Here is a 255,896-nt window from a genome sequence, read left to right as displayed (position 1 = left end):
CTATCGCGTAATTTTGAGGTATTTTGCACATATTCCCGCCAGTTCTTAACCACGACGTCTGCAATCATGCGCTCTGCTCCGGGGCTTTTGAACATGGCACCACTTAATGGCTCTGATGCATATGGCTCTGGACTCTTTTTTTGGATTTTTGAGTTTGTCGGAAGTAGCGTTCACTTAACGCAGTCGACGTGAGTCTTTCTTCGACGTGATTTTTTCCCCAGGAGACTGGCAGGCTTCACGGCTTGTAGACTGTAATGCCATATGGTTAAAGCAAGAACAGAAAAACACAGTCAGGGGTCATTGTATTATTGCATATATCTATGCTCCTGGAGCAAGTCGAAGATATTTTACACGGAACATCTACTAGTTTGTCTGTGTAGCTTTCCACAGCTTCGGTTATGACGACTAACACTTCAAACTATCCTCACGACCTCGCAATACTGGAATTTTATTTTTTTGAGACAAAAAAGAGCCCAAGTCGACATCCCCTTTGTGGATTTTCGTCTGGGAAGAGGTCATCCAGTCGACTTGAGCAGAAGGCCTAGAACAGAGACGATCGGTAAGTGTCAAATCCAGCCTATTCTGTCCTGTTGTTTCAAACATTCAATCAACCCGATAGCGCTTCGCACAGGCATGGCACAACTCCCCAACTTTGCAGATAAGTAGCATTGCTATTGAATAATGTTCTATGTCCGTTCGTCGGAAACTAAAGCCAAGATTTTAAACTCTCAATACGTAGTGACCTCTTTCGTACTCAGCCCAAGGTCGCAAACCAATCCCGCTGCCCACGTCGCCTCGCTCTGGGCATAGGAACCTTCACCTCTAGCTCCCAGACTGATGTCAAAGCATCGCGCCTCTTTCGAGATCTTTTCACCTCCTGCTTCCTCTGGCGTTTCGTATGTGAGAGTAAAGCAGTGTCTCTTTTCTCTTCTGCACGGGCGATAGCTCTATCGGCATCAGCCAGTAAACTGAGGTAAGTCTCCATCTTCATGATCTCTTCAACGTCTTGCGCACTCAGGCTTGCAAGGTAGTCTCGCATTACTGAGTTTAGCAGGTGGTAATGAGCGACCTTTTCGAGCCACTCGAAGTAGCCAAACGCGAGCATTTTCATCCCATTCTCCATCGACACGGCTGCTAGTTTCCGACTGAGCTCCTCCGGTCGGTTCCGCATTGTCACAAAAAACAGTGAAATCGCAGACAGGGAAAACCATGCATCAGCCGACTCGCTAGCGCGGATCTCAAGCCAGCCATCGGTCTGCGAAGGGTCCGCCCGGTTTGGAAGGGCCGGGATGCCAAACATACGGAGGTCGAGCAGAGTCTCTCGAGATTTCTCACCGCTGTCGACTCGGCGGAATGAAAGCATCGTTGCATGTTCTTTGGAGCGCTCTATAGAGCCAAAGTATTCAGAAAAGCATGGTGACAATGCTGCGCTCTGATCGTCGGCGAGTCGGAGCACTTTGGAAGTGCTGGGCAGGGCCGCAAAGTACGTATGTGACCCAGCAATCCCGCTCCCTGCAGAGTCGCATCCTATCTGGCGAAGGAAGCATTGAGATTCCAACACTGCACTACAAAAATGCTGACAGTTCTGAAATATAGAATGCCAGATCGCGATGATCGACTTTACGACCGCAAGGTAGATGAATGCATGTATCCTGGTCTCGACGAAGGCGCCGTAGGCGGTCTGCCCTTGGAAGCGCACAAGGTGAATGACACTCTGTACATGCTCGCGTTTGACGTGCTCTAATTTTGCGTATCCCAGCCGCTGTACGCTTTTAGCGTGATGGTACTGCAATGCAGACGAGACGAACGAGGTCAGGATGACATCGGACCATGGATCTTTGTTGTTAATTTGAACAAAGATGCCGTCCAATCACCTGTTTGACTAAGGCAAACGGCGAGAGTGTTGGAATTCGACACTCCCTACCAGAAGGGATGTTGCGCAAGTCCGTAGAATCGAGGCGATACGAATAGAGGTCTCTTCCGGACGTAAGGGGAACAATGCGCGATGAGGGACGTTTTCCACGTGGGTTGAACAGACCTGTCACGAGAACACCATCGATGCTGGTTCACATATCTCAAGTCAGAAGGTATGCCGCCTTTATTCCGGCCGGAAAAACGCTCACAGACTGTCCTCCGTTTTGACGCCCGTCTCGAATCGCAGCGGACTGTAAATGATAGATCCGTGTGCATTTCCCCAATGCAGCGTGCTACGAGTCGCAAATCGTAATTTTGGATGGCTAAACATCCAGTCTAGCGCGTCAACGCCGGTTCCCAGCGTATCTCCACGGTGTTCCAACAGGACAGAACAATCAAACAGCCGTTTCCCAAACTTGACACTGTCCAAATTTAGCAACGAGAAGCGCTTGCATACCTATAGTTTGTAGCAAACAGAGAACAATATGCCGAAACGCCTTCTCATCTTCTGGCGGGTTGAACGGCTCCGAACTTGGTGGTTGGCTAGTCACATTGTCTTTGGAGAGCGCCGTAAGATTTATTTTCGAACATCTTCCAACATCAAAGGACAGTGATAGGATGGCGTTGATAGCCTCGATGGCTGAAGACCAGAACAACTAGTTGATTGCAGAGGCAATCGCGTCTTTGCCTTGGTCAGGTCACGTCGTCCATGTAGGCCAAGATCGGTTGTCGTCCTTTGGTTTCTTTTCCATGGCGGGAAAACGGTCGGTGCTGTCCCCATGGAATGACGCAGCTGCGCTCATATCGTCCCAGGTCAGAGTCTACGGCACGTTTAGCAGGTCAGCGTCTAAAATTCGAAGAAGCATGAAGGTGGTAGTTCCCTCTGCGGATAGCAACCTGATTTAAGAATAGTACTTGCTAGGCGCCGTGACGACTGTACCTTCAGCCTTTGTCTCGCACGTTCTCAATACCACTCGAGCTCGGACTGGACATGGAGAGCACTCACAGCACTAGCAGGGCCGGTTCGCTTTCCACAGCGATGACAATCGGCGCATCCGGCCAGGTCTGTGCTAGTACCCAGTCTGGTCGAGCCTCCCAGAACCTTGCAGCGGTCGTGGGAGCATTTGCTAGAGCGTTCGAGAACGGCGAGATCAGTGAGTCGCACACGCTGTAATATCCTGGAGCTAGAGGAGTATTTTGGAGCCATCTGATAGGCAGGCTGATACGTTGCTTGCAGGTCTGCCTCAGGTGAAGGAGGCGCTCGACGGACTAGCTGTGTCCTCGGATGAAGAAGAGAGCGACGCCGTCGACCTTTCCTTTGCAATCACCCTAGAGAGTTGGACAAGGTCTGTGTGATATGTTGCGCGTCATTTGGCCCATTAGCCTACGCTCCCAGAGATGAATTCAACACCCCACTTGTTCCATATGCGCGCTTCTCCGTTTGGGCAGCCGCGGAGGTCTATTCCCTTCAAACGCAGGATGCTATCTCCTCATTCAAGAGCGGTGCCCGAGCCCTGCTCATCAGTGCTCAGCCGACATCTGCAGAACTCATTGATGCTTCGCCAGAAAAGTACTGGAAGAATACAGAAAATTGGGCTTCGTTTAAAGACACCGCAACCGGCGCCTTGTGTTTGTCCGTTCGTGGAACTGCGACAAGCGGGTTCCTCCAATCTTTTGCGGACAACATGACCAGTATCGATGCCAACGCCTACAATACCACTCTCTTTGATAACAAGGTAGGCGTGCAGCCATGTATATACTCGGAGACTCAAATACATTGTGCGGCGGCACAACAACACAAACCCCTTCCAGGTTCACCGAGGCTTCCTCGACGTTGTGCAGGCCGTGTATTCCGACGTCAGACGTCAGGGAGGCAATAGTTCGAGCCTCAACCGATTTCTCTACACTTATCTTTACCAGTCATTCGGCAGGAGGAGGAACAGCCTTCCTCTTGTATTGCCTCTTTCACTCTAAAGATATTGGCCTTTTCAACAAATGTACGTTGAACGACGGTTAAGTTTATGGCCAGCTAACAATGCCATCTAAGGCAGTCGATGCCGTGCACTGCATCACCTTTGATTCTGCGGCTATCGCATCTGTCCCTAATCCTATATCATCAGGATGCCCGACCAACCGTGTCATCTTTTTTGTCAATCTGAAAGATCCTGTTCCCCGTGCCGATCTCGCCTACGCACTCTGGGTGGTGGATGCTCTTGGGAAGTACCTAACGCGGATCACGGACGATTCAAAAATGCCTGCATATACTCCCTTGCCGCCGCAGCTGCTATTTCCTGGTGGAGAGATGGTCCTGCTTGATGGGGACGGGGATGCAGCGGAAAATCTGACGCCCAGCATGCTTCAAAGTCTCGCATTTCTTGATCTGCAAGCGCACGGTAAGAAGGAGTATGTCCGAGTGGTGCAGAGTGTGTTTGCATCACTGAAGTGAGCTCAGTCGCTGGATTCGTTGTGTGGAGTGTATCATGCCTGTGACATACATAGCATACGAAACGAATATGACGTGGTTTCTGTATGTATACGCATCTTATTTCCACACATCAACGATGGAAGCAAAGTGTACTCGTTGTTACCATGATATACCAGGTAAAGCCCTCGCTGGGAAATCAATTGAGGATTCGGTGACAGATAGATGATTGATACTACATACTCTGCAGATGGTTTCCTGCTCAGTAAGTTCACCGTCACATTTCCATACATATGATTGCTAAAAACAAATGAGGCTGCACTGATTTGGGATCTTTTACGGGACGAGTGAGCTTCTGGAACCTCCGGCACTGCGGCTTGCCGACAGACTGTCGTGGCAATTGTTGACGTAAGCATCGTGGCCTGCGTTGAGGATGAACCAGACACTTGGCGTTCGACGGTTGACCGAGTGGAGCGGTTGTTCTTTCGGAGTGCTCCCAGCCATCCAAGCAGCTTGCAATGAGAAGCGATTCGCACTCCTCAGCTACCAAAACCGAGAAGAAATCTGTAATATATTCCTAGGTGCGTAGCAGCGCCCCACTTTTTGTCAGATGCTCAGCAACCAGAGATCGCTAAGTATGGCGAACTGTGAATCTTAGGGGCATACAGTAGGATCACCAAATATGCGTCCGAGCAGCGGTTCTCTTTCACCCGATGTTGATGATTCTATTATCACGGAAGATGCACAGAACACCAAACCATTTATAGAATTCAACAATCTGCGTCCACTCACTCGCAAGCAGGAACGGAAGTTGATGGATCATCTAGAAGAGAGATTTCTCGACTTAACGAGGAATTACAAGAAGCGGTACTTGTTATCTGCCCCCATACAAAGTCACTAGTATCTAACATGAACCTTGTAAATAGATCTGAGGTCTCGTCCACTTTACCCACTTTGTCCTCCTATCTCCAAGCCACGCGCATCATTCTCTCGCTCGTTCTGCAAATTCCTCCATTGGATCCATCGACATCTTTGCGCACTGCGTATCTTCTTCGTCTGACCAATGACATCATGCACTCCATCCCTGGATATCTTCCGGATACCGACACGCTTCCCGAGCTCCTTGAATGGCTAGATGTCCTCGATCGTGGCTGGCTTGCAGTCCTACACTCACAAGCATGGGATCCCGTCCTGAGTGAGGGAGTCGATGTCATCTTGACCCCAGGAGCTCCGATTATGCGCTCGTCGCCTGTCACCCAGACAGAACGGACGCGCCTGAGGAGCTTGCTCGTGACGGGGACGGGGACAATGGAAGAGTGGATGGAAAGTCTGGATACAGAGGAAGAGGATTACAACAGCGCGCTGGAGAGGCTCGGCCTGCAGTCGGGATTCGATCAGCTGTTTTTTAGGTCTCTCACCGCAATGGGAGGGTTAGGAAGCGCGGCCAGCGACCCTGCTGGGATGGTAGGGTGAACTTTTCATGTGTTTTTCTCCCCTGTGACGCTAGCAAGAGCAAGCAATTCTCATGGACGTGGCATTTTCTTCCCTATGTCTTGTAGACATCGCCAATGCTGACGGTGGATGTGCATATTCAACGTTCCTCTCCTATTTACCCCATGCTGCACCTGTACATCCTCAAGATCACCATCCTAGTACTCGGTGGTAAGAACAACGCTGTGCTCGACAATCTGTTTATTGCATTATCATAAACATGATGGTAACATTCAGTGTCTTACCTAGACTGTCTATTCAAGGGCAAACACTAAGAATGCTGCAACAGAAAAGGATGAAACAATCGTCTCCAAATGTCGGTGAAACCACTCTTCGCCTACTCCTGAGACCCTTCGTCCAAATCCATCCACCCTCCATCATACGTTGAATCCGGCACCGCTCGAGGGTCGTTCAACTTGTGCGGCACTATCTTCTTCCCGTTCTAAGTCACATTCCCCTTCCCATGCAGGAGCCTGTTAAGCCGACCTGAAAAGGAATTCGAAGACTGAAGGTCCAGTTGATCCAATTGCAGGTTCGCTAATTGCTGCCCCTTAATGAAAGGGTACACGGCATGAGCGAGCGCTCCACCGCGTCTCGGCGTCTTCGAAGTTTCGATAACGAGCCTCTCCAAACGAGGAAAGAGAAATTCGCCCGAACGCCCACCGATGGAAGGAGTGGCGGCTCGAAGAAAGTTGGATAAGTCATGGTGTTCATAGACTGTTACTTCTTCCACCTGGGATAGAGTTCGAAGCGCTGATAGCCAGTAAGGCACAGAAAATTTCCAGTCCGACAAACCCAAGGTCAAAGTCTGCACATCTGCGAGAGGCATAAACCTGATTATCGAATCAAGAGATTAATGGAGCTTCGATATCCCCGGGAGCCTGTGCTGATGCCATGCATAGGAGAAACATAATGGAGATTGGACAGGGCCAAGGATGTCTTCGGGCGGTAAATCTGTTGTCCTCTCGCCTTCGGGCCACGAAAAACACTGGAGCATCTTATCTTGTTTGCCACCATAATATAGGACGATGCTGCGGATAGAACGTGGCAACGCGTTCGGCTGTCCCAAGAACCTCGACATAGCAGCTGTCATGCGATCCAAAGCCTCCACAGACATGTTGTCTGCATAATTGACGAGGTGCAGGCATGCAAGCAAAGGGAGGTAGAGGTCAGGGAGCAAGTGAAGGGCAGTGGGTTCACCTGTTGAGGTATCTGGATAGAAGGTTGCAAGGAGAGTCTACAGATCGGGCAAAGTCACTGTCGTTATCGAGTCAGGGTTTATGCGCGAGGGATATTCATTGATCCTCCCGATGTTCGCAGAGCGTAGATGCGGGACCCTCTGGAGCAGAGATTGTAATTCAGGAATCGTGACACAGGATTTTGCTGTAAGGTGTTTTAAACCGGCCAAAGTATATGATCCATCCTCTATCCAAACTCCATCACCTAGCATCAATTCGGTAAGACGGTAAGCATTCTTGATAAAATTTGTAGGAATGACTGAAGGTTTGTGGCCGTCGCGCACATAACTTATGGTTAAAGACATCTTTTCGAGTGCAGGGGCCGGGCTAGTGAGACCATCCAAGACACGGCTCGTGCTATATTCATATCCCTCGATATCTAGTGTGCGAATTCGTCCAATACGTGGGAAAATAGTTTAGGCGACCTGATTGTCGGTGATTTTCAGAGCAACATCAATGACTTGCTTCGGAGGTAATTTTTCAATGCAGAGGTCGAACCGCTGTTTAGAATCGGAGGCAATAGTAGACCACAAGCGAGAATAGCCAAGTGCAACGCGACACCATCGGCTACAGATACGCGTGATTTGGAGCCATTCCGGATACGGTGTCAGCCGTAGATATACACAGCCTGCTGCAAAGACCAGTCGCTGGTGATGCCTCTCCTGTCTATCGAGGCAGAAGTGGAAATGTCTCTCCAATACCTCGTTTGGTGTTTGCGAAATGGGCAATGCCTCGTTGTGTGCTCGAGGATCAACAATCCTGATATCCAGATCGGGTGTGAGGAGGTGTCGCGAGATCTGGTTAACGTTGCGCAAGTCGAATAGAATGAGTTGACCGGTAGCAGGACGCGGTACGGACTGGGCTTCTTCCTGAAAGGACGTCAGTGCTGTGACAGTGAAAGTGTCTAAAGGAGCCTTACCATTGTGGATTCGTGATTCACGAAGGGGCAGCAGTGAGAGTCTTCCCCACCAATGCTATAGATGAACAGGATTGAGCGTTCTTGATGACATCGGCATCGTGTGGATGTGCTGACCTACTTGGTGCGTGCGTGTGTGCTTTGTAGTTCAAGCTAAGAAAGCTGGGTGATTGGTGAATTGTGGTCTCTGGCAGTGATGATATTGACAGAGAGTCGTTGTGAAAAGGAGCTCAAAGCACAATTCGCACTCAGGCGCAGTGCGCAGAGTGTGTGCAGCGAGCCTCAGCAGGACTCGGCATCAACGCAACTATTTCGTCCTATGCGGCTGCGTCCGGTCTCTGTCTGACGCGGACGTCTCAATATTTCAGGGAGCGCCATGAAACGAGGAAATTTGTCTCTCACATTGAGATCGCTTGCGTGAATATGTACGAAACGCGTCTTTGTCGCATCCCAGTCAAATTTACCTGTACAGAGCATCGGGGGTTGAAGACGGATTACTAACGTTAAGAGACAATTCGTGCGGAAGCCACCTATTACATCGTTGTTAGCGTTCTCATTGTCGCCTGCGCACGCAGAAGACCGCCAGCGAGGGGGTCGATGCCGACAACGCTAGGTAGAACGATGTGGGGATGTGCGCCTATGAAGTCGCCACAGACGACATCGTGTGAGATAGACCATCAAGGCTGACCTTGGAGAAAGATTGTTCACATAGAGAAGTAATGATGAGATCAACGCAGACAAAATCAAGTGGGTCGCCGGGTGGTCATTGTTCAGTGTCTTTTGGGCTGATCGCCTCTGCCACGGAAAGAAAGTCAGCCAGACGAAACCGCTCTTATAGAGTCCAGAACAAGCTCTGCGGACTGAAGAGACTCACAATAGCGGCAATCAATCCATCCGTTGCGAATGAGACGAGAGGGTTGACCTCATCCCGGTTTGGACTCCTCGTGCCCATCCCACCACTCACCGATCTGCTCTATGGTGACGCTGGTACTTGAGGAACATCCCTCAGACGACTGACTCGATTTATGTGTAGGTTAGGAATGTATTGATTGGCATGCTTTATGATGCGAGATGCTTAAAAGCCTGAGAGGCTTGGTATGAAGGGCTTGAAAATCGATGGGAAGTAAAAGGAAGCGGAGAATAAGATACACGACAGCATTTTGAAGAGTCTACCGTTTCCTGTGCGAGCGACGACTTTCCGCTATATTCAAGACCCGTTATAAGCAAGCGATGGACGAAAAGATATGCGTGAGACGTGCCTTTCGTCTTCGCCTTCTTTGGCGTTCCTTTGCCTCTTTTCTTTTTTGCATCGACGTCCTGCACCCTCTGTTGCTCCTTCAGATCCACCAAGTCCCAGCCAGGGTTCCATGAATTAAGTTGGGCGATGGAGACTTCGCGGGGGTAGTAGTTGAGCATCGAAGGGCCCACCAGCCGTTTACGCAGGTACTTGGCACCGGTGCGCATGGATGTGGGGTTGAAGGACGTTTGGAATATGGAGCATCGCAGACGCGCGAGCGCTGCGAGACGAGAGGGTGCAACTGAAGCCATGCTGGCAATGGAGGAGGAACTCGAGGAGAGCCCAAGGAGAACGATTCCCACGGCTCCTATGCTCTACACCTCGTCGTAAATTTGCCGCTTGGACACGGCGTCGTCCTCCACAGTCCCCAACAATCTCCTCTGGACAAATCCACGACCCATAAATCTGCGCCCAGAACCTTTGAAACGAGGCATAGCACAAGTCGTTTCGTGTATGCAGCGCGTCCCTCTCTCCATCTGCTCGCATTGCCGTGTACGTTCCAACCTCGCTGCACATCTCGAAAGTCGCTTCTTCACCAGAAGATATGCCAGCCTTCGTCCTTCGAACATAGTTCCTTCCCATGCCTTGCCAATCCCGCCAAATCCTTCTTGGCCACCGCCTTCGAATGCGCCGCGCGACCGCGTACCGCACGGCTCGAAGTCGAAACTTAGATCGAAGCCAAAGTCTGCGTCCACGCTCTCAGCTGACCAAATCTTGGACACATTGCAAAGCGAAGTCGCTTTCTGGTCTAAGGCAGGCAATGTGCGGGCCAGGTTAGGACGCTTCGGCATTCCTGCAAAAGAACTTCGTCCCCTCATGAACGCGTTCGAGAATGACATGTACAATGGCATCGCGTTCGACCCGGCTACCTATAGCAAAGATCGTATGGCCCGCTTCGCCCGGGACCTCTCCGGACCCGACAAATCCTCCACTCTCGACTCCATGCTAACGTCTATATTCTATGCATGGGCCTCCGACCCTGCGCGCGGAGACCTTGTCTCTCCTGGAACCCTCCACTACGTGCGCGCCCTTCGAAAATCGGTCGACTTTTCACGCCTCGCCGACGCGTTCCCCCATGCTCGCGCAATTCATCGCAAAGTCATCATGCATGTCGGGCCCACGAACAGCGGAAAGACGCACAATGCTCTCCGTGCGCTCGCTGCCGCCTCCTCCGGGACCTATCTCGGGCCCCTGCGCCTGCTCGCGCACGAGATCTACGAGCGACTAAATACAGGTCAGATCGTCCCCCTCGGTGCAGATCCTGAGAACGACCCCGTCATCGAGCCCGCTGACGACAGCAACTTTGACACCGATCCGTCTCAGCCCCGTACGATCCGCAAGATCGGCGACCCGCGCTACGCGAGGGCCTGTAACTTAATCACAGGCGAGGAATCGAAACTCCTGGAGAATGCAGCGCTCTCTAGCTGTACGGTGGAGATGTTTATGCCGCAGCGACGGTATGAGGTGGTGGTGCTGGACGAGATTCAGATGATTGCAGATCCTTTCCGCGGAAACGCTTGGACAACCGCCGTGCTCGGTGCCTGTGCGAACGAGTTGCACTTATGCGGAGAAGAGACGGCCGTGCCCATCATCCAGGCCTTGCTTGCCGACACCGGGGACGAACTCATCATCAATAGACATCAGCGTTTGTCGCCCCTCACCATCGCCGACACTAGTCTCTCGTCTGATCTCAGCCAGATCCGGAAAGGAGACTGCATCGTCACGTTCAGCCGCTCACACATCTTCCGGTTGAAGGAGCAAGTCGAAAGGGTGACAGGCCTTCGGTGCGCAATCGCGTATGGGCGTCTGCCTCCTGAGATACGCACCGAGCAAGCTGCGCTGTTCAATGACCCAGACAGCGGGTACGATGTCTTAATAGGCAGTGACGCCATCGGCATGGGCCTGAACTTGTGAGTACGCCTGAGAGGTTTTCCTTGACCAATGTCAACTCCTTTTCTCTTTCTCTCTTTTAGGAAGATCAAGCGTGTCGTGTTCGATGCCCTTGAGAAATTCGATGGAAGCAAGGTGAAGCCGCTTTCCAACTCGCAAATCAAACAAATCGGCGGACGGGCTGGGCGCTTCGGACTTCATGGCGACGGAGATCAAGGCGGCATCGTGACGACCCTCAACCCGGACGACCTGCCCCGCCTGCGGGTGGCCATGGAGGCGCCGATCCAGTACATTACTTATGCGCGTGTCGGATTCGGCCCGGGCGTGTTCGAGAACGTCCTCAGCGCGCTGCCTCCCGGCGCATCTAACATGACCGCGCTCGAGGTGCTTCAATACGTGTCGTGGCTCACGCCGACGCTGGAACCGGTAGAGCTGGGTTGGAACGAACTTGCGGCTGCGGGCTTCGTAGACGAATTCTCGGAGGGGCTCTCGATGCACGATCGCGGCGTATTTGGGAACGCGCCGTTTCCGATGCGGGATTTGGTGTGCAAGGAGTGCGTCGGGCGGATGTTCAAACTCTTCCGTGACCAAGGTCGGGTGGACCTTCGCCGCGTACTAGAGTCAACGGACTTGCTGGAGGACCTGAATGACGTTCTGCGGATGATGAATGCCAAAACTGGCGAACGTGTGTCCCCAAACGTCCTCGGGAGACTGGAGACGCTGCACAGAGTCCTCTCTACCTACAACTGGCTCTACGTCCAGCGTCCCGTTGCTTTCTTCGCGAAGGACCAGGCCACGGCGCTGAAAGAGTCTGTGGAGCGGGCGATGGAGTATAGTCTGCGGACGAATGCGGCGAATCGGACGACCCCGGCTGTATCAAAGAAGCTAGTGAAGAGCCGCGTCGATTTGCGGTCCATGGGCAGAAAACGGGCCTAGTCCGACTCTCGCGCCGTCTTATCCATGTTTCCTCGCCCATGTTAATCAGGTCTTGCTCCTTGAGGATGAGTCCCAGCGAGTATCGTTGATCTTATGTCACTGAATAGCATTGCGGTGGACGGGCCATAGGAGAGCCACTGTCATTTACTTATGTCAAATATCCTCATAAGTGAGCACAGCGTACATTTAGATTAGTGAATTTCCACCCTTCTCTCTTCGCTCGACTCCTTATAGATTTTGGGTCACCGGCAGCTATTTATGGGAAGAGATACTTTTCCAAGCTCTTAATAAAATAGTCTCACACCGACTTCACGAGAGTAAGGTTAGGAAATCGTGGAGAAAGGTCGACAGTATATGCGTCTATGCTCGCATTAGCAACATATGCGTACCCTACTGCCTAGAATATTAGGCATGCGTAGCTAGCAGCTCGCCTGTGCAGTCTCAAAGAGAGTTTCTACATCCAAATTGTCGCGTTCAAATGATTCCACTGCAATCCTAATTCCAGAATTGTACTCGTCAAGGTGCATAAAATGTCTACTCGTCTCTCTTAATCGAATAACTTCTCTTATACAAGGCTCCGTCCAACTCCCGCTTAGAGCTGGTCGGCGACCAGTCCGCCAACCACGTCTTCATACTAGCCAACGCCTGGGTGTGCACATCGAGAATTGTATCGTCGACCAGCGCGTTCCTGGTGAGAAGGTCTGAGCAGTGGAAGCCATCGCTCACTACGACCGGCTGGCTCTCTGTACCCTGAACGTTCACACCGTCGGCAGAAAGCGTTGCCTCGCGCCATGGATCGCCTGCAATGGAGGAGCAAATCAGGAATGTGGTGAACACCCCAAGGCTCTGTGACAGACACGCACGTTGGCCGTTGGCAAAGAAAAGGCGGTCAACCGTGACATTCCAACCGTGGTATGCCACATTTGTTTCCTCGACATCGATCGTAGGTGTTGAGTCCCATGCAGCAGGGAATTGTTCCTGACATTGCCTCTGCAATTATACAAGATGTGAGTCTGAATTTATAAGATGGGAAGTTTAGACAAACTCACCGCTTCAGTTGCCACGGTGTTCAGGCGAGACACGAGGGTGGGATGATCGGCTGGCGCTCCAACCTGCAGGAAACCGACTTCATTGCATCTGTAAATCCCAGTCGCCGTTAAGTTTCAAGATGTAACCTCTATTCTAAGAACTTACACTATCCAAGACCACGATCGCTGAGCATTATTGACCGAGATATCAGTCCAGAAGGTCTGATTTGATAGATATGTGCTAAGACAATCTCTATTCAAGGAGATATATCAGTCTTCCGAGATTGTAGCAATAGCCTGCCGGAATGACGTACTCTGCGTTCACTGTGCCACAGACTGATGGGCAGTCAGCATCACGCTGGAAATGTTCACTCAGTGACCGCTTACGTTTCGGAAGATAAGTGTTCTTAAAGTACGATCCCCAAGCGCTGACAGCATGATCAGCACCCCAGCCGCTCTCGGATGCGCTGACGCCGTCTTTTACTTCCAGAGCGTCGCAGAAATCGAAGAACTTGGTCCCAGGACCCGAAGAAGGTTCCAAGAGTTGCCAGTCCCATAGGTTGTTGCGCACTAAAAATTGGCCAAATGACGGTCAATCGCTTGAGTAACGCAGTCAGAATCAGTGAGACGTACATGCTCCCGTGACATCGTCGAGGTGTGTAACATTTGCCATACCGTATTCGTCTTTGAGGGCATCAATTTCAGATTGCGTCCCGTTCTCGAAGACATTATCAAAGTGCGCAATCACCGCCTCAACATCGGCGGAGCAGTTTTTGGCCATAGATTGGCGGATAGGCTCAAAGTATCCCCAGAAGTCGCTACAAAGAAATGTGAAGGTTGTGAGGTTAGTCGACTGGGAAGGTAACTTCGCCTACACAATGTTCTGCACGGTTGCAGAAGACGCGTACCCAGCCCAGAAAAGGCCAGGTTTACTATTAGGCAATATTTAATTAGATTATTGAAGAGCTAGTGAAGGCCAGCTTACTTGACCATAGTATAACTCGTAAGCGCGCCTTGTATTCAAGATCAGGGGGTTGTGCGCCGATTTTCAATTGGATAGCTTACCGCCATAGCTTCCACCGATCAAGATCCAGGGCGCTTGACCAGGCGCAACAGCGTCTCCGCCGGGCATAGCCAGTTGAACATTTTTCGCAAAGTACTCGAGGTCGTCGATCGCTTGTTGAATTGTGTGGTATTTCAAGCTCGCGACGGACAGGTTGTTGTACGGGTTCGATAACCCATAAAACCGATGTTCGAGAACGATCGTCGCACCATTTTGCTGCTGAGCTACTTTTCCGTTTAGAGTCGAGTTCCTGAGGTACCCAGTGTAGTCTGGTCATGAGAAAATGTGAGAGGAAGGCCAACAATGCTTGAGCGGTAACAGCCTACCTTCGACGTTCTCTTCCCCCGGCGTGAATAAGATGATCGGTCCACCTGAGAATCAACCCATGTCAGCGGTATTTGGCTGCGAGAAGTAATTGATAAATAACTTGCCAGACTCGTAAAACTCCCATGTGTGGTAGTACCGTTGTTTGAACGTGCCCAAGCTGGGATCGTTGTGGTCTATAAGCTGGTCAAAGTAGTACGTTGTGTTGTATGGAGGAAGTGTAGCGGCTAACGACGCATGCACAACAGGACCTGTTGGCGTGGCAATGCGAGGAACGCCTGGTCTGGGAGGTGTATTTGCGTGCAGACGTCCATCTGGGATTCTGCCAAGAGCAAGTCCAGAGGAGGATAGCAAAGGAAGAACGACAGTAAGCAGACGCATCATCGTCACGTAGACCCCGATGAACTCAAAGCAGAGGGGGGTGGGAGGTGACCATTTTCTCTGCAGCCTCTTTTATGTGTTTTCTGACCAAGGCACCCTGCGCCGCCTGCCGCCAATGAGCTGCGAATACCGTCGGACAATTCATTCATATTCAATTGGAATATCGAAAGATCATCCATGCTGTCCTCCTTTCTTCCGGACGGGTGAATTATAGGTATTCGTCTTGAACATAGCGCAGCGGGTCTGGAGAGGTCGGGACAGGTGGTGTGATGAACATCATGTGTCAGGGAAGCAGGGACCGAGGAAGAATCGGGATGGCATGCCCCCTTGCAAGCTGTTGAAGTACGAATGGGTGCACTGGTGACTGCCTTGCTTGCGCATGTCATTTGTGAGGAAAGTGAATGCCTAACAATGTTTGTATCTGGGAACTTACTGGAGATGATTCATGCGACGATATTTCTACCAGGTCTACCCTGCTTACCCTGCTCTATCCCACTCCCGGATCGCATCGAAGCGTCATATTTCATAAACGGCCGCCATAGAGATAGCTGATGAAAGAAAACAGAGTCATGCCGAAGGTGTATAACCCTGTGCTATCCTTCCGGCAGTGTTCGGCCAGAAAACCGTAAAAAATATTCTATAGCTTTGAAATGGGACTCTGAGAGGGTGAGACTTGGCAAGTATACTGGAAAACACTCACACTACATTCATGTGTACTTAAATATACTGGAAGGCTAGTATGTCATTGAGCGGAACGTTTCCGGTGATTTTGAGGGGTGTTCGGTAATTTCTCCGCACGATGGTCACGACGATGTCACGGAGCTGTGATTGCCGCATTCCAACTCCGCTTCCAGGAGGCCTGGATTACGTTGCTTTCTCTGGATATTTCCAAATGGGCCGCTGACGGAGATTGAACTAAGTTCCTAATTCGTCAAGTGTGACTTTGCTGTCGTGCTCGACGAGGACGATGTTCTGCAATTCAGCGATGACACTGGATCTGTCCCCGGAGAGATTTGTACAGTATAGATATACCTTATGCTACCTCAGTCAAGTATCTCCATGCAAATCAGACAAGATTGGCTGGCTCAAGTGAGCAAACAGATTTTACCAAACAGGTATTCCTTGAACCATCTCTCCTCCCGTTAACTTCTTGGCCTCAGATTTTTTCTGAAACCTCGGTAATGATATCCAAATAACCTACAGTTGTTTTGAAGAAGATCTATTGAGAACTCATTGCTCCTCGAGCGATTACTGAACACTGCTAAATTACCAAACACTATATTAGTGATAGTATGCCATCTCAAGTCCATTGAAAGAGTGAAATATGAAAATAAGTAACAGAGTAAAGCAAGAACAAAGGGGACAGGCACCAGCAATTTCTGTTCCATTTCATTAGCCCACTGCCCAGCCCTAGTATGATGGTCTATTTTTCTCGAAGCAATGATGAGTGATGACCACCCTTCGAAAATGAAAGAAACAAAATTGACAGGTAAGTGGGTAAATACAATATTTGCTCAGAAAGTGTCAAATAAACATTCCAAAAGCCACTGTCATGCTTGAATGTGCTAGTTTTATAATCTAGGGTTAATAGAAATGGCAGAAAGAATACAAACTTACAGATCCATTATAAGATGCATTTAGATATGGATACCACTAGGCCATTCAAGGGCAAGGGTGCATGCAACCTGAAGCAAGGTTTAGGACTGGATGGATCTCACTAAGGCCTCCCACTTGGCCAAACAGATTTGTATACACAGGAGTTTTGCCTCCTCAATTGTCACAAACAGCTGTTTGGGACGAGAGATTCCTAGTCCACAAGTTGATACCCCAAATGATGAGATAATGACAAAGAGAATGGATGTAAAGGGGTGAGACTGATCAGACCAATGCTTGAGAATCAGGGAAGACTGGTTAACAACGGTTCCTAGATTAGGCAGAGGTGGATAGCCTAAGGCTTCCCTACTGTACCGCAACGACTATAAATATGTACAAGCAAGAGCACGGACTTACTAGCAGTGGATCAGGAACACAAGGTATAGTCGGGAGAAAGGTCCTATGTGTCCTTATATGGATCGTGGGAACAGCAAGAAAGGTATAGTAGGCAGTTCATAACATTACCCCCCCCTTTAGGCCATCAGTGCCAGAGATGGTAAGTCAAAGAGTTCGAGAGAAAAACATAAGCAATGCACATAGAAGTGAAAGTCGTAAACAAATAATACTTAGGGCACTAATTCTTGCTGCCCACTGTTGAGTCATGACACGATAGCCCTTGAGTACGGACATCATGATACCTTACTTTGTTAGAACCACACGGGGACTGCATCCTAGAACTGAATCCCTTTTCTCATCGTGGCAGTGAGTACTGGCCCAACGGATTTGAACTGTTGTCTGCCCCGGCAGTTTAACATCATACCGGATGATGATCATTTCCTTCAAAGGGTGCAGTGATGGTTGATGAGAGGAAGTGCATTGGAGTCACTAGAGTTGTACTCAATGATGGGGGGTCTGGTGCGTGTAGGTGGGCGTCAGAGTCTGAAGGTCAGGGGTACGGCCTGAAAATGAGGGGAAGGACATGTGAATCTATAGATCTCTCAATCGGGGCTGGTGGGATAAGTCCCCAGCATCAGGCAAAGTGGACCTCTATTTGAAGCCAAAGATGAGGCGCAAGATACTACAGCCGTGGACAGCATGTAGTATTCATTGGCAGGAGTGGGGTCATTGGCTGGATGAAATGTATCATCATCTGGAAAACCACCCTCTTGTATTAGCTCCAGATTATATCTAATAGTGTCTAAAAGTATCTAAAAGTGTTAATAGTATCTAAAAGTGTCTAATTTCCTAATTGGGAGCAATACATTGTGAGCATTGGATTGGATTCTAATTTCATGATATTAGCACTAATTCTATACTAAGAAGTCTTTAATTATCAGTAGGAAATAGTAAGTACCACTGCTCTATCAGTGAGAAGGTAAAAATGTGGCACATTCTATACTATTTTAGCACATTACTCTCCTTCATATATGCCTATACCATTATCTTGTAGCTCTTTTGCTGACTTTCCAGCTGCTTTTACAAGGGACATAGAAAGAGAGAAATATGCATTGATGCCCCAGCCACTTTGTTGGTAGCTTGGCAGCTGCCACAAGAGGCTATGAAGACCTAGGTACCTTGTCCTTGCACACAAGATCATTAAAGTTGTCATTGTTAGCCAATGCCTGCTACTGGTCATTATAGGACACAACATGTGAGTTGGGCTTAGGGATATGCTATATGCAGCCTTGTAGACCTTGTCTATTAGTACAGTGGTTAATACTGTCTTGTGCAGCACACAATCATCACCACTATTGATATTACAATTTTTAGCACTATTTATATTGTTTATTGCCTTATTATACAGAAGATGCTCAAACTTGGTGTTTTCCTCTAGCTATTAGGCTGTGGAAAAGACAGTTATATTGGTATGTGGTGCCAGAATAATATATTTGCCCGCTATGTAGGAAATATGTGCACTAAGCATATCAAGATCATCTCTAACAATCTTGTGCTTATTTATATATAGGCATGCCATATATATACCCTTGTCCCTACCCTCCATCTCACTAGTGGCCATTTGGAAAACCCCTCTCTCTTATTGGATCTTAATTATTTATCATCATGTTTTTGATCAAATTTGCAAATTAAGGTAGCATTATCTATACTAGTAGAGTCCTATTGAATATTATACTCAATCATAGTTTTACATATTCTCAGTCCAAATTGTGTAAGTGCCATAATTTATTTTTATCCTATATAAAGTGTATTATTTATTTTCCATTGGTTTATTATCTTCTTAGCTGGTGTTTAAAATAAATCCTGAAAGACCTGACTTTTTAGGTATTTATTAACCTATTTATTTATAAGATAGAGGAAAGATAAATGTTAAATAAAATCAGAGATATTGAGGTTGCCTATATTATGTCTACTTATTTTGATTACCAAGTTTATATATTAGATCTTGTAGCTTAGTGGCTTAGAGCATCTGTCCCAGGTGCTTGCATACATGAGGTTGTTGGTTCAACTTTGGCAGAAGACAAGTTTGTTATAAGGTATATTCTGTGTTTAGGTATTCAACTAGTGCTTTAATAGACATGACTCTATAAGAAGGCTATGAGAACTGTGATGCTTGATTTATTATGATTTTCCCGAAACTTCAAGTTATAATCAATCCTAATAATTCCTAATTTAGGAAAATTATGTCTAATTAGAACAGGATTAGGGGGGGGGATAAGCTAAAAATGTCTAATCCTAATCATTCTTAATTATGCATAAATAGAACTAATTAGAGCTTAATACAAGGGAGTGGTTTTCCAGATGTGGTTGACAGTCGCTTGTCTTTTGGGACTGCCTAGCACCATATGTAAGTAGCTGGTGTTCTGCTATGAAAAGAAAAGAGAAACTGGTGCATGGAGTAGGATTTGGGGTAGGCTATCCAGATGTCACGAACAGCTGTTCGGGACAAGAGATTCCTAGTCCACAAGCCAATACCACAAATGATGAGATAATGACAAAGAGAATGAATGTAAAGGGGTGAGACTAATCAGACCAATGCTTGAGAATCAGGGAAGACTAGTTAACAGCAGTTCCTAGATTGGACAGAGGTGGATAGCCTAAGGCTTCTCTACTGCGCCGCAGCTGCTATAAATATGTACAAGCAAGAGCATGGACCAACTAGCAGTGGATCAGGAACACAAGGTATAATCAGGAGAAAGGTCCTATATGTCCTTATATGAATCATGGAAGCGACGGGAAGGGTGTGGTGGGCAGTTTATAACATCAATTCTATAGAGCATGTTGAAGCAGTGGAAGGCTTTATGCTCAATGATGAGCTGATGCAATGTGCTATTGATGCCAGTTATATCTGTGAACAATGGCACAATGGAAACACCTGCCAAACTTTATTCAGCCTTTTACAGTATGCCACAAACAACTGTGAGTGATGAGAGAACCTAGGCTACAACCATAAATTAGAGAAGACTGATGAATAGTAGTTCCTAGATTAGACAAAGGTAGATAGCCTAAGGCTTTCCTACTATGCATGAAGCACATAAATACATATAAGCGAGTGCATGGACCAAGTGACTATGGAGCAGGAACATATAGTATAGACTTGGGAAGGGTCCAATGTATTTTTATGTAAAAGGTGGGAAAGTACAGATATATAAGCAAAGTGAAACAGGTTTATAATATTACCCTCCACTTTAGGCTATTAGTGCCAGAGATAACAAGTAATTAATTTGTAAATGTTTAGGAAAAACATAAGCAATGAATATATAGAAGGAATTCAATCTGAGGTGTGATAACTGTTATAATCACACTTACCAGGCCTTTATAATAGTCTATTCCAATACAATCATCACAAATACTAGGCAGCCTTATAGCATGAGGCATACACTAAAGGTACAGGTAATATCCTTGGTCATCCTCTCCTAGCAGACACACCTATTGCTAGTTGAGTATCACAGGCTATATTGTGAATGGCTGACATGGGCTTATACATATGAACCCATAGGGAATGGAGCTCCTTGTCCTCCTTGTCAGAAGGAGACAAGCACAGAACCAAGAGTAGTTGCTAAGAAAGAGTAGCGGCTTAGAGAATGCCTAGAGGATATATATATGGGATTCTCATGCCCTTCCCAAAGTAGTATAAGAGGCCCATAGAATAGGCTAGATATTAGGATTACATCCTAATACATGCTTTGCACATGGACTGAAGAGAAAGTCAGGTGTCTCCTTGGACTTAAACATTGATGACTAGGACTATGACTTAACATGCATCTAGGCACATAACTCAGAACACAGTCATGAACTACACACATAACTTGGACTTGGACTAACTACTATTTACATGCTAACACATAAATGCTTATGACAATATGACTCATCTCTCTTCTCCCTCTATATGGCTTACTGATGTCAATTATGATCAAGTCCAATTTGATATTGCTGCAGACAGATATTTGATATACTTACTATACATGGTTACATTAAAGAGCTGCAGAGTTGAATTAACAACTGCGGATTACTTAGTGTTTAGAAACACAGACCATGTTTCTGTCTGGCCCTAAATAGCATATACTATATCTAGGGAAGCTGAGCTTCTTAAAAGATCAGCTTGTTTACTTTGTATATATCTTGATCTCTGCACTGTGCCCCGCATCTGGCCCCTTTAGCTCATGCTTTGTGAACTCTGCCAGATCCATAGAACCATACTTAGTCTGACAAAGCACTGGACTCATCTCAAAGCTCTTATCATTCTCTGCCACTGGCAACCTATCAAGGACTTGCTGCCTACCGAGTTATCCATTGGAACCCATTGGAAGTCATCTATTGCATTGGAGCATCTAGGAAACCACCCCCTTATATTAAGCTCTAATTAGCTATAATTGATGCCTTACTATACTAAATTATAAAAGATCAGGATTAGAAATTTTCAGCTTACCCCCCCTCTAAACCTGTTCTAATTAGACATAATTTTCCTAGATTAGGAATTATTAGGATTAATTATAGCTTGAAATTTTGGAATAATAATAATAAATCAAGCATCACAGTTCTTATAGCCTTCTTATAGAGTCATGTCTATTAGAGCACTAGTTAAATACCTAAACACAGAATATACCTTATAACAAACTTGTCTTTTGCCAGAGTTGAACCAACAACCTCATGTATACAAGCACCTGGGACAGATGCTCCAAGCCACCGAGCCATAAGATCTAATGTATTAACTTGGTAATATAAATAAGTAAATATAATATAGGCAATCTCAATATCTCTGATTTTATTTAGTATTTATCTTTTCTCTGTCTTATAAATAAACAAGTCAATAAATACCCAAAAAGTCAGGTCTTTCAGGATTTAGTTTAAACACTAGCTAAGAAGATAATAAAATAATGGGAAATAAATAATACACTTTATATAGGGTAAAAACAAATTGTGGCACTTACACAATTTGGATTTAGAATATGTAAAACTATGATTGAGTATAATATTCAATAGGACTCTACTAGTATAGACAATGCTACCTTAATTTGCAAATTTGATCAAAAACATGATTATGAATAATTGGCCATAATTAGCTCAAATTAGTATTATTAATGATTATCAATAATTAAGATCCAATAAGAGAGAGGGGTTTTCCAAATGGCCACTAGTGAGGTGGAGGGTGGGGACAAGGGTATATATATGGCATACCTATGTATAAATAAGCACAAGATTCTTAGAGATGATCTTGATATGCTTAGTGCACATATTTCCTACATAACAGGCAAATATATTATTCTGGCACTACATACCACCATAACTGTCTTTTCCATAGCCCAATAGCTAGAGAAAAACACTAAGTTTAAGCATCTTCTGTATAACAAGGCAATGGATAGTGTGGATGACACTGAGAATTGTAATATCAATAGTGATGATGATTATGTGCTGCACAAGACAGTATTAACCACTGCACTAATAGACAAGGTCTACAAGGCTGCATGTAGCATATCCCTAAGCCCAACCTGCATGTTGTGTCCTGTAATGACCAGTAGCAGGCATTGGCTAACAATGACAACTTCAATGATCTTGTGTGCAAGGCCAAGGTACTAAGGTCTTCATAGTCTCTTGTGGCAGCTGCTAAGCTGCCAACAAAGTGGCTGGGGCATCAATGCATATTTCTCTCTTTCTATGTCCCTTGTAAAAGCAGCTGGAAAGTCAGCAAAAGAGCTACAAGATAATAGTGCAGGCATACATAAGGGAGGGTAATATGCTAAAATAGTATAGAATGTGCCACATCTTTACCTTCTTACTGATAGAGCAGTGGTACTTACTATTTCCTACTGCTAATTAAAGACTTTTTGGTATGGAATTAGTGCTAATATTATAAAATTAGAAACCAATCCAATGCTCATAATATATTGCTCCCAATTAGGAAATTAGACACTTTTAGATGCTATTAACACTTTTAGATACTTTTAGACACTATTAGATATAATCTGGAGCTAATACAAGGGGGTGGTTTTCTAGATATACACACAACTCTGGAATAAACCAGCTTTTACACCCCACAGTTCAGAGCTCATTTGCACTTTTCTCAACCATTGAAATCATTTTCGTCGACTCCCAAAAACTTGTCATCCTCAATGTTTGGCCTCATTTGCATTTGTACTTATCTTTTTGCTCATACCCCTCCTCTTCTCTCATATATTGTTAGAGTCCTATGTGGCTCTTGAAGCATGTAGTTGTTAGTCACAACACTACCTTCTTGTTACCGGCTAAATCCCTAACACAACTGACCAAACGTTCAGTCAGTGTTTGGTACAGTTCTAAAACTGTTCGGGCACTATAATCTTACACCTCCCATTGCTTTTCAGTGTGCCTTTAATTTCTAAAGTCATCACTAATAATTCCTTGTGTATCAGAAACTAGCTCCAGCACCCCCTTGCTTTAGAGGTTGTTTTAGTGCTGTGCTCAGCACTTAGGGATGTCTCTAGCATATTAACAGAACAGAGAAAAAATTCCTTTAGAACAAAACAGAGAACTGTTGGGACCTATTACTCTTTTTTAGCTCTATTCTAATAATGGGTTCTAGGTGCTGATTACTTGGTACAGATATTGCCGTTGAAGACAACATTGCATCTGGAAAAACCTTCCTCTTAATTAGATCTAATTATTTGAAATACTAATCTAAGCTAATTAGAATATATTATCCATAATCAATTTCATGGCCAAATTTGCAATTAAGGGGACATTATCCATATTATTACAATCCCATTGAAATCTATAACCTAATTACAATTTTACATATCCCAAATCCAAATTATATGAGTGCTATAATTTTATTTTTATTGTATTCTTTATTTTCTATTAGTTTACTATATTATTTTCTGGTGTCTAAATTCAAATATTAAAAGCCCTGATTTTTAGGATATTTATTGACCCTTTTATATATAGAATAGATAAAAGATGAATGTGTAAGAAAATCAGAAATGTTGAGATTGCCTTATTTATATCAATATATTTAGGTTACCAGGTAAATAATTTAGACCATATGGCTTAGTGGTTTAGACTACTAGTCCAGGGTGTGCAGGCATAAGGTTGTTGGTTCAATTCTAGTAATAGGCAAGTTTACTATAAGGTGCAACTTTAGTTTGATTAGTAAGCTCTATACATACTCTATGATTGGAGGTATAGTAGTAGTAGAGAAAGCATAGAAGTGGGTTGGTTGATATTTTTCTAAAAATCCATATAATGAATTAGCTTTAATTAGCTCTAATTAGATCTTATAATTTCAGGATCAGAGGGGGGGGTTAGCTAAAAACCCTTGATGGTATATAGCTAGATTTTTCCCTAATATGAGCATAGTACCACAAAGAAGTTTTGTATAGACTGGTCAGTAGTGGACTACATGGCCAATAATTAGAGAAGCAATAAAAGATAAGGCTATGTACTTGCTACTAGAAATTTTGGGCCCTTTTTGACTAAACCATGCCATTTCTGCATGCCTGTGATTTGCTTGCACTTCAGCTTGTGAGTATTCTAGTTATTTCTATCATATTCTCTTTTTAAATTGAGCTTGACCTATTTTCTACAGGCTTAGCAATGCATATGGAATCTCTCCATGGTAAGTGCCCATTTATCATCCTGCATTGCTTGTCACCATTCAAAGGCCAATAAGTGTTTCTTCCAGAGTTTGAGTGACTTATGACAATAGCACTATCATCTTTGGGATCGTATCAATGTTGATCAATGGTGCCTGTGGGAAGAACCTTCTACTTCATTCTGAGCAATCAATGGTCAGTCCAGATCCTCACTAATCCACTTAGAAACTCACTACTTATGGAACAATGCTATTGGTTATTGGTCCACAGGTATTCTCTTGGTTCAGTCTTATAAGTTCCCTTTGTGAAGATGAGTTCATGTCACTATCACCTGCTTCAACAATCTTACAGTCTGAGGCTGCAAGATTGGATTCTGATTGAGACTCTTTGACAGGGAAGTAATGTATTATTCTGTCCATTAAATCAGCGACTGTCTTCCAGGCTATGAGAAGCCTATCACAGCAAATGTACTGCATGTTCATTAGCACTATGAGTACTGTCCCACGTATCTCTTCAATCTGTCCATTGACACAGGTCTCAAACAAAGCTTTCATTGACCATGCTTCTATTCCTATCATCACAAACAGTCTACATAACCAGGGATCACATTGGGCTTCAAGAATGGGGGGCTGGTAGAGATCCATGGCCCAGTTCTTTCTTTCCCCTTTTACTAATGGTTTCACCTTCAAAAGCATGTCAATTTTGTTGACAATATTAAGAAGTAGCTGACATAATTTTAAATTCAGATGTGATAGTGTTGCAGACTTTGATAAAGATGCTTACAGGTTGTGCCCATTTCTCTGAAGGGAGCTCTGGTATACTATTAGATATGCCGAGCCTGCACCTTTCTTAATCGACACAGCCAAGCACCCAATAAATGGGACTCCCTCCACACAGCAGTACAGCCCAATATGGCTGCATTTGCAGTACAGAGATATTCTTCTCGGGGCACTAAATATAAGTTAGTATAGAGCATTTTTATTTGCATTTGGAACTCACTATTGATATCACATTCTCTTCAAAGCTGCTGACAAACCGGGGATCTGCATATTCTCGAACAAGGGGATCAAGCCACAAGGAGAATATCAAGAAGTCACCATTCAGCTTGTACTGGTCTTAGAGATGAGTGCCAAAAGCATCAAGAGGTATGCTTGTCAGCTGAGTTCAGTTTTCGACATGGTATATGAGGGGTGCAAAGTCTTGGGAAATGATTTGTATGTTTCGGATTTGTCACACATGCTGATCCGGGGTCAGAGAAGAGAAGTTGAGAGCTTCCATTATGTAGATGTCCAAAGAAGCATAGGATTAGAGACGAAAGGGATTCTTGAGTATTCTATGACAAGTTGACCAAAATTTTCGAATCGGTAAATGCCGTAGAAATCCCAATGTTCCCCTGACCAGACCCAAACTGCCCTCAAAAATGCTAACTACCGGGAAGGATGGTGCAATTTTGACCCAGGAATATGCTGAATTCGGGGAAAGATTTGACCAAAATCAGCCCTCAAATATGCTAAGTTTCGGGGAAACCTTCATAGGAGCTTCGGGGGGCCTACGGTATCGCGACGAGTCTCTTTGAAAGGTCGGCGCACTTGTCGTATCGCAGAGACAGCCAAGTGGGCTTTGGCTTTCCCTCATGGGCAGTACATACAGTACAACCTCGCTGCGAGTCCACCGCACGTGGTCGTCCATGGTCAGCGGGAAACAGAAGTGAAGCAGAATGTCTGAACAGCGCTCGCGGAGAATCCGGTCACGCTCGCGATGCACGCGGCCTTCAAACTCTCTGACGTTTTTGCATTGCGAGAGCCCGATCGTATCGCGCTGGAACGATCAGTACTGTAGTCGCATTGACGGCGTGGAGAGCCCCCCTCCGATGGGTGGATCGAATCCTGATCACCAAAGTGTTCAGCTCGCTCTCGTTGTTTCGGACAGGATCGCTCACTGTCCGTCTAAAAGTCCATAAATTAGCCTCCTCTAGCACACACATCCACGCATACTATACAGCGCGCGCGTCTGCGAGCCCTCTTCTATATACCTTGATCTAAACCTCTGCACCGGTCTCTGATATCGCCTCTGCCTCTGCAGCTGCCTGTACCTCCGCCATGCGACCCTGCAGCAGCCGCAGAATCGTGTCCACTCCCTGGAGCACGCCCAAGTCGGGGCCCTCGCCCGGCTTGAGGCGCGTGTGCGCAAAGTCGATGAGGCGGACGATATATGGCGGCCCAGGTTTCTGCACACACTCTTCCTCCTCCTCCTCTTCGTCCTGGTCTTCCTCATCCTCCTCGTCATCGCCTTGGTCTTCCTCTTCCTCTTCGTCGTCTTCCTCGTCGTCTTCATCCTCCTCCACGCCATCCGGATGCGCAGCCAACCACTCGACGCCCGCCGCCGCGCGCGCCCACTCCGCCTCGTACACGACCAACAGGCTCCCCCCAACCATGCGCATCTCGACGCCCGCGAGCGCCGCGCGCACGGCGCGCACGTCACGGGCGATGGCAGACAGTATCGGGAGGAGCGTGCGCGCGGGGAGGCCCGTAGTCGGCGGGGATGCATCCGATGGCGAAGGAGAGCGCGAGGGCGAGGGCACAGCTGGGGTCGAATCGGATGCGAAGGCGAAGGCGGCGACGGGGGCGGGAGCGGCGATGGGGAAGAACTTGGCGATGCCGGCGGGGAGGTCGGCAGGCGCGAGGGACTTGCCGTACGCTTTGGGCGTGTTGACCGGCGCGCGCGTCGCGTTGTCGAACACCTGCCCAACGCGGTGCGCCGGCTGCGGGTAAGCAAAGCCACCGCACGCGGAACCGCAAAGCAGAACGCAGGAGTGCAGGGACGCACCTGAAACCCAGTCAGCCGCACGCCCGTCTGCTTCGACGTCGTCTCGCGCGCGGTCTTCTCCATGCGCGCGCGCTTCTCAGGCGGCGCGTCCTCGTCGAAGAGCACGGTGCCGAGCTTGGCGTCGAGGATATTCGGCCGCGCGAACGCGTGCGCGAGGTTCTCGAGCACGAGGGACTGTGCAGGGCGCAAGCGCGCACGTCAGCCACGCGGAACGCCCGCCGACGAGAGAAGATGCTCATCTTTCTGCACGGCGGCGCCTGTACTCCCCGCACCGTCGATCTCGATCTCTCCCCCTGGGCCCGTCCTCCCCTCCAGCCGCAACGTCCCGTAGAAGCGTGGTATCCACCGCTGCAGCGGCGCGAGTGCCGGGTCTGCAGCCGCCTGCTGGTAGAACTGGTGCTCGAGCGCGAGCGCGGGCTTGATGATGAGCGAGCCGTCTTCGGTGGTGAGTACGCCGGCGTGGCCGCCGACTTGGCTGGCGAGGGTGTGTGCGGCCGCGATTTCGAAGGGTGGTGTGGGCGGGGTGTCTGTCATTGTGGTAGGTAGGAGGAGGAGCTCAGGGTCGGTGGTGGTGGGGACGAGAGCCTGATGCAATCACGTGGAGGAATGGGTCTGCATGAAGGAAGCATCGATGGAGCGGACGAAGGCTCATAAGTTCTAACGACAAAGTAAAAGTTGATAAAACAACGTGTTACATCGCGATGACCCTGTAAGTAAAGGACGCGCGCGAGAAGACGTGTCCCAGAAAGGCAGATACCAACCTATGTGGAGGGCGCAGTCTCGAACACGCGCTCATGCCCGCGCCGCGATAGCCGTTCGACCACCGGGCCCGGGTCCCGCGCCACACAGACCCACGCCTCCGCTGTCGCCTTCCTCCTCGACACCGACACCGACGATGAGCTCCCCCGACGCTCTCGCCGCCCTCCGCAGCGCCGCCGCCTCCAAATTCTCCATCGCACCCGTCGACAGCGCCGACGCCCTCGCACCCTCCCTCCTCCTCGCCACCCACCTCCGCCTCTCGCCCACCCTCGTCCTCCCCAAGTCCACCCCGACCCGCCTCCGCCGCCCCGCCGCCGCCAACACTAGTGCTGGCGCGAGCGCCGCAGAGCCGTCCGACCCGCTCGCGGAGCCCGATGCGTTCTTCTCCCTCGCCGCGGTGTACCTCGCGTGGTCCCTGCGCGACGCGAGCAGCGCCGAGTACATGAAGCACGCGCGCGAGAGCGGGCTCGCCGTCGGCTTCGTCGGCCTCACGGAACGCAAGGGCGTCGTCGAGTGGCTCTCGGGGAAGCTCGCCCACCTCGACAGCGTCGTCCCGCCCACCGGTGAGCCCCAGCCCCAGCCCTAGCCCATGCCTGCCCCGCGCACCCGGCGCACACCTCAGAAGCAGCTCCTCACGCCGCGTCTTCTCCCCTGCTCGCTGCTAGGAGGTGAGGGCACGACGACGCCCCCCGGCACCCCGCCGCCCGACGGCTTCTTCTCCAAACACGCCCGCTCGACGCTGCGCACCGCCGCGCACGCCTCGCACGGGCGCACGCCGTCTGCCGCCGCCGGCTATGCGCATCATCAAGCGGCCGCGGGCAGCACTGCCTCGCCCGCGAAGCGGCGCTACGTCGCGGACGCGCACGACCTCGAGATTGTCAAGAAGATCCGGCAGGGCGAGGTCGAGCTGCGCGACCGCACCACCGTCCTGCGCGGCATCAAAGCCAACGTTTGTCCCGCCTGCTCTGCATGCACGCTGACCGAACCTGACCTAATATATTCTGACATGTCATGTCATGACTATCCGCCTCGCAGAACTTCGCTGCGATTCGGAATGCGTACACTGCGAAGCTGAAGGCTATCAAGGACGCGAAGAAGCCGGGGAAAGCCCCCGCCGCGATACCCGCTGTCCCAGGTTCGCCCGCCTCCCCACCGTCTCGCTTCATCTCGTCTCGCTCGCTCCCTGACACGCCTCGCATGATACGCTCCAGACCCAAAACTGCTCGCGCGCAGACAAAGCAAGTGCCGCTGCCACCGCGCAGTCTTTGCCACAGCGAGGCTGACCTCGCGCCCACAGAAAACTACTACCCCATCATCATGATCTCCTCCTCCCCGACCGCCCTCGTCACCATGCACAACGTCAAGCGTTTCCTCGAAGACGCCCTGTACGCCCCTCCCCTCTCCCATTCCCTCCGAGCACTGACCCACTCCCCGCCCACTCCCCGCCCACTCCCTCGCAGCTTCGAGCCCTCCTCGGACGCGCGCGCGCGCGCAGCTGCCGAGGGCAACACGCGCCCGGAGGACCTGATCCCGGTGTACCGCCGGCGGACGACGATCGACCCGTCCGGGCGGGAGACGACGACGAACCAGCGATACTACGTCGTGGACAGCGTCGACGCGCTGAACAAGTTCGGCGCGGACGCGTGGGACCGGGTCGTGTGCGTGATGACGACTGGCCAGGCGTGGCAGTTCCGGCCGTATAAGTGGAAGGAGCCGCTCAGCCTGTTCCACCACGGTGAGTCCCGTGTCGCGTGTGATGCTGTCGTGGACGGGCGTTGAGAGCCTTTTTTTTAATTACTTTGCTTTGCGCCTTTGCAGTGAAGGGCGTGTATGTGTCGTGGACGAACGACCCGCCGAACCCCAAGATCAAAGACTGGAACGTCACCGAGATCAAGGTACCGCGCTTGCTTGCCTGCCCGCCCGTCTCTCCGACCCTTGCTCATAGCTCTGTTGCAGATTGACCCTAATCGGCGACACGTCGACAAGTCGACCGTGGCGCACTTCTGGAAGATGCTCGACACGTGGACGACGCAGAACAAGCCGTCGCTGATGATGGCCTGAACGCTTCACTCGCCCAGCGTCTGGACGTGCTCGCTGCTGCCGGTGACGCCCTGTGCACCGTGTATCAGATCGCGGGACGTTGTGTTCCTTTTACATCGAGTGGTGGATACGCGATGTGTGCTTATGCGTTGGCTATAGTGTAGCCCACGCTCCGGTTTCTGCTTCGGTTTCTTGTGCTCTCGTTTGTACGAATGTCGGTCTAGCTACTACATACATGCGCTCTCCAGCTCCGCGCTCCTGTTTTATTATCTTAAAGTGTCTGCTTTACGGATGGGTCTTAGAGCCGCCCGGCCATCGTACTTCTGTTATCGTGGTGGATCGTTTACGATACATTTACCGAGGCAAAGACGTGCTCGTGCAGGCCTTTGAGAAGGGAGCAGGAAGAAGAGAGACTGAGGTCGTCGCCGATGCGATCTCGTGGCTCGGCTCACAGGCTGACGTCCGTCCGCGCTCTTCCGTGCCGTACTGTACTGCTGCAGACTGCTACACCACTCTCCCACTTCTCCTCCGCCACTCCACATCCCCCAGTACTCTCCAGTACTCTCCACCACCACCCACATCTACGCACATCTTCGCACACCCTCAAGACGCGCAGTGCAACTCCGACACCGGCATGGCCACGGTCAAACTCGGGACGCTGCTCATCCGCGTGAGTCCGCCTGCTTTCTGCCATCTCCTTCTGCGCACCGCCGCGTTGCCAACCCCCACCCCCGCCTCTGCCCTTAAAGACGCTTGCGAAGCCCATCAGCGCACAGATCAAGAATCAGGCAAAAGAGTGCGTCGCCGTCTTCTGTCTGCCCGCCGCGTCGCCGTAGCTCGGTGACGAACCCTCGCTGCTCTCTGCTCGCCGTGGTCATGGTCGAACGCGCAGGCATGAGCGCTTCCGCAATGTGTGCGTGTCGCTGGCGCAGATGATGTATAGGTACGAGATCAAGCTGCGCACAAACCTCCTCGGCGAGCCCGCCAAGCACGTCCGCCCGCTCTCTGAAGCACGGTGCGCGTCTCCCTCCCTCCCCCGTCTCCCCCACTCCCCTCTCTTTCCTACTCCTCCACCCCACTCCCCCCACTCCTCCATTCCATCCCACCACCGCCGCCTACTCAGCAACGCTAACCCCCGCCCGCACTCCACACCCAGCGCGATCGAGAACGGCGCCAACTTCCTCGCTGAAGGCTTCCTCTTCACCGTCGCCGCGGGGCTCATCCTCAGCGAGACCTGGCGCTCGTCCCGCAGCTCCTCAAAGCGGCGCGACGACGTCGACGAGCGCATCGAGGACGTCGCGCAGCGCGTGCAGGCACTCGTGCAGCGCGCGGAGGAGAGCGACGCGCGCGTGCTCGAGGAGCGGCAGAAGTACGTTGGCCTGTCTCCATCTCGCCCTCCCGATACTGTCTTCCTGCCTGAGCTGACGCGCATCCTGACGCGCGCGCACAGGAACGAAGAGCTGACGCGCATCCTCGAGCGCGTCGTCGAGATCGGGCTCCGCGGCGGCTGGGTAGAGCTCGAAGACACGCCCCTGCGGATACCGCGCCCGTCTCCGCGCGCCCACTCGCCCGCTTCCGACCTCCCGCCCTCCCCACCGTCTTCGTCTTCGTCTTCGTCTCCGTCTCCGTCTCTGTCCCCGCCTCTAGAGACGAACCGCACCGCCGGCGCATGATACCTGTCCCGCCCTTCCTCGCGTACGCGACACCCTAATATATAGATCACAATATCCCCACTTTCCGCTCTACCCGTCTGTGCGCCTGCGCCACTTACGATGTGACGCATAAATCTACAACGCGGAAAGCACTAGCACATGTGCGTGCGCGCACTCTAAGTTTACAACAGAACCACGCCCAACCGTGATCAATTGCGGACAGGTAACGTACGCTATCTACAAATGTCGATGCTGCTGGCCAGCCACGCGTGGGGTAATCGCTCGTGGAGTGGTGCACCAGCAGTAGAGGTCTGTATGCTATATGTACACAGTATATCTATATGTAGTACAAGCGTCCGGGGGAGTATCGTTCCGTGAGCAGAGTCAGGGTCGGCCCGAGGCAGATTAGAGATGCGCATCGTGGAGGAAGATAGCGTGACACAACAGAGCAAGAAGATGAGCGCAGAGCAAGAAACACTCACGAGAAGGGAAAAGAAAAAATAAGGGTAGCCGTGAAGAAATAACATACAAACCCACCCCCCCACCCCCCCCACATCACATCACCACGCACCCCTTCGTCGTCTCCGCACACAAGTCCCCCACGCGCCAACAACACCCCTCCCGCTCCACCTCCCGCTCCTCTCGCGTCCACACCCGCCCCCCGCGCCGCTTCACCGTGATCCAATACTCGCGCTCCGGCTCCCCCTCCGCCGGCACGTCGTACCACCACCGCACCAGCTCCCCGACGACCTCGAACCGACCGCCCGACACCTCCACCTCCACCGCGAGCCCGCCCGGCCCCGCGCGCAGCCCCGCGGCGCGCGGCGGATAATACGGGCTCCCACCAAGCGTCTCGCTCGACCGGCTCGCATGCAGCCCGTCATCCCCGCCGTCGACCGTCCCCGCCGACCCCGACGGGTCCACCATGTGCTCCGACTGCGCCAGCAGCGCCCCGACCGCCTGGTCCGACGCGTAGTGCACGAGCGGGAGGAAGATCTCCGTCGGCGGCGACTCGTGCTTCAGGTCCGTCGTCGCCACCGACGTCGACGACGCAGACGCGATCGAGGTCGACGCGAGCGAGCCCCCCGACTCCGACGAGGGCGTGCCGGGCCGCGAGGGCCGCCGCGGCGCGTGATCGGTGGGATGCGCGGGCGCGTCCTCCGCGCGCACGCGCACGGTGAGCCGGAACGTGCTCTTGTCCGCGTCGAACTCGATATCCACGGGCGCGCCGACGACCGCGGTCGGGTACGGCCGGCTGAACGCACGCACGCCGCGCGCGCCGTCAGTCAGAAAGTCGAACGCGCTGTGCCAGCGCTCTGTCGACGTAATCTCCTTGCGCGGCTGCTGCTGCTGCTCGTCCGCCGCGAGCCCAAGCGCGCCCGCAATCGGGAGCGTGGAGAGCGAGAGCGCGGACGCGCCGGGTGGGAACGGGGCATGCGCGATGGTGACGGCGACGACGCTTTCCGACGCGCGCACGCCGCCCTTGTGCTTCAGCAGCAGGGCCGACGACTTGTCGCCAAAATTGCCGGGGTACATCTCGCCGTCCCCGTCTCGCGGGCGGAGGTCGTCCGGACTCCACAGGCTGAGGTCCTCCATGTTCCAGCCGTCACCCCACGGATGCGAGCCGTCGGGGCAGTAGTTCCACAGCGTGTAGTTGAGCGCGTTGGCGCCGTCCATCGCGTTGATGCTCGCGTCGAGCGCCTTCTGCTGGTTGCTGTAGTCGCCCCTGTGCCGCCCGCCGTCCGTGTACCCGTACGCGGCGCGATCATCCATATCGTACGGGATCCCGATCTCGCCGATCATCGTCGGGTACGCGCCCAGGATCACCGCGTCCCCCTTCAAGATGCCGAGCTGCTCCCGCAACGACTTGCGGATCGCGCGCTCGCCGAGCTTGACGGCCTGCACCGGCGAGCGGTACCGCCCGCGGAGGACGCCGAGCGCGTCCGCGTTGAACCAGTTCCAGTGGCGTGTGATGAGCGTCAGCCCGTCGTAGTAGTGCGTCGAGTACGCGCACCGCCCGCCGAGGTCGCGCTCGTCGAGCGGCGGCGGCTGTGCGAACACGGGTGGCGCGACGAAGTGGATAGCTTCCGGGTGCGCCTGGCGCACGCGCCGCGCGTACGCTTGCCAGTGTGGCGCCCAATAATCCGCGATGAACGCGACCTCGCGCGGGCCCGCCGCGTCCGCCGCATCCACGCTCCCGTCCCCTTCGTCGCCGCCAGAGTTGGAGAGATACCGAAAGTAATCCGGCCGGAGGACGTAGTCTGTCTCGATGTCCCACACGCCGTGCAGCGCCCACACGCATACGCCGAGCGGCCACGCGGGGTCGCGCGTCCACCCATACTGCGGGTGCACGCCGTCGGGCTCCGTCGCGGGGTCCGCCCACACCGTGCGGCCCTTAGGGTCGATCGTGACGGTGCCGTCCTGCCGCGGGCCGAACGCGCCAAACGTCCAGTTCGCGACTGTCTGCGCGTGCCCCATCCCCAGGCGGAGCGATTCGGCGGGCGTCGGCGTGGTGCCCTTCTTGAGCGTCGAGGTCTGGTGCTGCGGGAGCGTGTTCAGGTCCGGGTAGCCCACGAAGCCCTCCGACGGCTCGTTCATGCTGTCCCACCCGATCACGCAGTCGTCGAGCAAGTCGCCCGCGTCGCGGATGCGCTCCGCGAGCTGTCCAAAGGCCTCGATGTAGTGTGCCTGGAGGTAGTCCTGGATGTTCTGCCCGTCGAGCACGCATTTGGGCGCAAAGTCGCGCCCGGCGAAGAAGAGCGTGAAGAGGGTTTGGGAGACCAGCCGGCCGTAGTTGGTCGACCAGATCATAGCGGGGACAGAGGCGGGGTCGGGCTGCTGTGTGCTGGGGTATTCGCAGTGGACGATAGCGGCCTGTGTAGCGGTGAAATTTCGCGGGTCGAGGCCGCATGCGGGGAGTGTCCAATAGGGTGCACCCGAGCCGCCAGAGAAGCGGGACCACTGGAAAAGGCGATAAGCCAAAAATATAACAAAGATGACGATACCTGCAAGACGCACCGTGTCCTGATGTGGGTCCATATATATTTTGAATCCATGTTCCTTGCATTTGCGCAACACACGAACAGTATAGTCCATAAACTCGTAATCATATTTTCCACTGAGGCCCCATGGGTCAGCCGCAGGAAGCGGGAAGGGGCGGAGCCAAGCGATCAAGAAGAGCAGCACTCACGGTCCTTCGTGCTCGAGGGCTTCCCACATGACGGGGTACCTGAGTATGTTGAAGCCCCATCCCCGCAGGCGCGCGAGATGGACATCGGCGGACCCGTCGTCAATGTTGAGGGGGCGCCCGATAAAGCTCTTGCCGCCGTTCTCCGCGTCCTCCCAGAAGCCGTTGAGGATGTATGATGGCTCGCCTACAGGAGCCTTGGATGCGCCTGAGAGATTGACGCCTCTGAAGAGGAGTGTGCGGCCGGTGGAGTCGACGAAGCTGCCCTCGACGGTGTGCACGAAGCTCGCGGAGACAGGGTTGCCCGTCGTCGGCGAGACGGAAGGTATTCGGGGCATGTGAGTGTTCTGAGGAGAGAGAGATGGAGACAACACCAGTGTTGTTGTGCGGTATGATATGCGGCGATGGCGGCTCCACTGCGACCGACAATCGTACCACTTTCCCCTTACCTAATGCCACTACAGCCCCTGTGATCGGGTTAGGGTCTACCCCGCATTATTGTTCCGCGTCCTGACAAACACCTCTATCTTTGGCGATGCGAGACAACCGCAACAAAGACGCGCACAATCCCATGCGGAACTCGCGTTTGTGACACCTGCGCGCCATGGCCTCCAGCTGAAGAATCAACAACCGCGATCGCATTATCCATAAACGAAGTACAAAAGCTATTAAATGGGGATACTGCATGCACAGTCCCACAGATCGTTAGTCGTCGTCAGGGATACACATGTACGATAGGTGAACTGGTGGTCCGTGGATCAGATCATCAAACGGGCCCTCGGAGGGAGGCGCTCGTGGTCCCGACAAGTCTCAGCAGACGGGAATTTCATGTAGAAGTGGGTCATTTGAAAGTATGCCGTACGGCGGGTATGAGCGCAGAGCTGGTATGCGGCGTCAACGTGTGGGCCGCGCGTCTATGTTTTGCATGGTGGGTCGGAGGACGACATCGCATCACGCCCCCGCATGATTCCGCGCCTAATCTCCATAAGCGACTCATCCTCTGGCTCTCTTTTCTCAGCTTTTATGCGCGTGCCGACTCGCTGCCCGTATCCGCTCGCCATAGTGCCAGAACAGCCACGGCCTACACACAACGCGGTGCACGACATACAACAAAAAGGTGTCAGCGTCAGCGTCAGCAAATTAAAAGGGAGAGGAGCCGGACGGCACGCACGCAGGACACCCGATGAGGATCCCCACGCACGCGAGGATCGTGTTGCCCTTGCCGAACCCGAGCGCGTTGTACATCGCGGGCGCAAACAGCGGGAACCCGAACCCCGCGAGGGACCGCAGAAACGACGTCGCAGCCAGCGCTAACCCCATCCGACAAGCAAAAAAGAACCCAAATGTGCCGTTTTAGAACCGCAGCCCGCGGAGAGGAGAGAAAACACTTGGACGACGCACCGGAAGCGGCGTGCAGCGTGAACGCGTCGATCACGTAAGTCTGGATGCTCTGGAAGTTGAGGATCGACCCCGCGCCGATGAGCACGATGCCCTGACGCACGCGTGCGCGAGTCAACAAAATGCCGTCATCAGAGAAGCGAGGAACTCACGATATCCGTCCCGATCCAGTGCGAATGCGTCTGTGCGGACCAGCCCGCAATGAGCAGGCCCACGGGGAGAAAGATCGTCGCCGGTACCATCGACGCTGCAGATCCCAAGCCCCGCCATCAGCATCCCGTCTTCTCTTTCGCGAGCGCAACCCAAATCGACAAAAAGGAGCACAAAGAAGAAGACAAGAAAGGAGAAAACCAAAGCATAAAGAGCGCCACTCACGCAGTCGAAACTCCGGTCTCCCGACGCCCCCGTTGCGCTTCTTCAGCATCACGTAGACCTTGTCCATCGTGCGCGCGTTGATCTGCGAGGCGCCCGACAGCCCGAGGCCGAGCGCGATATAGTTCAGCCCCGCGATGCCCACGGACTCGCCGTAGATGCCCTGGAATATAGACGGCATCGTCGTGATCGACACTGTACGCCGCAGGGGTGGAGTTAGAAAACGCGCGAGCCGCGGGGGGAGGAAAAGGGGGAAGGAGCACGCACAGTATATAAGCCCGTACACGAACGCCATGTACACCCCTAGGAGCTGCACGATCGGCTCAGAGACGAACAGCGCGAACGGACGCACGAGCGCCTTGGCAAGGATTGTCCGCCAACTGCCGAGCCCGCGCGCAAATCACCCACATAGGAAAGAAGCAACAAGACAAGAATGTCAGCAGCCGGTCGGTCTTCTGAGGATAAAAGTCACGTACTGTCGGTCTGCACCCTGGAAAACCGTGCGCACGACGACGCTCTCGGCCTTCTCGGGCGTCATGCTCTTGCGTATGCGCTGCGCCTTGCGCTCGAGCAGCACCGGCGCGTATGCTGCACAGCAAGCAACGCGCAAAGGTCAAATCACGCTGCCTTTTGGTCAAAGCAAAGGGAGAGAACACGCACTCTCTTTCAGAAATAAAATGCCCAAGACCTGCACAAACGCATCCGCAATCGTTGTCGAGTAAAACTACAGATCAATCTCAGCAACAGAATTCGGCGTCCCGCCACCAAAATGAAAGAAGTCGGAACTCACCACCCACCGCCACTGGCTCTTCTCCGCAATCCACGCGCCGATCACAGGTCCCACAACGGGTCCCAGCATCGGCGCGAGCGAGTAGATCGCGAGCGCCTGTCCGCGCTGCTCCGGCAGAAAACAGTCGCCGATAACGCCCCCGCCGACCTGCAAGTAATTTGCATGTCAGAGATCCTCAGGTTTGAAGGAGTCGTTCGGGCGGGAGGACGAGGAAGGGAGAGACGCACCGAGAGCGGGGCGGACCCACCTAGGCCGGCGAGGAACCGGAACGCGATGAGCTGGCCTTTGTTCTGGGCGAAGCCGCACGCGAGGTTGAACGCTATTTTGACCCATCCAACAAAGGACCACCAAAAAAGCATACGCCGACGCGCCGACGATAATAACAGGTGTGGCGTTAGGAGACAGAGATAAGCCACGGAAGGCGAGTTGCCAAAGAAATATGGACCGTGTGAGATCTGAATGGGGGAGAGTGGAGAGGATAGCGTACCAAAATAGATGAGATTGGCGAGCTGCAGGACGCGCGAGCGGCCGTAGATCTCGCTCAGCGGGCCGAACATGAGGGGGCCGAAGGCTATTTGCATCCGCGGTAGCGGGTCAGAAACAAGTAAGAGGTCATGAAGCATGATAGCAGATGAGATAATTCGGTATCTCGAGGTGAAGCTTATGTGCGGCGGGATAACGTGTGCGTATTCCGCGTGCTCGAGCGAGCGAGGAGATGCAATACAGAGATCTCGCGAGGAGCACTAGAAACTAAATTGAAGCACGTACCATACGCGAGGACGAATACAGACGTCATCATGGCAATGACGACGGAGCTGGTGACGCCAAAATCGGCAGCGACCTGCTCTGAGGCAGGTGCGATAATGGAGGACGAGATGGGGGATATGAAGGTGAAGCATGACACGGTAAGGATGAGATGCCATTTCTTGCTGTATTTCCAGCTGCACGCGCAGATGATTCGGGTTGCACAATGGGTTAGCTTAATTTTACTGGATGCAGGTGGGAAGATCTGTACGCACTTTTTCGGATTTTCAGGATCGTTGGGGCCATCCCAGTCAACTAGATGGATGGCGCGTCCATCGTCAGCATGGGCTGTGCTCGACAGAGGACGCGGGCGGTCTTTGGCCTCGCCCTCGACGTCCTCTTTCTCGACAGGCTTGTCGCCTGTGAGAGTCGCGGCTGGCGTTAGCGGCACGGACGCACCGCGAACAGCTGGACTTGTAGCCTTAGTGTCTGGCAGAGTCTGTGACATCAACCTGAAGCGAGTAGAATGTGCTTATTTTCGATAGCTATGAGTCGAACGGGCGGACAGATAATCGAGGTGGAGAGGAGGGGGGTATCCACGCGGACATGTTGGGCAGAGAGATCTATATATAAGTGACTGAGTGAGTGGGTGAGTGAGCCAGCAAGGACTGAGCAGGTGGTGAGAGTGTCCGTGCCGACTGCGACGGACTTCCTCGGGTCGCCCAATCACACCCCCGACCGCGGCCCGATGGTTACGTCATACGGTCCCATCGCAGCGTCGGCCGACCCAGGTTCCCACGCTCACAATTCTCTTTTGCTTCGTCTCCAGTGCCTCCTCCGCCTCTCACAGATCTCACCATGCATGGCATAACTGAAAGAATCACTCACAGAGGCGAGCACACGCTGTCGACGAAATCCACGAAAACTTTTCTCGCTCCGAAACAGTATCTTGGACGTCGAACAGCCTGTCAACGCGACACACTCGCTGCCGTCGGGACCCTTCCGACGGCTGGCTTCCGCACACCTACTTGACTCCACCTCTCACCGCGACATTCCTCCTTCTGTGCATTCCGGCGATCTCTCTGACACCTCCTCCTCACGAACACGGGGGTCCACGGGCCCCGCGTACCCGATCTCCCTGCGACCGCCTCTCACCCTCATGTCCGTCTGGGAACCCCTCGCTCTCTGAGAGTCTCCGCAGGCAGCCGGCGATAGCACACACCCTCTAGTGACCTACCACGCTCGACTGAAATACTGTTCTCATCTTGGACATTGTGCTTCGCCTCCCGTAGCCCACTCACCATGCCCCGGACGCAGTTGCTCTTATTTCGCCATTCTACACGTCCAAGGGCAAACCGTGCCCGACATACACCCAGATCCGGCCGTGACATTCTAGTATTGTAGCCTACGACTAACTTACCACTTGGAGGGTACTGCGCTATTTATCCTCCTGTCCTTCTTGCGACCTTCGCTGGTATTCAAGCACACGCTGGCTTCTTGCAGTGAGAAGCTCGGGCGGGGCCAGCCGAGAGTAAGTGAGAGTCCGCCTTAAATGTCCGAAGAACTCACGAAGACGTACACGGGGCTAAAATTATCATTCGACGTTGCTATTAGAGAAAATCGATCCTGTCGACGTCTCACCATTCCTTTTCAGACGTATCGTACGCTCTTGCCGCTTTTCGGCCAACGCAATTCCCATCAAAAGCTTTTGTTCTAAACGTGCTATAGGGTCCATTTGTTTTGCATACGCACGCATCGTGTTCGCCTGCCCGTGCGTGAAGAATGGTGGATGAGAACGTCTCGCGTTCCAGATCCGTTTGGGCGTGGGTCGTGTCGTCCTGTCAAGAGCACTCGTACGCTTTCTCTCCCATCTTTTCTATTCTGTCCAGAACGCCCGCTGCGTCGCCAAGCCGCGCTCTAATCTTCAGCACCCGCCAGCCACACGCATTCATCTTGACATCGCGACCTGTAGACGCACTGTCACTAGGCTCCGAATCTTCTGCAGGTGGACTGTGCATCCCGGATTTATCACCTCCTGAGAGTTTGGGCCTCTTCCCCTCGCGTCCACCCGTACAAATGATTCGTTTTGAAGGTATCTGGAAGAATCTATGTCTGCGATTGTACTGTGATTATGGAGTTAACTATAGAGGACGCCTGAGAATATCGCCTTACGAACGAATGCAAGCTTGGCACCGCGAGCTTTGTTCGAGCGGGAACTTATGTATCATGGTGTGACCAGTTGGGCTTTGTAACTGACATGCCACGTTGTGAGTTATGCGAGCGGTGATTGTCGGTCAAGCCTTGATTCGACCACGACTATCGCTCTTCAAATCAAGCACAGCCTATACATTGTGAGTCGCTTGCTTTGCTATCATAACAATCATTCAGCTGACGTGATGGCTCTTACCTCGATAGAATTCGCCCAGTCGAACATGGTATAGTGGGCTTTACATCGCCTTCATCATCATCGCGCTGACATTCATACAGGAGGAAGCCCGTCAACATCCGCCATCTTATCCTTCCGCTGAACAGTTCAACCCTCCATCCAACTAGGACAAGACCGATGGGCAGATCGCTCAACATGCTCTTGTGCCTGCTGATGAGTCCACCTCGCGCTTCGAGCACACAACGAGGCGTTGCCGATCTCTCAGCTACCCAATGAGCTTCTGGAGAAGATCTTCGACATCTGCACCCAGGTTTGGACGGATAAGTATTTCGATCGATTCGGATACCCCCTTTATCACCCTTTATCACGAATGGATACAGCTCACCTATGTGTGTTGGCGATGGCGTCGCGCCGCGCTCGGCTACACTTCCCTGTGGTCCACGATCTCCTACATATCGTAATCGTGGATGGAGCTTTACATCGCAAGATCGTCTTTGGCGCCTGGATTATCTATAGATTTGACACTCGACGACATGTGGGCCAACCAAGAGGTGATCCTCCCACAGATTGGACGTGTGCAGACTCTAAGAATCATTTCATACACTCCAGAAGGATTGGAGTAGTTCCTGAAGGCTCTTGACCCGGCTCTTTCATTGACAACAATCACCTCTCTCATGTATGGTCATCATTTCGACATGCTTCATATCCAGGAGGTCTTCTTCAATAATGCTCCTCATCTTACGAGATTGGAGCTCGGAAATTACATTCAGATTGAAGACGGACCATGGTCAATGACCACTCTACGATGGCTTGAAACGCATAAATCTGTAACATCCGATGAGATGTACCCACTGTTACGACAGATTCTATATCTGGAAGTTGCACACTTCTTCCACGTTGAAGAAGCCTCATGCTCCATTTCACCTCCTGCTCCCGCGGTCGACTTGCTGAATCTTCGTGACCTGATCGCAGAAACATACCTGGTCGAACAGGCAGCCTCTCCATCCTTTTTAAATCTTCACACCCCCTCACTCGCTCGAGTCCCTGTGCGTTTTGATGTCGGCAGAATAGCTGCGGGTGCCTTGGAGCGCGCAACAGCTGACTTCTTCCAGTTTGTGCAGCAGCCAAACGCCTTGCCTCGACGAATTGAAGGATTGACCTTTTTCCATGATGCTCCGAGGGGGAGATGCCCTGTCCTCCAATGCTCGATGTTCTCAAAGACAGGGTGGAATCACGAGTTTCCCATCTCCTTATCATATCGGTGGGTGTCATCGTCAGAGGTGCGCGACCATCTGGGCACGATGATCAGGCATCTTCCTCTCGAGAACGTCTGGGAGATCTGTCGGGATACGGACGTGACGCTCTCGACGGCGGAATGGCGGTCCGCCTTTCGCGATTTCATTGGTGTGGAGACGCTCGTCATCAGCAAACGCTGTGACTTTTCCACGTTGCTTAAGGCCGCCACTCCACACGGCGCGGACGACTTTCTCTTCCCCAAGCTGCAGAGGCTTGTGATATGGACGCCGAACGCTTTCAGGGGTCACCGAGTTCCGCTCCTGGATATATCAAAGTCGTTCATTGAAGGGCAAACGGCGGCTCACCTGCCAGTGGCGGTGGCCTTCCTCAGTGGTCCTTTCTTGCGTCGGCCTGATAGGCGTCTATACGGCCAAGTGCGTATGACCTAGGATAGCAAGGAACTCTTGCCAGACACCCCCCATGCCGTTCGGAGGCCTCTGACGATGTCAGATGCTATGTGTGATGATGGATGGATAGGCATGTTTGACTGATCGCTCACAAAGTAGGTAGAAAGTAGGGTTCGTCATGACGGACAAGCGCGACGCTAGGGTCTTTTTTTTTTGGCCGCTATGTAGAATGCACGCTGTATATGCCCTGCATCAATACTGTGCTATCGTCAACTTTGTACTAGTGAATCCGTACTGCGACAACATGTTATGGGGTCTTGCAGACTTGCAAGCATGAAGGGACTGAAGCCGAACAGAACCGAGCCGGCAGTGAATGAGTCGTCAAACAAGTTGGCTCGTGTCGGACTCGAGGCCTCCACTCAGTCTCTGCCCTCACCTCTCAAGACAACTCTCTGTCAAGGCCATCGCCCTGATCTAACAACGAACGACGAAGTACGCCCGTAGGCATAAAGTAGGTCAAACTAAGTCAAATCACGATACTAGGTCGACTCATGATTTGAAGAATAGTAATTCTGTCCATAGCATCAGCGCGAAGGACTCTCGCAGTTCGCTTCTGATTGGGACCTTTCGCGGGTCAGGAATATACAATGGTGAATTTCCTTTAGATGCTTTCACTGTCACCGTACCAACATCCTCCTAGGAAGAAGCTCAGTCTGCACCTCCTGCTGCTGATTTAGACTTACGTGACGTAGACACTGGACAAATCGTACAGCACCCTACCATTTCCGATTTAAATTTCTCAACTGCTTCACTTCGAGCGCACAATGAATCATTACCCATCTCGCAATTTCCGAACGAGATGTTGGAGAACATTTTCGACTTCTGCTTCGATGGATGGGAGTGGCAGCCCCACTACCGAACAATAGAATACTCATATGATCACCGAACCTTCCCTCGACTGTATCCAGGATGGATCCAGCTCACGCATATCTGTAGCCGATGGCGTCGCGTTGCAATTGGCTATCCTCGCTTGTGGTCTACTATTGCCTACGATTCTAAACAGTGGTTCGACCTCTGCATTAAAAGATTACCTCCAAAGCAAATCATTGATGTCACTCTGCAAATCAGCGGCGATCGGGTCGCTCGAACCATTTTCTCACAGATTGGACGGATCCGCAAGCTAGATATCGAGGGATATAAACATAGCATGATCTATATCTTGCATGGTCTCACTGGCCCTGCCCCTGCACTCGAAAAGATGTCTTTAACTAGAAGATATTGGTTCGGCGATAGCGGACCTCTAAACATTCCTACAAATTTTATCGAGAGCGCCTTCCGTCTCACCGAATTGACGCTGGATGGAGTTTGGATACGGGATGGATCATTTACTTTGGCCAGTTTAAAACACCTTACAGCAAAATCCTATGTCACAATTTCTAAACTACAATCTCTGCTTCAGAGGGTCCCGCATCTACGCTCTGCGAACATCGAGAGGATCAATGGTAGTCCTTCGCGCATCAATCTTGACTCAATAGTGATTGTGACTTTGCCCGATCTGCAGACTCTTCGTGCGACCTTCTTTCCAGAATATTCAACAGAGGAACCCAGTGCCCTTCACTTACTCCCTTACCTTTATCTCCCTTCGCTTGCATGCTTGCACCTTGTCAATCATCTACATAACACTTTTCTGGAGGTTACAAATCACATAATAGCTTTTATGTTGAGGTTCTTGGGTTAGCCGAATGCGTTGCCATGTTCTTTTCGTAGCACCGTCCTATATTATGGTGGCAAAAAAACCAAGAGGCTCCAGTGTTCTTCATGGGCCGAAGGTGGGAGGACCATAAATTCACCACCCGAAGACCTCCTTGGCCCTGTTCAATTTGGCTACACGTGGCATACATACGGGCAGCGCCTAGACATTTTGAAGCTTCGTCAATTCCTTGATATATTCAGGTTAATGCCTCTCACAGACGTGCAGACTTTGACCTTAGATATGTCAGGCGGGGGGTTTTCTGTATCTGATTGGCTGTCAGCGCTTGAAACTCTGTCTCAAGTGGAAGAAGTCACAGTCTACGCACATTACGACTTCGCCGACTTTCTCCGAGCCGCCACTCCTCCCGTTGGCTGGCGTTCGGGTGGATTTCTCTTTCCCTGTTTGAAGAGGCTCGTTGTTAAATCCACAACGAGGGCGAGACGCGGTGGAGTGCTCGCTCATGCCATACACCCTTTCATTGAGGGGCGGCGACTGGCGAACCTACAATTAGAGCAATTGGACCTTCAAACGTCAAGATTTTGGAGTCGGCTTAACAGGCGCTTGTATGGGAAAGTGAATTTGACTTGGAATGGTAAGAAAATCGTGCCGCACGTCACCAAGACTAATGACTTTCGAGCGGCGGCGGATTCCTTGTACGGCGGAGGGCAGATGCATTTGGACGAGCGGTCTATGGAGTAGGGGAAGAGTGGTCTCGTCGACATCTAAGGGGTTGTTCGACCTTTGTTCGTGTTGCGGCAGAGTGCTTCTGTGGAGCCAGTATAGGGAAGTTGTATGATAATCTCACGTTCATATTAACCAATGTTGCAAGTACATGTATTAAAACATGTCGAGCCCAAGAACAAACAAAGCCCCGGTCACTTGTCGGTGAATGAGGGGGGGTCGCACATGCTTTCCATTCGAATGATCATCTTGGATATAACAGGATGAGGCCACTCGGGTTAAAGAGAGTTCATTGCAGCATTGGTGACGTCTGCAAGGTAACGCGAAACTCGTTATGTGCACAGCTGCCGACTCAATGCCCGGCCATGGCCCGACTCCCAAAAGCACCTTCGGATTGGCGTCATCGTCGTCGTTGGTCTGGAAAAGCGCCAAGAGGGTCGTTTTGGTTGAGCAGTAGGCTAAAGTTTTATGACGGGGTTGTGAGAGGGTGAGAAACTGTTGTCGATACTCGTGGATCGAGCGCATAGAAGAAAGAAAAATGGCTAGTATTGGGCTACGTACTCGGACGATCATGGTGATGAGAAGGCCAAAAATATTAAGAGCACGTAGACCTAGCAGACAAGCGCCTGAAGCACAGGTGGCGAGGGTAGCATTCGACAACATTTTTCTGCTCTTGACAATTGGCACGGATTCAGATGTCTATACGATTTAGATTATCAGAGAACCTCGAATCGATGACAACACCAAACAAGCCCCTTGCAAAAAAAAGTTTTGGTACACTGACCAATCGATGCTCGATCATTTCCCTCTCACAAATTGTTCTCCTTACATTTGCGACTCGCGAAGTTATTCTTAATGCCTGTGCTCCTTGCCATCTGTGCGAATGTCGTTGATCTTCTTATGTGGGGGGGGGGGGGGGGAAGCCACAGGGAGTATAGCTAGCAGCAGCCTGGAAATGTCGGAAAGCCTGCATGCGTAGGAACGCATCCGTTGTTTCTTGTGCTGAAGACGTGCTCAGCAGAAACTTGAACTAGTCGATCATGGCTTTGTGTGACATCTATCTGTTTGAGCTTCGAAGACGAAGTAATGGGCTCATACTTACCTTGTGTGCTATTCGTGTTCCGTTCTGTGGGAGAAGTCAGTGGCATCGATCCGCAACGACTGACGTGGCAATTCTCGCGAGAAGATGATGATGGGCTGGTTTCTCCCTAACACATCACTTTCACTTTTCCGTCAGAAGTCAAACGCTAGCTATTCGTAGTTGGAAATTTGCGAAAAGAGAGGTAGGATAGAGAAGGGTGTCTCTCAATCCGACGATTTGGTCTCAATCGAGGACGCCTTTGGTCATGATTCGGACAAATTCCCGCTTAGAAAGGCAAGCCCGATCGTAGCCAGATTCCAGTCTGATGAGTCGTCGTCAACAACGACGATTCTCCATGATATTCTATTCCACCTAACTTCCGAGTTGTAGAGCTGCGCCTTGGACTGAGGAGACACTATTGGGATAAGCTGGTGCGGCATTAACAGTGCATCGAGAGAACTTTGAACCATGATCGGTCGGTAGGAGTTCATCTGATTGCAGTCGTTGATAGGGCTCGTTGACATTTTTCAAGATCACAGAGAGCGTCTGGTTATTGTGAGAGTCCAAGATGGAACGGTATGGGTGCCAGTAAGTCCCGATTGTCCGGGATGGGTCCGCACAATACAATTTTTGTCCCTAAGTGGCGTCATAAAGAAAACAAGGACAATGAAACGTAATATAATCCAGGCAAATCCCTCGTCTTTCTGGTCAATTTGCTTTGTTTTCTACGATTTAATGCCTCTCCCGTCCATTGTTCTAATGTCTTCCTCCTCATTATGGCGATATAAAGTTCCCCAGGTGCGTGTGGAATGTTGGAACTGATTTTTTTTAATCTCGCTAGCCTCCTTCTCGCGATGCAAACAAGGAGCAAATGGAAGAAATCGAGAGTCTGTATCGGCCTTACCTGCTAGCCATCTTGTGGTAAGGAATGACCGGTAGTTGATGACGGTTCTTTGTGCATTATTTGTTGACCACAACAAGCGCCTACACTGGCGTACGTTATTACATATTCGTTTTGCCACCCTCCTCTTTCTCTTGCATCTCCCATCATCTCTACCGTCCTCTAAAAAATGAAGTTCTGCAATGCCGGTCGACGCGCTCTTTTTACTCTATCCACTGCAACGAGAAGAATTTCCCGCAAGACAACTAGGACGGTATTCGGACGAGGTCGTCCGCAAAAGTGAGTGCCCTCTGCTAAGATGGCACGGTGGCCCAATCTCACCATACTCCCAGCCGCCCTCTAAGACATATATCAAAAGACATAGTCTCTCCAACTACGCGTGCTTCAGCTACCTCAAGCACACCGCCTCCGACTCTTCAGCATCAACCCGAGATCGAGCCACTGGAGGTTTCTCTCCAACCGGTACAACTACGCGAATCTGCCTCACTACCCAAGTTCTTATATTTTTGTCCCTTCACTTTCACCATAGTCCATCTCAACAACACCATCACCAAAAAAGCGCAAGGCATCCGAGTTGGAGATCGGAACGGTACACCAGTTCTCGTGCTGTACGGTGCCACACACTAATTTTTTTTTGGCTCATCAGAGCATTGAAGCAAACGAAGAGCAGGTAAGAGAGGTTATGATTGTACCTGCTGTACACTTCTGACGATGCCGTCCGCGCAGAGTCGTCCGTCTCACAAACGGGGCAGGTTTGAAGTCGCCCACGGCTCCGTGCCACACGCCACCCATGTTGAACACCTAGGTTCTGGACAATCTCCATCGGTACGTTGTTCATTCCCCATCTCATTGTTGATTCATGCAAATGTTGAACATTTCCCTTGCGTAGGCTCCGCACAATGGTTCTCGTTCATCCTCGGTCCCGGGATCTTCAAGCTATTTCACACCTCCATCATCGCCTTCCCAAGTACGCCTTTGATTCGTACATCGTTTGTGTACTGCGTATTCACACATAATCACAACATTCAGGATGAACACCGCTTGAAATATCACAATATTGCGCAGCGTGAAGATACGCTAGCAAGAACAGAGCCAAGCGTGCGTGAAGCTCACTATCTTTTGTCGTATATACATCTGACATCACCTGCAGAGCAATGGTTTTGCTTTCTCCCCGGCCCTTTCGGGCGCTATCTCCGGCTCCAGTCTCAGTGGCCTTCAAGACCTAGTCGCCCTTGGGGTTGTGGGCCACAACCACCCATCCTCCGTCCGACAGTCTCCGTCTACCATCTCAGGGGTCATTCTGAATGGCTTTCACCTCCCCCCGCTCGGCCTCACACACTGCACTGCGGAATATGCCCCCTCCCCTCCCGCTGCTATTTCCACAGGCGCCCTTCCTAGCATCTGGGATGTCTTCAGCCCCAGTGCTCTCCCGCACCGGTGTGCCGTCCCCAGTCCCGGGTGGAACGCACACACAGACACGGCTTGGAATCATCCCATCCCACGCCTCTACCTCCCCTGCTCACCCAGCGCTTTTGGCCAATTCGAGGACGGCGGCCTCCCAAGCCCCTACCTCCCTTCCTCGCCCGGCGCTTTCGACCAATTCCTGGGTGGCGACATCCCAGATCTCCTACTTCCTCCTCCTCTTATTAACCAGTTGGAGGACGATCTGATTCCGAGGAGCCCATATATCCTCGCACCACTCCTCGCGAACCCGCCCCCTGCGTCCGAGGTCCGCCTGGCCCCATACGGCGACCTCGTGGCGTGTGGAATATTGCCCGGGCCCGCACGGACGGCCACTTGAGGATGGGATTGACGCTTCCGGATGACAGGCCTGGTGTGCACGCTTTTTGCACAGCGTTCATCCAGGCGGCCATCATGAGCTTGTCTGATTATCGTTTCATACATGCAAACACAAATCAGGACTATCCGAGCACACAAGGCTATTTAAAGACTCGCAGACCAGCCTCGTCGCTTCCTAGGTGGACGGCGGTGCGCAGGGCGCCCCAATTTCCATCCCTACCCGGACTAGGACTATGTGTCGGGTGCTCATCCTGCAGCCTCAAAATATGCACAGCACTCCTCAATCTTACAGAGCACATCCCATCCAGCCCGCCGCATAACAGAGCGCGCTATTTTCCTTCACCCCCACCAACTCGTGAATATTGGGAAGCCCGGTGTACTGCACCTCAGCGCCGGATACGATCTTCTCGTATGACAGGGAGACGAGGTTAGTCTATTTACTCCGTTCCGTTCTTCTCAAAAAGGCAGTTTCTGTTGCCGCACTATGTTATATTGATTTATCTCTCTCACACTATCTCTCTCGTCTCTCTCTATATATTTCTATCATCCCATCTCTATAGCCCTCTCTGTCGTCTCTGTTCGACCGTCCCTGTTTCCATCTCACCTATCACCTCTGTCTTGCTTTCAAAAAATCGTTCGTCGCACTAGCTGTATTCCTAGATTTTTCTTTCACGGCCTTCTCAATAAACGTGCCTCCGGCTTGTTCTTGCGCACCCATTCAACTTCAGCGTTGTGAGACTAATCTAAGACGGCGGAATCAAACGCGAGCCAGACACACGGGCGGATCTTCCGCGCGACGGGGGATCGTCCGTGCATGCCCAGACAGTGTCGCTACTCGAAGACATAATAAAAATCTCCGACACAGCGTTCGTTGCTCAGCTGGCCTCGCGTCCCGCGCGCACCCCACCAGAAAGAAGGCGGTCGCTCGCGCACTAACCGAGTCAAGGCTACCCTCGCAGCGCACGACTGCCAGATCGGCGATACGGCGACTGACCAAGACCGACCGCACACGCTGGAGAATACACAAGCCGCGGCGCTCAGCCTGTATACTTACTTACTCTCGACCGACCGACCGACCGCCTTGCGGCGTCAAGGTGCCTATGCCTAAGCGGGCGCCTCACCGCCGCGGAGCAAGATCCGCCCGCGAATGACGCGCAACGCACCAATCCCCACGTTGACTCGCGCATCCGAGCGAGAACCGGCTCCTGGCACCGGAAAGCCCGTCGTGAACTGCTGCCAGAACCACGAGCCCGAGGCCCGACGTTCCATAATTTCCCGAATGGGGCGGTTGTGACATTGAAGTTCACCAACTACCCCAATATGCTTGCCGCTTGCGAGGATCACCGTGAGGTGATCTAAAAGACCCGCAGCGTCATCTGAAAAAGTGGGCTGGAACTCGAACACGAACGTACTGGGTCAGACTAAGATAGAGCGGGGGCAACTTGCCGAAAGCACAAGCCGAACGGCCCGCACGTGGCACCTCTCTCCCCAGCCTGCCTGCCGAAATTCGACTTCACGCCCAATAAGCTCAGCGCATTATGCATCAATGCATCAAAACCACTCCAGCTCCACGCTTGCCAAAAAGAAAACACCTGCGTAATTGGGACCCAGTCGATAAACAAGCAGGGCCAAGAGGCGAGTACGAGGAAACGGAAGCGTGAAGTACTTTGTCGGTGAAGTATGAAAAAAGGGGTGGATGAGGACGGGTCGGGTCGGGTCGTGTGCACCCACTATCGGTAGGTGCAGCGTACGTACGGCGGTGCGATGATTACAAGTAAGAACGGCCTGGAGCGAGTGGCCTGAGTGGGGTGGAGAGAGGGGGCGGCTAAGATAACGTACATCATAAACAAGAACGGAGAACACGACGCGCTCAAAGAGAAACAGGGGATAAGAGAACGGGCAGAATGCTTAACGATGTGCGCGTGAAAACCAAGGAGCTAGCAAGGGAGCGTGAGGGGGTACCAAGATCGAGATCGAGATCGAGAGCCAGCTAAAGAGAGAGAAAGGAAAAAGGAGAGGAAAAAGAAAGGAGAGGCAGTGGACGATGTCGACTTCGACGTCGGTCGGGATGGTCAATCGATGGCGATTGTGTAAATGCGGGCGTGCAGGCGTAATCTATCTATAATGCTACGAGTATTAGGTTAAATATGCTGCAGGCGGGCGATGGCGGAGAGGAGACCCGAGAGGAGAAGGAAAAGGGGCAGCGACAACAAGTACAACGGGTATGGCGAGAAGGCAGGGGGATAGATCGATGTGTAAGAGAACGTACGGAAATCGTGACGTGTTATGAGTTATATGCGATGCGCAAGGAAATCAAGAACAGGAAATAGAAAAGGATCAAGCGGGCGGGAGCAGGCGTTGGTCTGCATCTCAAGCATCGTCATCGCCGCCTTCGGTCTCTGCAACTATGACGGATGAGAGACGGCTGCGGACGTAGGCCCGCGGGCCCGCCTGTGCCCAGCGGCGCAAGGGACGGGCATGTGCGCGATGGAGGAGCAGGCAGGCGACTGCGCTCGCGCGGACGCCGCGCTCCGGGAGCGGAGGGGGTGCGGGTTGAACGGGTGCTGCCCGAGCGGCGGATGCGTATGATGGGCGAGTGCGTGCGTGGGCAGGATGGACGGAGGTGGCAGCTGGGGAGGTGCGCGCGCGTGGTTCGGAGACAGGCTCGGCTGCGTTGGTGATGGCATCAGGATCCGCGAAGGGGTTGTCGGTGAGGGTGTATGCGGCGGCGGGGGCCTGGAGGCGCGCGATGCGGGGCGGGAGCGGCGGTGCGCGCCGTGCGCGTGCGGAGGGAGGGATGGGGAAGGAGATGACGCGCATGGGACGGGGTGCGGAGCGGGCTGTGCGCCGCGTCACGATTGGAATGCCGGGGACGTGCATGTAAGGGGTGGAGAACGCGGAGGACGGCTGTTGGGTTGCGAGCATCGTGATGTGAGTGTGCGTGCGAGACGAGATGCTGTTTGCGTTGGTGGTGATGATGCTGTTGCTGCTGCTGCAATGGTCTGATTCGAGATGTGACTGGACTGGGATACGCGAAGCCTAAGATCCGGAAAGGCTTGAGAGTCGAAGTGGGCACGAGTCGACTGAGATGGATCAGAAACGGCGGTGCAGGGGCGAGGGCGGCGCAGAGGAGGGAGCGAGTCGTGAGGCGCGGTGTCGTGGAACGTCGAGCAAGAGGAGGGGCGGGCAAGGAGGCTGGGCTTATAACACGTCAGGGCGGAGAACCACGGCGCAGTCCGTTGCCACGGATCATGGACCGCCGGACCACGGCGGTGTCGGTCCACGAGTCGGTCCCGCCTACCCGCCGCCGCATCCCGCCGCTCGAGAGTGTTCTAGACGCCTCGACGGTGACGCCACTGACCGGATCGACATCAGGCCCCTTTCCTCCTTGCCTCGTTCCAGCCCCAAGCCCCTTTAGTTGTTTGCCAGAAGATCGTTCGTCCATTGAACACGACTTCTCGAAGTGCACAGCACAAAGAGCGGCCGCATCCGGCCCGTTCTTCACTACAATACGCCCGGTCGTCCTGGTTCTGCAACAAAGTCCACCTTTGTTTTTGTTGTTCTCGTCAGTGCAACGTCGCTGCGCTCGTGCGTATATGGCGGCATTTGTACGCCAGGTATGTAAGCCAGCACAATGGAGAAAGGCTGGTCGTCGTCATCAGAGAGCGAGGTCCTCCGGGTCCTCCTTGCTGCGTCACTCTGCACAGGTTGCGCGAGCCTACGTGTCGGTACCCTCATTTTCAGTCCTCGTTCCTCATTCTGCTCAGCTGAGCCCCCACGTTTTCCCTTGTTCATCACCGCCATCCTGTTGGCTATCGCCGTGGCATCCACACATACAGCAGTTCATCTGCTGTGAATTCACTTGGAATCGGCTCCTTGCCACTGGATCTATTTTAGTTCGATTATCGACTCAATTCGGCGTCTATCCTATCGTCCGCCGACATGCGAGTTTGCATGCTTGGTGGTGTTCTCTGCGTGCGCCTATACTGTGCCACACCCCTGAGGGTGATAGATAATCAAATCCTGTTGTATACCGCTAAATGCATCATAGCCTTGCATTCCATTCAACCTCCCGCGACCACCCGCATCTCAATACCGGAAAACATGATCATCTGCGCATTTTGATTACTGGCCCCCGCGTGCCATCTCCATGACTTCCCTGCAGCCCGTGGAAACGCCCACACGACTGTTCACCTGCTGCGCTGCTTGCTCGCGGCCGTAGTGAACCGCATCGTGGGCGTATGTGGGCCCCTTGATTTGACATCGCGGATCAAGAACACGAGAACACCTAATGACTGCTTCTATACATAGGCCAGCTCTCACGCAGAGCCTTCTCGCGATAGCACAACGGTATCCGGCTTGGGCGCTATCGATGGACAGATAGTCCTCACTGCCACTCATGGTTCTGCCATCGTCGCACCTCAGGCCTCAGAGGGCACAGCGAAACTTTTCTCATACCGTGACTATCAATCAAGATGTCGGGAAAAGCCTTTCACTTTTGTCTCGAGTCGAGCCCGGTGGCCGAGAGCGTCTCGTGCCGAGAAACCCTGTGCTAGGCGGTCATGTACGAAACCCGCACATCGTGGGTATCACAGGAGGTGGCTGTTCTGAACAATCTCTCCAATGAATTTCTCTAGCCAAGCCCCTCTGCTGGAGGAAACGTTTCCCGCGACGCTGCGAATCGATTCGAATACGCTCATCGGTATCTCGATGCTCAGCACCAAATTCCTTGCATCCCGCTGAATTGCAACTAGATGGTGTTTCCTGGACTCTGTACAAGCGGCCTATTGCGCAGTCCTAGATCTACGCTCCGCAGATATCCATCACACTGTTGTCTTCTCACCTCGATTCTCTGCGTATCATCCCGACACATACGTGCGATCGAATTTTTCCCCATCTAGCCTCTTTTTGCAACTTTCATTCCAGCGCGTTGTCCAGTCTCTTTGATTACTTTGTAACCATGTGCGCGAAGGAAGGCGTTAGTGGCGGGAAAGTCATCTTGTTCTTCGTCGATATGCAATGCCCTTGGAAGCCACTACCATCCCATGCTCGGTTTCTTGCGCCGCCATATGCACTGTCTCACCCGAGTTTCAGCTACGAATGAGAGAGGCTGTCGCGGTCCGCCAAGAGCAAGGCCGAAGGCGAACCGACCTCCCGCTCGATTCGTACCCTGGAAGCGAGCGCGGACCGCAGGGCCAACATCATCGGGACTTTCTCCATCTCTTCGTTCGGTAACCAAATCCATGCATCCATGCCCGCTGAAGCCAAAGCATGCAGGTTTGATGTTGTATGCAAGTTCGAAATACGAGTCGGCTCTTCCGATCTCTCGGAATCGTATCCTTCCGTAGAGTAGCTGGACCTCTTCGACTTTGATCTTCGAGCCGTGGCGGATCCCATCTATGAAGAAGAGTGGGGCTTAATGGGCTTGCAGAACATTCTTTCGCGCTAACGCCTCTGCCGCATCGATGCGAATCCCCTTTTAGATTTAGATGCGCGCAGATATTTTCACGCTGGCAGCGCATATCCAGGGCTCCAGCAAGTGAGATGATTGCTGCCACTTTCTTGAATGGCATCATCTGATGAAACGGCTGCTGACCTCGGAGGGTGCCTTTGCTTGGGCAGCGGGCGGAGCAATGATGTTATTGTTGAAACCAAATCCGGACATACTGTACAGACGTGACAATAATGAAGTTGGGAGGTCGGATTCCTATACTGGGATGCGCAAATCCTGGGAACATCCTAATTATATACCATCTTTTGCGAGCGTTCGAGTGGCAAGTCAACCCTCAGCCATCTGTATTGTTGATTCACCTGTAGTCCTGGCTCTTGGTCGTGATATGGAGAACGGTTGAAGCCGATTGCAGAGGCACGATCGCGTCGCAAGGTTCCAGGTCGCTTCAGCTCTAGACGAGCTGACGCTTCCATTCATCGACGGATGGATCTTAGTTATAAAAAGAGAACGCGGCTTCTTGCACGAACCTCTGTCCTCCACATTCCGCCATGCAAGCGTGTCGGAACTGCTTTGCACGTTCTTCGAAAGGTCAATATCTCATCAAGAAATCCGCAGGTGAGTTTCTAATGGGATAGAGAATAGATTTTTCAGGTGCATGCCGTGGTTGAAGGGCGAGTGGGGAAGGTAGCTTGGGCAAATGTTCATCTTGGAAGTCTGCGCCTTTATACTACAAAGGGAGATCTATAGACCCGAACGAATTATATACCTCCTTGTTTTCCTGTGATGGTCGAGGTCTGACGTTGTCTAAGTTCCCGGATAGAAAAAACTACTCACGCTATATATTCGATATGTGGCACTCAGGACCTCTGAGAGATGCGGTGTGCAACACACTTGCTTTCGAATATATCATTTCTAAAACTATAGACAGTTTAATCGAGATGACGCTAGATGAGCATATAACATCGCTGCAGGAAGGAGTCAGAACAAACATAGGGCATCTCGATCTACTGTCGCCTCAGGCCATGCCAATAACTCGACGCTCAGATGCCTGGCAAGAATCAAGCATGATACAGCGAAAATATTGGTAGTGTATGAAGGGCTTTCTCAGATATAAACCATCGAAAACTGGATCCGGTTGGCTATAGCCGGAACTTGTCGCATCGTCAGTCGTGAATATAAATCAACTATTCACACAGAGACCTTCAATAATAATCTTCGATAAACTGCAGTTATGTAAGTAAAGACAGACATTGTTTGGAGAGAATATTGACTGCGCTGCAGTCCTGACGTGGGAGAGAGAGTAAAACGGCAGGCACCCGTGCCCACTTGTTTGTCCGCTCCATTCCCCTGTCTCGCCTTCGCTCAATCGTCGTCAATACGCGAGGGAAATCCAAGGCAATATTCCTATTCACTGAAACCGTTGCGATGGCCATCGTTAGACAGGTAGACCCTGCGCACTGGTCGTTGCTCTGGTTCGTGACTGGTCACGCCATTCCGTGAATGCATACAACCAGCCTTGAAGAGCTAAGAATAGCAAATATGAGAGAAAACATGTTTCACAGGAGGTGAATGGCACTGACAAACCCAAGGAAGAGTTGCGCTGCATCCCGTCGCCAGGGCCATGAGTATAGCGGCAGAGACAGAAACATCGGTGGCATCAGGCCCACTCAGCACCAGGCCTAGTCTGGAAAGTCCCGTGCTGAAAACGATAACCGGGACTGTAAGGATTCGATTAGAGCGAAATTCCAGATCTGTGATCTGAGCAGCCTACTCAATCCGAGCAACGTGGCTACCACAAATATGATCTGGTGGGCCATGTATTTCTTCGGGTATATGAATCTGGGCCGTGAAAAGAAATCCATTCATACATCTTCTGCAGATTCTAGACCGATGAAGTGACTCACGTCGCAAATAAAAGGCCTGTATAGATTAGACAAGCGGGGATTACAACGACTAAGCCCACGTCTGTATCGTGTTGTTGGCATCAATTCACAGCGAAGGAAGAAAGGAGGAGGATTTACTGACCTATCTTCTGCTCGCATGTTATTGCATAGACAGTGACGACAAGCACATAAAGATTCGAGACAGACGATGCGACTAAGATCATCGATTTAGTTTCACAAGTGGGGACTAAGATACCGCCAGTCCACTCACTGGCGAGGCCACACAGTGTTTTCCAGTAGCCGGATTTCGCATGACTATATATGTTGAGGTCCTTCATGTTGTCAGATCACTGAGCGTTGTGCGTGCGCAGCGGTTCGAGGGTGGGGTAGCAGTGATGGAGGATGGCAGAAAGGATGAAGATTTTTATACGAATCAGTTCGTGGCGGGAACAATGCAAAGGTCCGTCGCTTTGCGAATTCGCGAAAGCCACACTCTCACTCCGATGAGATGCCACATAGCCCTGACACCATGCACAATAAGGCCTTGCAAACTGCCATTAGATAACGTGATCTTGAGGCATCTTTGAAACAGCCTTCGTGTACCCTTGCGCACTTGAAAAAACCCGCCACTGACATCATCGTGGGCTGGCCATCGAATATAATGCCACGGCGTTGGCGGCTGTGTGAAGCGGGCTTTTAGTATTTTCACGAAGGAATCTCTTGAGCGCACCATTTTTAAGCAACGATTTTTCGATGCACCTTTGGCTATGGACTGTGCACGAAGAGTGTCAATCGCAAAGTAATCGTCTTTACATCTGCCGCAGCACCTAGTGACTAGTCTCAAGATTACAGCTCATATGACAGAATATTTTCTGATCGATACAGGTGAGATGCACCGCACAGGACGCCATTGTGCAAGCCCAAAGTTCAGCGAGAGATGATTGATATTACATAGGAAATTTCGAAGGCTCGAGGAGTAGGTCCATCAAGCCCGCCGTAGCCATCAGTCGACTATCTTCAACATAGCTTAGCTGAATTTTTGGAAGTTTGCTCCCGACTTGGGAAATTGGTCCATATGTTTCTCTTCGGTGTTCCCCCTTGTTGAGCGCAAGAGTTCACGATTGATGAATCTACCAGTAAAAGATGGAGACAAGGACCAGTGCCACGATAGAGTCTTTCAAACAAAGTGAACAGTCAGAACCCGTGGATCATAGATCGTGCCACAAGGTAGTCGCTGCTAGGTTGACCCCAGCTGTCTTCTCGCACAACACCACTGAGGGGTTCTAGCATTTAGATATAGTGTTGAACCTGTCACATTGAATGGTTCGGCATGAAGGGAAAACACTGAGAGCGCGAGCTGCGAGATGAGAGAAAGCGTCTAAGAGACATAGACGTGTGACTTCACGCTCCCCGACACGTCTAGCGCATGCACCATGTCGACATGTCGAGCGAGCCGTATGGAGGAACAGGCAGGACGAGACAGACTGTGAGTGAACGGTGGAAGGTGAATGATGAATAGCTCGGAACAATGGGTGAGAGCGATGAGGAGCGACGCAGCGTGAAAAGATGTACTTTTTAGTCACTCAGAGACAGAAGGCTGGCATTTCTCATTCAATCTCCTCCGCGGTCTCCGAATGTCAGTATCTGACGCATTTTCTCTCTGCGGAGGGTGCACGCTCGATTGTACACGCACACATAACCTGAAGAGCAGGATCGGACAACAGGCAAGCGACGACGGCACCGCGGCAGGTCAAGCAGAGCACTAGGACAAGGTCGCTACTCGTGAGTAGTCAGAGAGCGGCTGGGCTGATTGGGAGAAGAAATGTTGAAGCACGTGGGAATTCGTCATGCGACAACAACGCCCGGTCATGTCCGAAACCAAAGACACCTTGATCGACTTTTCCTCTATCAAGTCCTTTGAATAGGGAAGATCAGAGATTTCCAACCCTCGGTGTACTATCAATCGTTTACTGTAAGGTGACTCAAACACTTACACTCGTTCTCAATGGGCCTGATTGAATCAACGCTGGATATATAGGTCCGACAGGGCGACATCGATCGTTTTCATTGGCATCGGGACTGCAAGCAATTACACTGAGCTTATTGGCTGTGAGATGTATGAGGCTACCGTCAGGTGTGTGCACCACGAAGGCAGCGGGATTAATGCCTACTGAACACATGCAATGATCATAGAAGTTGAATGAGCTTGATCTCGTGGACTGCTAGACTGTGCACAGATATGTCAGGTGTCCGTTCAGCCCGTGCCGTATATCTGCCACAATCTTGTCCGTTCTTGCTATCAGGCGAGTACTACAACAACGAAGTCGCTCTTATCCGGCTTGGCGTGTGGCTTTTGTCCCCACATCCTCCCACACCTCGATCCGCAACTCGTGCTTGAATGGAACTCGTCTCTTGTATCGGTCTCCGAGATAAGCAAACGACTCCGGCCGTCCATCTAGGTATACAGCTGGGATTTATACGTCGTCTTCTCCCGAAGGTCGTTTCGCCGTTCCGTTCTTGTTATCTTGAACTTCTTCCCCTATCCCTGTGCCTGCTCACAGTACGCCCACATACGATCCGTATGCTCAAGAGGCTTGTCAATGCTGATACAGGGAGAGCACTCACACCAGTAAGCTTCCATCACACCTCCTCCAGGTAAGCTCCATCCGATCATCCTTCTTAGGATTCGTGCGCTGTTATCTTTTCCCATTGATCCTAGAAGTGCTCTTCAACATGGCTGCAAAAAATTCTGTCCTCTCTGCCAGCAATATCAAACGTCTACCCACACCAAAAAAATCGTATAAAAGGCCATTAGCGCTTCCTCTTTCTCCAAGGGTATACATCCCTTCCACAGCTCGTCCTTGCGTACATCACACAATATGCTGAACTCCCTCGCACTCCCATTCATTGCCTCGTTCTTTGCACTTGCAGGAGCGATACCTCCACTCGGGGGGCGCGACATGCGCCTCCACGAACGCCGAGAGGTTATTCCTCGCGGATTCGTCAAGACCGCAGCTGCGCCCGCCAGTCAGATGCTCAACCTCCGCCTCGCGCTCGTGCAGAGCGATCCCCAGGGCCTCGAGGACGCACTATACGCTGTCAGCACCCCAAGCAGTGCGCTGTATGGTCAGTTCCTGACTAAGGAAGAGGTGATGTTTTTTCGCTCCAGTCTATGCTCCATATATTCATAGCGATACTGATAGACATCATCGTGACTACAGGTTGAGGCGTTTGTTGCACCGAAAGAAGAAACCGTTGAACTCGTCACTACCTGGCTTGCCGCACATGGGCTCACTCCCCGCACAATTTCGCCTGCGGGCGACTGGCTCGCAGTGGACGTCTCCGTCGCGCAGGCCAACGAACTGTTTGCTGCTGAATTTGCAACATTTACCCATGTAGATACAGGGAAGGAGGCCGTGCGGACCTTGGAGTATTCAATTCCTGCCTCACTGCAGGGGCATCTGGACCTCGTGCATCCGACTACCACGTGCGTGTCTAACAAACCCTCTCTTTTTAAATATCTTGATCAGTGCTGGTATGGGTTGTGAACGCTGACGTCCCAACCGTGCAGTTTTCCGACTCAGCTTTCTCGCGCACCACTCGCCTCGATCCCCATCCCCAAGGGGATCATACCGGCAGTGAACCTGTCCAGCGATGCGGTCCCTGCGTCATGCAACACTCTCATCACCCCCGCGTGCTTGCAGGCCTTGTATGGCATCCCGACCACGCTTGCGACGCAGTCATCCAACAAGCTTGGAGTGAGTGGTTTCATCGACCAATTTGCGAACTCCGTATGTCACATCAATTTGCGGTCTATACCGACCATCCATTAATCATTTACTCGCAGGCGGATCTCAGGGTAAATTTTCTCTAATTTTCAGCTGATGTATCGAACACTCATGCTGGACAATCTCCATGCAGCAATTCTTGACTGCATTGCGGCCAGATTTGTCGCCCTCAACGTCTTTCACACTTCAGACTTTGGATGGCGGAACCAACACCCAAACTAGAAGCCAAGCTGGTATCGAGGCAGTGCGTGTTTACTTGCAGAATTTTATATCATGCATGACATAAATTTCTTTCCATGGCAGGACCTTGATACCCAATACACCATCGGTGTTGCATCCGGGGTCCCTACCGTGTTCATCTCAGTCGGTGACAACACTAATGACGGTGTCTTCGGTTTTCTGGATATCATCAACTTTTTGCTCAGCGAGACCAGCCCTCCTCAGGTCTTGACTACTAGCTATGGAGCTGACGAAAGCGATGTCTCCCGTTCGCTTGCTAAGTGAGCGATCCTTATGTTTTTTTACATCTCTATTTTATTAAGCCATCAATGCGAACACAAGTAATCTGTGCAACGCCTACGCACAACTTGGTGCCCGTGGGACTTCTATCTTTTTCTCATCTGGCGATGGGGGTGTCTCTGGTGGTCAGAGTCAGAGTTGCACAACCTTCATTCCCCCATTCCCAGCCGGTTGTCCGTTGTATGTCACACCATCTCTTTCATCGCTACAAGATATATACTTACGAAGCGCTCTCGGCTAGCATCACTACTGTCGGGGCTACCACTGGCGTACCAGAAACAGCTGCCGACTTCTCCTCTGGTGGATTTTCCAACTACTTTGGCACTCCTTCTTATCAGACCTCCGCGCACGCCACCTACCTCAATGCTATCGGCAGCACCAACAGCGGCAAGTTCAACGCTTCGGGACGCGGGTTCCCTGACGTGTCGGCAATGGGGGAGAACGTCGAAATTGTCTGGGATGCAGAGACAGGGACTGTTGCAGGCACGAGTTGCTCGAGCCCTATCTTCGCAAGTGTCGTCGCGCTGTTGAACGATGAGCTAATCGCCGCGGGGAAGAGTCCGCTTGGCTTCCTGAACCCATTCTTGTATTCGACGGGTGCTAGTGCTCTGAATGACATCACGACAGGTGCGTTGATTTGGTTTGGACGTCTCGTGGTTATGAATACAGACCATACCATCACAAGGAAACAACCCAGGCTGTAATACTAACGGATTTTCTGCAAGAGCTGGATGGGATCCAGTGAGTGTTACTTTCACAACTCGCAAAATCTTGTTTGTCTTCATTTTTTCTGATCTTGCATTATAGGTCACTGGCCTTGGAACGCCAAACTTTGCTGCGCTTAGAACGGCTGTTGGACTCTGATGTACTGAAATGTGTCCGCAACGGCCTGTTTTCAAACAAATAACGAGGGTAATGCATATTGTGTGACATTTGTCATCGTCATCGAGGCTGTCGTTTTAGTCTTGCCTGATCTCAAAACTATACGAACACGCCCGCAAAACACCGACTGCTTGATAAAAACTGGCCAGCTGGTTTCGAAATTCATACTTACCATCTTCTTCGACAGCGCCACCCCGCTCTATCACATTCCCGCCTGCCATTATGCTGTCTAATTTTGCGGTTCTCATTTCTCTAGTCTCAATTATCGTCGCATCGCCATTCATGCCACACGGCATGAGCTTGCATGAGAAGCGCGATGCGCCCCCGCATGGTTTCGTTCCAAATGGGGTTGCACCTCCCAATCATAGTCTGAGTCTACGTCTGTCACTCGTACAGACCGATCCGAAGGGTCTCGAGGATATGCTTTACGCCGTGAGCACGCCTGATAGTGTATCATACGGCCAATTTCTCTCTCAAAGCGAGGTATGTCTTCACCTTTCCTCTTTTAACTAATAATCTCATACGCTCGTATGGTCTATCCTAGGTCAAAAAGTTCGTCGCACCCTCACCAGATAGTATCAAGCAGGTTGCAGACTGGCTTGCCGGTTACGGTCTGGAAGCGACTCCCGTATCTCCCGCCGGAGATTGGCTTCAAATTGATGTAACTATTGAACAAGCCAACACTATGCTCCATGCGAATTTCCGCACATTCAAGGACGAAGGCACAGGCCAAGAGGTAGTGCGCACACTCAACTATTCTCTACCTGTAGCACTGCGTGGCCATCTTGATTTTATTCACCCAACAATCACGTAGGTCCCTTGATACGAACGGTCTATATGCGCTGACACACCCATTGCGGCCTTATAGGTTCCCGACTCAGCTGTATGGGCCGCCGCTGTTGGTCCCAGTGCCAATGGATGGAGCAGAGACTGTAATGACTAGCCCCTCACGCAACTCTATACCAGCATCATGTGCGACGAAGATTACTCCCGCTTGCCTTCAAGCCCTCTATGGGATTCCAACCACGCGTGCCACTCAGTCCTCGAATAAAATGGGCGTGGCGAGCTTCCTAAACCAGAACGCGAATAATGTGAGTCTCGAAGTCTCTCACCAGCTTTTATTCGTCTGATATATTTTTCCTAGGCTGACCTTCGGGTACGTCTCAAAGGCTTCAAATTTTAGATGACGCATGATGCACTGATACACGCTGTCGGCAGACATTTTTGAACAAGTTTAGGCCTGATCTTCCCAGTAATACGACCTTCCAACTAGAGACACTGGACGGTGGTATGAACGACCAAAAGTCCGAAAAGGCAGGAATCGAAGCTGTAAATATCGCACATCAATATTTTACGCGTCGCGGGAGAAACTGAGGTTTTTCCTTTTTGATTGTAGAACTTAGATGTGCAGTATACGATTGGCCTCGCGTCCGATGTACCGAACATCTTCATCTCTGTTGGTGACCAAACCAACGATGGCGCTCTATTCGGATTCCTGGACATCATTAACTTTCTCCTTGAACAAGAAAACCCTCCGCACGTCTTGACCACATCCTACGGTTCAGATGAGGTCGGAGTGTCTAGGGCTCTGGCGAAGTAATTATTAGTTGTCGCTTGAATGCGACTGCTGCTGATGTCTCAACAGCAAATTATGCTACGCATACGCACAACTTGGCGCTCGTGGTACTTCAATTCTTTTCTCGTCTGGTGACGGTGGTGTTGCCGGTGCTCGACCACAGCAATGTACGGCTTTTGTGCCGACATTCCCATCGGGTTGCCCATTGTACGTGTGATTTACGTGTGATTTTTGACCTACTATCTGCTCTTCTGATCCTATATTTTTTGCAGTATCACAACTGTCGGTGCTACTGAGTCTATCCCAGAAACGGCGGCGGCGCTCTCATCGGGTGGGTTTTCGAACATTTTTGAACAGCCGGCATATCAAGCTGCCGCGGTATCGAAATATCTCGCGCAACTCGGTCGCATGAACGCTGGTTTGTTCAACCCCAAGGGACGTGCATTCCCCGACGTCGCAGCTATCGGCCAAAGAGTCGAGATCATAGACGCAGGAGGTTCCGTCCTCGTCGCTGGCACGAGCTGTTCTAGCCCTATCTTCGCAAGCGTCATTTCCCTCTTGAACGACGAGCTCATCAGTGCTGGACGAAGCCCGCTTGGATTCTTGAATCCATTTCTATACTCCGAAGTTGGTTCGGCTGCGCTGAATGATATCAAAAGCGGCGAGTACAAAGGGATTAATATTCCAAATGAATCCAGGCACTGATTCTTTCGTTTTGACGTGTCTTGAAAGGTTCCAACCCGGGGTGCGATACGAATGGTTTTCCCGCGTTGGTAGGGTGGGATCCGGTCAGTATTGATTTCAATTTTGGATTGATAGCACGATACTTATGTCGTATGTAGGTCACTGGGCTCGGATCGCCTAACTATGCAGCACTGAGAACAGCGATTGGGCTCTGACTGGATGTCCTGGTGATACTATCTCAAAACATTATGGCTCGTACAAAAACCCATCGCAATGTTTTTCATTCATTCTCGAAAACATTGTTCTACCTACTGCTATCCCCAAGCGCAATGCAGAGCAGAAATCGAAAGAGTAAATGCGGACCAATGACTTCATTCATCACAATCCAGCAGCAGTTCTCAACCCAGAGAAGATCGGGGAGCCAACGCCAGTCACCTGAACAAACACTTGCATGAGCAGACAAAAAGCGTAGGTAAATGAAGTGGGACATACAGGATCCCAACCTGCGGTCGCAGAGAAACCATTCGTATTGCATCCAGGGTTGTCACCTGTATTGCATAGTGTCACCCGACGAAGGCCCGCGGTATTGAAAGCACAACGTACCAGATGTGATGTCCGTGAACGCGCCTGACGACGAGTAGATCAACGGGTTCAGGAATCCAAGGGGGCTCTTTCCGGCCGCTACCAACTCGTCGTTGAGTAAGGACACAAGACTGGCAAAGAGTGGGGTCGAGCAGCTTGTCCCATCGACGAGCCAGAAATCACCCTGCCACGCAATGACGTAGTCAGTCGCCAACGCTGCCATGTCGGGGAATGCGCGGCCAGTAGTATTGTACAAGCCGGAGTTGGTGGAACCGAGCGCAGTCAGGTAGGAAGAGACAGCTGATGTCTGATACGAGGGCCTGCTGAAAATGTTGGAAAAGCCGCCGGAAGAGAGAGATGCCGCAGTTTCCGGGTTGACGCCTGTAGTACCTCCGACAGAGGTAATGCTGCCGACATGATTGGAATAATCTCCATACAGCAGGTCAAGTGCGCTTACAAGGGGCATGTAGAAGGGAACGTCGGCACGAAAGTCGTGCAGTCTTGCGACTGTCCACCAGACACACCACCATCACCAGATGAAAAGAAGATCGACGTGCCGCGCGCGCCGAGCTGAGCATAGGCATTGCACAAGCTCCTGTACCATAGACAAGGGGAATCAATTCATTGAAGTCAGAGAACAGCAAGTGGAGTATAAGAGAAGCGTGAACGCACGTGGCGACGCTGTCAGGAAGGTCTGGTTCATTGAATGAGTAGGAAGTCGTCAGGGCGTTCGGAATGACAGATTCGCTGAGAAGGAAGTTGACTTCATCGAGAAACCCATCGATGTCGTCCTGATTGTCTTCGCCGATCGAGAGGAATGAGATTGGGACGCCGGAGGCGATGCCAACAGTGTATTCAATATCGAGATCCTGCACGTCCGAGTCAATAATTAGATTGAAGCCACTTCTCCATATGTACTAAGGGACGCATTACCGCTTCGATACCGGCATCTGCCACAGACTGTGGGTTCACTCCGCCATCAAGTGTTTGAAGCGTGAACGTGGTTCCCGTGAGGTCAGACCTGAACTCCTGCAGGAAGCTCTGAACAAGCCGTCTCGTCAGTTCTATTGGTATATTCACGAATCGAATAACCGAAGACCCACCGCCAAATCAGCCTGGTTTGCATATCTGTTAGGTAAAAAGTATTCGATCGGACTTGATCTTTCGAGTGGAAGAGAAGCGCTGGTAACATACTGCTCAATGAAGCCGGAAACAGTCAGTTTATTGGACGATTGCGTTGCCTTGGCCGTCGGGATGCCGTAAAGCGCCTGCAAGCACGACGGCGTGACCTCACTCGCGCAAGAAGCCGGAACAGCGCTGGTGGTCAGATTTGCAGATGACTTGGCCTTAACTACGTTCACGACACCCTTTTTGATAGGGGAACCTACTGATTTGATGGGGAAGCTGGAAGTCTAGCATGTTAATTCCGAGTGAGATAGAAAAACAAAAGGCGAGACTCACGCGATTGTAGGATGTATGAAGCTGATGGCTTCCTTCAACGATGCAGGAACAGAGTATGACAGGGTGCGGATGGTATCCTTCCCCGTTGCCTCGTTTGTAAAGGTCGTGAAATCAGCGTCGAGAAGTGTGTTGGCCTGTTCAACAGTTATATTGACCGTAAGCCAATCGCCAGCCGGAGAGATAGGCGTTGCTGTAAGGCTGTTTGCTGATAGCCACGACTGAACCGCAGCACTCGTTTCTTCGGAAGGCGCCACGAACGCTTCAACCTGACGACCAAGAGACATATATGGTCATTGACCGAGTACCGATGAAAACGTTATTTTCCTACCTCCTCCTTTGATAGATGCTGTCCATACTGCGCACTTCCAGGAGTACTCACATCATATAGCGCCTTTTCGAGCCCCGAAAAATCGTTTTGTGTCAGCGCGACACGCAACGTGAGCACTGCGTTCTTTGGTGCAGCACCGCGCTGCACGAACCCACTGGGAGGTTCCTCACGCCTTTCATGCACGCGCATAGTACGCTGGACATGGGGCGTCGCGTACGCACCAGTGAAGGCGAGCAAGGACAGAAGGGCTAGTGTGGTTCTAGCCATAGCGACAGGTTCAGTGGCAGAGGTTGCGGACTGAGATTAGAGGGCCAGGGCACTCTGGAGGACTGGTTGGTACTTGCTCGCATGGGATCCTTTATAGAACTCAGGCTAGGAGAGAATCCGGATTCGTATGCAGCCAGTGAGTCACGTTCGATCAGTTCGCCATTCACAGGATGGGGTGGGATCTGGTAGGAACGAAGGGGTAGAAGCGGTGATAGGATAGTAGACTATGGTAAAGCTAGATCCCCAGAGAAAAAACGGGCCATGTGTGGCAAGCTTCGATTAGGTACAGCAGGCACAATGAATTCTAGTAGGAGATTAGAAGTCTGCAGATGAGACACGACGGAGTGTGAGCCCTATCTGTCGAAGCAGTCTCGCCGGCTGGATGCCAGAGGTGACTCGTCGGACCTTTGCGTAGCCGCGACTTATCATCGAAGTGGAAGGGCTTGAAAAGCAGACATACAGCAAGAGGTTCCACGAGGAGCACGGGCGGTAGTGGCCAAAACCTTTCATGCAGCATCAGACACGTCAACGCTGATCGCTAACAATGTGGCCAGGTTGTAAAAAAAATGATGGCCAAGACGTGGCGAGGGCCGAAGAGCGAAACCTTTGTGACTTATGTCGTGGATGTATTGAACCGTCCTTCCGCCTCGATCGAGTGCGGTGGGCAGCTGTGTCGCAAGGTCCTAGAAAGGACAAAACGGGACACAGAGCAGTCAGCAGGACAGATACTGACGCGGAACAGCCAGCAGAACCCGGAGGGAACCAAGTTTGTACTGGCTTATGATCGTTGAACAATCGGTCATCGAATCCGAATTCTGATGCGCGAAGCTCCTATTCCAGCGTCCGCATGGGGTGAGACACATGAGATACGCAGTGCCCGCGAAGGGTCTTTACTTTGCCTCTGATCTATTGGAAGCTCGTTCGAAGCCTACAGCTATCTGAATGGAGAAGGCGTTGTCAACAAGGAGCTACGGAGGGACCAGATAAACAAAAGAGGTGGCTTCAAGGGACGAAGATACCCACGAGAGAACAATCTTGATATCCCGTGATGTATGCCTGCTATCACATGTACTCGCGTTCTATATACAAGTACATCGCGTCAGCGAACGACGACAGATCGTCTTTCTTGATCGCACGACGCGTCGTGATAAGCCGCGGTTCCAGTACGTGCGGGAATTACATGAATAGCAAGCGGAGGATTAGATAGAAGAGGATTGTATCGATGTCATCGATATCAGCTCGCTGTCGTCCCAGCTGGAGTGACATTGGATACGTCGATGGTGCCCATCCGGAGACAAGTCGGGCGATGGATGGGATGAGTAAAGCAGTCCAAATCTAGAAAAAAACCAGAAAGACGCTGGTAGTGATACTAAGACATCCACTTCTAGGATCAAATAGCAGAAGATGCAGGATGATAGCGCTCGAGAACGTCGTCAAATGCCCCAGTGACCAGTGCGAAAAAAATGGCTCCGCTGGATTATTTCTGCAGTCTTCGGTGGAGGGGGTGCAAGTGGAAGGCGGGAGAGACCATCACCGGACTACAACAGATCGATGGTTCAAGGACGAAGTCAGTTGGCATTGATCGCAAAGGATGCAGGAAGCCATAAAACGACAAGACCAGGGAGCTCCAAGCGATTCCACACAGCAAAATAGTGTGCGAGAGGAGTTGGAAGAAGATAATCTCATCACTAAAGCAGGAGTGCCATCGTTGCCTGCCAGAACAAGACAATGAAATCCGATGATCAGACCGTCCGAGAGGGTGATACAGACAAAAAAAGCTATCGCACCCCATGCAAGCAAGTCTTGAGATTAAAATTCATCTACTAATCCACAGTCATCCGAGAAAGCCTATGGGACCCGCCGGAATCTCAGTAGCGACCTGTCGAACCTTGCGAGCAGATTTCGGTGTTGGATACAACTTTCAAGAGACGAGCCAAACCAACATTATGATCAGGAAAAATTGGCGGGATACTCTGTCCAAACTCTCAGAAGGAAATTCACAACAAACAGATGATGAAAATGGGGAGTAGGCGAGAGTAGGTGCTGAATGCCAATTTGTCCGCACTCGGGTCGGGATGAGGCGGACTTTCGGACTTGAGCTTTTAGAGCCCGATCGTGCGCTTGAATCATCTGATCTCAACGACTGCTAACACCACCATCAATATCACCAAGCGCACCAAGAGCAATTCAAGCCATCTGGACTACCCTGGAGACTTTTCAACACCAGCTCCAGGCCCGGACAAAAGTATGGCTGTTCGAAAAAGTTGACACTGATTTTCATGGCAAAGGTCAATGATGCTGGTCACCACTCAGATTCTAGCACGCCTATCTCCTGACTTTCTAGCACCAGTAGTGCTATTCATATCAAACTATAGATTCTATCGATGCAATAATTGAAGCGACGGAACTGAGAGGACTAACGACTCTATCAAATAATACATAATCAGAGAACTATTTCACGATACATCCCCACTGATACAACGTTCTACCCCATGCCATACAGGATGCTTAAAGCTGCTCTCGCCATCCCCTACACTCCCCATTTCTTGCGGTCTGCATCCGCATCTCCATCGCTGCTTATTCCAGATCTGAGAAGATAGTTCATGCGATCACGACTATCCTAGGCGACGGCCGACTTTAGATCTGATGAAGAGGGTCTGAATGATGTAGATCGACGCAAATCGCTCAGGTTTCTGAACTGTCAGGGAAAATACGTACGGTATGACATCATACGCATGGTTTGCCTTGTGCAGCGCCGCATCGCAGACATCTCGAGCGAGCACGCCCTCGCGGACCGCTTTGTCCAAGAGCGCACGGAGCCAGCTTCGGCTGTTCCAATGCCCGTCTGGCTCCATGACCGGAATCTCCCACGACAGTTTGTCGAGCGCCGCGCGCTGCGCCGGCGTCAGCTTCGCGAGCGGTATGTGCAGCGACTGGCGCGTCACCCCACCCAGATAGCCCGTCCGTGGGCCCCAGAATGTTAGGTGCGGTAGCCCCGTCGTCGCCTCGTGCACGGCCTGCAGCTCGTGGTAGACCGGGCCCGACGCATCCTGTGCAACTAACCAGCAGAGCAGCCAATGATGGTCGTGTGCTGTCGCATTGACCCTGGACGCTTTCACCACCACGATATACGCATCTAGGTTACCCTTGGGATCTCGAAATATGTGAGAGATGTCTGGAGGTGGCAGACGGACGGACGGCGGCGGGCGTCCTTGATTGGGCAGCGGTTTCCCCATCATGTCTTTGGTAGAGGTATACACGGTGAGAATGCGCAAAGATGACAAGTTATTGGAGACGTTCGAGGCAGGGAGACGAAGCACTCAACGATGAACTGTGTACATTTTGTATGATACACAATGGGTGTCTAGACTGCAGTCCAACCGATGCTACAAGCTCGCACGGTACCATCAGCCCCCACGTGCAATTGTGTATGATGGCGGAACGGACGAAGATTGATCTGTGCGTGGATTGTGCGAAGGCAAGAATCAGCGCAGAATCAAGATGCTCGACAAACGTAACATCGCACCCGTATATGACCGATCAATGTCCACCCAGAAACCTCCGCATTAACATGAAGAGCGTGAAATGCCACGGAACTGGGTGGGGAAAGAAAGACATTGGCTTCAAGATCAACTCCATGTCGTTCGCTAGTATCGGTCTGACGACCCCGAGCATGAACAGAAATTCTAATAGCTTGCTCAGCGTTCGTTACACGTCTGTTATCCATCTGAATAAACTCTAGCATCGTCGTTGTAAAACACTCTCCTGATCAACAACACCCACAAAAGTCAAATCTGTGCCTCGGCTGGGTTGTCTTCACGAAAGGAAATCCGAGGCCGAGGACGGAAGAGCGAGATGATCTGTGCACTATATCCAGCATACCACTGCTTCGAAAGTACTGATCTTGTACCCTATACCCGGATTACTAACATGGGTCAACTCGTGAGAGACGCAGCACAATGAACCATGAAAAGGGACGCTTTCAAGCTGAATCTTCTCTCCCGAGCACCAATCTAGTTAAGGTATAGATCGTCCACGGAGGATAGATGAAGTGGGCCTGAAAGAAGACAATGTTCTAACGCAGAAGGACCAGCCAGGCACGGATCTCGCCTTCAAACGAGAGAGGGGAGTCAATTTCGCTGACAGTCATCCATTGTGCAATCAAAATCAGTCATCCATGTGTTTTGCTCGAACATGATTTTAATTCAACTTAACAGTCACTGAGTTGTCTCCGTCTTCCCTGACATCATTTCAGGCAGCAAAGGAAGTCCAGCCAACCTGTGTCAGATGATTGGAGCATCATTATCGTCTGTGCGACTGAGCCTTGGAAAACACCTACACAAATATATACTTCTCGTCGCCTCGTTTATCCTTGTGAAGATATGCTAAAGTTTATGATAAAATTTCGAAGAATCATCAGCAGTGTATAGGTGCAGGTGCTCATCATGGCAATGTGTAACTTTTTCAAAAAAATCTGTATTTTAGTCTAATTACGGCGTACCGCATGCTTAGACTTAAGTACATATGCGTATGCTATCGTTTCGTATGTTATGAGTTCCTGTGCTGTCCTGTGCTCCGCAATGGCCAATGTGTAACTTACTATCCAGACCTCCGTCGGCCAGGCGGCCAAACACACCATTCCTTTCCCCGCGTCCCGGCCCCCGCATCAATGTTACGGAAAGGCACGTCGCCTTGGACTTGTGAGCTCTGCGCCAACGCGGCCATACCATCGCCCCTCTCTATCGAAGCGGATGGGAAGGAGAGAACTCATGAGGCCGTGCGGAAGTCCGTCAGGGCCTCTGCGTGTCCGTCAAGGCAGTGCTTGTTGGGCCTCAAGAGTCATCACCGCTCAGAGACCGGATTCTTTGTTCCGTGCCGACGCTTCATTGAACATCATGTGTCCGCCTATGTGCGTTTCCGCGATGACGGTGTGCCCATCCGGAGAAAAAATAATCACACCCCAGAATCTTTCCGATCAGGACGTCCGAACGGAATTTACGAGGACTGCGCCAGAGCCAGTCAGACGTGTCCAGCAAGCCTGTGGGAAGAGCTGTATATGGGGAGGTTCGAGGCATGGTCGATCTACGACGATGGATCAGCAGAGCCATCACACCGCCATTGCGCTAGCCTAGTCCGTGTGATTGCTCACCTGAACCTCGTCAGTGAGATGTACCATGCATCATCATGAGTCAGGTCCTGCTGATTTCAGTCCTGTGGAATTCACGCGTACGGCAAGCAGGAAACACAGATTCGCACCGGAGAGAGTGAAAATAGTTAATAAAGTAGTTCTGAGGTACGACATTCGTTCTCTCTTACCTTCGTAGAACTCGTCGACGATCCCTCCAATCTTCCTCCGAGCACAGGTTGCTCGCCTTCGCTTCGCCCAGTCACTATCAGCGAATGTCCGCGTTGTTGAGTCGCCAAGAGAGAGGTCTTACGGCGACATAGCCCGCGGCGGAGGACGATGATATCAATACCGTATCCCACCAGGGCGGCAGTGCAGACCTCCCCTGAGTCGTTAGAAGGACCCTGCCGCAGACATTCTAACCACCTTTGGATGAACGTGAAGGCTCCGTCGTTCACCATCTCTCTGGTTTTTTCCCAGTCCATCAGCTAAAACCTGTGCAAGGAGCCGAGGAAGACTGAGCTCCTTCCAATGCCGTTCGATAATACGACGCGCACCAGTGTGTCCTGATAAGATCGTGGGTTTTGGCGCTGGAACTGGTCGTGTCCGTGGGTATGACAGTGAATTTTTGCAAAGGGAGGTGGTGGGCCTAAGGACCTTCAGGGTGGAGCTGATCGGCAAAGTAAAACTTGATACTTGAGGATCTGATTTATCACGTAGCACATAGCAATACTTTTGTTTCCTCTATCCCACAGTCCCGTCACGCCACAGATCCAGTCTGGGCGCAGATGTCGAGTCGGCGAGGTCGGAGTGAGAATTGGAATGGTCCCCGTGCCGTCTCTGATAGAAAATGTCGGGATACACTATGCCGCACCTAATGTACGACTTGGGATATCCAATATCAGAAACAATACCAGCTCTATGATAAATCAAGCGGGGCATACCCATCGACTTGCACTAGCAAGCTCTGTAAATTAGCTCGATTTCATAAAGTAGCGGGCTAGTATACAAGTCACAAGGACTCACTTGACAAAATCGTTATCGAACCAATTATCGTGTCAATTTCACAAGGGATCACAGACCGTAATCGTGTTCTGTCCGCCGTGCACGTAAGTGTGACGGGATAGCGGCTGGATTCGGTAGCACCGTGAAGCGCCAAGGTAAGGCGGGTCGAGAACGCTGCAATTCGTGACCCAGAAAAGCAGGTATACTGTCCTGACGTCAATCACCTACCAAACCGAAAGTCGGGTCGGCCTGAGATGCTTGATATATCCAACGCATTCGGAAGCACACGCCACCAGATCGTACGAAATGCTCGCCACCAGATCGCTGACCCCTCCACACCTTGCTACATGATCTTCAGACGGTGCACATGTCGAGGAGAGGTAACGATGGGGCCATGGTTTGAGATCACGGGCAGCAGACAGGAGAAAGCAGGAGTGCCTGTGATGCACACCTGCGCGTCGGGGACTGGGTTGTGAGGAGGTTGTTTCGAGACCCGGAGGAGGAGGGGTCGAACAGACAACGATGAAGAAATCCTGAAAGTAAGATCGTCGATTGCGTGATGGCCGTGCCGGAACAGAGAGCGTGTTCGATGGCGGATGGGGAGTCGTCATTTCGTATCAGCACAAGGCTGCGCTCCCTTGGAGCTCTGCAACATCGCGCGAGCACCGCGAAACATCGATCTCCGCGTGTCTGTTGAACCTTCTGTTTGATAGAGCATGAACCGTTTACGAAGATTTCGTTCGTGCTGGCCATATCTTGCTGTATACGCCTGCAAGCGGGGCTTGTGCGTGGTTCATCGGCCTAAATCAAGGGATATAGATAGGTCTTCTGCACGAGTGTCGAGGAGGCCGTTTCTCAAGCTAGCCTAGGAAGTGAAACCGTGGATCACACTGTGGTAGTGGAGTCAAAGCCCTCCGTCGCGATCGCCGCCGATCTCCAATCCACCGGTCCCCTCCGGCCCGTCCACACATGTACTGTATCTCAATCACGTGTGGCGGTGCCGACGGCTACCCAAATTTCACCTGGTTGGGCGTCTCCCCGTGTCCTCTCCCATTTTCCAGTCCGGCGCAGACACGATGTGGACCCCAAGTCGAATAGAGGAGTAATTCAAGGCGCGTGTCGAGCGCAGGTTCAAGCAGGTTCAAGTAGTGGGTGGGCCCGCTCGAGCCTTCTCACCCTAGACTCCCTGAGGTATCAGATATTTCTTTTCAGCCAAACACAGTCATATCGAGCTCTGATTGACCAGTCCATCCGCGACGTGCGCACCATGACCATGCACAGCCAGATCACTCACATAGCAGGGCCATCTGCGAATTTTGTCAAGAGGTAATGTAATAGATCACCGCATCCGAGTGGTCGCTATCGACCGCGGGCTACCGAGTGCCACTGATGCGCCTGTCCATATCAATGCGCAAGGTCCATCAGCGGACCTACCGTAACTTACGCACTATACGAGTCGCGACGCAAGCGCAATATACGGTCTGCGGGACCTGCAGCCTCTGTGACAGGACTTCTAACGGGGCATTTACATCAATTGGGCTCGCGAGGGACCACAGACGTCTAAGGCACTAGTCATGGGTCCTTCTAACACGCGCGCGCAGGATAAAACCCCAAAAAAGCGTGGTGTCCCCCAGCACCCTCACGCGCGGGATTTGATTCCGGGTGTACGTACAACAGATGCTGCTTGCGGGACAGTCCTATGGCTGAGGAAGCCGAAATCAACAGCCAGAGTACACACTCAAAAAGGGTCACAGCCTGCGGCTCACCACATATGCGCGCCGACGAGCCAAGCATACAGCTGCAGCGGCACCGAGCCAGCCTCTGCGTGCACGACGGTCCTGCACACCCAAAGCGCCGCCTTCACCGCCCACTGCGCGGCGCGCAGCGCACAGTGCACCGCGAGGACGATATACTGCAGATAGTACACCGTGAACGCGAAGACGGACGCGACGACGACGACGTCGCCCCAGTTCGACCACGCGATAGCGAACAGCAGGAGCATCACCGCGACCGAGGTACAGAGCAGCATCAGGACGGGCAGGCGCGATGCGATCGAGAAGAAAAAGAACGAGGAGTAGACGTCCGTGGCGAGCGCCTGTGCGGATAACCGTGGGCATGCGAGAATGGTCTCTGGAACGAGTCACATTCGAGGACGCGGAGTGTACCTTGAACTTCTGTGCGTTAGCGCTGCTGTAGGTCGCGAGGAACCAGGCGTCGACGCATATGCCGATCCCAGCCGTGACGCTGGAGGACGCAACCGCACCCTTCGCAAACCCCTCGATGCCAAACACAGTATCAGGTGTATACCCAAACACGCTGAAGCTGAAACTAAACATCCAATCACAGCGGAGGAGGCGCAGTCAGCACCAAGAGGTCTCATAGAACGACAACTACAAACCCAGCAATAGTGGCTAGCTGTTGTACGCACAGAACGGATGAGTCACCTAAATATGAGAGTAAAGTGAAAATGCCCACCGATGCCCCCGCAGCGAGCCACTCGCTCCAGAGCCGCTTCAATATCGCTTCATAATCCGAATCAGCGCGGGCCTCGCGCAGCTCCTTGTAATACGTGAACGTGTCGAGCTGCCCAGAGATGACACCGTGGACGTCGTATCGGACACTGTATTTATGATATAACCCTGTGGGAGCAGCGAGGGTTGACTCTCTGATCGCGCGCCGGCTGCATTGTCCGCAGGGATGTCTTCGAAAACGATCAGCTCGATGTCTAAATTCTGCAGGGGCTCTGCGGGATCTAGGACGGGTGCACGTCCGAAACGAAGGACAGCCCGTCCCCGTCGTCTTCGTCGTCCCGTTCTGGAACAATCGCGTACCCCTTCATAATGTCGCGGGTGTGGGGTGGGAAGGTCTCTTCGGACATCAGCGACAAGAATGCCAGGGTCGACGAGGACTGAGTTGCCGAACCAAGGGACAGCGACGGAAGCGACGAAGATGTGCTCGTTCTGGATGCACGAAGGGCACTCGAGCTCTCCCAGCCGTCGTCGCCAGAAACTGGCTCATCAAATAGATACTCAGCGGTCTAGAAACCTACTCAGTCCCCCAAAAAAACTCGAGATGAGATTTTTGCAGACGCACCTGAGGCTCGATCTCCGGGTGGCGCCTCAAGAGTTCGTAACAGACGTCGTTTGCCAAGTCTGCGAATGCGGAGTCTCCTAGATTCGAAAGCGAGTGACGATGGCTGACACGCTTGGGGTGGAACTCGCCCTGGTAGGGAAGATGAGGAACGAAGGCTGTGATGAGATCGCACCTTCAATACACATGCACCGTGGGCTCGAGACCGAGATAAAGTAGTACACACGTGCATTTCCCTCTTCATTTCCCTTCCGTCGCAGGAGCTCGTCGTACACGTCCGTCAAGAGCTCGTCAAACTTGACGCCGAGGAGCAGACCGAGTTTGCGCCTCGAGCGCGCACGAGTCTCAGCCGGCTCTGTCAGGAGGCGCATCACTGACAGGCCAGCATCGATACCAGCGCAGATCCTTACCTCCAATACCCCGTGATGTCCTCGAAATGCGCCCTCGGCCTGCGCACCGGGTCCAGCGCGCCCGCGTCCGACACATGCATCTCCAGGTCGCTCCGAGCGTGAAACGGGCGGCGTGCGTATGTGCGGGCGGAGTCCTGGTTGGAAGTCACCTTGGAGCGATTAAGGGACAGCACGCGCACGAAGCGATCCACGCTTCTATCCGATGTCTAGCCGGGTCGGGAGGTGCAGGCGAGAGCGAAGGCGAGAGTGAAAGTGCGCTTGCGCATCAGCGTGAGGATCAGGGAGAGGCTTTGAAGGTGCTTGGGAAGCTTTTGATGATGGCGACGACGACATGCGATCACAGGGCAAAGCGATCTCACCGCCAGGCGCCCCGGAACACCGCATAGAACATGATCGTCAACCTTGCTTCGGGATAGCTTGCGCAGGGCCTGTGGGTTCGAGCTCACTCTTGTGCACGTCTGCAAGGTGGGCCCGAGCAACCCAGCGCCAACTCAATCCTCTTAGGGAAAAAAGAATGAGCGTTAGCAAAGCGCATTAACGCCAAGCAGAACAACCATTGAGTGCATGCACGGAAGCCCAAAATGCACAGCTCTAGGCAGGCGCTCCGTGGTCAGCACGCCATGCGGCTCGCTGTCAGCGAGGCGCACGTCCGCTCCCTGGCTCGTTACATTCATCCAAGATGCATTCGACCCGCTGATGGAACGAGGATGATGGAGGATGAAAGCCACTGAAACGCTGCAGGACGAAGGAGAATGAGTCGTCGATCCTCCCTCGAATCATCAGATGAATGATCATGTCGCAGACCCTGTCTGCCGTGCACCGAGGTATAGCTGAGATCCGCGTTCTACATCTAGGCAAAGGCATATTCACACACCAGCGCCGACTCGACTCCCACAAAGGTCCAGAAAGCGTCGGGATCAACGTGTCGACGTATAAACGGCGGGCGAAGGTATGCGGCAGAGCCAAAGTGAGAAGCCCCAAACGGTCGCCTGAGGCTTCGTATGACAGAGTACCGAGCTCAACGGCAGGAATAAGACGACGTGAACTGCACCGCGCCCCACAGTTCGTAACTTTCAAAGGCCTGCACGAAGGGCCACCTCCACAGCGATGACACTAGTGACTACGTGTATCGCATTCGAACGCATGGAACATACGCACCTTGCATCGACGATGGCGAACCTGTGGAAAACATCTTGGCGACTATACCAGCAGTACGGGAAAGAGTTGTTGGACCTTGCAGTGCACGCGGGACACTGGACAGACCAACAGCGTAGAGGACACGGAAGCGACGATGGTCGACGAAGGTCCAAGGGGACGAGGAGTCAGCCAGGACGAACGAGGGCCGGTCTTCAGCTCGAGACCTGGGGTCGAGTAAACATCCGCACGCGCGCCGAGGAGGCCATTTCTCGAGGCATAAGTAACTGGGACACCCAAGCCGAGGAACCCCTGGAAGCGAACTTGTCGATTACACGGTGACGGCGCCGGCGCACGCAGCAAGCGTGTTCGATGGCCGCTGATGAAAAGTCGTGTCGCCTAAGATCCCCAGTCTCCTCAAGCCCTCTCGACATCGCGCGAGCACCGCGACAGATATTTCTGTCAACCCCGCGTTGTTAGAGCATGCAATGCAGAGATTTCTTTCGCGACGGCCATAGTGGTGCAGATAGAACGGCGTAATACACAGCGGGCCGAGGTGCCATGATCACGGCGGAGGCTCAGTCAAAACGGAATTCAGGCGAAAGTCAAGCTCAGTCAAGAAAGTGGCGCGAAAAGTCATGCAACAAGTCATAAACTGCCAAAATCGGACACGACTTTTACACGACTTCTGCACTGCCTTTATGACGGATATATGACAAAATACCAGGGCATGACGTCCACTTGGAATCCCGTTTTTACCGAGGTGGAGGAGTCAGAGCACTGTCAGAGCCCGTCCCCCGATCCACCGGCCCCCGGCCCGCCCACCCACAGATCCCGATTGCGTGATCTCACAGGATCTCACCCTGTGGGGGCCAAGTGGACAGCCGCCTCTTCGGTGCATTCTTTACAGTACGCGCCCCTCGTTTCGTGCCTGTCGCCCCGTGGGCTCCCGTGGTATGTAGCTGTCACTTTGAAACCTGGCGACACAGCTGAGAGACTCCCGAAAGGAGGGCGTTTCGACCAGCCCGATCCTGAGCGTGTTCCGACATTCTCCCGGTGAGCGCGCGGCGTCGTCGACGAGTGCGACGAGTGCGACGGACGATAGCACTTGATGCTCGACCCAGCGCTCAGCGCCAGCTGGCACCGTCCCTCAGTGCATACTGCCAATACTTTTATTTTATGCATCCGCGCGCGCTAAGCACCCGCGCACGATCCGCCGCCATCCGCCAGCGATCCGCGCCGCCGCTGCCTGCCGCTGCGCGTACGCGACCCGATCGAGCACATTTCACGAGTATTTCACGCCCCTTCCGGCGCTTGCAGCCCTCCACGGCGCGATCCGACACGGCCTCGGTCCCCTCGCCCTCGCGTCCCCTCTCCCTCGCAGAGCGTCTCTCCCACCTTCTCAACGTCGCTCAACGTCGCTCGTCTCGCGCCGAGCCCAAGGCGCGCTCGAACCTGCGGCAGTGCTCACGTCGCGTCTGGACCCTGGCACCAGACCCTGGTCCACAGAGGCCCACCAGGAGAGGATCAGTGATCATACCGGGATCGGGATCGGATCGGGATCGAATGCGCGCAGCGACAGCCTCGACAGCCTGGGCCCACTCCAGCCCCCTCCAGCTCCTCTCCAACCCGCTTACTGCAGCTGACTGCAGCTTACTGCCTACTCCCGGAGGCTCCTGGCAGCTCCTGGCCTCCCCTCCGCGCCACACAGCGACTGTCTTCTGCGTAGAGTCAGCCTCGCCGCAGCACGCCGTAGCGACGCGCGATTTGACTGATGGCCTCTGATGGCCTCCGCTCGCAGCAGCCTGCAGGACTCCTGCAGGCTCGATCGATCGCAGGCTATTAGGAGTCTATGAGGCGGGTGCGCTGACGATATATTCAGGGACGGTTGATTGCCGCGCTGCGCTGCGACAGGCTACAAGTAGGACCGTGTATCCAGCCAAATGTACGATTTTCCCACGGTAGTGCGAGGGCGCGCTGATTTTTCCCGGTAGTTTGAGGACCCAGATTTCGTCCGAGGACTGATTCTTTTTCCTGGTAGTTTCGACCCTTTTTGGGGGGTGCGGGGTACGATACGGTTCCGGGAGTCATGATCGGGCCTCCACAGAGCAAAAGTAACATACATATCTCACCAATCCACCTGCTTTTGGAAAACTCAGGATTTCGACCGCCGTTCAGTGCTTAATGCGTCACCGTGCTCGATCTCGTTGGCTTCGTTCACGGCTTCGCGCGCTCTCAACTTTTGTTTTGGCATTCACGCAGATCGGTGCTTTGACGGGCTCGGGTAGGGCTCAGGCTCGGGCTCGGGCGCGGGCGCCGTCGGAGCGCACGAAAGAGCGATCCGTGCGACGCCCGTGCGGATTTTCCTTTTTTTTTTTTTAGTGGAATTTCGCGGGAATTTCGTCTGACGTTTTCTGGGTGTGTTTGGAAACTCGGAATCGGACGGTATATGGTGGAGTTTTTTTTTTTTTGTTCGTAGCGTGCGTTTTGGCTGGGTGGGCGGGGTACTGGTAGGTTGTGGTGCGGTGCGGGGCGAGGCGAGGGCGTCGAGCGACGGGGATGCTGGCTTGGTATGTTCCCACAGAGAGAGAGAGAGAGAGAGACGGTAGTATTTGCGGTGCGTGAGCGGGTACGGAAGTAGGCGCGGAGGTGCGCGTACTCGTACAGCGGACGGACGCGGGCGGGCAGTTGCGGCGATGTACGGCGGTGTGGTGCGGAGCAGACTGGACAGAGCGTCGAGTGAATTGTACACGATAGAGTAGAGTAGAGCAGAGTAGAGCAGAGTAGCGTAGTGTAGCGTAGCGTAGTGCAGTGCAATGCAGTGCAAAGTGCAGTAGAGCAGCGGAGAAAGCACAAGAGGGAGAGAGAGATGTAAGTGCGTGCGTGCGTGCATGTGTACGTGTATGTGTATGTGTATGTGTATGCGGGGTGGTGCGGAGTGGATGCAGAGCGGGATCAAGAGCGTGCGACGTGTGTCCGGAGGAAACGGTGCTGGGCGGAACGTGACGAGATCCAAATGGAGAGGGAGCGGGAAAGAGAGGCAGGGCAGGGCAGGGAAGGGGAGGGCGGAGGGGCGTGTCTACAGAGGCAAATTAGGATAAGTACGTACGCGGGGACAAGTGAGTATCATAGTCGTGACGAGGGCGCGAGGGCGCGCGAGCATAGAGCCCTGGAGATAGAGGACAAAAGAAGCAGCAGAAACCCGAGCAGTGTAGAGACGTGAGAGACGACGAGGGGATATGAGAGCCCAGCAGAAGAAGGAAAGTGGAGGCACGGGCGCGCGCGCGCGCGCGGAAAGCACGTACAGGACGGGAAGAGGGAGAAGAGCAGTGCCGGACGGGGCGAGAAAAGCAGTATCGTGGGTTCGTGGGGAGAGGGAGGGAAGGAGCGAGCGAGAAACCAGGCTGCAGTGCGTACGCGTACAAGGACCAACCCCCTCTACCCCCCCAATGTGTTTTGAATTCGAGTTCGAGTCCGCGGGTCGTGGCGACGATGACCGATCATAAATAGATAAGAAAAGAAATTGTACGTGCGTGCGTGCGCGCGCGCGGCGCGCACGGAGGAACGTCGACGTCGAGCAGCGCGAGCGTCGGTATGGACGTGAATTATCGCCGGGGGCGGAGAGGGCGGGTGTATGCGCTATAATAGGAGGGAGATGCCCGACGCCTCGACATCGCCCGCATCGCGCATCACGCATCGCCCCTCACTCCGCCGCAAACACGCACACGCGCAGCCCGCTGGGGACGTACGCCCTCCCCCTCTCCCCCGCGGGGCCGGTGCCCCACCCGCCCGACGCGGACGCGGACGCGGACGTGCGGCGCTTCCCGATGCTTGACCGCAGCGGGCCCGAGCACGCGCGGTTGAGCAGCACGCGGGCGACGGCGCGGGCGCACAGGGTGCGCTGGTCGCGGAAGAGCGGGGACGAGGACGAGGCGGGGGCGAGGGGCGTGGTGACGGAGAGCGGGGTGCAGAGGGATGGGGGGATGGCGAGCTGGTAGTGCGAGCGGAGGCGGCAGTGGGAGGGCGTGGAGAGGGGCGTGGGCGCGCGTGAGGAGGGGCCGGCTGGCGAGGGCGGGGAGGAGAGCGTGGGTGGGAGGGCGAGCGGCGGGGGTGGCGAGCGGGACGGAAGTGGCGGGTGGACGTAGGACGATGAGGGCGATGGCGCGCGTGCAAAGCGGGGCGGGGCGGGGAGGATGAAGGACGCGGAGCGCGGGCGCGTGAATCGTGGCGGCCGTGTCTGCGTCTGCGTCTGCGTCTGCGCTTGCTGGGACGGCGGCGGCACGAAGGGTGCCTGCGGCGGGGCGCCCGTGGAGGGCTTTTGTTCGAGGACGCGAGGGGCTGGGGAGCGCCGGGCTGGGGAGAGGGCGACGGGGGTGCGGGGCGCGGGGGAGAGGGCGCGGGGGTACGGGCTTGGCTGCGCAGGCGCGGGGGCGGGTGACGGCGTGGGTGCGAGGCGGGCGGCGAGGAAGGGGACGCCGGCTGCACGGCGGGAGGAGGCGGGGAGGTCTGTGTATATTGCGTGGATGGAGTGGATGTGGGGCGGGAGGACGGGGGCTTGTGTGGACAGCATGGCGATCACGGGGTGGGCGTAGCAGAACACGTGTCGTGGTGGTGTGTATACGAGGGGGGTGGAGGGCTTGGGGAGGGAGGAGAGGCGGACGTGTTGGATTTATAGCCGGAACGGTTCGGTGGCGGACGTCGTTTGGCATACACGCGCCTCCTGCCGTAATAGCTAGCGGTCCCCCAGCTCGGCGCCCTGGTCGCGGGTCCTGGGGGGACGCGCGCGGGCAGTGCCGGTCCTTCGCTCGCTCCACCGCCTCGATCGCCTCCTGGACGCAGTCACCTCAAACGTCCCGCCCCTCCCAGTGCCCATCATACGGAGAAACGCCCTGCGTGATCCGCTCCCTCGATCCCAGCGAAGCAGCGCGTCCCCGGAGCGCGCTCGCCTTCCTCATCCAGCACTGCGCGTGTCGACCCCCCGTTTCAGAACAAACGCCCTCGCTGCCAGCGCCCCCGCGCCCGGCGCGCCCTTGTCCCTGCGTCTCCGTATGACGCTCGCGCGCCGCACAATAAGACCTTGCACCGCTATTGTGCGCGCCCGGCGCGCGCGGGGGGCGAGCTGAGCCGTCGTCTTTGTGCCCTCCGGAGCTGCTCGCCGGCGATTCGCCCCTCCCAAGTCGTTCGTATGCATGCATGGACGCATCCGTCCACCACCGCCCTCCTCCCACGTAGTACGTACACCCCTCCCTCCTCCCCCTCCTCCTTCTCCTTCTCGCCTTCCCTTCTGCCTCCATTCACATCCCAATGCGCAACCCCCCGAATCCCCGCGCTATTGTTGCGTTGCTGCGTCTGCCGCTTCCGAGTCTAGTCGGTATAGGCATCGTGACCCCGGATGCGCCGCACGTATGCCACGCGGCCTCGCGCTCGCTTTTGTTCCACCGTCGCGGAGGGCGCGCGAGCGCGCACGTGCGCGCCTCCCCGTCCCTCGGGCTCCGCGCTCTTGTTCTCGCTCTTGTTCTCGCTCTTGTTCTCTCCCTCCCCCCCCCTCTCTCTCGCGCGCGCGCGTTCCCCGTCTTTGTCCAGGCCCGCGCCACTCCAAGCGCGCGAAACCGCCGTCATCTCCGTCGCGTTCCCACCGCCCCGCGTAAGCATCCCCCCGCACGCACGCCCGCACGCGTACCGCGCACCTCGCACCTTGCCCTCTGCGCGCCTTTGTTCGACGACAATAGACGAGCGGAGCGGCGCAGACGCGTGCCGGCATGCCCCCTTTCCCCCCGCTTCCCCGCTTCCCCGCTTCCCCGCTTCCCCGCTTCCCCTTCTGTCTCTTCTAACTCTTCCGGCCTTCGAACGTCCCCTCCCTATCACTCGAAGCCGCCCCTCGCTGCCCAACCACGCAAACGCAAACGCAAACGCAAACACGAACACGAACACAGACGCAAACAGGGCCCCCACAGTCCCCGTGCTTCTGCGCTGCTTATGTCCGAGGCGGGACGTGCTCGAACTGGACTCCGTCGAGGCGTCGTGGCGTCATGGAGTGCTCGTGACTAGTCCTCGCGATGCTATGATATGCTATGGGGCGCGTACTTATATCCTCGCGCGGTTCGTGCCCAGGCCAGGAGGAGCGGTGTGTACGATCGTATGATCGTATGATCGTATGTATGTATGTATGTGTGTGTGATCTGGTCTGGTCTGGTCTTGTCTATGCATGTGCACGGCCCATCGTGCGATCGCTCGATCGTAGGCAGAACGCGCCAGCGCGATCGGTCGATCGGTCGGTCGGTCGGTTTTCTGGTAGGTCCTGGCTTCCGTCCCTCCATGCAGCATCGCTCAGCTCGCGCCCCACCCGCGCGATCCCGCCTACCTCTTCGCCTCCCAAAAATCCCAGCCATCCCCCCTCCGTCTGCGCAGAGTCTGCTCTACGTCGGGCCGGCCGTCGCGCGTCCCGTGCGTCGCCTCTCTCGCGTCTCCCGCGTCCCGTCGAACAGAACACAGAGTCAATCGCCTATCCTGAGCCGCCGGAAGAGAACGGAGGCGCTCAGAGGACCCGGGTGCGATCGTGCACACCCCGCCGCGACGCGGATCGAGATGCGATGATGCGTGCGGCTCGGCAGAGACGACGCCCTTCGAATTCCCTCGCGCTCGCGATTCGACGCGTCCCCCGCCGTTCTAGACGCCCACGCGCTGCCCGACCTGCGTTGGATGCGCGCGCGCGCGCGCGCTCGATCGCGATCGTAATCGCGGCGAGTCGCTGGCGTTCCCTATATAGAGCCCCGCTCGACGAGCGGGCGGGATATCGATCTGGGATCCGGTAAAAGGCGGCGTCTCGGCGCGGGGCTGCGTCTCGCTTTCTTTTTCGTTCGCACCCGTCGATAGCCCGCGCGGGCGGCAGCATCGGCTTCTGTGTGCGATTTTTTTTTTAAAAAAAAACATGACATGACATGTCGCGTATCGCCGCTCGCGGATTTTTTTTTTTTTTTTTTTTTTTTGCGTCTGATGGATTTGATGGGGAGGCATCACGGCGCGGCTGCTTCCACCGCCGCAGGATGCGGATGCGGATCGCGGATCGCGGATCGGAGGTCTGGATGAAGATCGAGAGCGGGTACATAAGCACGTGCATGCATACTGTACTCGCGGACCTAAAGTATGCGTCGGGCGTGTGGACGCGTGTGGACTGACACTGACACTGGCGCCGACACCGACACCGGCACCGGCACCGGGGCTTGCAAAATGGAAGCTCGGGGCGCGCGCGATCGGTGGCGCTTCTGCTCGCCGTCGTGCTTCCGGGGTTCCATAATTGGGTGTTCAGGCGCGGGCCGCATGCGTCCACGAGCGGGCGCCTGCATGCGCCGCTCCGTTTTCTGTGGGGCTGGACTCTATGTATGTACGTAGACCTGTCGGCCGCCCTCGCTCGGTGGCTTGACGTTGGCGAGGCGGCGGTTAGACTTGGCTCTCGCCTGGGCTCGATGGTGGATGCTTGGCGTTTGATGTTGCGCTATTTTTGGGAGGTGGACGAATGAGTGTATGAGTCCACACGTCGGAGGTGCGCACGGACACGCTTCTCCCGCTGGTCCGCCCGTGTATCCTCCCGCGCACTCGGCCGCGGTGCCCGTCTCTGCTTTCGTGGACGGCGCGGGGGCGCGCACCTGTCGATCATCCGAGTACGCCAGTCCTCGGTGTTGTACCACACGCAAAGTGCCCATACGTGTACGTGGGTCGTTTGTTGGCCGACGGCGGGGCTCGCGCTCGTAGCACTGCCACTGCCGCAGGCGAGTACGGCGAGTCGGTCGGCTCTTTCATTTGGGCAAACCGGGGAGCGGACGCGCGATCTTGCTGGAGGTGAGCGGGTGCGTCGTCGTCGTCGTCGTCGTCGTCAACGGCTTGCTCGGTGACGCGCCTGTGTTTCGTTGGAGCCGGATGGGGATCACGAAGGCGCGAGCGAGGCGCGGATCAGGTCGTCGGGCTTGCGTCGAGTTCCAAGAGCCGTCGACGGACGGGTGCGCTGGGCGGGCTGGGCGCGAGAGCGCGCGTCGTTTGGACTTCTTGTGGGCAGACAGCCTTTGTCCCGCGTGGTACGCCGATCTGGAGCAGGGTGGCCTGGCGAGGCGCTGTTTGGCGCTGGGATACGGGTTCGTCGGGTGCGGAGAGGCCAGCGGCTCCGCTCAGCTGCGGCAGCTGTACGCTTCGCCTGTGGGGGCGGGCGCACGCCCTTGCCTCCTCCGCCTGTCCCGCGAGCAGACCCCGCCGTGCGCGCATCTGGACATCGCGCGCGGACGTGGAGCGGTCGGCACCTCCTCCCGTTTAACCTGATACGCGCAAGACTTGCATATGCCAAGGGCCACAGTGTCGGAAGTCCCAGGAGGCCCGTACATGCGTAGACCGCGGAGAGCCAGAGAGAGCCTGTTTGTCGTCGTCGATGTCCTGTCAAGGACCAGGTCCCGGAGACCGTAAATTGCGCTCGGGTCGCGGGTCGCAGCATGGAGCACGCGTGGGCTACGCATGATACGGCGGCTCCGGTGGCGGATCCTGCGCGTTGATGTGGAGAGGCGCATCGGAGCATCGGAGCGCATCGGAGCATCGGAGCGCATCGGTGGCGCTCGGGAGGAGCAGCGAGCTCGCAGGCCGCTCGCTGTTGATGTCGACGATGGATGCGGCGGTCTAGATCACTCGAGGCGGATCTCGCAGCTAGATGGCCTGACGACGTGGGCGATCTGGCTGTGCACGCCGGGAGCGGACACAGGGCGCGGACTGGTCGATCAGACCCAGTGAAAACCCAGTGTAGTCAGATCTAACGAGAGCTGCTTGAGTCTCAGGAAGTCTCACGATAGAGCGTGGTCTATCCATATCGAACCGGTCGCAAATGTCTACCGAAAGCCGGTCTATTACTTAATACAATGTTTGAAATTTGTGCTCACTGCGAGGCTGGCTCTGGCTCGCTTCGCGCTACTTCAACTTTCTAAGTCGTAGGTAGGCCTACTATAGCAGTCTTGTAAGGTTTTGACCTATATATGCATGTCATGTAGGGCACTGAATACATAGATTGAATTATATTTGATCAATGCAAGCAATCCCGGAAGACAATCAGATCCCTAGTACAGCGGGAGCGAGCGCGAAGACGCAGCGCACCTATTCATGCCAATGTCCGAAATTCTGCAAGGGTGTACCTACAGAACGGCCAAAGGCGACATTTTACAGACATCTCAAGATCTGGAAGGGCGGCGCAGCGTTTGCACGACTATCCTCCTCAACGATTCCTTCAAAGCGTCGTTTTGGGATCGATGAGGGCCCTGGTGATCTCAATGACAGCGCGATTGATGGTGAGTTCGTGATTAACTCGAAGCAAAAATACCCCTCATAGAGCCAATAAAGTTATTGACGAGGCACACGCGGTAAGTCGTTTGGCTCTCTAAGTTGATCGACTCTGACATCGAAGGTTTCTCATTATAATGTATTACAGCGCGACGAGCTACAGGTTCCATCCACATCAACCCATACCATTCAGGCAGAACCCTTCACAGATCATCCACATCAAGAACCATTTCATGTGACGACAGATGCTACCGTTCCTTCCCTCATTGACGAGGCCCCTCACGATGTCCCTCACAATGCTCCCTGGACGCTTTCAGGCAATACTGCTCCACCATCTGAGCTTGGGCGGCCAGAGAATCTAGCCGATGTCCCACAACTACAACACACCTTCGCAACACTGGCTCTAGGCGATATAGACCAGGCTTTGCCCCCGGAAGACACCCCCTCGAAGATCGAAGACATCAAGATTGCGCAGGAGTTCGTTCGGGCCCTCCAAAACGCATCTCTGGATGACGGAAGCCATAGCCCAGAGGATCTCGACAATCTGCGTCACCCACCGGAAGAGGTGTTCAATATCGACGCAGATCCTGATCTTTGCTTCTCCATCGAAATCTTTCTTGCCATCGGCAATGCCTCACAGAAAACTTATCATGCATTCCGGGAAGCTACTCTACGCCGATTTCCCAACTGCGGTCTCTTGTCGTATGAACAGGTGAAGCGCCGTGTGGCGCAGATTAGTGGAATTCATCCCATCATTCACGATATGTGCGTCAACTCATGCATTGCGTACACCGGTCCTTTTCATCTCCTCGACAAGTGTCCCATGTGCTCCGAACCACGATACAATCAGATCACACTCCAAGCCAGTGCGGGGCAGGAAAAGGTTCCTCGACAGGAGTTCTACACACTTCCCGTCGGTCCCCAACTGCAAGCGCTATGGCGCTCCGTCGAAATCGCCGACCTGATGCGATACCGCACACGATGCTTTGAGAGTATCGTGGAGGAGCTTAACAAACATCCAGGTTCGCTAATGGAGGCCTACGACGACGTCTTCCATGGTGCTGGGTTGCTCGATGCATGGAGCGACAATTTGATGGGAGATCATGACGTCTGCCTTCTGTTCTCAATTGACGGTGCCCAGTTGTATGAAATGAAGGCCTCGGACTGTTGGATTTATATCTGGATTGTTCTCGACCTCCCTCCCGAGCTACGCTACAAGAAGACTCACGTTTTACCAGGTGGTTTCATTCCGGGGCCTCACAAGCCAAAGAACTTGGATTCTTTTCTCTTTCCAGGGTTTCACCATTTAGCAGGTGTCCAAAAGGAGGGCTTGATAGTCTGGGATGCTCAGATCAAGGCAAAGTTCACGACATCTCCTCTTTTTGCCTTCGGTACAGCAGATACACCTGGTATGGCAATGTTTGATGGCATGGTAGGCCATACGGGAGGCCAAGGCTGTCGTCGATATTGTCCAATGAAGGGACGCCACAAGGCGGGTCAAGGCCAGTATTATCCTGTGTGTTTGAAACCGGACGTCTACAGCGTGGCTGGTTGCGATCACCCCGATGTTGATCTACCTTTAGAAGATTTAATGTCATCTCCTGCGACAACGACAAGGTATGTATGCTACCAAACTCTCTTTCGGCTGAAATCCTAAAACCACATCTTACAGGTACAACGACAATCTAAACGTTGTGTGTGCCTCACCAAACCAGACGCAATATGAGAAGCGCCGTTTGAAGACCGGCATATGTAGGCCGACCCTTCTTTCTGGTTTGCCACACAACCGCGTTCCGCTCGGGATTCCAGGAAGTTTTCCGGGAGATTTGATGCATCTTGCGGCATTGAATCTCACCGAAGTTCTCCTTGGCCTTTGGCGCGGGACTTTGCTGTGCGATGCGAGTGACGACAAACGTCTATGGGATTGGGCCGTCTTGAAGGGAGAAACATGGATAGCGCATGGACGGACTGTTGCAGATGCGACGCCGTATCTACCTGGCTCCTTCGATCGTCCTCCACGCAATCCAGCTGAGAAAATCAACAGTGGTTACAAAGCATGGGAATTCCTGATGTATGTATTCGGGCTTGGGCCAGCACTTTTCCACAATATTCTTCCTGATCAATATTGGCGAAACTTTTGCAAGCTTGCCTTCGGAATCCGGGTCATGCACCAGCATAGTATTTCATCCACCCTTCTTCGTGCGGCTCATGCGGCCCTCACGGAGTTTGCAGACGAGTACGAGCTGCTCTATTACCAACGGATCCCGGGACGACTTCACTTTGTGCGACAGAGCATCCATCAGTGTCGTCATCTTGTGCCTGATGCCATCCAACTTGGGCCTCCTGCATATACGGCACAATGGACAATGGAGCGTACGATTGGGAACTTGGGTCAAGAAATTAAGCAGCCCTCAAACCCATATGCCAACCTCTCGCAGCGTGGCCTTATCCGCGCACAAGTCAATGCTTTGAAAGCAATCATCCCAGCTCTCGACACAACGTCTGCCTCCCGACTACCATATGCTGCAATCGACTTGGGGAATGGATTTGTTCTCCTTCACGCTAAGGACTCCACCTCACGTGCTGTCCGTGTCTCCGAGGAGAATGCTATCAAACTCTACATGGATGAAAATGCAGCTGAAATCTCAGCAGATTGGGATTATAAAGTCACTAGGTGGGCTCGGCTAAGGCTTCCCAATGGGCAAATAGTACGCTGTCTCTGGAAGGAGTCACTGAAGCCTCCGAAGGAGGTTAGAAGGGCACGGTGTGTCAAGGTAGCTTGATTTTTATCACCTATTTCTTTCTACTCACAACACCTTTGGCAGCTCCATCTTGGAACGCAGTATCGTTTTGGTGAAGTACACTACTTCTTCCGTATGGTTGTGAATGAGACGAGGCATGCCCTAGCTATGGTTTCAATCTATGGGCTACCTGACCCAGAACTTCTTCAAGCTTCGACATCCACCTTCATTTCATGTGAGTATCTTGGGGATGCTGGCCTCAAGGTCATTGATGTGCAGGCTATCTGTTCTGTGGTTGCAATGGTCCCACATTTCTATGGTACACAAGGTAGTATCCGTTTTTTTGCAACTGAGAAGTTTGGCCTCGAGGTTGCAACCCTCTCACATAACAATGATGAATATATGTATGATGATGCTAATGATGCTGATGATTTAAATACTGAGTAGATAGACATTTGTCTCTTGTTTTTTTTGGCAAATAAAAATACATGTGACATTGATTTTCTGCCTGTTGATGAGCATGCATCTGCTCTGGGGTCTGGGGAAGGTATTCGGGAAGCTTTGGGAAGAAGCTGACCAGCTCTAGATGCATACTGAAGACACTGACTATTACCAAACATGGTTGGTCCCTACCCCACTTGCTCAACGAGGAGGCCTGCCAAGCATCTGGAACCTGTCCCATGTCCTGTCCAGTGCTGTAGAAGGAGGAACTCAACAAAGCAATGGCTGTCATGCCCACTTCCCACAGCCGTGCACGTCCCAACCTGACTTGCTATTTTTACAATAGCAAGGGCCATTTCAAATTGGAGTGCCGAAAGCAGCAGAAGTGGGAGAAGGCATGCGCTAAGGAAGCAAATGCAGTTATTGAAGATTTAGACAAGGATTGGCCTTAGTCTTGCGGGGGAGCTTTCCATATGTTTTATTTCATTTTTGTTTTGTTGATTTTCCCTTCCAATTCTTATGTACATGGCTTGCAGGGGAGTGATGGAATTCTAAGCAGCACATGGCATGGGAATTCATGCTAGCACACTTGCAGCATTCCTCAGTGGCTTACAGGTACTATACAGTTGTTTACTTATGGTATTTAGTTGTATTACTGAATAGATGGGACCCTCACGCATTTGTGAGAGTCCACTGCAAACTCAAGTAGCCCATGCGACAGGCTATTTTAACATGTACTTAGAGCATTTGTAAGGGCATGAGGACAATACAAGTGCAAGTCACAGCAAGTTGGACCTGCAAAGTCATAACATTGTGTATGTTTTTATTTGTATATATTGAAGCCTATGTTATATTTTTAAACAGTTGTAAGGCCTTGTTGTGAGATTATTGTGAAGGAGAAAGTGAAGTCCGAACCGCGACGTGTCGTGTGTCGCTTAGGTAATCATCATTACTTTTTGTGGGCGTGTGTGCCGCTTCTGCTTCGTCAGTCTTGTCTACAATGCACCTGTGAAAATGGACAACCACCTGTATTCCGGAAGTCCCCAACCTTTGCAGTCTCAAGACTCTTCTTCTTTAAGCTCTGTTTATCTCCGTTTGCATTCTTTTGACGACATTTCTACTGAACAAGCAAGTCTTTCCATACCTGCTAGCTTCCAGCAGCAAAGTACAGCGCACCAGACTTCTCCAGCATTTTCTCCATCCGCTTCCCAGCTCCCTTTCTTTGCTCTGCCTGCCCCATCTCTCCACTCTGCAAGTCCGGCATCGGGAGTCTTTGGGCTTCCAAGTCGAAGCTCGTCGGTGGATTCAGCGCATTACGACGCTGCCAGGTTCCGTGAAGTAAGTCTTGTTGTCATGTGTTCTGCTGCATACTGACGGAGGCTGCTCCATGTAGCCAAGTCCTTCATCATCTACAAGTTCTCAGATAGATAGGTTAGCATCGCGTATACTCCATGACGCAAGTCATCTTTCCCTACTTCAGAGTGGGAATGTGCAGTACAGCCACCTCCACCATGAGTGTCAGAGCCTCAGGCAGCAAGTAGAAAATTTGACGATAGAAAACCGAACACTCAAGTGAGTTCATGTGTCTTGCTTAATTGATTCTTGTATCGGATACTGGTTCTTTTAATAGATTCGCATACACTAAACTTGCACGGAGCGTAACCTCGACATCGACCACCCCTGCTCTCTTGAATGACGGCGATATTGAAATTATCGAGCCTGTACTAGATAGCAACGAGGCAATCAACTTCGCATCCTTCTCTCGACCTCCCCTGAAGCCACTCGCACGCGCAGACTACCCTAAGGTCACGTACTGGCACAAGCATGAGTGGATGTCCGCTTCTAAGGCCATGAAAGCAGATGCTGACGATCCGAACAAGAAAAAAGGGCCGCAAACTAACAGAAACACGACAATGATGTATGTCGAAGACAAGGACGGCAATTGCATCGACGGGCACAGAGCAAGGGAGATACGCGCCGTGGTAACACAGTTCTGGCTTTGGCTGAAGAAGGTGAATCAATCGCCGAGGACGTGGACACAACTGGACCTCAAGCTATCGGACTTGTATCGACTCGAAATGGCCTACCGATTTCCTGAGCTGCAGCTCTGCGAAGGTGGATGGAAGGCCGACATGATCGCGATCCACTCATACTCCCAATGGTATGGAAGATCTGTTGTACAAGGCCCCCGTCGAGTCAAGAAAGAGGCCCCCAACCAGGATATGCTTGTCGCTCAACTCACTTCGGCCAAACGACAAAATGAAGATCCCGATAGGCTTTCGAGCGAGCCCCCCAAAAAACCGAGGCTTGATCCACCTCAGCACAGCACAGTTGCCGCCAAGGATGGCAGAATTCTCGCTCCGGACAACGAGGTCGCCCATGCTCCAGATGGCAAGGCTATTGCTACGGATGGCGACAGCATCGGTCTGGATGTTGGTGCTACCGCTATGGATGGCGGGGGCATCACTTTGGGTGCCGAGACAGCCATAACGAGTGTTGGGGGCATCGTTGAGGATGCTGAGAACACCGCCCAGGGTGACGAGGGTTCCGCTCAGCGTGACACGATCGCTAACGTATCATCAGCTGACAGCATCTTGCCAGCGTCCCCCACATCACAGCCGCATGGATCCCAACCGGTTCCTCCAAGACCAAGAATTGTAACAAAGGTCCGTGTCATGTATCGTGGAATCCCCATTCGCAAGAATTCACTCATATCAATTATCTAGCCAATGAACCCGCTGTACGTATTCCTGATGTTCCATTGTCTTGTCATTCTAATCATATCTCCGTTCGTGCTTTTGTAGATCAAAGCTTTTCCGAGGCGCTCCTACCAGGCCCCTGCCAACACTCGACATCAACAGCCTCGGCCCTTCCGATGCTGCCCCTGCTGCCAACACATCTAACGTGCTATCTACGACACGTGACACCACAACTAACGAATCGACACCCATGTTTACAAGTCCCAGTGTTACCACTGGCAGTGCTGACACCGCTACAGATGCAGCAGCGGCAACGACAACAATAACAACAACAACAACAACAACAACAGCGGCAGCAGCAGCCGCCACACTAGCAGCAGCAACACTAGCAGCCGTCGCACCAGCAGCCGTCGCACCAGCAGCCGTCGCACCAGCAGCCGTCGCACTAGCAGCCGTCGCACCAGCCGCACCAGCCATCACCACCGCAGCAGCAACAACAGCAACAGCACCAACAGCACCAGCAGCAGCACCGGCAGCACCAGCAGCACCAGCACCAGCACCAGCAGTGCCAGCTGCCTCAGGTGACGTCATTGAATTCGATTCCTTTCATCACACAGTACTAAGTTCTTACTATGCTCAGCTTCAAGCGCTTCTTCATCGAAGGCTCCTAGCCGGAAAAAGGGCGTTGGTAATGGTGTGTTGCGCATAGGGAAGCAACTTGTCGCAAGGTACGAAGTTCTCCAACTATGAGAGATTATACTGAACAGTGCTGCCACCTACGAACTAATGTATCACACAGGAATATATGTGCACGGCAATGGAAAGAACAATTTCCGAAAGGAACGACTAACGAATTCAAAGTTTACTGGTCCAGTCTCTCTCCAGACGAACTCGCGGTATGTTCAAATTGACTTCAAAAGACATCAAACTCAATAGAATTCTAAATCTACAGGTATATGACCGTCTCGAGCAAGAACAGGTATGTAGTACAACTACCACGGACATCACATACTAACACTGTCCACTCTTCCCAGAAAATGAATATTGTACAGTCGTGACATGGAAATTGGAGTACCTGGGTCGAGGTGGCTAGATGGGATTCGATGCAGTGAGATTACTGAGGCAGGTAGTTAGATGGGATTCGAGGAGGTTAGATGGCAGGGATGTGATAAATCGATGTAGCTCGATATCGATAGATATGTTCGTGATCTCAATAGACATCGATCTAATGCACAAGATGTGGAGAGATGTCAGTAGATCGTGAACGCACCGAAGCCTATCCAAGATCGACTGGAGTCGATGTGGAGAGATTTCGTGACATGAACTTGGTTGAATCACTCGTTGGCATGCAATCAACGGTCTAATTTATGCGCGGCTAAGTGAGATGAAAGTCGTTCACATTCGATCAAAATGAGACTTTTCTAAGCAGATCTAGCTATATCTACTTGTCCGTTCTCATTAGCTCTCGTTAGATCTGACTACACCGGATTTTCACTGGGGATCAGAGCGCAGATCTTCGAGGCGAGGCGGAGTCTCGGGCCGATCCATCCATCGCTGCATCGCTGCGGCCGAGGTTCATTCGCTTCGGAGCGATCCACGCACTGCCGCAGCCTCCTCTCCAAATTCTTACATAGTCATGCTTACACACTTGCCCCACAGCGTCATTATCGGATTGCATCGAATCACTCGAGAGAACTTTTTCCCTCTATCCAGTGTCCTCCGTCTCGTGCACAAGTACCGTGTCGCACACATGAAAACCAACTTTCTTGCGGCTCTGCATGCTGCTTGGCCATCTAACCTCCCTCAGCACCGGAAAATTCACACACGACCTCGCTGCATGCTGTGCTTTGCAGTCGTATATCCAAGACCTGCCCATCGACCTATCCGAGGTCATAGACCCGGAGGTCGATACAAACACCACAGCAAACGTGCCCGTCCACCCAGCCGCAGTAATCGCGCTTCTGCGTGCCATCAACTACGATGACCAAGGGTTACTCATGGCACCCTTTTACGACGTCTGTCGCTGCATCCCTCAACTCAGCAGCGGTGTACATACCAACGATCCTCTTTCCTGCCTTGCGCCCGCTGATACCGATATTGAGCGGTTCGTGATTGGCCTCGTGCGCCTCCAGATGACCCAGGTCCAAATGTACACCTCACCAATGCTCGTTGCTGTCCCCGAGCACTGGGGGACATGCCATTCGTATATCCATGCGTTTTGAACACACATGGCTCAGCCGCTGCTGCTGCTTCCAGTGGGCTTCATGTCGCAGCCAGTGGAGGATTTGGAGACTGTGAGGCAGATGGTGTGGTCGGCCACGACAGAGTCAGGTTTTCCTTGGAGCGTGTGTTCAGCGTGTCGCACGGAGGTGCTGCAGCACGTAAAGCGGCAGCAGACAGAACTGTGGCACTTGATGCCTATGTTTTGCCCTCGAGTGCGGTTGATGAAAGTGTGCCGCTTTGTTGTATAGTCTCTCTGCTCTGTTGTTGTTTTGTTTTGGTTCCGTGCTCACAGTCTGCTGCTCTCTACATAGATCTGGTCCCGTGAACGCCTGTACGTCTCTTCGTATCTGTGGATCAGCCAGATTTATCTCTTCTTTTTCCACCATGTACAGTGCTTCAAGATATCTTCTCTGGCTTCCCATTGCGATGCAGACTGTGATCTGAGCTCTTGTAAAATACATGTTTTTTTGCGGCTTGCGCAGGGGACCGCTGATACCTAGAAGGTTCAACGTCTGCGCACCCCCAGTCATAACATTTGGCCAAGGGTCTCCTACTGTAAGACGACATCGCTTCAGCACAGCAGAGAGCCTGCTGGAGCTGCCATACACGCAAGGACTCAATCAAAAAGGTCTTGGCCTCAGGGAACACATAGTGAACTCGAGCATGAATAGACAATGCAAGTGGTATAGATAGCCGAATGTGAGAGTGCTGGGATGTACATGGACAACATTCATCAGAGCATATATGAGAGCAGACTTGACGATCAGTGGAAGATAGATGATATACTTGGTGTGATATTACGCGGCCGGGGATGGGCCAGCACGGTTCAGCACCGCACATCGTCCCTAATAATCCCCAGGGGATATCTGTGGTATATTAGCAATATACCCGGAATCAACCGCAAATATACCCACCTCCCCTCCGGGGATATTCATGGTCGATTCAAGGTAATGTCTTGAATATACCGTGAATATACCTGGGTACTGAGTATATTCACAGTATATTGTGGGTTTATTCGAGCTCGATATCATTCCAATCACTTTATATGCGCTCCATAGATAGAGAAATAATTATATTAACAAATCATAAAACTAATACATGCTATTGAAGGCTACACGACAATTCTAAGGCTTGAAAGATCTACAAAATATACTTGAAGAGGCGAGAGGTGCGAATCCCGGCTAGATGTTCCCCCGCATATGCAAGCAGCCACGGCGCGCATCAGGGATGGGACGACCAGCACCTTGACGCAAGAATCTATTGCAGTGGCGGGAGCGGTGCGTCCGCGCATGGCCTCGAATTCGAGGAGTACATTTTGGGGGGTGCGTCGGGCTGCGGCACCGCGCTGTCGAACATGAGCACATCTGGTAGCACGCCACGCGCACAAACGCAGCCGCTGGCGAGTGCATCGGTGCCGGCAACGTAGAGGCACATCCTGCGGACAAGCGGGGTGAGCATGCATGTCAAGGCTGAGAAGATCAGTGCGGGAAGAGACAAGGTCACCAGGAAGGGTTGCAGCTTGATAAGGTTGGCGAGTGCAGGGAGCAAGGGGAATGGAAAGAATGCGGTGTAGTGCGGGGGTCAGTACTGCTGTGCGGGGGGTTATCACTGTGACACGGAGAGCCCAGATGAACACTGGCCTCACTGATGTTGCTGCTGCTGCTGCTGCCCCAACGACATTGGCACTTGCGCGCGCACCACAGACTCTGAGGCTAATCCGAGCCACCATGCACATGAGAAACACAGATGCTAGCACCCACGCCAACGCCACCAAGCTCAGCCTGTGCTTACCCTTGATCTCATCCATCCAACGTTCACGCTCACACACGCAATACCCACCGTTCTGACAATTCTTGCCGCACACACGTCGTAGGCTGTGCTTGCAATCTCCTTCAGTCCCACCCCGGCCCGCCCTAAATGGACGCATATATGTGCTCTGATCCCGCATTTTCAGGCATTAGATCTGATTATATGAGAAAACCGGAACTATAGAGCATATGGAAACATGTTTCAGTGGGAGAAAGACTCACCAAAATATGTGCACACTGGAGGCTCCTAGAGAGTAAGACAAAGAGAGCACTTAAGAGAAATCTCGACGCTGTCCGACGACGCGCACTCATCAGGTGACCATCGAAATGGATGAGTCATCTCCCAGTTGGGATTGACTGGGGGATATTTGAGGGATATTCCCTGACGAGTATATTCCAGGTATATTCCAGGTATATTGCTAATATACCCCGAATATCCCCTGGGGATATTTGGGGGCAATGTGCGGTGCAGGGCCGCGAGCTGCTGCCGGAGGAGGGCAACCTCATCGTCCAGCAGAGCCTTTGCCGCCTCTGCCGCCTCTGCCCTTGCGTCGGCTGCCTTTGCCGCTGCTTCGGCCTCCACCCTCGCTGCTGCCTCTTCCTTTGCAGCCGCTTCCGCCCTCTCCCTCGCTGCTGCCTCTTGCTTTGCGGCGACTTCGGCCTCCACCCTCGCTGCTGCCTCTTCCTTTGCAGCCGCTTCCGCCTCCACCCTCGCTGCTGCCTCCTCCACCCTCGCTGCTGCCTCTTCCTTTGCAGCGGCTTCTGCCCTCTCCCTCCCCGCTGCCTCTTCCTTTGCGATGGCCTCCGCCCTCTCCCTCCCTGCTGCCTCCTCCTCCGCCCATGCAATGGTCGCTCGCATCTCCTCCTGTGACCTCACCCACTTGGCGGCGGAGTGATCCTCCCGGGCCTTCTCGTCCAGCAGCGCGACAAGTTGCTTCTTGAACTCATCCTTGATCTTGCCCAGCGGCGGCTCAGGGGCTGGATGGTGAAGATAGTGAGGAAGCACCCACGCTTGTCCTTGAAGTTGCCGACATCGTACTCAACCTCCTTGCCGTCCTCGTTGCCAAGGCCGATGAGGCGCTTGTGGAAGAAATCGTAGATCATGGTCACGTACCAATAGCATTGACGCGAGAGGAGCTCGTAGTCGGGAGCATATTTTTGGAGTGCAAGCAGCAACGCAGCGAGGTCGTAGTCGGTAAAGTGCTTTTTTATTTATTTTAAATCCCATTTATTGTCGTATCAGGGTAACAGAACCCTATGTTTGACATTTCAAGTACATATGAACCTTCCCTTTCCTTCCTGTGCGCCCAACCTTGCCTCCGAACTAGCTCTGGTCATGTGAATTTGAGGGTTGATCCTTGCCAGCGAGTATTGTGTGAAAAGAACTAGGCTCGTTCAAGAATGATGCTCGCCCGCTTGCGCAGGCATGCATGAGTGAGAGACGTGAGACCTGTGAGTTGGCGAAAAAACACTGTGAAGTGGTAAGGGCAGGGGGGTTCTGATCAACTAGGGCATGGCGTGTCGAATGTGGTCGGCAGTGAACATTTGGTGTAGGTGGGGAGTTGCCTGAAAAGAGACCTCGACAACTCCCTCCAGGTCTGACCCTTGCACTGCCAGCTGCCCCAATTCCCCTATTATTTCCTACTCCTCAACTGGATCTACACACACATTGCGGAAGGCTAAGTCCACGCCTGCATACTGTTAGGACCACGTCCTAACACGTGCATAAGCACGTGAACAGAAGAGAAGGTCAGGTGTTTCCTCGGACTCGAACTATTAATGACTACACCGCTGCGGGTTTTCCGCCTTGAATTCAGACTGCTCCATTTTTGTCCAAGTGGCGTGGGAATGTATGTTGGTGCAGCAAGAAGATGAGGTTGGACCAACATTGGACAAAGACACAGAGGCACGGTTGGCCAAAGCGACGTTGGCGCTAGGTTGCCATATGTTGTGGGAGTCAGGTCCACTGGTATGAAGGGTCAGCAAGGACCGCAAGGTTGCTGCACCCTTATACCTGTTATGTGGGCTCAGGATACTACCCTGTATTGCAGCGACCATCTGATCTAGTGTGCGAAAATCTCATTAAATGGGCATCAATTAGCACATTGTAGAGCAAAATATAAGAGATATGGTACAATAACAACATATCCAGAACCATTAGAAAAGATATATGAGACAGAATTAAAGCAATGAGCATGTGTGGAAGTACAAACAGGTGGAAGGAGGGCAGATATGGCAAAACAAGCACACAAAGGGCCACTATTCTTCATCTTCCTCATCGATATCATTGGGAATGTCATGAAGGTCGTACTCTTCCATTGCAGAGATCGAATGAGTTGCATTGGTCTGCCAGAGAGTCTCACGCTGTGTTGAAGCTGTAAGCCTTTTGCTTGGAGGATAGGCATTCAAATGCTTGTCGAAAGCTTGCTTGAACATCCTTGAATATGTGTTAGTATCCGCTGCATGTTCTTGGGGAGAATGCAGACACACACCCTTTAAGAGCCTTTGAGCGAGCAGGTTTGGGCATATTCTTGACACTCTGTCGGTGCAGTGACAACTCGTTGTTGACCCAATTCCAGAAGGTTTTTTGATGAAGATTTAGGTTCTCAAACCGGATGTATGCATTGTGCTACACCAACAATTAGTTAGCGGTGCCAATTCTGAAGGATGTATGCATTTACACACCACCCATGCCCATCGGTACCAATGATCCTCGGTCACGGTAACTTGTGACTTGAGATTCCCGACAAGCTTCTTAACAAGTGCATAGATGTTCGCCTTCTTGTGGAAAAGCTCCTTGAGCTATAAAAGCACATCAACATGAAAGAAAGTCTATTATAAGTGTTGTATGTTCATACCTTTCGCTTTATCTCTGCTCGGGAGGCAATAATTGATCGGCTGATCGCAGTGGCGAACACTTTCGTGGTGAGAAATGGTATGAGCCGGTGAGGAATATGGTATTGTCCTGGATTGACTCGAATATGATGCTAGATAAGCACCAGAATGTAAGTATGAATAGATAATTTTTATAGCTATCGACAGATAGCACTCACCAGAAGTCTCGAGGTAAAGCCTAGTTTGAAGCCCGATAGCTTTGGATCCAGCATGATGATGTCAACAGGGGCTTTGATGAACTCCTATGGCATACATATAGCAAACACATGGGGATCTCGATGAGTTTTAGAGGCTAAACCCATACCTTATAAGTTTCGGATACGATAAATGTCTGTAGTGCAGACAGCCCTTCTTCCTCACTTATTGGGGCATTAACCGCAACAAGAACTTTGATCATAAGCTCTTGCAGAGGGCGCTATAACAAGAAAATTGAGTTCACTTATACAGAAATTCATCTGAGCATGAATACCTGTGCTGCTTCAACAATGTGGGCATGCTTGGACTTGGGAATATCTGCTTCCTCGCAGCAGAATTCCGCATACTCCTTGTAGTGGCGTTTCATACATGGAGTCAAGGGTTGGGTCGCCAAATTGATCAATGAGATGTTGGAAGTTGTGCCCACTGTTGCCTCGCTGGCAGCGTGACCTGGCAGAAGCAAACTTCCAGGACGTTCATTTACATCTGGATGAAAGGGTTCGAAAGTATCCCTAGAATTAGGAGTTTGTAAGTCGCCCAAGAAAAGAGGGAACAGAGAATTGGAGGGTGTGCGCAAAGAAGTTTCGGCTGGTGTGCCATCTCCAGTGATGGCATCTTGGCCAAACAATGCTGCAGCCCGGCCATCTGCTTCCTCTTAGTGCCGCCTAGCTGTTTCCTGGAGTGCAGTCATCTCATCCTCAAACTCGATAATGTCCATGATGCCTGCAGTGGTCGCAGCCATGGGTGGTGAAGGTAGAAATACACGCATTCGGAAATGGGCCCATGACCACGTGAGACATTCGACAATGCGACAAAGTCGTGAGCGCATGAGCCATTGAAAGATAGAGCAATGCATCGAAAGTGCATGCACTTTTAGCATTGCTGCATTGTGATCAACCGGGATTATATACTGCTCAATTTTCCCCCATCAAGAGCTTGTGAAGCTCGTGGATATTGCTTTGGCGAAGAACATCATCCACCGCACCTTTTCTCCTTTTTGAAAGCCCACCACCAGCAGACTTTAAACCAGATACTTCGCCTTCGACCAATGCTCGAGCAAGTCCATCAGAAGAAACATTCAGATCCTCTGCACGCTTCCGCTTTCCGATGCTCTTTGCAGATTTTGCAAGGACATTGCGAGCTTGAATTTGGCAATGAAGTCCTGTAAGTCGTTCTGAAGTAGGTGGCAGGAGTGTTGAGCTAGAGAACACACTGTCAGCCGCCGGAGCGTCAGTCTTTGAATGTAAGGTGCTTACTCTGCATAGAAGGCCTCTAGTCTGTTGATAAGTTCCTCCTTTTTTCCTTTGCGAAGGAGCTTGTGTTCACAGCACAATTCTTTGAGAACATCATTTGAACATGAAGCCCTGTGTGTTTCAGAAATGAGCCCATGAATCAATCTTAAGAAGTAAGCTTACAAGCCAGTAATTGCCCTCGTCTTATGTGCACGAGGTGCACCAAAATCAAAGACAGGGCACGAAGACAAGTCAGTTTCCGTTTGCGGCAAAGGATCAGCCTTATCTGGTTCTGTCTCGCCCAGAAAGCTCCCAAGCGCATCGAGAATATCCCCGTCTGTCTGCAGAAGGTCCTTGGGCTGGGAAGTATTTGCATCCTGAGCATTTGATACTCCTGCGTGCTCTGCAACCTTTGTGGCCAAAAGCTCATGGTGCTCTTCTGTCTGCTGCTTTTTCTGCTCGCGCACCAAGGCAGCTGCACGCTGCCGAAGTGCAAGCGAATTGTCAACTTTGAATGATGATGAACGTAGATGGACCGGTAGAGCTTCATAAATCGCCCGGTAGTTATGCAGTGAACCAGTATTGAGAATATATGTCAGTTCATCTGAGTGCGAGATGATGTTGCGAGTTAGAGTATTGGACAGCTCCCTTTCAACAAAGCATGAGCGATAACTATCCGTTGTGCACTGTCCGTGGTGGCAGTCATGCTGGAGGTTTATTCCACACACCAGTTGCTATTAATAGAGGTTTATTTCATGTAGCATTGAAGGAGATAGGACAAACACACCACTGGCTGCATAACAATCCTTTCGGAAGTCAAATGCAGGACAGGCATGTCCAATCGCTCATGGGGGCGCTCGCCTATTTCAAATAGCTGGACCACCACATATACAAGTGGATCCATAACAGCTGTGTCAGGCGACAATGGCACAACAAGAATCTCGAGAACTTTGCCAAAAATAAGTTTCCCATCCTGTTGTGATTTATAAAAATGGTGAGCTGTCACTGGTATCTCTGAGGTATGAGCAACGTACAGAAGGACGGCGTATGATAGCAAATTGACCACTGTTGATCCTGTCCCGATTTTCGGCAACAATAGTCTTTCTGCTGTAAAATTGCAAGTTGGCATCTGGTATATGTGAAGACTCGTGGGACAGGTCATTGAGCACCGTAGACAGCTGAAGGCCAGCCGAATGTGCCATAGAGTCCTCCCATTTGAGGACGACAGGAGTTGCCATTTTCTGGTGGGTTGCCTTTGCCCGCAAGAAGACAATATGTCCTGTTAGTATAGAAGTGTGAAATGAGCATTGACTGAAGATAGGCACACCCAGGGACAACTAACCAGGAGATTGACCTGTTGGCACACGCAATCCAAGCAATTTACAGTGCTCTGAATGTTCATTAACGTATGCCATCACGCTTGCACCGGTGCACACCCACTTCCCTGTTAAACTGTCCTTCCACCAACCACCAGTTGAGATGTGCTTGACACTATCCATGCCTGCAAAAGTCCAAGCGATATCACGACTCGGTGCCATTCGGTTGCTGTGCATGGAGGCAGCACGAAATACAGCATTGTAAGACTCATACCGCTCTGTTGAGTACAGTATAGCAGGACCGAATCGACGAATATAGAAGGGAAGATGGACAAGGAAGTGAAACTTGGGCTTTGAGATAAGAATACTCGGGCTGCAGAGTGCAGTGACGTCTAAGATGTCATCGATGCATTGTTGAAGTTTAGCCTATAAGTGGGTTATAAGTATGTCTATGCATGCGAAGAGATTCCTGAGATGCACCAGGTAGACATTCATGTCATCGATCTCGGTATGCCAGAGCATGACAGTCAGGTGGCTTATTAGGAGCCATGCATCGAGCACATTCTGGGGGACCAGATCATATATTGTAAATGCCATGATTTGCGACAAGGTCTTGAAGTGCTTGCCAATCAGGGCGCCTTTATACTGACAAATGTAATCCGCGGGTATGGCAGGAATGTTAAGGCCATCCGAGGCGATCGAGTTCAGATGTATCTGGAAGATGTGGAACTGTTTTGCCTTCTCTAGAAAGAAGACGGTCTGACCCCAAAAATACTTGACAATTCCAAGTAGGATGGTGTGCAGAATCTCGGTAGGTGTGTCCTTGTGGATGTCAACGCCTGCGAGATATAGCAGTCAGACAATGAGAAAACACCACGCCATACATTGTGAGCAAACCTTCAACATCCAGCAAAGGATTATAAGTTTGGCCTCGGCCATGTGCTTTACGGAGCTCTTCTGTGAGGATTGCTTGAACCTCCTCCGGGCTATGGGCTATCTGTTCTGGACTGGATGACTTGCGTAGTTGCTGGCCAAGCTTCACAATATGATCAATGATTGGTTGGGCGACTCCGTCTTTGACACCTGAATCACGGACAGCTTCAGTTAGTTTTGTGGCAACATTTGGCTCCAACGCGGTGACCAGCTGCTCGAAAACCTTCTCCCAAGTTTCGGAGCTTGTCCGCATAGTGCTGGACTATTGACTTTATGAGTTGGAAAGAGACAGATAGAGATGCAAGACCTCCACTGACCTCGAAAATGCTGCCAAATCCCACATCCGACCGTTTGTGCTCTTGACTGCCGCCAACATGACATGTCCGACAGAAAAAGTTGCTATTTAGGCCAGCGCCGCTAGAAAGCTCTGCCTGCATTGGGTTGTCTCCGGCATAGAGAAGAGGAAACGGGCGTAGGAGAGCCTCTTCCACGTTAAGAGCATCGTATGTTAAGCCGGCTAGGCTTAGTCGAGTGCACGTGATGCACTAAGAGGGGTTCCCTGGGCTGAAGCTGATAGTGACGGCCCACCGAATGAAGACGACTGCTCGTCTTTGGGCTTGTTCCAAGAAAGGCTGGTCTGTATTGATCTTCTCCTCGAAGAGCCTGAGGAGATGCTGGTTGATCACGTGACGATGTTCGTCTGGTACGAACAAGTCTTCTCCGATGCAACAGATGACTTCGGATGGGTCCCAACGGATGACTCGATAGGCAGCGAGTCCTTGATACGTTGCAGGTGGTAGAGGGTGGTAAGAGCTGTGAGACGAGTCCAGTGCGTCGTCAGACTGAGTATGGTTCTTTATATCTGACAGAGATCGCGAAGCATGAGCTGGGAAGGCAGCCAGACGCCGGGCGCAGTGCTGAGATCAAGATTGTATACAAAGTGAACGAGCTGAGGCTTCTGAGAAGCTCAGCTCCCCTATATATAGTACATGGCTATTTAGGGCGGGACGGACATATGGTCCGTGCTTCGAAACACTAAGTACTATCAACGATCGACATCGGTAAGCCGCAGTCATCGTTCGTACTCCGCGGCTCGCGAATGTAGCCATGTATAGTAAGTAAATCAAATGTCTGTCCGCATCAATCAGAAGTAAGGAACCGATCGTGATCCAATCAGTAAGCACGATAGAAGAGGAACCGATCACGATCGACATCAGTCATCAGAACAAAAGGGGAAAGCATAGTATCGTAAGCGTTCATGCGTTAGCATGTGAATGGTAATCAATCCGAAGCAGAAGACGAAAGCGTTCATGCGTTAGCATGTGAATGATAAACAGTCTGAGTCTGAGTCATGTGCGTAGCTCATGACCATGTCCTGAGTCACGTGCCTAGACGTGTGTCAAGTCATAGTCCTAATCGTCAATGGTTCGAGTCCGGGGAAACACCTGACCTTCCCGTTTGTTCACGTGCTAAGCACGTGTTAGGACACGGTCCTAACACTACCCCCCCTTTTACACTCGTCGTTGGCTCGTGACGACATCAGGGTCTCGGATGGGAGGAGCCATGAAAGTGTGGGGATCCATGACGGGGGCGTGACGTGTCAGGTGTCCTTCCCATCTAGTGTCGTCGATCATCCGGTCCCGGATGTGCCAGTAATACCCATAGTTCTCCGCCACATGCTCCAGCTGCGTCGAGAGGAGTTCGACTACTTCGCCGTACGCTTCGTAGTCCCGTATGAAGTTTCGGGCAGTGAGGTCGGTGCGGCGGCGGATGCGGGTGATGGGACAATTGGCGATGAGGTGTCCCGGGCGATCGCATTCCCAGCAAAGTCGTGTGTCAGTGGCAGGAGGCGGAAGAACGAGGGGAGGGGGAGAGGGTGAAGGATCACGGAGAGGGGGCCAGACTTGTTCCGAAACGCGGACGCCATCCAGCGGCCAGCCGTTGATCAGCGAAGGGGGTGGATGGGCTGCAGCTTCTGGTGATGACGACACGGGCGTCGAATGATGGATCTCGTGTTCTCGAGCTGCCCGTTCCGGATCGTATGGTGGGCTGCTGGGCCGCGAGATGGGTCGTCCTGCATCGTCGAAGACAGGGATGGGAGGGAGCCGGTTTCCGGGGAAGGGGTCGGCGTAGGGGTAAGGAAGGGCGTTGTGGATGTCGGTCATGGGGAGATGGGGGAAGGGTTCTGGTACTGGGAGAGTCAGAGGGGACAGGTGGCGGGTGCCGTTGAGGAGAGGGAGGAGCGAAGAGGAAGACATATCCAAGTAGGGGAAAGGTTTGGTGGGGAAGTTGAGGAGAGGTTTGGGCCTCGACAAGCGTTCCTTTATAGATTCCTTTCCTTCTTGTTTGAGCAAGTAAGGACGGTGGTGTGGTCGAGGCTTGAGTAGGCGTAGCGACAGTGGTCCTGGCGAGGATTGGGTTTTGGGTCGTGTCCGTTGTGGTGGTTCCTGCTTGGATCACCGTCGTTTGTTCGGCCATGCCAAACCGCGATTCGTCTGCCTTTGCAGCTCCTGATATGCCTGGGTGCGCCAATTTGCGCTGTCTGAGGGTTTGCGCTGTGGCTTCATCCAAGACCGTTCCGAATAGGTCTTGCTTGGAGAAGTGTCCGTGGTTGCCTTCTGACTCCTGACGCGTGGGTCCGATCGTTCCCGATTAAGGTTGCTCGATCGTTCGCTTGTAGCGGAAGTCCTTGAGGATCCTCGATCGAGCTCCTTCCTTCGCGCTTCTGGACGTTTGGCTGATTCTGGCCTTCTCGACTGCGGAGGCGCCGATGGCTTCTTTGACTTGGCTTCCTTCTTGTCGTGTTCTGTTGCTATTTCCAGAATCCCCAATGTCTTGAACTTTGCCGAGTAAAGCGTCTCCGGGATTGGGAGGTCTTGGACTCTCCTCCTGTTGCGTGCATCGATTACGTCCTTTAGCTGAGCGGTTGCGTTTTCTTTGAGCTTGACTGGAGTAGTTCCCTTGTCAAGGTATGATTGCCCGATGCGGCGACCTTCGAGTTTGTACTCGTCGTCCTTGAATTGTCGATTCAGCGCTCGTGCTTTTTGCTGAATCTGTCGGATGGTGTATCCTTCGTCTAGCAGCCTTCTTCCTGGCAGGTCCAACAGCGCCTTCGTGATTCGATCTTCTTCTTGTTGGTCTTCTCGATCTTGTAGAATTTGGCACATGTCTTTTCCGGTGGCGAGCAGCCTCCTTCCGTCAGGACTTTTCTCGAGTTGTTTCCTGACCTGATCTTCCTCGGCTTCTCGATTGTCTTCCAGGTCGGCCGTCAATACTCGGATCGATGCTTCCCTTCCTTTGGGCGCGGAAGGGTGTCGTTTATAGAACTCCGCGACGGCTTCCTTGGCATTGGTGACGTTATCCGCTGATTCCCAAGAGTTATCCGATTCCGGATAGCCCTTCCATTTGATCAGGTACTGGAGGGTCTTCCATCTCCCGAAGCGTCGGGCTCCGACGACCTTCTCGACTTCGAATTCTTCTTGCCCCGCTATCAGGTCTGGTGCCGGTTTGGGGTAGTTGGGTCCATATGTCGTGTTCTCCTTGTAGGGCGTAAGTCGACTAGCATGGAAGACGTCGTGAATGCGCTGCCAGCTGTTTGGCAGTTTCAGCTTGAAATTGACTGTGCCGATAACGTCGGTGATCTCGAACGGCCCAAATCGTTTGGGTCTTAGTTTCTCCGATGGGTGGTCTGTGTGGATGTTCTTCCCATCTAACCATACTTGGTCTCCTTTCTTGAAAGGCGGTAACTCCGTTCCAAAACGGTCGTGCTGTATCCTCATGGCTTCGGCTGCGATTTCGAGGCTGGCTTGTGCTTCCTTCCTAGCACGTTGCAGAGCTTCGAGTCGCGCGTCGGCGGTGGGGACGTTCGTGTTTCCTATAATCGCCGGATACGCCCTTGGTTGGTATCCGTGTAGAAGTTCGAATGGTGACTTCTTCGTGGCTGAGTGCTGGTGTACGTTGTGGGCGTATTCCGCGTAGGGAATGAGGTCGGCCCAGTCGTCCTGTGACGAGTTGCAAAATGCCCTAAGGTATTGCTCCAGTTCTTGGTTCATCCGTTCTGTGGCGCCGTCGGTTTGTGGGTGATATGCTGTGCTGAGCGCCGATTTAACCCCTAGTTCCTTGAGTAGTGCTTGTGCCACTTTCGACGCGAATTGGGGTCCTCTATCCGATATGATCTTGTCGGGTAGTCCGTATCTTCTCCACGTGTGCTCCAAGAGTAGTTGGGCCGTCCCGTCTGAGTCAATGTTCTTTAGACATGGTGTGATGACGGCCGTCTTCGTGAATCTATCTGTTACCATGTGGAGTGAGTCGAATCCGTTTGACTGGGGAAGGTCCGTGATGAAATCCATGGTAATCGTTCCAAACGGCCGGTCTGGAATCTCCGTTGGCTGTAGAGGAACCATCATCGGATGCGTGTCGTTCTTGGTAGATTGGCAGGTTGCGCATCCTTCCACGTATTGGTGGATCGTGTTCGATATTCCGGGCCAGGTGAATTCTTGCCCTACTGCTGCTAGTGTTCCTCTTTGTCCTGGGTGTCCTGCGGCTAGATTATCGTGGTTCAACTTGATGATGTCTCTGCGTAGTTGTTCGTCCTGAGGAACATAGATTTTTCCTCTGTGTAGAATGAGTCCGTCTTCTTCGTTCCATTCCTGTAGGCCTTTCTTCATGCTTCTTGGGCCTAGCTCCTGGATCTTGGCTAAGGTTTCGAGTAGCCACTTGTCCTTTTGGTTTGCTGCTATGATTCGATTCTTGAGGTCTTCGTCAATGATTGTGACGCCTCCTCGTCCTGTGGCTCTGATGTGCCATATCTCGTGGGGGTCCAGTTCATCCTTTGTGGTGATTGCATTGACGTCTGCGAAAGGTCTTCGGCTCTTTTCCGGTGTTTGATCGAAAAGCTTGGGTTCCAAGAGCGTTTCGCCTGAATTGTCAAATTCCACCCCCTCTTTATGGTCTGGACGCCGTGACAGACCGTCGGATTTATTGGTCGTCCCCGCCTTGTGCGTTAACTTGTAGTCGAAACGCGAGAGGAATAGCGACCATCGTGCTTGCCGACGGTTCAACTTTTGGCTTGAGCGGAACCATTCGAGGTTCTTGTGGTCCGTCCAGACGTCTACCGGGGTCTCGGCGCCCTCCAAGTAATGTCGCCAGGCTTCAAAAGCTCGAACGACCGCTAGCAACTCTTTATCGTAGATCGGGTAGTTGCATTCGGTGGGTGAGAGCGACTTGGAAATGTATGCGCACGGGTGCCATTTCCCATCTGGGGCGACTTGTGATAATACTGCTCCGGTAGCGAAGTCGGATGCATCGCATTCGATGCGGAAGGGGTTCCTGGTTTCCGGCATGACGAGTACTGGAGACGAGATGAATATCTTCTTGAGTGCTTGGAATGCCTCCTCGCATGCCGTCGTCCAGTCCCAACTGCGCTCCTTCTGTGTCAACTCGAATAGCGGCCTAGCTATTTTCGAGTAGTCCTTGATGAATCTGCGATAGAAATTGCAGAATCCCAAAAACGATTGGACCTCCTTGACTTTGGTCGGTGTGGGCCAGTCCATGATACCGGCCACCTTGACTGGGTCCATTTCCAGATGTCCGCGAGAGATGACGTACCCGAGATAGTCAATTTTCGTTTTGTGAAAATGACATTTCGAGGGTTGCAGGTACAAGTCGTTATCCTGCAATATCTGTAAAACCTGTTTCATCGTCTTGATGTGTTCGTCCATAGTCTTTGAGAACACCAAGATGTCGTCCATGTAGATGGCCACTCGTCCTGCATAGATGAGGTCCTTGAAAAGCGAGTTCATCATAGTTTGGAACATCGCCGGCGAGTTGGTGAGGCCAAAGTACATGACCAGAGGTTCGTACATCCCTAGATTCGTTACGAACGCTGCCTTGTGGACATCCTTTTCGTCGATGAGGATGTTGTTGTATCCAGTGTCGATGTCCACCAGCGAGAAGTATTCCGCCTCTGTCAAGAGATCCAGTAGTTCTTGAATAATCGGGAGAGGGTACTTGTTCTTGATCGTTATTTCGTTAAGCTTCCGGTAGTCCATTACCGGCCGTAGCTTTCCATTTTTCTTCTTGATAAAGAAGAACGGTGATGCCATGTGCGACTTGGATTCCCTGATGAATCCCTTCTTGAGACTTTCGTCGATGAATTTCTTGAGTTCCTCCTGTTCCATGGGACTGAGGCTGTAAAGTTTTGGCCTGAGCGAGTGTTCCATGTCGTCCTTGAGTTCGATCTTGTGGTCCCATGGTCGTTTGGGAGGTAGTTTCCCAGGTTTTCGACCTTCGAAAACCTTCCTATAACTCCAGTATACTTTGGGTACGATTTCCTCGAAGGATAATTCGGGTTTTCCTTTCGAGGCCTCTTCTGCCAATTTCTGTGAATTGGTGTGCTTCGTTTGCTTGCCTATCGCTGCCTTGGCAGGCTCCGTCTTGCGTGCCGGTGTATTGGCGACGGAGGTTTCCACGCGATGGATGTCGTATCCTTCCTCGCGGTCGTTGTATAACTCCAGGGCTTCTAGTTGCCCTGTTTCCAGATACCTGACGAGGTATACTCCATCTTCGTCTAGGTCCGTGGAAGGTAGAGCCGATAGCGGTCCACCACCTTCCTGGGGCTCCTCTTCTGCCCACGTCGGTGCCGTGTAATTTCTGGCTTGGGTCCTGAGCGAGTACTCCCTGTTCGTGCCTTTGGGTTGCGACCCCCGGATTTTAGGCAATATCCGCGGATGTGGTACTGTAGTGTTTCCCACTTTCCGACCTAGCTGTCCTTTTCCTGGCTTCTGCAATGGGATTGAGTAGTCGCGCTCTCGCGGTACTGTCACCATGCGCCGTACTACTGGTTCTTGACGTCCTGGTTTCCTAAAAGCTCTTTTTGCCTTGACTGGTCCTCCTATAATGTCGCATGTCGGTGGGCACCTGGTGAAGTGTAGTCCATACGCGTGCCAGTCGACCTCTGGGTTGTGTTCCAATAACCAGTCGGTTCCTAGAATGACGTCCTCTTTTCCAATTTCGGCGATGTAGAATCTTGCCGACTCGATGTGCACTCCCCCTTGTTCGCCTAGAACTCGTAGTTTGAGTTCTGCGAACCTCGTGATCGGTCCTCCTTTGAATTCCGTGTTTTGGACCGTATTGACTGGGATGGGGTGGGGAGTCCTTTTCGTCCTGATTCCATGCTTTTCCACAAAGTTGGGATGCATGAATATGCCTGTTGCTCCGCTGTCGACCAGAGCCTGTGTAGCAGCCTTTCGATTCTTGCCTATGAGTTCCGTCTCGATCCGAAGTGATGGTGCACCACGAGTTTTCATTTCGGAGAGATATAACGTGTCTGGATGTCCATGCTCTTGGTCAGCATTGTCACTGGCCAGAGGAGCGTACCGATTTCCTGCAAGAATCCTACTCTTCACACCCGCTGCCGGTGGAAGAGACTTTAAAAACCCTTTTTGTTGGCTTGGAAGTTAGCGATTACGCCTCGTTCGATTCCCATTCGTTCTTCAGGATCTACGCTGGATCTGCGTGCGTCCCGGTATTCTTCTTCCTCCTCTTCGTCCGCTTCCATGGCCCTCATAGTGCGGGACCTAGGAATGAACCTTCCTCTTGAAGGAGGTGGGAATCTTCTTTTGGGTCGAGAGGGACATCCGCGCGCCATGTGCCCGGTCTTTTTGCAATAGAAGCACTTTCCTTCTTTGTAGAGCCGGTTCCTTTCTTCCGGCGTAAGCTTCTTGAAGCGGATGGCGTCGACCTCCAATTCAGCTGCGTCTACGTCCATGGGGGCGTATTGGGATTCTCGTTCGTGACGAGGGGTCGGGGCGAAGTTCGAATAGTAGTTGGTCGGGGTGAAAACTTGATACTTCCCCTGCCGAAGGTCTCGTGCGCGCATTTCTTCTATGCGCATTGTCTCGTGTCGTTTGGCCTTGGCTACTAGTTCGTCCCATGTCGCCTGTGCTGCTGGGTCTTGATAAATTCCTCGGGCCAACTCCCATTTGAGGCCCCGTAGGAAGTGCGTCTTCTTGGTCTCGAGATCAACCCCTGCTAGTTCGGCGATTTGCTCGAACAGTTGGAGGTATGTGTTAAAAGACTCCTTTCCTTGGTTGATCCTGGCCAGCTTGTCTCTGGCATCTGCTGTCTTGTCGAATTCCTCGAAGTCCGTCGAGATCTTTTGACGGACTGAGGTCATGTCGGTCGCGGGTTTCCACGTGTAGTGGTTCCAATCGTCATTTGTGTTCCTGGCCTTGGTGAAGTTCCTCGCCCATATCCCTGCTGATCCTCCTTTCATGTAGGACAAGGCGTACGCGATCTTTGTAAACTCGTCCGGGAAGTCGTGTTTCCTGGCGAGGATCATCAGGTCGATTTCGTGGAGGAACTGCTCCGTTCGTTTTCGGTTTCCGTCGAAGGGAGTGGGTTTGGCCATAGCCGGTCCCTTGGACTCAGGATTTCTAGGATTTGTCGACATCTCACTGGACGGGGGCTGGTGATCGTCAGGAGGCTCTCCACTTGTATCTGGTTCTTGAGTATGCTCTTCCCGGGTGATTTCGTCCGGTGAAGGGGTTCGGATACTTGTTTGGGGAGAGGTTTCTTGTATCGGGGATGTAGTGGGCGTGTTTCTTCGAGAGAGTCGACTTCCACTGGCTGTTTCCCTGGGTACGTTATAAACGTGTGGTCTCGGTGAGTTACGATTCCGATGTGGCGGTGATTTAGGCTTGATTCTTCTGAGCTCGGCTGCGACGATTGCGAGCTTAGTGGTCTGTAGTTCGGGTGCGGCGTGGATCTCCTTGTCGAAGAAGGGTTTCTTGTAGAATTCTTCTTTCCCAACTCCTGTGTAGAATCCGGTGAGGATTCCTCCGATGTAGAAGTGTCGGTTCTCTTCGTCACAATAAACGGTGTCTGGGTCGACGTCCTCGGGTAGGTGCTCGAAGATGTAGATTGGGTTATTGTGGTACGGGGGCGGGTATCCTTTTGGGATTGGGGAATCAATGGTTTATTCTGTGAAGAAGAAGGGGATCTCGTGTCTTCTTCCTGCTCGGAGTCCTTCTTGGAGTGTGGGTTCTCTGCGGATGATTTCGTTAATCCCGTTGTTGATCTGGTCCAGGAGTGTGAGGCTCTCGTCAAAGGTTTGTCCTGCGACGACGGTTCGGAAATGATAAGTTTTGTGGGCGAACTCTCCTCGTCGGATAACTGATACGGTGCCGATGATTTCGGTTCGGTGAGGTGAGTATCCAGTAAGATCCAGCGCGTCCTAGTTTGGGATGGTGTAGGTCCAGAAGATGAAGATTGTGTAGTCGCTCCTTTGGTGACTGTTCTCGAGTAGCTCCTGTCTGATTCCTCCTGAATCAACGTCCTGGGTGATGCGCTTTCGAAGGGATGCGATGTGGTCTGCTGGGAAGTTGCTTGGTCTTCCGTCGTCGATGTCAACGGTATTCCTGGTGTGAATAAAGTTGAGTCCTGGATCTCCAACTGCGGAGACTGGTGTCCTGGGTTCGTTGGTGAAGCAAAGCCCCAGAAAGGGGAATCCGATTCTTCCAATGAAGAAGTAATCTTGTGTGTGCTGTAGCCGATATGAGGCTACTCCTGCGTATACTCGTCCGACTGCCGAGTATCTGATGTGGGTGCTGGTTTCTGTTAACCTAGACGTTCCGTCGTGGGGTGCTTGGTTAATCCTGGTGGCTAAGATGCTGCTGCGGTTTCTTTCTTCTAGCAGTTGGTGTGCGGCTGCTGCTAGTGACTGTAGTCTGTGCTGGTCCAGAGTGTTTCTTCAGGGCAGGGAGGAGTGAGCTCGTTCAAGTGTTAAGCCGGCTAGGCTTAGTCGAGTGCACGTGATGCACTAAGAGGGGTTCCCTGGGCTGAAGCTGATTGTGACGGCCCACCGAATGAAGACGACTGCTCGTCTTTGGGCTTGTTCCAAGAAAGGCTGGTCTGTATTGATCTTCTCCTCGAAGAGCCTGAGGAGATGCTGGTTGATCACGTGACGATGTTCGTCTGGTACGAACAAGTCTTCTCCGATGCAACAGATGACTTCGGATGGGTCCCAACGGATGACTCGATAGGCAGCGAGTCCTTGATACGTTGCAGGTGGTAGAGGGTGGTAAGAGCTGTGAGACGAGTCCAGTGCGTCGTCAGACTGAGTATGGTTCTTTATATCTGACAGAGATCGCGAAGCATGAGCTGGGAAGGCAGCCAGACGCCGGGCGCAGTGCTGAGATCAAGATTGTATACAAAGTGAACGAGCTGAGGCTTCTGAGAAGCTCAGCTCCCCTATATATAGTACATGGCTATTTAGGGCGGGACGGACATATGGTCCGTGCTTCGAAACACTAAGTACTATCAACGATCGACATCGGTAAGCCGCAGTCATCGTTCGTACTCCGCGGCTCGCGAATGTAGCCATGTATAGTAAGTAAATCAAATGTCTGTCCGCATCAATCAGAAGTAAGGAACCGATCGTGATCCAATCAGTAAGCACGATAGAAGAGGAACCGATCACGATCGACATCAGTCATCAGAACAAAAGGGGAAAGCATAGTATCGTAAGCGTTCATGCGTTAGCATGTGAATGGTAATCAATCCGAAGCAGAAGACGAAAGCGTTCATGCGTTAGCATGTGAATGATAAACAGTCTGAGTCTGAGTCATGTGCGTAGCTCATGACCATGTCCTGAGTCACGTGCCTAGACGTGTGTCAAGTCATAGTCCTAATCGTCAATGGTTCGAGTCCAGGGAAACACCTGACCTTCCCGTTTGTTCACGTGCTAAGCACGTGTTAGGACGCGGTCCTAACATCGTATGCCACCACTGGATTGTTGAAAGCGCGTCTATACATCGACCTGTAAGCCAATTAACCGTTATATGTTGCATAGACAACCTACTCCATTGAACTTCGGACCCCCTGCATGATTTCTAATGGGGTCGCTGTTGGAGAGGCTGCAACAAAGCGCACATGGAATTCTTCCATTAAAGCCTCGCGCGTGAGAAGGCCATTGGAAATATAGCACGCAAAGTGCTTGTTCCACTGCTTTGATTGGTTTCCAGAGACGTCATCGATGAAAACAATGACAGGAACGGAATACACCATGCGCTGACCCGCCTTCTCTCGCAGAGGATGTGGGCATACTACTTGGTAGTCAGCTCTCTCTCCTATACATTCCTTTAATATGAAAGGCCGTGGAAATAAAATCACAGTAACACGCACCATCAAATATCAGTGGAGAAGCTTGGTTTTGAAGGAGGATATCGACAACGTTATACTTGAAGGTTGATACACGGACACCAACTATTTTGTCCGTCGCAACGTGCAGAGTTCCTTGCTGAAGACATAGTATTACTTAACTGAATGCTTAGACAGGGGCCAATGAACACAGACGCACCTCAGATCGATGGACACGATAGCCCAAGCCCCAGTGCTCTCCTGCACGCAAGATCCACCGCTTTGCAATGAACAGATCTCCGTGGTCCCGCTGAATTAGCTCATCCACATAGTATATTGTGCCGTTGGAGCGCACGGTTGCAGTGAGTATGTTGTCAGGAACATAAACTAGCAGCTTCGCCGCATTCCATACTTGCTTCATGCTGCCTTGGAGGTCTTCGGGATACAGTGGTCCCATCTTGCTACGAGTAATGGGGTTGGCAAAATCCTATGCACAAGTGTGAAGTCAAGTACCATCCACGATGCTAGTAGAAGCACAATGTGCACCTCTGCCACGGATTGTGCTATGTCATTCAGATACCAGACATTGCCGGAGGAGGAGCATTCACAGTGGGTCGGATTTCCGATCGCATGTCTCAGTTCTGCTCGAGTGCGCTGCATTGTATCGTAGGTCGACGGATTGGCACCAAGTTCCCTCGCCCATGACAGTATTGCATGCTGTTGCATATGAGAGAAGCGCAGACGAGGTGCACTGAGTAAAAGGTGGGTTAAGAATGTCTGTAAAATAATTAGTGTACATCGTGAAGAGGATGTCACGAGTGAAACATTCAACATACAGCTTTGTTAGGCCACGGAAACCATTCCTGCTGTTGTACGGACGATGTTGATGGTATGGAGGGCTATGGGCTTTCGGAAGGCAGCTTTCCTAGAATTGAATACTCAGCACTATTGACTGTTGGAATACATCTGGGTGACCTACCAAAGATGCTGTCATCATACCAGTCATCGCCTTCCAAGTCTGTGCCATCGGACATATCGCCCTCATCTATGTCATGCAAGGGTATTTCTTCGGACTCATGACGCATGCTTGCCGCTCGTAATGTACGCACAAAAGACTTGAGAAGGGGATCTGTAACGTCATCTTCGAGCTGATCTAGAAAATCGGACGGCCCTTCATCATATCCTGCATCAGTTGCTTCTGTACTGCCTGCTGGTCAGATAGGAGGCTGGTCAGTTGATATTCTACATCAAAAGCCAGCTGGACTCCATGCACTGCGCTCAGAGTGAGGTGTGCACTTATCGACGTCTTCCACTGATCGCTCCGCTTTGAGGTGAACATAGCCTTTATGACCCTGGCTATTCATATGCTTCTGAAGCTCTGAGGAGGTCATGTTGACTGTCCACTGTGTACGAGGGCATACTACACATTCAGCAAAACCGTTCCGGCAGTATCTAAACTCCACTGCTAATGTGGATCTATCACCGGCACTCCTGCACTTTGGAAACCAGAGTTCAACTTACTTTCAATTCCAGTTTCCAACTTGCAAGGATTGTACATAAAGAAAATTGAAGCCTACTGTTTTGCGAAATAGAGAGCACGGATTTGTTGTGTTGAAAACTTAAAAAACTGTTAAGGATTATCTATTACTACACAAGGAAGGAACGAGGCCATGACAATGTGGATATCACAGATCTGGAGATTTGCCTCAGATTTCCGACATCTTGAGCCGATAAGGGTGGGCCCTCGAACGGGATGTTGCTCCGATGCAGGAATCGATGTGGGAGGAGAGTTGGAGGCACGGCGTTGTTTTTATGGCGAAATCATGCTCACATCACCATCAACTTGCTCACGTTGGACCAAGGGCGCGTTTCATGTTGGAGTGTGACTGAGTTCGGGGTCCAGCCGATGTTGCTCCATTTTTCACCGTCCATTGTCAGATACACTCCGGCGGTGTGGGACTGTGACTTGACACGCATCTAGGCACGTGACTCAGGACATGGTCATGAGCTACGCACATGACTCGGACTCGGACTGACTACCATTTACATGCTGATGCATGAACACTTACGTACTATGATTCCTCTTCTGTTGCGATGACTGATGTCGATCGAGATCGGTTCCATTTGATATTGCTGCGGACAGACATTTGATATACTTACTATATATGGTTACATCGAGGAGCCGCGGAGTACGAACAATGACTGTGGCTTACATGCATCGACCGTTGATAGTACTTAGCATTTAGAAGCACGGACCATATGTCTGTCCCGCCCTAAATAGCCATGTACTATATATAGGAGAGCTGAGCTTCTTGGAAGCCTCAGCTCGTTCACTTTGTATACATCTTGATCTCAGCACTGCGCCCGGCGTCTGGCTACCTTCAGCTCACGCTTTGCGATCTCTGTCAGATCTAAAGAACCATACTCAGTCTGACGAAGCACTGGATTCGTCTCACCGCTCTCATCATTCTCTACCACCTGCAAGCTATCAAGGACTCGCTGCCTATTGAGTCATCCGTTGGGATCCCTCCGAAGTCATCTGTTGTATCGGAGAAGACTTGTTCGTACCAGACAAACATCGACACGTGATCAATCAGCATCTCCTTCGACTCTTCGAGGAGAAGATCAATACAGATCAGCCTTTCTTGGAACAAGCCCAAAGATGAGCCATCATCTTTATTCGCTGGGCCGTCACAATCAGCTTTAGCCCAGGGAACCCCTCCTAGTGCATCACGTGCATGCAACTAAGTCTAAACGGCTTAACACATACTTCATTTGAGCAAAGCATGGAGTTTAAAGAAAGGTGAATTGTGGAGTAAATGTTGGACAGGATGCCAAGGGTCATCGAAGTAGGAGGGCTGTTCAATGCGAGTTGTTGCCCTGAGGAAAAGGGACAGCAAAGCATGATCATGTCTTATGTACGAGGGCGGATCTCACCGTATTGTGTGGGGAATCGGCCTGTAGCTTGAACATAGCAAAGGAGAGGCTTGAAGGCCTCCTGGTCTGCAAGTAGAAAGGAAAGTGGGACATCACGGTGCCTCGGCCAGTTACTGAGAAGAACGTGCCTTTTGAAGCTATATTTTGGGCAGTCTAATAGGAAGTGCTTCACCGTTTCGTTTGACTCACCACAGGCTAGGCAGCAGGAGGAGTCGACGGCCTTAATGCGATGCAGGTACTTGTTAAGAGGGATATGGCCTGTGCGAAGTTGAAATATTAGACTGATCTGGCCTCGTCAGAGCTCCTCTTCTTGGACCAGCTTAAGGAAGTGCTTAGACGGGAGCTTGGGGTCAATGCGAGAGAGCTTGGTGTATTGCGGGGAGGCCTTCCATAGTGTGTTCCACTTCCTCATAACCTTCTGGAGCAGGATCTGGCACATCGCAGATATTCCTATGGGAGGGCTGCCTTTAAAGTCTCTCAGGAGTTTGGGTAGAGACTTATCTGGGCTTGAGTGACCCCCGGCCGCTTCTTTGGCGGCTACATCAGCCATTTCATTTCCCTCGATCCCTTCGTGTCCAGCTACCTAGCGGAATTCCACTTGAAAGTCTGTCCCTTTTTGACTGCGCTTGAGATCCTGCAGCAGACGCTGAACTTCGACGGCTAAGTACTGGCCTGGACCAGCGTGGTGGTGGAGGGTCGCCTTCAGTGCAGCCTGGTTGTCGAGATTGATGGAGATGGGTACATTGGAGTTTTGTTCAGTGCTAATTAGATGGAGGGCTAAAAGTGTGCCTAGAACTTCAGCATCATACACAGTGTGTTCTGAGTCTGTGCCAAGGTGGAAGAACAGGGTTCGAGGCAGTTTGTTATCATGCAGAAGGACTGCTGCAGCCCCGATCTGTCCGTCCTAGCCAGAGCCATCGGAGTATACCCTGATTTGGGCCTGCTGGGAGCCATCTTGTGCTACAGAGTCATTGCGGGAATCTGGGATGGACTAGCTAGCAAGCGGGCGGGCACCTGGATGGGAGGTGACAGCTCGTATCTTCTCGAATTGCGCAGGGTGGAGGTGGTTGAGGTGGAGGAGGTGATGAAGCAGGGACTTGTGTCACTTGACATAGGTACGGGCACAGAGTTTGACTAGAGGACTGAGGGGGTGTGAAGGTGGTAGCGATACTAGACGTGTGGCGGCATGGGCACAGTGCTTTTCAATGAGGAGTTCCATTGGGAGGATGTTGGCATGAGCATCAAGGGTGTCCGTGGCAGACGTGGGCAACCCTCCCATAATGGCTCTTGCGGCCGTTCTCTGTGCCTGCGCGAGCGCTTTTATAGCGCCAATAGAGCCTAACCAACATTTGTTGAGACCCCCACCATGGATGGGTGTGCACCATACATCAGCTGCATAAAGCATCTTTGGAATCGCTACTCCTATGTACATCTGCCAGAGCTGAGCAGGTTTCAGTCCAAAGGAGGGCTTAGCGAGACGACTTAGCTGGTTAGTCCAGGCAGCTCCTTTTCCTGCTGCCTGTTGCACCTGAATATGCCAGCGGAGCTCCTGATCGAAAAGGACTCCCAGGTAACAAGCGCTGAGGCTGGGCTGGATAACGGCAAGATTGGGAATGACAAGTGGTGGACGTGTGAGCGCCCTCTTCTTTCCTGGGCATATAGGGTCCGTTTCCTTCACTTGTGTGAAGTCGAGAAGGGCAAACTTGCTTGGCTCAAATTGGGAGTTGTGGTTGTGAGACCACTGCATAGCACCTCCTTCACGTGTCATCATGTCAGCCAGGATTTGGTGCATGTCCACAAAGGAGTGGCCAATGGCCAAGAGGGCTGTGTCATCGACATATAAGAGGACGTATTCGTTTGTCTTTTGGGCTACCTTGGGGATGGAGAGAATATCAGCGTTGTAGAGAATATACAAGATCATGGAAAGCGGGTCGCCTTGACCAATGCCATTGATGATCTGAATAGCTGGCGAGACATAGTCATCAAAGCGTAGGACAGCGTGACGGTTGCTGAGCAGATTTTTCACAAATGAAATGTACTTAGCTGGAATGCCTTGTTTCCACATGTTATGTAGGAGCCGATCTGTAACAGCGTTGGGGAAAGCTCCTTCTATGTCTAGGAACAGGACCGAGGTGACTTGCTTTTGACACCAGGCATGCTTGACCTTCTGTATGAGCAAGTGCATCGAGTCAGTGGTGGTGCGTCCCGGACATCCTCTGAAATGTGTGGGTGGTAGCACTCCCTCGTGCTTCTCTCCTATAAAGGTAAGTTGTTTGGCAATAATAGCAGACAGCAGCTTAGCAGTAGTGTTTAGCAATGCAATTGGTCGATATGACTTGGGAACATCGTATCTTGGCTTGCCCAGTTTGCGAAGAACAATGGTTGTGAACTCCCGCCACGGACCAAAGTATGTATCTAAGGCAAAGAAAGCTCTATACAGGTGAAATAAAAATTCGATCAGTGTATCCATGCACTGCACCAGAACGACATTAGGGATTCTATCAGGACCCGGTGCCTTATACATGCTCAGCCAATCTGCATTTCTACGGATAGTATCTCGAGTGATGGGCTGAAATTTACATACTAGCCGAGGGTAGACACCCCCAGGATCAATATCTGTATGCTCTGGAGGTGGAGGGAAGAAGGCGGTGGCCAAGGCCTTTGCCTTGTCCTCATTGGAGTCTACTAGCTGTTCGTTACCTTCCGCATCCTTTACCTTTAAAGTTGGAATCCGAGTTTTTCCCCCATCACCCGATAGGGTTGAGATGTACCGGTTTGCCGTCCAGATGTGATTACTGCTGGCCTCATCTAGCCAGTTCTTCCAGTGCCGTTCTTTCGTTAAGCGAATGGCCTTGGTGTACTTAGCCTTGGCTGCCTGTAGGTCAGCATGGAGAGGGTGACCTGGCACATCGCGCAGCCTATAACATTTGCGGGTGAGGGAGACTATTGATTGTCGAAGTTTTCCCAGGTCCTTTGTCCACCATCGCTTGAAGTGAGGGCACGGGTTGGCTATGGGGACCATCTCGTCAATTGTGTGCTGGATAGCACCAATGATGTGCATTCCCGCATCGTCGACTTCCTGTAGAGTGGTCAATGCACGGGGGGGCTTGGCCGAGAGATACCCATCTAGCTTCTTTTCGAAGATTTCCCAATCCGTGCTACGGAAGTCTCGCCTTGGAGGGAGGTCTTTGTGCAGAACTTGGAGGTCAAGAATACTTACTATGGGGAGATGGTCGGAGGTGGGTCCTTGAAGAGCGGGCATGGTGTCGCATAAAATGAGGGCTTCTAGCATGTGGGGTGTACAGAATACATTGTCAAGCCGAGACCATTTCTTTGAGACTAGGTATTGGTGTGTTGGGATACCAGGAGGGAGGGCCATGCGTAGGTCGAGGTCGGCTAGGGTATGAAGCAGGTAGTTGGCTTCCTCCATTGCCTCCGTCGTGAGAAGTCATGTTTCGTCAGCACAGTCCCAGAGAGGATGGTGCCGGTTAAAATCCCCTAGCCATATCAGGTGCATATTGGCATAGGGGAAAATGACATCACCTTTCTGTCGGCAGAAATCTCCCAGAGTGTTCAGCGTGTGTCGATGGTTGCAGTTATTGTAGATGTTGAACAGGGTGAGAATGCCAAAATCGCCTGTGAATTGAACCACTGTGACATCGTTGGAGAGGAATTCTATTTGTCGCCACGAGCAGGAGAGCAAATTGGAGCAAATTAGTAGTACCGAGCGTTTAGGCTCGTTTGAAGATGAGTGAGTCGAAGGGTATAGTACATGCCAGTCATGTGAGGCTCTGGTGTTCCCTAAGAAGTCGATGTACGGCTCTTGGAAAGCGATCACATCATACTCATCATACGCTCTCGTATTCAGAGACCTATGCTGGGTGATATCTGAGGTATTTACATTTTCCTGCCAGATGCATAATCGGGATGAGTACTCCTTAGGAGCGTCAATCATTGATCATCCCAGCACGTGGGAGGCAATTGCCTCTGTAAACCAGGTGGACCTAGGTCACTCTCGGGACATAGGGTCATGTAGGACAAAGAAGGAGATGCCTACATTTGCGGCGACTGGCCTCTTGAGGGCACCTGCAAGTGCTGAGATGGCACGTTTAAGGGCAGCCCATGGGACAGCTCCCTGTAGGGGTGCTGATCATGCTCGAGGTCATCTGGGTGGCAGATCTGAGACCGCTGATGAGTTGCAATCTGAGACTGTGTCTGCATCAGTGCAAAGTAGCCTGGAATAGTGGACTGCATATGAGGAGCAGCCAAAGCCGTTTTATCGCGAGTACTATGGACGGCAAATTTGTCAGGGTAATGGCAGTCCATAGGGACTTTAGCTGGTATCCAGAAGTGGGTACGAGGGTCTTCTGTGGGGAAGTACTTGTACTGGTTATCAGGTTGGCGTTCGTCAAGCAGCTGGCACCTTTTAAGGAATTCTGGACAATTCCGGTCCCAGCTGGCATGCGTGTTCACCCCACAGGACACACAATGGAGGGTCCGATATGCGTTGCAGTCAACAGTCTTATGACTGGTCTGACCACAAGTGCCGTATGCGCTCTGATGGTTGCAGTTACGAGCGATATGGCCATAGCCCTAGCAGTTACTGCACCGAATTGGTTCGGCCTTGAGCCATTCGGGTAGAACTCATCGCCCACGGATGGTGATACCATCCATGATCAATCGGTTTGCGATATCCATCAAAGAGACATTGAGAATGCAGTGACCTACCATTTGGGTAGGATGCCTCTTTTCTTTGGGCTTGACCCAGTGAGCGGAGGGAAGAGACAATGGGGGGAGCTTGTACCTTTCTTCAAGTTCCCTGAGATCAGCGGGGACATCTGGGCGGAAAGTGAAAGGGATGAAACGGAGGAGGAGAGGGAAGAGACAGAGTTTGACTGCTGCTCTGTTGCCAAAGGCATTCGCAAAGGGCGAGCTCACCGGGGGGGAGCGAATCCAGTCCGCGGCTTTCTTTGAATTGAATTGGAAGATGATTCCACCGTTCTGGATTCTAAAAGTGTCCTCAATAACTATGTCGCAGGAGGGACGGGGTTCGGCCATCTTGCAGAAGTGGATTGCCGTGTCGCGGATGGATTCGAGACTGCGTGCCGGGACTGTCTCGCTTCCAGGGTAGCTCAGATCAACAAGGATTTGCCTAGCTTTCAGAATAGACTGTCGGGCTACTTTGGGATCGACAAGGTTCTGCCCATGACCGCTGGCAGAGGTATTAAGGAGCGCATTGCGATACGACCGGGAGGGGTCAGGATGTGGGACGGAGGAGGTCGACAGGGTGGAGGAGATGGGGATGGAATCAACTTGTTTAGCGACCTCTTTCAGTTTCTCGAATACTTCCCGCATCCCCGTCAGGAGCATCTTGCTGTCCTCTGCTTGACTCTGGCGTGAACTTTCTATGTTGTCCTTTAGCTTCTGAAGTGAGTCTGATTCCGCTTGTGAGTGGGAAGGGAAGTCACATAGGGAGGCGATCGAGATTTCCACCGAGGAGCTGGAGGCCTTCAAAGATTCACTCATATAGGCAAGTTGATTAATGTCCAGACTCAGCTTGTCCAGAACCATTTCCGTAACTCTCCCTGCAATGCTCTCCACTTTTAAGTCCTCATCGATCTCTCCTAATAGCAATGCAACTGCCTGAACCAGTGTTTTTGCTGTAGCCAGCATTTTGGCACCCTGAGAGATATGCCATAGCGAGGCGCGTAGAGTGTCGATAGTGATTTCTTTGCCCAGGATAACCATCAAATTCTTTTCCAGTATAGTTTTTGCTTCATCCGCATCCTTTACTTCTGAAGGTGAGGCCTCCATGAGCTCGTCTATGTCCATTGAGCGCGTTGGGCGGCGCCCAGGTGAGCCAAGACCCTGAACCGTCGATGGTGACTTCATCGATTTCGATGCCCAGGTTAGGGGTGTCATGATGCGACCTTGAGCTCCTTAATGAGACTTATGCAGTGAGGTTAACTAGGTGTATTCGAAGTAGGTGGATTCTGAGAAGTTGTCGCGTTGACGAGATGCAGCGGTGCTGAGACGACAGCGATGACCACAAAATCCGGGGTCCTAGGGGTGCTGGGGTGCCTGAGATGGACGTTCTCCCTCCACAATTGGTAAAGCGCTTATTAAACGTGAGCTTGCGGCAAGTCTTATATGGGCGGCGGGCGTGGTGGTCGATTTTGCTGACAGGCGCGCCATTCGGGGGGATGATGATGCGGTCAAAGGCAGGCATCACAAGGGAAGAAGAGGAGGAGGAGGCCACGGAGCTGGGGGACAAGCTGAGGTGGGAGGAGGACAATGGTTGGAATAAGGCGGAAAAGTGGCTGCTGTTCTCATGGGAGAGGTTGGCGCTGGGGCGGATCTTGTCTTTGGGGAGCCAGCTGGTCTCGATCGTGCGCTCGACGATGATGGGCATGGTGTGCGGGGGAGCGCCTAGAACGGGGTACTCGAACTGGATGATGAGAAACTCGTGGAAGACGCTGCGCTTCCTCTTGCAGTGTTCTATGCTGGCGATGCGCGGACGGTCCTCTGAGGTGGTGGAGGTGAAGAGGATGAACCCCGCCCATCCAGTCACGTTGTAGATGAGTTCTTTCTTGGGAAAGTAGAGGACATCGTTGGGGCAGGACATGGCTCTATGTGAGGGGGAGAAACAAGGGAATGCGCTGGAGAGTAGGTCGCGCAGAGTAGCTGATAAGTGGTGCATAGTGACAGAGAGACTTGAAGGGCTATGGGCAGTGGGCACATCCGCATGCAACCGGCGAGGAGATGAGCGTCTAAGGGATTTGGTATTTGATGATCTCACATGCATGTGTATCTGCATACATCAGTGAAACAGTCAGCGACATTCCCTAAGATTGAACTTGCATGAGGCCTACTACTTATGTGTGTCGAAGATGAAAGCTTGTTGAATAGTAGTGACGCGACGTCATTTCTTTAATGAAGACGCTGTCATGTGATCAGGAAACCCTTCCCCTCGTTAGCAGCAGGTTCGACGAGCATGGCCTCCATCGATCCACCCTCTGACCGCAAACGCCCATGTAGCAAGCTCAATGCCGAGCTGCTCATAAATCACCCAGCACTTTACTTCGATGACGGAAACGTCATCTTACAGTGCGGCAAGGCCCTCTTCCGTGTCCACCGCAGCATTCTCACCTTATTCCAGGAGATGCTCGCCCCTGCGTGACACCCTGCGCGATTGTACGTTGCTCAAGGTTGTCGACGACAAGGACGCTATGGAGGCTTCTTTGAACACAATATACGATGGTTTGTGTGTAGACTCATTTGCAGCCTCGCCAATCAAAATCTCCTCATCCATTGTTCACTCGCCTGGTCCTTCTCTTCACTATCAATGCTTCTCAAATCACCACCGAGAACTTTCCGACCCTCTCCGGTATCCTCCACCTCGCGCGCCTCCAAAATGATGTCCTTGCGCGCCTCCACGCAGCCTGGCCCTCTGCCCTGGATAAACATCTCGCGTGCGCACGCACCCTCACCATGCTTCACAGCCGCACACCGAGGATCTGATTGTGCACCCTGCCGCAGTGATTGCGCCCCTCTGCTCCATCAACTACGCCGACAATGCCCTGCTCATCGCGCTTTTCTACGACCTCAGCCGCTGCACACCGCAGCTCGGCGGTGCCTGCGGGCATCATCTCGCCCCACTCTCGGTGCCTGCTGAACATGCAGGACCTGATGTCGCAGCCCGTAGAGGACTGGGAGCTCGTGAAGGGGCTGGTGCAGGGCACGCTCACGCTGCCAGGTCTCAGTCTGACGGGCCTATGTTCCACATGTCGCACGGAGGTGGTCAAATATGTGGGGCAACAGCAGGCGACATTGTGGGGATCTCCGAGCCGACACTTTGACCTCGCTGAACATTGATCGACACCACCCGTGCAAACCGGAATCTCAATTCCTGCTAATTATTTACCACTTTGTTCCCGTAATTCTGTGCTGTATTGTTGGTGTAGCGCTGCTTAATTCTCGCTTTCATGTCTGCTATCACGGAATGCTTTCATGTCCTATCCCACAGAATACAACATGCTGTACAATATATAATAAAACCATTGTCGTTCAAGATTCAGACCACAGTAAGACATTGATTTTCGGACATCAGTCCCGACGATCATGAGCTTATTATCTGAGAGAAGGTGTCAAGGATTGAGCCCGGTGAGGTTATCACCCTCCCGTACTGCTCCGCCGCTAGAGAGCCAGGCTTGTACTTGACTACGATTGGTGTGCCCAAGGGGCTCTGCAGAGAGGGACAAAGCATCATGAGAACAGGATGACAGAATTCTGAGCTCGGACGTGCCACAATCGTAGCAAGGCTCCACACCCATCTTCGATGTCCCTGTAATTTCTCCGCCACGAGGCAATTGCGCTAAACATCATGTCGTAAGACAAGATTGAAGACAAAACACTGAGAGCAATGAGTCTACTCACCAGGCGTTTGTAGTGATCGTACACCTCCGCCAGCTGCGGTGGTGGAATTGGATCATGCCAATAAGGATCAGTCTCTCCGAACCAAGGACGAACGAGGACCCTCGCGTTTTCTTTGCGCTTACCGAGTGGTGGCATCTTAATAATATACCAAGGGATGGTGACACCGACCTTGAATAATGGTGATTCAACTCAGCAAAAAGATGGTCGAACAAGCACACCGTCCAGACGCACCAGGCACTTGTTGACCCCTATCTCCGCTACATTGCTTCTATCCCAGGGGCCGTAGACGGCCTTGTTGTTCGAGTCTCTAGTGAGACAGCGGAAGTTCTCCATATGGTCGACCCGATGCAGTGTATCCTCAGTCAGTGAGTCGAGTGACAGACAATATTACATGGTATTATTTACAAAAGGTGTCCCAACAATTCTAAGAAGCAATCTGTTCGCAATATCTTCTTTCAAAGGGATGATGGTGTTGAGAGAAGCTTGGAATCGCAATCAGTCTGCACCGGTCGAAAAGATGCCCGATAGTCGAAGCACCTCACAGTATGTTAACTTGTGCAGCGCCTCCAAACCGCCGAAGTCCAACGGATATCCTGGAGGCGGAAATGGAGCAAACTCTTTGACTGATTGGTCCGGAATGTCGCCTTGGTGGCAGTGATACCTTTGCGGCACGTATGGGACAAAGTCGACATATGGGACAGGATCCATTATTCAGAGGGGAGGAGATGATAAGATGAAGATGTGCTATTGGGAGGGCATACCACTATGATGCATGTTTTTTATGATGCTGCTGGCCACGGAGGCCATGGTGACAGAGAGAAACTGCACGCACGCGCATCCTAGCAGTGATCGGTGTTGGACATTTGCCTCAGAGAAATTGGAAACTGTCAGTGTAAGGGATGGACAAAGGAGTCAATTCACAGATTGCACCGCTTGAGCTGTGGCGCCGTTCGGGTGGCCAGGTGCATCATCTAGATCACATGTGGCGGGTGCATCAGAGGAGCGGTGAAGTCATCGGTGGCATACATGTGAAGTTGAGGCCAGGTTGCCTACATGGAGCGCAAAAGTTATTTTGCAAGGACGGATTGAGGGAAAGAACAGCTACAAATATTTCTAGCAAAGTCCCAACTCTTCCAAGGTAATGTTGAGTCCCTGAGTGTCCAAACCTATGAGATGGAGAAAATCTGTATTTTGATAAACAATCAAGGTGCCTACAGAAGGACCGGTCAACAGCTCTGAAAGCAAGATTTTGAGCGAGATTTTGAGCAAGAAGTTCCTCCAAAGGCTTCATCCCGAGAACTACAATCAAGGTGCCTACAGAGGGACCGGTCAACAGCTCTGAAAGCAAGATTTTGAGCGAGATTTTGAGCAAGAAGTTCCTCCAAAGGCTTCATCCCAAGAACTGCCACCAAGGTGACTGAACACTATGAGACCCATACAGAGCATTGCACACCTTCGCTCCAGTCGCTCTCGGCGCTGACCAGTCATATTGTGAGGTTATATGCGAGGTCTGGTCCTCGTGATGTACCTAACCCCAGAGGGGCTGCATAGCCTGACCTTCGTGACCTTCGCATTGCAGATCTCTGATCAACAAAGAAGGAACACAATATGCACTTCGTACTGCCAGAAGAGATCCCAGGTACGACTTCCACCGACTGAGTATATTGAAAACCTAGCATCGGAGTTGAGCTGAGATTAGCGCAGAATAATCTGTTGTCGAGGAGCCATCTGGTCAAAACCTCATGCGTGCGTCTTAGAGCTGGTTGCCCTAGCCATGTTGCAAAGTCAAGATGGATGGACGCGAGGTAGATGTTAGTGAGCAAAGCTTCTTCCATAGTCATTAGCGAGCGAAGTTATTCTGGGAAATGAAAGAGAGGGATTGACAGCCAAAGAGGAGCTCTAGACGTACACCGTTATATGGGCACGATAGAGCCAGCTTGAGGCAAGCACTGAAGGACGAAAGGAGGGAGTAACAGCATAGTGATTCCGCCAGGTCCACAATTGCAACACCTAGACCAGCTTGAAGAAGAGACGAGAAACTGAAGGGAGGCTCGCTGCCTGCCAAAGGCCCAGAACTGTTGCGAGTTTCCAAAGTCATTGAGTTATGAGCCCTTCTCTCATTAGAACCTGCAAGGCATCTTGCTTGATGTCAAAACCTAAAGATTCGTGTGCAAACCTATTAGTATTGTTAGCTGGCCACGCACCGTGTCCTCTGATGTGATGTTCTGGATTCCAAACATCGCAAACAGTCAAGATAGTCGATGATGATAAAAGCGGAATCTCTGGAGATGTCGTCGTACACAGACGTGCATTCGACACACAGCAGATAGAAGGTAACTGTTTACGTGAATTCAGGTCCTATTTGCCCAACCTGGCTTATTTCCCTTTCGAGACAGTCACCGGACATTGCCTCGAATATCCCCTGGGGATATCCGTGGTATATTAGGAATATACCACAAATATACCACAAATATCCCCAGACCCCCCCTCAGTACATTCGTGGTATATCCGAGGCATAGTCACAAAATCCCTCGAATATCCCCAGGGGATATTCGGGGCTGGGCATATTCACGGTATATTTCAGGTTTATTCATGGTATATTTCAGGTATATTCAAGCTCATTATCATGAACCAATTGCTTGAAAATGTGCTCCATAAATAGAGAATAAATATATTAACAAATCATAATACTAATACATGCTATTGAAGGCTACACGACAATTCTAAGGCTTGAAAGATCTACAAAATATACTTGAAAAGGCGAGAGGTGCGAATCCCGGCTAGATGTTCCCCTGCATACGCAAGCAGCCACGGCGCACATCAGGGATGGGACGACCAGCACCTTGACGCAAGAATCTATTGCGGTGGCGGGAGCGGTGCGTCCGCGCGTGGCCTCGAATTCGAGGAGTACATTTTGGGGGGTGCGTCGGGCTGCGGCACCACGCCGTCGAACACGAGCACATCTGGTAGCACGCCACGCGCACAAACGCAGCCGCTGGCGAGTGCATCGGTGCCGGCAGCGTAGAGGCACATCCTGCGGACAAGCGGGGTGAGCATGCGTGTCAAGGCTGAGAAGATCAGTGTGGGAAGAGACAAGGTCACCGGGAAGGGTTGCAGCTTGATAAGGTTGGCGAGTGCAGGGAGCAAGGGGAATGGAAAGAATGCGGTGTAGTGCGGGGGTCAGTACTGCCGTGCGGGGGGTTAGCACTGTGACACGGAGAGCCCAGATGAACACTGGCCTCACTGATGTTGCTGCTGCTGCTGCTGCCCCAACGACATTGGCACTTGCGTGCGCACCGCAGACTCTGAGGCTAATCCGAGCCACCATGCGCATGAGAAACACAGATGCTAGCACCCACGCCAACGCCACCAAGCTCAGCCTGTGCTTACCCTTGATCTCATCCATCCAACGTTCACGCTCACACACGCAATACCCACCGTTCTGACAATTCTTGCCGCACACACGTCGTAGGCTGTGCTTGCAATCTCCTTCAGTCCCACCCCGGCCCGCCCTAAATGGACGCATATATGTGCTCTGATCCCGCATTTTCAGGCATTAGATCTGATTATATGAGAAAACCGGAACTATAGAGCATATGGAAACATGTTTCAGTGGGAGAAAGACTCACCAAGGTATGTGCACACTGGAGGCTCCTAGAGGGTAAGACGAAGAGAGCACTTAAGAGAAATCTCGACGCTGTCCGACGACGCGCACTCATCAGGTGACTATCGAAATGGATGAGTCATCTCCCAGCTGGGATTGACTGGGGGATATTTGAGGGATATTCCCTGATCAGTATATTCCGGGTATATTCCAGGTATATTGCTAATATACCCCGAATATCCCCTGGGGATATTTGGGGGCAATGTGCGGTGAGTACATTCAAGTTGCCTGAACCTCGTTGCGACCTCACATCGAGTGATCTATCGGTCAACATTGAACTTCCTTCCAACCAGCTCGAGCTGAACATTGACCAGCACACCCAACCTCATTATTATCGAGATCGCTCCATGGATAGCACATTGCGACTTCCTACCGAGATCATCGCTAAGATCTTCGTCCACTGCCTCCCCCGTCTATCCGACGCCACGGATGAATTGGCTTCATTCAAGTTACGCAATGCGCCTACCCTCTTGACAACGGTCTGCAAGAGATGGCGGGATATTGCTCTGGACACCCCTCAATTATGGTCCAATATCTATATTGGGGCACCCCAAGAAGCATTCACGTCGTCTGCCAAACAGACACTTGGATCTTGGCTTGCTCATTCTACTTATTTTCCTCTCAACATCACCATCTATGCCATGGGTATTGGAGACTACATAGAGGCCTGCTTTGACATGCTGGTCGCTCACGCTCACCGTTGGGCGTGTGTCATCGTTCTGGATGCCACAGTCGCATTGAACTTATTATCCCGTCACCCAGACAGACAGCAGTCCATCCTATCCAGATTTATCTTCGAAAGATGCATTAAAGATATAGACTCGAGCGAAATCGATTCTCTTTCGGACCTCTTATGCCATGCCCCTCGACTTCGGGAAGTATCCATGCACTTCACATCGACACAATGGACATTACCTTGGACCAATTTGACGCACCTTTCGCTGCGTCCATATCATCCCGCCAGCATTCCTGACACGGTCGATATGTTATCGCAGTGCAGTAACCTCACCTCTCTGCATCTCAATTTTGCAGATTCACGCATTGATCTCATCTGGGACACCGAGGACGCTATGTTCCCTCCACTAGTCATGCATCATTTGCAGTTTTTGATGATTAAAACGCATGTACGGGAGGTTTGCCAACTGCTCCTGGATGCTTTTGAATTTCGGGAGCTACAGCACCTGCTCATCCATATTCTGATGGATTTCAGGAGGTCAGAGATATTCGTTCCGCCTCCATGGCCGGCACTCCGCCGTGTGCTTTCACACAGCACCCATTCGATGGAGATATTCGACCTCCATCTCTTCGACTGGAAATGTGATGACGACCTGGCTGACATTCTCGCCACCCTGCCAAACCTCACTTCGATCTCAACCTGCCTAGTCTCCGACGTCCTGATGGACCGCCTCACGTTGAAGTTTTCCCCTGACGGACGCTTGACATCCGGCCAAAATCTGAGGTTGCGAGAGCTGGAGATCGGACAGAAGTACAATGATGACATCTGGAAGGACGACGGTGTGAATCCGGAGGCATCGCACACGAATTTCCTGGATATGGCTGAATCGCGCGTCTCGCTGCCCGCGAATGCAGTCGACACCGATGGCGGTGCGATTACTCGGCTCAGGACGCTCCGATTCGGCGGGAAGAAGATGGAGGCCATGGAGAGCGACGCACCCGCCGAATGCGCACGGATGAGAGCGCTGGAGGACCAAGGATTGTCGTTTGTCGTTATGCCGCATGACTGTCTTTTGTCCCTGCATTAGCTGACTTTTCACTGGAATTTTTTGGGATTTGCAGCTATATCTTGAAAGTCGATGGCCTCGGACACGACATCATTTTGTGTAGCGAAATTCCTGTTCGGTAGTTTTTTTGATGATACTCAACTCTCACGCACCGTCTGTACTACTTCCGCACATTATTCGCTACATGTACGCTCATGCTCAGCCGGCATATCACACTTCCAATTTGACTTTGGGCGACAGGCGCCGCGAAAGGCAGTTTGCTGTTGGAGGTTGAGCGTGGACATTCATCCTCGTCGACGTTGCCTCGTCCGGCGGAGACGACGAGTCACGATTTATTTACGGGATATGCGATCAGCGCGCACGACGACGCTATCACGGTGCTATCGCTGTCCTCCTTGTGCGGCGTGCGGCGGGGTGCGCTTCTCCTTCGTGCTGTGGGCTAGGCGCCTTGTCATATCCCCCAAGTCATGCGAGCTGAACGGGCTCGGGTTTCTTTGTCCTGCGCCATGGTTCTCGAGAGGCACTGTGGGCGTGGATGTGCGTGCGGTCGGGCTATTCATGCATACTGCTCGTGTGTTCGTGCCACGCTTGTGGCGTGTGGCGCGTAGCATTGTAGGTGCATTATTCGTCGTTGCGGGCATCGATCACGGTATTCGTTCGATTCACCTCTTTTTAACTGGCCGGAACCGGCCTTTGGGAATGGTCGCGGACGGGGCTCGCTCACCCTTCCCATCGACAGATGTTGAATCGTTTCCTTCTATTTCTCTGGGCGCCCACCTTGTAGATGGCGGGAATCGCCCCTGCGGAATATATAGACGCGATGATCCCGAAGTGTGGTGAGTGACATGAATGCTTGTGCGATCACAGATCTGCTTATGATTCTGACGATTGAGCCGAGGGACGGAGTCTCTACGAGTCCCTCTCTTTCGGATTAGTTGAGCGCGCTGCTGATAAATGACATCACAAGGAACCAAGGAGCGGTTATACGCCTCACTGTCAGCGAGCCGCATGGCGCGCTCTGGCCGTGGAGCGCCCGTATAGAGCTGCGCAGTTGGGACTCCCGAGTGCAGACAAGCACATCATCCGCACCCTGTTCGGTGTCCGTGAGTGAATACTCTCCATACGCAAATAGGCAAAGTGCGAAGGGGAATTAGTTGACGTCGGGTCATGCGGGCGGCCACATCGTAGAAACACGCGATATTGAGCTCGAGACTCCCGCAGGCAGCTGCCCGATCGAGCGTAACGGCATCCTGTGTAAGCTGTCTTCAGCAAAATTGACGGTGATGTTCTATGCGGCATTTCGTGGCGCCTAATGGTGAGTACGCCTTGATGATCTCGTGGCGTCATCGCCATCGAGCACTGCCTAGGCAGCCTTTAAAGCCTCGCACCCATCTTCACACCGCCTCTCGAGTGCACTCCCACCCTCCTCCTCATCTCCTTACCAGACAGATATGGATCGCTTCCTGCGCGTTCTGTCCCCCGACCGCTCCAAGGCAACTTCGACACGGGACCCTCCACGCCCGTACGCCCGCCGCCTGTTCCAAGCCCAAAGCGACCCCTTCGCCGCCGCGGTCGCCCCGCCGCTCGACGAGCCCGCGGCCACGCGCAAGTCACGCCAGCGCGCGGAGGCGGAGGCGCGCAGGGTAAGCAGCGCCATCGACGAGCAGCTCCGGAAGGAGCACGTCGAGGCGGCGGTGCGCAGGGCGCGCGGGCGCGTCCCGATCACGGCGCGCCTGCACGCCGTGCACGCAAATGTGTTTCGCCCGCAAGCCGAGCCCGACTCGGAGATGCCTGCGTCGGACGCGGACGCGCTGGACCCGGTGCGCAGGCCGAGGGTGCATTTCGAGGAGATCACGAAGTTTTTGGAGCTCGATCTCGCTACAGGTACGTGCGTGCGCCGGTGTTGGTGTTGGTGTTGGTGTCGGTGTCGGTGACGGTGCTGGCCGTTGATGACATGCCTGATTATCAGAGCCGGCTAATTATCGTACGCGCTCGAGGCACAAACTCAGTATACTGATCAGCGTCAAGTTCGAAGAACTCTCGACGGACGTGTATGACGAGCTCCTGCGACGAAGGAGTAACTTTGAGGGAAATGGACGTGCGTATTGTGTCGGTCTCTCGCCTGCTCTGTTGAAAGTGCGATACCATTACAGCCTTTGTTCCTCATCTGCCCTACCAGGACGATTTCCACCCCAAGCGTCTTAGCCATCGTCAGTCGCTTTCGAGCCTAGGAGAGTCTGCATTCGCACATCTAGCAGGCGACATCTGTTATGAACTCTTGAGACGGTTTCCGGAGATCGAACCTCAGGTGCATCCGCAAATATATCTCTTCTTGGGGTTCTTCGACTGAACATCAGTAAGTTGGGAAGTCCCCTGAAACGCCCTGAAATGCCCTGAAATAGGGCATTTCAGGGTTTCAGGCGAGTTTCAGACACCCAGTCTACAGGTATCCTAATTTGGGGTTTGCAGGTCATTCAGGTACTTCAATTTCAGCCGTCTCAGCGCAACCAGTCACTTTCAGCATCACTAGTCATTTTCAGCGCGGCAAGTCACGTCAGACTGCCAGTAGCTTAGATGTTCAGCTGTTTCGTCACATTCAGAGGTTGTCAGAATATCAGAGTATCTTTCTGTCAGACTGTTTGATCACATCAGACCATCAAAGTATCAGACCCTCAGATTACAAGTCATCGGAAAGCACATCAGAGCAGACAGACCATACAGGGGGCAGAGTTGTCAGGTTAGCTTTCAAATGGATGCGAAGCGCGAGAAATAAGCACGAGAAATGCACGTATTATAAGCTGAAGAATTGAGATACAGCAGAGGGAAAACCACCGGCGTCTCGCTGCACCTCCTTTGCTCCAGCAAACAATCAAGAACCTAGCTATTGAGATATCAATGAATGCAATGATGTATATGCAGGAGAATCACTCACCGAATCTCGAAAGAGGTGGGTAGAACATCAAGCGTCATCGTAATCATCCTCGTCAGTCTCACCACACTGAGTGCGATCGAGACAATCCTCATTGTCCTCATAATCATTATTCATACCATCATCTTCGGCATACCGATCGTCGCTGTCATTAAGTCTGTCGTCATCCAATAGATCGTGCTCATCGTTACTTGGAGGGGGGCTGCTACGGTCAACGATCGCGTTTTCGTCGTCGTCAAAGCCCCGATCCTCAATGTCATCGCCGTTTGCCAAATAACGGCTGATTCGTTCAGCCAGCTCGTCCTGTCGGTGTGGTTTCTTGAGGAAGGTCCGAATCGTGAGTCCCTGCCGCAAGTCCTGTGTCTTTGTTCCACAGTGTTCCTCTGAGAAGCTCGTGTTTAAAGGCTTGAAGGAACCAGTGGAATACGCTAAAAACGCGCGTTTAACCTGAAAAGCTATGAATATAAACCAATTGACAAGAACAGCACACTCACGGCCAGTACAGCAAGGCAGAGCGACCCGACAGGGTAATACTTCTGTGTGAAAATAGACCCCTGCGTCGATTTGACGTGCATTGCTAGAACCTTCACAATATAGATTGATTGCATTGCACCCTCGGGGCGCTGTGCAGAGCATGAGCAGGACTCAAATAGAGAAAAATTACACGCACCTCGGGATCTGGCGTAGCCCAGTACGCAGCCCCGTATTTGGGCTGTAAAGCCTTCTGGACAAAAGCCTTCACAGTGTTCTTATTGCCCAAAGAAGCGACAGTAGACTTCACTGCCTGGATGGCCTTCGTTTGAAACCTGCGATGCCAATCATAGACGGCCTGGCGTGCCTAACATCAGCAAACTGGGAAGCGTCTGTACAGAGCTGGACAGATGCTCCAGAGCCCTAGATGCCCCTAGCAAGTCCCCGATTAGACAGACACTATGACTTCTGGTCAGTGTCTGGACATATCTGTCCAGATGCACCATATATGGAAGTGATTAGATAATTGATGTCAATAGATGACCGCAAAAATTAATCTGTACTAAGCAAGGATTGAACCCAGAACCTCTTGAACTATTCACTGGCTAAGAGCAATGTGAGTACCAGAATTATCCACTCCACCATATGGCCATGATATCTTTTGTAAACAATTAGCTTATATCGCACTTTTTGGGACTTCACAGAATTTGAGATGCCTAAACCCTGTGAGGTGTCATCTATTTTCGCATGTTTAGCATCTATCCATGGAAGAATGATGGCATATGATACATCATTCGAATGCTATGATACAGGGAAGTATCCCAATACCACTCATGAGCTGAAATCTAACAGATAGCATCAATGTCAATTAAAATCTTTGAAGTCCAACAAATGTATTTCTTGATTTTCCAGTACTGTGGGAATCTTACATACTCTGCCTTCCGGAAATGTGCTCCTAGTCAACTTATTGATAGAGCACCTTATCTGCCTAGATCTGGCCATACACAGATATCTAGCCAGATATCCCCAGATGACCTAAGCATCTAGGAGCATCTGGGGCTCTGGGACTGGCTGGGACCGGTTACAGGTTTGCTGATGAACGGTAGTTCTGGAGATTATTGTGCATCAAAAGGGAGAGAAAGTGGTGACTTACAATGAGATAAACTTTATCACGGACCGGCATCGGTGTGTACTTGATACCAGGACAAACTAAGTTGATGGTTTGCTGAAGGGCTGTACGGAAAAGCGTCACGCCATCGTCGCCGTCAAGATTCCAGGGGTCGTCTTGAATGCCGTAGAAGTCAAGAAGAGTCGGAATGATTTTGGAGTCCCAGTGTTTCTTCGCCCACTCAGGAAGCTGTGATTTCGAGAGTGACTTTGCTGGACCGACTTGAGATCGTGGCCGACGCAAGGCATTCATGTCTACGGGTGTTTCGTCCTCATTCAGTGCGACAACGACCGTGTTCTATTTCAGAGAAGGTGCAGAAGAAGGGGGATTACATTATACAATTCGAATCAAAGTGTTGGTGGAACGTACCAGCTTACGAGTAGACGCTTTTGCCTTCACGGCATCCTCCTTAGGTGTAGCAACATTGACATCCGTAAATCCCCCTTCTATGTCTGAATCCGGACTCCCCTCCTCAGAGTCGATATTTCTCTCTTCTGAACGAGAGATTCGAGGCTTGATGCGGCGAATTGTAGCCTGGGGAACGGACGGAGTTCGGCGAGCTTGTTGGATGAGGGTAGAGGGAAGCAGCATGCAGGAGGGTGTCTTCGAATGAAGTGAAGGGGACGTAGCGGTATGACCCTTCAGCTTAGAAGACACCTTCTCGCGCCAGTCTGCCTCGAGAGCAGAATGTTGTGCTCCCTTACTCTTCTTTCTTGCTGGTGCGGACAAATTGGACAATTCCGCAGTCCTAGTAGACGATAGATGAGTTGAAACTTGGAGAGATCACAGATAGATACTTACAATAAGGTTCGTTTCGGGGCTCGCGCTACTTCTCGTACAGCAGATACTGATAGGCGGACCTCTGTTGCCCTTGCCTTGCGCTTTTCTGCTTGAGTACGGTGCTGATGAGCGGGAAGAAGATAAGCTGTGATCAGATAAGATCATCAGGCACTTACCTTTTTTGAACTGGCAGGTGACTTGGTCGAGCCATCCATCACATCCATATCGTCGCTGACGATGCCGCCGTCCTCTTCATCTTCGTGAATGTGCCTCTGGTACGAGATCTTTCTGTCATGAATACTATCATCAACATCCATAGCTGTCAAGTTATTAGCTTCAACCAATCCATCTGTCGCCGGTATGTCTTCGTTCCTGTCTCTCTCGTCTACTGAAGCATTGAGATAAGCTTCTTCAGCGCGATCCTCTCGACGTCTCTGATCCTCAAGCTGAGCCAACTTCTTTATCCCTTCAGCCTCAGACTTCTTTGCTGCCTCTGTAGACTGGGACTTAGCTTGTACAACGCTGGCCTTTGCAGAGCGCTTGGCCTGTGCGCTCTTTGCAACCTCAGCTCGGGTACGTTTGAACAACCCAGCACTATTTGCGGGGTGTGGGTTGATTGACCGTTGACTACGGCGCATTGGTTTGTCCACATGATGCCCCTCCTTTGCTTGGAAGTCGCCTGATTGCCGATCTGCAGGGACCTGCCATCTGCTCAGTGTCTCCTTGTTCGCTTGGGGGTTGCCTGATTGCCGATTTTCAGAGACCTGCCGTCTGTTCAGTGCCGGTGAGTACAGCATTAGACTCTAGGGCATATGAGTCATAGGCCTCACGTTGACACCGACTCCTTTCTAACGACAGGCGAAGCGCTCAGTTCTTTCTTCTTCGATGAGGAAGAACTTGAGTTCGGATGTCAGCCAACAGTATTTGTTCAAGGTGATGTATATTCAACGTACTGCGCAGTCAAGCTGATTGCATTATCCTCGTCGATTATGGTATGCGAAGCTCTCTCTTGGGATTGATTAGTCGAAGCTGACGTCCATGTTTGTTTTGCTGTAGCCGAAACCATGAGGAAAATCGCAGTGCTGCCTGGAGAAGAGGATGAGATGACTTGGAAGAGATGAGTTGCTCAGTGCAACGTGGACGCGCATATACGCTAATTGGCGACGGAATTAATGTTTACCTCCACGCTAGCGACTGTTTGCTGAACCCCAACCCTAGTCTATCGTTGCACCTTTCACGGTCAAATCCATCATCCCTATCCCCCCCTCCCTCTCCTCTTCAAAGTAAACCTTGTATCATCTTCATCAATATGAACTTTTTTTGTGACCCCTGCAACCGTTCCTTCCGTAAACACGCTGGTCTCAAAAAGCATCTCGTTGCACACCACTGGCATTTCAAGGGCCCGGAAGTCCCTCGCTCGACATTCCACTATCACAGCAAGCTTGATGGTACATCTTTTATTAATAAATGAAGCTCATTCTGATATCCTTTCTGCCTGTCAGCAAGGCCCTGCAACAGTGGTGGCAATTTTGTGCCACGTAATGCATCCCCTGAACCGCCAGATCATGAATCTGTTGACTGGACACCCTTCCCTGACCGACCAACATTTGAATGCGCAAGCCTCCTATTTGAGAAGATGCGTGCGTCTATCGGCAGCATCAACGAACTCTTCAACATTCTCGCGGCTAAGAATGTGCTGGATAATGCCGGTGAGAATATATTTGCGAGTGCACGGGATATGTATAATACTATCGACAGCATCCCATTCGGCGACTTACCGTGGCACTCGTTCGGAATCAAATATGCAGGCCCAGTCGACAAACACTCTCCTTCATGGAAGACAGAAACATATGTAATTCACACTCGAAACGCAAGCGATGTTGTCGCTCGTATTGTGAATAACCCAACATTCGATGGAAAATTCGACTATACCGCATTTGAGGAGTTTGTTGGTCCTCATGAGCAGAGGTTTTCGAACCTAATGTCCGGTCGATGGGCCTGGAAGAAATCAGTCAGTAGATTCCTTTCTCTTGAGTACATTTCCTGATATTCTTTGCTAGGATGTGATTGCAGAAGATCCGGGAACCCACGGCGCGATGCTGGTGCCCATTGTACTCGGTGCAGACAAAACGACAGTATCCGTCGGCACAGGCAACACAGAATTTCACCCGCTCTATATCTCAGTTGGGAATCTAGACAACTCTGCGCGGCGTGCTCACGGATGTGGCTTGATTCCTTTATCATTTTTGTCAATCCCTAAGAGTATGTATCTCCTTTCGCTATCTCACTTTTGCTGACATACAAAAGCTTGTCGACAATTCACAGAAGATAATGAATACCGCCTTTTTCGCAAGCAGCTCTACCATGCATCGATTGCACACATACTCAGCCCATTGCGGGATGGAATGACAAGCCCAGTTGTCTTGCGCTGCCCAGATGGGCACTTTCGGCGCGCAATCTATGAAATCGGGCCGTTCATTGCCGACTATCCCGAGCAAGTCGTGTTGGCTGGAATTGTGCAAGGATGGTGTCCGGGGTGAGTTTATAATCTCCATGTGCTCTTATCTCGAACTAAGCATTTCACAATCAGATGTCTTGCGCAACCGCATAGGGGCGCTTTTGATGATGCCGGAGACCCGCGCTTTCACGCACATACCCATCAGCTCCGAGAGACTTTTGATTCTGAAACCCTATGGTACACTTATGGCGTCGTTGAGAATGTCATCGTGAGTATTAAGAATCTATTATTTCATTTGTCACTTAACATTCCTGCACTAGCCATTCACAGATTTTTTCCCTCGTGCCGATATCTATGAACTGATCACTCCGGATTTACTTCATCAACTCATCAAAGGAACTTTCAAAGATCATCTCGTGACGTGGATCCAGGACTACCTCGAGTTGACACATGGATCGACAGAGGCAAAGAAGATCCTTGACGATATTGATCGCAGGTATGTTTTTATATATGGATTCAACACTAGCCCAGACTGATAATTGCTGCGTAGGATTGCCGTAGTCCCTGCCTTCCCTGGCCTTCGACGATTCCCTGAAGGACGCAATTTCAAACAATGGACTGGCAACGATTCAAAGGCGCTCATGAAGGTACGCTTTGATAAGATGGCTGACTTAGAAATTTGATAACATAAGTTACAGGTCTTTCTTCCTGCAATTGTCGGATATGTGCCTGATGCCATGGTTCAATCAGTCGCGGCATTTCTTGACTTCTGTTACCGTGCACGGCATTCCACGCACACGACAACCACCCTCAATGCTATGGACCATGCACTTACCCGGTTTCATCACTACCGTGTCATATTTCAGGAGTCTGGCATCCGGCCGGATGGGTTTTTCCCCCCGCGTCAGCATTCACTCGTACATTATGTTACAAGGATCAAACAGTATGGCTCCCCTAATGGACTTTCATCCTCAATCACCGAGTCAAAACATATTGAAGCCGTCAAGAAACCGTGGCGCCGGACAAATAAGCATATGCCCCTCGGCCAGATCCTCCGTATCAACACCCGAAATAGTCAGCTAGCAGCGGCACGAACGGAATTCACACGCCGTGGGATGCTTGATGGAGATGTACTTTCAGATGCTTATCGAGAAGCTGGTTTGCGCGCCGAAGAAGATATTGAAGATGCCGAAGATGCAAGATACAGTGATTTACGAGATGCAGAGGATGTCGATGGGCCACATACCCAGTCGATGGTCAAACTTGCTTTGAAATCAGGTCAGCTCTTGCTCCTCATGCCGAAAATCATTTCTAAGTCGAGATCCTCTTGAGCAGCACACACCAAGATGATCTATGACCTCGCGCAGGAACTTGGCCGCACAGGCCCCGAATTGAAAACATTAATGCAACACTTCTTATTCGAGCAACTCTACGGACATGGCGAGCATGACATCACCGCAGACGATATCTCTGCAGATGACTTGCCTCGCTTTAAGGGACGATTGTCGATATACCATTCTGCCACCATCACTTTCTATTGCCCCACGGAGCTCGCAGGCATTGGGGGTATGCGCCGTGAGACAGTTCGGAGCACACCACGATGGTATGGGAAAGACGAGCGCCGCGACACCGTTCTTGTCCAGGTCGGCCCTGAAGATGATCTCATGCGGGGTATGCTTGTTGCGCGTGTGCTCCGCTTCGTTTCATTCATTCATCAGGGTGTGCGATATCCATGTGCTATAGTGAATTGGTTTGTACCGAAGGACAACGAACCGGATCGACTGACTGGGATGTGGATTGTGAAGCCAGAGAAGTTGAATGGACAAAGAAGTATCGGCATTGTCCATGTTGACACTATCTTCCGTGCTTGCCAGCTGATCGGGGTGTATGGCACGACACCCATTCCTCTCGACTTTCATTTTTCTTACTCGTTAGACACATTCAAAGAATTCTATGTAAACTCCTATGTAGATTACCATGCACATGAGTCTAGTATAATGTAGGCTCTCATACTTCAGATCTGAACCTCTGCACTGTCGGAAGTCCTGAAGTTCGATCGGTCTGAAACTTTGAGGTGTCGGAACCTCTGAATGCCGCACTGGCTGGTAGCCCTGGCATATATGAGACCTCTGATGATTCAGAAACGATCTTCACATTGTCCTGAAGACCATGAAAACTCTGAAGCCCTATCGGCACTTATCTGATGATCTGAAGAGCTCTGAAGGCCTGCGGCAAGTCTCACCAGGTCGTTCAGGCTCTCAGCAGACACGACAAAGTGCTGATGAAGGTACTTCCAGACCGCCGGATATCTATTTGACAAGCCAGTCTCTGGTGATGACAACTGGGAGAGCCCACGATCCCTTCGCGCATCCAGAAGGAGCATCTACTCATCGCTTCCGTCTCTGTCCTTTGCGTCAGCAACTAAGTCATCGTTGAGTCTGGCATCCTCGTTGCTAATGTCACGCGGCCCCTCTGTACTCGACTCGAGTGCAAAAAAAGATCTCCCCAAAGAGATCGTCCCATCACATATCCGAGACATAATCAAGGGATACACGGTTGACCCAGATCTCGACTTCTTCGACGACGGAGACGGGCTGCCTTTCGTTTCGGATGTTTCGCCTGTCCTAGACGTTCCCTCAGAGCCCCCGCAGAATTCCGACGCCGAGTTGATCGTCATCGGAGACTTCTCTGCAGACGATGGAGCCGGCGCGCGATCAGAGAGTCAACCCTCGCTGCTCCCACAGAGTTATATCATCAATACGGTGTCCAATACGACGTCCACGGTGTCATCTCTGGGCAGCTCGATGTTCGACACGTTCACGTATTACAAAGAGCTGCGCGAGGCCCGCGCCGATTCGGATTATGAAGCGATATTGAAGCGGCTCTGGAGCGAGTGGCTCGCTGCGGGGGCATCGGTGGGCATTTTCACTTTACTCTCATAATTAGGTGACTCATCCGTTCTGTGCGTACAACAGCTGACTACTATTGCTGGGTTTGTAGTTGTCGTTCTATGGGACCTCTTGGTGCTGACTGCGCCTCCTCCGCTATGATTGGATGCTTAGTTTCAGCTTCAGCGTGTTTGGGTACACGCCTGATACTGTGTTTGGCATCGAGGGGTTTGCGAAGGGTGCGGTTGCGTTGTCCAGCGTCACGGCTGGGATCGGCATATGCGTCGACGCCTGGTTCCTCGCGACCTACAGCAGCGCTAACGCGCAGAAGTTCAAGGTACGCTCCGCGTCCCCGAATGTGACTCGTTCCAGAGACCATTCTCGCATGCCCACGGTTATCCGCACAGGCGCTCGCCACGGACGTCTACTCCTCGTTCTTTTTCTTCTCCATCGCATCGCGCCTGCCCATCCTAATGCTGCTCTGCACCTCGGTCGCGGTGATGCTCCTGCTGTTCGCTATCGCGTGGTCGAACTGGGGCGACATCGTCGTCGTCGCATCTGTCTTCGCGTTCACGGTGTACTATCTGCAGTATATCGTCCTCGCGGTGCACTGTGCGCTGCGCGCGGCGAGGTGGGCGGCTTGGGCTGCGCTGTGGGTGTGCAGGACCGTCGTGCACGCAGAGGCTGGCTCTGTTCCATTGCAGCTGTATGCTTGGCTCGTCGGCGCGCATATGTGGTGAGCTGCAGCCCGCGACACTCTTCGAGTGTACCCCTACCTGTTGATTTTTCCAGTTTTTTCTCCTCAGCCATAGGACTGTCCCACAAGCGGCATCTGTTGTACATTGCATCTGAATCAAATTAACTTACGAGCGCGTTGGGTGCCTCCTCCTGCCGGCCATTGATTCCTGTGCTCAAGGATTGCAAGGACCCATGGCAATAGTCTTGGACGTCCTAGGACGTCTGCGGTCTCGCACGAGCTCAATTGATGTAAATGCCCTGCCAGAGGTCCTGTTGCAGAGTCTACAGGTCCCGCAGACCGTATGCTGCGCTCGCGTCGCGATTCGGATTGTATGTATGCTACGCCAGGCCTGCTGATGGTAGTATGAAGTGGCGCTCAGAGTAGCTCGCGGTTGAGTGTATACGACAATCTAAATTATTTTGGCACACGGGTGTATATGCGTGATCCGGCTGTGCACGGCGCAGCAATGCTTGACACGTCGAGAGTAGACATGTGAATCGATCAGAGCAAAGATTTCCAGGTCAGAGAAGTTGGCGACCCATTCAACCAGATTGACAAATCTCCAGGCATGGTGGGTCCGCGGCTGTCCTCGGGCCGCTGAGTCTACGGAACTTCCCGAGCGTGTTTCGGGTCGAAGTGACATCGTTCTCTTCCGTGTGACCTCTCCTCCAATTTTATTTCTCAGCGACGATCGCGAAACACCACACTTTACTGGCGGGGGTTGAGTTCAGATGCCAACTCTGGCGTGGTGTACCGCAGTGCCAAATTTGGGTGGCAAATGAACAAGTTGATTGAGTAGTCATGGAACTCGGACTCGTCGGACGTGCAGACGCCACCAACACATGTACTCGTATGTATCTATTATTACGGTTTGACTTCCCGAAACGTCTGACCACCTCACACTCACACACGACGTTTCAGGGCACGCTGATGATGCCAGAGGACCGATGTATCCGCCCGTGTCCCAGAACGGGCATGCCAGTGCCATGCCTTAGGAACCGAATGCCAGTCGCCAATTTCTACAATGTTAAGCTTTCGAGTCATGTTATCGGCGGTTTGCGAAGAGCCATATCGTGTGCAATGATGTAGAGTCAGGTGGATCCTTTCGCAGATGGAGATGCACGTACGTCCTCCGTTGTACGGTCATCTGGACATACTCCTACACACTCTCACCTCAGCGTCCTTGCGTCCTCACGTCCTCGCTTGGGGTTTTTGCCGGATCTCCATGATATAGAAGCGATCTCACCTTGCTCTGCTCTCCAAACACTTCTCGCGGCTTTCTGATCCAGGACATCCTTTTCAAAGGTGAGGACTGCCGGGGCTGCTTTTGCGCACATGGAGTGGAGATAATTACCCTTTCAAGACAGACCTCGTGTTTCCTCGTCATCAGTCTGCTGGAGTTATGCCAGCACCTGACACGCAATCTTCTGTTGAGCTGCCAAGGTCTGAACACGAAATCCAAATAGCCCCATCAGGCGACGCATTATCATATCAACAGGCGCATCTCCGGCGACAGTGCAGATAGCGAAGTGAAGATGATATTAAAGTGGAAACTGGTGGAAAAGCATTACTTTTTTGGTGAGTGACAGAGAAGCCCACGCCTGCAGGGGGCTCCATTCTATTTTGATTTTTCAAGCGCAAAGTTATTCAACCACGGGTCATATGATATTGGTCCAGAATAATCATTGGCGGCTCACTCACTGCGATATCGTTTCGACACGGAAAGCATGCGGGTGAAGCACGGAACATTTGAGAGTGGGAACTCCGGAGCATCGCTTGCGGTCGGAGCGTGTACCTCGAAGGTATGAACATCGTGAGAAGGCAAGGCTTCTTATGAGTAAACACCCCTCAAATTCCATCTAGCATCTTATCGAGGACAATGGGGCGATTGTGCATGACCAAGACACCGTAAATTTATGCGTAGAAAGCTCATCCATTCCACGGTCAACAGCCATTTATACTCTATGGTGCTTCTGCGCCGAATTCGACTGCTGTAACCCGGTGCACTACAAATAGCTCGCTGACCTGCCTGTGTGGTAGCATCTGCCTCTTTACTGACTGCGTATCACAAGTTCACAATGACCGCAAAGACTTTTTCGAGCCAATCAGACCCGAAGATTGTCGTCGTTGGAGCGGGGTATGGTTTCATGTAATCTTGATCTAACGTTGTACTTACCTCTGTTCCGTTTTGAATGCAGAATAGGTGGGTTGGCTTTCGCAATTGCTTTGAAGAGGCAATGGGCATTCGAAGATTTTATGGTGGGCATTCACATTCCTATATCAATTGATAGTGCGACTTCTTGTTTTTGCAGATTCTGGAGAAGACCAATGACATCGGTGGTACATGGCGAGTGCGTATCGTTCCCTTCTTGCCTATCAAGCCTGACAGACCAAAAAATCCCAGGATAATACCTATCCAGTGAGGCATGAACAATACCTTCGAAGTTTATGCTAATAGCATTGTAATGAAGGGATGTGGATCCGATGCCGCAGTTCATTGGTATTCCCTTTCCACGGACATGAAACCTGACTGGATCAGCACGTTTGCCAGTCGGCCTGAGATCCAAAGCTACTGGCAGGACTTGACATCGAAACATGAACTCCGCCAGTCCATTCGATTCAATACGAACGTGGAGTCCGCCACCTGGGATGACGACGAGAAACTATGGATGATCGCGGCAGTGGACCGACATACGGGTGAGAAGGCTGATATCAAGGCTAAGATGTTGGTGTCTGCAATCGGTATTCTGGCTGAGCCGAACATGCCGAAGTTGAGTGGCGTTGGATTGGAAGGATTCAAGGGTGTGAGCTTCCATTCCGCGAGGTGGAACCACGATGTTGAGCTCAGAGGAAAGAGGATTGCTGTTATCGGGAATGGTTGCTCCGCGTATGTCCTGTTTGATATGGCCGTACACTGGCTTCTGACTTCTGTTTACTACAGGACGCAGTTCGTTCCCATCATCACTGAGGACCCAACGGTCAATGTCGTGCAGTTTTGCCGTACGCCGATGTGGTACATTCCGAGAGTTAGCCAATCCAACCCGTCTTGTTTGTTCCTCTCACTCACTTGCCGTCAAAGCCTCAAGGAGAATTTTCAAATTTCTCTGTTTGGCTTTTCCGATACGTGCCACTTGCTGCACGTCTTTATCGGATGAGTGTAGCATTCTTGGTGCGGCAATGTATTCTTATTGCATGAACACAATCTCATAACTTGTTTAGAACGATCTTCGTTATATTGCATTCCGCGGCGAGAAATCATTCATAAGTAGACTCTTGGCTAAGGTCGGTTTATACTTTATGCCCGGAACTACACATATCATAGTCAGTCTTCTTCTCTAGGCACTCACATCTTATATGACCAAACGAGCGCCTGCGGAATATATGGAAAATTTGACTCCCAAGTATTGTAAGTATTCTGAGCATCGCCTTCGTATGCCGAACATGAGATGCCAATCCATCATTGTAGCCCCTGGGTGTCGAAGATTGATCGCGGATTCAGATTATCTGAGTGCCTTGCATCGACCCAATCTCACCCAGAATTGGGACAAGATTGAAGGGGTCGCGGAAGACGGGATCGTCACATCCAAAGGTATGCTCCTGAAATAGAATTCCAACATATCGGACTGATGCATGCGTAGGCTTTATCCCGTTTGACATCATCATTACCGCTACTGGATTCGTCACGGCAAGTCGTCTCCGGATTGACCTGCGAGTGTATATATTCACAAAGTAGGAATATGCACAGGATAAGTACCTTTTGCCCGTACGAGGTCGGACCGGACAGACAGTCAACGAGTTCTACGAAAGTCAAGGAGGTCCGGCTGCTCACCTTGGTACTACTTTACCTGGTTTTCCCAACTTCGTCATGATCTCAGGTACTAGGTTGTTTTGGGTTGTCATAGTCGTCAGCTAAACCGCTACAACAGGACCGAACACAGTGACCGGACACGCATCAGTCATATTTGTCAATGAAGTTCAGGTATGCACTATCTGACACGGGACTCGACGGCATCTTGAGGATTTGACGATCGTGACTCTTTTAAGATAAATTACGCCCTGAAACTTTTCAAACCTGTTGCCGACTCTATTCTCGCGAGTGTGGAGCCCACTCTTGCAGCCATGAATTTGTACAACGATTGGCTTCGTCGTCGCCTCGAGAACTCGGTCTGGACGCAATGTCTCTCTTGGTATCGAGCGGGATCAGAGGGAAAGATCTTCAGTACATTCCCGGGCCCCGTGCTACTACTATGGTGGTTCATGCGGACGGTGAAATGGACCGATTATAAGGTGACTCCTGTCAAGGGGAAGGCACAGGAGTGGAAGAAAAGCAGGAGGATTAGCCAATCTGTTACGATGATCACCGCGCTGGGGATTCTCTGTTTGGGTGGACTAGTATGGGGAAATAAGATTGGTTTGAAATCAATCGTGCGCGTTCTATCTTAATCCTCAGAGTAGCTTCAATTGACACGTAGCCGCGCAGGTAATCTCTAACACGTTCGATAAGTACCAGGCTGCAGCTCGCGCTCTCGTAGCCTGATGTGGAGAGCCTACAATTTGTTTCAAATCATTGCTTGGTGTGTGTGCTTTCAGTAAGGATTTGATGGTCAAGTATGATCATGTATCGTTGACGGAGTATTCCTCGTCGTATAGTGTTTGATCCTCCATCCGAAGTGAGGTCAAGGTGTCAACTGGTATGAGCGAGCGCTACGATAGCACAACTGAGTAGTCTCTTTCTGAGGCCAATTCATTATAAGAGATGCCACAACCTGTCTTGCTATTATACCTTCACAGCGGATTCAATGAGTAAACTATGATTTGCGGATGTCCCTTGACTTCAAGGGAGCTTTGACGAAGGGCAAGTTCGTACCGGTATAACTCGGGCTGGATCCATATCTGTTTAATTTGGTGAGAATTTGACCTTCATCAGCCTTCATCACCACCGCCGTCTACGACCACAGTTCGATGAATTACTCTCAGAACATGCATCACAGCGTCACTAATAATAGCTCGTGTATGATAGACCCCCCAAACCTTGGCTCATCCTCTCCAAATGTCGATCTACCAACTCAGCAAAGCGAATAGATGCGCGTTTTGCTCGGAACATCGTTCGACGACATGACTGAGAAGAAGTTGTATCAGAGGAATGCAAAGTGCGTTATTAGATCTTTTATACCTTGCGTCATCGTTTGCACGGTCATGTTGCGGTTCTGCCGAGTGGAAGCAAAAATCGTCCTTGTCCGTTCTGCAATTGAACAACCTGGATATCAATGGACACGGTTTTTTGCACAAAGCTCATGTGCAGGTCAACTGGTAGTATGCTAAAAAGGATTTATCACCCAGAGACATCCACTCCACCTCCGGGTTTGATAGGGCCCATTGGCGGATGACCTCTCTTCCTTTCCATTACCGATCTTCACTTAGCTCTCTATCGAATGGGGTGTCCAGTTCGTGACATGAAGTGATGCCGGTCGCTGTAAACCTGACCCGTTCTCGCTCAATGCACAAGGGATGTCGCCTCCGGATGCTTTCCTGGATTCTCTCACCAAGGTATGAGAACGAAGGGCCCTTGTTGGGAATCGGCGTAATTCGAACTCAAGATCCGTCTAGTCTCTCATTGCCTTCAATGGATCGGCTATCCTTCTCAAGGGCGCATGACACACAGACATCAGCAAGCTCACGAAGGCTCCACGATCCTCACTCATCATGGTGCTTCTGCCTTCGACGAACACGATCCACCCCCACCATAAATACGTTTCTTGACTGTGAACTCAGTGGTACCCATCCCTCTTCGTCTTTATACAATGTCTGCGAAGACTCCATCCACAAACACTGACCCGCAGATTGCCATCATTGGTGCAGGGTGCGTAAGGTTCGTAGACTTGGGGATAACACGCCATGCTTACTCTGCCTGATCGTAGAGTCGGTGGTCTAGCCTTTGCGATAGCCTTGAAGAGGCAGTGGGGTTTCAAAGACTTCATTGTGAGCGCTTGTGTTCGATCGACCTGTCCTGTGTATGACCCTGACTCTTTTCTTTGCAGATTTTTGAAAGGACAGATGACATCGGTGGTACATGGAGGGTATGTCATGTTTTGCTTCTGTACTTGCGTAGTCTAATACAATGTATCTTGACTCTAGGAAAACACTTATCCGGTAAGAATTGAGCTGTCACCCTTTCAGGGCGTTTGTGGTATATTTATCATCTCTACAATAGGGTTGCGGGTCGGATATTGCCATCCATTGGTATTCTCTCTCCACAGATCTCAAGCCGGACTGGACTCGCGCGTATGCAGGCCAGCCTGAAATCCAAAGCTACTGGCAAGATTTGACATCAAAGTACGATCTCCGTCCTTCCATTCGCTTCAATACCAACGTGAACTCTGCTACATGGAACGTGGATGAGAAACTGTGGGAGATTAACACAGAAGATCGCAAGACGGGTGTGAAGACTCACATCAGGACCAAGATACTGGTATCTGCGATCGGCATCTTGGCTGAGCCGAATACGCCGAAGTTTGGAGGTGTTGGGCTGGAAGGGTTCAAGGGAGTGAGCTTCCATTCCGCGAGGTGGGATCATAGCCTCGTTCTGAGCGGGAAGAGGGTGGCTGTTATTGGGAATGGATGCTCCGCGTATGTCTTGTTCACGTATTTTTGGAAATACCTCTTCACTGATGCTGATACCATATAGAACTCAATTTGTGCCCATCATCTCTGCAGATCCTACGGTCAATGTAGTCCATTTCTGTCGTACGCCGATGTGGTATATCCCACTAGTAGGCCCCGTTGACTCATCACCTATTACCATGCATTCAAATTCTCCTCCAGCCGCAGACAATTTATTCGAGCTTCACTATCTGGTTATTTCGATACGTGCCGTTCGTTGCGCGCTTGTACCGTCTGTACACGGCTGTTAAGGTGCGTCATTCTTCATCTCATTTTGAGTAATATCGTAAGATGTTTTTCCTCTTAGGAAGATACTCGTTTCATAGCTTTTCGCGGCGAGAAGTCGTTCCTCAGTAGAGTTTTAGCCAAGGTAAGTTGACGCACTCCTTCTACAATCTGGCTCATGACACACCGATGTTCGTCTGTAGACTCTAAGGTCGTATATTACCAATCGCGCACCTGCAGAGTATGTGGACAAATTGATTCCAAACTACCGTAAGTAGTCTGGATGTCTACACTGGAGAAAGGAATCAGAGCTGATATCTGTGATGTAGCCCCTGGATGCCGAAGGCTTATTCCTGGTACAGACTACCTCGGAGCGTTACATCGGCCGAATCTCACCCAAAATTGGGACAAAATCGAGGGAATTGCGGAAGACGGGATCGTCACAAGCCAGGGTAGGTCCCCGAACATCTTAAAGGCATCAGATCGTGTCAGACTGATCGACACATAGGACACCTTCCATTTGACGTGATCATCACGGCTACTGGTTTCGTTACGGTGAGGCCTACTTGAGGTATATACGAATATGAGCGCTTAGGAAGCCTGGGGCGCGCAGGACAAGTATCCCGTTCATATTCGAGGAAGGTCAGGTCAGACAGTGGATGAATTTTATGACGGTCAAGGCGGCCCCACGGCCTACCTTGGTACCACGCTGCCCGGGTTTCCAAACTTTATCACCGTTTCCGGCGAGCATCTCTTCCCGTTCGCTAACTGCACGAGCTCACGAAAGCCGTGGTGACAGGTCCTAACACGGTGACTGGCCACGCATCAGTGATATTCACAGACGAGGTTCAGGCAAGCATCATTTTTTCTTTATAAACCGGCGGAACAACAATCTGATAGACCTTATCGCGTTTTGCCGCACAGATCAACTACGCCTTGAAGCTTCTCAAACCCGTCGCCTCCTCCCTCCTCACTAGCGTAGAACCCACCGTCGCAGCGTTGAACAAGTACAATGACTGGATCAGTCGCCGTCTTCGAAATTCTGTTTGGACACAATGTGTCTCTTGGTATCGAGCAGGATCGCAAGGCAAGATTTTTAGCACATTCCCAGGGCCAGTGGTACTCCTGTGGTGGTTCATGCGGAAAGTCAACTGGGCCGATTTTGAGGTGATTCCCGTTGAAGGGAAAGCCCAAGCATGGGAGAGGAGCAAGAGGATGGGCCGGAGTGTGACGATGCTTACCGTTCTGGGAGTTCTCCTTGTTGGCGGACTGGTATGGGGTCGACAAAATGGCTTGGAAGTGAACGTGCGTGTCAAGTTCTGTTCCAGTGTTGCCACTTGGCCTGACGACTTATGGCAGGTACCCGTTACATTTGATAAGTATTGGGCTGCAGCCCGCGCTCTTATAGTCTAAAGGAAAGCCCAACATCGAGCACCCATGTATTTGTCCTGGCTAGTTCTCGTTATGCATTGAGTGTACAGTATACGAGTTTCTTTGCACATTATGTACTCGCGAAATGAAATGCGTCTGTTTATCCAGAGAATCAGAGTCCCCTCGCATTGAGCGAGATGCATTGATCGAGACGGGGCCCGGACCGACTGAGCAAGTCCGGACTCGTGACCTCGGAGTGCCCGGCCCGCGGGGAATGCTTTCCAAGTCCACGATTTTCGACATGGTATATAAGTTGAATAGTACTCAGACCATCCCATCTCCTATCAGTCCATCATGATTTCCACGACGACGACGACAGTTACCAGCAGCCTTCAGCTAAAGCCCAACATTGGTGTCTTCACCGATCCGCAACATAATCTTTGGATCGATTCTGCATCTCCGTCAGTGGAGGAGATTCAGCGAGGTGACACTCTTGCGCCTGGGGAAGTCGTCGTGCAAGTTCGCAGTACAGGTATCTGTGGGTAAGTCTTACATTTCCAGCAGCGAAGAATTGCACTGAGGATGTTTCTCCGTAAAAAGATCAGATGTGCATTTCTGGCATGCGGGGCGCATTGGCCCTATGATCGTCGAGGACAAACACATTCTAGGTCATGAATCGGCTGGTGAGGTGTGCATACACGCTTCCCCTTTATATAGATGTTCATAATTGTCTTCTTTTGAAGATTGTCGCAGTCCATGAATCTGTAAAGCACCTCAAACCTGGCGACAAGGTAGCGATCGAGCCGAATATTCCTTGCCATGCCTGTCGTCCTTGCCTCACGGGACACTATAACGGTTGTGAGAATGTCCTGTTCCGTTCTACTCCTCCCGTCCCCGGCCTCTTACGGCGTTACATTACCCACCCGGCCGTGTGGTGCCACAAACTCCCCGACACGATGTCATTCGAGGACGGGGCGCTCCTCGAGCCGCTGTCTGTGGCCCTCGCAGCGCTTGACAGGTCGAACCTGAGGTTGGGAGATGCAGCGGTGATCTGTGGTGCCGGCCCGATTGGATTGGTCTCGCTACTTTGTGCCAAAGCGGCTGGCGCTGAGCCTATTGTCATCACGGACATCGATCAGGGAAGGCTGGATTTCGCGAAGCAGCTTGTTTCTGGGCAGCCGGGGACACTCAAGACTTTCCTCGTTGAGCGCGGGAAGACGGAAGAAGAGAATGCGGCCGGGATCATCCAGGCACTTGGAGGCGTTGAACCAGATGTCGCCTTAGAGTGCACAGGTGTGGAGTCTTCTATCGGTGCTGCGATTCATGCGGTCAGGTTCGGTGGTACAGTCTTCGTCGTCGGCGTCGGGAAGAACGAGATGAAGTTCCCGTTTATGCGCCTTTCGACTAGAGAGGTCGACCTGAGGTTCCAATATCGATATGCCAATACGTGGCCCAAGGCTATCAGGCTGGTTAACTCGGGGTTGTTAGCACAGGTTCGGAAATTGGTGACGCATCGGTTTGTGATCGAAGATGCAGTGAAGGCGTTCGAGACAAGTGCGGATATAAAAAGCGGGGCTATCAAGGTGGTGATCACTAACCTATGACAAAGATCGCATGATTACTTTCTAGGGACTTGGAACGACGGGAGCATCTGTAAACTTGAATTGAAAAATTAGATCAGACTGTACCATTCACGCAGAGGAGATTTTGCACCTATGCTTCTATGAGTAAATTTCCAGTTCAAGAGCTTCCTCAATGCAAAGCAAGCTGGTGAACGAGCTTTGCAGTCACTGCTAATCAGCCGCCAGCCTGCCTATTAGATTTGTGCTTGTTTGGCCCCGGAAATTAGGGGACGCGACGCGTCTTTTTCATGAACATCCACCATCCATCGCTAACATGAGTAGAAATAACATTCGTGGCCCTACCTCTGCTCTCACGGACTTTCTTAGAGTATGTGCCAAACCTCCCTGACAATGCACGGACAAGTCTGATCCTTCTGATAATCAGGAGTCGGGTATCACAGCCACTACCATTGCTCGTCGAGTGAGGACGCAACAAAGCGCAACAGATTCGCCGGCGCAAGAACGGCAGCCTACTGAGAATGGAGCTGGGCCGAGCAACAATGACAGAGATGATGAGGAGCCTGGGAACGAAGCTGGGCCAAGCAGGCGGACACGGACGAGCGGCGTACGCCTTGTCTTTACCATTCGCACAGCCTGGTGCTCAGAATACTATGATTGTTTTAGGATGCTGCAGATTACAATACAGATCACCTCGATGATACGGATGAAGAGCCTGTCAAGAAGAAGCGTAAATTGACCAAGGCTGCTGAGACCAAGCTGAAGGCGAAAGCGAAGAAGAAAGCCGGCAAGGGTGATGACAATGACAATGATGACGATGACGAAGATGCGTACACCGCGTTATCAAAGTCCATGTTCACAAACGGCGCAGGGCCGAAGCCCCCAATCGGTAGTTTTGAGTCCTGCGCAAAGTGCGAGAAACAATTTACGGTGGCAAGTTTTCAAGCTTCATCATCGGGCATCTGGAAAGCGAAATAACGACGCGCACATTACTCTACAGACAAAGTATACCATGGCTGCACATCCTCCCCCCGGCTTCTTGTGCCACCAATGTGCTAAAGCGTCTGGCGCAGACCCGTTTAAGAAGCCAGCAGCTCCGAGAAAGCGCAAGACACCCGGGGAAAAGCGCACGATAGTCAACTTTGAGGAAAGACGATTCCCTAGTTTGGCTTCGCTCTGTATTCAGGTCAGTCACATTACCTCAAGGAACTGTCGTGTCTGATGATCTTTCAGGTTATATCAAAGTTTATCAACGATGTCGAGGCACTGGGCGATATTGGATCCGCTAATGTTGACAATATTGTTCGGGCACTTTCCAGAAACCGGAGCTTGTACGTCGTTCAAATTCACTTTCACCATAGTCTCTCAATCGCTATATGACCAGAACGCAAGAGAACGCGAACTTATTCTACAGCGCAGAGAATACTAGCCTGACTTTGTACGATGCTACAAGTACGTCAATATCTTATGTTGTATACATTCGACATCTGATACACTGTAGAGCTTGTGCCCGACGCTTTATCCTCTCTCGCTCTCCTCAATCCCAATCTCACCGACCTGCGTCTCGATTTCTGTGGTCGCATGAACGACGAAGTCCTTAACACTTGGTCAACATCGTTACCAAACTTGGAGCGCATTGAACTCCTCGGACCCTTTTTAATTCGTGTTCCTGCATGGGTCCGGTTTTCAAAGTCGCATCCCCAGCTGAAGGGTTTCCTCATTACACAGAGCCCACGCTTTGATCTCGAGTGCATCAAGTCATTGTGTCAGAGCTGCAAGAATCTCACTGAGCTCCGACTCAAGGAGATCGGGAAACTAGATGACAAGTTCATTGGACACCTGAAGAAGCTCACTAAACTCACCCACCTTGATTTGTCTGACCCCACAGAGTCACTTTCTGTAAAGGCCCTCATCGATATGCTCAGCGTTCTCGGCCCTACCCTGACCCACCTCGATCTGTCTGGGCAGAGCACAATATCGGACGACTTCCTCAAAGACGGCTTAAAACCTCATCTTCGTGACATCACCTCGCTTTCCCTTAACAACATTCCACTGCTTACGGACGTCGCATTCGCTTCTGTCTTCGAGGCGTGGTCGGAATCGCACTCTAACATGAATCTTCATATCCTTTCTCTGTCCCGTATATTCGAACTCGGCAGTAAAACACTGCTTGCCCTTCTGTCTCATCCGTGTGCTTCAAGCATGACACATCTGAATATCAATGCGTGGAGGTACAGTTCCGAGGAAGCTCTGAAGACGATCGGCGAGAAGGCAGGACAGCTCATCAAGTTGGACATTGGATGGAATAGGGACGTCGACGATTTCACAGTGAAGACTATCTTAGAAGGGTGCCCCAAATTAGAAGAGCTGAAGGTGTGGGGATGTAATAAGGTGACGGCGAATTGCCCCAAGAGAGTGAGTACATACTTGTTATTTGATTCGGACCTTCATTTTACATCGCTGACTTGTGTTTCATAGCGAGGCGTTAGCATTTTCGGTGTTGAATCGCACACGTCTGCTTAGAGCGTGTATAGTCTCTATTTATTTTCCTTATATAAAACAGGAAATTCCTGTGGCTTGTCTATATACTCTATGCATCCGTTTGCAGCGAATGGATAGCCCATTCACAACTGAAACTGTATATGGCCCTTCGAGTTTTAACGATCATCTCCCGCCCGCTGTTCGAGTAGGGGTAATACGGCGGGATCAAAGCCCTGGATTGCGATAACAGTATGTCTCCGTCAATTCTTGTCGCGATTCTATGTTGGGTCCGCATTGCAGGATAAGCTCTCGATAGCAGATTATGCCGTTATGCGGCAAGTCTCGGTCGATACCATGAAGCCGAATTTGTGATATCACCTTCCTATACACCCCTTGGCCGGTTTGCTCCACTGACATCAATCAAGACCGCAAGCTTGCCGACAACATATCAAGGAAGCGAACTTTTCTAGCTACTGGTGACTCATATTGAGCTCCAACGCATAAAAGGAGACTGTGATGCAAGTTCGCCTGATAAGACAAGGTAGCGGCGTTAGCGTTTGGCATAAGAAGCACTGCGAGCGTTCTCATGATGGAACTGATACGGCATACTGTATACGCTATCTGGACTCGGATGCAGGGATATAAAGACGTCTTAACTCCCTCTCCTCCGATTCTCTTGCTTGCGTCTGCGTTGCTCATAAACAATGTCAGAGACTGCCGCGTCGGACTTCAAGCCGCTCCTTGGTGAGTTTTATTGTCTATCAATCCATGCTACATCTAATGGCAGTGCAACTGCAACAGATCAGAGTGTTGGATATGGTGTAGTCATCGGTGAATAGCCCCGACTGTTTATCTTACTATGAGGCTGGACTGGTCAAACTTGTACAGGTGTTGGCTTTTTCTTCGCAGGTATCATGCTTCTTTTGACGCTTCTGCAATCAAAGTTCTCGGGTATCTCTCCTTCTGCTTCCGAAGAGTTCTCGGTGAGTTTTATCAATTTCAAGCATCCATGTACATTGTTTAGATTGACTGTGTGACTGTGTGGTGATTACTCGCAGAGTGCATCGAGGAGTGTCAAGGCAAGTGGTCGTTTCGGCCTATGTGACAGCTGACTGATTTATATCTTATCAGCCGGGTTTGGTATGCTGTGGAATGTAAGCAATATGTTCTCACATGAGCGACCATTGAAACAAAAGCAATCCGATAAGTGTGAGTGCGTGGACGTGGAGCGCAACTCTTCTCCAATCCAGTACAGCGGCATATACTTTTGGTTCGTCATTGATTTGATCATTGACCCTGTAGTGTCTGACCTGAACAACAGGGGTGAGCGGGCCATGGTACGTATCTCTTGGCTACAGAACGCAACGTGCATCCAATCAAGACGAGCACAGGTGGTATGGCGTTGGAGGAACGATTCAAGTAGCCATATTTGCAATGGTAGCGGCCAAGGTAAAAATGAATGCAAATGGCGCGCATACCTTCCTCGAGGTATCTGATTACCATTTCTACCCTTGTTCGCCATTAAGATGATTATCTTTGTTGAGATTGTCAAGGTTCGGTTCGGCATCGGAGCCCATCTGTTGTTCACATTTTATGGATTTCTTTGCATTCTCGTTGTGAGCGGGTCTCTCCTTCGTAAGTTGGTTATATTTTACTTTTCGCGCGTTGGATGATACGTTCATCTATATACATAGTTGGAGGCGCTGCAACCGTCAACGCGCTCACTGGGATGAACACCATTGCAGCTTGTATACTTCTACCTATTGGTATTGCCGTCTACGTCGTTTTCGGTGGCTTGCGCGCAACATTCATTTGCGACTGGAGCCATACGATTATTCTATTCGTCGTCATCTATATCTTCTTCTTCCAGGTGTAGTGAGTGGGACCGACCGGTATATGTTTCCAATACTGACATATTCCTTCCCAGTGCCACATCCCCAGAGCTTGGAAGTATAACTCGAATGTATGCCCTTCTGCAGCAAGCGGGGATTGACACGCCGGTCTACGGAAACCAGGGCGGAAGTTATCTTACCATGAAGTCCAACGGTGGACTCGTATTTGGTGCTGCCACCATTCTGTCTGGGTTTTCCGGCGTATTTTGCGACCAGGGTGCGATTCATTCGAAAAATGTGCATAATAATCTCATGACCATTATTCACCCTAAGGATATTGGCAACGTGTGAGATGATTTCCTCTGACTGCGCGATAGATAGATGACATTTCTACACAAGGCCATTGCCAGTGCCCCTCAGACGACTACTAAGGCATATGTGTGTTGTCATTCCTTTGTTTCCACGGTCTTTCTCTAACTTTCGTAAAGATGCTCGGTGGACTTTCCTGGTTTGCTATTCCGTGGGGATTCGCATCTTGCTTAGGTTTAGCAGCGCGCGCTCTTGTATCTAACGTATGTCTCAACTTGCTCTCGATAATCCGTGCGACATCGCTTAGATCTCACATTCTGATGGTAGCCAAGATTCCCAACATACCCAAATCCCCTCTCTGCGTCTCAAACTAGCGCTGGACTTGCGGCTCCTGCGGCAGCCGCAGTGGTTATGGGTAAAGGCGGCGCGATCGCTATGCTTCTTGTAGTCTTGTAAGCGCTACATTCTTATCAATATCACAGCTCATTCCAAAGTCACTAGCATGGCTGTCACATCAGCAGCAAGCGCAGAGTTAATCGCTGTATCTAGTATCTTGTATGTATTTCCTGCAATCCACGCAAGACGGGAAGTACTCATTCTGTACGGGTCAAAGCTCCTATGAGTACGAAACATGACATTTACCTGACCGATTGACAGACAGCTCATCATTCCGTAGCTTGTACAGGACCTACTGGCGCCCTCAAGCATCCGGGCGCGAGATTGTTCGAGCGTCTCATATGTTCATCTGTTTCTGGGCTATTTGGATGGGCTGTTGGGCCGTTATATTGCACAAAGCCAGCATTGATCTAGGATGGGTACGGGTTCTAAATTTATATCTTCGAAGGAGCTTTGATCATCTATGAAATTCCAGCTCTTTTATGTCCAGTGCGCCTATTCCTTCCATCTCGTATACCTGATTTTCAATCAAACATAACAGAGGCGTCGTGCTGAGTCCTGCAGTAATCCCTATAGCACTAACTGTGACTTGGCGGAAACTCACTCGCATTGCTGTGTTCAGCGGCTCTCTATCTGGAGCTGCCTTGGGAATGGTCGCGTGGATGATAGGGTGCCGAAAAATCTACGGATCGATCACCATTACGAACCTCGCTCAACCTTACTCAGCTGTCTGCTCAGGTCTGACGGGGCTCTTGATCTCTGGCACCGTGACAATTGCTGTGTCCTTGATCAGTGAGCATATCTTCCGCTAAGCACTGGATCGTACAATTGAAAGTGAAGCCAGAACCTGCTAATTACGATTTCACTGCAACAAGAGATATGAAGAGCGTTCACGACAGTGATGACGCAACTATGGAGGTACAAAAAGACCTGGAAGGCGCTTCAGTGGTCAAGGTTGAACATGAACATGCAATTGATGGAAAGGAGTCGGTCGTCCGCGACGGGATTCGACCTGTGGAGGATGAATGCCACGATGCGAGGTCCCCGGAGAGCCTGGAAGACGGGACACATAAAGCATTGGAAGCAGTGTACAAGCGAGCCGCAATTTACTCGACACTGCTTACTGTCTGCGTCACAATCATTGGTGATTTTCCTCCTCAATATTGAAGGCACAGGACTGACCCGATTGTCTCTGATTTAGTGCCGCTACCTATGTTCTTCTCGCACTACATTTTCAGCGAATCATTCTACACCTTCTGGGTGGTCTGCACCATGTATGTTGGGACATTTAGCCTAAATTTTATCGACACTTACCTATTTCATAGATTGTGGGCCTTCCTCAGCGGTGCTTTCTGTATTATTCTTCCGCTATGGGAATCGCGTTCTCAAATCTGCGCCATTGCGGTCGGTGTGTACAAACTTGTATCCGGGTCTTTGTCGTTGCGATCGCCACAAAGAGATCGTCGACGTCTACACTAATGATGCACTATGATGATCACAGCCGAGTACACGCAACAGATTCACTAGTAGTACATTTACGGAGTGCTGAGCCATCGTCTGATCATAATTATGAATGCAGCGGAATACCTATCACAGAGCCTGATGCTCGGAAGGCAAGGACGATGACGTGGAGACATTGATCATCGACTCGATTGTTCGAAAACGAAAGGAGAAATTGAAGAGCAAGGAGCGTTAGGCAGACGTCGAGCCTGCGGATTTGAATGTTTCATTTGTCGGCTGTGAACCGCCTCCACAGTCGACCAGGAAAGAGATTTTTCAGCCCTTCGCCACTGAGCGGTGACAATGGAGCTTCTGGGTCAGACCCGCTTTCGCCGTCTATGTTTCCTCCTTGCCTCACAGACGCATGCAGGCGAGGACGATCCGGCTGGGCCAAAGGAGAGCCAGGGTACTCTACACCGAGAGGGATTGGAGCAGTTTCATAGACAACGGGTTCACGCTCGCGAGAGCCTTCCCGCCGTTTGTGCTTGTGCTTTGGCACTGGTGGAGCAAAGCCGATAGGGATATTGATGAAGTCTTGGAGAGGGGAGGGCTGGGACGACAATAGTGTAATAGAGTCTCTCGGCTGATCGTTGTGCATCGGCAGACTTTGAGGTGCATATTCGGGGCTCAGGAAATCTGGATGTGTGACTACTGTACCATCATTTGGGGAAGGTGGAGAATCGTTTGGGGACTGAAAGAGATATGGTCAGCCAAAAAAATCTTCAGGCCAGCAAGAACAGAACTGAAGGGCCTCACAGGTGGCTCGACGACAATGTCGATCACGCCGCTTGACGTTGTACGTGACCGACGGGGTCGTGAGCGTTCAATTTGAGGAGAGAACTCTGGTTCGCGGCGAGAAGAAAAATGGCCTGGATCTACAGCAGTGCTTGGTCGGGAATGTGGGCGGGCCAGCTGCTCAACAGGTGGAGCCAGAGGCACAGGAAGCACAATCTCGCGCGGAGGACGTGGACCGCCACGTGATGAGGCTCGTCGATGAGCCTATCAAGAGTTTCGGAAAATAATGTTGAGCATTCTGAATCATAAGAAAGAAAGAAAAATACAGACATGTTCACCGCCACGATGATTCTGACTAGAGTGAGGACGGAATGGCGGCACAGCTCTCGATCCTTCTGAGGGACTATGCGCATACTCGCGATCTTCTCTGTTAATTTGTGTAGGCGTTCTCATTCGTCCCATGGCGCTCTGCGTACGGGGCGGATGTAACAGCTCGTATTCTGATAAATGGGTGGATGCTCGTGAATGACTAGAAGGTTCCTTTGATATGCGTGGGGGAATGGCTGACGGTGGTACAGGTGGCCGACGAGGGGCGCTTCCGTTGCGCATGTCTCCCATTCTTGAGGTTGAAGCTCTTGGGCCATCGTCAGAGGCGGAGCCAACTGGCGCAGGGCTACCGCCTTCGGGAGTCGAAATAACGACGACAGGATTGTGCCTTCCGCGAATGGGGTCTGCGAGCTCATGAGGAGGGGGAAGTCGGATAGCGGCCTGACCAGTATCATTTGCTAGGTCCAACGCATATGGTATGAAGCCGTCTGGTGGTACCGATATGGGGCGATGAATGGGGGATAGAAAAGATGCAAGTGGGCGTATCGGGGATGGCTCATCATCGTGGGGGCCATAAGGTCGAGAATGACTCGATGGAGTGGTCGGGCGTATTGGTGCGGGAGCTGAATCGACAACGTAGTCATATGTCGCGGGCGGTGCGAAACGTGGTTCATGTGTGTGATGGCGGCGAACATCGGGAGCCTGGTAGCGGATCGGGACAGGATCAGGTGTCTGGTAGCGAACATACGTAGGTTCAGGCGTCCGGTGACGTGATTGCTCTCGTACACGTTCATGCGTGCGTTGCCGCCCGAGACCAGGATCGAAACGAGTAGAATCTGGAGGTGGTGGTCGGAATGGCGTTGTGAGGGTTGGTACGGGCGTTGTGATAGCTGGAATGTGATGTGTTTGTTCATGCGGTGCGCCGTCGAACGGGAGTGCAAAGCCATTTCCAGCTCTGATGAGCGTGTCAACAAAATGGCCTGGAGACTTTAAATCGGAAAACATACTCTGGAACCCCTCTTGAAGGAACATTGACGAGGGAAGATTCCTCCGAGCTCTGCTCATACTCCACACGAGGTTCTTCTGGTCCTTCATCCTCGAACAAGACCTCTTGCAAGCTCCTTCTCGGTCTAGGTCGTGTCCGCCCATTCCGTACTCTCCTCCCTTCAAGGGCTTCTTCCCAGCCCATTCTCCAACCTCGCTCTACACCCTCCCTCCAGCCAGCCTTTCTACCCTCTTCCCGTGCAAGATCCACTGCTCTTTGTTCCTGTAGCTTCCTCGCCACACTCCTTGCTCTTGCCGCCTCGTCTTCAGCATCGCGTCGGCGAGCTTCAAGGCTGTCGAGGACTTCTTGTGCTCGAAGAATTTCACGCTGCGCCTGGTCAAGCTGAACCTTGTACATTCCAAGCTCCTCGCGTGTACGGGCGGCTTCTGCTTCAGCAAGAGTACGTGCGTCGATCGCGTTGCGTGCGCGCACTAAACACTCTGTAGCGCGGCGTTCGGCATCAACGGCACGTTGGGTTTCCTGATCCAACTTCGAGAAAGCGAGCCTCAAAAGTTCATGCACTTTTTTAGCATCCCTGTCCTTGCGTGCCAAAACTTGGGTCAGCACGCGCCGATTCGAGGCACTGACAATGAATCAAGGCTTCAGGGGCAAGTTCGGTCGTGAAAAGATATCTCTCGCACCTAAAAGACTTGTCTTTCTCTTGTATGATGTCGTCCGAAGAGGATGCCGATGATACGTAATCACCATCCTCCATGATCGGGAATTGGGTCTGTCTAAAGAACAACGACCGTACTGAAATTTCTGCTACAAGAACCAAAACTAAGCATTTACCTTTGTTCCGCCATGGGCATTATAAAGAGGTGGTGGATGAGGTGGGTGAGAGGAAGGAGATGGTGTTAGGACGGATGCCTGAAGGCGAGGGTGAGTCGAGCGAACACGCCCTAAAGTCGAGGAGTGGACATGACGGTGAGAGAGGTGGAGAGTGAACACAATGGGAAAGTGGACACGATCTCGTGCGATAGCGATTGATTTTAGTATCCAGTGACGCCTCCAGTGACCTCCAGTGACGCTCGAAAACGAGGCGTGGGTAGCACGTGTATCTCGCCATCGACCGTATCAACAAGTCTGAGGTAACGCGTAGGCAGAAAGCAGCCTTGCATACACGTCAGGATGGCAAGAGATTCTGCACCGCATACGTACAGAGTCATAAGAAATGCATGAGATTGTTGCCGCTCTGTCGTGGCGCTCTCTTGAACAATGGAAAGAAGTGCCCGCTTTTGAAAGGAGGCCTCATGACCGCATCTTACGGTTCGAGAGCCGGATAGGAAGGTACATGAGCGTCAGAGATGTCGGACCTACCAAGAGCTGTCCGTATGGGCCTTGATCTTCCAAAGTCAGCCTTTCACTCAGCCAGTATTCAAGCAGCAAGACTGGACTGAAAGATTCTGGACGCAGCGAAACATAAAGACGAGAAAATGATGCCTTCTATGACAGTCAATAGGACCAGAAGGATGCGTGAGTGTAAGAGTAAACGAACCAGTAGAATTTCCGGTGATTCTTGATATCGGGCTCGAAGATAATCTCGAAGGTAGGTCTTGGTGACAGGTGTTGACTCAGGTTGACTCCCACAGATGCCCGAAGAAAGGGAAGTCCTGATTTGGCCCAATCAAGGTGCAGTGACAATTTCCCCTACAATATCTCTCAAGTCATTCCTGTTTCGGATTGATTACCTATCTAATATTGACTGTTCAGCTCGCGGACCAGCGAGCTTTAACACCACCCCAATGATCGATTCAGTACCTGCTGTACTCCGAAGATTGAAAATATGACACAATAGTGGGCTACAAGGGCAATACGCGATCAGGCTTTGCCGCATCGACGCCATCCTCGTCAAACATGCTGGTGAGTCTTTCGGCCGCGCTAAAATAGAGATTGATAAGATAATAAACGAATGTGCAACTTGTGAGTCATTCACGTCGAAACCTGTGGGCGAAGCGCCGAGTGGAGGTCAGATTAGAAATATCGACTGCGGGGCGCCGCGATAGAAGCATAGAGATTTCGCGGAACGCGCTGCCCTGTAATATCCACCCTGCATGGACCTCCGTGAGACAGAACGTTACTCACGTTCTCCTCCATGAAAGGAGCTTGAGGCCTAAAGAAAATGTAGTACGACATCAGTATCTGTAAGGGATCAGCCGGCTATAATATGCTTTTCCCCATCGTGAAAGAGCAGAAACGACCCCTCCTCTCAAAGCTTGAGCCTGATGTCTTCCGCAACACCCCCTACTCAGCTCGCTGTCATCATCCAGAAAAACAAGTCTTTTGCTGCCGACATCGTCCCTGTTCTACGGCCAGGTGACGGTGAAATTCTGATCAAGGTTCACGCTGTCGCTCAAAACCCTTCTGAGTGTGCGTACTACACCTGCGGGACAATGAGTGGTCGACTTGGTTGATATACGAGTCTTTTAGGGAGAGGAGTCGAGTACGGACTCACTGTCGCAGGTCGTGGAACAGGAAATGACTTGGCCGGTGAGGTCATCGCGCTTGGACCTGGTGTTGATGGTGTATCTATTGGCGACCGGGTTCGTAGCGGTTTGAATCGTGCATCGAGTGCCCACTAACCTCTCTTTGAGCCCTTAGGTCGCCACTTTCGTGCGAGGTGGTTGGACAGACCGGCTGGGAGCCTTCCGCGAATACGCTCTCGCTCAAGCATCGCCTATCCTGCACATTCCCGATAACGCCACCTATGAAGAAGCATGCACTGTCCCCCTCACGGCATGCACTGCAGCGCTGGGGATGGCTCGTTTGTTCGACTTCCCGCAGCCTGCACCTCTGGGACGAACAATCCTCATTTGGGGTGAATCATGTATGTATCATTCACGTTCGATCTAAACATACTATGATACTCACGATCGTCGACAAACACAAACAGCCTCGCTCGGATTGTACGCCATCCAGCTTGCGCGCCTCTCAAATCTGCGCGTCATCGCGACAGCATCGCCGAAGAACTTTGACTTGGTCCGCAGCCACGGCGCTGCTGTTGTCCTCGATTACCGCGACCCAGAGGTGATCGCTAAAATTGTCACCGCCACTCAGAGTGGCGGGGTGGACTACGTCCTAGATACCATATCCGAAGACGGGACTGTTAGGCTATCGAGCAAAGCGCTGAGGGCGAATGGCCCCAAGAAGTCCGTAGTCGTCCTTCCTGTCCCCAGCGAGGAGCTCGATCCAAGCGTCGAGTGCCACTTTGTGTTCATGGCTACCCTCCTCGGCAAGGAAGTCCAATTGTTGAACACGTATTTCCCGGTAAAAGTCGCTCATGCGGCACCGAATCTAACCAATGCTGTTCCTGAACTCATTATAAACATAGATCTATATGCGGGATTACAAACTTGGGACGGATTTCTGTGCTCTCGTCGAGGAATGGCTCAAGGATGGCCGTTTTAAGGTGAATCCTGTCGTTGTGCGCCCTGGTGTTTTGTATGGGATTCCTGAAGGCATTCAATTCATGCGAGATGGAAAGGCATGTGAACTATACACATCAAACGTGACTGACGCTGATGCCTGGCGTTAGGTGTCTGGGACGAAACTTGTCTATCGCGTAGCCGAGACATCTGCAGCAGCTTCAATGGAGGTGTAAGAAGCAACGATAGCAAAATATAACTCAATAAGCTCTATTTTCAGAAGCCCGCGCCGGCTCAAATGTGCTACCAATCCAGTATTCTTTCAAATAAGTCTCCTTGTGTGCACCTAAGCGAACGCTGAAAAGTTTCTGCAGAAAGAATTCAACAACCAAAAATAGTCACATACCCCCCGTAATGAACTAACACGCTCATATAATTGGACGATTCAAATTGACATTCAGTGATGGTTCTTTTTGAGACCGAACGGATAGATTCAAATCGCATACAGATTGTCTGTGTCGGCATCAGATTGATTGAAGAGGGCAGACATAGGACAGACTGAGACTCGTACCAGCAGAATATATACAAGGTGATGCAACAAGCAAGGTCGAAATCGTTACAAGGAGAAGACACATGGCTCATCTTCTCCTTCTCGGCGGTGACCGAGATCTCGAGCGCGACCTATCCCTGTACGCATCGCGACCTACGTCGTCCCACCCGCTATTCCTTGGCGGAGTGTCTCGCCGTCTCCTGGCTGGCAAAGGTCGACGGTCTCGGTCCCCAATATCGCCACCTCGTCCTCCACGCCCTCTGGGTGCTTCTGACCCACCACGCCAATGACCACCTGCTCCTCGGCCGGCACCAGAGCCTGGACCGAATCCATCACCATCTCTTCCCGGACCCAGAGGACCAGAGATCTTCCATCCATTAGCTCCACCTGCGGCCGCACTACTTCCCTTTATGGATAGTTCAACATTGGGTCCCGGAGCGGCTGTCACACTCTTGGGAAGGTAGACGGCGATGCAGAGATAATCTCCTGGAACGAGTCGGAGCTCTTCCAGAGTGCGTGCTTCCTTTTGTTTTGATGGGTCGTCTTCTGCGTCCTCAAGCAGGCGTGGGGCAGGCGTGTCGAGAGTACCAGGTTCGCCGAGGATGTCGCGAGAGTACACCATGCCGAGATCCTTTTGAGCATACCGACCGCGGCTTGCAGAGTCAGCAAAGATGGCGCGAAAGGAGAATCGCGCGAGCGGGTGCCGGTACTCGGCTGTCTGGGGGGCAATACTACGAAGGGAGGTGATTATTTCTGACAGAGTAGCATCCTTCCTGTAGTTTATGTGATCAGAGCGTGCCGTGGCGTCGACCGGTTGCGTGCGCACCATGTGAAGATCTGCTGCTCGTCGGCAATAGGAAGCGGGCCCTCTTCAAACTGGTTGAGGCGATGGAAGCCGCCTACTTTGATGAACGCGCGAACGAGAAAAGGCACGGTCTAGAGCACCGGGAACGTCAGATCTTAGCGACTATAAATTGCGCGTAGAAACATGCCTTTTCGCGGTCAACGATGGGCTGACCTGATGCTGTTGTTGTAGTCTCCATTAGAGTGCGCGGTGGCGAGCTCAGAATCAAGAGACTCAAAGTAGCTCAAAACTTGGGTTAGGTCTTGCTTGCTGTTGACGTCCGTTTGTGCCTGGCGGCTCAAGCGTCCTCTGCCAGCCTCTGCCGTCCGACCGAGCTTGATCCATGATCATCATGACACTCTGGTTCCGTGGAAGTTTCGTCTGTGTTTGCTCTTTCATGGATGGTCTCTGTGCAGCTCCGGTCCTTCATCAAGCATCCTTCAACTGAGAACCATGGTCGGTCGTCTGGTAGACGTATATTTTTCCGCGCAAGCCCGGCCCTTCCCGTTGAGTCAAGGCTGCGTGAAGACCGGATACACCCATCGATGATTGCTAAAGTTCTTTTCCGAGAAGATCACTATGTTTGACAGGCTGTGTGAACCCAATGCTCGAGCTCAGGCCCTGACAGGACCTCGGTGGGCATAAACAGCCTGTAGCCTCTATCTTATGACACCTACCACCACAGCGGTTCGTTATCCCATCTACGTCCGATTCCGAAGTGGTCGTAGCACCCTTCTTCGACCATTCTAGTTACCTTCCATCTAATAGAACGATATCTTCGTACCATTGTGGCATGCTTTTCCGCCGCGCAATTCCCGCCGGAATACCCCTTGCGTCCCGTCCGTCATTGCTCAACGTTCCTCGTGCTTGCCGAGATCAGCCATGATTCTCAGGCAGATCCTCATCGCTCCACGACTGGGTTTCGCTATTGATGTACCCCGTGTTGCCCTTTCTCAACGTTATCCTTCCACTGGCAGCCTGGGACGTACCTGTTGGTGATATGCCCTGAACAGAAGCAGCACGCCCCGCCAAGGCAGCTGGCTTATTGATTTATTTTATCATTCTCTTGTCATACAAAAGCCTGACACTCAATAGTCCTGCGGCTCCTCGTAGGACCTGTTCCCGTGTCCTTCGTCCTCAGCCAATATGGCAGTTCGAAACCGTTGTCGAGGCTTCAACCCTCAAGCCGTCCTCTCTTTATGTTTCTTGCTCATTGTTTCCTCGCTCTCTCTAGCTGATGCTGCACAGAACTCCTCGCATGCTGCTGGAAGCACTACTCCACCTACCAGTGCTTCACCTACATCACGGACCTCCGTTTCATCTGCTCATGGGTCATCTAGTCCCGCGAAGTCTTCGGGCTCTACCCTCTCGGCCCAACCCTCTGCTGTGCCTCTGAAACCGGGACAGCTCCCAAACAGCTTTCCGCATAACTACACTGAGATCCCTGCAGGCGATTTCAGCCCTGAATGGCAAGAATGTACGTCATGTTTTCAGCTCTACCAGTCTTCTAGGATATTCTTTCGACTGATGTACGTCTATCTTCTTCGCAGTCTTCCTTGTAACTCAAGGTCTACCGAACATAACATTTCCTTTGCCGCATAATTATGCTGGCAACATCCCCGTCTCCAGACCTAATAACACGCATCCGAACAACACCTTGTTCTTTTGGGGTGCAGAATCGACACAGGGCTCGTTGACAGCACAAAGCGGACAGCTCCAATTGCTGCCTTGGATGATATGGCTAGGCGGCGGTGGCGGGTACGTACGCCCGATTTAGTTACCTCTGTGCAACAAGGGTTAGGATCACTACTCAACAATGATCAGTACAGACCGGGATCGTCGAGCTTGTTCACGTCAATGACTGCGGTGCGTTTCTTTTCTTATACAATTGTTTACGAATAGTACCATCTAAGCTCGACTCTCGAAATAGAACGGCCCTATGCTTCTCCATAATGATTTTACTATCACACAAAATCAATTCGGGTTTAGTGGGCTCATGGACATGTTCTGGGTTGATCAACCAGGTGCTTCAGCTCTCCTTTTTTCTACTCCATGTCACCTTTGAAACACACATACTGACTTGACTGTACTATAACGCAGTGGGTACTGGTTTCTCGACTGTTGACTCGGATGGCTATGGTACGCCTGTTTGAGCCCCTAAGATATCCTCGAGTATCTCACATGTTGCCGAAAACCCAGTCAAAGACGAGAACCAAGTGGCGTCTGACTTTGTACGTGTGCTACAGGCTTCATTTCCAGCAAATTCAATAATTTTGCCTCATCTTGTAGATCGGGTTTCTCAGTAACTTAGTCAAGGTATTCCCTAGTCTTGCAAGCAGGCCTTTCATTCTTGCAGGCGAGGATTACGCTGGGATTTTCATCGTAAGCTGCGCTTCTCTCTGGCATCAGCAGCCCTATTTCCCAAGACCTAACGCCTTCACATCATGCTCTAGCCCTATATCGCCAATGCTCTCTTTGCTTCCTCTTCACCTCCTGTTCAACTCCACAAGATTGTCATCGGAAACGGTCTCATAGGCGGATTCGACGTATTCCCCAATCTGGCTACCGTTAGTATCCTCGAGTCATTCCCGCAACTGATCAAGTTTGATCAGAACGTCTTCAAATCTTTCCAAGCACAGTGCGTTTTTCCTGTTTAATCTGCAGCATCATATGCCCTCAACATTGTACTCGCATTGCAGAGCACATCTTTGCGGGTTCGATTTGAATCTTACTTATCCTCAAACAGAACCCCTACCTTCCTTTTCGCCTACAGCGCATCCTTCCCCATTCTGGTCATTTGCGCCCAATGAAGCTCCGTCTGCCCTTGACAGACGGGAGATTTTAAAATCGATACTTGACAGGCGACATTTTGATGGCTCATACTCATCTGGTCGGCCAACGAGTCGTGCTCTCCAGTCACGTCAGAGCTCTGAACTCCCGGGCACGGTCACTCCTTCGTATGGATGCGCGCTCTTTGATGAGATGATCGACTATGCCGCGAACTTCTCGTTCCCGTGGAGTATGTTTTTCTCTTCCATTTTGGGGATATATCTTAATCACGCTTGTCGCGTTGTCGTTCAGCTCCTGGGAATTTTGACGTGCGCCGTTATCGTAACATGGTAGTATTAAGCATACAGGTTTGACGCTTTCATGATAGCTATATGACATTCCCAATGTTGTCTCGCCTCAAGCTTCCCTTGACGCAGGCGTTTACTTCAACTGTAAGCACTAATCATCCTCTCGTTCACTGCGCCTTGTGAAGGATTGAACACCCGCTTTCCCCACCTCATACATGATAGCTATCCAAGTTCGCGGTGCCCTTCATGCGCCCCTCAGCAAAAACTGGTCCTCAGTCCCTACATACCCATTTGGTTCGACAACGAAGTTTTGTGAGCACACCTTGCATTTCACGAGGCCGTTGAGGATTCATCGGTATTCGGTTTAGCTTCGACGACGAACATATATGGAGATCCCAGTACGTATTTTCAGCACTGCCTTGCATATCGATTGCTCGCGATTGACCCTTGACATTTATAGGCCCTGCGTATGTTTTCAGGAAAATTTATTTCTTCTGCTCTGACTCACTCTCGCCCCCATGCTTTTGCAGGCCTGCATCTTTTTTCAATGACTTCATCTCGATGGCCGAGTCCAAGGGCGTTGGCCTCGTCTTTTATTCTGGTGCTAACAATGCGATCGCGAATCACCGTGCGCTCGAAAGTGTGCTTCCCTATTACCTCCGATGTCGGCCTTACTGATCTACCAACCGGTCTTTTGGTCCAGTCCTCATTCAAGTGCGCCGTGCCTTTCCTCCACGATGTTGACTGATCTGTGAATTTGTGCATAGAACGCAACCTTCGGGGGAACACGAGGCTTCACACGCAAACCTTCTACCCCCTGGAACGACGACAGCGGTGACATTGCCGGGATAGTCCACCAAGAACGTGGAATTGTATACGCGTTGTTCGACAACGTAGGGCACCTGATTCCGCACTGGAAACCCAATGCCGTATGTTTTTTCTCTGATGCGAGACTGAATATGTCCACTCAATACTCATGCATGCTCGGCAGGCATACGTCTTCTATCGCGACTTCGTCCTGAATGCGAACGGCACCGGCTCCATCACAGTCGATTCCAACAACAACCTCGCCGTCCTAGGAGGTGAAGATCCCACCCGTGCTGACGACGCGCCAAGGATCGCAACGGCACTCTATCTCGGGTCTGCTACTACCGCATCTACATTGTTTGCGCCGGCTGCGACGGTGCAGGCATGGAGCACCTTCTTGGGGAACTTCGATGCTGTGTCAGTCCAAAATGACGGGGTAAACGCTGCTCCTTCTCTTTGGGTGGCTGGGATGCTGGGCGCTGCAAGCTTGACTATTGTATGGCTTCTGGTGGCATGAGCAACTGCAGTTGAAGCATAATAGAACATGTATTGTGTCGCTTTCGAATTCAGTTCGGTCAAGAAGTTCGCTACGCCCTGACTAACTGATCTGTCATGATACGCTGGATACTACACTATCTGGCCCTCCAGCTGTCAGAATCTCGAGGCGGTCTCGCGCAGGGGGCTGTAACTGTAAGTACGAGCACTCAGCCTTTCTGCGCGGCGCTAGACAGAAACCCTATTAATATTCACCTGTAAGTACGAGCACTATAGAGAGACAATGTAAGTACGAGGAGTAATAGCATGTAAAGTAGTTTATCTTACCTCAGCCTTTCTGCGCGACGCTAGACAGAAAGCCTGAGGTGAGGATCCATCTATAGGTACTCTTATACTGCTAATCTAACTTCGGTGATTTGCTACTGTACAGGTGATCGAGAGGGTGAACAACAGCGGGTGGTTTACCCGCACCGATAAGGAAAGTAAGTAAGCTCGCGCGCGGCAGGCGGCGCGCGCTCGCGACGATAAATAACAGAAAACATAAGGATACCTACGCATGCGCTTGCACTATACATAACACCAGCTGCAGCAGTGTTTTTACGAGCCATCCGCCCCAGGTAAATAATTCTCACCTAGAATTTTTGACGAAGTCTTTCCAGCGGGATATCAGAATGCAGAAACGATCTGCACGGTCGAGTGACTCGGTAAAGGTACCCTACCGTGGGAATCTGATACTTCTTCTAGCGACCAACTTAGTGCCTGGGATTTCTGCGAGGATTCGTCTTCTCTCGTCTCTTCTGAGATAACGAACGGACTGACCTGACCTAATTCTTCTGGAGCTTGCGCAGAAACCCAAAGGACATGGCAGCGCGTACAACCTGTTATTTCCATAGTCTCGCTCACTCTAGGGCCTTTCTTCACCCTAGTCGCTCGTGAACTGGAAACTGCACAGTAAACCTCGCACTCACGGCAGTGCATTGTTCTCATTCGTCAATAAGGGGTTATTTCTGCTTGCTCTGCGATTGACATCTCAGCGGACAGATCTCCATGGGCATGAATATTGTGCATTTAGTGCATTTAGGTACTCAGAACGGCAGAGGCTCAGAAACTTTGCCCACCGCCAGCGACGTATGAAGTAAGTCCATTACTCTTTGCTGCAGTCGATCATCTAAATTCGAAACGCATTCTTGTTTTTCTCGTACTTTATTTACGGCCGGAACAAGTACCACTCCTACGTAATGATCTATTTCACAAGATGTTCGTCAGGTAAGTCGTGTATCCTCTTACGACTAGACCATGCCATATGTTCTGACAAGAGACCATTCTCCAGCACTTCGAATGAGAACGTATTTCTCGAGATGTTTCGATAGGACACGCTGTTTATCGGAGGTAGCCGCCAAATATGCCTAAGTCCGTGAGCAGCACGCTGAGCCAAGTTCGTAGGTTTGTGTACTACTTGGTTGAGCCGAGTTTCACACTGAATCAGTGTGTAGCTAAGTGTTCGTCTCAAAATAGGTCTAGTACCCTGTCAAGCAGGTTGACATGCTGCTTTTGACCACCTCGCACCTACAACGATGACCCCACGTGTTGATACGAGTATACTCGCGTTGGTTGTGGACCTTGACTTCCGTGCCATCTTCAGAGCAGTGTAATATGTGCTTTAATAGTGCCAGTCTGCTTCGAATAGCCGTTGTTGGTGGTGGTATGCGCAGATACGCCGGCTGGAAACTCTTCTTGGGAAATGTCTCTGTTTATTACCCTAGTTGCTTTCACACTTCAACGTTGACAAGGACCACGAGGCGCCCCTTTGCACGACTCCCACCTCCCCACTTACTCAAGCCTGAATTCAAGCGAAACGACACAGAGACTATCATCAGCGAGTTCGAACGTCTCACCATCCAGAAGGGCTGGACGAAGAAGAGCAAGATTCAAAAGGAGCGGAAGAAGTTCATCGGAAAGGCTGTTGTGGAGGATTTTGAAAAGGAGTTTGGGACCAATGCGGGGAGTTTGCGGTCATGGCAGAGCTTGTGCAAACGACTGAGGCTTTTAAATGGCGACGACGAGCCTCCAGAAAGCATCCAGCAGTGCAAAGCGGTATGTGTTCACCTTTCTGGACTGCGGGATCTTACCTCTAGTGCTGAAGGTTCACTCTATGACGACATATCATTTGCTCACAGATGCTCAAAGGCGCATATGTTAATCTTGTCGACCTCGTTGATGCACGCAGAACAAATAAAACTGTGAAAGTCTTCAGTTCTCGCAAAAAGCTCTCTCAGTACATCATACTAACGGACAAGATATTTCCCTTAAAGAAGGCGACGACGAGCCCACTTTTGGAACAGTTTCTCATTCATGTCTTCCGAGGCATTGCCCGGCATCGCTGACAGGGTGCGTCCAGTCCGCATCGTCGCCTTCATGACTGGATCGTGTATTGTATAGCCTCTTTGGACTAGACCGTGCCATACGTTCTGACAGGAGACTATTCTGCAGCACTTCGAATGAGAACGCACTTCTCGAAATGTCTCGATAGGACACGGTATTTATTGGAGGCAGCCGCCAAATATGCTCAGCATTCGTGCGCAGCACGCTGAACCAAATTGTAGGTATGTGTACTTAGTTGAGCCAACTTTCACACTGAATCAGTGTGTAGCTACGTAGGCGTTTGATAATAGTTCCAATAACGGTTGACATGCTATTTTTGGCCACATTACACATACAACGATGACCCCATGCGTTGATACGAGCACACTCGCGTTTGTTGTGGACCCTGATTTCCGTCCAATTTCCAGAACAGCGATACTATGTGCCTAACCGGCGCCAGTCTGCTTCAAATAGCCTCCGTTGGTGGCAATATGCGCAGATACGCCGGCTGGAAACCCGTCTTGGGAAAGGTCCCCGTTTATTACGCCAGATGCTGTCATACTTCAACGTTGACGAGGACCACGAGACATCCCTTGTGCACGACCACCACCTCCCCACCCATTCATGCCTGTCTTCGAGCGAGACGACACAGAGACTATCATCAGCGAGTTCAGACGCCTTGCCATCCAGGAGGGCTGGAAGAAGAAGAGCAAGATCTACAAAGAGGAGCGGAAGAAGTTCATCGGAAAGGCTGCTGTTGAGGACTTTGAAAAGGAGTTTGGGACCAATGCGGGGAGCTTGCAGTCATGGCAGAGCTTGTGCAAACGACTGGAGCTTCTAAACGATGACGATGAGCTTCCAACGAGCATCAAGCAGTGCAAAGCGGTATGTGTCCACCTTGCTGGTCCACGAGGCTTGTCGTCTAAAGGCGTTGGCCTGAACCAATGACTGCGGGATCCGCCCTCTACTAGTGAAGATTCACTCGATGACGGTATATCGTTTGCTCACAGATACTCAAAGGCGTGTACGTCAATCTTGTCGACCTTGTTGATGCACGCAAGGCAAATGGAACTGTGAACATCTTCGGTTCACCCAAAGAGCTCTCCAAATACATCAAACGCACAAAGAAGATGTTTCCAAGAGAGAAGGCGAAGTCGAGCCCACTTTTGAAACAATTTCTCATAACTGTCACCTAAGGCATCGCTCGGCATCGCTGACAGGGTGCGTCCAGTCTGACTTGTCGCCTTCACGATTGGCTCGCTCATTGTCTTTAGCGAATTCCCATAGCCATCTCCTAGTCCATCTCTATACATCTGTATTTCACATCGTCTCGAGGATCTCCGCTTGAATTGTTTCAATCAAATATTCCACAGCTGCTAAGCGCCGACATCAAGTCATCGAACGGGATACTTCTGAAATGGTACAGCAAGGGTTTCTAAAGTACAAAGTATACTAGAAGTAGACGGGTCCCATATTCGTAGAATCACGACTGACTCGTCACTCTTCATTCAGCCGCGATTGCTCGAATCCATAGGCCTCCCTATCAAGTGTAAAACCTTATTTGGAGTAGGCAACGTATAACTCAACACAACGACTCACCTTGATGTATGGTGTGATCGAAATACTCGGCCAAACTTTCTCAATCGCCGGCCTTCCCTTGAGAGTCTTCCAGTTTGCAGGGGGCAGCGATGCTGGCGGCTGTGCGTCCCTCGCAAGTTCGAAGCGGTGGAATCGCTGGAGCAACCGAACGAGGAAGAACGACATTTCGTTATACGCGAAGTTCTGACCTAGACACTGTCGAACATGAGCAGCATACACGGTACGCATCGCCAGCTTCGTTAGAACATCGGCACTAGATATGAGAGGCGAAGCAGACATACCACGCGAGGGCCTGCATGGAACGGGATGTACATCCACGGGTTGTTGGTCACTTTCTTGATCACGTCTGGTTCGAGCCATCTGTCGGGCCTGAATTCCTCGGCATCGTCACCCCACAGGTCAGGTCTGCGATGCATGAGAGCCGTGTTATAAAGAATCTCTGTGTTTGGCGGCACATAGTATTTGGGCGCGTTGTCCGAATCAGAGGCGGGATACGTGTGTGGGTTGGAGTCAGAGATGCGCAGATTGACGGGAACAGGCGGGAAAAAGCGCAAGGTTTCGTCGATCACAGCGCGCACTACGCAGATGTCAGAAGCATCATGTCAAATGCATCGTTGAGATAATGAGCAAAAAAATGCACGAACAGTATTTGAGCTTCCTCATCGTATCCATAGTAGGTTGCCCATCGACGCCATATTCATCAAGGATCTCCTCTCGCAGGCGGTCTGAGATATCAGGATAAATGGTGAGGAAGTACACGACAAAAGTGAGGGTTATCGCAGTCTGGAAAGCGGACGGTGAGGTTACGATGGCACGTATTTCAGTTTAGGACCCACTGTGTCGCGCCCGGCTAGCAGCATATTAAGAACCTGGAAGCGAATGGCTTCGGCGTCTGATATAGCCCGCCTTCATTTGTGCCGTGAGGAGAAAGACTGCGATGCAGCTTACCATCAGTGCTGTCCACCAAGTGACTCAAAAACGTCTTCTCCTCATCTTTCCTGCCACCCTGAGTCCCAGCTCTAGCCTTCTCCTTTAATGCATTCTCGACGAGACCCTTCAAATATCCGTGAACGATCTTATTACTCTCAGTCGTTTGGTCTTTGAATAATTCCAGCAACGGCCAGAATTTCCCTATTATCGAGCGTGTACCGGTTTTCAATTGCAGATCCTACAGCAAATATCGCTCAAATGGGTGGGTTTATGTTGAAAGAGAAGGCTGCGCACCTCGAATGCCCATGCAAAGGTACCGAATTCATCGTCAATCGAGCTGCCTTTGGGGCCCATCTTTGCCATTCCGGCCACAGGCAGCGCGCCGTCCAACGTGTTCAAGCAGGAGCCGAACAGGAACTCAGAAGACACATCAAGGGTGAACCGTCCCAAAAGATCTTGAATATCGAACGCTTGCTGCGATTGGGAAAAGGAGGCTATAAAGTCGAAGGTGTGCGCGGTGTGCCGATCAAAGAGATTGAGGTCTGAAACGCGATCCTTGGCGAACCATGGACGAGCAATGGCACGGTGCTGGTGGGTATAGTGAGTGGAAACAACGATGGCAGCTATGATCAAGATTCACATTTGCCCACTCCTGCTTGTCCCTAATGAATACTTAGCTTCCCATAATTGGGCGAAGGGCAAGCTGATTAACCTGTTGAAAATTCCGTTTCCCAAAAAGCTCTCACTACGAAGAATGAGATGAGGACGATCAAATGTAAGTGGGACGATGGTAGCTCACAAGCGCTCGCGCCAATAATAGCCCTTTTCAAACCACTCAAACCCCTCTCCGCTCAACATGTACCTGATGTTCTGGTCACTCTTCGATAGGAACTGTGGAGGTAGATCAGAAGATCAGGTACAGCGGAGCGCATACAGACCGGGCGATGCGTACCTGGTCCGCCCAGAGAATTCTGGTGTTCACAGTATTCGACCCGTATTCATCGAAAAGATCGGCCATAGCTTTTATGCTGAGATAATCGTCATTTATCGAACGCACGAGTCTGATCGCGATGTCTAGGTTCCCTGGCCATTTACCTCGTACACATGGCACGGGGACGGCTCCAAGAGATGCTGAACGAGTGACAAACGGTCAGTTGGTTTGAACATAAGGGCTGTCAGCACGTAAAAGTCGTCCCACCTGCTATCCTCGCATTTTTGTACGAAGAATACCATACCTTTGAGGCACCGACGACAGGGATGGCGATCAAGTGAAGAAGCGTGCGAAGCAAGGGCGCTGGACTCCAATGTGTGAGATAGAGTACACCTAGGACCAATAGCTGAGGGACGAGACATGCACGGGCGATGTCCCGCAGGATGCGGACGCGATAGTAACGCGGATTCATGGCTTCCGGTGGAGGAGCTATGACTGCGCTGTATGCAGCAGCGCAGTCGCAGGTCTTTTATAGGTGGAAGTCAGGTGTGAGCCGGAAGGGGCTCCAAGCGCGAACCGCTTCCGCGCTACAACCACGTTCCCCGCATGGCCACTTGACGCTTCCCAAACCTTCCAGGCCTCCTCGACCAACCAGAAACATCTTCAACGCCTTCCACTCGTGTACCATAACCCAAGAATGGCTCCAAAACTACCGCTCAAAGTTCTGGAGATCATTCTCACCCAAATTTATCTCTCATCTGTCATCGAGCTCGAACAGAACAGCTCGAAGACATATGGATCAGGTTCCAAATCGCGCCATTACTGTTCGCTCGCGCACCCTTGTTCGTCTGCCCGGCCATCTATGTCTTCGTTTGGCGATCTGCGCCTGGTGTGCAGGGATTGGGACAGGGCTTTCGCATGCGTAAAACATGCTTATCCGTTCTTTCAAGACGTTGGAGACGTGTTCTATCCATATTCATGCTGGATCAAGTCAAGGGTGCGTACCTGCTCCATCAGCGGAAAATATAGGGTATCTATGACACTTCAGGCTGATTGGGGTGCGTTCATCACATTCCTAATCTCCCCATCTTCACCCCTTCGCCGTGAAATTGGGCGCTCAGTAACCTCACTTTTTCCTAGTTCAAGGCGTATTCTTAGCGCTCGATTACTCAGGATCGGGAGGATGCAGTGCATCCCGTCAAGTAGTCATCAAGGTGTTTCAACGCCCCACTCCGGAGATGGTGACGGAGCGGATGATCTACAATCAATTTCGCCCGTTCGAGCGCGCCGACGGGATCCAGGATGGCATTTCTACCATGCTCGAGACCGGGTACGATCCGATGTGTGGTGTGAACTTCATCGCGATGCCGAGACTAGGGCCGAGCCTTGAACATCTCATCAAGCTCATTCCAGGCGGTCGACTGACGCCGAAAATGGTTGTAGCCGTAGCGTTCCAGCTGGTGAGTGCTACCCTGCATCGCAGAACGGCTAAACGAAAGGGATTCAAGAGTCGCGTAGAATGAGTTCCTTTGAGCGTTAGCACCAAAAGCCCTCTTTCAGACCTGAAACGATGCAGTTCTGCTGAGATGGAATCTACGCTGACCGCATCTTGATCTACTAGATCTGTCGCCTAGAAGAGCTCCACAGACGGGGCGTCGTCCATAACGGAATCAAACCTGGAAACATATGTCTGTGTTCGGAGTCTGCAGCGCACTCGACCCCCGGCACACTCTGCATCATCGACTTTGATCTTTCGTATACACTTCCCGGTCCAGGGAAGATTCCGAGGCATACAGATCTCAAAGGGAACAAGTCGTTCCTGTCTCTGTGGGCACATCATGGAATTAGTAAGTCTGGTGTGGTTATGAGTTCGTGGGATATGGCTTGATGACTGGGTTCGTGATGTGCAGCTCAGTGCCAGCGGGACGACCTCGAGTCTCTCGTCTATCTGCTCTCGTATCTTCAAAGGGGTCCGCTACCGTGGGAGCGGGACGCTCAGTTGTCTTATTACGATGAGTACCAGCCACCTCCACATATCTGGCAGTTGAAGGCTTTGACGAGCGCGAAGGATTTGTTCGAGGATATGGACGAGGCATATATGCACTTTTTTAAGGAGGTGAAAGCGCTGGCATTCGCGGAGGTGCCAAACTACGCGGCGCTGAAGGGACTATTCCGTGACGCGTGGACCAGGTTGGTGCCGGGGGAGGTGGATGTTTCGGTCAACTGGTGGGATGTATTGAGAAGGCTTCTAAAGGGGGAGAGCCTCAGCAGCATCGACGCAGTACCAAGCCAAGCAGAGATCCTAGATCTCACGCGACTACCAGTCTCCAAGGACATCCAGAGCATGAGCACATCGAGTATGACGCCTCCGGACGGCACAGAGATCCGGACTCCGTCGAAGCCTGTTTGAGGGCGCATGATTACAACAGTCGAAGCAGTGGTCGTTGGCTTTCTCGCGCAGTTGAGAAGACTAGGGAGGCAGGTGACCTTCTTTCCATTGGCGCCTTTCAAAAGTGGGGGCGCTTTTTATGGTCAGCTGTGATTCGTATATCGACATATGATTGAGTAGGCATACGGTTACGATTTCTCGTGGTACATTAATGGGCACATATGTTGAATGCCTTTTCTCTGCTGGTGCTTCGTAGCTGCAGAAGTTTCAGCCTTTGGAGCATGGAGCATGGACGGACGTGGAACAGGCAAAGGATGCACGTCTCGGCGCTCCACGCAGTCAGCTGTCCTACCGTCACGCGACGATGAATCCGAACTCGTGGTCTGGTCAGAACTACCATGCTTGTCTCGGCGATATCCTATGTAAACGGCGGAGTCGATGGCTCGTTGACCGTGCACGCGCGCATCGTCTCGAAATTAAAGATCGGCGGTGATTATGACGAGCGAAGACTCGCTCTGATACTTGAATGACACAGCGGCGCTCCCGCGGGCACGTCCTTCGGCAATGTGAAGTGACCAGCTCTTGTAAACCGCAGCGGTGGCAATCTGCGACAATGTGAATCAACAAACGCATGCAGCTTCCGAAAATCCACGCGCTCGCTTTGCATCAACAACGGTTCACCAGACAATATTGCGCTCCAGCGTCTCTCTTGGTGCGCAGCGAACGTCGGCCATGGGCAGGGAAAGCGTGAGGTGCATGTATCGGGGGCATGCCGGATGCTTGTCCTGACCAGTTCCCTTAACGCTCCGCTCTAATCTATTCTTGGACCGGACGTTCATCTTGAAATGGGGATTTTTTGCAGTGTATCCAGATCGCCCATCGAAATGGCAGCAGCCATCGGTCGAGCCATTTTCACTTCCGACGGCAATGGTCTCCTGTCAGACATTCGTGTCGTCGCAGACAATAAAGCGGGTGTTGGTGCAGATCATAGACGATACCGTGACTGGAACAAGCAGTAAAGTACACGAGATGGCCATAAACACACACACACAGAACGCGCCGACGCACTCAAACGCACACGCCCAGACGGAGGTCGATGATCGGGCGCGAACGCGAACGCGACAGGGACGATAGATATTAACGCGGCACCGAAAAAGAACGGAAGAAGCACTAAAAGCAAAAAAAAAGTCCCGCGCGAGGGTCGACGCAGGCCGACGCCGAACGCCAACGGCCGCACAGCGGGGGCTCGGAACGGTACTCGAGGAGAAGAACACTGGCGAGGCTCGCCGCCTCGTGGAGCGGCGAACCTCAATAAAAAAGGCATAGATGGTGGACGGAAGGAAAGGCAAGGGTCGGGGCGTCCGAATATCGACATTTAGAGCTTAGATGATAAAATACTTACTCCTCCATCGCGTCGCACTGGGTATAGGCACGACCGCGCACGGCTGCGCACATCACTCGTTCGCGACCTGCACCGACGCCGGACATGATCAGTCGCCAGAACACCTTTGGGCGTGAATGAGAAAACACGCACCCTGAGCACCCTCCTCTCGCTCTCGTAGCCATAATCCTCCTGATCACCGAGGCTCGCCCGGCTATCCCCAAGCACGTGTTGACCAGCTGAGTGTGCGTCATGGGCCGAAGGCATATGATCATCCTCGTCGTCCGTGTCGTCCGGGGAGGTCGTCTGCTGGTGCGCGGGCGACATCTCCACGAACGGCGAGTGCGGGTTCGGTATGGGCATCCCCGGCGATGGCGACGCGTCGATATACCCTCCATACGGGTCTACGTCGTGTTGCGGCTCGGGCATGTGCCGCACCGCGCCCTCAGCGCCGTTGTACGTCGCGTACGAGTCCGGCTGCACCTGCGGGGAGTAATACGCAGGTGCCCCGTGCCCATCCGACGTCCCCGCGAACGCGGTCGTCAGCGGGTAGTCCTCCTCGACGCTGGGCGACAGCATCTCCCGCGCGTTCTGCGACTGGTTCCGCGACAGCGCGCCGCCCGAGCCCGAGCCCGAGCCCGAATTCGAGTACTGCGTCGTGCCCGTCCGCGTCGACGGGCCTCTCGCGACCGCGTACGGGTCCCCAGCGGTGCCCGTGAGCGCCGCCGCGTCCAGCAGATCGTAGTCCGGCCCGGTCGTGTTCCCGCGGTAGCGCAGCCGCGAGTCCTGCATCTCGTACTGCTCCTGCGGCGCGGCCCCGAACGCGTTGTACGGCACCTGCGGTTGGCCGTCCCGCCTGCTCCTCGCGCGCTGCATCGCGGCCGTGCCCACGCCCGCCCCGATACCCGCCGCGCCCGCCGCGCCGCTCGCGCCGACGCCGAACGCGGGATCGAAGTTCGGGGGCACGTCAGGCATGCGGTAGTCGCTCGCGTGGCCGATGGACATGGGCGGCTGCGCGAACGTGCCATGGCTGCCGTCCGAGTACCCGGTGTACCCGCCGCTGGCGGCGTGCGCGGGATTGTAGTCGTAGTCGTCGAAATCGGGTCCTCGAGATGCGGCGGCGGCCTCTGCAGCAGCCTCGTCGATCTCCTTGTCGAATTTGCGGGCGCGGCGCTTTCGGATGAAGGTGGTCCCCAAGATGAAGAATATTATGAGGGCGATGAGGCCGACGACGGTGAAGACTCCGGCGACGGCGCCTTTGTTGTGAAAAAAGCTGCACGGTGGGCGAAGAAGGGGGGGGGGGGGGGAGGGGGGAAGACGTGAAGATGCCAATGTGATGATGGGAACTACGCGAGATCAAATATAATAAAAGTGCTTACCCCGTGGAAGCCCGATCTTCACTGGTCGTCGTGCTTGACGTAGGGGTGATCACGACGACGGATGTCCGAGTGAAGACGACATTGCCTGAGGTGCTCAGCTGAAGTTGAGTGGACAGGGACGAGGTGGACGACACAGAGGAAGAGGCGGAGGTAAGTGATGGGGTTGATGAAGTTACCGGGGTGGAAGACGAGGAGCTGATGGAACTAGAGGTGGTCAAGCTCGCAGCAGAAGAGGATGGCGGGGGCGAGGACGAGGTTGGAGTGCTGGACGTCGACGAGATGGAAGAGCTCGATGGCGTCGACTGGGACGAGGTGGTCGGTGAAGTGATGGACGGGGACGAGATGCTGCTGGTCGTCGGGGGCGCGGACGAGGAAGTGAGGGCCTCTGAGGTCGTCGTTGTGGGGATTGCGGACACCCTGGCAGAGTGCGTGAGTGTCAAGGCTCAAGAAAATGATGGCGAGACTCACGATGGGGTTGTCAACGTCGGAATGCTTAAAGAAGCTGGGGTAAGGTGAGATCGAGGATGAGTGGGATGGGAGGTGGGCCGACGTACGAGAAGAGATAGTCGTCATTTTTTGGACGCTAGTACGTTGTGTGCAGAACGAATGTGCTTGAGAAAGAGAGAGTGAGCGCAGAGAAGACCATACGCTCAGGCCGGGCGCTGTCTTTTCGAGGCCGTCGTCGACGAGCAGAGCAAAACAGCTGGTCCTTAGGTAAGCATTTTCCCCACTTTGTGCCGAGGGACCGACAACCATCGGCCTCACTCGCCGTACTGGCGCATGGCCGTCAGCGTTTGGGAGAAGGACGGTCGGTGAGCGCTGCAGGACGTGCGTGCAGTCGCTGGCATGCGAGAGCAGCCATTACGCCATCAGCATCGAATATCGAACGTTGGAACGGTTGACCTTGGCATGCAATCAAGCGTCAAGCGCAAATGCTGCGGACTGAACGCCACCACGAACGAGTAAGCTAATAGGAAACACAACCTCCCGATACAGCTGCACGCTCTATCTACTCTGCTCTCTACCGCTTCTGCCGCCCCCCGCCATCCTGCTCCTGCTCCTCCTGCTCCTCGTCTCCCGAGTCCCCATCGCTCTCCTCCCCACGCCCCTTCTTCAGCCCCTTCATCTTCCGCGTCTGCAGCTTCCCCAGATCCTGCCGCGCGACGTGCACCCGCCCGCGCAGATCGCCCATCTCGTCCACCTCGAGGTTCCTCTTCCGCTTCCCGAGCCCCTTCTCCACGTCTTGCTTCCGCAGCTTCGGCCGCCGCATCGCCAGCTTCCACACCTCCGCGTCTGCCTCCTGCCGCCGCCGCAGCGACAGGTCCAGCGCCGGGCCCATCGGCACCAGCTCCACGCGCGGCGTCCGCACGCCCGACGCCAGCAGCTTCAGCGTGTACCCCCGGATGTGCACCCGCGGCAGCGCCGCCGTGTCGTCCGCCGCCGCCGCCGTCGTGGACGTGAGCGAGTCGGGGCTCGGCCCGAGCGTCACGCTCAGGACGTGCTCGAGCCCCGTCAGGTGGATCTGCTCGATCTCTTCCCCGTTGAAGAGCGACATGAGCATCGACTTGAGCTGGATGAACCGCGGGTGCGTGTCGAACAGCTCCGACGCAAAGTGCATCATTGGCTTGTGCCCCGGTGCCGGCTTGGGCGTCTGCGAGGCGAGGCAAGGCGAGGCGAGGCGTGCGGCGGCCGGTGAGACGGGCGGACGCAAAGGCGGTCAAACGAGAACACGCACGCACCTTGAAATCGTTCATACTGATAAAGTTGTCCACGCCGACCTCGCACATGTCGAGCACCTTCCCGTCGAACGTGCGCACCAGCGTGAGCCCGTTCGGCCGCTTTTTGGTCGTCTGCCCGACGATGAACATCGACGCGTCGTTCTTGTTCGCCCAGAACTCGAGCGACGCCGGGTCCTCGAACGGCCGCACCGTGTTCTTTTTCGAAAACGAGATCGCGTGCGGGCGCTTCAGCGCCATCTATCGCAAACGGGACGTTGTGAGACGGAACAATAAGTGCGATAAGAGCGAAGGCGAGACGCACGAGCTCCTTCATGACGTTGTTCAGCACCTCTCCTGTATGTGTGCCCCGTACGAAGATCGCCGTCCGCGCCTCCTCAACTTCTTTTGGCTCGCGGGCCTCCATCGCCCGCTTTGACCGCGCATTTTTGGGTTTCCTGTCCCTGCAGCATCAGCGTCCATAGTCATCGTGAAAAGACGTCCACTCACACGACGCGCAGCATGTTTGTCTCTGCGCAATCCGACGATGCTGAACGAAAGGGAAAAAGCAGCGATCACGTGTAAGCGCACCTCTCCTAAGCAAGAGTTTCCCAAAACGGATGCGGCCCTCGATCGACCCTCTCCTGGTCCAAAACTCCCAGCTTCACGCGGGTGCAGAGACGCTCCTGCGCCGCACTGGAGTGGCCATCCCCACGCCCGCTATCTCCGTTCTCTCGCGGGTCTGATGACGGCGACAGTGGAGCGAGCGACCCGCTCGGATTTCGCAATATCAAGTTGCGCAGACTTGTATTCCAGAATGGCATCTCCAGAATGTCCATAGCGCCACGGGCGTGTCTGGGTCCACGCTTACAGCAGTGTTCGCTCAAGGTTCATATTATAAGTACGTCCTACGGTACGTAGACGTAAGTAGGTGCGCATCTCCTTCGCGGGTCCCGAACAACGACGCGCTCAGCCATCCACGACCAGCGTCGCCGCGCATGCGTACGTACGTACGTGCGTCAAGAACGGAGAGCTCCAGAAATCGGAATCCAGCACCTCTTTCTCTCCACAACACGACATGTACATAGCACTCGCCGCCGGCGGGGTTCTCGGAATCGGAAATGACGTTGCTACGCCCACGCAGACATTAAACTCTGAGGCTCAGGCGTGCGATGCGATGCTCGCTCTACGCACGCACAGTCGTTGGGCAGCGACGCAACGCGACGCCACGGCCGTGGTGCATGTCCCGAAGAGGTGATGCGGGAGCGCATCGGGTTCGCAGCGTCCATTCGGCGAGCGCAAGCTCACGCATCCGGACCGCGTCTTCTCGAACGGCGTCTCGAACGCCTCTCTTTGTGCGCGCGCACAATCGCCACCCGGACACACGCACACGCGCACGCGCACGCACGAGCTGCAACCCGCTCTGAAAACGCTGGACGAAGCCAACTCTAAAGCGCGTCCCGTCACGGGCTTCGCGCATATGCCCAAACGGACGCGCCCTTTCTTCCCGGATGCGGAAGGGGACGGACGGGCTTCTGTGCTCCCGCGCGGCCGCGTGGCACACGAGGCTGGGGATCGGTCGCGACCTTCCTTTCGCAGCGGGCGAGCGAGCTTGTTCTCCGTGTGTGAGAGCACAGTGGATGGAGGGAGACCGGATCCCGCTCCGAGGCTCGCCACAGGGCTCACAGGCTCTCATAGGGCGTCGAGGAACGATCACGTCAGAGCCGATCACGGGACGCGCGAGCAGTCAGTCCGTCGGGGAAAAGGAAGGAGCTGTCAGCAGTCTGTCAGCGAGCCTGTCACGGTGTCAGCCGCGATGGCACGCACGCTCGGGCGGCCGTCGCGCATCTCGCTCGCTCTCGTCACCCCGCCGCGGCCGCGGGCTTCGTGCCAGTCCTCCCTCGCCCGCCTCACAATTAGCCCAGGCGTTCGTACGGCGCTTTCGCATCTCCGCGCGCGCGAGCCCAAACAGAGCGCGTAACGGGACGACTGGGGCGGAGCGCGGCTAGGGAAAAGCAAGGCGCTGGCCACGCCCACGCCCACGCCCACGCGCGGCGCGTCGCACCCACACCCGTGCACGTCATCTATCCATCAATGATGGGCTTTGATCGTCCGTGCGCGAACGTGGCGGGTTTCGATCTGCAGCGTTTCATCGCGCGTGTGACAGCCCGCCGACTGCCCGCCGCCGTGCCGTGCCGTCTCGACTGATGCGGATCCGCCGCGCGCCCGCCCGCGCGCGCGCGTGACCGGCCCTCGGCCCTTTCGACGACGAGCCCCCCATTCCATTCCATTCCATCCCCGCTGCCTTCAAAGAGCGGGGACATCATTCCCCGAGTCGAGTGGACGGGCACAGACGCGCGCGCGCGCTCTCCGCCATCATCCCATCAAGCAGGTATCGGCCCGGTGGATCCCCAGCCGCAGGGTGTCCAAACGCAGTATCATTGCAGCGCAGAGCCACACAGATCTGCGTCCCCGCGCACGCTCGCGCGATCTAGGCACGCGCCGCCCGCCTCCGTCCGCCCGTCCGCCCGCCCGCCCGAGCGACCGAGCGGTGGGAGCCCATCAGCAGCCCATCACGCAGACCCGGCGCACGCAGACCCACCCACCCCCTCGCCTTCGCTCCTTCGCCTTCGCTCCTTCGCCAAATCTTCCGAATGCCCCCGCTTCCTTCCTATTCTTCTTGAAACCGCGACCGGTACGTGTCCGTGCCTGGACCCTTCTTCCCGCGCGCCCCCTGCCCGTTCTCGCAAGAGTTCTCGTGCCTGTCTCCCCCCCCCCCCCCCTCGCCGTCCCCATCCCCCCTCGTCGATCTGCGCGAACGACTGGGACGTACTGCACACCATGTACTTCCTACCCTAGTCACCTTTTTTGTCACGCGAGCGCACAGTCCCTTCGCCCGAACAACGCAGCTCACACACGCGAGTCGCGACAATGATATCCCAAATGAATTCCATTCCTCGATGCGCACGCACGCACGCACGTATGTACCCATTTTTAACAACACCTGCCGCGGGCGTCAGCTACACCGTATACATACAAGTAAGTAAGCAAGCAAGCAAGTGAGCAGCGTGCACGACAGGCGATCGGGGGAGTCCGCAACAACAGGGGGGAGGTATAACCGTCCCGACCGCCCAATGACCATAATAAACAGAAGAAAAAGGCGCAACTTGGGGACGCGCGGATAATAAGTACGCAGGCCGACGCGGCGTCATTAATTACGGACACGAATCGAGTAAGAGACAAATAAAAGGAGAGGAGGGGAGGAGGAACGACCGGTCACAAACGAACGGAAGAGCGAGCACGAACAGTCCGTCACATTATTAAAGGGGGCGCAGCGCGCGTAAGCCGAGACGAACGAAAGGAAGGGGAGGGGAGGTTACAGAGGCGCGAACGAGGGGGGCGGATATATCAGTATATATATGTATATGGATACGCACGCGCGAACAGAGCCGAACCAATTAGCGAGTCTCGAAGTGAAAAGCCGAAGAGCAAAGAGAACGAGGCGCACGACCCAGAAGGAAAGAAAAAAGAAGAGAAACAGCCGATTTCAAGTCCATCCACATTGCACCGCCCGCGCGCGCGCGTCAGGCCCTCATTCCAACAGCAGCGGGGGAGTGGGCAGGAGAGACCGCGACTCGTACTTGATCGCCCCTGGACTCTCCATGTCCTGCCCCAGCTCCATGCCCATCCCCATGCCCTGCTGCTGCTGCAGCCCCAGCGGCACCCGCTGCCCGCGGAGCTGAAAACCCTCCTCGAGCAGCTGCGTAGGCATTGGCGGCGGCCGCCCCGAGCGGGGATCGTGGGCTCCGTGCGGCGGCGGTCCCGCCTGCGTAAAATGCAGCCCCGGGTCCTGCATGTCGAAGAACGGGTGTGGCGGTACCGCTGCTGCTGCCCCCGCTCCCGCTCCCGCGGCTACTTGTGCTGGATGTGGGTGACGGAGGCGAGCGTGCTGCTGCTGCTGCTGCTGCTGCTGAGCTTGCTGCACCTGCTGCTGATGATACGCCGTAGTGAACTGGCGCAAATACTCCTCTTGCGAATCCCTGCGCGCCCGCTCGTGCTGCTCCCGCTCCCGCTGCTGCTGTTGCTGCTGTCGATGCTCCTGCATTCGCAAAAGCTGCTGCTGCTGCTGCTGGTGCAGGTCCGCCGAATAGTGACTGTGGGGGATCGACGAGTGCGAGCTGAGAGGCAGATGCGACGAGCCCAGATGAGGTAGTTGGACGCGACGCTGCTGCTGCTGAGCCGCCGCCTGAGCTTGTGCCTGGACGGCCTGCTGATGGTGATGGTGCTCCAGCTCCAGCTCCCGCTGCTGTTGCTGATAGTGGTAAAAATGGTCGAGTTGCTGGATCTGCATCGGTGTCATTGCAGAGCTCCATGACGGAGAGTCGGCGAGACTGAGGTCGTGACTCTGAGGACGCGAACTCATAAGCTGCGCCATAGGACGAGGTTCCGCGCTCGAGGAGGAGGTCCTCGTCGGATCCTGGGAAAGGTCGCTTACGAGGGACGGATGAGGGAGAGTGCTGCTGCTGTTGCTGCTGCTGCTGGTCGGCGAGGCCCGGTGGGTGGAATGAAAAGGGAGAGTCGTATCCGACGGGAGAAGTTGGGATGTCTCCTGCATCGACTGAAGGGAATCCGGATGCGGGGTATGGGTATGCGGATGGACCGTGTGCGAAGGATTGCGGTTGTGGGAGCGCGAGTGTGTGGGGGGGTGCCAGCTCTGGGCGTCCATAGAGGGCTGGAAAGGGTAGCTCTGATCGAGAGGCCAGTCCAGGCCCGAAAGCAGGGTGGGAGGAGTAGTACGCTGCGGGAGCGGTCCCTGGGCGCGTTGCGGTGGAGGGTCGTCCGGGGCCGCCGATGCCTGGACCTGAGGGTAGGGGAAAAAGGGATTGTGGGGCGACGGACCACTGGGAAGAGGCGAGGGAAGAGGAGACGACAGATGCGAGGGGAGGGAGGGATCGAGTATGTGCGTCTGAAGGGTCGCGAGAGGCAGTGGAGGGCCTGCTTGCGCTCGATCCTGGGCGAGCATCGCGGCGTGGGCCTGGGAGGTCGGGGACACCGAATTGGAATGCGTCTCCGGAGGCGAGAAAGGACTGGGTCTGTTGCTGTTGTTGTTGTTGTTGTTGTTGTTGTGCAGATGAAGCTGCTGCTGATGAAGCGGATGGGGCGGCTGAGGAAGGGGCTGGTGGGGCACGAAAGGACTGGGTTGGGTCACGAAAGGAATGACTGTTGACCGGACGGGAGTTGGGTCGGTCAACATTGTTCGTTTGGACGTGCCAGGAGCGTGCGGCGGCGGAGTTGTAGAGGAGGCCGTTGGAGTCAGGGCCGCTGCCCTCGTAGCCAGTGCTGGTGCCAGGGCGCTGGTGGAGGGGGAGGGGGTGCTGGATGTCCTCCTGCTTGACGATGTCGGGCTGGAGGGCTTGGCTGTCGATGTCGTTGTTGGAAGGGTTGGGGTGGGTGGAGCGTTTTCCGCGCTGCTGGGTGGCCTTGTTGGCGGCGGCCATGGTGGCGTGGAGGGAGGTGAGGTCGCGCATCATGCGCTCGTTCTGCTCCTGCTTGTCGGCGTGGACGGTCTGGGCATGCTGGCGGAGGTTGTCGAGGCGCGAGAACTGCTTGCCGCAATGGCAGGTGAAGGGGCGCTCGCCGGTGTGTTTTCTGAGACATGAGGAGGATGAGCAAGGGGCGAGCAGGAAAAGAAAGGGAAAAGGGGGGACCTAATGTGCCTGGCAAGGTGTTCGCTCCTGGAGAAGACCATGCGACAGTCGCCGTAGCCTCTGCATTGGAACGTCTTTGCGGGAGCGGGGCGGTAGCGCTTGTTGACGCCCTGAAGAGGCTGCTGCTGCTGCTGCTGTTGCTGCTGTTGGGAGTGTTGTTGTTGCTGCTGCTGTTGGTGGCCGTGGAGGGGGAGGAGGAGGGGCTGGGAGTCGACGAGGGCGGCCATCTGTTGCGGCGAGGAGTCCATCGGACGGGGGCCTTCGCACCTAACGCGCCACGCTATAAGGCAAATCCGTGCCTGGTCCCTCCAGCCACCGCGGACTTCCAATCCACCGGCCAAGGCACACGATCCCGGCCTCCCCCCGGCCCGTCGCACGTGCTCCCCGCCTTTGTCGGATCCTCGACCCGGCTTAACTCCCGCTCCAGCCCCTGCGTGGCGGTGTCCCTGCGGTGTCCCGGGCCCTGGCCCTGGCCGTGTCTCGTCCTCGCCCGCTCGCACACGGACGCGCCCCATCACACAACACCCGTCTCGCGCCACCTCCGACCCCCCAAACAGGCCACCTCCGCGTCTCGCGCCCTTCCGTCAGAACAGTTCTCCCTTCGCTCCCGACACACGCGTCCCACTTCCCTTCCGCCTCCCCACACGGCCACTCCCTCCTTCCACGTACACGATCCCGTACACGCACACACACGCACACATACGTCGCAAACACACCTCGCTTGATCGCAAAATGAAACATCCCTCCTGACTCACCCCCCCGCTCCCGTTCACACCGACACTGGCTCGCTCACTCATCCCCAACACGTACTCCACCCCCGCAGACGCCCCCGTAATATACTCATATCTGTCTCTCCTCGGGCCCTTTTGCCTTTCGCACCCGCGCGCGCGCGCGCGCGCTCTTTCTCTTCCTTCGGCCTGCCGTATCGACTCGCACGTAGCTTATCCATCTCTAACCTACCTACACCTGATCAAATCGATCGCGATCCCGTCCGACAACGCTCATCCGCACTAGTCCATATCCGGCCACTTTCGACCGAAAAAGTCCCAATTAAAAACACAGACCCCACGTCGGCGCGTAGTACATGGCGATGACGGACAGAACAGCACAGACCGAGCGAGAACAGCGTGCTCTGCCCTCCTATCCAGCTCGTCGTCGCGACAAACCGATGCGCGGCCTGCCACGCCCGGCGTCGACCTCATTCGCCGCGAGTGCCCAACCGCACGGTCGCCGCCGTACCAGCAGACCCTGACCGAGCGTCGCGCAACCCAAAAGCATCCCGCTCGAACGAGCAGCCCCATTCTTTCCCAACCTAAAACCGCGCTGACGACACGCTGTGGAGTGGGGCACAGAACACCCCACCGCCGGCACCGAGCGCCGCAACTCGGCCACAGCAATCGCAGGGCCTCATTCGTCGATCAATCGCGCCATGGGGATACTCGATTCGTACCGCGTACGCACAGGGAGGAAGTGCCACCTGCTTCGCCAGCCAGCCCGTGGGGAGCGATGCAGGAACCAATACAGTCGCTTGCAGGATCGCTGAGGCGCTGTGGGGCCCCGGACGAGGCCTTCACGAGCCTGGGTGCACCGAGTCCCCCCTCGTCCCAGAGGCAACGAGAGCGAAACCCGCCGTAGATGCCGTCCACGGACTTTGCGTGAGGGTAGGGGGGCACGTCCAATCACCGAAGACAAGCAGCCAGTCGGCCAGCGCGCGGCCAAGCCAAGCGAGAGACCCTGGCTGGCCCCGAAGCATCGTTGACGTGGTCGACGCCGTCGCAGAGCGGCAGAAAAGAGGACAGACCGTGCAGAGACCGTGCAGAGGCCCGGCGCGCGCGAGGAACCGGAAACCCGCTCGAGCGTCGGGCGTCGGTCGAACGAGCGCCCCCGGACCAACACCTCCCCAGATCGATGGCGGTCAAGGTAGAGAGAGCACAGTCACAGCGGCTGAGGCCACCGGCCGTCGCCTCGCGGTTCTGCGTCTTGTCTCCGCCTCATGAACGCTTGCCGGGGAGTGGGACGCGAGATCGTCCGCGTCGAGCGGCTCGCTTGCTCGCTCGCGACGTCCGTCGCGCTAGCCAACGCGGCCGCGACAGACACGGCGTGAGTGTCAAGACGATGGCACCGCGTCACGCTGTGCGCCTCGCCATGGCTCCACATCGATCTGCGGCAAGCCGCCGTGTCCACAAGCAGGCAGATGGCTACGCGCCCGCGTATCCCGACGTAAAAAAACACGAACCCCAGCGCGCCGCCCATCAGGCGGTCGGTCGATCGGCTGTGATCGCGACGGCGTGTGAGACGGGCGGTTCGATGCGCTGGACGACGCGGTGATGTCAGCGACGGGAGCGAGCGGCCGTCGGTGCGCGGAGCCACCTTGTTTCTTTTCTTATTTACGGATCCAGGTCCGCGCGCGTTCACTGCATCCCGAGCCAGACCTCCTTGGACTTCGAGGGCGGCAGCCTAGAGCTCGCAGAACGCCCAAGGGGTGGACTGGCCAAGGGCGGGCAGCCGCCGCGGAGCAGCTCCAAGGTGAATGATCGGAGGAATTATGCATGGCGCCCTGGCGCCTACCTTGGGCTTTTTGCCGCGGGTCGGCTGAGTAGGAAGGGATAGGAAGCAAGGAGCGCGAAGAAGTATCGCTGCGGTGTGTGTAAGGGATAAAGGAAGGGAGAGAAACACTTACGGCATGTTGGGTAAATGCGTTACGCGTCCGCCGCGTGCTCTCGCTGTCGCGGGCGCGGGCGGGCGTTGGAGCCTCGATTCAGAACTGCGCCAGACTGCGCCTCGGGCTCAACGGTCCATCGCAAATCCGAGAGATCTGCAGCTCGCTCGACGAGCCCACCGGGGCGGCAATTATGAAGAACCTCGGGGATAGGCGCGCCTGCACGACGACACATGTGGTGTGTGTGATAAATTCCTGGCGATATAGAACTCGCTTTGTCCTCGCTGTTCTGAAACCGTAAGCTACCGTACGCCTGCGTATCGTCGCAAGGAGATCTTCGTCCGAGTCGCTGTGAACGCCTGTGTGGAACAAAATAGACAGATCAGAAGTCGAGGCGGTTGGCTATTCGCTCTCCGACCCACATACGAAATTGAGTTCCCTGCGTCGTTGCGAGTTCTCCCGCCTTGACGATCACATGCCCGCATTTCGTAAGGCAATAATAGACCTTGAGAGGCTTCAAACGGAACATGGACCAGCTTGACTCAGAGGAGAACGCACTGGTCACGACGCATGATGGAAAACGTACGTTCATTGATGCGTTACGGGCCGTCTGGGCGCCCAGACTTGACAGCCGCGGTGCACTTCCACCCTATCAGTGATTGCAATCAGCAAGACGCGATGAGGACAAGCGGAGGCCCGTCCCAGACAGATAGCAAGGCGCTCGCAGAGCGGTTCGAAAGAAACATCCAGGATGATGTCAAACTCCTGGGAACAAAAATCCCGCGTGAGGATATTCGAAAAGCTCGCACATGGTGGGTGATGGATCGCGATATTGCTGGGGGTGCATACGTGGCAGAAGCTCAGTCGGCGCCTAGCACTCGAGTGGCCCTCGACTATGTGAGCCCGATGCTTGTCCAGTCTTGCATGCCGGGCACCTACGCGCCCACAAAGTCTGATATCCTGTTCATGAGCTAGGTACGGTACCTTACCCCACACTCTCTGCGCTTTCAGAACTGCTCGTCGAGCCTCTGCCCCTGAGATACAGCCTGTCGGTCCCGAGCGCAAAAAAAAATCGCAGGAGAAGCTCTCGGCGATCCGAGCATGCCGTCCGGCCGTCCGGCCGGCCGTAATCAAATTGAGAGCCAGCCAAGCCTTTGAGCCAAACTGCCGTGGATTCACATCAGGTCAAGGCATGACTCCATTTGCCGTCCAGTCATCCAGCGCTCCACGCTCACAGCGCAATGCTGGCAGGGTGCTACACAACGAGACAACTTGACAGTGATGAAGTGACGTCCGCACGAGCCACAGTTATGCAGCTTCGTAAAAATGTTGGTCAAATTCCAGCTTGATCATTGTGCCGATAACGGCCGATCGTGCGTGATTGGCTCAGGGTCGTATCCACACATCTGGTCTGGCCCGCCGAAAAACTTTTCACTTGGCAGCAATCGGTCGTTCGTGTTTCTGTGTTGACATCCGGCCTCGGTCGGAGGACACAGTGCGCGGTTGTCAAAGGATGAGCGCGTCTCTTATGGCAACAAGAGTTGACGACGTGACTGCGCGTGTACTTACCGTAGATGCTTGAACATGCATGGCTGCGTGAGTGGACAATAGAATGCGTTTGCCTCAGTGATCTGATCAGACTTCATCGGCATCACTGTTCGCAATTGCGGTGGCGATACAAAGTCGTGCATTCCGACAACGGAGCGCTGCGCAGCCTTGTCCCAGCTAACCCCGAAGACTCTAGCGACGTTTCGTGCAGAGCCTTGTTCCCGTATTCGCGAAGGAAACCGACAGCCCCTATCCAACCGACCGAGCAGCAGCTTGTGTGGTCGACGGGCCGGCTGCTAGACGCGAGGACTGTGCCGCGCGAGGAGCAATTTTGTTCTCGATTTCGAGCATGTCAGCGAATGCATCCGTTTGGGGATTTGCATACAGCGGTGCTAAATAGTTCATCGCCGCGATCGTCAGTTCCCCACCGACGAACCGAGAAACGAGCAAGGATGATCCTGATACGCACGCTGCTGGTGCTTCGGACCCCCCTCTTGCCCCGGCCCTGGCGCCGTCATCGCGAACTTCTGGCAACTGTCAACGCGCCAGAAAGCCGGCCGCGAAACGTGCGCGTCGTCCGCGGCGAGTTTCTTTCCAACGTTCTGCTTGACCCACTCGAGCTCTTTCTCGATCATCGCCCATGCCTGAGCTTCTTTTGGGAAGGGCGGCTGATGGCGCGTAAGGGAGAAGAAAGGCTGGAACGCTCGTGTGATGGCAAGCCATTCAGGGTCGTAGGAGAGGATGGGGGGAGACGTTTCGCCGAATTCAGGGTCGCTTTCAACGTCAATGATCTAAACAAAATAAACGACGCGGACAATAATGCATCTAATCACAACAACAACGATGGATTCTGCTTGCCTCCAGGAATTGTCTGCGCGGGAGACATTTATCAAGCGATAAGAATTTTGTCTCTGATCGGGATGGAGGTGGGGGTGGTGGAGGAGCGACCTGCTCTTCTTCATCGTCGAGCAGAATTTCATCGGGATTGATACGAGGCGCCGACTGGGACACAGGCTCCGAGGCATCCTTCTCGACGACGACAGCTTCAGTGGATGGGGCCGCATCAGGCTCATCGATATCTTCGATGACGATTTCGTCGGGATTGTGAACTGTGGCGGGCGGAGGCTCGTTGTTCAGTGACGGACCAGCATCGTGAGTGAATAGCGCCTCAAAGCGGACGTGGAGATGCGCAGCGAACCACCACGCAGGCTTCAGAGTTCTCAAAAGGTGCATCAGCGGCGGCGAACCAAGGTTCCCCGTGTCAATGTCGCGTCGGAAGAAGGGTTTTCTTCTAATAAGACCGCGAGTGTCGCCGTGATGCTCGATCCCTTGCGGCCAATCATGGGAAAGGAAGATGTGTGGCGACGAGAGCTAGAACCTAGTCAAAGCAAAAATCACCGCAGGTTGCGGCTAAAGACATACCAGCGAGAGTCGACGAACGTTGTACTCTCTGATATGATAGATACTTCTCATCGACGAAGCGGTGTAAGGGAGTCGTTCCAAGTGACCTGGGCATTTTTCGACGCAACTCGGGTATTCGCGCAGTCAGTGAGACTGACCTTGATGAAAATCCTGGGATTTGAATATTCCTGACGCGCCTGCAATGCGTATCCCGTTGACCTGAAGGCAGCCGGCGTGCCCAAGGAAATATATATTCGGGGCTAGCCATCCGCCATGGTATCTACTCTACGGTCAGGAAGGTATAAAGTTCACGAATGCGAGGTACATACAGTTCCCAAAGATAATTTGAGGCTTCATGATTACCGCCAATGATGATGGTCAGGACGGGGGCAGTCATCTCGCCTGTATAATACCTGGGGTAAGACGTCAGACATGGATACACCCTGGCACGGGATTCGGAGAATGTATGAGATCGGTCCCCCCTGGGGTGAGCGGGACCGACATGTTTATATCATGTGGATGGTCAGAAGCAGGACTTCACTTGTAAAACTCGCCGAGCTGTTTGTACTTGTCTGGGACGGCCATGCACTGGAGGTCCTGATGGTTCCTGATGGCCTGGAAGTCGCCACATATCAGTAGAAGGTCAACTTTGTAGCCGTTCTGGCTTTCGAGTTTTTTAATCTGTTCATAGATTGCAGGAAGCTCTCCGTGGCAGCAACCCTCCACAGCTATCTGGAAGGGTAAGGAAGTGGTCAGATGATGGTACGTCCTGTGAAGATGTGAGTGCGACCTTCATGGCTGGCGTCGAATGGAAGAGCTGAGGCTCAGCTGGTGGGAGAGAGAATAGAGTTTAGAACAGGTCTGAATGATTTGACAAATGGAATGTGAGCAACGGATTGAATTTACACGGTCAGAAGGGGATGCTCGCCTAGGCTGATCGTATGGTAAGTTCTAGTCAGAGAGGAAGCGGAGACGCGCGTCAACATTGGCAAACAAAGTACATTGGTTGTCTGCTTCGACTTCGCCAGAACTCTTCGCTGCACTACCGGCTACCGGCCTGCTCCCCTCGCGATCCAACAATCTCGACAGCCTCCATGTCGCCCTCGCCGTGGATGCTGTCTCGGACGCAGTCAGAGAGATGCGTATCGTGGCAGGATCAGTGTGTTGCACACGACGCCTCCAAGGAACGGTTTGAGATCGCGCGCGATATCCGAGGCACCAAGTGTGCTGAGCTGGATTGACCACACATCGTGCCTGTGCAAGACCAGATCTCGCATCACACAGCCCGCTTCCATCTTGGTCCGCAAATATCAGCGTGGGCCGCTTCGCCCGCGGACCTCCCGCCGCCCTTCCCTCAGCCCCACCCACACACCATGGCCTCCTCCCTCTCCGCACGTTGCTGAACGGCGCACTCCCTCCCCCAATCGTTAATGCGATACTATCGCGTTCGACTCTCGGTGCACGCATGAACTTTACCTTGGATGATTCGGCGCCTCAGTTGGTGTATTCCCCGACGTGGGATACCCAATCGAGCAAGGATCCTGACCTCGCGTCCTTTTTCCAATCCACCTACCACACCGCTGTGGCCGACGGAGCCACTGTCAACTTCACCTTTTCAGGTACGTTCTGGTCCTGTCCAACGACAGGGATCGTGATTTGTGACCACGAATTTCACAGGATCTGCCATCTTTCTCTATGGCTCCAAAGGACCGGGACACGTACGTAGCTGTCTGCATGACATTCGCGCTGCTTACCGACATGACGCGCTGTTAGGGAAAATACAGCGTACAATGCGACAACGTCATAGCCAACCTGGACGCGCACGCGAGCGAGACACAGTTCCGCCAGTTGTTGTTCGGCTATACGTTCCCGAACAGCACCAACGCTCAAGGGCACTTTGTCTCCTTCACGGCGCATTTGGCTCCTGGCAGCAACTGGGTGGATCTGGACTATGTGACATTCTCTCAAGGGTGCGTTTTGGCCTGTGAACTTGTTTGCTTGACTTATGAACCTGAATGCGCTAGGATTTCACAGACGTCGTCGTCTGTTGATGGTGGGGACTCGTTGACTGCGCCTTGGGAGACAAGGTGTGTGCGTTGTCTCTCTGCCCAATACTTCGTGTTTATCGCCTCCTCACAGCTCTACCGGAGCATCGACGGCCGCGCCCTTCGCATCGAGCTCAAGTGCATCCGCAAGCTCAAGGTGAGCTCCCTTGATTCAGCTAATCACGCATCCATCTTGAACTTCCCACAGCCTTGCGAAAACATCAGAGAGCAAGACCCCCATCATCGTCGCTGCTGTCCTCGGTACCATCCTCGGCATCATCCTCATCATCGCTATCGTGATCCTGATTTTCATGTACCATCGAAAGCAGAGGGACAGGCGAGAGGCCCGCTTCCGCTCCGGGAGCGCAACTTTCGCCAATCGGGAATCCAATGCTGGTTCGAGCGAAGAAGACAAGCGACGGGAGTCGCCGTTCCCTTCCGCCTCGCGCGGCCTGTTCCGGAGTAGCGATCGGGGAACTGTCTCGTCTGTGGCCCGGTCGGATGAACCCGCGATGCAGCACCGTGCGGGTTCTCAAGTCAGCATGCCCGTCGTGCCTCCGCGGCCCAAGCGGGGTATCCTGTCTGGCCTCATCCAACCTTCGAACACGCCCGGTCGCTACGATGACGGCAACTCCTTGAGGACGGATTTCTTACAGGTCTGATCGCCAGCGCTCGCGGGCATGCATGCATTGGGGAATCGCATCGGACTTAGCAAGCAAATTCGCTTCCATATCACTATTTATGTTCTTCGTTCGCGTTCATTTTATTTGACATTCGTTCTCGCCACCTTCGTTCTTCCCGTTCAGTCATTATATAATCCCGACCCATCTTCGAAGTTCGTAATTCTCTTACTCTCACACATATGGGCTATCTTTATTGCACAAGGACAGTCCTGCGGACTGCTCTGTACTTATGTCTCACTTGCTCTCCGTGCCATGATTACCATGATGCAGTCGACGCCCACCGGCGATGGAGCACGCGCTGTCATATTATCAATTAGATTGAGATCGCTTCGTCGATCTTGCGTACTACCCTCAAGAGCGCCTGCCCACTCACACGACGTCAAGACTCTACGACAACACTACACAGCACTGGGGACCTGATACATAGGACTCAACAACAAATCACCAAAACACGAGCGTGCGCTGCGCAAGAAAACAACACGAGAAGCAAAAGATACGGGGGACTTGGAAACACCGCTGTGTAGGGCTACTGTGCACTTGGCCAATAAGCAGGTAGCAAGGAGCATCTGAGGCGGGAAGCAGAGAAGAAATACAAAACAGGGAGGTGAAAGAAGATACGGGGAGACAGGCGGCGACGATCAGCTCCGTTTCCGGTCCTGCGACGACGCGCCGGGCGTCTTTGCAGGTTCTGCCAGCGCTTTTGGAGGGCGAGGCGCGTTCTCCTTGGCATTCGCGGACGAGGGCCGCGGGTGCGGGTGGGAGAGCTGCGGCGCGTTCTTCGGCGGGGGCCGTTCGTCCTCCGCGGGCGGCAGCTCGTCATCGACGGGCTTGAGGGCGTCTGCGTCGGAATCGTGCTCGATGAGATTGGGTGGGGCGGCGCCGTTCACGGCGGATGGGGCGGTCAGCGCGCGCCGCCGTGCCTCTTCCTCCTCCGCGCGGCGGATGACGTCCACCTCGCCTTGGACGACGACTGCGTCCAGCCAGCGGTGGTGTATGAGCTCGCCCGCGCCCGCCCGCTTCTCTGGGTTGAGGCGGAGCATGGGGTTCAGGAACGAGCCAATGGTGTCGGCGGTCTCGATCGAAAACTCGTATTTGTCGCGGAAGACGTCCTGGAGCGGCCAAAATCGCAGCTTGTTGATGTGGCGCAACTCGCCTGGAGCATTCGCGGGCCCATCAGCGATGGGTGCACAGAGGAGAGGCGTGGATCCGGACCCACCCTTTCGATTGAAAAATCGGGAACTGTACTTTCCCGAAAAGGCAAGACTGGGTGGAAATTCGCCCATGAGCTCGATTATCTGCGCGATGTGATCTTCGTCCTTGCTGTATCGGGAGCCCGCCTGCGGATCAAAGAGGTAATCCCCGCCAGCGAGGAGCTCGAACAACTGAACGCACGTCAGCTGGGCGCGCACGTATGCTAGATCTCACGACACTTACCACACAAGCCACGCTCCATATATCAGCACTCGGACCCCACCGCGCGCCAAGCAGAACTTCCGGACACCGGTATTGTCGCGTCTGAATGTCGTCTGTAAAGTGGTGCTCGACCCACGTTGCTGCAACGCGTCCGCGTTGGTTTCTGGAGACGTACAGAGAATTGTGCAAGATACTCACCGTTGCCCAGGTCAGCGATCTTGACCGTGATGCGCTCGACGCCCTCGAGCGTCCCAGGCGAGACGCTTGTACCCGCCTCCAGAGACATGGCGGAGGTCGACAGCGAAGGGGCTTCGGCGGGCGGCGACTCGGCGGCCTTGCCTTTTTCGGATATTGGTGGGTGGTCCTGGGGGTGACGGGGCGCTTGTTGGGAGAGCAGAGACGGTCCAGAGGGCTTAGAGTTCGCGGAGGAGGATTTCTCGCCGAAGCCCGGATCACGCAGGAGCTGCGAGATGCGCTCGGACGCGCTGTCCATCTCAGCGGACAGCCCGCGCGGGCGCTTCTCAGGTTCGTCTGCGGTGAGCGAGCTCGGCTTGCTGTTGTCGATCTTGCTCATGCCAAAGGCCCACTTGTCGAGCATCGGGGACGCGCCGTGAGACGAGGACGGCGAGGGGAGTGGCTGCGAGCCGGTGATGAAGACGGACTCGGAGCGGGGTGTCTGGTTTCCACCGCGACCGCGGGAGGGAGGGACGCCGACGAGCTTTGTGGGCGGGGGAGTCGCGTTTGCAGTCGAGGCTGCAAGCTCGGCTTGGATGATGGATTCGACATCGTCGATGCATATGAGCACGTTCTCAGGCTTCAAGTCTGGTGAGAAAGCGTGAGTCTAAGGCGAGACAGACAGGGAGAAAAGAACGGACCGGTGTGGATCACGCCGCAACAACGATGCATGTAGTCGAGGCCGAGGAGGATCTGCTTTGCGATTTGCTTGACCAGGTGCTGCGGGACGCCCTTGCGCTGATGGCGCTTGATGAGGCCGAGCAGGTTCTCGCCGAGGACCTCGAAGACCATGCAGACGTGGGTGCCGTTGGGGCCTTTGTGGCGGAAATGGTCGAGGAAGGAGATGACATGGGATCGCCCGGGGTGAGTCTGGGACGGAGAGGGCGCGGGGTTCGGGTTGGATGGGGTGGGACCGACGGGAGGAGTGGAGGATGTGATGAGGCGCTGGAGGAGCTTTATCTCGTCGAGGGCGGTCTCTGTGTAGCGAGGGGCTGATTTGACGATCTTGAGGGCGACGTGCCGGTTGAGTCTGCGGGGAAGAAGGAGGTGAGGGTGGGATGTGGGATCGGTTAAGGGGGGCGAACCTTGTGTCCTTCGCGAGCCAGACTGTGGAGAAGTGGCCCCAGCCGAGCTTTCTGACGACGATGTAGCGGGCGTCGGAGAAAGCGTCGCCGATGTGTACGGGGTGGTAGCCGCCCTTGCAGTAGTCCTCCCAGTCCTCCTCGTCCTCTGTCATGATGGATTGGGAATAAGAGGAATAGGAGCCGTGCGACATGGTGCCGTCGATTGATTGTAAATACTCGGTGCAAACCTGGCTGCCGTCCTCTCAGCAGATAAGCTGTCTGCTCGATAAGACAACTGCCCCTTTCTGCTATCGCTCACCGTCGTTCTTTCCTGCGAGGCCTGGCTCAATGTCGTATGTCGCGGTCGCCGTGCACGTTCTGTCGACCCTTTCTCCGGCCGCGAGTTCGCGTTCGTTCTTCTCCACAGTGCGGGGCAGCGTCGGGCCACAATCTGCCTCAGAAGCACGCGGCTCCCGTCCGCTCACGTGACTCCCCGCAGCGAATCGGCGCGGGCCCAACTGTAGCTTCTCCTTTGCTCGTTCGTCCAGATCGCTCGAGCTCCCTGCCGGCGACAGCGTCTCGTTTAACACGTCAGAACACAGCTGGGCGCTGGGCGCTGAGCGCTTTCATCATGGCGTAATACAGCAAGTCATCTGTACCGTTTGACGTCCGTGCCGGAGCTCGGTTTGCACAACTCATCCCTGCTGTAGTACTCCTCGAAACATATGTCACTCTGCGCAATAAAGCGGCTCCTCGAACCCCCGACCGCCCCCGTCATGTACATACCAGGCCGATGTGCGGGTCCTAAAACGAGGCGCATCGCCTCCCATCATTCCATCAGTTCTCATCGCCTGCTGTCACTCACGATATTCGTCTACTTGCCAGTCTCCTGTGCATCTCTCCCATGGGCCTGCGCCACTCGCTCAAAGCCCTCATTTAACACGGGTCCTCCTCCGATGCACTGACACTTGACATCTTTCTCGTTGTACCCCACAATTCTCTCATCGCGACGCTTATCAGCACTCGAAATGTCTGCCACCTGCCCGAATGGGATTCTTGCTAACGCAGACGTGTCGGGAATCGGAGTATGTTCCTTCGCTCCATCTTCACTTTCACTCGTGATCCTCACCCGGCATCAGATCCGCGTCAGCTTCTACGTGACCACGTTACTCACAGCTCTGATCCCTTCTACTCCATACACCGACCCTCTTCTCGGCGCCCTGTTCACAAACGCGAGCATCAACGGACTCGGCCTGCTGATCACCGCCATCGTGCAGACTTCCCAGAATGGCCTGTCCTTATATCACGCCCTCTTCGTTCAGCATCTGCTCTTCTTCCTTGGAGTGGGCGTAGCCCCCGCCGGTAAGCCAATATTCCCATCTCGCATTCGTTCAATCTAACGCGCGCATCTGTTTGCAGGAAAGTACAAATTGAACTCCCTCCGCGCGGGCATGCTGCTCGTCACCCAGTTTGCTGTGCTGATCGCCTATTTGGGCTGGTCGCTCTATCTCTGGACGCACACAAAGTCGTTCGGCTCGCAGCCCGGCTGCAACGACCAGGTCAAGTATGTCTTCTTCTTCGTCACCGTCCGCGCGACTGTGCCATGGCTACGCATCGTCTGGATGATCTCCCTCATCGGCGGCTGTATCGGCTTATTCACCGGGCTCGTCGTATACGTGATCGTCTACACCTGCTTCAAGACGGCGGCAACTAGGGGGGAGCACCCGATGATGACGATGCAGGGTGCGGGCGAGGAGCAAGCTTCAAGTCGCGGCTTTTATTTTTCATTGGGTCTGCTACTGTGAGTCACGTCGGTTGGTTATTGTGTATTCCTTGTCCCAACCTCTCGTTCGGTGTAGTCCAGCTGTATATTCTGTCGTCACCGCCGAGCTCTTGGCATGTCCCGATTTCTTCGTGAGCGTGCGGCGCCATCTAATCCCTGCTATCATCAGGCCAAGCGCAACACGATCGTTCAACCAGGCGAAGGGGCATGGACTTTCGGCCAGATTCTCTCCCTCGTGATGATCATCAGCAGCCTGAACGAAGTCTTGCACTTTGTCCTCAGCTTATTCTCGCCGCGCCACGATTCAGACTCGGACTCGGGACTCGGCGAGGTCGAAGGCAGCCCGTCGAGAGGGCGGCCGAGAAGTAAGCACGTATTTATCCTGCGCGCGTCCCCTTCCATACAAACGTTGCTGTATCGTCCAGGCCCGGAACGGAGGTTTTTGCCTTGGGCCCGCAAAGACAAGTCGAATAGCACGCAGCTGCAGGAGGTCAGCTGAGCTAGCTCACAGCGTCCTATCGGAGGCGCTGCCGGCCGAAGGTGCGGTCCGACTCTAGCTACGCAGATGACCTGTGGCGGGCAAGGCGATCGGTCTGATATGGACATTTGTTGATTGGTTTGAATGCGGCGGAGCCACTGCTGTTGGCGGTGAGAGCAGCGGACGCTGAAAGTGCTGATTCTGTCGTATCGACATTGGTCGTATGGAGACGGGGCTGCCAGGCTCTGAGAGGCTACTTACAGTAAAGGAAGTTGGCAACAGATGTTGCCGACTCATTTGATTCCACGGAAAATGCGAAGCTCCCCTTTGTAATGTTCCTCCGTGAGAAGCCTAGGTTTTCCGTGGGCGGGTGGCCTCATTGGAAAATATCGCCAGTATAGCCGAGGGCGATGCTCAAGTCGTATGCACCAGTTTCCGTGTAGCAAGCGCTAGGCGTTGGAGAGAAAAGAGCGCTCATTTAGGCTGCTTGGATTGGCCACGGCCCACGACTGTAAATTTCAAAGGTGGCGCATCCCGAGCGAAAGCAGAACAAGTCCAAGTGAGGGTCCGCCTCACATGACACCATCCGAGAAGACCACCTCTAAGATCCCACTGACACCCCTTTTGCCCCGCCGCAAGTGAAGAATGTCCTTCAGGTCAATGCGCGTGAGTAGATCGTGGCATTTTTAGAGTGCCTGCTGTCTAAAAATAAGCATGCTGACTTTGAAAATACCGTCGAAAGAATGACTGTGTCTTGATCCGTGACCTTCCAGCCCACAGCAGACCTGCAGATGGCGGTATTTATGGATCGCTTGTGCTATAGATATCTTTGACAACGGCATCGACCGTCCGAGGGGTGCTCGAGTATGAAGGGGGGTTTCAGAGCAGTCGCTGCTCGACGTGCTGAACAGAGGACAGCTTGTAGGTTCAAGTTCTTTCAAAGCCGGTCATATACGGTCGCCTTATCCCTTGCTACTTCTAGTGCTAAGGAAGTGCTAAGGAGGGACGGGACCGATGTTGATGACAACACTGTTGTGACAGCTTGCCGAAGTTGCCGTACCTGCTGCGGCAACTGCGGCTGCGTTATCAATAGTAGTGCCCCCGTCCGAGGTCGCGCGACCAACAAGTTTCGAACAGATTAGTATGTCCTAAAAATACACCGGGTTGTAAGTCGCCCACCTTATTACTACATGCCAACCGCACCACTTTCGTTCACACTGACCTCCCCTCTCTAAACAACCACGTTCCTTGTACCACGCTGGATTTCAATGGGCATTTCCAACGACGAAACTGTGAGTCTATCTCTGACGCGTGTGCTTAAAATAAATGCATGGAAGATGCTGAAGGGCCTACAGCATGGTCTAGTCAAGAATGTCGACGCAAACCGCCATGGTTGGCCAACTTCCAATATGCATCCTCCTCCCCCATACTACCTCCTTCCGACCGACGAAGAGCTTGTCAACGGCTATGTAGATGAAGAACTGGGATCCCCAACATCACCCCTCGTTTCATCAGTGTCCCGATCATGGCCTCCTCATATTCCATACGGAAAATACAAGGGCTCGTCGATTGGCGGACTATTCAAATTCTCTCAAACAGGCTGGTCAAAGCGGAGGCTCAACCACAGATTTCAAAGAGTTTGCTTGCGAAAACACCTTGTTCTTCTTCTTTCTGGTGCAGGTATCGCCATCATCGTGCTCTCGATTTTTTATATCGGGCTTGTCTCGTCTGCTTTCATCCCTGTCTCTGTTTTTTTTGGAGCTTCGACATCGGGAGATGCATCGAATCTCCCTCCACCTATGCTATCCCACTCCCTTCTCCGCGGAGATTGCCTCGAAGCATGGGTCGCTCGTGGCGAAGTATGCAATCATCTCGACCTTAGCTCGGTTGAGGTCTTGGACGCAGTCTGGTCGTGGGTCAATGGCAGGTGCGCCCATATCCTCCACCGAGTTCTATTTATACATGCATCATTAACGTCTCGTGCGACACTTCATCTGACCCTGAAGCGATCCCCGACACCAGGCCTCGCGATCGTTTTGGGATGACAAACCGGTCGAATATTCTGTCGCAGTCACTCAGCAGCCATCTTCGTCAGTAAGACAGGTCCCTTCCTCGCAGGCGGCGCTGGACGAGGCGCCAAAATCTGCTCTCAGAAAGGATAAGCGTGCCGAAAGCCGCTCGCCGCCTTCTAAGCGACTCAGCCGTCAATCTATGCCGAATACACAAATCAACGAAAAATGGTTCCGGTAGGTGATGCGTCATTTGATAATTTCAGCATATTTTATCTTCATACAGGGATCACGACGAACTGCGCTATTCGATGCGTTCGGTGTATCAGCACTTGGCACCTTACCTTCGTACCGCACACATTTTGGCTACTGACTTCTCACATCCGTTCGTTGCCCCCGCCGTTTTGGCTCGCTCTCGACCCTCGGCATCCAATCAATTTATTGACATCGACGGCCACGTGAATTCGTCCCTTGTCGGGGTTTTTGATGTCTTCGGGAACCCTGATAGCGCAACCAATGGGAGCTGGAGGGAGGGTCAATGGCCCCAATGGCTAGACGCGGACAGTGAATGGATGAGGAAAGAATCCGATAGCGGATGGAAGGGGGGGGTGCGCGTGCACCATCACTGGAATTTATTCTCTGTTCCCCCCAATTTGCGACGGCAAGAGAACGGTAAGGACGATTTGTCGACCAATGAAAGCAGCGTTGTCGACGAACTCCACTGGAAGGAGCGCGTCCTGCCTACGTTCAACAGTTTCGCTATCGAGTCGCAGATAGCCAACATTCCAGGCTTGAGTGAAAACTTGTGAGTCGGTGACCCCTGCATCCTGCTGAATGACGCTCACGGACCGAACTCGTCCGTTTTTACAGCATCTACAACAACGACGATTTCTTTCTCGGCCTGGATCTGTCGCTGTCCGACTTTGTCACTCCCTTGTTCGGCACCGTGTTTAGGATGCTTGGCGAACTTCGTGTGGAACCCCTGGAGAACAGCAGGGCCGACCCGAGCGGCGAGTGGCGCGCGTTGCATAGAAGCAACTGGGTCCTAAGTCAGCGATTTGGCGTCCGGAAGCGACCGTACATCATTCACGGCGAGAGGCTTCGTTACAAACTGTTATGTTTTCGCTGATACCAGCGTCTTTTAGCCACCAAGACCCTTTCGACCCCGCTACTCCAGGAGGCGCGCATGATGTTTCCTGAAGCTTTTGCTCTGACCGCTACCCATCGGTTTCGGGCGAAGGGGCATGACATCAATGCTGTATTTCTCACCAACCATATGACTGTGGAACGGCACAGGGAGGCACTGCTGTGGAGTTTTGTCGTTGCTCGCGGCGATAAAAACGCGGATGGAATCTTGGATGAGGCAGAAATAACGGACCTCATGTCCATCGTTGAACATGGCACCACAAATGCTCAGAAGCCTAAAGTGGTCACTCTTCCCTTTCGCAAAACCCTCCATGATGGAAGATCGGATTCCATTCTGAAATCTGTGGGGCTTCCAAGACCAGAGCGGACGGGTGAGTGCAATCTAATTAACTACCACTTGCTCTCCTCCCGTCTCGGAATCTGACCAGTCCTTGCTCGCCTTTGAAGGTTACCTCTTTTCCTCTCGCGACGGATATCCATATATCGGCGGCTTAAATGGATTCACGAAACACAGTGTCTCCACTTACCCTGACATGTCGCGTAAAGATGCCCCGAAACTATGCTCGCTGAACATCGACCAGTGCTTCCCCATCGAAGGAAATACTACTCAGGCCGATACCTTATTCAAGAGGTTAGCTTTCGAACAGCCAAATTGTGGAGATTGTCGTGCGTACCAAGTCTCCGATTCCCAGTGCTGTGTTGACAGCGTTCTTCTCTTGCCAGTCATCTATCATCTTGTGAATCTTTCAGGAGATCTTGGGCTATCTGCATTTCTTCCACCTGCCGAGTCTCAGTTCCCCGTCAATACATCGACCGTGAACTCTGTCGTCGAGCCCACACCGTTCCTTCCTCTGTCCACCGAATGGGGCGGTAGCAATTTCTCGCTCTCTAACGTTGCTTTCGAAACTGGCTGGCCAGGGAATAGTCGACGCGAATTTGCCATGCGTCTTATTCAACGTTACTCGTATATCATGGGTTCGTCTATGTGTCTCACGTATCCGTGCGGTTCGATAGCTAATTTGCTGTGACACTTGATGCCGGCAGGCTCTTCCCCAATAGAATTTGCCGCTCTCAAGACACCAAAGCAAGCTGCTGAAACAATAGGGAACCTGAACAGGACTGAGAATGCATTCATCTGCGTGAACGACGATATCACGAGCGGGCAGGAGCAGATAAGCAGTACGTCCAAGTCGGTCGCACCGCCTAGGCTTTGTCTGACATGACTATAGAAACATTTAGCAGCTGGCTTCATTTTGCATTTCCAGACGCGCTGCCTTATGAATTAGCTGATTAGTGCTGTATGCAGACCAGGTGTCAAGAGCGCCAGATGGAGTGTAATTCGATAACTTATTGTATCAATATACTGTACCACCGATTCTCACCCACTTTTTACTCTGCCTGCGAATCTGGAAAACAAAGCGCGTCTGGCAGGTTGAGATGGTGTGGTGGCGTCAGATGACCTTCAACACAAATATTACCTAATCTCGCCTCCTTCACCCGTTCTCGCTCGTTCCGCTCACTGTTGTTGTCTCCGAACCACGAGACCACCACCGTTTTTTCTTCTTTCTTGTTGGAGCAAGCCACGCCGGGCGTCGCTCGCAACGAACATTCATCAATACATCTTCTGCAATCATGTTTCACCTCCAATCCTTAATTCGTGCCGACTACCGCAAGTCGCTCTTCACGTCGCGATCCGCTCTTGTCGAGAACACTAATGCTTCGCTCAACGCGTCTGACCTCCCGTCCAGCCTCTCGTCTTGGAATAGCAAGGCGTCGCCTACCGTCGCACTCTCCAGCGCATGTGCGCGCCCCCATTGCGAACCTAGCACCAATATCATTCCTTTTCCTACCAATAGCCACCCCGATCCTTCCATCTCGTCTGCTCTACCGCTAGACTATGAGTCTTTATCGCGACCGAAACGGGCACTCCCGCTCGACGCGCCCAGGCAACGATGCCAGACGCCACCGTCCCACTCCCTCGCACCGCGCCGCAAAGCTCTGCCTCTTCCTGGTGTCATACGCCAACGCAGCGCCAGCCAGTCGAGCGCGACCGGAGTTGTGCGCAGCCAGAAACGGCTCAAGCGTGGAAAGCGTGTCACTGCCGAGCTAATGTTCACTGCTGCCGTCCATCGTAGCATCGTCTGTCGGATGAAGCGTGCCAGAGAGCTCAACGGGTCCTGCGAGCAGAATACAGATGTGGAGATGAAGAGTATGGGAGCCAAAGATGACGGCTCGTTAATACTGAACGCACAGGAGGAATTGCTCGTCGCTCGACTCTGGCAGCGGCTGGTGGACCAAGGATGTAGCCCGGTTTTATTGGACGACAGGACTGTGGGCGTGCCTGATCGACCGAGGACTTCGAATTCTGTGGGTGTTGTTGAAGACCTTTCGATGGATATCACTCCCAGTCACCGGATGGAGTCATTGCTCCCGACGGGTATCTCAGCTCTTATTCACTCCCCCGCAGTCCTTCCGCCGCCTCCTACAATATCACCGCCGCCTCCTCCCGAAGCATCTGTTGCCATATCTTCTCCTTTCAGCATTGTGTCTTTGCCACCGCCCGTGCCACGACGCCATGCTCCCATTCCCTCCTCCGCACGATCGATATCGGTCGCGCCAGACGCATTGACTGTATACACCATGCCACAGCTCGTGGCAACGCTTACGATACGTTACCGTGATCGCAAAGCCGTCAAAGCACGAGCGTCTCTCCCGCAGACAAAGAAGCTCAGTCGGACGAAGAGCGCGTTGGCCACAGGACGCGTCGTTGTCGCTGAGGGTATGCTTTGATACTTGGTTTATGTGGGCATCGAATGTGTTCGATGCAGCTGCGGTTGGTTCTCGACTTCATGTTTAACTGTCTCATTTCTCTCGTCTTGTGTGATTGACACCACGCCATCTACCATTCAATCATCTTCCCAATGCATTTCATCTATCACAACATTCCATCACGGCGTGCGTCGTCCATAAAAACCTCATCATTTGGTTATGTATTTTTATCTTTTTCAGCCACCATCTATGATCCTACCCTCTTATGCTCCTCTATTTAATGCGGGACCATCGGCGCATGTTCCACCATGCTACTTAATTGTGACAAGGCACACGTGCCATCCAGCCTTTCATTGCCTTCCGCTTCCTTCCCCACCGGTTTTTGACACATCCACCCAATTCACTCGTTGATAGCCTTCTTTTCCACCGTTGATATCTTCTTTGGTACACACTTACTACTCTGCAGCAATGTTTCTGGACAAAGCATATCAAGCACAGGATCAGCTCGACACTGAGCGATCGCGAATATGACAACACAAAACATGCAACGCAACTTGGATATGGCAAGCCCTGTACCATCAGAAATTCGGCTTGATGACCTGTAGTACTAGTTTCCATAGCTGACCTCATGGAGAAAAAAGATGTTCTGTGTATAGGAGTGTGGCACTTAACATCGGAGTTGGGAATGTTGGAATCAAAGGTTTTATTCATCATTGACAAGATGCACTCCTGCAGAGATCTTGAAGGATGATCTCTGTATAGACAACCATAAAGTAACCCATCGCTTCTCGAGGAAATGCATTCGAGGGGGAATACGCTTTCCTCTGTGCATTAGAAAGAGATAAAGCCGTTGGGCCAACACAACTCCCGCGACTGCGACTGCCCATACGTCCGCTCATTGGAAGCCTTTTGGCATTCTAATTGCAAAAACCTCTGGCTTGTCAGCTGTCGGCCCTTAAAGGGTCTGCACGAAATGATCGACTGCCTTGACATTTGTTCTTGGCAGCGGAGGAGAGAACTGAGTGAGGCACGTCAAACGACGGCGGCGCCCGTCCCGCGCTCAAAAAAGACGGCGCCTGAGTCGGTGAGTCTATACTGCAAGGCGCGGGTGCGGGGGATGAGCGGCGGAGTGGAAGCGGCGGGATGGAGAGAGCGTCCAGCATGTAGGGCGACCTGTCAATGTAATCAGCGCGCGTGTTTTTAGTGAGAAAACGACCAAGGTGAGGGAGCATATGTTGAGCCCGTGAGTTCAAAGTATTTAGGGGTGGGTCAGGGAGAATCATAAAGGTGGAGGGACATGCCTGACCACTGACGGCACCGCTCTTGCCGCTTGCGAGAGGGAGAACGTCGAAGTGGAGGGAGGAGAGTTGGAGGAGGATGCGCAAGAGGTCGTCTTGGCTAGGTTCGTCAGGGATCACAGTGTGGTGCCGGATGACGAGGGCGATGGATTCCTGTGAGAGGGGTGTCAGCACAACAGAGCGAGAGGCGGTGAAGCAGAGCGACAAAAAAGTAAGAGGACTAACCCGGGTACAGAGGGCGGTGAGGGCGCGGAGGAAGCGTGCAACGTCAGACAATGGATGGCCAATCCATGAAAGTGCAGCGATATCGTCGACGACGACGAGCACTGGCGACAAATTGGGTGTCGGGCGGTCAGAGGCAGAGTTGGGCTTGAGGCAAGCATCGCGAAGGGCGTGGACGGTGGACCGGACGCGATCGAGGAGCGGGCGCAGGGTCGAAGGACCGTTTGGTGGGACGTCTAGGAAGACGAGTGACTGGTCTTCGATTTTCTGCGTCAGATTTAGGTTCTAGTTTAGTAAAAGTTAGTACTCATCACTTGCAGCAAAAGACGCGTGCTTACCGACCGCGCCGCAACCGCCTTCCATCTCGCCAACGGCTCCGACACCGAAACTACCACCGCCTTAGGCCTCGTGCTGGCACCGTCATAGGCAGCGGTCTTGATGTACACAGCGAGAATTTGATGGAGCAAAAAGTCGGCGGGAGCAGCGAGCTGGTCTGTGATGAGCACAAGTTGGCCAGCGATGGGTGCTGAGGGGAAGAGCATAGAGAAGGTGACGTCACGTCACACGCTCCTCGACGTCGACAACGATGTCCACGACATTGGCCAATGCCGGTGCGCGCGGGGCACCGCGGCGGGCGCCGGTATCTGCTCCTGCGCAAACACACGCGACAATCAGCGTCGAGCAGTGGGAGGCGCTGGCTCCGCTAGGCGACATGCAGCTGAAGAGTGTCGCCGCCGTGAAAGCCGCTGTCGAGAAATCGTCTAGCACGTTCAGAGTGCGTCTGGCATTTTCGATGCCTTCGTGTCGCTCACTTTGTTTCCAGTTCCCACAAAACGAGGCTCGTCCATCCCGGCCATCCACGCCGCTCGCCTCATTGCCTTCAAAACTCCCATCGTCCCGTCCATCTACCCCAACTCCTTCTCCGCAATCCCAGGTCTCACATTTACACCCACCACACCCGATTCGCACTCCAGAACAATTCTATGACTGGCACGCATCTCTCGACCGCGCCGTTGCCCATGGACAGGAGGCTCACTTCCGTGCCCATCTCACTGCGCTCGCCCGGCACCTCGAATTGTGCGATCGGCTGACAGAGAGAGGGGAGGAGGTCGATCAGGATGTAACAAGGATGATGGAAGAGTGGAGACGCGTTGAGGAGGGAGGCGAGAGTATGAAGGAGGCGTGCGAGAGGTTGTTGAAGGAACGGGTTAGTCTGTTAGTCCGCACCAAGCGTTCTCTATTACTGGATTTTTCCTGTTTTTTTATCAGAATCATCTGGCATATCAATATATTGGCGGCTGACGATGACTCCATACGATTAGGATGCCCTCCTCGAGCTGCAAGACGCGCTTGGCGCTCGGCTCGACTACTTCGCCGAGCTCGAGCACGCGACCCGCATGCTCAACCATCCGGGCGAGGCTCTCGTCCTTCAAACAGACTTTTTGTATATGGTCGAGCGTGTCGATGTGTGCATAGAGTTTCTGAAGGGTCATGTACGGTCTCTCTCCCGATCATTTTCACACCAAGTCTCGCATTTACGCGTTGATTTTTTCTGGAATAGCGCCATTACAAGGAAGCAGACATCTACCTTCTCCGTTTTGAGCAGTGCATGACACGTGCTATGACCCTCGTCAAAATGTACGCCGTCGGTTCGCTTCGCGCGCTCGCGCAGGACGTCGCGAGGCGACTGAGTGAGAATGTGTGGTCGCAGCTTTCTCTATGAATCCAAGCTGTTTGCTAACCTGTTCTTCACTTACTTAACCATCTCACGCATGGTGAATCAACCTCACAGGACGTGTCCCCTACCGCCCAGTCTCACCTGCTCTACACACGTTTCGCAACCGTCGCTGCCACCTTGTCCCCGCTCCTCTCTGAGCTCGAGCGCCGCGCCGCGGCACACCCGGCATCTCTGTCTGCCCTCCTTGATGAGTGCCATGCTGCATACTTCAGCGCTCGGAGGAGCTTGTTGGTAGCTAGAATCGCGGAGGAGGTGAAGGGACTGGAGCCTGGGAGGGCTGAGGTGGTCGAGTTGGTGAGTCATCTATGCTTTCTCTGTTTATTAAATTTTTGAGGAGGCTTGTTGATATTTACGAATTCATCGATATATGCGTGCCAGACACGAGCCGGATGCAGCTATCTCAAGCAGCTATGCACCGACGAATTCGAACTCCATAGGTCGTTCTTCGCCTCGGGCGAGGACCATCTCTAGTACGTTCTACAATCGGTCTTCGCAAACTGATCGCTAACGCATAGACTTCCCCTCCCCTTTGCCACATTGGGCTTGTCTTACCATCGAGGACAGCGCATACCTCGAAACTCTATGCGACTACCTCTACGATGATCTACGCCCACGTATCCTCCACGAACAACGCATCTCTGCGCTATGTGATGTGTGCACCGTCCTCCAGGCGCTGATGGTACTCGACGCGCCCGCGCCTGAGATTAGCACTGGAGTTGATTCCGACGAGGAAGACGTCTTTTCGACCAACGCCGGAGTCTCCCGTGGCAATGCAGGCACGCTGCACATTAGCCGATTGTTGCAGATGGTGCTTCAGGATGCGCAGACACGGCTGTTTTTCAAAGCGCAGGCGGTCATCCAGAGCGAGATCAGATACTATGTGCCCAAGACAGAGGACCTGGCATATCCCGATAAAATCGTTGGTAAGCGGCTCTATCTCTCTCCTCTGGGGGTTCCGTCAACATGGTGCAATCCCTTCACTCCATTATTTCCATCTATATTCTCAAGAAAGGAGGCTGATATGTCCTTTTTCACGTTGTCAGCCGCGCGTACGCCCATGACGGGGTTGCGGGAGAAAGAGCGCGAGAGCGTGCGCCAGCTGTTTGGTGCTCAGAATCAAACCTCGCTTGCCAGCCTCGAGCGTCGCGACACGTGGTTCCCGACACTCGATACGACGGCACGCGTGCTTGCGCAGCTGCACGACTTTGTTCAGGTAGGTCTTAAAGTTTCAACCTCTCTTGTCACTGCCGCGTTCTGCTCATATACTTATGGATGTATCATATCATTCATGTATGTGCGTGCGCTGCACCCCGATTCAACGCACCCGTGAAAGCCTGCAATCTTCGATGATCTCGCGCAAGAAGCCATTACACTTTGCCGACATTCGCTTTGCGCTGCCGCTGAGATGATAGAGGCCAGAGCCACGGGTGCTGCGCTGGATGCGCATCTGTTCCTCATACGCCACCTCCTCATTCTCAAGGAGATGACACGAAACCTCGCATTCGGTGAGACAAGCCGAGACGAGGCGGGTGTCGGCGGACACGGTATTATGATTGGGAGTTACGGTATGACAGACACACTTGCGGCAATGGTCTCGCGCACGACGTCGATGCTACCTGATTCGCTCGTCGCATCGCTCGGTATGCCGAGAGGAAATGCAGACATCCTGGACGCTAAGCATGTGAGTGTGGCGATTCTACTGTACGAGATCATTGGCTGACCTGCTATTTGTCGTGCATTGCAGGGCATCGATATGGAACTTAAGCGCACGTGCGAAGGAGTCATCGACAACCTTGCTGAGCCCCTCTGTACGCCACTACGAGAGTTCGTCGCGCAGGTCGACGCGCATCATAATGCGGCTTTGGGCTCTACGAACACGAAGACTGGACCGGTGACTGCACATTCTTGGGCACAGCAGGAGGTCGCAGAGAAACTTGATGCAGACTTCCGCTCGCTCTGTGCACGCGAGCTCCGTGCGGGTGCAGCCCGCGTCGGGCTGTACCTTGAGGATCGGCGCACGGCTGATGTCCTGTTGTCGCATGTGCGGGAACGCGCTGCGGAGGTGTATTGTGATTTTGCAGATCTTGTCAGAAGCATGTATGCGGGCACACTGAAGGGACGCGTGCTCGATGCAGTGAGGGTAAATGAGGTACTGAGAGAGGCAACAGACGAGAGGGAGGAGTAAGCAAGGTCCAAAGTCGGCACTTGCAATGTTTCTTAAATAGGTCTCAACATGAATTCATGTGGCCCATAACGATCACTTGTAAACAGGTTTTACGTTGGCATCCCGATTTTGGTCAAACATGAGGAGCGTGCCAACTTAGTTTGTGCGCGTAGCACAGACACTTGCCTCCTGCCCTCAGGTGCAGAATACGAACACCCCCTTCTCTCCTCTCCTTCTTTTGAGCTGAAACGGCTGATTGTCTTGTCGGCCCCAGGCTCGGCGGGTGCACACGACACCGACAGGGACGATATCGATTGGGTGGAACATCGTAACCGTGAGCGCGCGCTCGTCTCTTGAGTCCCCCCCCGCGACCAACTACGCCGTCGCCGTCGCCGCAGCCAGATCCGCATCCGCCCAGATCCGCCCCTCCTTCATCTGCCTTCCCTCCGAGCCCTCGTACGCGTTGTAACGCATTGCTAAATCTCCTGAGATTCCATAACCCTCAGTCCGCCAAAAGCAATCCCATGGTTTGTCAAATCTGCTGATGCGTACAGATGCGTACCTTCTCCCCATGGCCGCCAGACTCTGCCAGCGCCATCTCTTTCCGGCTTTAAACTATCTAACCGACTGTGGGCACTAGTATTCTCGAGACACGCACCGAGCCAAGCGATACAGCAGTTTGCGCTCACATCCCGCTTCTCTCTCATAACGCAGAATATCGATGCCTTTTCCTCGTGTCCCGTCGCACGAGCCAAACTGCTCCTCGGCAGTATCCTCGAGGGATCAAGATATCCTGACATCATCTTTCTCCAGGAAGTCATGTTCGACGTCCACACTTTCATCCTGGGTAATCCTAAAGTTTGCGAAGCCTTCCTGGTCACGGACGCCGAAGACCAGACGTCGTTCGAGGGAGTACCCTTTGCGAACATGACGTTGCTATCTAGTAAGCAATTTAACCTCAACCTGGACTCGCAGAAGGAGGAAGATGGGGTCGAGGGAGGTAACAAGTTCATGCTTGATCCCGTTTCCTGTGTCAAACTCCCCAGCAAGTATGGGAGGTGTGCGCTCTCTGTGGACATTATCCCCCCATACACACTATCCACTCCCACCACAGCCTTTTGTCTCATTAACGTTCACCTTGACTCTCTTGGGGACACGCTCCCTTACCGTACGGAGCAGATGGAGATCCTTGCCAACCTCCTGCGTGAGCCTGAATATAGCGGTGGACTGATTGAGGGAGACTTCAACGCCATCAGCCCCAAGGATCATGCTCTTCTAGACAAGAATGGACTGGTGGATGCATGGGTTGCGTTGCATGGAGAGAAAGGGCTTGACGGAGCCACGTGGGGAACGGACGTGGAACGGCATGACAGACTGGGATCAAAAAGGTTGGACAAGGTTGCGATGTTGGGCATAGAGGCGAATGATATGGAGATTCTACGCCCCGGTCTGATCAAGGTCCCCAAGCCCGGCGGGGATGCCGACTATATCCCTTGTAGTGACCATCACGGGCTGAGACTTAGCTTTATAGTCTGAGTACCATTGAGTACGTTTTGACTAATCGTAACCAACTTTCTCCCCTTGACCAGTCCCTTTTTGACTACTTGAGTCTCCATCGCAACACCCCCTTTGACTTTCGTGGTCTGATACCCATAAGCTATCGCTAGTCTAGCCATAATGGCCATTTATTGCATCGTTCCCATCCCATTCCTCAAAGTCTTGAAGATCACCCTTGGTTCTCAGGATGTAAGCATTGAGGTCTCACGTACCGGAGGCCTAAGCGATGCAAAAGTGAGTCCTAATCATTAATTACAGCGGAGAGTTGACCGTTGAGCATTAGGTTATCAATGTCGTCTTAGGGGGAAAGGAGAGCTCTTGCAATCCATTCATTTAGCACTTCCTGCTCCAAGGCGCGTACATACAGCACTACCAACGGCTCCCACACCACGCGTCTCCTGTGGGTCCTTGCTATGGTTCACTCTCGCACAGACTCTACAGTAGCGCTTATCGTCGAACGACTCAGATCACGTCCAGGTCTGTCGTCTCGCACAGCCATCTGTCTGAGAAAAATAATCAGCTGTCATCGAAGGCCATGTTCTTGTCTGCGGGGTTTTCCTTGTGCTCACGTTTGACGCATCGCCATCTGAAAAAGTATCATGCATCGTGTGTAGGCATTCCTATTTCTTGCCGTGCTTATTTCATGGGTACTCACCTTGACACGCTTCCAGGGTTCATATCATCTTGCATGGCTCCAATCAAACTGCCTTGGCGTCGCGAACTGTTTCATTCCAGCACAATACATACATCAACGAATGACACAAGTGGCACTACACCTCAATATGAATGAACGGAACCTGTGCTCATCGGTCAGTCATGTACACACCCAACATCACAGATCGCTTATCCAGTGGAACAGCTGCGCCTCTGACTGCTGCAGCGCACGTACCACCCGGTGCACCCCAACCGCCACGTCAGACGACCGTGCAGCCCGGGCACCGTCTCGGAACATGTACTTGTACACCTCCCTCGCCACCACAGGACCGCCGTAATCCCCGACAGAGTACATCGTCCTCACAATCGACCTGAACCCCATCACCTAAGTGCAGCCGCCAGGCTCATCGACTCGTTCTGCGTGACGGACCCCACCACCATGTGGCACGCGCTCAGGTATGCAAAGTCTGCCTGCAGTAGCTGCGCCTGCATCAGGGTCTCGACGTTCAGATGCCTGACATGGCCCAGGTGAAACGTGCTCAGCAACGGCTGTTGAGCGTCGACAGTCCCGTAGCAGCAGAGGTGCACTCAGCTGTGCGTCCACAGGTTGTCTAGCACAGCCACTGACGAGGCCTGTATCGTCGACGAGTGCTGTCATAGGAAGTGACACGCATTCTTGCAGAACCTTGACCTTTGTCTTTACGCAAGGCAGATCGCAAAACCTGGCCGTCTGGCTCTGTGCCACGGCCAAGATCCTGGCAGTCTCAGCTATGAAGGGCATTGTCGGACGAAAACATTCCAATTTTCCCGACTCGGTCTGAATCTTAGCAGTCCTCCACATATGTCAGCTAGCTGATGGAAAAGTTACCAAATACCAACAATGTTCAGTGTTTTATCCCGTGTCGGGTAACTGTCACGTGCTCAGAAATGTCAGCTATTGCTACCAATTATGAACGGAGGATTTCTGCTTCCGCTGATCCAATGAATGCTTGACAATTGCCGAGTATTGGCAACCATCCGCCTCCAGATTCGGTGATCGCACTAGGATGGTGAACTGTTGACAATTGCCAGCTATTATACGATGATTTCCATCCCTCCGTCCCCACACTTTCCCAGATCGATTTGGATCTTCTTTAGTTTCTCCACGTCTTTTTTTCAACCTTCTGCGCGTGGAACCTGCGACCCGTCAGGAGCCGCTGCAGCGACAACCTCCTGCCCGCCCCTCTGGTTAGATCTCTGATGCTCAGTCATCCACCGTCCACCAGCCTAGAACTCAGCACTGATGCATGACACGGTGATACTGAAGCATTATGTTGGCTCAGGAGGGCGCCGCTGCGAGAGGCTTACAATCGTGAGCAAAAAAATCCGGAAACCACCGGTTGGACAACGTAATGGCAAGTTTGCGAGAGTGCTTGTTGTCAAAAATACCCAATTCACACCGCCTGTCTCCCTCGAGCCTTAGTGCGCGCAAAACAGACACCATCGCTATCTGATCAGGCTTGAATCCGATTCAAAGACGATCAAGCGTTTTCAGTTGGTGTGTACACCCTTTGCAATCACCCACCACTTGCTCTCGTTTGCAGGATGCCGCCACCTGCCGATGAGCCCATATACTCACATCACAATCGCATTCAACGACCACGAGCTGATACTGAGATTGAATTCTCTCTTGCAGTGATATCCGCCTTGCATCAAACCCCAGGCCCTGACTTTGAGAAGATGGCCAAAGACGATGTCCAAGACAACTTCTGGACTATCGAGACCGACACCTTTCTGGACCACGTCCTTGGCTGGAAGACCGCTGACAACGACGTCTGCAATGTCCTCCACACGCTGAACTCGTCTTCAGCCCAGTGGCTTTCCCTACCGAAAGTTCCGAAGCTAAAGAAGGAGCTCTACTCTTCGTTTGCAGATACTGCCAACGCAATCGTCGCTGCCTGCAGCGCCACTAATCCCATAGTTGAACTCGCGCTTGACATCTCCTGGCAAGCGAGTCCTAATAAAAGCCCGAAGTCTCCCGACCGGTGGTCGCCGCAGAATCGCCCTGACTTGCTGGCCGTTATCGGACTAAAGGACGCCCTAGATGAGTTCAAGAGACTCGACACACAAATTCAAGATCTTGAGCACCAACTGGGCTCTGGGCCAGAGGAAGAAGCTGAAAAGGAGGAGTTGAAGCTTCAGGTGCGTCCGTTCTTCGATTTAAATACAGTTAATTCGGTCTCATCGCTTTGTCTCAGCGAAAGGAGGTGCTGAAGAAATGCGAGTTATGGTGGTTGCGTGTTCACGTTCCCGTTGAGATGAAACTGAAGGACAGCGAGGAGGAGATGTTAGAAGGGATATTCCAGCTCTGCAGCTACATGCGGATGGTGCTCGCCGAGCAACTGGACCGGCGCTTTGCTATAGGACTTCTGTTGTGCAAGTCGAAGCTCACAGTATGGATGTGCGACCGCTCTGGTTTGGTCGGAACACGCACCGCGATCAATATCCACGCCGTAAGTTTGTATTCTTATTTGTTCTTACCCGCTCTAACGGGACATCTATTCATTTTTCCTTTTTGCACAGGAGCCTAAGAAGTTCATCAAGGTCATCATATCTCTGTCTCGTCTCAATCCCTCTAGGCTCGGTTGGGACACAACGATGCGTATCTATCGCATGGAGATGGCTACATATCACTTCTCCACAGACAAGGGCGTGACCGTCGACTACTATGGTGCGAGCCCGCATGAGACGACTTGGACTATACAAGGTCCGAGATCTGACGGAAACGAGGGCGAAGACAGGTACTTGACGGTCAAAGCTCTCAGTACCGTGCGAGCGCAGGTGATGGAAGGTCGAGCGACGATTGTGTGGCTTGTTATGAACGAGAGAACCATGGAGGTAAGGTCTCTCGGGGTACATATAATTGACTGATCATATGTACTGACCTGACATGCTAGTGGTTTGTGCTCAAACAGTCGTGGCGTCCGGAGATGTCGCAGACTGAAGCAACGTTCCATAAATCCCTGTCCAAGCCGCCCTCTTTTCACATCTGCAATATAGTCAACTCAGTCGACATCAGAGTCATGGATGACGAGCAGGGAGGCATGGTGGTCGACGACACGGCCAATCACATTCGTCGCGGCGTGGAGGTCCGAGCCTCTTCACTCAAGAGAAATAAGTTGCCTAAAGATCCCGGAGTGTCCGAATTACGCTCGACCAAGCGCAAGAAGCCGGAGCTCGATGAGTCCCAGCCCCATGAAAGCTTTCTTCACGTTACATCGACTTCTTCCGAGGTCTTGGAATTCTCTGTCATTGCCGACGGACGATCGGCGACAAATCGCGTCTTGACGCGCACTTTGATGCGGACGTACGGGTGGCCCATCAAGTTCTTCAAAGACGTTCCCGAGCTTGTCAATACCCTAATCGATGCTGTGAAAGGTGAGCATCCTTTCAAGCTGTCCGAATCTTATGAGCATTCTGCTGGCACCGTATTGACCGCCTTTCTCCAGGACACCGCGATTACTGGTTTAGTCTTATGCTTCATCGAGACGTCAGCACCGGCAACGTGCTTATCTGTCCCAGGTCTGATGTCAATGTCAAAGATACTTGTGGTAAACTCATCGACCTTGATTGTTCGAAAACATCGGACACACGCGTAGAATACCCAGCACCAGGGCCTCCCGACAAGGACACGGCTGGATTCCTTCAACTCCGCTGGCAGATGTCCGTAACCGACGAGGCCGCTGGCATCCTCATCGCTCGTTACCCATCAGATTTCTTGATATATATAGACGTAGCTCTCAGCATGAATCCGGACCTCAGAACCGCTAACAAAAAGGTGATTGATGTCGTTTATTCGATCATACTCCAGACACTGACCCTATGACTTAGCTGACAGCAGAAGATCTCTTTTTTGGAAACACCTTTCGTGAGCTTTTATGCTGAAAATCCGACCGGCGTCTCTACTCACTGCTGTCCATCAGGATCGCCCTCCAGCTTGGGATGGGCATCTTCCACATATAAGACATAAGACAGTGAGCAAACACCTTCGTCTATCTCTCGACTTTCGTCTGACACCAGATATTGTGCTCCAGGGCACCAGGGCTTTCATGAGCGCCGAGATTATATGTTCTTCAAATGTGCTTTACCGAGGTACCGAGGCGCTGAGGCCGGCGGGCCGGGTTGTCCACAGCGCCATTCACGATCTCGAGTCTTTCTTCTGGGTCCTTCTTTATCTCTGCCTCACGCGTGATGGTCCTGGCGGAGGACGTCGAATTGAGCTCTCCATCAATGAACCTTTGACCGAAGAGACCAAGCCGATATATGCCGCTGTTTACTGTCTATTCGACTCTGAGGACGATCACACTCTATGGAACAACAAATGGCTGCTCTTCGACAACCCTGACGACCTCGACGAAATCATCCTCAAGTGCATACACCCGTACTTTGATTCTTTGAAGCCTCTTATCTCCAGATGGTGGAAGATCCTTCGCTTTGGATACATGACCTACAACGACTATGTGGCGGGAAGCCTACATGACCGCGTTCTCACGTCCCTCAAGGACGAGCTCGGGAAGATACAGTCGAAGTCTAACTTGCATTCAAATTTGGATGCTGACGAGGTTGCGCGCATGGAGAACAAGACAGATAAGGAGATTCAGCGAAGGAAGGACGACCTCGAATTCATTCAACTCCGGGTTCGCCAACTTGACAAGAGCTTAAAGAGACAATCGCCGCATGCGGGGCAGCAGAGACTGCCTGCGACTCCGCTAAAGGATAACTGAGGGAACCGACAGGGCTCGGACCAAGCACCGGTCTGGGATTCGACGTCTCCGAAGGGGAGGTCGCAACATCCAGAGACGTGCACCGGTACTGTGCCCGGCTCTCCACCCACTCCTCCGCCTCAGTTGAAGAAGGTGCGAACGGGCAACACTAGCGCTCCATCGTCAGGACGTCATTAAGGCAGGTTTGTAAGTATTTACGGCCAATGAGAACACCCTCAAATGTGAATGAATGTGGCCGAGTCCCTGCGAATATGAGTCAGCAGGTGGCTACTGCAACGCATGAAAACAGATAGGGTCGCATAAGTAGCATCGAACCGAGACACCTGACCATCGATGCGCCAGTTAATATGCCGATTCTGTTCGAGGCGGAGGGGTCAGAGCAGACGACGCTCTCCTTGCCCACTGTCCTATTGATGAGGTTCGGCTGTGCAGCTCATCGTTAGCTTCATATAACGTGAATTCGACAGTCCTAATCTCATATCCTTGAACTGCATGTTTCCGAGTTCCCCAAGCTCAGCGACCGTGTCATGGGCAACTTCTGTTGGTACGAATAGTTGCACCAAGCTCATAGTCTCAGAGCCTGATGTGCGTGCTACTTCAGTCACTTAGAGACGGTTCGATACATGGAGATGCGAACAGAATAAGCTGGGATATTCATTGACCACAGGGGTGCCCATGGCGGTAGAAGAATTGTAGATGGAGAGTTATAAAGAGAGATTCTGACGATGCGAGGAGGCACGCTCTTCACCAGCTTCAATGTTTGTCCGGATTCCGCAGGCTTTTCAATTTTTCGTCCGTGCTCAAATTGGCCGCAATCAGGTATTTCAACCTTTTCTATTCGCACTGATTGTCGGCAAGCGTCAGCATCGTCCCTAGACTACATTCGCTAGATTTTCCTGCGCTGAGTCGCTGACAGAACCTGACCAGGCAAGGCCAGTCCGGAGTAGTCTCTGTTGCTGACCCTATGTGCAGAAAATATTCATAGGCCAGTCCCAGCCAGGATCGCCTCATTGATGCGCACAAGTTTATGCACTATTTTCTTCGTCATTAGGTACCGCCGACCCATATTTAAATCTGCTGCTGGCTAGACCTGGAACACATAAGACGCTGTGCTCTCTAGCTAGGAAATATGACTTGAGATAGCCTCCACGACTCAAGTTACACCGAAGACATGTAACGCTCAAAGCTTCTTCTAGATTTTTATGCCGTACGTCGTCGCATCTTGTCCAATTACACACCCCCTTAGTTTCCATGACAATGTTTGCAACGTGACGCAACCACACACCTTCTTACTCCCAGTAGCTCAGGCTCTCCTCTCTGAGAAATTCACATGCGCCTTGTTGCTATTGTACACGTCGCCATGGCCGCCTTTGAACTCAACATCGTCTGCGAGATGCTCCATGATACCGCGCCCTCGCTCCTGCATCCAGACGTGAAGGTTCTGAACGGTCATGAAAAACCGCGGGATGCAGGAGTTGCGGACCAGAAGGAGGGATAGAGGGGTGGGGCTGATGAAGCGATGGGACGCAATAGGTTAGGGAGAACCAAAAAGAAATTGCTGCCAGCGACGCTGTGAGTAGTCTTCTCTTACAAGCCTCCATTCAACTCCATGATGCCGTCTTCCCTCCGCTCTACGCTGGTTATTCTATCTATACAAAATCAATACGAGGGTAACAAATGCACAAATGCTCTTCAACTGCAACAGCTACCACGCACCGAGCGTCACCGCCCGCTAATTCTGACACATATCTCGGAGCAAGCTCACTTACACCGTCAAACATTTCCCTTGCATGTCCACCTAAAGTGTCTGGACGAGCATTTGCTCCTGGCTTTGACTACTTTCAAGTTTCAAATCCCATTCTTTTCGAAACCCAACTTCAAAATCCCACAAATGGGAGGAAACAGGGGAATAGAGAGCATTCGACATGTGGCCTGAAAATATATAGCAAAAGCTGTGGCATGCCAGAAAACACGAGCACGCGCAGCGCTCGCCGTATGTCCGTCACGTTGTTTGCCAAAACAATGTGATCCTGACGAGCTTAGTTCAGCAGGCCCACCGGCCAGATGCCAAGCGTGCATTATGCGCCTCGCTCGCGTCAGCACCGTGTGCTGCGATGGATCCTGCAGTCGGTCTGCTAGATTTGGGCGGACAACGTGTCTGGGAATTAACGTTCGTTACGGCTGGCTCATATGCAACGGGTTCGTGAAGAAAGATGGCGATTACTTTGCCATCTCACTCCTATACGCTACCTTTATTCTGTAAGGCCACGAGTCGCTTTGAGCGAGGCCCATTTTTGACAAAGGAAGGCCGCAGATTAAAACAAATCGGATGGCCAGGAGGCGCACGCCAGGAGATACACTTTGCCATCCGCTGTCAGAGCACAGGCTCAGCTGTCCTCCACGATTTCGGTGTCGATATTCATCATGCTCAGGTTGTATAACTTGAGCAAACGTCAGCTCTAGAGCGCCTTCTTTGACACTTCCTTAACGAGGTACGCTTGCTGATGGAGTCGGGCACGCGATACATCTATCGCCAAGATTGGTGCCGATCTGCGTCCATCGAGAGTAGCGCGGTTGCGTGGTGGCCCGTCTTCTGTACTCAACTTGTGATGGGTCGTTCCACTGTCGCAGGCCACTCAAATGCACCCCGATCACATTTGCGCCATGACAAGCGTGGACGTTACCGGTCGCGACCATGATATCAGAGTCTGGGCTGCGGAGCGATCACTAGTTTGATGTGTGTAGCGTTCTGCTCATAGAATGAAGTATCCTGTAGCTCAGTGATCTCAATGACGGCTCGTCTGCCACCACAAAGGTTCATACAAGCGGCCTTGTAACTCGGCCACAAAGCGATCACGTGTCTAGGTCGCGGAGTTCTGTGGCTTCATGGCTTTCAGTAATATTGGTTCAAACGTTCACCAGCAGAGGTCACCATCACAAGCTTGTTCGAAACTCGGGGCCACAGTTTGTGGCATTAGTCTCCAGTACTTAAGCACTTTCTCTATCCCTGTAAGTGATTCATTCAACATCTGTTCTACTGCTCCTGACATGTCTTCGCACAAGATAGCCAGCACTCAACGTTTCAGTGCGATGGAAATATCCAAGGCGCCGGCTGAATACGCTCTACTTGCTGAAGAGACTGAGAACGACTTTCACGGACCTATGCCTATCACAGAATTCTTTGACGCTTTCATGAAGACGAAGGATGACAAGAAACCTCCCAAGCGTGCCACCCAAATCTTCAAGAACATACCTAGGGTCGGAAAATTTGAGGATCGCTTTGTGCGTATATGTTCTCCTTTGTTATTAGAGACCGATATTGATTATATCGTATTCACAGAAAGATGCTGTCGAGGCATCTGGAATTTGCCAGAAGCTGAGATTTGTCAACACGACCGACGATCTGGATGCAGACTTCAAACGCAAGCCAGACATGGTTGCTTACAAGAGATCTCTGCAAGGCGGTGATGTAACTGACTTTGAGCCGATGGAACTGTGCATCGAGCGCAAGCCAGAGACTAAGGACCCATTCCAGGATCTCGTTCCCAGCGCGACCTCTGGCGATACAAACACAGTCTTACATCGCTCGCAGGAGGCGACCATGAATCGAGGACAAATCTGTTCATATGCAGGCTTGCAGCTCTCGGCGCAAAACCGGTTCTTTCTGTTCACTGTGGTCTTGCTTGGTGACTATGTTCGCTTCATTCGATGGGATCGCGCGGGAGCTATTGTGACTGAACGAGTGAACTGGAGGAGAGATCCTACTCATCTGATCATGTTCCTTTGGAGGTTCAACCGTTTCAATGACGTGCAACGTGGACGAGATACGTCGCTCACAAAGCCCATGGCGAGAGACATCAAGAGGGCGAAGAAAGCATTTGACGAACGAGCCAGGTTTCTGGCTAGGCTCCTAGGCGAGGACAAAGAGACGGCCCAATGCCTCTACTCGTCTGATGCCACCTTTCACCAGTTTTGTATCACGGACGACGACACGCACCGGAAACACTATTTCATCGCGTCGAAACCTCATTGGCAGAGCGGCAGCCCGTTTGGGAGAGCCACCGACGGGTACATTGCATATGACATCACGCGACAGAAACTTGTGTATCTGAAGAACAGCTGGCGGTACTTGGAGGATGGGATCGAGAAGGAAGGAGCCACCTATCGACACCTCGAACGATCAAGTGTAACCGGGATCTCGACGTTGATCTGTTCTCAAGACATTCTGGGTCAAGACACGCGGACGCACGAGTACAGTTCAAAAGAGTGGTTCTGCAAGACGACGAATCCTCCGAGGCGACACAGGCTCCATCGGTTAGTTCTGGGGGACATCGGACGGCCCTTGAGCCAATTTAGATCGTCAAAAGAGCTCGCCAGCGCTACGTGCGATGGGATGAAAGGTAAGTCGACGATGTCTTTGACACCTCGCATGCTTACCAACGTCTTTCTGTGCAGCACACGATCTGGCATTTAGATTGGCACGCGTGCGACATGGGGATCTCAGTGCCGGTAACATTTTGATATCTGATTCAGGCAAGGGAATCCTGATTGACTGGGATCTAGCTATGAGGTTGCCAAGCGAGGATAATCAAAGGGTTGACACTCAGGGGCCGCAGGGACCGACGGCGAAGTGGCAAACGGTGCGTCATAAGATAGCCATGTAACTCACCTCAAAAACTGAACTCCTGTTTGCAGGGAACTTGGCAATTCATCTCGGCGGCCCGGCTCATGGATCCTGACAGCACGCGCCATGAACTTTGTGATGAATTGGAATCTGGTCTTCACGTCTTGCTATACACCAGTGTCCGCTATAGAGCCAGCCATCTTCCTAAGCAACAATGTGATGACCTCAAGGTAGCCTTTATCCAGCATTTCGACAGCAGATCCGACACCGTCCAGGGGCGAACATCCGGAGGAAATGGTAAAAAACAGTTTTTCCAGCCCTCTGGGAGTATCGCCTTTTCTCAAGATAGCCTCGAAATGTTCCTCAGCACCCCGCATGCCGAACTTATTGAGGCGCTTCGAACATTATTCGTTCCGCTCTATAGTGCCCCGAGAGTGTTACGACGGATGCGAGAAATGGAGCAATCTCGGGACTCCGCCCTCGAAGTCCTCAAGACTTCAAACCGATTCATAGAGATCATCGAGCAGCACCTCGAGATGGACGGATGGATGGAGAATGATGTCAGCGATGAGCTGCGTGGCTGTGATCGTTTCTTTACGGAAGCACGAGGCCTGATATTTGCGGCGCGGCGTAGCTCGTTGTTGAGCGCTAACATAAAGCGCGGTAGTGGCTCTGCAGGTGTAGCTAATGCGACGCTAGCATCCCTTCCCCCTATGGCCGAGTCCAGTGGGGAAGACTAGTACGCTTGGTAATTTGATATGCTAGTTTTCCATCACAACTTACGATTTATGCTTTTCGATCCCTCCTCCATGTATAGTATGCGATTGTATGCATTACATCCTATGTTTCACCAATATGCCCTTCCCTGAGCTTTCTAATGTCAATCCTGTCTCGTTAGCCAACAGCCATCGGGCACCTGCGCCGTACTCTACAGCAATGCGTTCGTATTTTCGAAGCACCAGGCAGGGACGGCATCAAGTTGCCTCAGGAATTCCAAGCGGCAGGCAGACGTTGTGATCACTTGTTATGATGAACGGATGTTTGAAGAATTGGAGAGTCGTGGCAGATAAAGGACCTGCAGATCAAATTCTAGCACTGTACTTATCTGAAGAGATTTGTGCCTTACTGCTGTCAATGGAGATCGAGTGACAATAGACATCATCGGTTGCACGGCTTGGAAAAGCTGCACGGTAATCCTGTGGAGATTTTGCGTCTACGCAGCCGCAGACAAACAAAGCACAACGCCCAACATATATCTATAAGATTACTAGTATCATGAACAAGTCCATAAAACAACCTACACAAATCGAGCTATTCAACTGATTTCGCGCACACGACTGACATGATCCATCAGTACTCGTTCCATCTTAGCCGCGCCCTTATAATAGATGGTATCCTCGGGGTTGTATACCTTAGCGTTCTCGAACACCAGCTGAGCGTCTACAATGAACGAGTCGAGATCCGCATATTGCCCCGTCTCGAGTTTGTGCTCCATGGTAGAGAAATCTGTATGAAACGGTCGACGTGAGTAGGATTGGTCGACCATAATGGTAGTAGAACGGACCCGTCGGATTTTGAATCACATCGTAGTCATCCGGCACCTCCTGAGCGTTGACAGGTTCCTTGAAGGGCCAGGCCTGAGGGTGGGCCTGCAAGTCTGACAGGATAGATTCCATTGCGCTGCGCTCAAAATTCTTAGTCGAGGGGCGTGCACTGCAATGGCGTGAGTGACACACAGAACACATCCGAAGCAAGAATACACGCACGGAACATTCATATTGGGTATCCACCCGCTCTCCCCTGTTGCTCGTCAGTTGCCCCGCAACAGAAAAAGAAGTCAGTACACTAACTCAAACCTGGCACGTCCTTGGGATCGATGACGAGCCCTTCCCCCTTCCCATCCTGAAACTGTGGCAGCCCCTCGTACACAATATGATTCTTCGACATCTGCCTGATCTTTGCCAAGATCGCTTCCCTCTGCTGTGCTACGATCTCTTTCGTGGCGAGGTAATCGACCTTTCGTAGCATCGTGCATTGCATGATCGTTCCACCCTCGTAGTCCTTGATATAACCTGCCCATATGGCCCGATCAAGCGTGATGTTCTTTGAGAAACCTTGCTTCTTGAAATACCCAACTGCGAAGTTATCTGCGTATGTCAGAAAATGCATCATGTCGGGGGTAGGTCCGTCGGATATGAGCTTTGAAATGATCCATCAGCAGGGCACCGTAGCCCTGTGAGATATGTCTTCAGCTTTTACTCAGATGGAAGTAAGATCGATCGACGTACCTTGACTTGATCTGCTGATGCCGTCGCGAAAAAAGCGATTTTGGCGAAGCCGCGATGGGGGAACGGCCGGTAGCAAATTCCGCCCACGACTTTATATCCTCGTTTGCAGATGGCGAGACATTTCGAGTTGGAGTCGTAAACCAGGCGATCGATGTATTCGCGGGGCATCACAGGTAGCTGTTTCTGGAACAGCATCTTCAGGTTCGTCAGGATGACGAACGATCGCGGCTGCCCATCATTCTCGATAGGTAGGATCTTGATCACACCCTTTCGCAGCTCCTTTGCCGAGATTTTCTCTGGTTTCAGGGGAGGCTATAAGAGAACGTCAGGGTGAAGGAGGATGGTCCATGAAGAAGCTCACAGAGATCGTAGCTGCACTGGCTGTGTCGACGGTTACGCCTGTTGCTAACAGATCCAGCTGCCCTTCGTCTAATTGGTCTTCCATTTTGACCGGTGGCTCGTGTCCGTTCAGCTGCAAAAACTCCCCGTTCATCTCTGCTTGTTGCTCGCCTGTGGGTGGCGGTATTGACGCCGGAGCAGTCTGTGCTTTTGACTTCATACTCGACGCCTTCTTGCCGCTGCGTCTTCCATGCGGACGAGTGCCGTTGCTGGAAACGTGTGTCCCCACCATTCGGGATGCAAGAGGCCTGTTCTCGTCCTCGTCGTCTTCTGCGTCGCTCAATGAAGACGAGGAAATACGTCGTCTCTTTGCGGGTGGCTGTAAGAGTTCCTCGTCAAGCTGCGAAGAGACCGATGAAGGTGGTAGTTTGTCTGGGGAAGAAAGGGCTGTAAAGTGATACATGCTCCGCCGAGTTAGATGCGCATCGAACAACGGAACGCAGCCACAGTTGCTGAGAGTATGTGCTTCGATTGCGGGGAACTTACCGGGTGACGCCACATCAGCACTTTGTCGTGTCTGCTGAGAGCCTGAACGACCTGGTGAGACTTGCCGCAGGCCTTCAGAGCTCTTCAGATCATCAGATAAGTGCCGATAGGGATTCAGAATTTTCATGGTCTTCAGGACAATGTGCGCTCGTGCGATGCGTGCGCGGCGGTGCGCAGCGTCGAGTGGACGTGTTTGGAGAACAAGGCGTCGGGCGGTAGGGTACCGGGGAGCGTGGTCGTTCCCTCGCCTCCTAGGAGAGAGCAGGGGAAGAGACGCGGCGCGAGGAGCCGCTTCCGGGTGTGCGCAGGTGCGCGGGACAGGCAGGGCCGGGCAGGGAGGGGCAGGACTAGGGCTGGGGGAGGGCTAGCGAAAGTAAGTGATACGGACCTTTTTCATGGCATTCCTCTTCGCACCTTCTCTTCTCATTGACAATGCTCCTCACCCTCGCCGTCGACGCGCTGAAGCACGGGTAGCGTGACGATTGCGACACGCTGTGCGCAAGGGCGAAGCACGGGTGTGGCGGCGGCAGGGGCGCGTGAGGGAACAGTCGAAGGAGTTGTTGTGGCCAAGTGGACGCGTGTGCATCGGGCCGGGAGGATGGGAGGACGAAGGCGAAGGAAGTGGGTGGTGGGTGTGCATGGTGTCGAGGCGAGGGCGAGGGGACGAAGGTTGAGGTTTGCGCACGGACAGAGTTGAGTTAGAGACGGGTGCGAAGGACTCAACTACGCGTCGCGCGCACGCGACCACGACAACGAAGAGGAGGACGAGGAGGAGCACAGAAGAGGGAAGGAAACGGTCGACGAGGACATTTACAAAGGTACGTCGTCACTCGCCCCAGTTCCTCCCCCGTACACGCACACCTCCCGCCTTCTACCTGACTCTCCATGTCGCCTTCAACAATCTACCCCTCGACTCTACCCGCCCCCTCCTCTCGTCCGCTCAACCTCTCCCACATCCGACCCGCTCTCCCGTCCGACCCTCTCGACCCTATCGCTCGCTGTACTGCCCTCCCCGCTCTCCTCGCACGATCTCATGCCCACTGGCCCACCGGCCGGCTCGCCCGCATCGTCCACATCGCCTCGCGCATCGCATGCGTTGCCCGGACCCACGCTCGACTCACCCGCATCTCCCGCTCGACGCCGCGCTCGCCTGCTCGCTCCAGCTCGAGACCACCGCCGTCCACCACCCCGACACGTCCTCCGCCTCCTCCACCTCCCCTCTACCTCCTCCGCCTCCTCCGCTGTCGCCACCACCACCACCCACACCACCACCACCACCGCTTCCTCCACCTCACGCCGCTCCTCTGAGTTGTGGCGCACCATGCCCAGCGCCGGCGGCCGAGACTGCACCGTGCAGGACCACTCCAAGCCCATATCCGCCATGAGCACCGCCCTCCTCCGCACCGCCCTCCTCCGTGCCGCCCTCCTCGACCAGGCAGCAGCTGCCCCATCTGCATCCGCATCCTCGCGCACCGGCCGGTGCTAGTGACGACATCAGGCTCGCAGTTGCCGCCTCGGACGACGCCGACTCGACGACACCGACTCGACGACACCGACTTGACGACGCCGCCTCGACCCTACCGTCTCGACGCGGCCACGCTGCCGCCTCGATGCTTCCGTCTCTATCACCACTCCCGACGACGACACCAGGTTCGCAGCCACCGCTCAGTAGGGCGCGTGAGGATTGGGAGGTGCGCGTGCGGGCTGCCGAGGAGGGGTTTGACGGCGCCGTCACGAAGGTGGATGCCGGGCTCGCGACGCTGCAGCAACACCAACTCAAGGTGAATGGGAACGCGCGCCACGGTGTCAGGCTCGTCACACCCCCCAGTCCACGCAACATCTCGTCTGACTCGGGCGAGCGCCATCGGTGGAAACGATCGACAATCTCCCGAGGCCGATCGCGTTCGCACTCGGCCGAGTCAAACAAGGATGACGGTGGGTACGCGAGCTCATTCGAGGGCGTGACACTGCTCGATGACAAGCGCCAGTCAGCTTCCAAAGCACGCACGCGCGTGCCCTGGGCGCAGGATGATTCGGATTCGGACGTGCGTCATGCAAGCAACGATGCAAGGATCATGTCCTTGAAGCACTATCCCATCACCTCAGAGTTGGTCCAGAAGGCATCGACAGGGTTCACGATGGCAATGACGACGGAAGATGACGCCGCACACGCCTCGTCTGCCGCCGCCGCCAATCTGAAGGGCGCACACCTGGCGCCAGTGAGCTTTGTTCTCTGCATTTTCGTGCGTTCGCTCACAGCACTGTGTCGACAGATGGTTCAACATTCATGCCGTCGAGTTCACCTATCGTCTTGGACAGTCGACCCGCGAGGGCAGGTGAAACCTGGTGCAACTTGTCCGTCGACGGCCGAAGCCGTAGCGTCTGCTGCCAAACGACGGACCGGCCATGCTCCAGCAGCTCTATCGCATGCTCCAGCTCCCCCTCTCGAATCGCGTGTGCAGCCGCGCGGGAGCTTTCGATCGGGCTCTTCGCGAGAATGTCATGTCGCGCCTGCACAGACCGCCCTATATTCACCGTGCGAAGCTGTTGCTGCAGGCGCGCGTCGAACACCGACATCCGAGGCATGACGGTGTTTCGTGGCGACGGCCTCCCATATCCTAGTGTACCGCAGACAGTGTCCGCTCGGAGCAGTCGTCGAGGTCGCTGCCTGGGCGTACATGTGCAGGCACTCATCCAGGTCATTCACGTCTCCTCGCGATTCATACCTCGCGTATACGACATCGCCCCAGGCCACCATCACGCCCGCCAACCCCGGGTGCATCTCCGGGGTCAGCGAAACTGCGAGCTCGGCCCACACCGCCGCCTCGTCGAGCGCGTCCGCGTTGGCTTCTTTTTTCGCGACCTCTAGCAGACACGCGGCAAGACCTGCAGCCCAGAAGGGGTATCGTGGGTACCGTGTGTCCGTCTGCGCTTCCAACGCGTCTCGACAAAGGCAGATGGCTTCGACGAGATTATCCTCGCCCTCCTCAAGCTGGTACCGTCTCTTCAATGCATCTCCAAGTCTGAAGAGCGCCTCCGCTCTGTCCGGATGCGTCTCGTGCCTTTCTTCTGCTACTGCTCTAAAGAGCGCAATCGCCGCACTCAAGTCCTCCACCTTGCCCCCGTCCTCCCACATCACCAAAGTGCACATCCCTTTGGCTGCCACGGAGTCCATCATGTTCTGGTCTTCGCCTTCGGAGGCCTCGTGGGTCGCCACACATGCAAGTGTCCATGCTGCCTTTGAATCCTCCTCATTCTCATGTATGACGAAGCACTATCGGAGAATCGTGCCCTGCAGTGCCAGGATCACAGCCAGCAGCAGATGGTCCTCACCACAGAGCCTCACAGTGTCACGGCCGACGCCCGCCGCCTTGTCCAGCACCTCGCCGTCCCCGGTAGCGTCATGATATGCGACGAGCGCCTTGGAGAGCCGCCAAAAGACGATCATTTGGATTATCGGGTCATGGATTCCGCTCTCTGCCAGAAACGCACGACAGGCTTCGATGGATAGCCGCATGTCTTCCTGCTGTCCTAGACGCCGGAAGCGGGCCTCCAGCGACATGCTCAGCGGATTGTAAAAGGCAAATCGCTCGGGGCCCGTGACACCTACAAGACATATCTTAAGCGCGCTCACCGACTGTTCGAGGTCCGACTAAGCACCAAAGTGTGTGTAGCGCATATATGAAGCGTGACTGAACGCTGAAAGCGCCCGTCTCAGCGGTTCCGAGACAGGTGTAGATAGTTCAGGTCCGTCTCGGAACCCGCGGAGCGCCTCTCAACAAAGCCCAACCGCTTGGTCCAGTACATCTAGCCTATTCGTCGCAACTAGCGCCAATGCATGTGCAACGCACGCATGCGCCCTCTCTTGGCTTCCATGCTCCATTGTAGCGATGTCTCCAAGCGCGAGCGCCTCGCGTCTGAACGCGCGCGCGTAGTCTTCCGTCTTGTCGGCAGGGTTACTGAGCATACGATGCTCGGCATGGAAAGGGTTTACCCAGAGAAGCTGTGGGAGGGCGTGCCGCATCAGCTGGGCGGTAGCATCGAAGGCGAGGGCTGCGGAGTAGAGACTAGAGGTTCGGGACTTATCATGAGGGTGGTCGAATGGGTGTGGTAGTTTTTTACGCGTGAGCTCGGTAAGCTTCCGCACGGTATGCCAGGAGCCGTGACGCTTCTTGTGAGGCATCTTCCGTTCCGATCGTTCTACATTGGCGTACAAGCTCGTTCAGAACCTTCAATCGGCTACTCACTCCGAAACCTAAGCTTGTCAGCCTCTCAGCCTCCTTGAGCGCCTCGATACGGTCCCTCGCAGATGAACCCCGCTCCCTCATCGCGGTCTCGAACGTCATCAGTCGTTCAGGGCAGTCCACGTGCGTGGTTGGGGTAAGAGTGGTGATCCTGCAATGTAGCTTTAGCCACGTGTCGATGTCGGGCAAGGAGGAGCCCGTCTCGTTCAGATGGGTCTCCATCGTGCTCAGCACCGCACAGTCCAACCCTGCCTCGCGCTGCCTCATTTCCTCTGCGAGCTGCTTTGCCTCCTGGAGGTGCTCCAGTCGCGAGCTGCGGCCATACATCATCAATAGAACATTCGCAAGGGAGGTGATAAGGTGTTTGTCGGCATGGGAAAGTACGAGCGCCTGTCGCATCAAAGATGCACGCTCCTCCAATGCCAACGTGAGATACCAAAGGTCCGAACACTGACACAGGGCCTCGAGGGCACGAAGGAGGTCAGCAAGGTCTTCTCCCTCGCGAATGTAATGTCGTGTGTGAAGAACATCACGATAGACGGAGATCTTCTCCAAGATGCTGAGTGAAGGAGGAGAGGCGCAAAGGAAGCCCAAAAGCTTCGCCGCGGCGAGGCGGTGGTTGAGTGAGAGGGCTGGTGAACAGTAGAAGATCTCGCGCGTGAGCGCTGTGAATATTTCTTGTCTGCTCTTCGCGATAGCTGACATCGACTTGCCAAGGCCGCTGTCTTGGCCTCTTTGCTCCTCCAGCACTTCCAATGTGCGCCAGATCTCTCTATGACATTCTCTGTGCACTCTCAAGTCCGTCAAAGCATCGTTGCGATGGCTGGACACTCATGAAAATATATCCGTGCTCTCCAAATTCGATACGAGCTTCTGTTTGAGTTGGATGACAGCGTCGCAAGGACCGATAGATCGATTCTATGCATCGTGAGGTTGTCAAAAGAATAGGCAGTATGTTCTAAACATACTCACTGGGGGTGCCATTTTGATGTCCTTGTCTTGTCCGCTGTGGTCATTCGGCATGATCTGGTCCGCTGTGAACAGTGCGTTATGCTCTGGCGGCCACATGACTCCCTTCCTATGAGCTACCGACTTACCTCTCTCATTGTCAGATCTCTCAATAATGTCTGCTCCCATTGTGCGCAGCTCCTCCTCCTCGCGGCGCTGCTGAGTTTGAGTCACTGCAAAGGGCATCTGTAGAATTACCTGTGGCATCTAAAGTGAATCGAAAGTCAGCTATCGGTAAAAGGTTGTGCATACCTGTGCGCGGAAACTGCGTCCATTGTCGTCGGGCTCGTCGTCCATAGTCCTGTAGCCGCCAAGCTAGTTAGTTTATGAGTTTACTATCCCACTCGATGTGGAATGTCCTCTCGGTCAATGAGGAGCGACTGGTTGTAGGGCGTTGGGGGGAAGATATTAACCATTGATGAGCGCCCATCGTTGGCTAGAGACACGATCAAGCTGTACAGAAAGCACAGTCATTGTATAGCTACGGCACTTCTTATCGTACCGCTCGAGATGACGAGAAACCGGTGGAGCGGGGGGAACTTGTGAGGCTGCAAGAGGTGGAAATTATCAGCGAGTGCCCTGCGTGAGGGGAGTCACGTGACGTCACTTGGTCGATGCGAGTCTTTGCGCTGTCTTTGCCGCCTTTGCTTCTCACACGCTCATCGTCCTCCATGGCAGAGGAGTTATCGGCCAGGTAGAAGGCATAAACGGTGGTTTGGAGAGCATGCGGAGCACTCACCTTGATCAGAACACGGACCATATCTTTCGAAGCAGCCCAACTGACGCCCAGTTCCTGTCCTATCCATGACTCGTCGACACTCCATCTGCGGGCGCTCACTTTGCTGTTCGCCGAGGCCACCCACGTCGACGACTGGACCATGCGGCACAAGAAGACACATGGCGCACTGCATCTGGATGAGTGCGGGATTGGGCTCGACGGTGTGACGAGCGGTCCGCGTGTGGGCATAGAGATGGGATCGACCCGAGCACAGAGACGGGGATGCTGGTTGATACATGGTGAGTTGGACAGGGTGCCGGAGGCCACGCAGAGGAAGTGTGTACTAGCCGGACAGAGGATACCACAATCGTCTGTATGTGTGTGTGTCCTTGCCGGTCCCACGGCCTTGCCCATAGCCCTCGCATCACGTTCAGCTGTTCTTTGCCCTCTGCAACCATGCACTTATTATCTTCTCTGCACAACCTCTTCTCCAGTGCATTCCCCTTCCGCTTCCTCTGGCGTTCAAACATGTCTTTCCCTAACGACCCTGCCTACTTCCCCGATTGCCCACAAGGTATCAAGCGTCACGTGCTCAACTGGGCGCAGCTCGTCTCTGCAGATACCATTCCCTACTACCGCCCGTACATCGCCAAAATTAAGCACTGTAAGCGGGAGCGCGGTGTCTGGCACGAATTCCTTATCATCGAGTTTATCTACCCCATTTCAGCCAGTGCCACCCGCATCGTTCCCGTCATCGTTGAGCGTACAATCGAGACCGGCCAGATCCCCCATGAGATGATCCGGCCAGGGGTCGACCTTTCCGCTCAGACTGGCCAAATGAATGTTAGGTCCGAGCCCGCCTGGTTCCACAGCTCGTCCTACACCTCGGTCGACTCGTCCATGACCTCTTCTACCTACGCCAACATCGCATCCTCCTCGATACCCCCTATGGGGGCGCACGCGCTCGACTACATCCACGTCCCGCAAAATGGCGCGTCTATCGGCAGCATTGACGAAGGAGTAGACAGCCCGTACCAGGTCTGCCGCGAGCTCACGTTCACCTCGCGCGTGACGGATTATAACCTTGCCGCCCTGCTGGTTGCGGTGTATGAGCACTCGCCTATTTACAACGTTGTCTCGCGACAATGTTACTGGTATGCGGCCGTCATCTACGACGTCTTCTGCGCCCGCCTCGGTGGCAGATCAGTTGATCACGCACTCCGTGGCCCTCTCCGTGCCGGGCGCTTCCTCACAATTTTCACCATCCAGCCCAAAGACCCACCACTGGACTACATTCTGCCACGTTACAATCACCATTTCACGAAAGTTGTGGAAAAGGCGAGGACTGATCCGAATAATGCGAGGTTACAGGCAGCGGAAGCACGGGCGAGGGAGGAGGCAGCGGCGAGGGCACAGGCCGACGCGAGGGCAAGGGAGGAGGCAGCGGCGAGGGCACAGGCCGACGCGAGGGCAAGGGAGGAGGCAGCGGCGAGGGCACAGGCCGACGCGAGGGCAAGGAGGTTAGAGGATGAGATTGCCTTCCTCCGACAGCAGCTGGCGGCGCAGGGCTATGCTGGCCCATCCAATAGGGCAGTGTAGACTTTGTTTTGTTTCCTATATCTGTTCCGCGTCTGTTTTGGTTTGAGTGCTTTCGATGCTTTCGGTGCTTTCAGTACATGTACCCGTTCTGTACGCATAGTCTTTCTCTCATAACATGCGATGTTTTCCGCGGTCCCACATCACCAGCGATCAATTGGATGGACCTCTTCCGCCTTCAACACCACGACTGCTCGTTCTCTTTCCGCCTGCACCTTCTCGTCCTCGTCAATGGACATCCCACTCCCACACCCACCATCCATGGTCTCCGCGGCGGCGGCATCTGCTCCGACAACAATCCCGCGCCCACACTGCCCGTCAACACGCAGAGCATCGCAGCTGTTTGAGTGTCAACAAGGAAGATGAGACCTAGCTGGTGGCAGAGGACGAGGAACGAGTGTGGTGGAGAGACGAGCTGAGAGGAGAGTGGGCACGGACTCGAGGACGAGGCCATCGACGAGGGATAGAGGTAGGTTGTTGTCTCTCACTCCAGTCCACACACGTACTTCTCGTATTTGACCTGTCTGCCCTACCCTTCTAATTCTACGACCCCTCGCCCACGCCCTGTCCGTGCCAACGTCGACATCCTCTGCTAGCCTGCAAGCCTGAGATTTTCCGACAGGCCATCGTCCACGTCCTCTTCTTCCTACGGGACGATCGGTCGCAAAACCAGCACTTCGAACCTTTCATTGTGAGTTACCTTTTGTTCCTTTTACATCTCGATACCCGTTTCCTTCGCGCTCTCCCTCCCTCGCACTCTCAGTGATGCAAGCGGACGAGTGATGCAAGCGGACGACGGGCCTCCACCTCGGCCCTGAGAAAGCTTGCATCTTCAAAAGCCCTGTTATCTGCTGCCTTGATTTTCTATGTACTGTATTTTTTTGATTTAGCTTGCAAATTTTCCGTAAACACTCGCACTGTTGAAAACCGGCACTATGCCCGCCCGCCCGCTCGCTCGACCCCCCGAGCGTCGATTCCGCCCTCGTGCCCACACGCCGAGCTTGACGCACTCTGCGCGCACGCCCCCGCCCTCGCCTGGGACCCAAATCCGCGTGCGCGCGTCCCCTCGTTTCCTTGAGTCCACGCCCACCGCCCACCCAGTGCCCAACCGCCTAGGCCGTTGACGTGTATGCTCCCGCCGCCAAGCCTATGCGCGCACGCACGTCTCCTCGACACCACGCAAGATATCCCCTCGTTCTCCATCCCTCGTCTAGCGTCACTGGTGAGACCCCGCCGTCTCTCAACAGTCACTGTCCCTACATCGTCGCCGAACCTCCAACCCCCCGCTTCCGCTGCACTTGCGCTCCGCGCACGCGCACAGAGCATCGCGAATATCACAGCACGTCGAGAGGAGGCCGAGGAGCCGCTGACGGCGGAGAGTGAGCTAGGAAGGAGCGTTACCGAGGTCCGTACCTCCCTCTCTCATCCTTTCTTTCTGCCCCTTGCCCGCCGCCGAGTGCCCTCGACCCACTGGAATTCTTGAGCTCACGCATTTGCCCTTGCCTGCGACCCACATTTGCTTACGCGCAACTCCTCCAGCTCATGCACGCACGCCCGACTTCTAGTCCACCCCTCCGCTCACTCCTCCCTCATTCTGCATCATCGCCGACACCGCATACACGCTCGACCCCGCATCCTCATATCCTCACTTCACCTCGTCCTCTTGCTGATGTGACCTCTCGACCCTCACGCGCGCTCGACAGCGCTCACGCTCGAACTCTCGTTCGTCGACCGTCCCGTGCTCGACTGAACCTCATCGGCTCGTGGCTGAGAAAATGGAAGAGAAACGGTGGCGGCGACGGCGGCAGAGAGACGGGCTGGGAAGAGGGATGGGCACGGACGACGACGACGACGACGATGGGCGCACGCTCGATGAGCATGCCAAGCGGTACAAAGGTGCGTGCCTCTCGCCCTCATCCTTCCCGTCCACCCGTTCCTCAGCGCCCCGTTCCTCGGCGCCCCGTTCCTCGACCCTGCGCATGCACATCCCTTCCGCACGTCCCTTCCCCAGACATGCAGCCTCGGCAGCCTTTCTTCTTTCCCCTCCCTCCAACTCCGCTGACTCCTGATCGCTCTAGAACACCTCCTTGCGCAAGTCCTCCGGCTTTCAGACACAACCTCCATTCACAGCCCTTCCATCCATCCTACCTCCCGCCCGCACGTCCGATGACCGGTTGCAACCCTCTCGCCTCCTCCATGAGCGCGCTCGCTATCAGTCCCGCTCCACCTTCCCTCACCTAGGCCCAAAGCTCCCAGAACGGCAGCCTGCTCTCGTTAACCGCGTCCCTCTCTGCCGTCGCCTCGCCTGCCGCTGCTCTCCCCACAATCCAGACCTCCGCTGGCCGGCCGCCTCCGAGCTCGCATGAGCCCACGATGCCCTCTCCCTCGTCGATCGCCTCGACATCTCGTTGCGCTCTCTCTCCATTGCCTCGGAGCCCCCGCTCCCGAGTCCCGTCAACATTGCAGATCAGAGCCTCGTCCACCCCGCACACGTCGCCATCCAGCTCATCGTCTAGCTTGCCAATCGCCAGCTCCCGCACACCCCGCCCTCTCTCTACGTCACAGAGGCCAACTGCCGCCGCGCCAACCTTGCCGCATCCGGGTCCTCCCCCAGTTTCCTCCCCGCTCCGCCTCCTACGACTGCGAGCACACATTCCGCGCAGGCTACGGCTACGAGACCTTCGGCGATGCTGCCCGCGTCAACGACTGCTTCGAGTGCGGACTCAAGCATGGTGACGAGAACTTCCTCTATGTGCGTACTTGTCTCTGCGGCTTCGTCCAACCTCGACCCTCCTCTCCTCCGCAGCGCATGGGCATGGCCGACGCATGGGCCATCTGTCTCCTTGCTATTCCCCTCCAGTGTGCCGCAACCGCAGCGACTATCGATATCACCCACCCCGCATCCGTGTATGGCCCCCGCACCTGTTCACGCTCTTGATCCCCGCGGGCGATGCCTATGAGGGCGAGGCCTACCGCTGCCTCGAACGCGCCGCCTACTTCAACTTCGCGCCTACACTGTACAAGCTCGGCCACACATAGGAGCTTGTCCAGCCACCGTTTCCGTTTGATCTTGTCGTCCTCAACGGCACCTAGCTCGCACGGCTTATGTGGGTCTGGTTCGCCCTCCTGGGGCAACGCGAGCTTTGCGTTAGTATACCCTGAGCCCGAGACGAGCCGGAGCGGGAGGTTACGGGTGGGTATAGGTTACAAGGGTTCTACGTCTCCTGGTAACTGTAGGTGCCGCTCATGTCCTCGGGCACATCCAGCTCGCTCATGCCTCTGCTGCACCCGCTATGTCAAATGTGTACTCATGTTCTCTGTTCTTTTTCTAAGGGTTGGCGGAGGTTGTTCCCAACCTCGCTTCGACTGACGATTTTCTCCTCCCCGTTTGCATCTATACCCGCCCTCCTCCACCGTTGCCATCCCTCTACGCACCGTCGCAAAACGAGCTCGCCTCGTTCATGTCGAGCCATATACCGGAGTACTCGACGCCCGCCGCGCTCCAGTTACGCAGCGCATCGGCCCACCACGCCTCTGTGCCGTTTGCGAACCAGTCCGGGAAGACCTACGCGTGCGAAGAGGGGTCAGATGAAGCAAGCAGCCCTGATGGTCAGTATGCAGTGAGGGCGGGGGCCTTAAGGATCACGCACAGTGTACCCCGGCCAGACTTGTCCGATGTATATTGACCCGTCTGGGTTCTTAATGAACACGTCCCTAAGCACACCTCGCATCAGCCCCGCACACACACATACGTACGACAGAACGACACGCACTGCTCAACTCCTCGTGTGTACGGGTCGTACTGCACGAACATGCGGGCGACACGTTGGTATCAGTGATAAGAGAAGTGCAAAGGGGAAAACGCACGACATCAGTGGCATTCGCGACGTGTCCGATAGCAGCGTCTACGATCGGGATATCTGCAGGGTCGGCATTGGCATCATGAGTGCACGGTGCATGATGGAAAAGAGACAAGGACAGAGGCATTGTACGCACAGTGCTGTCCGTTCGCAGCCTATGGGTGGTTGAGGACAGACAAGCAAACGTGCACACAAGTCCATTGATCAGTACCAGAACAAGGTCAAGCTGCAGGACGTACCAACTCGCGCGTGAACGCACGCATCTCCTCCGGGGGATAGCTTATAGGGTCAGATATGAAATCGCGCAGCGAATGGTAGAGATCTATATCGTTCCACATAACTGTGCGCCCCCAATAAACCGACCTATCACGAGCACAAGACACCACAAACGCACCTTCGAGAGGCACCCCCGCCCCGCGCATCGCGCTTACCTGCTCTCGCTCCTAGTAGTATTACCGACACTTTTGAGTCCACCGATATCCGAAACTACTGTGTTGCCAATTCTAACCTGAAAAGCTAGTAGTATTACCGGCACTTTTGAGTCCACCGATATCCGAAACTACTGTGTTGCCAATTAAATGCAAATATAAATATCAAAAAATCCCTTCTGTAATCTTCATACCCTGCTTCAACTTTGAGGCCCAGAAGCAGTGAAATTGAATCAGGGGCTCAATAGATATGGATTTAAACAGTCTACCCCCTAAAAGCAGACTGTGTGAAGCACAGTCTGGGTTTTGGGAACCAAATCCGAAGTTGCACACAATTCTGTCTGATTCAATAGGCTTAAAATGTATTTGTCATGGTACCCTAATATTTTCATTAGTAGACATGGAGTACTGAAGATGGTACAGGCAAAATACAGAATTGAGGGAAAAGCTCAAAAAACCGAGTCTCCAGTCCACAATTGTCCTTGGATTTCCATTGCCAAACTAATAAAATGCTCCTACATACACTACCTTTCAAATCATCCCCTAATTTTATCATTTGGATAAGGGGATCGAGAGATATGTAATTGTTTGTGATGTTGAGGGTATTCTGCAACCGGGAGACACAGTTTAGTCAGCATCGGGAAAGGGCGGCACACAGTCGGGAGATTGCGGACCCACAGTCGTCACACTGTTGTCACACTGTGCACAGTCTCTCTGTTGCGCCACACAGTCCGGCCGAGACCGCACACAGTCCGGATTTTGGCGCTGGTTCAGCGCCACACAGTCCGGATTCTCGGTGACAGTCCGAGATTTGGCGGTGAATCTGCGCCACACAGTCCGGCCGTGCCGCACACAGTCTGTTGATTGTCGCGCCACACAGTCCGACTGTGTCGGCACACAGTGCCCTCCAACATCTCATGAGAAGGACGAGCGTCATGAAGGTACGTTGTCGTCTCTCCTTGCGCCAGTCTTCCCCTGCACACCTGTCCCTCCGCTCGACCCACGCATGGTCGTCCTTTCGACTCCATATACGCCTGCCACCCAAGACCCCCACCCTCGACCCCTCGACCCCTTCCACTGTCGACCTTATCGATCCTCCTGTCCTTGCACATTCATTCCTTCCCCTCCTCACATATATTTCACATTTTCAGTCATTCTGCCCGCCCTCTCTCGTTCTGCGTTATTATAGAGACCCCATGCGCACTCGACCTCTCGCCTATTTGCCTGCTCGAAGTGCTCTGATGCTACGCCCTCGTTTTGTCGTCCCCGCCGGCTCCCCTCTCGCTCCCCAGATCAATTCCCACGCTCATGCCAAAGGAATTGCGATATCCGCAGGGAAGCGAGCGCATTCCAGTCCGTGTGCGCCGCGCCGCACTCTGCCTCAAGCGGAAGCTGCAAAGACGCGGTGCGCATCGCGTTCCAGAAGGTATGCGCGCGCACCACCCTCTCCCCCACACCCACCCTGCACTTCTTCGTGCGGTCCTGCAAGCTCAGCTGTACAGCGTCATATAGACTCATCTTCCAGCCCCTCCATCTCTCCCCACGTCTCTACCCCTCCCACTGCCCTTGCCTGTACGCGTCGGTGATGCTTGGCATCAAACAATCCACAGCGGACGAGTTGCGCAAGATACACGGCCCGCGCACGCCTCGATGTTGAGGGTTCCGCAGTGGACAAGTCTAGCAAAGTGCAAAAACGGCCGTGTGTAGTCTGCGGCAGCCTGGCTCGCCACCAAGCCCAAATTCGCCGAAGGTTAATTTGGGCTTGGTGGCGAGCCAGGCTGCCGCAGACTACACACCTGCCCTTAGCACGTTCTGCAACATCACAAATGACTCCGAGCATGCATAGGGAAAACAGAACGCAAGTGAGTGCTGGACATGTTCGAGCGCCACGAGAAGTACATCCCGCACATGCACACAGCACACCTTGTCTATCAGGAACGTCACCGCACTGCGACGCAGCGTCAAGTGGGAGCAGCTAGGCTGGCCTGAGGTAGATTGGTCGCTGAAGAAGTGAGGGATCGTTATTGTTTGCACAGTGAGTCTTCATTATGTTGACATTGAGTCTGAGTATGGGTGGGACATGGCGACACGCTCCAACCGCCTTCTGTAGCACCCTGACACACACGCCATGAGAGGATCTGACATACTCTCCCACTCGTACTATCAGCAACTGATTTCACATGCTTTGTGTGCACATATACGCGCTCCCACTCTTAGCTATTTTTCAAGTACCCCTTCTACCTGTAGTTAGATTTTTTTTCTCTCTCTCTGTATGTATATCACGACCCTGCAAACCATCTCTTCCTCTCCTAAAAAAGAGGCTATGTCTTTACACCATGGCCCCATTCACCCACACGACGTGTGGGCGAAAGTTGTGGAGAGAGTGTCGATCTGCGCTGACCTGCGCTGACCGCCAGCTCTCGACTCGACCAGATCCAGCTTCCAATTGCACGGAGGTTCTCACAGACAACATGTCTCCCCGCTGCCCACGCAACAATGGATTGCGAAACCGGGACAAGCATCAATCTGACTAGTCTTGTGAGTACATTTCTAACCTACTCTTCGATGCCCTCTCTTCCACACACTCAACTTTGCGAACGGGACGATGGGCCTCCGCCGATGCCCTGAGAAAGCAAGCATCGCCGAAGGCGTGTACTGACGTTTATTTTTATTTTTATTTACTTTTGCTGTCTGCAGATCCGTCCCATCCCTGCCTCGTCCTCTAACCTCGTCCACACCTACGCCCACGCTCGCCACCATCTCTTTTCCCGGTGCCACCCACGATCACCGTCGCTGAGGCGTCCTGCCCCACCGACGCCCACACGCTCACGCTGCCCGATGACGGGCCAAGCATCGCGACCGTCCGAGCGTCAACGACCGCGATGTCGACGACAACAACGACCACAATGAGGAAGGTCGGTGGCGGAAAGACACGCTGGGGGGAGAGAAGGGACGTGCGACGAGGATATTCACGAGGTATACTGCCTCTCTTCGCGCCAGCCTCCCTGCACACGCGTCCCTGCTCCTGCACGTCCCACGCCCCTGCACTCCTGTCCTCGACCGCCGACACCGCGCGCGTGGACCTCTCCTGCGGCCGCGCTTGCGAAAAGTGGCTCGCGTGCGGGAACTACGTCTGTGTGGAGTCGTGCCATCCCGGCGCGTGTCCGAGGCAGTGCAGTGCTAGTGCAGGAAAGTGGAGAAGCAGCTTGCATACAGGGAGGGAGAGAAGAAGGCGTGCGCCGTGGTGCATAGAGACGGCGAGGAGGAGGAGGAGGAGCAGTGGGTCGGGTCGTTTGATTGCGGGAATTCGTGCGATCGGTACGTTCTTCCTCGAATCTTCCTCCATACCCCCAATGAATTTCTCCCGTCTAACCGCCTCAGCCACCGCCTCCAACTGAGCTGCTCACTAGTGAGAACTCGGCGCCAACTCCTGCCATAGTTATCGAGCTGCAGTTTCGACTGCAGGACATTCAAGTCTCTCTTGCCTGCTTCATCGATAAGATCCGCGCCATGGAGGGTATGCTCTCTGAGCACAAAGCCATCAAGCGTGAAGTTAGCACCCTCCGCGAGCTGATAAAGGAAAAATGCGAATTAGACAGCGTACGCGGCAGACAATGCTCAGGGACGCTGCGTGCCAAGGACCACGACGACAGCGAGTACGGCGGCGACGACGATGACGCGCAGAGTATCGCAACCGTCATGCCCCACGAGCTGGAGTGCGTCGAGGAGGAGGACGAGGAGCAGCTGGCGGCGGAGGAAGAAGAAGAGGAGCGGCGGCGGCGGCGGCGGCGGCGGAGAGATGAGCTAGGTCGACCGATAACACCGGAGCCTACAGGGATGGGCATGGACATCCATGGCAGATCCAAAATGCACCTTGACGTGCTCAACATGCACTCACGATCGCCGCCGCCCCCTCTACGAGAGCCTTTTGCTCTTCAGCCTTCGACGTCTTCCGTGTTCGAGGAGCGCATCGATGCCCTCACCTCTCACCTCGAATCTGCGCTCGAGCTCTCACGCACGCTCCAAGCCCAGCAGGCTGCTGCGCAGAGTACCACCTCCATGCTTGAGCCCAAGGTCTCCTTGCTCGAGTCACTCGTCCAGGCGTCGCAGACCGATATACAGTCGCATGTCACTGAGGTGAGTCAAGAGCGCGCCTCGCTCACCTCACTCATCGCTGAGTGGAAGAAGGGTGTCGAGGGCTAGTGGAGCGGCGTCCGTGAGGAATGGGCTGAGGAGCGCATGCGGATCAATCAGGCGCGTGAGGTTTGGGAGGCGCGCGTGCGGGCTGCTGAGGAGGGGTTTGACGGCGCCGTCGCGAAGGTGGATGCCGGGCTCGCGACGCTGCAGCAACACCGACTCAAGGCGAACGTGAACGAGCGCAACGGTGTCAGGCTCGTCACACCCCCCAGTCCACGCAACATCTCGTCTGACTCGGGCAAGCGCCATCGGCGGAAACGATCGACAATCTCCCGAGGCCGATCGCGTTCGCACTCGGCCGAGTCGAACAAGGACGACGGTGGGTACGCGAGCTCATTCGAGGGCGTGACACTGCTCGATGACAAGCGCCAGTCAGCTTCCAAAGCACGCACGCGAGTGCCCTGGGCGCAGGATGATTCGGATTCGGACGTGCGTCATGCAAGCGACGATGCGAGGATCATGTCCTTGAAGCACTATGCCATCACCTCAGAGTCGTCGGTCCAGAAGGCATCGACAGGGTCCACGACGACGATGACGACGGAGGATGACGCTGCACATGCCTCGTCTGCCGCCGCCGCCGATCTGAAGGGCGCACACCTGGCGCCAGTGAGCTTTGTTCTCTGCGTTTTCGTGCATTCGCTCACGGCACTGTGTCGACAGATGGTTCAACATTCAGCACAGATGTCGACGACGGTGGGCGTGCCATGCTCAGCGTCGCCGCCTTGGCGGTGCTATGGCGTATCAAAGGATAATAGTTGCCGGGCAAATCTCACGGTCCTTTTATGATGGTTCAATCCCTGCGCACGTCTGGCTCAGTGGCGATCCTGTCCCTCCTTTTTCCGCCCTCATGCTCCTCACTGCTGCACCGCCTGTTCTGTTTCTGTGTGCGTCTCATCTGCCTTCTCGCCCATATTTGTTTGTTAGCGAGTAGCTTAGTCTGCACATCATGCAGCCTGCTGCCCTCCTGGCGTCTCTTGCCTCTTCTCGTCGCATGTCGTTTCCTTCGTCGATCCCACGCACGGCCATTGCTACGATCCCATGCAACATAATCACTTCGTCGTGCCCTTGTTCACCCTTCCTCGTCCTGCTGAGACCCCGCCGTCCCTACACAGTCGCCATGTCTCCACGCGCCCCCGCTCCTGCCTCACTTGTGCTCTACGTCTATGTACGAAGCATCGTAAATATCATGCCACACGCACTTCAGTGCATCGACGAGGAAGGTGATTAGGAGCTAGCAGCAAAGAGATGAGCTAGGAAGAGGGAGGCCGAGCATTACCAAGGTCTGTACCTCCCACTCTCAGCCTTCTCACCCGCCCGTTGTTTGTGTCCCCGAGACCCCCTCAATCTCTTCGATGCCAAGCCCGCTCACTCACTCGGCCCCCTCCATAGTCCATATCGCCCTCGTGCTCATGCGTGCACGCGCGATTCCTCAACGCCACGCACCCGTCTTTGCTCGCGACCCATATCCGCGCCCGTGCGTCTCCTCAAGCCCACCACCCACCATCCTAGCATATCCTCCGCCTCCTCCACCTTCGTCAACACCTCTGCCTCCGATGCCTCGTCCACCGTCACCACCATCACCACCCACATCACCACCACCACCACCACCTCCTCCTCCACCTCCTCACGCCGCTCCTCCGAGTCCTTGCGCACCATGCCCAGCGCCAACCGCCGCGACCGCGACCGGACCTCGCAGGACTGCTCCAAGTCGATGTCCGCGGCGAGCACCGCTCACATACGCGCCGCCCTCCTCGACCAGGCCGCCGCTGCCGCATCCGCATCCGCATCCGCATCCTCGCGCACTGGCCGGCCTTGCCTTCCCCCGGCGTCACGCCCCCCTCCACCCTTGGCTGCTGTATGAGCGGTATAGGACGGGGAGCTTCTCGCACGACGTGCGACGCAGAAGATCGGCAAGGAGGAGACGCGGCGGCTGACGCGCCCCCATCGTCTACCCTGCACTCCTCTCCCGCGTCGCTGAGGCCTTCCGCGTGCGCGTTCTTGAGCGGCGACATGCCTTGCCTTTGCGCGCGCGCTCAACGTCACTCACAGTCTCGCCCAGGCCACCTCGGCTCTCCAACCACGCAACCCAGGTGCACATCTAGCGCGCTCAGAGCCTTCTGCACGCCTCAGTCCCCATGCGCACCGCACCTGAGAGCATACCTGTGCGCACGCCCCCCGTCCGCGACGGGCTCCTCCGCGCACAAAATCGCCGCCCACGCGACCAACGTCGGCGCCAAAATGCGCGCACCCGCATTCTCCGCGCTCGCGACGACCCTGCCGGATCGCAGGGCTCCATCCTTTCCCTCGAAATGATCGGCGGCGGCTTTTACGAAGCGTGCGTCTCCTTTGCCCGTTTTCCCCTTGCCCGTCTTTCTTTCTTTCCATTCCATCTCTCTCTCGTCCCCTCTCGTCGTCCCTTCGCGTACATTTGGTGTAACATCCATCCGTCGCTTGCACGAATGCACGACTCCATGCAACCCCGATCGTGTCCACAACCGGCGAGATTCGCGTCTCTGCGTGCCAGTCCATTCCTCGGGTTTAATCTCGCGTCGCTACCCTCTTCCGTGGATGCGTGCATCCAAATCATTCTGCCTGATTGCCTCGAAGCCTAGTTTGCAATTGAGCTCTCGCCTCCCAGCATCCGTCGCGGCACGCAACGCCCCCCTCATCCTTCATGAGGTCCGCTGGTATGGCTGCTCAATCTCGACGCGCCCGGGCCGTCTTACCTCTTTCAGCGTCGTCTTACCTCTTTCGTCTTCTTTGTTTTTTTATCATCATCACTACGCTCAACGCTATCATATCCGCCACTGACACGTTCTTGAGAAATCCATTGCAAACATCTGTAGAACCAGCATCGCTTACTGGATACCTGAGCGTTAACGAAGGGCGCGAAGAATGTGAGCGAGTCGTTCATAGCCGTTCCACTATTCTCGGCACGAAGCGTCTCGAACCCAATCGACGCGTCCAAACCGCCCACGCCAGTACCTACGTCTGCAGTAACAAAGTCATCTGCATGCATTAAGGTGGAACAGCTGTCAGCGACTGGCTCTGCCTGGCACCAAAACTCAGAGCTAAACACGTACGAAAGGCCACTCGAATCCATTGCGCCGCTGTCTCCCGTCCCAGAAGCTGACTCCCTTCCACGTAGTTCGTGCATGGTGTGATTGCGCGCTTGAAACCACCGTCATTGGCACCGCCTGTGTCGACGAGGAGGTGTTCGAGCTCGTTTGATACTAGGATTGGATTCGGCGCAAAGGCAAAGGAAGAAAATATGAGATTCTGCGGTAAAAGCAACAGAAACAATGGGGAAATGTGGGCGCGCATTCTGGGAGTCAAAGACGGCCGGAGTCGAGGATACTCACAAATCGCAAAACCAATAGTCTCGGTAGCTTAATTAATACGGCGATAGTTGTGTCTCAGTCGGTCCAAGAAGCACGCTGACTTCTAATAGTCAGGTGCCAGATAGTTGCTAGATCCACCATCAAGCCGTCGAACGCCGAGGCACGAGGCACCAATGTTCTCTCTTTTATTGACCGAGCCACTTTACGAGCCTACATCTGCCTACATACCAGCGAGCTCTACTGGTTCCCCTGATATTGATTCGCTATGTGCACAACGCGCCGGCTCCAGTGGCAAGTTTGCAAGTGACCAGCAGCGGGATATCTAGGATGTATGAGGACACGCGGTTTCACAATACGTCCCGTGGACAGATAACCTCTACATGCTCGTGAGGCTTCGGGCTTCGATCAGATTGATCAATATACTCAAGCGCCCGACATTGAAAGTGAGCCCAAAATGAGACTCACGGCTCACCGATATCAGAGCCGTCCTCGGAGGAATTGTGGGGGTGAACATATGGATGATAATCGACAGTTGTCACAGGAACATCCAAAACGCACATACCGACATTATAAGGGACGAGTCTCCGCGATTAATAAATGCCAGGTACAAGCTTATATCTGACTTTCCTACTCCAAGCCACCCACTCCGCGCCGAACTTTTCCTTTAACATCTTATCCTCCTGACTCGTCCTCCAAAGCATGACAAGCGTGACGTGGATGTTCCACATCAGATAAAATAAGCAGAACGCTTTTCCCCGCCAGGTCTCGAGCCATCCGCACTCTCTGATCCACGACCCCTCGCTGAGTGCGCATAAGACAGATCCCGTGAATCCCAAGATGCTCCCAGTGTAGCTTGGGTGGCGAACCCAAGCGTACGGGCCGCTCGTCACGAGCGTGTGTTTGGGTCGTATGGTGATTTGGAATGTGAAGAGACGGCCGAGTGCCCGATAGCACAAGGTGCGAATGATTGCTGAGATGACAAGAAAGGTGATGCTGACCAGGAACGATGGAGAAATTCGGATGGCTGTCGATCCAATTGACTCTTTCGAAATATAAGAGAATAAAAGCCGTGCGATGGGATTAGGGTGCTCGGAGTAGCTGGCACATATGGCCAGTGCTTCGCAGAGGGATACGGCCCACATCAAACCCTGTAATCCACGGTGAGAGGGACAGTGTAGTATAAGGGGAGAGGGTCTCTACCTTGGTCACACCTGGGCCCCAAGAAAAATACGAACTTGGCCATAAATCTTTGTGCTTCGACAATTCTCCCGAGGGTGGTGCAGCGTTAGGAGGGGTAACGCTACGATGGACACAAAGGGAACCGATAAGTAACAGGGGGAGCTTGATCAAAGACATCGTTACTCTGTTCAACGTAGCTCCCATGGACACAGAGCCGCAGCAGCCGCGAAGGGGGCCTATATATATTTCTCACGAGGGCGGCGAATCCATCCATCCCTATCTATCCATCCATAATCCATAAATAGAGGGCGACACTGGAAAATTGTGGCGCTGGGCCGGCGGCTAGTAGTATTACTGACACTTTTGAGTCCACCGATATCCGAAACTACTGTGTTGCCAATTAAATGCAAATATAAATATCAAAAAATCCCTTCTGTAATCTTCATACCCTGCTTCAACTTTGAGGCCCAGAAGCAGCAAGATTGAATCAGGGGCTCAATAGATATGGATTTAAACAGTCTACCCCCTAAAAGCAGACTGTGTGAAGCACAGTCTGGGTTTTGGGAACCAAATCCGAAGTTGCACACAATTCTGTCTGATTCAATAGGCTTAAAATGTATTTGTCATGGTACCCTAATATTTTCATTAGTAGACATGGAGTACTGAAGATGGTACAGGCAAAATACAGAATTGAGGGAAAAGCTCAAAAAACCGAGTCTCCAGTCCACAATTCTTACCTGAAAAGCTAGAAGGTTCAGGGTAGGACAGGGGTATGGCAGGGCTAAAGAGGCCATTAAGAGGTGAAGAAGCCACCCATGCTAATACATGGCTGACATGACGAGCCTGTCCGCGGCTGGAGAGCCTCGTCATGTCAGCCGCGTATTGGCAGGGCTGAGTCCCGATACGTGGCTGACATGACGAGCCTCACTGCGGCTGGAGAGGCTCGTCATGTCACGGCGGGCGGGCATGTGCTAGAGGAGACGGCTGTGGGATCGATAGGACGCGTGCGGGCGGATGTGGGTCGCAGGGTCGCATGTGCACGCATCAGAGGCGGGATTGACTATCGAAGAGGTCGAGTGAGCGAGCGGGCATGGCATCAAGGAGGCCGCAGAGGTTGCGAGCAAAGGGCGGGCCAAAAGGACGAGAGCGGGTTGTACGGACCTTGATAATGCTCTGCCTTCGTCTTCCTAGCTCATCTCTCTGCTGCCTCACCCTCCTCGTCGACGCACTGAAGCGTACGTGGCATTCTCTTCGCGATGATTTGTGCGCGGGCGCTGAGCACAAGTGCGGAGAGAGCGGGGCAGCGTGGAGGGTCCAGGCGATGCACGAGCGTGGGCTGGAGGCGATAAGCGGGAGGGTACTGAGTGGCGCAGATGTGTAGCGTGGAGAGGAAGACACGCATGTGCACATGCACTCGAAGGCAGGAACGTGAATGTCAACATCAACGGCGTAGAGATTTGAGGGTACTAAGTAGGCGGCGGGCGTGGGCTCAAGGAGATGGGCGTGGGCTCGAGGGGACGAGGGAACGTACGCATGCAACTTCGGATCGCAGGCGCAGGCGGGTGCGTGCACTGAGGGGGGACGGGGGAGGGGAGGGGAGGGGCGTGGAGAGGCTCATGGCGGAACGATAGGGCGAGCAGGGATGGCGTCGAGCATGCACAGGGTCTTGGCAGTGACATGGTCTGGGACGCCTGGACGAATGACTCGAGCGAGGAAACCTTCGACTTCAGCATGGAGATGGTGCTCTGCGCGGCAGCTATCCGTCTTGCGCGTGATCACGGAGCCGCCGGCCTCGCCTGAACCTTCAATCGCGGGATAGGTGCTGTATACTAGGATGGGATATCCCCCTCCTCCAATACATATCACGGCCGTCGCGATCTTTCCTTCGCTTGTCCATCTGTCCTCGCGCATGAGAACAGGGCCCCTGTCCGACGACGCCAAATTGATGATCTACTCCTTAGTTCGCTATGCCCCTTTGTATTACCGTAGTTTCATCATTTCAGAGCAATAGACGGCGCAACGCGCGATATCATACAAGTTCACAGCGCTCAGCCGCTGCCAGCTACCATGTAACGTTTAGCAGTAGACGGACAGACAGACGGACAGACGAGAAGGACAGGGGAAAGACACAAAGTCAAGAGTAAGGAGACACTAGAGAACGAAAATGAAAAAAAAAACAGCGAAAATGCAAGAACAACAAAGAATAGAACAAAGAAAACACAGGAGCAGCGAGCGGCAGCTTGTCGGGCGTGGAGCTTGTGCGAGAGCTCGAGCAGAGATTCGAGCCAGGAAGCGATGGCATGGATACGCTCCCCGGACACGGAAGGTGTTGAAGGTTGGGCTGCTTGAAGTTAAACAGCCTGCAATTCTGACGCGTGTATACATCGTTGGTCTCCGCACTAATTCTCATGCCTGCTTGGCAACGCAAAGAAAACTGAGCCATGGCCTGGGTGCTCAGCAAATTTAGTGGAACATCAGGCGAGTTTGCTAGTGCAATTGCACATGCGCATATAGCCGCTCATCCAAAGCGTGACGTCTGCGTCGCGCTCGAGCATCCAGCTTGTCACTAGGCACTGCGTAGTCGGTTATGCGACTGGAAAAGGGCGGAGGACGGCGACGGGGGCATGATCACGGGCAGAGACAACTCGCCGTATTACTGCGAGGACGCGGACGTGCTGAGCAGCCGAAAGAACTTAGCGTTGGAGCAGTTGTTTGACAGCGGCACTGGACTTGCGAGGTGTGCAGTCAGCGGTAGGCCGACAACGAGCGTGACTTCCAGATGGACGACGAGAAGACAGATGGAGAGATGAGCATGGGCATAAAGATGGGGATAGGGATGGGAATGGCTTCCGAACTCGACGTCGAAAATGCTGCCACGCGGAGTCAACCCTGTCCGAGGTTGCATCGTGGGAGTGTCGTGCATGGCCTGGACCTCGCTGAGCTTGTTCGCGTGGTTGCTGAGCTCGCGCAGGATGTCGTTCCCCTGCTGCGCCGACGCGGGCGGAAGGTTGTCGTGGCAGACGGCGACGATGCTGGACACGATCGTGATGATCTGCGTGAGGTTCTCATTGACAGTCGGCGAGGGCATCGGTGAGGGCGTCGGCGAGCGGACGCCGGACAGCACGCTCTGGATGGTGTAGACGATTGATTCAGTCTGCGCTTCGAGAGAGGGCTGTGAAAAAGCGTGAGTGCGGGGTAAATGAACCATCAGAAGACAAGTATTACCTTAAGCTCTGTGCAGGCATCCTCCGAGCCCTCCGCAACCGCCGAGTCGTTGCTGAGCATGCCCGCTGTGCTCCCCTTGGGCACCTAACCAAAGGTTGGCGGCGGCGAGCAGCCCGCGGAGCTTGAGCACTCCGACGACGCTTTGCGGAAGCGGCCGTCGCCTGACGAGCGCCCTGACAATGGCAGACGCCTCGACGGCGACTCGGCCGAGTAGGGCGGCTGCTGGCGGAGCAGATTGGGCTGCAGCGGGTAGTGGTCCTCCTCTGGGCGGTCCACGCGCCTGTTCGAGGCCGACGATGAGCTCGCGCGCTGCACAGGCGCCGCCGGCTTTGCCTCCTCGACCGAGTACAGGGTGGGCGAGAACTCGTTCGATGCTGATGCTGGGGCGGGCGTGTACTGCCCTAGCTCCTGTTTGATCGCCCTGCGGATGGACACCGCGCGCCCGATCTCAGTGATCACACGCGGCGTCGTAATCCTCGTCGTCATCAAGCTTGCCCGTGGACATCACCTCGACCTCATCGTGGACGCCCCCGCGTGGTCGACCCCGCCGTCATACATGCCGCATGAGGCGCGCCCAATGACCCTGTCGTCGTCCCCTGCCCTAGCCATATAGGCCGCCGCCTCTTAGCCGCCTCCGACATGTCCGTACAGGTTCCAGCCGTTGCCATCAAGAAGGAGGTATCGGGGAGGAGGAGTTGTCGTGGAAGGTGTTGAGTCATGGTTCAGGAGGCAGCCTCGTGGCCGTCGTCGTCGTCGGGGCTGAGACTGAGGAACCATTCGTCGAATCTCTGGTCGTTCTGGGCGGCCTCATCGGGGCGGGCCGGTGGCCGTCGACGCCGTGCGTGGTCGGAGACAGCATCAGGAGGGGTCCGCGCCCGGCGGACGCCACATCAGGGCCCTGCCAGACCCCTGTGTTGGCGGCCCCACATGTGGTAGAGACGGCGACGAGGCTGTCGTCATAGGCACGTCCTCGACGCCGCGGTTCACGAGGCCGCGGTTGTGCATGACGAGACACCGGGCAACACCGCGTCCTCGGGGAGCCACCGTTGGAAGCGAGGAGAAGGCGGCGAGGGGAAGGCGGCGACGCCGTGTTGGCGAGGAGGCAGGGCCGTCGAGGCCTCGCCGTTGACGATCTCGGTGGTGTGCACGGGGAGGCAAGGTCCAGGCGGTGAGGTGGTCGGGACCTGGCGTGTAGAGACGGCGTGCAGGCCGCAGCGTGAAGAGCTGGCAGGATCGAGAAGGCTGCTGCACGCCTGGGGTCATCGGGACCGAGCGTGCAGGCAGCAGCGCGGAGGCCTCGGTGTCGTCGTCAGGGCCGTCGTGTCGAGCGGGCGCTGTTGTTGTCGAGGAGCAGGCGGGGTGGATGAAAACGTGAGGAGGCGCCGTCGAGTGAGGAGCCTGGGGTGAGGAGGCCGGGGTTGTTCACGAGACCTCGGGCGACGCGCCGTTGTCGAGGCAAGGGACCGGCAGTGGAGGCGGCAGGGTGGAGGCGGCGGCGTGGTGGGGATCGGACGTGGAGGCGGCGTTGTCGAGCCTGGGACCGTCGTCGGCACCGGGCAGGGTCGAGGTGTGGTCGAGCCTGGCGGTGGAGGGGGTAGCATCGAGGCGGTAGAGTCGAGGCGGCGGAGTCGAGTCGAGGTCGTCGGAGGCGGTGGCTGCGAACCTGGTGTCGTCGTCGGGAGTGGGGATAGAGACGGAAGCGTTGAGGCGGCGGCGTGGTCGGGACAGGGCCGCGTCGAGGCGGTAGGGTCGAGGCGGCGTCGTCGAGTCGGCGTCGTCGAGTCGGCGTCGTCGAGTCGGCGTCGTCGAGTCGGTGTCGTCGAGTCGGTGTCGTCCGAGGCGGCAACTGCGAGCCTGATGTCGCCGTCAGCACCGGCCGGTGCGCGAGGATGCGGATGCGGATGCGGCAGCGGCCGTCTGGTCGAGGAGGGCGGCGCGGAGGAGGGCGGTGCTCGTGGCGGATATGGGCTTGGACTGGTCCTGCACGGTGCAGTCTCGGCCGCCGGCGCTGGGCATGGTGCGTCACAACTCAGAGGAGCGGCGTTAGCTGGAGGAAGCGGTGGTAGTGGTGGTGTGGGTGGTGGTGGTGGCGACAGCGGAGAAGGCGGAGGAGGTAGAGGGAAGGTGGAGGAGGCGGAGGACGTGTCGGGGTGGTGGACGGCGGTGGTGTCGAGCTGGAGCGAGCAGGCGAGCGCGGCGTCGAGCGGGAGATGCGGGTCAGTCGAGCGTAGGTCCGGGAAACCTATGCGATGCGCGAGGCGATGTGGACGATGCGGGCGAGCCGGCCGGTGGGCCAGCGGGCCGGTGGGCCAGCGGGCCGGTGGGCCAGCGGGCCAGTGGGCATGAGATCGTGCGAGGAGAGCGGGGAGGGTAGCACAGCGAGCGATCGGGTCGAGAGGGTCGGACGGGGGAGCGAGTCGGACGGGAGAGCGGGTCGAACGAGATAGCGGGGCGGACGGGAGAGCGGGTCGGATGTGGGAGAGGTTGAGCGGACGAGATGAGGGGGCGGGTAGAGTCGAGGGATATGCCGTTGAGGGCGACGTGGAGAGGAGGTCGAGGGCGAGAGGTGTGCGTGTACGGGGGAGGAACTGGGGCGAGTGACGACGTACCTATGGTTATGTCCTCGTCGTCCGTTTCCTCCCTCTTCTGTGCTCCTTCTCGTCCTCCTCCTCGTTGTCGTGGTTTTCCGCCTCGTCGAGTAGCGTTGGTTCGTGGGTGTTGGTGGAATGGGACGCCGCTGCCGTGGAGACCGTGGATTGTGTCGAATGAGACAGCGGTGGGAGCAAGCAACTGTTCGAAGGGACGCGTGTGCAAGGGACCGAGGGAACGAGTAGTCGAGGCAGATGAGCGGTCGTGGCATCGAACGAGCCGAGCGGGAGCGCACGAGGGAGCCGAGAGAGAGAGGGATATACTGGACGAGAGCGGGAGGGACGGATGTGCAGGTCGACGCAAAGAAAGACGACGTACCCCGTTTGTGCCCTCTCTGTTCCCCCTTGTCTTTCCGCCGCCGCCGCTGTTCCTCAGCGTCATCTTCCTCAGCGTCGTTGTCGTTGTCATCGTCATCTTGGTCGCCTTCGTTGTCGTCGTCGTTGACGCTCGGACATTTGCGATGATTGGCGTGCCATCGGGCAGCGTGGGCGTAGGGGCGTTGGTGGAGCGGGACGCCATCGCCGTGGAAACCGTGCAGCACGCCAAACGAGACAGTGATGGGCGCAGGCGTGGGGTCGAAGGGATGCGTGTGCACGACGCCGAGGGAACAAGTGAAGGGTTGAGGCGGACGAGCGGGAGCTGGAGAGTCACGAAGTTAATTAAGTGGTCGCGTGGGCGCGACGCGAAGTTGAGTCCTTCGCACCCGTCTCTAACTCAAGTCTGTCCGCGCGCAAACCTCAGCCTTCGTCCCCTCGCCCTCGCCTCGACACCATGCACACCCACCACCCACTTCCTTCGCCTTCGTCCTCCCATCCTCCTGGCCCGATGCACACGCGTTCACTCGGTCACAACAACTCCTTCGACTACTCCCTCACGCGCCCCTGCCGCCGCCACACCCGTGCTTCGCCCTTGCGCACAGCGTGTCGCAATCGTCACGCTACCCATGCTTCAGCGCGTCGACGGCGAGGGTGAGGAGAGTTGTCAATGAGAAGAGAAGGTGCGAAGAGGAATGCCATGAAAAAGGTCCGTATCACTTACTTTCGCTAGCCCTCCCCCAGCCCTAGTCCTGCCCCTCCCTGCCCGGCCCTGCCTGTCCCGCGCACCTGCGCACACCCGGAAGCGGCTCCTCACGCCGCGTCTCTTCCCCTGCTCTCTCCTAGGAAGCGAGGGCACGACCACGCTCCCCGGTACCCTACCGCCCGACGCCTTGTTCTCCAAACACGCCCACTCGACGCTGCGCACCGCCGCGCACGCATCGCACGAGCGCACCCTGTCCTCCGCCTCCGGCTACGCGCACCACCATGTGGCCGGCGCTGCCAAGAGCACCACCTCGCCCGCGAAGCAGCGCTACGTCGCGGACGCGCACGGCCTAGAGATCGTCAAGAAGATCCGGCAGGGCGAGGTCGAGCTGCGCGATCGCACCATCGTCCTGTGCGGCATCAAAGCCAACGTCCGTCCAGCTCGCTTTGCGAAGCTGAGGGCCATCAAGGACGCGAAGAAGCTAGGCAAAGCCCCCACCGCGATCCCCGCTATCTCAGGTTTAAAACGCCTCCGCAGCCGACATCGTGGCAGCGCAGGGGAAAGAGGCGGCGGTGAGCGGGGGCATAGGCGTGGACGAGGACAGAGACGGGGTCGGGAAGGGAAAGGTTAGTCCCTCGAGGATCTGTAGATAGTAGAAGTTAAGGAAAAGAGAATGAAACATCATGTATCAGTACATGCCCTCGGCGATGCAGAGGCCCATCGTCTGTTTGCAAAGCCGAGTGCGAGAAATAAAGGGTACAATAAGATATAATAAGAACATACTCACAGTGCAGGCATCTGTAAGTTTAATGCTCGTAGGCTGTCTCATTCATGTAGAGTCGAGTTTGTGCAGGTTTTGTGCTTGTTGGCACAGCGGAATCCTGATACGCGGCTGACATGACGAGCCTATCTAGCCACGGAGAGGCCCGTCATGTCAGGCGCGTATCAAGACTCAGCCCTGCCAATACGCGGCTGACATGACGAGCCTGTGCAGCAGCAGACAGGTTCATCATGTCAGCCGTGTATTAGCAGAGCTGAGTCCTGATACGCACCTGACATGACGAGCCTCTCCAGCCGCAGTGAGGCTCGTCATGTCAGCCGCGTATCAAGACTCAGCCAAGCTGATACGCGGCTGACATGATGAACCTGTCTGCTGCT

The 255,896-nt window shown here is 53.3% G+C and overlaps 110 protein-coding genes across 110 annotated transcripts; 52 read left to right on the top strand and 58 right to left on the bottom strand.

Moving 5' to 3' along the window:
• Positions 1 to 754: 754 nt before the first annotated feature.
• HETIRDRAFT_115462 (uncharacterized protein) lies at positions 755 to 2,666 on the bottom strand (the record flags this gene model as incomplete). Its single annotated transcript, XM_009543672.1, has 5 exons — positions 755 to 1,786; positions 1,875 to 2,061; positions 2,124 to 2,371; positions 2,397 to 2,505; positions 2,617 to 2,666. The coding sequence occupies 5 exons, from the start codon at positions 2,664 to 2,666 to the stop codon at positions 755 to 757; spliced, it is 1,626 nt and encodes a 541-aa protein (XP_009541967.1).
• Positions 2,667 to 2,953: 287 nt separating this feature from the next.
• On the top strand, positions 2,954 to 4,360 carry HETIRDRAFT_448317 (uncharacterized protein; the record flags this gene model as incomplete). The annotated part of the gene is made up of 6 exons (XM_009543671.1): positions 2,954 to 3,068; positions 3,152 to 3,260; positions 3,311 to 3,650; positions 3,727 to 3,778; positions 3,835 to 3,911; positions 3,962 to 4,360. 6 exons carry the CDS (start codon positions 2,954 to 2,956, stop codon positions 4,358 to 4,360), a joined length of 1,092 nt encoding a protein of 363 aa, XP_009541966.1.
• A 658-nt stretch (positions 4,361 to 5,018) lies between these two features.
• Positions 5,019 to 5,809, top strand: HETIRDRAFT_311022 (uncharacterized protein; the record flags this gene model as incomplete). The annotated part of the gene is made up of 2 exons (XM_009543670.1): positions 5,019 to 5,209; positions 5,263 to 5,809. 2 exons carry the CDS (start codon positions 5,019 to 5,021, stop codon positions 5,807 to 5,809), a joined length of 738 nt encoding a protein of 245 aa, XP_009541965.1.
• A 1,672-nt stretch (positions 5,810 to 7,481) lies between these two features.
• On the bottom strand, positions 7,482 to 7,987 carry HETIRDRAFT_414203 (uncharacterized protein; the record flags this gene model as incomplete). The annotated part of the gene is made up of 2 exons (XM_009543669.1): positions 7,482 to 7,934; positions 7,985 to 7,987. 2 exons carry the CDS (start codon positions 7,985 to 7,987, stop codon positions 7,482 to 7,484), a joined length of 456 nt encoding a protein of 151 aa, XP_009541964.1.
• Positions 7,988 to 9,232: 1,245 nt separating this feature from the next.
• Positions 9,233 to 9,511, bottom strand: HETIRDRAFT_18624 (uncharacterized protein; the record flags this gene model as incomplete). The annotated part of the gene is made up of 1 exon (XM_009543426.1): positions 9,233 to 9,511. A coding segment is annotated over one exon (279 nt), but the record flags the coding sequence as incomplete, so codon positions are not given.
• A 220-nt stretch (positions 9,512 to 9,731) lies between these two features.
• HETIRDRAFT_457235 (uncharacterized protein) lies at positions 9,732 to 12,415 on the top strand (the record flags this gene model as incomplete). Its single annotated transcript, XM_009543668.1, has 2 exons — positions 9,732 to 11,188; positions 11,252 to 12,415. The coding sequence occupies 2 exons, from the start codon at positions 9,732 to 9,734 to the stop codon at positions 12,102 to 12,104; spliced, it is 2,310 nt and encodes a 769-aa protein (XP_009541963.1). The 3' UTR covers positions 12,105 to 12,415.
• A 156-nt stretch (positions 12,416 to 12,571) lies between these two features.
• HETIRDRAFT_154638 (serine protease S28) lies at positions 12,572 to 15,400 on the bottom strand. The gene is made up of 13 exons (XM_009543667.1): positions 15,334 to 15,400; positions 14,627 to 15,268; positions 14,522 to 14,566; positions 14,198 to 14,464; positions 14,118 to 14,145; positions 14,008 to 14,064; positions 13,766 to 13,950; positions 13,520 to 13,702; positions 13,447 to 13,468; positions 13,299 to 13,385; positions 13,154 to 13,241; positions 12,968 to 13,094; positions 12,572 to 12,904 (listed from the first exon to the last, which is right to left on the bottom strand). Exons 2-13 carry the CDS (start codon positions 14,901 to 14,903, stop codon positions 12,639 to 12,641), a joined length of 1,632 nt encoding a protein of 543 aa, XP_009541962.1. The 5' UTR covers positions 14,904 to 15,268; positions 15,334 to 15,400; the 3' UTR covers positions 12,572 to 12,638.
• Positions 15,401 to 24,753: 9,353 nt separating this feature from the next.
• Positions 24,754 to 24,936, bottom strand: HETIRDRAFT_309768 (uncharacterized protein; the record flags this gene model as incomplete). Its single annotated transcript, XM_009543666.1, has 1 exon — positions 24,754 to 24,936. One exon carries the CDS (start codon positions 24,934 to 24,936, stop codon positions 24,754 to 24,756), a length of 183 nt encoding a protein of 60 aa, XP_009541961.1.
• A 1,667-nt stretch (positions 24,937 to 26,603) lies between these two features.
• On the bottom strand, positions 26,604 to 27,850 carry HETIRDRAFT_25122 (uncharacterized protein; the record flags this gene model as incomplete). Its single annotated transcript, XM_009543427.1, has 4 exons — positions 26,604 to 26,744; positions 26,862 to 27,257; positions 27,344 to 27,517; positions 27,557 to 27,850. Coding segments are annotated over 4 exons (1,005 nt in total), but the record flags the coding sequence as incomplete, so codon positions are not given.
• A 388-nt stretch (positions 27,851 to 28,238) lies between these two features.
• On the top strand, positions 28,239 to 30,418 carry HETIRDRAFT_61137 (uncharacterized protein; the record flags this gene model as incomplete). The annotated part of the gene is made up of 9 exons (XM_009543570.1): positions 28,239 to 28,665; positions 28,768 to 28,879; positions 28,925 to 29,051; positions 29,138 to 29,237; positions 29,314 to 29,340; positions 29,400 to 29,487; positions 29,563 to 29,837; positions 29,921 to 29,997; positions 30,059 to 30,418. The coding sequence occupies 9 exons, from the start codon at positions 28,239 to 28,241 to the stop codon at positions 30,161 to 30,163; spliced, it is 1,338 nt and encodes a 445-aa protein (XP_009541865.1). The 3' UTR covers positions 30,164 to 30,418.
• Positions 30,419 to 30,776: 358 nt separating this feature from the next.
• HETIRDRAFT_379059 (uncharacterized protein) lies at positions 30,777 to 31,878 on the top strand (the record flags this gene model as incomplete). The annotated part of the gene is made up of 5 exons (XM_009543665.1): positions 30,777 to 30,812; positions 30,892 to 30,968; positions 31,035 to 31,157; positions 31,299 to 31,511; positions 31,593 to 31,878. 5 exons carry the CDS (start codon positions 30,777 to 30,779, stop codon positions 31,813 to 31,815), a joined length of 672 nt encoding a protein of 223 aa, XP_009541960.1. The 3' UTR covers positions 31,816 to 31,878.
• Positions 31,879 to 32,349: 471 nt separating this feature from the next.
• Positions 32,350 to 35,319, bottom strand: HETIRDRAFT_310350 (glycoside hydrolase family 5 protein; the record flags this gene model as incomplete). Its single annotated transcript, XM_009543664.1, has 5 exons — positions 32,350 to 32,811; positions 32,971 to 33,108; positions 33,250 to 34,755; positions 34,813 to 34,912; positions 34,985 to 35,319. The coding sequence occupies 5 exons, from the start codon at positions 35,317 to 35,319 to the stop codon at positions 32,350 to 32,352; spliced, it is 2,541 nt and encodes an 846-aa protein (XP_009541959.1).
• Positions 35,320 to 35,603: 284 nt separating this feature from the next.
• HETIRDRAFT_61142 (major facilitator superfamily) lies at positions 35,604 to 38,853 on the bottom strand. Its single transcript, XM_009543571.1, has 13 exons — positions 38,561 to 38,853; positions 38,310 to 38,482; positions 38,029 to 38,112; positions 37,769 to 37,860; positions 37,542 to 37,688; positions 37,412 to 37,475; positions 37,228 to 37,339; positions 37,019 to 37,131; positions 36,755 to 36,946; positions 36,532 to 36,626; positions 36,383 to 36,473; positions 36,153 to 36,291; positions 35,604 to 36,062 (listed from the first exon to the last, which is right to left on the bottom strand). Exons 1-13 carry the CDS (start codon positions 38,791 to 38,793, stop codon positions 35,996 to 35,998), a joined length of 1,602 nt encoding a protein of 533 aa, XP_009541866.1. The 5' UTR covers positions 38,794 to 38,853; the 3' UTR covers positions 35,604 to 35,995.
• Positions 38,854 to 39,033: 180 nt separating this feature from the next.
• HETIRDRAFT_101156 (uncharacterized protein) lies at positions 39,034 to 39,474 on the top strand (the record flags this gene model as incomplete). Its single annotated transcript, XM_009543663.1, has 2 exons — positions 39,034 to 39,076; positions 39,176 to 39,474. The coding sequence occupies 2 exons, from the start codon at positions 39,034 to 39,036 to the stop codon at positions 39,472 to 39,474; spliced, it is 342 nt and encodes a 113-aa protein (XP_009541958.1).
• Positions 39,475 to 43,014: 3,540 nt separating this feature from the next.
• HETIRDRAFT_233057 (uncharacterized protein) lies at positions 43,015 to 43,458 on the top strand (the record flags this gene model as incomplete). Its single annotated transcript, XM_009543662.1, has 1 exon — positions 43,015 to 43,458. A coding segment is annotated over one exon (444 nt), but the record flags the coding sequence as incomplete, so codon positions are not given.
• Positions 43,459 to 46,912: 3,454 nt separating this feature from the next.
• Positions 46,913 to 48,531, top strand: HETIRDRAFT_424524 (uncharacterized protein; the record flags this gene model as incomplete). The annotated part of the gene is made up of 8 exons (XM_009543661.1): positions 46,913 to 47,009; positions 47,119 to 47,192; positions 47,260 to 47,319; positions 47,377 to 47,400; positions 47,457 to 47,555; positions 47,620 to 47,697; positions 47,760 to 47,828; positions 47,881 to 48,531. 8 exons carry the CDS (start codon positions 46,913 to 46,915, stop codon positions 48,529 to 48,531), a joined length of 1,152 nt encoding a protein of 383 aa, XP_009541956.1.
• HETIRDRAFT_407343 (uncharacterized protein) lies at positions 48,496 to 49,246 on the top strand. Its single transcript, XM_009543660.1, has one exon. The coding sequence runs from the start codon at positions 48,534 to 48,536 to the stop codon at positions 48,960 to 48,962; it is 429 nt and encodes a 142-aa protein (XP_009541955.1). The 5' UTR covers positions 48,496 to 48,533; the 3' UTR covers positions 48,963 to 49,246.
• Positions 49,247 to 49,916: 670 nt separating this feature from the next.
• HETIRDRAFT_438146 (uncharacterized protein) lies at positions 49,917 to 50,961 on the top strand. The gene has a single exon (XM_009543659.1). It carries the CDS (start codon positions 50,678 to 50,680, stop codon positions 50,858 to 50,860), a length of 183 nt encoding a protein of 60 aa, XP_009541954.1. The 5' UTR covers positions 49,917 to 50,677; the 3' UTR covers positions 50,861 to 50,961.
• On the bottom strand, positions 50,105 to 51,975 carry HETIRDRAFT_443395 (uncharacterized protein; the record flags this gene model as incomplete). The annotated part of the gene is made up of 3 exons (XM_009543658.1): positions 50,105 to 50,315; positions 50,370 to 51,569; positions 51,832 to 51,975. 2 exons carry the CDS (start codon positions 51,973 to 51,975, stop codon positions 50,901 to 50,903), a joined length of 813 nt encoding a protein of 270 aa, XP_009541953.1. The 3' UTR covers positions 50,105 to 50,315; positions 50,370 to 50,900.
• A 1,590-nt stretch (positions 51,976 to 53,565) lies between these two features.
• On the bottom strand, positions 53,566 to 56,203 carry HETIRDRAFT_115472 (uncharacterized protein; the record flags this gene model as incomplete). Its single annotated transcript, XM_009543657.1, has 12 exons — positions 53,566 to 53,927; positions 54,198 to 54,237; positions 54,342 to 54,442; positions 54,510 to 54,578; positions 54,874 to 54,900; positions 55,232 to 55,393; positions 55,441 to 55,506; positions 55,563 to 55,700; positions 55,754 to 55,821; positions 55,887 to 55,902; positions 56,008 to 56,079; positions 56,137 to 56,203. The coding sequence occupies 12 exons, from the start codon at positions 56,201 to 56,203 to the stop codon at positions 53,566 to 53,568; spliced, it is 1,188 nt and encodes a 395-aa protein (XP_009541952.1).
• A 2,622-nt stretch (positions 56,204 to 58,825) lies between these two features.
• HETIRDRAFT_44412 (serine protease S53) lies at positions 58,826 to 61,036 on the top strand (the record flags this gene model as incomplete). Its single annotated transcript, XM_009543520.1, has 10 exons — positions 58,826 to 59,014; positions 59,087 to 59,352; positions 59,437 to 59,656; positions 59,713 to 59,724; positions 59,787 to 59,897; positions 59,957 to 60,153; positions 60,215 to 60,352; positions 60,414 to 60,799; positions 60,858 to 60,913; positions 60,980 to 61,036. 10 exons carry the CDS (start codon positions 58,826 to 58,828, stop codon positions 61,034 to 61,036), a joined length of 1,632 nt encoding a protein of 543 aa, XP_009541815.1.
• A 240-nt stretch (positions 61,037 to 61,276) lies between these two features.
• HETIRDRAFT_115474 (serine protease S53) lies at positions 61,277 to 63,529 on the top strand (the record flags this gene model as incomplete). Its single annotated transcript, XM_009543656.1, has 10 exons — positions 61,277 to 61,537; positions 61,599 to 61,864; positions 61,923 to 62,145; positions 62,199 to 62,210; positions 62,273 to 62,383; positions 62,451 to 62,650; positions 62,700 to 62,837; positions 62,903 to 63,261; positions 63,363 to 63,418; positions 63,473 to 63,529. 10 exons carry the CDS (start codon positions 61,277 to 61,279, stop codon positions 63,527 to 63,529), a joined length of 1,683 nt encoding a protein of 560 aa, XP_009541951.1.
• A 163-nt stretch (positions 63,530 to 63,692) lies between these two features.
• HETIRDRAFT_44515 (serine protease S53) lies at positions 63,693 to 65,952 on the bottom strand (the record flags this gene model as incomplete). Its single annotated transcript, XM_009543522.1, has 10 exons — positions 63,693 to 63,749; positions 63,807 to 63,862; positions 63,918 to 64,303; positions 64,354 to 64,491; positions 64,569 to 64,765; positions 64,830 to 64,937; positions 65,000 to 65,024; positions 65,091 to 65,300; positions 65,358 to 65,623; positions 65,686 to 65,952. The coding sequence occupies 10 exons, from the start codon at positions 65,950 to 65,952 to the stop codon at positions 63,693 to 63,695; spliced, it is 1,710 nt and encodes a 569-aa protein (XP_009541817.1).
• Positions 65,953 to 68,567: 2,615 nt separating this feature from the next.
• Positions 68,568 to 69,191, bottom strand: HETIRDRAFT_115476 (uncharacterized protein; the record flags this gene model as incomplete). Its single annotated transcript, XM_009543655.1, has 1 exon — positions 68,568 to 69,191. One exon carries the CDS (start codon positions 69,189 to 69,191, stop codon positions 68,568 to 68,570), a length of 624 nt encoding a protein of 207 aa, XP_009541950.1.
• Positions 69,192 to 70,570: 1,379 nt separating this feature from the next.
• On the bottom strand, positions 70,571 to 71,463 carry HETIRDRAFT_438145 (uncharacterized protein; the record flags this gene model as incomplete). Its single annotated transcript, XM_009543654.1, has 3 exons — positions 70,571 to 71,034; positions 71,102 to 71,163; positions 71,269 to 71,463. Coding segments are annotated over 2 exons (201 nt in total), but the record flags the coding sequence as incomplete, so codon positions are not given.
• On the bottom strand, positions 70,579 to 71,463 carry HETIRDRAFT_407338 (uncharacterized protein). The gene is made up of 3 exons (XM_009543653.1): positions 71,269 to 71,463; positions 71,102 to 71,163; positions 70,579 to 71,034 (listed from the first exon to the last, which is right to left on the bottom strand). The coding sequence occupies exon 3, from the start codon at positions 71,025 to 71,027 to the stop codon at positions 70,836 to 70,838; it is 192 nt and encodes a 63-aa protein (XP_009541948.1). The 5' UTR covers positions 71,028 to 71,034; positions 71,102 to 71,163; positions 71,269 to 71,463; the 3' UTR covers positions 70,579 to 70,835.
• A 2,510-nt stretch (positions 71,464 to 73,973) lies between these two features.
• Positions 73,974 to 74,400, bottom strand: HETIRDRAFT_243307 (uncharacterized protein; the record flags this gene model as incomplete). The annotated part of the gene is made up of 2 exons (XM_009543652.1): positions 73,974 to 74,177; positions 74,248 to 74,400. Coding segments are annotated over 2 exons (357 nt in total), but the record flags the coding sequence as incomplete, so codon positions are not given.
• A 434-nt stretch (positions 74,401 to 74,834) lies between these two features.
• HETIRDRAFT_168663 (uncharacterized protein) lies at positions 74,835 to 75,416 on the bottom strand (the record flags this gene model as incomplete). Its single annotated transcript, XM_009543651.1, has 3 exons — positions 74,835 to 75,119; positions 75,176 to 75,304; positions 75,348 to 75,416. 3 exons carry the CDS (start codon positions 75,414 to 75,416, stop codon positions 74,835 to 74,837), a joined length of 483 nt encoding a protein of 160 aa, XP_009541946.1.
• A 192-nt stretch (positions 75,417 to 75,608) lies between these two features.
• Positions 75,609 to 75,968, top strand: HETIRDRAFT_101164 (uncharacterized protein; the record flags this gene model as incomplete). Its single annotated transcript, XM_009543650.1, has 1 exon — positions 75,609 to 75,968. The coding sequence occupies one exon, from the start codon at positions 75,609 to 75,611 to the stop codon at positions 75,966 to 75,968; it is 360 nt and encodes a 119-aa protein (XP_009541945.1).
• A 407-nt stretch (positions 75,969 to 76,375) lies between these two features.
• HETIRDRAFT_101165 (uncharacterized protein) lies at positions 76,376 to 77,058 on the top strand (the record flags this gene model as incomplete). Its single annotated transcript, XM_009543649.1, has 3 exons — positions 76,376 to 76,531; positions 76,591 to 76,622; positions 76,674 to 77,058. The coding sequence occupies 3 exons, from the start codon at positions 76,376 to 76,378 to the stop codon at positions 77,056 to 77,058; spliced, it is 573 nt and encodes a 190-aa protein (XP_009541944.1).
• Positions 77,059 to 77,428: 370 nt separating this feature from the next.
• On the top strand, positions 77,429 to 78,501 carry HETIRDRAFT_101166 (uncharacterized protein; the record flags this gene model as incomplete). The annotated part of the gene is made up of 2 exons (XM_009543648.1): positions 77,429 to 77,772; positions 77,841 to 78,501. The coding sequence occupies 2 exons, from the start codon at positions 77,429 to 77,431 to the stop codon at positions 78,499 to 78,501; spliced, it is 1,005 nt and encodes a 334-aa protein (XP_009541943.1).
• Positions 78,502 to 78,970: 469 nt separating this feature from the next.
• HETIRDRAFT_432058 (uncharacterized protein) lies at positions 78,971 to 80,445 on the bottom strand (the record flags this gene model as incomplete). Its single annotated transcript, XM_009543647.1, has 1 exon — positions 78,971 to 80,445. The coding sequence occupies exon 1, from the start codon at positions 79,607 to 79,609 to the stop codon at positions 78,971 to 78,973; it is 639 nt and encodes a 212-aa protein (XP_009541942.1). The 5' UTR covers positions 79,610 to 80,445.
• On the bottom strand, positions 79,427 to 80,445 carry HETIRDRAFT_379048 (uncharacterized protein). Its single transcript, XM_009543646.1, has one exon. It carries the CDS (start codon positions 80,411 to 80,413, stop codon positions 79,796 to 79,798), a length of 618 nt encoding a protein of 205 aa, XP_009541941.1. The 5' UTR covers positions 80,414 to 80,445; the 3' UTR covers positions 79,427 to 79,795.
• Positions 80,446 to 82,020: 1,575 nt separating this feature from the next.
• On the top strand, positions 82,021 to 83,451 carry HETIRDRAFT_448299 (uncharacterized protein; the record flags this gene model as incomplete). Its single annotated transcript, XM_009543645.1, has 5 exons — positions 82,021 to 82,756; positions 82,828 to 82,868; positions 82,958 to 82,979; positions 83,038 to 83,272; positions 83,328 to 83,451. 5 exons carry the CDS (start codon positions 82,021 to 82,023, stop codon positions 83,449 to 83,451), a joined length of 1,158 nt encoding a protein of 385 aa, XP_009541940.1.
• A 278-nt stretch (positions 83,452 to 83,729) lies between these two features.
• On the bottom strand, positions 83,730 to 85,301 carry HETIRDRAFT_101171 (uncharacterized protein; the record flags this gene model as incomplete). The annotated part of the gene is made up of 7 exons (XM_009543644.1): positions 83,730 to 83,852; positions 83,913 to 84,053; positions 84,108 to 84,208; positions 84,265 to 84,359; positions 84,419 to 84,610; positions 84,642 to 84,936; positions 84,989 to 85,301. 7 exons carry the CDS (start codon positions 85,299 to 85,301, stop codon positions 83,730 to 83,732), a joined length of 1,260 nt encoding a protein of 419 aa, XP_009541939.1.
• Positions 85,302 to 85,771: 470 nt separating this feature from the next.
• On the top strand, positions 85,772 to 89,210 carry HETIRDRAFT_414184 (uncharacterized protein; the record flags this gene model as incomplete). Its single annotated transcript, XM_009543643.1, has 5 exons — positions 85,772 to 86,030; positions 86,083 to 86,102; positions 86,171 to 87,639; positions 87,695 to 88,796; positions 88,848 to 89,210. 5 exons carry the CDS (start codon positions 85,772 to 85,774, stop codon positions 89,208 to 89,210), a joined length of 3,213 nt encoding a protein of 1,070 aa, XP_009541938.1.
• Positions 89,211 to 90,218: 1,008 nt separating this feature from the next.
• On the top strand, positions 90,219 to 94,565 carry HETIRDRAFT_424513 (uncharacterized protein; the record flags this gene model as incomplete). Its single annotated transcript, XM_009543642.1, has 14 exons — positions 90,219 to 90,542; positions 90,685 to 90,776; positions 90,835 to 91,870; positions 91,931 to 91,944; positions 92,009 to 92,484; positions 92,544 to 92,631; positions 92,703 to 92,799; positions 92,856 to 92,882; positions 93,141 to 93,152; positions 93,366 to 93,476; positions 93,757 to 94,106; positions 94,160 to 94,353; positions 94,419 to 94,457; positions 94,519 to 94,565. 14 exons carry the CDS (start codon positions 90,219 to 90,221, stop codon positions 94,563 to 94,565), a joined length of 2,907 nt encoding a protein of 968 aa, XP_009541937.1.
• A 672-nt stretch (positions 94,566 to 95,237) lies between these two features.
• On the bottom strand, positions 95,238 to 97,992 carry HETIRDRAFT_407337 (uncharacterized protein; the record flags this gene model as incomplete). The annotated part of the gene is made up of 4 exons (XM_009543641.1): positions 95,238 to 96,039; positions 96,393 to 96,912; positions 96,945 to 97,137; positions 97,822 to 97,992. The coding sequence occupies 4 exons, from the start codon at positions 97,990 to 97,992 to the stop codon at positions 95,238 to 95,240; spliced, it is 1,686 nt and encodes a 561-aa protein (XP_009541936.1).
• Positions 97,993 to 98,193: 201 nt separating this feature from the next.
• On the bottom strand, positions 98,194 to 99,391 carry HETIRDRAFT_414181 (uncharacterized protein; the record flags this gene model as incomplete). The annotated part of the gene is made up of 7 exons (XM_009543640.1): positions 98,194 to 98,371; positions 98,427 to 98,563; positions 98,620 to 98,736; positions 98,793 to 98,921; positions 98,988 to 99,071; positions 99,134 to 99,244; positions 99,299 to 99,391. 7 exons carry the CDS (start codon positions 99,389 to 99,391, stop codon positions 98,194 to 98,196), a joined length of 849 nt encoding a protein of 282 aa, XP_009541935.1.
• A 2,457-nt stretch (positions 99,392 to 101,848) lies between these two features.
• HETIRDRAFT_25488 (uncharacterized protein) lies at positions 101,849 to 102,951 on the bottom strand (the record flags this gene model as incomplete). Its single annotated transcript, XM_009543428.1, has 4 exons — positions 101,849 to 101,998; positions 102,053 to 102,411; positions 102,521 to 102,670; positions 102,813 to 102,951. Coding segments are annotated over 4 exons (798 nt in total), but the record flags the coding sequence as incomplete, so codon positions are not given.
• Positions 102,952 to 104,016: 1,065 nt separating this feature from the next.
• On the bottom strand, positions 104,017 to 105,672 carry HETIRDRAFT_424510 (uncharacterized protein; the record flags this gene model as incomplete). Its single annotated transcript, XM_009543639.1, has 2 exons — positions 104,017 to 104,909; positions 104,991 to 105,672. The coding sequence occupies 2 exons, from the start codon at positions 105,670 to 105,672 to the stop codon at positions 104,017 to 104,019; spliced, it is 1,575 nt and encodes a 524-aa protein (XP_009541934.1).
• A 4,262-nt stretch (positions 105,673 to 109,934) lies between these two features.
• HETIRDRAFT_311331 (uncharacterized protein) lies at positions 109,935 to 110,957 on the bottom strand (the record flags this gene model as incomplete). The annotated part of the gene is made up of 1 exon (XM_009543638.1): positions 109,935 to 110,957. One exon carries the CDS (start codon positions 110,955 to 110,957, stop codon positions 109,935 to 109,937), a length of 1,023 nt encoding a protein of 340 aa, XP_009541933.1.
• A 2,405-nt stretch (positions 110,958 to 113,362) lies between these two features.
• HETIRDRAFT_308919 (uncharacterized protein) lies at positions 113,363 to 114,729 on the bottom strand (the record flags this gene model as incomplete). Its single annotated transcript, XM_009543637.1, has 6 exons — positions 113,363 to 113,634; positions 113,690 to 113,804; positions 113,865 to 114,131; positions 114,191 to 114,421; positions 114,481 to 114,543; positions 114,598 to 114,729. The coding sequence occupies 6 exons, from the start codon at positions 114,727 to 114,729 to the stop codon at positions 113,363 to 113,365; spliced, it is 1,080 nt and encodes a 359-aa protein (XP_009541932.1).
• Positions 114,730 to 116,918: 2,189 nt separating this feature from the next.
• HETIRDRAFT_28214 (uncharacterized protein) lies at positions 116,919 to 117,164 on the bottom strand (the record flags this gene model as incomplete). Its single annotated transcript, XM_009543431.1, has 1 exon — positions 116,919 to 117,164. A coding segment is annotated over one exon (246 nt), but the record flags the coding sequence as incomplete, so codon positions are not given.
• Positions 117,165 to 118,793: 1,629 nt separating this feature from the next.
• Positions 118,794 to 119,267, bottom strand: HETIRDRAFT_27464 (uncharacterized protein; the record flags this gene model as incomplete). The annotated part of the gene is made up of 1 exon (XM_009543429.1): positions 118,794 to 119,267. A coding segment is annotated over one exon (474 nt), but the record flags the coding sequence as incomplete, so codon positions are not given.
• Positions 119,268 to 121,225: 1,958 nt separating this feature from the next.
• On the bottom strand, positions 121,226 to 122,413 carry HETIRDRAFT_424507 (uncharacterized protein; the record flags this gene model as incomplete). Its single annotated transcript, XM_009543636.1, has 1 exon — positions 121,226 to 122,413. The coding sequence occupies one exon, from the start codon at positions 122,411 to 122,413 to the stop codon at positions 121,226 to 121,228; it is 1,188 nt and encodes a 395-aa protein (XP_009541931.1).
• A 254-nt stretch (positions 122,414 to 122,667) lies between these two features.
• Positions 122,668 to 124,440, top strand: HETIRDRAFT_424506 (uncharacterized protein; the record flags this gene model as incomplete). Its single annotated transcript, XM_009543635.1, has 5 exons — positions 122,668 to 123,120; positions 123,184 to 123,386; positions 123,539 to 123,688; positions 123,741 to 123,841; positions 124,121 to 124,440. 5 exons carry the CDS (start codon positions 122,668 to 122,670, stop codon positions 124,438 to 124,440), a joined length of 1,227 nt encoding a protein of 408 aa, XP_009541930.1.
• Positions 124,441 to 124,728: 288 nt separating this feature from the next.
• HETIRDRAFT_424505 (uncharacterized protein) lies at positions 124,729 to 125,725 on the bottom strand (the record flags this gene model as incomplete). Its single annotated transcript, XM_009543634.1, has 6 exons — positions 124,729 to 124,826; positions 124,883 to 124,955; positions 125,018 to 125,185; positions 125,249 to 125,374; positions 125,423 to 125,499; positions 125,560 to 125,725. The coding sequence occupies 6 exons, from the start codon at positions 125,723 to 125,725 to the stop codon at positions 124,729 to 124,731; spliced, it is 708 nt and encodes a 235-aa protein (XP_009541929.1).
• Positions 125,726 to 127,873: 2,148 nt separating this feature from the next.
• HETIRDRAFT_101182 (uncharacterized protein) lies at positions 127,874 to 128,296 on the bottom strand (the record flags this gene model as incomplete). The annotated part of the gene is made up of 2 exons (XM_009543633.1): positions 127,874 to 128,051; positions 128,262 to 128,296. The coding sequence occupies 2 exons, from the start codon at positions 128,294 to 128,296 to the stop codon at positions 127,874 to 127,876; spliced, it is 213 nt and encodes a 70-aa protein (XP_009541928.1).
• Positions 128,297 to 128,928: 632 nt separating this feature from the next.
• Positions 128,929 to 130,584, top strand: HETIRDRAFT_470102 (uncharacterized protein). The gene has a single exon (XM_009543632.1). The coding sequence runs from the start codon at positions 129,029 to 129,031 to the stop codon at positions 130,442 to 130,444; it is 1,416 nt and encodes a 471-aa protein (XP_009541927.1). The 5' UTR covers positions 128,929 to 129,028; the 3' UTR covers positions 130,445 to 130,584.
• A 1,290-nt stretch (positions 130,585 to 131,874) lies between these two features.
• On the top strand, positions 131,875 to 132,773 carry HETIRDRAFT_101184 (uncharacterized protein; the record flags this gene model as incomplete). The annotated part of the gene is made up of 3 exons (XM_009543631.1): positions 131,875 to 132,307; positions 132,393 to 132,521; positions 132,577 to 132,773. The coding sequence occupies 3 exons, from the start codon at positions 131,875 to 131,877 to the stop codon at positions 132,771 to 132,773; spliced, it is 759 nt and encodes a 252-aa protein (XP_009541926.1).
• A 609-nt stretch (positions 132,774 to 133,382) lies between these two features.
• HETIRDRAFT_424503 (uncharacterized protein) lies at positions 133,383 to 136,837 on the bottom strand (the record flags this gene model as incomplete). The annotated part of the gene is made up of 10 exons (XM_009543630.1): positions 133,383 to 133,799; positions 133,847 to 133,975; positions 134,023 to 134,190; positions 134,511 to 134,624; positions 134,977 to 135,288; positions 135,361 to 135,739; positions 135,793 to 135,893; positions 135,948 to 136,542; positions 136,602 to 136,667; positions 136,725 to 136,837. 10 exons carry the CDS (start codon positions 136,835 to 136,837, stop codon positions 133,383 to 133,385), a joined length of 2,394 nt encoding a protein of 797 aa, XP_009541925.1.
• A 243-nt stretch (positions 136,838 to 137,080) lies between these two features.
• On the top strand, positions 137,081 to 140,232 carry HETIRDRAFT_308646 (uncharacterized protein; the record flags this gene model as incomplete). Its single annotated transcript, XM_009543629.1, has 9 exons — positions 137,081 to 137,219; positions 137,274 to 137,782; positions 137,832 to 138,033; positions 138,079 to 138,307; positions 138,362 to 138,497; positions 138,550 to 138,725; positions 138,780 to 138,876; positions 138,928 to 139,507; positions 139,565 to 140,232. The coding sequence occupies 9 exons, from the start codon at positions 137,081 to 137,083 to the stop codon at positions 140,230 to 140,232; spliced, it is 2,736 nt and encodes a 911-aa protein (XP_009541924.1).
• Positions 140,233 to 141,301: 1,069 nt separating this feature from the next.
• On the top strand, positions 141,302 to 141,728 carry HETIRDRAFT_243308 (uncharacterized protein; the record flags this gene model as incomplete). Its single annotated transcript, XM_009543628.1, has 2 exons — positions 141,302 to 141,454; positions 141,525 to 141,728. Coding segments are annotated over 2 exons (357 nt in total), but the record flags the coding sequence as incomplete, so codon positions are not given.
• Positions 141,729 to 143,995: 2,267 nt separating this feature from the next.
• HETIRDRAFT_309196 (uncharacterized protein) lies at positions 143,996 to 146,299 on the top strand (the record flags this gene model as incomplete). The annotated part of the gene is made up of 13 exons (XM_009543627.1): positions 143,996 to 144,115; positions 144,169 to 144,207; positions 144,261 to 144,275; positions 144,328 to 144,743; positions 144,798 to 144,882; positions 144,936 to 145,025; positions 145,076 to 145,138; positions 145,196 to 145,262; positions 145,323 to 145,445; positions 145,495 to 145,535; positions 145,590 to 145,731; positions 145,783 to 145,835; positions 145,901 to 146,299. 13 exons carry the CDS (start codon positions 143,996 to 143,998, stop codon positions 146,297 to 146,299), a joined length of 1,653 nt encoding a protein of 550 aa, XP_009541922.1.
• Positions 146,300 to 147,648: 1,349 nt separating this feature from the next.
• Positions 147,649 to 150,282, top strand: HETIRDRAFT_457227 (uncharacterized protein). The gene is made up of 15 exons (XM_009543626.1): positions 147,649 to 147,716; positions 147,775 to 147,835; positions 147,895 to 147,933; positions 147,992 to 148,006; positions 148,068 to 148,483; positions 148,542 to 148,626; positions 148,679 to 148,768; positions 148,824 to 148,886; positions 148,945 to 149,011; positions 149,071 to 149,193; positions 149,250 to 149,296; positions 149,355 to 149,484; positions 149,541 to 149,593; positions 149,666 to 150,046; positions 150,101 to 150,282. The coding sequence occupies exons 1-15, from the start codon at positions 147,658 to 147,660 to the stop codon at positions 150,152 to 150,154; spliced, it is 1,683 nt and encodes a 560-aa protein (XP_009541921.1). The 5' UTR covers positions 147,649 to 147,657; the 3' UTR covers positions 150,155 to 150,282.
• Positions 150,283 to 150,458: 176 nt separating this feature from the next.
• Positions 150,459 to 151,827, top strand: HETIRDRAFT_154644 (uncharacterized protein). Its single transcript, XM_009543625.1, has 3 exons — positions 150,459 to 150,654; positions 150,713 to 150,800; positions 150,856 to 151,827. The coding sequence occupies exons 1-3, from the start codon at positions 150,467 to 150,469 to the stop codon at positions 151,714 to 151,716; spliced, it is 1,137 nt and encodes a 378-aa protein (XP_009541920.1). The 5' UTR covers positions 150,459 to 150,466; the 3' UTR covers positions 151,717 to 151,827.
• Positions 151,828 to 152,234: 407 nt separating this feature from the next.
• HETIRDRAFT_122781 (uncharacterized protein) lies at positions 152,235 to 154,215 on the top strand (the record flags this gene model as incomplete). The annotated part of the gene is made up of 7 exons (XM_009543624.1): positions 152,235 to 152,331; positions 152,369 to 152,622; positions 152,693 to 152,878; positions 152,926 to 153,023; positions 153,077 to 153,144; positions 153,194 to 154,107; positions 154,171 to 154,215. The coding sequence occupies 7 exons, from the start codon at positions 152,235 to 152,237 to the stop codon at positions 154,213 to 154,215; spliced, it is 1,662 nt and encodes a 553-aa protein (XP_009541919.1).
• An 845-nt stretch (positions 154,216 to 155,060) lies between these two features.
• Positions 155,061 to 158,189, top strand: HETIRDRAFT_61148 (urea transporter; the record flags this gene model as incomplete). The annotated part of the gene is made up of 19 exons (XM_009543572.1): positions 155,061 to 155,160; positions 155,246 to 155,262; positions 155,305 to 155,327; positions 155,382 to 155,447; positions 155,565 to 155,661; positions 155,718 to 155,808; positions 155,868 to 156,048; positions 156,101 to 156,282; positions 156,339 to 156,352; positions 156,405 to 156,443; positions 156,494 to 156,577; positions 156,642 to 156,766; positions 156,816 to 156,869; positions 156,976 to 157,129; positions 157,186 to 157,199; positions 157,252 to 157,502; positions 157,555 to 157,854; positions 157,912 to 157,984; positions 158,036 to 158,189. The coding sequence occupies exons 1-19, from the start codon at positions 155,088 to 155,090 to the stop codon at positions 158,187 to 158,189; spliced, it is 1,992 nt and encodes a 663-aa protein (XP_009541867.1). The 5' UTR covers positions 155,061 to 155,087.
• Positions 158,190 to 159,085: 896 nt separating this feature from the next.
• On the bottom strand, positions 159,086 to 161,032 carry HETIRDRAFT_448282 (uncharacterized protein; the record flags this gene model as incomplete). Its single annotated transcript, XM_009543623.1, has 5 exons — positions 159,086 to 159,209; positions 159,276 to 159,372; positions 159,422 to 160,227; positions 160,280 to 160,900; positions 160,959 to 161,032. 5 exons carry the CDS (start codon positions 161,030 to 161,032, stop codon positions 159,086 to 159,088), a joined length of 1,722 nt encoding a protein of 573 aa, XP_009541918.1.
• Positions 161,033 to 161,996: 964 nt separating this feature from the next.
• On the top strand, positions 161,997 to 163,918 carry qor17 (quinone oxidoreductase 17; the record flags this gene model as incomplete). The annotated part of the gene is made up of 6 exons (XM_009543621.1): positions 161,997 to 162,687; positions 162,748 to 162,860; positions 162,919 to 163,144; positions 163,211 to 163,584; positions 163,649 to 163,825; positions 163,853 to 163,918. The coding sequence occupies exons 1-6, from the start codon at positions 162,543 to 162,545 to the stop codon at positions 163,916 to 163,918; spliced, it is 1,101 nt and encodes a 366-aa protein (XP_009541916.1). The 5' UTR covers positions 161,997 to 162,542.
• Positions 162,254 to 162,819, bottom strand: HETIRDRAFT_379033 (uncharacterized protein). The gene is made up of 2 exons (XM_009543622.1): positions 162,773 to 162,819; positions 162,254 to 162,700 (listed from the first exon to the last, which is right to left on the bottom strand). Exon 2 carries the CDS (start codon positions 162,451 to 162,453, stop codon positions 162,292 to 162,294), a length of 162 nt encoding a protein of 53 aa, XP_009541917.1. The 5' UTR covers positions 162,454 to 162,700; positions 162,773 to 162,819; the 3' UTR covers positions 162,254 to 162,291.
• A 402-nt stretch (positions 163,919 to 164,320) lies between the features above and the next one.
• On the bottom strand, positions 164,321 to 165,275 carry HETIRDRAFT_414162 (uncharacterized protein; the record flags this gene model as incomplete). Its single annotated transcript, XM_009543620.1, has 3 exons — positions 164,321 to 165,005; positions 165,059 to 165,168; positions 165,225 to 165,275. 3 exons carry the CDS (start codon positions 165,273 to 165,275, stop codon positions 164,321 to 164,323), a joined length of 846 nt encoding a protein of 281 aa, XP_009541915.1.
• Positions 165,276 to 166,194: 919 nt separating this feature from the next.
• Positions 166,195 to 169,559, top strand: HETIRDRAFT_146116 (serine protease). The gene is made up of 18 exons (XM_009543619.1): positions 166,195 to 166,553; positions 166,627 to 166,834; positions 166,906 to 166,942; positions 167,007 to 167,100; positions 167,177 to 167,215; positions 167,276 to 167,307; positions 167,366 to 167,458; positions 167,530 to 167,714; positions 167,776 to 168,095; positions 168,158 to 168,174; positions 168,234 to 168,297; positions 168,376 to 168,465; positions 168,522 to 168,551; positions 168,614 to 168,620; positions 168,684 to 168,793; positions 168,857 to 168,867; positions 168,921 to 169,082; positions 169,145 to 169,559. Exons 1-18 carry the CDS (start codon positions 166,223 to 166,225, stop codon positions 169,475 to 169,477), a joined length of 2,163 nt encoding a protein of 720 aa, XP_009541914.1. The 5' UTR covers positions 166,195 to 166,222; the 3' UTR covers positions 169,478 to 169,559.
• A 1,747-nt stretch (positions 169,560 to 171,306) lies between these two features.
• On the top strand, positions 171,307 to 171,812 carry HETIRDRAFT_243125 (uncharacterized protein; the record flags this gene model as incomplete). The annotated part of the gene is made up of 2 exons (XM_009543618.1): positions 171,307 to 171,549; positions 171,633 to 171,812. Coding segments are annotated over 2 exons (423 nt in total), but the record flags the coding sequence as incomplete, so codon positions are not given.
• A 578-nt stretch (positions 171,813 to 172,390) lies between these two features.
• HETIRDRAFT_470084 (uncharacterized protein) lies at positions 172,391 to 173,012 on the top strand (the record flags this gene model as incomplete). Its single annotated transcript, XM_009543617.1, has 2 exons — positions 172,391 to 172,701; positions 172,827 to 173,012. The coding sequence occupies exons 1-2, from the start codon at positions 172,441 to 172,443 to the stop codon at positions 173,010 to 173,012; spliced, it is 447 nt and encodes a 148-aa protein (XP_009541912.1). The 5' UTR covers positions 172,391 to 172,440.
• Positions 173,013 to 173,320: 308 nt separating this feature from the next.
• On the bottom strand, positions 173,321 to 175,778 carry cyp41 (cytochrome P450 monooxygenase 41; the record flags this gene model as incomplete). Its single annotated transcript, XM_009543573.1, has 12 exons — positions 175,544 to 175,778; positions 175,298 to 175,476; positions 175,145 to 175,236; positions 175,058 to 175,090; positions 174,986 to 175,007; positions 174,640 to 174,933; positions 174,364 to 174,583; positions 174,252 to 174,307; positions 174,060 to 174,198; positions 173,697 to 173,992; positions 173,416 to 173,610; positions 173,321 to 173,356 (listed from the first exon to the last, which is right to left on the bottom strand). The coding sequence occupies exons 1-12, from the start codon at positions 175,746 to 175,748 to the stop codon at positions 173,321 to 173,323; spliced, it is 1,767 nt and encodes a 588-aa protein (XP_009541868.1). The 5' UTR covers positions 175,749 to 175,778.
• A 195-nt stretch (positions 175,779 to 175,973) lies between these two features.
• Positions 175,974 to 177,686, top strand: HETIRDRAFT_414157 (uncharacterized protein; the record flags this gene model as incomplete). The annotated part of the gene is made up of 4 exons (XM_009543616.1): positions 175,974 to 176,334; positions 176,417 to 176,736; positions 176,898 to 177,123; positions 177,187 to 177,686. The coding sequence occupies 4 exons, from the start codon at positions 175,974 to 175,976 to the stop codon at positions 177,684 to 177,686; spliced, it is 1,407 nt and encodes a 468-aa protein (XP_009541911.1).
• Positions 177,687 to 178,624: 938 nt separating this feature from the next.
• Positions 178,625 to 180,534, bottom strand: HETIRDRAFT_146119 (uncharacterized protein). The gene is made up of 3 exons (XM_009543615.1): positions 180,426 to 180,534; positions 179,200 to 180,319; positions 178,625 to 179,134 (listed from the first exon to the last, which is right to left on the bottom strand). The coding sequence occupies exons 2-3, from the start codon at positions 180,049 to 180,051 to the stop codon at positions 179,120 to 179,122; spliced, it is 867 nt and encodes a 288-aa protein (XP_009541910.1). The 5' UTR covers positions 180,052 to 180,319; positions 180,426 to 180,534; the 3' UTR covers positions 178,625 to 179,119.
• A 912-nt stretch (positions 180,535 to 181,446) lies between these two features.
• HETIRDRAFT_414155 (uncharacterized protein) lies at positions 181,447 to 182,664 on the bottom strand (the record flags this gene model as incomplete). Its single annotated transcript, XM_009543614.1, has 4 exons — positions 181,447 to 182,076; positions 182,165 to 182,401; positions 182,466 to 182,598; positions 182,651 to 182,664. The coding sequence occupies 4 exons, from the start codon at positions 182,662 to 182,664 to the stop codon at positions 181,447 to 181,449; spliced, it is 1,014 nt and encodes a 337-aa protein (XP_009541909.1).
• Positions 182,665 to 183,218: 554 nt separating this feature from the next.
• Positions 183,219 to 184,999, top strand: HETIRDRAFT_448274 (uncharacterized protein; the record flags this gene model as incomplete). Its single annotated transcript, XM_009543613.1, has 7 exons — positions 183,219 to 183,377; positions 183,423 to 183,761; positions 183,820 to 183,886; positions 183,952 to 184,071; positions 184,113 to 184,254; positions 184,308 to 184,382; positions 184,414 to 184,999. 7 exons carry the CDS (start codon positions 183,219 to 183,221, stop codon positions 184,997 to 184,999), a joined length of 1,488 nt encoding a protein of 495 aa, XP_009541908.1.
• Positions 185,000 to 185,073: 74 nt separating this feature from the next.
• Positions 185,074 to 185,844, bottom strand: HETIRDRAFT_470074 (uncharacterized protein; the record flags this gene model as incomplete). The annotated part of the gene is made up of 1 exon (XM_009543611.1): positions 185,074 to 185,844. A coding segment is annotated over one exon (296 nt), but the record flags the coding sequence as incomplete, so codon positions are not given.
• Positions 185,161 to 185,352, bottom strand: HETIRDRAFT_168722 (uncharacterized protein; the record flags this gene model as incomplete). The annotated part of the gene is made up of 1 exon (XM_009543612.1): positions 185,161 to 185,352. One exon carries the CDS (start codon positions 185,350 to 185,352, stop codon positions 185,161 to 185,163), a length of 192 nt encoding a protein of 63 aa, XP_009541907.1.
• Positions 185,845 to 186,165: 321 nt separating the features above from the next.
• HETIRDRAFT_432044 (uncharacterized protein) lies at positions 186,166 to 188,093 on the bottom strand (the record flags this gene model as incomplete). Its single annotated transcript, XM_009543610.1, has 2 exons — positions 187,849 to 188,093; positions 186,166 to 187,789 (listed from the first exon to the last, which is right to left on the bottom strand). Coding segments are annotated over exons 1-2 (1,851 nt in total), but the record flags the coding sequence as incomplete, so codon positions are not given.
• An 839-nt stretch (positions 188,094 to 188,932) lies between these two features.
• On the top strand, positions 188,933 to 190,458 carry HETIRDRAFT_448272 (uncharacterized protein; the record flags this gene model as incomplete). Its single annotated transcript, XM_009543609.1, has 5 exons — positions 188,933 to 189,083; positions 189,201 to 189,301; positions 189,342 to 189,479; positions 189,514 to 190,172; positions 190,248 to 190,458. The coding sequence occupies 5 exons, from the start codon at positions 188,933 to 188,935 to the stop codon at positions 190,456 to 190,458; spliced, it is 1,260 nt and encodes a 419-aa protein (XP_009541904.1).
• Positions 190,459 to 190,547: 89 nt separating this feature from the next.
• HETIRDRAFT_448271 (uncharacterized protein) lies at positions 190,548 to 191,036 on the bottom strand (the record flags this gene model as incomplete). The annotated part of the gene is made up of 3 exons (XM_009543608.1): positions 190,548 to 190,726; positions 190,819 to 190,866; positions 190,934 to 191,036. The coding sequence occupies 3 exons, from the start codon at positions 191,034 to 191,036 to the stop codon at positions 190,548 to 190,550; spliced, it is 330 nt and encodes a 109-aa protein (XP_009541903.1).
• Positions 191,037 to 191,101: 65 nt separating this feature from the next.
• On the top strand, positions 191,102 to 191,482 carry HETIRDRAFT_448270 (uncharacterized protein; the record flags this gene model as incomplete). Its single annotated transcript, XM_009543607.1, has 1 exon — positions 191,102 to 191,482. One exon carries the CDS (start codon positions 191,102 to 191,104, stop codon positions 191,480 to 191,482), a length of 381 nt encoding a protein of 126 aa, XP_009541902.1.
• Positions 191,483 to 192,140: 658 nt separating this feature from the next.
• HETIRDRAFT_457218 (uncharacterized protein) lies at positions 192,141 to 194,041 on the bottom strand (the record flags this gene model as incomplete). The annotated part of the gene is made up of 7 exons (XM_009543606.1): positions 192,141 to 192,447; positions 192,525 to 192,846; positions 193,004 to 193,426; positions 193,478 to 193,563; positions 193,615 to 193,736; positions 193,786 to 193,869; positions 193,998 to 194,041. 7 exons carry the CDS (start codon positions 194,039 to 194,041, stop codon positions 192,305 to 192,307), a joined length of 1,224 nt encoding a protein of 407 aa, XP_009541901.1. The 3' UTR covers positions 192,141 to 192,304.
• A 613-nt stretch (positions 194,042 to 194,654) lies between these two features.
• Positions 194,655 to 196,465, top strand: HETIRDRAFT_470070 (uncharacterized protein). The gene is made up of 6 exons (XM_009543605.1): positions 194,655 to 195,075; positions 195,134 to 195,174; positions 195,230 to 195,426; positions 195,481 to 195,543; positions 195,596 to 195,658; positions 195,710 to 196,465. Exons 1-6 carry the CDS (start codon positions 194,922 to 194,924, stop codon positions 196,161 to 196,163), a joined length of 972 nt encoding a protein of 323 aa, XP_009541900.1. The 5' UTR covers positions 194,655 to 194,921; the 3' UTR covers positions 196,164 to 196,465.
• Positions 196,466 to 196,996: 531 nt separating this feature from the next.
• Positions 196,997 to 199,074, bottom strand: HETIRDRAFT_379012 (uncharacterized protein; the record flags this gene model as incomplete). Its single annotated transcript, XM_009543604.1, has 7 exons — positions 198,917 to 199,074; positions 198,750 to 198,861; positions 198,473 to 198,701; positions 197,796 to 198,419; positions 197,619 to 197,737; positions 197,401 to 197,566; positions 196,997 to 197,337 (listed from the first exon to the last, which is right to left on the bottom strand). Coding segments are annotated over exons 1-7 (1,743 nt in total), but the record flags the coding sequence as incomplete, so codon positions are not given.
• A 712-nt stretch (positions 199,075 to 199,786) lies between these two features.
• Positions 199,787 to 201,477, top strand: HETIRDRAFT_443382 (uncharacterized protein). Its single transcript, XM_009543603.1, has 6 exons — positions 199,787 to 199,980; positions 200,035 to 200,257; positions 200,315 to 200,696; positions 200,755 to 200,809; positions 200,848 to 201,043; positions 201,105 to 201,477. The coding sequence occupies exons 1-6, from the start codon at positions 199,924 to 199,926 to the stop codon at positions 201,233 to 201,235; spliced, it is 1,044 nt and encodes a 347-aa protein (XP_009541898.1). The 5' UTR covers positions 199,787 to 199,923; the 3' UTR covers positions 201,236 to 201,477.
• A 1,088-nt stretch (positions 201,478 to 202,565) lies between these two features.
• HETIRDRAFT_101209 (uncharacterized protein) lies at positions 202,566 to 205,605 on the top strand (the record flags this gene model as incomplete). Its single annotated transcript, XM_009543602.1, has 9 exons — positions 202,566 to 203,083; positions 203,163 to 203,402; positions 203,452 to 203,970; positions 204,036 to 204,214; positions 204,311 to 204,682; positions 204,759 to 204,977; positions 205,035 to 205,286; positions 205,356 to 205,490; positions 205,541 to 205,605. 9 exons carry the CDS (start codon positions 202,566 to 202,568, stop codon positions 205,603 to 205,605), a joined length of 2,499 nt encoding a protein of 832 aa, XP_009541897.1.
• Positions 205,606 to 205,943: 338 nt separating this feature from the next.
• On the top strand, positions 205,944 to 207,168 carry HETIRDRAFT_101210 (uncharacterized protein; the record flags this gene model as incomplete). Its single annotated transcript, XM_009543601.1, has 2 exons — positions 205,944 to 207,090; positions 207,140 to 207,168. The coding sequence occupies 2 exons, from the start codon at positions 205,944 to 205,946 to the stop codon at positions 207,166 to 207,168; spliced, it is 1,176 nt and encodes a 391-aa protein (XP_009541896.1).
• A 944-nt stretch (positions 207,169 to 208,112) lies between these two features.
• HETIRDRAFT_311089 (uncharacterized protein) lies at positions 208,113 to 209,142 on the bottom strand (the record flags this gene model as incomplete). Its single annotated transcript, XM_009543600.1, has 4 exons — positions 208,113 to 208,253; positions 208,394 to 208,531; positions 208,604 to 208,885; positions 208,939 to 209,142. 4 exons carry the CDS (start codon positions 209,140 to 209,142, stop codon positions 208,113 to 208,115), a joined length of 765 nt encoding a protein of 254 aa, XP_009541895.1.
• A 44-nt stretch (positions 209,143 to 209,186) lies between these two features.
• Positions 209,187 to 212,597, top strand: HETIRDRAFT_470064 (uncharacterized protein; the record flags this gene model as incomplete). The annotated part of the gene is made up of 9 exons (XM_009543599.1): positions 209,187 to 209,807; positions 209,923 to 210,093; positions 210,162 to 210,299; positions 210,393 to 210,632; positions 210,717 to 210,808; positions 210,903 to 211,290; positions 211,414 to 211,551; positions 211,672 to 212,019; positions 212,083 to 212,597. The coding sequence occupies 9 exons, from the start codon at positions 209,187 to 209,189 to the stop codon at positions 212,521 to 212,523; spliced, it is 2,577 nt and encodes an 858-aa protein (XP_009541894.1). The 3' UTR covers positions 212,524 to 212,597.
• A 502-nt stretch (positions 212,598 to 213,099) lies between these two features.
• HETIRDRAFT_309128 (uncharacterized protein) lies at positions 213,100 to 214,038 on the top strand (the record flags this gene model as incomplete). Its single annotated transcript, XM_009543598.1, has 1 exon — positions 213,100 to 214,038. A coding segment is annotated over one exon (939 nt), but the record flags the coding sequence as incomplete, so codon positions are not given.
• A 141-nt stretch (positions 214,039 to 214,179) lies between these two features.
• HETIRDRAFT_448262 (uncharacterized protein) lies at positions 214,180 to 219,476 on the top strand (the record flags this gene model as incomplete). Its single annotated transcript, XM_009543597.1, has 10 exons — positions 214,180 to 214,248; positions 214,940 to 215,169; positions 216,297 to 216,894; positions 216,951 to 217,205; positions 217,276 to 217,590; positions 217,650 to 218,130; positions 218,202 to 218,530; positions 218,591 to 218,620; positions 218,676 to 218,726; positions 218,787 to 219,476. The coding sequence occupies 10 exons, from the start codon at positions 214,180 to 214,182 to the stop codon at positions 219,474 to 219,476; spliced, it is 3,048 nt and encodes a 1,015-aa protein (XP_009541892.1).
• Positions 219,477 to 222,416: 2,940 nt separating this feature from the next.
• On the top strand, positions 222,417 to 224,840 carry HETIRDRAFT_470059 (uncharacterized protein; the record flags this gene model as incomplete). Its single annotated transcript, XM_009543596.1, has 5 exons — positions 222,417 to 222,485; positions 222,540 to 222,758; positions 222,817 to 223,876; positions 223,932 to 224,116; positions 224,172 to 224,840. The coding sequence occupies exons 2-5, from the start codon at positions 222,567 to 222,569 to the stop codon at positions 224,838 to 224,840; spliced, it is 2,106 nt and encodes a 701-aa protein (XP_009541891.1). The 5' UTR covers positions 222,417 to 222,485; positions 222,540 to 222,566.
• Positions 224,841 to 225,415: 575 nt separating this feature from the next.
• HETIRDRAFT_101216 (uncharacterized protein) lies at positions 225,416 to 227,670 on the bottom strand (the record flags this gene model as incomplete). Its single annotated transcript, XM_009543595.1, has 7 exons — positions 225,416 to 225,606; positions 225,665 to 225,813; positions 225,867 to 225,900; positions 225,951 to 226,299; positions 226,389 to 226,700; positions 226,750 to 227,637; positions 227,662 to 227,670. 7 exons carry the CDS (start codon positions 227,668 to 227,670, stop codon positions 225,416 to 225,418), a joined length of 1,932 nt encoding a protein of 643 aa, XP_009541890.1.
• Positions 227,671 to 227,712: 42 nt separating this feature from the next.
• Positions 227,713 to 227,913, bottom strand: HETIRDRAFT_414138 (uncharacterized protein; the record flags this gene model as incomplete). Its single annotated transcript, XM_009543594.1, has 1 exon — positions 227,713 to 227,913. The coding sequence occupies one exon, from the start codon at positions 227,911 to 227,913 to the stop codon at positions 227,713 to 227,715; it is 201 nt and encodes a 66-aa protein (XP_009541889.1).
• A 245-nt stretch (positions 227,914 to 228,158) lies between these two features.
• On the top strand, positions 228,159 to 228,581 carry HETIRDRAFT_311075 (uncharacterized protein; the record flags this gene model as incomplete). Its single annotated transcript, XM_009543593.1, has 1 exon — positions 228,159 to 228,581. The coding sequence occupies one exon, from the start codon at positions 228,159 to 228,161 to the stop codon at positions 228,579 to 228,581; it is 423 nt and encodes a 140-aa protein (XP_009541888.1).
• An 825-nt stretch (positions 228,582 to 229,406) lies between these two features.
• Positions 229,407 to 229,859, bottom strand: HETIRDRAFT_407313 (uncharacterized protein; the record flags this gene model as incomplete). The annotated part of the gene is made up of 2 exons (XM_009543592.1): positions 229,407 to 229,497; positions 229,531 to 229,859. 2 exons carry the CDS (start codon positions 229,857 to 229,859, stop codon positions 229,407 to 229,409), a joined length of 420 nt encoding a protein of 139 aa, XP_009541887.1.
• A 688-nt stretch (positions 229,860 to 230,547) lies between these two features.
• HETIRDRAFT_141570 (uncharacterized protein) lies at positions 230,548 to 230,925 on the bottom strand (the record flags this gene model as incomplete). Its single annotated transcript, XM_009543591.1, has 1 exon — positions 230,548 to 230,925. A coding segment is annotated over one exon (378 nt), but the record flags the coding sequence as incomplete, so codon positions are not given.
• Positions 230,926 to 231,296: 371 nt separating this feature from the next.
• On the bottom strand, positions 231,297 to 232,070 carry HETIRDRAFT_438128 (uncharacterized protein; the record flags this gene model as incomplete). The annotated part of the gene is made up of 2 exons (XM_009543590.1): positions 231,441 to 232,070; positions 231,297 to 231,411 (listed from the first exon to the last, which is right to left on the bottom strand). Exons 1-2 carry the CDS (start codon positions 231,914 to 231,916, stop codon positions 231,297 to 231,299), a joined length of 591 nt encoding a protein of 196 aa, XP_009541885.1. The 5' UTR covers positions 231,917 to 232,070.
• A 447-nt stretch (positions 232,071 to 232,517) lies between these two features.
• On the bottom strand, positions 232,518 to 233,521 carry HETIRDRAFT_407315 (uncharacterized protein). Its single transcript, XM_009543589.1, has 5 exons — positions 233,133 to 233,521; positions 232,982 to 233,073; positions 232,778 to 232,917; positions 232,615 to 232,723; positions 232,518 to 232,551 (listed from the first exon to the last, which is right to left on the bottom strand). Exons 1-2 carry the CDS (start codon positions 233,490 to 233,492, stop codon positions 232,996 to 232,998), a joined length of 438 nt encoding a protein of 145 aa, XP_009541884.1. The 5' UTR covers positions 233,493 to 233,521; the 3' UTR covers positions 232,518 to 232,551; positions 232,615 to 232,723; positions 232,778 to 232,917; positions 232,982 to 232,995.
• Positions 233,522 to 233,766: 245 nt separating this feature from the next.
• HETIRDRAFT_378998 (uncharacterized protein) lies at positions 233,767 to 234,979 on the top strand. The gene is made up of 2 exons (XM_009543588.1): positions 233,767 to 234,718; positions 234,761 to 234,979. Exons 1-2 carry the CDS (start codon positions 233,772 to 233,774, stop codon positions 234,840 to 234,842), a joined length of 1,029 nt encoding a protein of 342 aa, XP_009541883.1. The 5' UTR covers positions 233,767 to 233,771; the 3' UTR covers positions 234,843 to 234,979.
• Positions 234,980 to 235,774: 795 nt separating this feature from the next.
• On the top strand, positions 235,775 to 236,509 carry HETIRDRAFT_101221 (uncharacterized protein; the record flags this gene model as incomplete). The annotated part of the gene is made up of 3 exons (XM_009543587.1): positions 235,775 to 235,958; positions 236,024 to 236,244; positions 236,405 to 236,509. The coding sequence occupies 3 exons, from the start codon at positions 235,775 to 235,777 to the stop codon at positions 236,507 to 236,509; spliced, it is 510 nt and encodes a 169-aa protein (XP_009541882.1).
• Positions 236,510 to 236,717: 208 nt separating this feature from the next.
• HETIRDRAFT_308594 (uncharacterized protein) lies at positions 236,718 to 237,080 on the top strand (the record flags this gene model as incomplete). The annotated part of the gene is made up of 1 exon (XM_009543586.1): positions 236,718 to 237,080. The coding sequence occupies one exon, from the start codon at positions 236,718 to 236,720 to the stop codon at positions 237,078 to 237,080; it is 363 nt and encodes a 120-aa protein (XP_009541881.1).
• Positions 237,077 to 239,121, bottom strand: HETIRDRAFT_109324 (glycoside hydrolase family 31 protein; the record flags this gene model as incomplete). Its single annotated transcript, XM_009543585.1, has 10 exons — positions 237,077 to 237,411; positions 237,492 to 237,693; positions 237,762 to 237,997; positions 238,275 to 238,404; positions 238,490 to 238,553; positions 238,613 to 238,641; positions 238,707 to 238,759; positions 238,836 to 238,854; positions 238,939 to 239,039; positions 239,094 to 239,121. 10 exons carry the CDS (start codon positions 239,119 to 239,121, stop codon positions 237,077 to 237,079), a joined length of 1,197 nt encoding a protein of 398 aa, XP_009541880.1.
• A 941-nt stretch (positions 239,122 to 240,062) lies between these two features.
• Positions 240,063 to 241,106, top strand: HETIRDRAFT_308751 (uncharacterized protein; the record flags this gene model as incomplete). Its single annotated transcript, XM_009543584.1, has 3 exons — positions 240,063 to 240,553; positions 240,640 to 240,779; positions 240,901 to 241,106. 3 exons carry the CDS (start codon positions 240,063 to 240,065, stop codon positions 241,104 to 241,106), a joined length of 837 nt encoding a protein of 278 aa, XP_009541879.1.
• Positions 241,107 to 241,623: 517 nt separating this feature from the next.
• HETIRDRAFT_443377 (uncharacterized protein) lies at positions 241,624 to 243,872 on the top strand (the record flags this gene model as incomplete). The annotated part of the gene is made up of 6 exons (XM_009543583.1): positions 241,624 to 241,665; positions 241,979 to 242,262; positions 242,317 to 242,445; positions 242,538 to 243,264; positions 243,331 to 243,785; positions 243,815 to 243,872. 6 exons carry the CDS (start codon positions 241,624 to 241,626, stop codon positions 243,870 to 243,872), a joined length of 1,695 nt encoding a protein of 564 aa, XP_009541878.1.
• Positions 243,873 to 246,119: 2,247 nt separating this feature from the next.
• Positions 246,120 to 246,648, bottom strand: HETIRDRAFT_414121 (uncharacterized protein; the record flags this gene model as incomplete). The annotated part of the gene is made up of 3 exons (XM_009543582.1): positions 246,120 to 246,131; positions 246,194 to 246,333; positions 246,408 to 246,648. 3 exons carry the CDS (start codon positions 246,646 to 246,648, stop codon positions 246,120 to 246,122), a joined length of 393 nt encoding a protein of 130 aa, XP_009541877.1.
• A 607-nt stretch (positions 246,649 to 247,255) lies between these two features.
• On the bottom strand, positions 247,256 to 248,021 carry HETIRDRAFT_310617 (uncharacterized protein; the record flags this gene model as incomplete). Its single annotated transcript, XM_009543581.1, has 2 exons — positions 247,256 to 247,813; positions 247,866 to 248,021. 2 exons carry the CDS (start codon positions 248,019 to 248,021, stop codon positions 247,256 to 247,258), a joined length of 714 nt encoding a protein of 237 aa, XP_009541876.1.
• A 794-nt stretch (positions 248,022 to 248,815) lies between these two features.
• On the bottom strand, positions 248,816 to 249,462 carry HETIRDRAFT_448251 (uncharacterized protein; the record flags this gene model as incomplete). The annotated part of the gene is made up of 3 exons (XM_009543580.1): positions 248,816 to 248,904; positions 249,057 to 249,204; positions 249,376 to 249,462. 3 exons carry the CDS (start codon positions 249,460 to 249,462, stop codon positions 248,816 to 248,818), a joined length of 324 nt encoding a protein of 107 aa, XP_009541875.1.
• Positions 249,463 to 249,826: 364 nt separating this feature from the next.
• On the bottom strand, positions 249,827 to 250,591 carry HETIRDRAFT_378982 (uncharacterized protein). The gene has a single exon (XM_009543579.1). The coding sequence runs from the start codon at positions 250,285 to 250,287 to the stop codon at positions 249,979 to 249,981; it is 309 nt and encodes a 102-aa protein (XP_009541874.1). The 5' UTR covers positions 250,288 to 250,591; the 3' UTR covers positions 249,827 to 249,978.
• HETIRDRAFT_378979 (uncharacterized protein) lies at positions 249,827 to 251,474 on the bottom strand. Its single transcript, XM_009543578.1, has 2 exons — positions 251,070 to 251,474; positions 249,827 to 251,016 (listed from the first exon to the last, which is right to left on the bottom strand). The coding sequence occupies exons 1-2, from the start codon at positions 251,127 to 251,129 to the stop codon at positions 250,498 to 250,500; spliced, it is 579 nt and encodes a 192-aa protein (XP_009541873.1). The 5' UTR covers positions 251,130 to 251,474; the 3' UTR covers positions 249,827 to 250,497.
• On the bottom strand, positions 251,154 to 251,555 carry HETIRDRAFT_108666 (uncharacterized protein; the record flags this gene model as incomplete). The annotated part of the gene is made up of 1 exon (XM_009543577.1): positions 251,154 to 251,555. One exon carries the CDS (start codon positions 251,553 to 251,555, stop codon positions 251,154 to 251,156), a length of 402 nt encoding a protein of 133 aa, XP_009541872.1.
• Positions 251,556 to 251,927: 372 nt separating this feature from the next.
• Positions 251,928 to 254,132, bottom strand: HETIRDRAFT_457205 (uncharacterized protein; the record flags this gene model as incomplete). The annotated part of the gene is made up of 6 exons (XM_009543576.1): positions 251,928 to 252,467; positions 252,501 to 252,915; positions 252,943 to 253,077; positions 253,164 to 253,657; positions 253,954 to 253,980; positions 254,037 to 254,132. 6 exons carry the CDS (start codon positions 254,130 to 254,132, stop codon positions 251,928 to 251,930), a joined length of 1,707 nt encoding a protein of 568 aa, XP_009541871.1.
• Positions 254,133 to 254,359: 227 nt separating this feature from the next.
• On the top strand, positions 254,360 to 254,906 carry HETIRDRAFT_407304 (uncharacterized protein). Its single transcript, XM_009543575.1, has 2 exons — positions 254,360 to 254,664; positions 254,757 to 254,906. The coding sequence occupies exons 1-2, from the start codon at positions 254,490 to 254,492 to the stop codon at positions 254,780 to 254,782; spliced, it is 201 nt and encodes a 66-aa protein (XP_009541870.1). The 5' UTR covers positions 254,360 to 254,489; the 3' UTR covers positions 254,783 to 254,906.
• On the top strand, positions 254,800 to 255,369 carry HETIRDRAFT_309331 (uncharacterized protein; the record flags this gene model as incomplete). The annotated part of the gene is made up of 1 exon (XM_009543574.1): positions 254,800 to 255,369. A coding segment is annotated over one exon (570 nt), but the record flags the coding sequence as incomplete, so codon positions are not given.
• Between the last annotated feature and the right edge of the window lie 527 nt (positions 255,370 to 255,896).

The sequence above is a fragment of the Heterobasidion irregulare genome, assembly GCF_000320585.1.
Source record: "Heterobasidion irregulare TC 32-1 unplaced genomic scaffold scaffold_02, whole genome shotgun sequence".
Classification (NCBI taxonomy): Eukaryota; Fungi; Basidiomycota; class Agaricomycetes; order Russulales; family Bondarzewiaceae; genus Heterobasidion; species Heterobasidion irregulare.
This window is presented reverse-complemented; position numbering and strand designations above follow the sequence as displayed.

Bases quoted from the DNA above. Each gene is read 5' to 3' on its own strand.
- HETIRDRAFT_154638 (XM_009543667.1), bottom strand. From the start codon at position 14,903: ATGATGCGTCTGCTTACTGTCGTTCTTCCTTTGCTATCCTCCTCTGGA. The intron at 13,703-13,765 runs GTACGTCTCACT...GCCAATTTTTAG, and splicing joins CGACGATGTCACGGGAGCAT to TGCGCAACAACCTATGGGAC. The intron at 13,095-13,153 runs GTGAGTTTGTCT...GTATAATTGCAG, and splicing joins ACACCGTGGCAACTGAAGCG to AGGCAATGTCAGGAACAATT.
- HETIRDRAFT_61142 (XM_009543571.1), bottom strand. From the start codon at position 38,793: ATGTCACAGACTCTGCCAGACACTAAGGCTACAAGTCCAGCTGTTCGC. The intron at 38,483-38,560 runs GTGCGTACAGAT...CTGCGCGTGCAG, and splicing joins GATCCTGAAAATCCGAAAAA to CTGGAAATACAGCAAGAAAT. The intron at 36,474-36,531 runs GTGAGTTCCTCG...CGCGTGCGTCAG, and splicing joins ACTGGATCGGGACGGATATC to GGCATCGTGCTCATCGGCGC.
- HETIRDRAFT_407343 (XM_009543660.1), top strand. From the start codon at position 48,534: ATGGGATTGACGCTTCCGGATGACAGGCCTGGTGTGCACGCTTTTTGC.
- HETIRDRAFT_438146 (XM_009543659.1), top strand. From the start codon at position 50,678: ATGCTGCAGGCGGGCGATGGCGGAGAGGAGACCCGAGAGGAGAAGGAA.
- HETIRDRAFT_407338 (XM_009543653.1), bottom strand. From the start codon at position 71,027: ATGCCTCGAACCTCCCCATATACAGCTCTTCCCACAGGCTTGCTGGAC.
- HETIRDRAFT_379048 (XM_009543646.1), bottom strand. From the start codon at position 80,413: ATGCGTGATGCGCGATGCGGGCGATGTCGAGGCGTCGGGCATCTCCCT.
- HETIRDRAFT_470102 (XM_009543632.1), top strand. From the start codon at position 129,029: ATGGATAGCACATTGCGACTTCCTACCGAGATCATCGCTAAGATCTTC.
- HETIRDRAFT_457227 (XM_009543626.1), top strand. From the start codon at position 147,658: ATGTCTGCGAAGACTCCATCCACAAACACTGACCCGCAGATTGCCATC. The intron at 148,484-148,541 runs GTATGTCTTGTT...GATACCATATAG, and splicing joins ATTGGGAATGGATGCTCCGC to AACTCAATTTGTGCCCATCA. The intron at 149,297-149,354 runs GTGAGGCCTACT...TGGGGCGCGCAG, and splicing joins CGGCTACTGGTTTCGTTACG to GACAAGTATCCCGTTCATAT.
- HETIRDRAFT_154644 (XM_009543625.1), top strand. From the start codon at position 150,467: ATGATTTCCACGACGACGACGACAGTTACCAGCAGCCTTCAGCTAAAG. The intron at 150,655-150,712 runs GTAAGTCTTACA...CTCCGTAAAAAG, and splicing joins CGCAGTACAGGTATCTGTGG to ATCAGATGTGCATTTCTGGC. The intron at 150,801-150,855 runs GTGTGCATACAC...CTTCTTTTGAAG, and splicing joins GTCATGAATCGGCTGGTGAG to ATTGTCGCAGTCCATGAATC.
- HETIRDRAFT_379033 (XM_009543622.1), bottom strand. From the start codon at position 162,453: ATGTCGTACTACATTTTCTTTAGGCCTCAAGCTCCTTTCATGGAGGAG.
- HETIRDRAFT_146116 (XM_009543619.1), top strand. From the start codon at position 166,223: ATGGCAGTTCGAAACCGTTGTCGAGGCTTCAACCCTCAAGCCGTCCTC. The intron at 166,835-166,905 runs GTACGTACGCCC...TGATCAGTACAG, and splicing joins TGGCTAGGCGGCGGTGGCGG to ACCGGGATCGTCGAGCTTGT. The intron at 167,101-167,176 runs GTGCTTCAGCTC...ACTATAACGCAG, and splicing joins GTTCTGGGTTGATCAACCAG to TGGGTACTGGTTTCTCGACT.
- HETIRDRAFT_146119 (XM_009543615.1), bottom strand. From the start codon at position 180,051: ATGTCCATCGGCCACGCGAGCGACTACCGCATGCCTGACGTGCCCCCG.
- HETIRDRAFT_470070 (XM_009543605.1), top strand. From the start codon at position 194,922: ATGAACTTTACCTTGGATGATTCGGCGCCTCAGTTGGTGTATTCCCCG. The intron at 195,544-195,595 runs GTGTGTGCGTTG...GCCTCCTCACAG, and splicing joins ACTGCGCCTTGGGAGACAAG to CTCTACCGGAGCATCGACGG. The intron at 195,659-195,709 runs GTGAGCTCCCTT...AACTTCCCACAG, and splicing joins AGTGCATCCGCAAGCTCAAG to CCTTGCGAAAACATCAGAGA.
- HETIRDRAFT_443382 (XM_009543603.1), top strand. From the start codon at position 199,924: ATGTCTGCCACCTGCCCGAATGGGATTCTTGCTAACGCAGACGTGTCG. The intron at 200,258-200,314 runs GTAAGCCAATAT...ATCTGTTTGCAG, and splicing joins AGTGGGCGTAGCCCCCGCCG to GAAAGTACAAATTGAACTCC. The intron at 201,044-201,104 runs GTAAGCACGTAT...GTATCGTCCAGG, and splicing joins GTCGAGAGGGCGGCCGAGAA to CCCGGAACGGAGGTTTTTGC.
- HETIRDRAFT_407315 (XM_009543589.1), bottom strand. From the start codon at position 233,492: ATGCCCACACGCGGACCGCTCGTCACACCGTCGAGCCCAATCCCGCAC. The intron at 233,074-233,132 runs GTGACGTCACGT...CACCTCTTGCAG, and splicing joins CAAAGACTCGCATCGACCAA to CCTCACAAGTTCCCCCCGCT.
- HETIRDRAFT_378998 (XM_009543588.1), top strand. From the start codon at position 233,772: ATGTCTTTCCCTAACGACCCTGCCTACTTCCCCGATTGCCCACAAGGT. The intron at 234,719-234,760 runs GGAGGAGGCAGC...CGCGAGGGCAAG, and splicing joins CAGGCCGACGCGAGGGCAAG to GAGGTTAGAGGATGAGATTG.
- HETIRDRAFT_378982 (XM_009543579.1), bottom strand. From the start codon at position 250,287: ATGGCTCAGTTTTCTTTGCGTTGCCAAGCAGGCATGAGAATTAGTGCG.
- HETIRDRAFT_378979 (XM_009543578.1), bottom strand. From the start codon at position 251,129: ATGCTCAGCAACGACTCGGCGGTTGCGGAGGGCTCGGAGGATGCCTGC. The intron at 251,017-251,069 runs GTAATACTTGTC...GCTTTTTCACAG, and splicing joins ATGCCTGCACAGAGCTTAAG to CCCTCTCTCGAAGCGCAGAC.
- HETIRDRAFT_407304 (XM_009543575.1), top strand. From the start codon at position 254,490: ATGCACACCCACCACCCACTTCCTTCGCCTTCGTCCTCCCATCCTCCT. The intron at 254,665-254,756 runs CTTCAGCGCGTC...CGTATCACTTAC, and splicing joins CAATCGTCACGCTACCCATG to TTTCGCTAGCCCTCCCCCAG.